We start from the raw sequence: 288,358 nt of genomic DNA, 5'->3' as shown, positions 1-288,358 counted from the left end.
AAACAGTAACATTGTGGAAATATTATTGCAATTTAAAAGTAACTGCTTTCTTTTGCTTTTCTTCTAATACATTTGGAAATGTAGTTTATTCTTGTCATGTTTCCTCCAGTTTTCAGTGTCACTTGATTCTTCAGAAATCATTATAATATCCCTAAACTGCTTAATATGTTTGTGAAAAGCATATAATATTTAGTGATACATTTCTTCCCCATGATCCTAGATGAATAGAAAGTTTAAAAGAACAGCATTTATTTAAAATGGAAATTTTTTAAACATTATAAACGTCACTTTTGATCAATTTAATGCGTCCTTGCTAAAGAAAAAAAAATAACTTTGGAACTTACAAAAAAAAAGTGAAAAAGTAATTTTAATGTTATATTAATAACCACAGCATTGAGGTTTTAAAAACCACTTGCTCCAAACAACATTGTGTCATCAGTTCTGCAAAAGCATCCATGTCTGGCTGTTTTTGCTTTAAGATGATGAATGGTGTAAACAGGCGTAGTTACTGATAAAACAAGCCTGAAACCCAAACAAGCCGTATGCTGACATTAAATGGCTCAGAGGAAGTATCCCGTTATCCCCAACTCAATAACAGTGAATTAACAGCTTCCTGTTGCACCTTGTTTTTCCTTTCAAAATAGTCAATGAACATACGAGAGGAGAAAAAAAAAAAAAAAGAGACCACCAAGTTTTGTCAAACCAACACTGAATTTCCTGTAAGCGCCAAGCTGATGTGACCGCCTCAGTCCAGACGGCTCTTTCCATCGCACTCCTCACATCCTCGCGCAAGGCCGACACAGAGCTTAACCGCTGCGCAGCATGGCTACCAAAGCCACATGTGCCCTAAACACTCCCGCGAATGGAAACCATACAACAACAGTTATGCTTTAAAAAGCATTTTCCTTTAGCATTTAGGTAGAAAGGCAGACGGACAAAACTGAAATCAGCACCCAAGCGAAAGAATTAACTGTCTGTTACCAGCACCGAACAAAGACTGACTTGTTGAATTATCTAACAATGCCATGAACCTAAGTCGAGGGGGCTGTGGTGCCAAAAATAGATTGAAAAAACTCCACAATTAAACTGGGAGAGAAGAAAGCCCGATTGTGGTTTCTATTTTTACAGAGTGCCAGCTCTGAAGGATGTGTACTTCTCTAGTTCCTTCCCTAAATCAATGAGTTGTCACAAGAGACAATTGCCAGTCTACTGTTGTGGCTACTGCGCGGCAGCTTTTCTTATCAATCATTTATTTCTGCCGCCTCCGTTCACGCTCACGAACCCAAAAATGAACAAAACCGACGGAAAAGCAAACGGAAAGTGACGCTGATAGCCTTTTCTCTTTTTGTGTCTGATAGCTAATCATGGCGGAAAAGGATTTCAAAGTGTGACAACCACAAAAACAATTTTGCTCGTTTTTCAATGACGTAAAATGTAGTTTCCTAGCGAAGGAAAATGCAGAAAATGTTATTTATTTGTAGAAATCCTGTGTGAAACTATGTTCTTTTATATTTTATTTTTATTTACGTTTTTTAATTTATTCAGCAAAGATGTATTTAATTAATCAAAAGTGGCTATTTCAAATAAATCCTGTTTTTATTCAAAAAAAAAAAAATACTGTATTGTGTTTTACACAAAAATATTAAGCAGCACAACTGTTTTCAACATTGATAATAATAATAATGTTTCTTGAGCACCAAATCAGCATGTTAGAATGATTTATGAAGGTTCATGTGACACTGAAGACTGGAGTAATGATGCTGAAAATTCAGCTTTAGCATCACAGGAATAAATTACTTTTTTAAAAAAAGGTTAAAATAGAAACGGTTGTTTTAAAATGTAATAATATTCACTGCTTCACTGTATTTCTGATCAAATAAATGCAGGCAATTGTAAATCTATGAAATTACAATTAAATAAAAATCATTAGGAAATAATTTCACTGCAATTTGGTTTATTGAACAAATGTTTCATATAACAGGAAAGGTGAACTTTAAGTGTGAAGAAGAGCAGTGTGTAATTTGTAATACACTGAAATATAATGCTTAAAAAATACTAAGAGAACAAGAAAGAAAAACTGAATGACTGGTTTGCAAATAAAGAAAACATCTCCGGCAGGATATGTGAGTGGCTCGAGCATTCCATCTCCAAGTATGAGCCCATAGGAGAGGCCCTGAGGGACCACGGAAAAGTGCAGACCACTTTGTCTCCCTTTCTCCCCCACACTGTTTCATCTTAATTCAAAAGCCACATCCTGCTATCCTCCCATCTTTTGGCTTAAGGAATTATGGAATGATCCTTGAGGTTATAAAATCCGGACAGTCCAAGATTTGCCTCTAAGGCATTCGAGCTGCCTCAGACTTCTGTTTCTTAGATTCCCGCATCCTGTTCCCAGTACAAAAAATGTCACTTCAGAACCCTGTTGTCAAAGTGTCTCATCGGGCTGAAGCTGATAGGACTAATTGTTGACAGGTGCTTCTAATGCCCGGCTTTGAAAAGTGAGTCTGATTTACGACAGGGCTTCTGAGGCCCACTTTCACGGCTGCTGGTAACCATCCCTACACGGGACGCCAAACATTCCGGCCCTGTGATGTCACAGCTTTGCTTGACTGCATGTGGAAAAAAAGCTGTATTTTCTTTGAGACAGTCAGAAGTCACTGAAATTAATTATATCATTATTTAAAAAAAAAAAAAAGAATGTAACAGAAAATAACATTTAATGAAATTTAATTGAATTTTACCTTTAAAAACATTAGACATTGTAAACAGCAATTTTAAAATTTCAATTTTAACTTTAAAAATGTGGTAATGCTAAAAATCTGCAAAATATGGAAGCCTGTTTCCGCCACTGAATAAAACATAAAAAAAGGTCTTTGTGAGTTTTGCGTGACTTTTTTTCTCATAATTGTGATACAAATGTGCACAGAATGGCATACCAACTCACACTTGACTTTTTTCCCCAGAACTGTCAGATATAAACTTGCAATTGCAAGTTATAAAATCAGAATTGCGAGCAATAAAGCCAGAATTGCGAGAATTAAAGTCAGAATTGCGTGACATAAATTTGCAATTGCGAGTTATAAAGTCGGAATTGCAAGATAAATTCAGAATTGCATAATATAAACTTGCAATTGCGAGTATTGAAGTCAGAAACGTGAGATATAAACTACAATTTTTACATTTTTTTCCTCAGAATTGCAAAAAATAAAGTTAGAATTGCGTGATATAAACTCAAAATTGCGAGTTATAAAGTCAGAATTGGAATAAACTCACAATTTTGACTTTTTTCTCAGAATTGCAAGAAATAAAGTGAGAATTACATGATATGAAGTCAGAATTGTGAGATATAAATTCAGAATTGCGTGATATAAACTTGCAATTATGAGTTATAAAGTCAGGATGGCGAGATATAAAGTCAGAAGATAGTTTGTGAGATATAAAGTCAGAATTGCGAAATATTTTTAACAATTTTAACTTTTTTCTCAGAATTGTGAGAAATAAACAGAATTGCGTGATATAAACTTTTGTGAAAACACAATTGTGAGTAATTAAGTCAGAATTCCAAGATAAAAACAATTGCAATTCTGACTTTTCTTGCAAATGCGAGTTTGTATCTTGCAATTCTGACTGTTTTCTCGCGATTCGAGATTGTATCTCACAATTCTCTTTTTTTTCCACACAATACTGACTTTTTCCTCAGAATTGTGAGATATAAACTCCCAATTTATAGTAAAAGTCCAATTTTGAGAGGAAAGAAAGACTGATATTTGCTCAGAATTGAGTTTAAATCTCATAATTGAGAAATAAAACGGCAGAATTGTTTGAAAAAAGTCAGAATTGCAACATAAACTTGCAATTCTGAAAAAAAAAAGTCTTGAGTTTACTTAGAATTGTGAGTTTATGTCTCGCAATTCTGAGAAAAAAGTCAGAATCGTGAAATAAAAAGTCACAGTTACCTTTCTTATTTTGTATGTGGTGGTGGAAATGGGCTTCCATAGCAAGACGCAATGCAGTAGCCAAATAAATTATTTTGATGCATTATTTTGACGCTTCTAAATGTTATAAATAAACAAACATTGTTTACATTTACTGATTTAGTGTCTGTATGGTGTCATTTGATATATGACTTTGGGTGTCAGAGTAAGCGAGGCTCTCTTGAACCCTTTGGGAAGCTCTGCAAACACCCTGCGGCTGATTGGAGTCTCCTGTGTCCGTATCAGCGGGGTGCTTTCGGCAAGCACGGATATATTGATTAATCAGACCTCTGCTTTATGGAGTGGGGAGTGCTGATGGGCAAACAACACTGACAGGCGTGCCAGCTCCTGTGGCAATCAGCACAGAGATGAGAAGTGTGTGTGCAGGCAGGTGGGTGTGTATGTACGCAACGGTCAGACGTGGTCAGTGAGAGTGAGTTTGCAGCCAGGGACAGTGTTTGACAAACATCACATTGTTGTAACAGAGGTCAACAGGCTCAATCACAAGGTCTACTAGGGTGACTCGATTAACTCCTGACTGGCCAGGATCTACTTGCTCCATGTCAAATTCTAGAAGGATGTCTATGAGCTCAGTGAAAATTAATTCAAGATGGTGGGCAATAAATGTAATTACAATGTATGAGAAACGAAAATTTTACAGGAATAGTTCACCAAAAAACGAAAATTCTGTCATTAATTACTCACCCACATGTCATTCCAAACCCGTAAGACCATCGTTCATCTTCGGGACACAAAATAATTAAACGTGTCAGTTGGATTGCTGTCTGTGCAGGGTCAGAAAGCTCTCGGATTTCATCAAAAATATCCTAATTTGTGTTCCAAAGCCTTACGGGTTTGGAACGACATTAGGGTGAGTAATCAACAACAGAATTTTCATTTTTGGGTGAACTATCCCTTAAAATAATACAATTTCTATTTAATCAAACACATTACCAGAATATTAAAAGAAAAAAAAAAAAAAAAAAAAGTTTCCTAACCATGTAGCGGTGATCCAGATGGGCTACTAGAGAGGCCAGGAATGGGGCTACATCGGCCACCCTGTTTGCTGCTTAGCTCTTGCTCAATCTCCTCCAGTCCGGCACTCTTCTGGAAACGGCTCATGCGATTGACCACACGTGGGGACATGTGTGTGCGTGCACATGGCGGTCCACCATACGGGTTGATGGGAAAGACATGAGAGGTACCACGAAGAGTACTGATCACCACCCAGCGGCAGTCATGGCTGAAGCAGATGTCCTGCACCTAGAGCAAAGGCAAGAGAAAACAAAGGAAAGAAGCTCAAAACCTTTTTAGATTTGAGTTGGTTCAGATTTGAAAAAGAACAAGCATCAAAATGTATTAAAATTAACATTACAGGATGCTTTCCGAGTGTTGGGTCTTGAGTGAACAGTGTGAACAATGCCTTTGCTTCAAAATTTGGTAGCAGATCTTCTTATGTACTAGGACATACATTCAAGTTAAAGAGATTAATTAAAAATTAAAGCTGCAAGCAGCGTTGAAGGGCCCTTGCACCCGGGCTCACTGCCACCCGACGGCTTTAGGAAAACAGCAAACGGTGAGCAATATGCATTTAAAATGGTAAATATAGGAGGAATATGTCAAAGTCATTTATATGTGCCAAACTTCCTGCTGCCAGCTGGTGGCGCTATGACCATAACTGGATATTAGCATGTAGTTTAGGGCTAAAAGGATTCCTCGAGTAACTTGAGTAACTCGAATACAAAAAAAAATCATTGAGGCAAATTATTTGCTTTAAAGTTAGAAAGTTAGTCAATATCAAACGAAGAGTGCCTCAGCATGATTACAAATGTGATACTGATTTTATGCAACAGTTCATCAATAAACAAGAAGCTAATATTAAGATACTGACATTTTAGACGGCACATTGCCTGTTTTTGCTTTATTTCGCCAACAATAACCATTCCAAACACTGCCACAGCATGGTTTTACGTCTTTGAGCAACATGGCGGTGTTTCGTTCTTGAATGAATCACCCGTTAAATGATTCAGTTCAATCGCAATGACTCACTTACTTAACAGTGACTTGCTGACACCTACTGGCGGTTTTGATATCACATTTAAAGGAGATTTCCACTTCCAAAACAACAATTTACAAATAATTTGCTCACCCCCTTGTCATCCAAGATGTTCATGTCTTTCTGTCTTCAGTCGTAAAGAAATTATGGTTTTTGAGGAAAACATTTCATTGACAATCAACAATCACAAAACAATCATTTAGACGTGATTCGTAGTAGTGATGGGAAGTTCGGATCATTTTACCGACTCGGATCTTTGAGTCTCGTTCAGCAAAATGAACAAATCTTTTTTTGAGTCATTTCGTTCATTTTAGCAAAATATAATTAAAATGTTACGTGTTACTTCCCTAACACATCTACTGCTTACACAAATGTTGATCACACTACAAACAAGACACAACTGTAATGCTATAAGAAACAGAAAAGATTAATACATTGTTTACCTTGGTCTTTAGTCTATGATTAGCTCACCTCACCTCTTATCTGACAAGTTTTCGGGTTCGCGTCGTTCGTTCATCACGTGACAGCCCCATAAGATGAACGAACGATTCGAAAAACCAGAAGATTCGAAACAGGTGAACTAATTCCAGTACAGAACCTAATAGGATGCTGGGCATGCGCGACCGAACTAATCACTCCCAAAGACGACTCGTTCTTCCTGAGTCACATTAAAGATCCGTTCAAAATGAAAAAATCATTCAAGAATGCATATTCCAGAGATTGTGCTACATGAGCTTTTGTGCTTAAAAGGTATACAAATTTTTATTTTTCGAAAAAAAAAAAAAAAAAAAAAAACAAAGAGAACGATTGTTTCGCTACATAAAACCCTTCTTCCTTGGATGGGATCGTTTAGAGCCTTTTGAAGCTGCATTTAAACTACATTTTGGAAGTTCAAAATCGGGGGCACAACTGAAGTCCATTATATGAAGAAAAATCCTGAAATGTTTTCCTCAAAAACCATAATTTCTTTACGACTGAAAACAGAAAGACATGAATATCTTGGATGACAAGGGGGTGAGAATTATTTGTAAATTGTTGTTCTGGAAGTGGACTTCTCCTTTAAAGTATCTTCATTTTAAAAATACATGTAAATATCAGTATTCAATGTTTTGTTTAAAATAACAAAATATTATTTATGCATTTGTAACTTTCTTGATTTATGCCTTCGTTTTAGGTTGTAATGTTTATATGTGACCCTGGACCACAAAACCAGTCATAAGTGTCAATTTTTTGAAATTGAGCTTTATACATCATCTGAAGGTTGAATAAATAAGCTTTCCATCGATGTATGGTTTGTTAGGATAGAACAATATTTGGCTGAGATACAACAATTTCAGTATATGGAATCTGAGGGTGCAAAAAAAATCAAAATATTGAGAAAATCACCTTTAAAGTTTTCCAAATTAAGTTCTTTGCAATGCATATTACTAATCAAAAATTAAATTTTGATATATTTACAGTAGGAAATTTACAAAATATCTTCATGGAACATGATCTTTACTTAATTTCCTACTGATTTTTGGCATAAAAGAAAAATCTAGAATTTTGACCTATACAATGTATTTTTGGCTATTGCTACAAATATACCCCAGCGACTTAAGTCTGGTTTTGTGGTCCAGGGTCACATATATATTTTAAATTGATATATTTGCATCTGCATTTTGAAAGTAATTAATGCATTAATAAATGCATTAAATGGGTTTAGTTTTCATTCATTTAATTTTCATTAATGTATGCAATTTCAGCAATAAAAATGCATATTTTTCTAAAAAGAAAACAAACTAGTTGTTTATTTTAAGAGACCTATCTTATTTTCTTTTGTATATTTAGTATTGCTCTTTCATAAAGAAAAACATATCTGATTACTCGATTAATCGATCGAATAATCGGTAGAATACTCGATTACTAAAATAATCGATAGCTTCAGCCCTAATGTAGATGTCTTCAAGCCAGCACTTTGATCAAACATATGAAGTTTGGCACAGATTAAACATGGTTTGAGACAGTGTAAAACATGACATCCTGTTGCCAACAAGTGGCACTATGGTTATAACAGAATATAACAGAATATTGGCCTTTAGATGTGTTCGGGTGAATTTTGGTGCAGATTGGACACTGTATGCCTGAATTATAACAACTTTTATCATCGAAGTTTGTCAGGCCGCCACGGACATGCCCTTCAACGAAGACTAAAGATCTTCACAATTTAACATCACAAAGGACTTTAGATTACACTGACCAAATTTGATCCGTTTAAATCTCTAGGAGTTTGTTTAAATACAACGCCTGAAAATGGCAAAAACAGCACAAAACTTGTCAAGAAAATTTTAAATAACAGACTTCCTGTTGGGTTTCAGACTTTGTACCGGAGGACTTTTTTTCTATAGATATCGGTGTTTTACATGTGTCAACCAAACTTCATACAAGTATGTGAAATGTCGCTCGAGGGGCACTTTATTGAAATTTTATAGGTGCCGCTTTCGAGCCATTTTGACAAGAGTATGTTTAAATACAATGCCTGAAAATGACAAAAACAGTGCAAAACTTGCCAAGAAAATTTTAAATAATAGACTTCCTGTTGAGTTTCAGACTTCGTACCAGAGGACTTTTTTTGTAGATACTGATGTGTTACATGTGTCAACCGAATTTCATACAAGTATGTGAAAAGTAGCTCGAGGGGCACTTCGTTGAAATTTTATAGGTGCCGTTATCGAGCCATTTTGACACACCCACTTCTGAAACCCATATCGGATGTAAATTTTTACCACTTTTGGCACATGTGCAAAGTTTCATGAGTTTTCAACCATGTTTAGGCCCTCAAAAATGCGATTCATTTTGAAGAAGAAGCTGAGCAATTCCAATAGGGTCCTCGCACCATCGGTGCTCAAGCCCTAAAAACATATTGTGGGGACTTGGTTCTATCCATTGGTTATTGATTGGAAGAAAGCAGATCTGAAATTTGTTAAAATTAAACATACATGGATGAATCATTTACAATAAGACCAACAACATGCATTTGGAAAACAGATAGGGTGATTTTCCTTTTCATGCCAACTTTAAGGAATGCAACCTGACTTCTGTTGGAATTTTAGTCATAAGAGTGTTAGTCATAAGAAAGATTATGTTTTCACAAAGAGTTTCTGGGCAAAGACAAACAGATAAAATCTCTAAAAAATGTGTTGCGAAACGCTCGAGAGGAATGAGAAAGAGGTGTTGGTAATCACGCCTAGGTGCTGGGATAAAGAGGTTTCAGGACTCAACACCAGATCTTGGTTACCAGCACGAAAAACCTGAATATCTAACCCGGCTTTTGTATTTTTAAACATCTTAAAACAGATGAACCATGAAACCGCAACAGCACGTCGTGTGCTTCTTGCATTTACCCCTCTTATGTTCAGTCTATGCTATTTTTAAATTGTTGGTCTGTATACATATGTCTGATGGCTGTTAAATCAAACCCTGTTTTTTCAGCATCTTACATCATGAGCATACTTTTATAAAACAGCATCTTCTAACTGTTTTTGAACACAAGAAGCTTTACGAACTGATAGCAGACCTTCCCCAAGACATGGTCCAGAAATCATGGCTTCACTTGGCTTTACCATATAGCACTCTGCCATCAGCAAGGTTCAGCTAATGGCTTTTTTACGGCACTTTTTATGGATAGCCATCAGCTACTGGAATGCAGCTGTCTGGAGATCTGTCTGATTCTAGGTCATTCTGCTCTATCTGTCTCAGATCAGCCTCACGCTGAATACGCCAACCCAAAGACGAGCAAATGAATCAAGATCAATGACCATTTCCTGTTCAGGGATGACGCCGCTCAACCTGGAGGTGTAAAAATAAGACTTAGGCGACTGAGATCTTTAAATCAGTTAATCAGACACAAATCAAATGAGCTGTTTGGTCAGTCATGTGCTGCTCAGAACAGCTAAAATGCTGTATGGCTTGAGGCAATGCAGCCTGGTGGGTTATTTACCTTCACGCGCACTAAGGTCAGTCCGGAGCGGGCTGGGAGTCAGTACAAGCACAGTCAATCAGCCAGCCAGATAAGGCCGGGTGCCTGCGTCCGCCCACGAGGCATTATCACTCCTTTTATTTGTTCTGCTCAAGATAATGCGTCTTGGAGGGTGCTTGCTTTCTGCAGTTTGCGCTGTTTACAATGCCAGATCAAAGCCAACGCATGGCCAGGCAGCAAACCTGGCATGAGCCGGTGACAGATTAACCACCTTTCTCATCTCAGCGGAGCTGCCGGCCACCTCGGCCCTGTGCTCACAGAGGAGGGAAAATGAGAATGTTTTACACGCTCGGTTCCAGCTCTCTGCCATGCCTGGAGGTGCCGGGTAAGGTAGTCACACCTTCGGTATAAGGAGCAGGAACGAGAAGAACTTCAACTTCACCCACGGGCCAGTACCCAGCCTACACTTTGGCCTTTTTCACCCGGCTCAGAGTGCACTTGAAGGGTAAAGGGACACAGTGAATTGTGAAAACATAAAGGAGAAAAAAAAGCACTAATGGGTTTAATAAATAAGTGCAAAAATGACAAGTCTTTCTTATAGACATAACACTTGACTGTACTACGGTTACATGGCACTCATAGGCGGATAACGTACAGTTTTTATTCCACCGCAGTGTTAATATTTGTCATGTAATGAAGGATTTAAATTGGAGGAAATATGTCTGGCATGCTTTTAGACATCGAACGTGTCAGTGTGACTGCGAGAGTGTGAGTCTATGAACTAGAGCAGAGATCAGGTTTGTGTGCATATCCAAACATGACACTGGCTGAGTAAGTAAGGGTCTAGGCCCTTTCGGAATAAATATTAGTTCTACTTAAGCAAATAAAACCTTACAATTTGCCAACTGAAGAAGATATTGTGGTGGAACAGCTGCAAGGCTAAATGGATGAAACAGCATTTAGGAGAGAGGAAAACTAAATCACTGCAGTTATTTCCCAAACTGATTTGTGCAATAACCCAATAGATCACAAAAGTAAATTAAACTTTAAAGCACCCAGATAGATTACCAAGGCTTGGCGGACGCTAATGATCAGATCATGTCCTTAGATGTCCGCTTCAACTATTCAACCTGAGTCACGTTAAATGAAATACAAAAAAAGAATGTGGGTTTGACCATCTTCTATTGGTTTAAAGTACTAACAAACTATAAATAAATAAATAAATTATCAATAATGTTTGATCAAATATGTTTAGAGACCAAATAAATTAAAAAGAATAAGTATTAAATATAAAAATATTAAAAATGTAAAAATTATATTAAAAACTATTAAAACAGTAAATAAAAGTAATAAATAAACATAGAATATCTATTAAAGTAAAAAAAAATGAAATAAATTAAATTATATTTAAATAAAGCAAAAACCACTTAAAGAATAAAAATAGATCAAATAAAATTGGGGATTTTAATCAAGTAATATTCATAAATGACAAAATAAAATAAAGTAAAATAAAATTTGAGGCTTCATAATAACAAAATTAATAAATAAAATAAAATAAAATAAACATTTGGGGCTTTAGATCACATAAGATAAAATAATAAAATAGGATAAAATAAAATAAAATAAAATAAAATAAATAATAATAATAATAATAATAATAATAATAATATTATTATTATTATTATTATTATTATTATTATTATTATTATTATTATTATTATTATTTGGGGCTGCAAATCACGTATAATAAATAAAATAAAATAAAATTAATTTCAATTAAAATTAAATTAAATCACGTAAAATTAATAAAATAAAAATTTGGGACTGCAAATCATGTACAATTAATAAATAAAACAAAATCAAATCAAATCATCATTTGGGGCTTTAACTCATATAAAATAAAATAAAATAAAATAAAATAAAATAAAATAAAAAAAATGTAAAATTAAATTAAATTGACTGCAAATCATGTAAAATTAATAAATAAAACAAAATCAAAATCAAATAATAAACATTTTGGGCTTTAAATAAATTAAAATAAAATAAAATTTGGGGCTTCAAATCATGTGACTCGAATAGAAATGTGCAATTATTTCTCCAAGCAATCAAACCTTCCAGGTGATATATGATTGATACAAATTTTAAGCTGTGTTTTACTACACTGAAGTGGGACTAAAATGCAACAAACATCTATCTAACTGAATGGACAAATTCCAAAGCCCAATTCTGTTTTGAATAACACCATTAGTTGTTCTACATTCGTAATTTATAAAGCTGGGATGAAATGAGAAAATCCCAGAGCCTATATTTCGCGCTGCCAACAGCCTATTTCCAGGGATTTAAGAGAGAGTGGTGTAAAGTCACAAGTGCGTTCATATTGTCCCAGTGGGAATGTCCTCTAGTCCATGACCTCATAGCCTAAGATATCGTAGGTGTTACAAGCCCAGGGCTTGACCCCAAGGTGCAAGAGTAAAAGCTCCGGTCAGGAGCACAATCTAAGCTCTCACCAGCCGTCTGAGGTATTTTTAGCAACTTTTCTCTTTTTTTGCAGCCTTGGTGATTGAAAACACATTGGCAACACTAATAGTTTCAGGTCTTCGGATTCCAGAGTGTTGAAAACTGAACATGGGAGCCACAGGGGAGGAAGTTTTAGAATAAGCAAAGACTAACTGCTGAGAGTACAAATATTTCATGTGGATCCATGTAATTTTGTTTTGTACTCAGGGCAAAAGTTCTCGAGCGTAAAAAAAAAAAAAAAAAAAAAAAAAAATTAATGTGCTACGACTGTGGAAAAGCCCTGATGCTCTTAACCTTTAGTTGGTGGACAGTTGAACAGTAACTAGGTCTTCACAGACACATGTAGAATTAAATATCAAAGTAAAGGAAGCCAAGAACTGACTAGAAAAAATCATTTTGAACAGTAGTTTAGAATACAGTTACAAAATGTTCCATATTTTAAGATCAATCAGATGACTTTTTGTCCAACATACACTGCCCTACATACTACAAAAGAGCCTGAGACCGTGTTCTGGAGCTCAGTGGTACCAAGCCTTATGTCTCTTGACAGTATTTAGATAACATGCAGGGATTCACCGCCGATGAAAAGCATGTTCAAATTGCACATTTCCAGAGCCATACAAGCACAGGCAACCGTAAACAGTTGTGGGTGGCCCACAAAGACTTTAAATGATTATGCTAATGATTAAAAGAGTCCGGAAAGGCAATATTTCATCTCAATAACTCCCCCGAAAATAGCCTGAGTGTACATAGGCATGTGCGTGTGAGCGAGGGATGGAACAGGAAGCTTTGAAGTTTGAATTAATATCCCACACTGTCCATGTATTGCTTGAACGCAAGAGCGTTTCTTTTTGTTGTTGATACATCTTCCATTTGGAGGATACAAGTTTGAACCATATGTGCGTGCTAAAGAAAAGTACTGAAAGTAAGGAAAAGCTTTTATGTAGAAGTGTGTGTACAGTTGTGTTCTTACCTTAGCCTCGGTCTCTCCTCTGTGAAGTGTGTATAGGTGATGAACCGCACTCTGTGAAGACGCCCATGGGTGAGTCAAGATTTGGAAAACGTGGAAGTCATGGCCAAGGGTGTCTGCAGTCACCAGTAACATACCTGTAGATCAGAGAAGAGCGTCATTTATTTCACCATAGTGCATCTTTTTAGCCAGGGCTCTACACTTACTTTCCTTTTTAGGAGCATTTGGGCTCCTAACTTAAAAAAAAATTAGGAGCACAGTCAAATTTCTGGAGCATCTTCTAATCAATAATCAAAAAAAAATCTGTCCAAAAATTAGCCTTCCCATTACGAGATGATATTTGACTCCTTAAAGTGATTTACAGGGTTTTTAACAGTAGTTTTCAGTTGCAAATTCAACTGAAATGGTCACACTGTAGAGCCCTGATTGCAACTAAACAAACACGATTTCCCCACAGTATTGGTGACATGGGAAATGTTGAGCTGAGGCCTGTGATTAAAAAAGATTAAAGGCATAGTTCACCCAAAAATGAAAACGACCCCATGATTTACTCACTCATGCCATCCTAGGTGTATATGACCTTTCAGACAAACACAATTGGAGTTATGTTAAAAAAAATGTCCTGACCCTTCCAAGCTTTATAATGGCAGTGAATAGGAGATTTTAAGTCCAATAAAGTGCATCCATCCATCATAAAGTGTTCCATACTTCAGGGTGTTAATAAATCAATCTGAAATCAATGAATGTGTTTGCGCAGAAAAATATGCATATTTAAAACTTTAGAAACCATAATCTCTAGCTTACGCTAACTGTAGTACACGTTTTCACCCGATCAGCAAATGTGTGTTTGCACTGAGAGAAGCTTCAAAGGTTTCTACAAGTTTTTGCAGTGTTGAGTAATGTATCACAGACATATCTCATGAATGCTTTCATAAACAAAGTGTAGAGAGAGTGTAAATAAGAGATTCATTGTGCAGCGCAGAGAGCTTTGTTGATTATAATGAAACTTTGTGAAAACATGAGTGACAGCTTTTAATGATTATTGAGGAAGTTTGTAAATGTAATATTGATTTAATACAACAGTTCAATAAACAAGAAGTTAATATTAAGTGATTTACATTGTCTGACTACAACAGTTTTGCCTGATTTTGCTATTTCGTCAACGAAAATAGTTTTAAACAGTGTTTCGTTTATGAATGAACGTGCGTTTTTAAACAAATCTAGTGAGTCAATGAATCACTTAGCCATTCATAAAGACAGTCACTTGCTTTTTTCCAGAATGAATCAGCTGTTCGAACGAATCAAATGAATGAATGATTCGGTAATAAAATCAGTGACTTGCCACCACCTACACCTTCATTTTATTAATACTTTCATTTGATTTGTAACTTATTCTTATTCTACGTGTTCTTATTATATTGCTTTAATTAAAGCTTATAAACAATTTTTTTTTTTAATTTTCTTGGGGTTTACCATTCGGATTTGGGGACTAGTGATAGGATCAAAATCAATTCTTTTTTTCTGAATTGCGGCCTAGCGATTGCTCAATGCTCATCCATCACTGAAAGAGGCAGAAATGGCTACTCCAAATACATATAAATCTCATTTGAACATTTACTTGCTTCAAGTGCACCAACTCAGGGCTTAAACTGGGAAGAACAAACTGCAAGTCAAAAATGATGGCACCCCGGCTGCCGTCAAGTACTGAGCATTTCATGAGACACGTTTACATGGTTGTAAAGGGTAATCGTGTTCCACTACAATTTGTGTTCTAGAATTAACTGCAAGCCAAGATCTTCCCTCAGCTGTCCGAGCCAGAGAGTATGGATCCGTTTTAAACACAACCGCAGGAGAACCCAAGTGGAACCTCTGATGACAGGGCCTCTCATTTTCCCACTTTTATTTGAAGTTAGTGAAACTACAGAAAGTATAAGCTCTTACTGTAAACAACACACTTACTAAACCACACCAGAAAAAAAAAGAACCCGAAGCAAACCTTCATGGCAACGCAACCCCGCATACAACTTATTCCTAAAAACAGTGTGACAGCTCTACAGGCTATTTTCCACACACATGAAAGTCTGGTCACTACCGCTTTGGAAAGTTTCTCCAACGCTACGATTAAGATGGATTTAGCCGCTGGCTCTCGATCTCACTGCTGTAATTTAAGATGACAATAATTAGTGATTTTCCAATGCTGAATCTCTAATGCCGAGTTCACAGAGGGGTTTAATTTGTGGCGAGCGTTTATTGGGTGGTCTGACAAATCTAAAAAGGAGGAGGATATCGCTGGAAGATCAGACGAACTCCCGTACGCATGACAATGGAATAGCGGCCGTCCTAGATGAGCTCATCTGTCCTATTTCTGCCCACGTTATTTTCGCTTTCACACTTAGGGATAGCATCTGCTTTAGGTGTGGCTTTGCCATCTCATTGAGCAGTAAGACAGGAAGCAAGGGGGGATGGGCTGCGGCAGCGAAGGAAGGGTCACGCTCAGATTGCGCCTACGAAAAAGAAAAACACAGTCGGCCAGTGAATTAGACAGCGGTTAGCTATTTATGCTGTATCAGAAGACTAAACCAAGTTACGGCCTGGCCATAAACTAACCCACGCCCCAAATGAGGTGCCAAGCCACAAGAAGCATTTGCGTCAACTGGGAATACATGGAAGAGAGTGCCTTCTAATTATAGAGGCTACAAACGGAAGCGCAGAGTGATTAGGAGTTTAGGCGCTGCGGTATGTTTATCTGGGAGCTTCCTCTCCCTCACCCCGCCGCCCTGCCGCTCTCGCGCTCACCCTGGCTTTGACAGATGAGGCTTGGCCAGCTTGTTGGGACACAAGTTTGCTGATGGTACACTCTGTTCTCCAAAAGCCAGTGGAGAATGGAAACCAAGCGCTGGGGCTTTTGCGGCCTTGTTGAAATACAGGGCCTCACGAAGAGGCGTCAGTTGGTTAGCCTGTGGGAAGCTAAATTAAAAAGTGAGCTTCTCGGTGCTGGTAAGCAGCCATAAAATTTCAGGAACCTAAGATGTTAAAGCAATTTTTGACACATCCTATTTATAACACCTCGCCGTCAAGGCAAAAGAGTAATTTATGACTTTAAACGAGAAGTTATGCGAGTAAACGAAGGTTTTGTGTATTTGCGTAATCTAATAATTGAAGGACTAATGGGATAGTTCACCCAAAATAAAAATGGTTCATTAGACCTATTCAGACACTGATTCTCATGTGGACATCTATAAACAAATGTACATGGCACCTCAGTCATAAAACTCATGGATTCAGATGGCGATTTATTCACAGTGGAGAAGCTACAACAAAAAAAACTCATATTTTATAATATCACATTTATTATTTGATTATTTAAATCTGTTTAAAAATTGGAAAACAGACATTATAGCCTTGCATTTTATCTCTCAAAACGATGGATGTCATTAAAATGTGGATGGAGATGAGCAGAAACAACCTCTTATTTACATTAGGTAAACTTAAAGCTTTGTTTATATTTTTAGGTATATAACTGAATATAATACATAATATAACATAAATGTTTCACATACCTTGGTGCCACAATAATGACCCATTTCAAATGTTTACATACTTTTTCTTTTTGTTCTTAACAGCTCCCACTCGCTGTGGTGGAGTGGTTATGAAATATTGTTCTTGTAAATACTTTCCAGCATTCCAGTATTTTTTTTTTTTTTCCAGTATTAAATATGCATGCAAATTACAGAGAAGTGCAACAGCCACCATTCAGTGTTCGGCAGTGGTCAAGAAGCATTTAAACAATAAATTTTGAATTGATTTCTTCTTGTAAACTCAGAGATGTGGACTCGGACGGTAATTAAATTACCACACGAACTTGGTGTTTGTCAAGAAACGGCAAGTAATTCGTCCAGGAATTTTTACACGGGTGGTGGGAGAAAAGCACCGGCATTCTGCATTCGTACGGCAATAAAATCACTGGCTAACTCTGCAAATGTTAAAAACATCTTGCGTGCCCACGAGAAACAATTACCGTCTGAATAGGGCTTTTTACGCACTCTTTTGTCGTCCTAATTTTGCATGACCAAAAAAAAAAAAAAAAAAACTTCTGGCACATTTTCTTTTGTTTAGTTTATATAGGCGTACAGTCAAGCCATTTGTTTCATTTACGTAAACGGTGACATATTATACCCAAAAATTCTTCATACAGTGGACTATCAGTAAAAGTAATAAAAATCTGAGACTAAAATGTTTTGTTACATACCTTTCTATCAAAGTTATCTGACATTATTAAGACGAATTTGTTCTGACACAGTTTAACTCTTGAGTTCTTGTTTTATTTTTTATTACCATTTTCTAAACTATAGCAAACATACTGTGATGATGTGAGAAATTTTGAAGGTGTCTGAATAAATTTTGGTTTGACTGTAATTCATTTGTGATTATCAAGATGAATTTGTTCTGACACAGTTTTACTCTTGAGCTCTTATCATATTTTATTACCATTTTCTAAACTACAGCGAATAAACTGTGAGAAATGTTGAAGGTGTCTGAATAAATTTTGCTTTGACTGTATATGAACACTGCAGCTGCACTCAGATCTGCACTAAAATAATCGTCCAGTACAGCCTGAACAAGTTGGTCTCGGCACGACTGAAAACAAATTCTGAAGCGGTTCGCTTGTGGTGAGAAATCAACCGACCCAACGGACCAACGAGCCAAGCTGTATCATAATTCATAATGGGAAATGCAGTATTTAAAAAGCAGCAATGTCTAATTCTGTGGGTGAGCGCTTTAGTCATCACAGTAAACCAAAGCTTTTCAACTTAAAATGTCACTGCTCAGCTCCAAAATGGGTGCACTGCAAGAATAGCGTCCTGACAAAGTCTTGATTCCTGCTCTAACTGCATCTGCTACACTTATACACTTGGCGCCCTGTGATAATTAAAAGAAAATGCAGGATTGCAACAACTGAAGTCCCCATTTTGGAACAAAGCAAATGATCTACAGATCTTAAAATACCATAAAATCCAATTTTAAAATGAATGTGAATAAACAAAGTTTCATTGTTTGTACATTTGTATTCCAAAGCTTTTGCAATTGTACATCAAAAGCTAGTTAGGACAGACTGAATTCATATGAACTGCAAAACACATCGCAGACAAAAAGTAACCCAGATTATCCTTTCAAGCACATTTGGCCGTTTCTTACAAAAAGTCACCCCAAACAAACCGACATTCCACACCAAAAGCTGCAGAGTGATTCTTCATACTTGCATTCATCGTTTTGTTGTTCTCCCCTTAACAAGTCTTTAAACACAAAACATCTGCTAAACCTCCTCATAGCCATGTTTTATTTCAAAAGTGTCTTAGCCATTCTCCCCGACCAACTCCGATGATCTCAGCAGCCCGACAAGCGGAGGCCTCCAACTTGGCAAAGCTGGAGAACTGAAACAAAAGTATCCCTTTCAAATTAACAACACTCGTCTAAGACCTTTGAAAAAGAGGAAATCTCAAATTATAAACATGTGGATAAACCTTTAAAGAATGGACGCTGGGAATCGGTGCGGCTCTAATACCGCAGACACGAACTTTACGCGAGAAAAAAAAGAACAAATAAACACATCAATCACAGCATTTTGTCCTTGTGGCTGCCCGCATTAGTTGTAAAAGCACGACCGTGCGTGCATGCGTGTTTGTGGTCCTTTGTGAGGCCATTGGACGGCCTCCTCTGCTGTCATGCTGCACTTGTGGAGGTGTTTATGAAAGCTGTGGAACACACACACACACACAGGGTTGCACATCTCACATCAAAGCCGCCCACTCAAGCCTGGAGCGAGCAACACTCACTTAGTCCGGAGGCCACCCTCACTCCAACCATCAGATAACAGTACTAAGGAGAGGAGGAGACCGGCATGGGTCAACATGCAGTCAATAACTTGTTAATCTTTTACAGACTAAGTGAGAACTTCTAAAAGCTGGGCTGTTTGATCCCAACCTGGAGGCGGCTTGGGTTTGTGTGTGTGTGTGTGTGTGGAGTCGAGGGTGGCAGATTGGGGCCTGGCGCGGTGACTGTGCAGTGTTTCGCGGTGAGCCGGGCAGATGTAATGCCGTCTCCAGTTTCCATTCCTCTGGCCGGCAGGGATGACTGCTGCGGATTCCAGAGGGGGCTTGCGAGCACGTCTCGCAGCTTCGTGCGGCCAGGGATACTGTTTATCTAGGCACGTTGGTACCAAGGATATGCTCTTTAAACATGGTACACTGCTCCTGTGGGCATGCTGGCTTGGAGAGGCACTCAACGCTCTTAGCTACGAAACCACATCCACAATTCAATTGAGAGCTTTGAGGAAGGGAGGGGAAAAAAAGTTGGTGGGAGGAGGAAAAAGGTGCCCACGGTTCATTTGATCTACATTCAAGTGTAACGAAGGAGAATGTTTATGTATTTGCTTTACAGCCAAACCACCTGTAAGCGCTTGAATATTAATAGATCATAAAGGCCTTTTCTCGGCAAGGGGCAATCATTACTTTAATACAACACTTCAACGAAATTCGCCTTCTAGAGAATCAGTGTAGCCAAGGTGACCACGAGGTCACGTCCATTAAGGAAGGATGGAAGTGGAGGTTATCACCAGGCTCGCACGGAATCTGCACACTTCTTACTTACATTTCCTGAGCTGTTTTTGGAGGAAATTCTGGTTAATAATAGGCAGTAGACTTTCCTGGGATAAGTCGGATATATTTATGCACGTCAGGGAAGTTTCCTCCGAGGAGGCAATCGTAGTAAACAGATAAAACAACGGCAATAATACAAAATTTGACAGTCGGTGGTCAATGACGTGACACCTAAATTTTCTGCCCAACTGCATTTTTTCCAGTTAAAAATTGATTTAAAATGCATTAAAAAGATGCCATATATATGAAGTACTACGTATGGACCCACTTTAACTTTTCAAAAAAAGATTAGTTATTGTATTTTTTTCTGTTATTCAAAATGTCAAAATATCATGTGGTGCGGCCATAACTGTTGTTTTGGAAATGTCTTTGAAATTACCCTAAATTTCTTCTGATTAATTTTCTGCACCATTTGGCATGATTTGTAATACTGTACAAAACTGCAAAGCATTTGTATTTATATTTCCATCATAAACAAACTTTGACTGATGATTTCCATTTTATGAAATATCATGTGGTGCGACCATCAAAAAATGACCCATGGAGGTATCAAGCACGTTTGCAACTCTCTTTCAAATTTGGAAATAAATAACCTTTTTAACTGCTGGTATGTAGGTACCACATTTTGACGTCATGTGGTATGACCTCAAAAAAACAAAAAAAACAATGAATATTAAGTTATTTCTTCAAGCATTTATTTTTAGTATAAATTTCATAGTGACCTTTTGTGGGAAGCTAGCTTGTTTTGTTTAGGTGGTGTGACATCCCAGCCTAGGCTGTGCGTGCGCTTGTGGGGTGTGTGTTTTAGGTGCCGCCTGGAGGGGGTGTGGCTCATACACCTGACGCTTGTTGGACGCAGTTACATTGTGCCTGGCGTGTTGGTGCGGCGTGGTTTTGGGCGATTGTCTCCGGCATGGAGTTCAGCGGTCTGTGATGTGCTGAGTGTCCTGCCCGGCCCTGACACCTTCCTTTGTTTATATTACATTTATGTTATTTTGTTGTGTTAAAATAAACGTTTTTGTTATGTATTGACGCGTCTGGACTCCTCTTTGTTGCAGCGTAAGAGCCGGCTGTAACAGTGGCCAATTCTGTGCTTGTAAATTTTGACTGAATTTGAAACATCATGTGTTGCGACCATTGCAGAGTGTTTTCCATTATAGATATATTTCCCAGATTGGCAGTTTTTGTGCTTTTATATTTAAGTAATGGTTTATATTAGGGATGGACCGAAACGTATCGGCCGAAATGCTTGCGCGTTTTGTCAGTAAAGCCGGTTCTGTAATCAGCGGTAAATGCCATCAGGTGCGTGATTTCACGTTGAGCCGTATTTATTTTAGCAAAGTAACAAAAAAATGTTATTTATTTAAGTATTTATTTTTATTATAAATTTCATAGTGACCTTTTGTGGGAAGCTAGCTTGTTTTGTTTAGGTGGCCAATTTTGACTGAATTTGAAATCATGTGGTGCGACCAAATATCATGTGTTGCAACCACTGCAGAGTGTTTTCCATTATAGTTATATGTACATATATGTATATGGCAGTTTTTGTGCTTTTATATTTAATTGATGGATTATATATATATAAAATACTTTATTTTACTATAATTTGGAATAGATATTTATGCAATTTAGATCATTTCAGACGGTTTATGTTTAATCTTTGTACAACATGAGAAAAAATGCAAAAAATGTATTTAGCGCATATGATTTTAGTTTGCATTTATTATGCATTTATTAGTAATTTATTCTTTATTTATGAATAACTATTGTAATCTATTTTACCAGATTTCACTGCCAAGCAAAGTAACAAAAACTGTTATTTCCTTAAGTATTTATTTAGTTATATTATCAATTTCATAGTAACCTATTCTGGTAAGCTAGCTTGTTTTGTTTAGGTGGCCAATTCTGGTGGCCAATTTTGACTGAATTTGAAATATCATGTGGTGCGACCAAATATCATGTGGTGCAACCACTACAGAGTGTTTTCTATTATAGATATATGTCCCAGATTGGCAGTTTTTGTGCTTTTATATGTAATTGATGGTTTATATATATAAAATACTTTATTTTAGTATAGTTTGGAATAGATTTTATTACAACTTAGGTAGTTTCAAACAGTTTATGATTAATTGTTGTACAATATGAGGAAAAAAAAAATGAAAAAAAACTTTTTTAGAGCATATAATTTTAGCTTGCATTTATCATGCACTTATTAGTAATTTATTATTTAATAATACATTTATTACCAGATTCCACTGCCAAGCAAAGTAACAAAAAACGTTAAGTTATTTCTTTAAGTACTTATTTTTATTATAAATTTTATAGTGACCTTTTGTGGGAAGCTAGCTTGTTTTTTTTGTTTTTTTTAGGTGGCCAATTCTGTGCTTGTAAATTTTGACTACATTTGAAATATCATGTGGTGTGACCAAATATCATGTGGTGCAACCACTACAGAGTGTTTTCTATTATAGATATATGTCCCAGATTGGCAGTTTTTGTGCTTTTATATGTAATTGATGGTTTATATATATAAAATACTTTATTTTAGTATAGTGTGGAATAGATTTTATTACAACTTAGGTAATTTCAAACAGTTTATGATTAATCGTTGTACAATATGAGGAAAAAAAACTTTTTTAGAGCATATAATTTTAGCTTGTATTTATCATGCACTTATTAGTAATTTATTATTTAATAATACATTTATTACCAGATTCCACTGCCAAGCAAAGTAACAAAAAATGTTAAGTTATTTCTTTAAGTACTTATTTTTATTATAAATTTTATAGTGACCTTTTGTGGGAAGCTAGCTTTTTTTTTAGGTGGCCAATTCTGTGCTTGTAAACTTTGACTACATTTGAAATATCATGTGGTGTGACCAAATATCATGCGGTGCGACCACTGCAGAGTGTTTTCCATTATAGATATATGTCCCAGATTTTGTGCTTTTATATTCAATAGATGGTTTATATACATAAAATACTTTATTTTAGTACAATTTGAAATAGATATTTATGCAATTTAGGTCATTTCAGATGGTTTATGTTTAATCTTTGTACAATATGAGAAAACAATGTATTCAGAGCACATAATTTTAGTTTGCATTTATTAGTAATTTATAATTTATTTATTAATAACTATTGTAATCTATTTTAGCAGATTCCACTGCCAAGCAAAGTAAAATAAATGCTCGCCATAGACAACACGTTAATTCTGACCCTGCAGTCAAGCACAAACTCCAGATTTCATTTTCTACTGTAAGAAAGATGTTCATTCTGTCTTCTTAGAACCTAAGCCAGCAACCTCCCGCTAGTCGCTATTGACCCTTCGCAAAGACCCGCCCCCCCTTGGCTACTGTTGCTACGTCCAACAAACCAACAAACACATCAATACCGCTGTAAAACTTCATTTTGTTGCCAGTCTTCATGCGTTTAATTGAAAGAAGAAGATGTCCTGGAGCTTTCTCACTGAGGCATAAGTTAATAAAAGTCGTTTAAGTCCAAATGATTTTATTTAGTACATAATTTGCATGATTTGATTCACTCAGTGTGATTTACACTAGTAAGATTGTCATTCATACAATTCACCGTAGGCCGAATGACAACATTATATATGATCAAATAAAATGCATGTGGCAAGTGTTAATTGTGAACACTGCCTTGTTATCCCCAGCTAACAATTTACGCAGCCATAAAATGGCTCTCATAGGTTCTTCTTGTGGATCTGTCTATGGCCACAAAATGCAGTTGATGCTTGACAGCAGCACAAATCTATTTTACGCTCAGCGGTGGAAAAGCACAGTTTCCTTGAAAAGCTTAGTCAGCCTAAAACAGGTCTTTGTGTGATTTTTGAAAGCCCCAAATAAATGAGCTAAACCGCAATCTCTAGATAAGAGTCTGACTGCAGAAAGGAGGAGTATGGAAAGAGAGTAATCCTTTCTCAGGAAACAGACAGTCGCTATAATCTCTTTCCATTTCAGCGCTCTCTTTTATTTTACAAGGTTCTGTTAGCTAATTAATCCTCTGAAACATTTACCGCAGCAAATACGATTCCACGATTCTTTATACCGCGCTTCAACGTTAATGCCCTTAATTTGGAGGATGACCTTAGGATTTTCTCAGGACAATGGATCATTCATTGCAGCTGAGGTGTTTGGAAAACTAACGTCGGATGTTCCTCGGGAATCTGGTGGAACTTTTGGAGACTAAAGCCAACCGGCCAACCAAACTAATGCAACTGCTAAAAAGCCTCAGAGCATGAAAGCATAAAGCTGTCAGCAAAAACCTGGTCCACGCAGGCGATCCTTCCTACAAAAACAAGCTTGAAACTAGAGGTGAAGAGGAGAAGTAACTCTTCCCAGGTCAAGAGGAATGGAAGGGGGGGATCAGGGAGGATGTTTCCATTGAAGCCTTGAAACCAAAGCGTCTGACTAAGGTTTTACAACTACAAACTGAGGTACAGACTTCACAAGACACTGCTTTTACCACCTATTGGAAACACCATTAAAAAACAGCCAAGAGACAACTTTTACCTTGTTTGTTTGTAATGTAATGTCTGGAATTGGAATTTTTGACACTGTAGCTTAACTGACTTTTTTATTAATTAAATAAAAAAACTGTACACAGCCATTTGTAGTCATTTAAAGACAATTGGTTAAAATGCTCATTCCACAAGCTTCTATTAAAAACCAACTTATTTTAGTTCAGAAAAATGATAAAACAAAACAAAATAATATAAAATAAAATAAAGAATGTGTAAAAACAAACAAACAAAAAGTAAAAAAAAATAAATAAAAATATATGCAAGAAGGACCATGCTACCATGATTTTACTGTATTTTTTTTTTTATAAAATCCAAAAAATAGTTGGAGCGATGACCTAGTGACATGACCTAATGCTCAAGCATGAGAGAACGCTTAAAATAGAAAAATAAAATAAAATAAAATAAAACAAAATAAAACAAAAAAATAAAAAATAAAATAAAAATTTAAAAAGTTGATTTTACTATATTTTTCCATACAATTTTCAACACTGTGGCTGTGGTTCAACTGATATTTTATTAAATAAATGAAAGTAAATGAAAAATTGTACACAGTCAGTACTAATTTAAGAATAAATCTATTGAAATAAATGTAAAAAAGGACAATGCAACCATTATTTTATGGTATTTTTCCATAAAACCCCCAAAAAATAGTTGGAGCCATGACCTAGTGACATCAAGACATAGTGCTTAAGCATGAGAGAATCCTAAAAATAAAATAAAATAAAATAAAATAAAATAAAATAAAATAAAAAAGCTGATTTTACTATATTTTTCCATAAAATCCAAAAAATAGTTGGAGCCATAACCTAGTGACATCAAGTCATGGTATTAAATAAAATAAAATAAAATAAAAATTTAAAAAAGTTGACTTTAAGCATGAGAGAATCCTATAAATAAAATAAAATAATTTAAAAGTTGACTTTTTTTTAAGCATGAGAGAATCCTATAAATAAATAAAACAATAACATTAAATTAAATAAAAAATAAAATAAAATTAAATAAAATATGTACAAATTTTAAAAGTTAAAAAAGGACAATGCTACCATGATTTTACTGTATTTGTCTATAAAAATCCAAAAAATACTTGGAGCCATGACCTAGTGACATCAAGTCATATTATAAAGAAAATTAAAAAAAATAAAATAAAAATTTAAAAAGTTTACTTTTTCAACCATGAGAGAATCCTATAAATAAATAAAACAATAAAATTAAATTAAATAAAAATAAAATAAAACATGTACAAATTTTAAAAGTTAAAAAAGGACAATGCTACCATGATTTTACTGTATTTTTCCATAAAAATCCAAAAAAATACTTGGAGCCATGACCTAGTGACATCAAGTCATGTTCTAAAATAAAAAACTAAACTAAACTAAACTAAACTAAACTAAACTAAAATAATTACACTAGAATTACAAACAAAAAGAGGATTGGCCAGGGATTTTAACAGCTACTGTGCAGAATTCCCATATCCGGGGGGGAAAACTATCTAAAAGATTATCAAAAAAAAGAACATTGAAAAAAAATCTATATGCACATCATCAGATTTCATAACGCCATTATAAAATAGAGCTCATGCTCCAGGCAAATTCCACTAATGTCCCGCTCTTCACTTCGCAATATGCATTAAAAGGCGACATCTCAGCCTGGGCCTTTAATCCCAACTGACTGTCCCACTGTGCTCAGGCACGACGTAAAATGGAATGTGATACATGGTCACAGCCCCATTAAAACACACACACAGAGACAGACAAATTTGTATGTGAATCTTGCCAAATGACAGTTTCTAAACCCCACAAACAAGCTTTCTCAATGAAGCAGAAGAGTTCTGCTCCATCCTTAATTGCTACCTCTGCGTGAAGACACGGCTTATTACTAACTCAAGGAAAAACAGAGAACTACATATAACGTTGCTGTCATCATAAAATAATAAATACATAAATATTTCCATTTTTTATTTGGACACCATTCTAATTGTAACTTCGGTCATCTATACTATATCTTCTTTTATTTCCATTTTTATATACAAATCAAAGTTAGCTTTTTTATACATTTTGTTTTCTAAACAACACAAACATAAAACACTCCAGCTGGGTGTTTGTGAGTGACTCATATAAGGAAATAGACATAAAAAGAGCAGTGGCCAGGAATTTTAACAGCTGTTGTGCAGAATTCCTATATCTGGGGGGAAAAGCATTCGAAAGACCAACAAATTTTTTTTTTTAATTAAATTAAAACTTGTACACGGTCATTGTACTAGTTTAGGAATAAATCTATTGAAATAAAATAAAATAAATGTAAATATAAAACAGGACAATGCGACCATGATTTTATTATTATTTTTCCATAAAATTCAAAAAATAGTTGGAGCTATGACCTAGTGACATTAAAGGAGAAGTCCACTTCCAGAACAACAATTAAAAATTATTTACTCACCCCTTGTCATCGAAGATGATCATGTCTTTCTGTCTTCAGTCGTAAAGAAATTATGGTTTTTGAAGAAAGCATTTCAGGATTTTTTTTCCATATAATGGACTTCAATGGTGCCCCGATTTTGAACAGTTTAAATGCAGCTTCAAAGGGCTCTAAACGATCCCATCCGTGGAAGAAGGGTCTTATCTAGCGAAACAAATCAGTCATTTTTTTCGAAAAATAAAAATTTGTATACTTTTTAAGCACAAAAGCTTGTGTAGCACTAGCTCTGGGATGCGCGTCCACAACGCTAACGTTACGTACTATGGAATCACTGCTAAGTTCATCGTCTGTGTACTGTGTATATGGTGAAAAACTCCATCTCATTTTCTCCTACAACTTCAGAATCGTGCAACATGGTTGTATCTTTTTGTCTGTAAACAGCGTTTGACTTTTTATTTTCACTTACTTAGTCTTTGTACGTTTGTGACCTTTCGACCTGTTCCGCAGTACGTAAAGTCGTGGACGCACATCCCAGAATGGTGCTACATGAGCTTTTGTGCTTAAAGTATACAAATTTTTATTTTTAGAAAAAAAAATGACAGATTGTTTCGCTAGATAAGACACTTCTTCCGCGGATGGGATTGTTTAGAGCCCTTTGAAGCTGCATTTAACCTACATTTTGCAGGTTCAAAATCGGGGCACCACTGAAGTCCATTATATGGAGAAAAATACTAAAATGTTTTCCTCTAAAACATTTCTTTACGACTGAAGACAGAAAGACACGAACATCTTGAATGACAATGGGTGAGTAAATAATTTGTAAATTGTTGTTCTGGAAGTGGAGTTCTCCTTTAACTCATGGTACTTAAGCACGAGAGAATCCTAAAAATAAAATAAAATAAAATACTATAATGTAAAAAGGAAAATGCAACCATTATTTTATGGTATTTTTCCATAAAATGACCTTCTGACATGAAGTCATGGTGCTTAAGCATACGAGAATTCTAAAGAATATAATAAAATAAAATACATTACATGAAAAAATTAAATTAAATTAAATTAAATTAAAAAAAAAAAAAAAAAAAAAAAAAAAACACAACACATAAAAAAAAAGTAAAATACTATAGTAAAAAGGACAATGCAACCATGATTTTACTGTATTTTTCCATAAAATCCAAAATAATAGTTGGAGCCATGACACAGTACCATTAAGTCATGGTGATTAAGCATGAGAGAATCATAAAAAATAAAAAAAAAATAAAAACAAAATAAAATAAAATGCATGTAAAAAAAAATATATGTACTATATGTAAAAAGGACAATGCAACCATTATTTTACGGTACTTTTCCATAAAATCCAAAAATTATGACCTGGTGACAAAGTCATGGTGCTTAAGCATGAGAGAATCCTAAAAAATAAAATAAATAAAACAAAATAAAATAACAGAGTATATAAATCATAATTTTTTTTTTTTAACCAAATTTAATTTGGACCCCATTCTAAGTGTAACATTTATACTACGTTCTTTTCTGTTTTTTTTTTTTTTTTTTTATTTTGTTTTCTAAACAACACAAATCTAAAACACTCCAGCTGGGTGTTTGTGAATGACTCATGGGAGTGGGTGCTAGAAAGGCCACATCCGCAACAGACAAACAGGCTCTTCAGATCACCCTTCCTCTTTAAGAACCCGCAAGCAAACACTTGCCAGAATGAACAGAGCTAAACTAAGCTGCCTCGCAAGAGCAGATTCCTTGATGCTTATCAGTTCCGTGATTGAGTGGAATTACAGCGAGTCTCATGGGCCGTGAGACCTGTCCACCCTCGCTCTACACGCGACCGTGCCCTCGCACCAATCGCTCGCTCTGTTATCGATTAAGACCAGTTTAGAGCCATTTAAACTTCCTCAAAGGGGAAAAGAGAGAGCAGAAGAGGACAAGGAGTGAAAAACAGATACTCTGGCTAAAGTGAGTCCTGCACGCCGCCGTTCGGAGCAGCATCCTTTAATTATGTGCCTATGAATAGAAGCTCCAACACCACAGCGCAAGCGCCAGCTACCCGACTGGCCGCCATTTTCTACCCTCGCCCTTCTGTTTTTCGTCCAACACACACTGTTGAGTTGGATTTCTTACATAAGTGCTTTTTTGATTTTCACTGGAGGTTTGCACGTTCCTGTCAATGTCAAGTCGCCACACTGTTTCTTTTCAAGTCGGCCTGAAATCAAAACCGTCCGGATAGAGCTGCGGTCGGCCCTGTGGCCGGAGTGACACTTTCCACTGTGGCTTCGACGTAGTTAATTTTGGACAAGGCTAGGCGGACGAGGCTAAACTTCTCACTTAAAAAACCAAGCCGCCGTTCACGTACCTTCACAGCGCTGAGAAGGCATTTCTCGCAAATCTCAAAGAGCTGTTTTTCATCATGTGTTAATGATGTCAGGAACGTAAATTACAGCATGCATGTGTGGAACGTTCAGTCTGACCTTGTTAGTCAGCATATCTGGAGGTTCTTTTTGCTATCGAGGACTATGGGGATTTCTTCCAGCCAAACAATTTCATAACTCGAAACAATTATTATAGCCCTTTCGATTTACGCCTGAGCAAATGAGGTGATAACAGACACATCCCATTATTTCTGAATAAAGCTGACAGGTGAAGGTTAAACTGTTTGAAGTTTACAGCAACCCGCTGTTATCTAAAACAACCCGCCCCGGAGCACTCTCTTCGAGAGGACGCCCGACAAAGGGCCACACTCGGGGGACCAGGGCTGGGGCCTCCCTATAGGCCGGGACAGAAATCTTCGGTGAAAGAGTAACCAAAACATTACACTGACCCTTTGGATGAGATAAAGCAAACCAAAAAGCTGTGATTCTCAAACGCAGGATGGGATTTAACAATATTTCCCAGCTAGTTTGAGTGGATTTGCATTTGTATCTATTAAGGCATTGAATTGATTAAAAGTGATATATTTAAAAACATTACATGAGATTTCAAATAAACGCTGCTCTTTTGAACAGTCGTAGACAAAAAATAAAAAATAAATCATCATAGTTTTGGAAAAAATATATGTATAACACTAAAAAAATAAATAAAACCAGTAATAAATAGCACTGGTATATTTGTAGCAATAGTCAACAGTACATTTTATGGGTCAAAATGATCTTAATAATATTATTACATTTTTCTTTTATGCCAAAAATCAGTAAAGATTATGTTCGATGAAGATGATTTTGTCAACTTTCTACCATAAATATATCAAAACTTAATTTCTGATTAGTAATATGCATTGCTAAGAGCTTCATTTAGACAACTTTAAAGGTGATTTTCTTAATATTTTGATTTTTTTTTTTTTTTTTGCACTCTCAGATTGCAGATTTTCAAATAGTTGTATCTTGGTCAAATATTGTCCTATCCTAACAAACCATACATCAATGGAAAGCTGAAAATGTTCAAAAATTGACCCTTATGACTGGTTTTGTGGTCCAGAGTCACAAATGAAAAAAATAATAATAAATGTTTCTTGAGCAACAATTATGTATTTTTTGTAATGGGTAAAGTAATGGCTGAAAATTTGGCTTTACCATCACAGGAATAAATTACATTTTAAAATATGTTAAAGTAGAAATCATATTTAAAAGTGTTTTTACTGTATTTTGATCAAATAAATGATTGAGCAAAATGAGTCTTCTTTCAAAAACACTTTTTAAAAATCCATATAAAAATATATAAATACATATAAAATACATATAAAATAAATGGGCATGAATACATGTTTACCAACATTTTGTGTGTCAAAATGTTCTGCTTACTATAAAATATACATATTACAAAAAAAATACACTGCTGTTCAAAAGTTTGGGATCAGTAAGATTGATGTTTTGTTTTCTTAAAGAAGGCTGCATTTATTTAATCAAAAATCCAGAAAAAAAAAGTGAAATATTATTTCAGTCCAAAATAACTGTTTTCAGTGTGAATCTATTTTAAAATGCTATTTATTCCTGTGATACAAAGCTGAATTTTCAGCATCATTACTAAAGTCTTCACTGTCAAGTGATTCTTCAGAAATCATTCAGATATTTGAAAATTGGAACCTGCAATTTTTTCAGGATTCTTCAATAAATATAAAGTTAAACGGCACTTATTTAAAATAGAAATTTTTGTAACGATATAAACTACCATTTAAACGTTCGTGGTCAGTAATTTTATTTTTTTTTTTTGAAGAAATTAATATTTGTATTCAGCAAGGATGTGTTGATAAATGCTGTCCTTTTTTATTCATCAAAGAATCCTGAAAAAAGAAAAAAAAGTGTTGCCAACATTGATAATGAAAGTAATAAATCAGCATATTAGAATGATTTCTAAAGAAACTGAAGACTGAATTAATGGCTGATGAAAATAAAGAATAAAGTATATTTTAAAATATATTCAAATAGAAAACCATTATTTTAAACTGTAATAATATTTTACAATATTACTGTTTTTCTGTATTTGTGACCCTGGACCACAAAACCAGTCATAAGTAGCACAGCATATGTATTTGTAGCAAAAGCCAACAATACATTGCATGGGTCAAAATGATTTTTTTCCTTTTATGCCAAGAAAGAAAAGTAAAGATCATGTTCCATGAAGATATTTTGTAAACTTCCTAACCGTAAATATATCAAAACTTAATTTTTGATTAGTAATATGCATTACTAAGTTTTGAACGGTGGTATGTATAAAAATTAAATCAAATCACAACATACTTTTTTGATAAAAAAAATAATGGCATATGGTGACTGTTTATCACCATCACAATTTTACTGATAATACTGTTAATACTGGTAATGTCTCTCTCACACTTCATTTCTGCCGTCATTATTGTTGAACCCTTCACATAATTCTCTCTTCAGCATTTCAGATTGATAGGACGGTTATGTAGTCGCATTTGCTTTTATTGAGACCTTCAATTCTTTGTTGATCTAAGAAAAACACACATTTGCACTAATATTTGTACAAGTAATGTCCCTGAGCAGGCCTTGATTGTTGACTGTATGTTTGCTTTGCTCCGTGATCCATAGCACTTTTCTCTAACTGACTCGTAAAGATAAAAGGACTGCTGAGCTAAAAGTTCTAGTGCAGTTGACCATAGTGATGGGACACCGACTTCACCTCCACCTCCTGCTCTACGCATGCTAATAGGGAAAAGGTGGCTTGCTACTCTGAGGTCTAAAGGTTAACCAATAGCGCCACCTAGAGACAAACATGTTCTGTCCAAAGCAAGGTCAAGACTATCTAATTAGAAGAGTATAATTTACTGCATTTTATTTCCTCACCTTATACACAAATGTAAAGAAAGCAATAGTCCAATAATACTGAAAAAAGTAAAAGGTAAAAATATGGGGCTTCCAAACTGAACCTTTACATAGACCCTCATTTTCTGACTTAGATTTCATTTAAGTATTACGTTACGTCATTTAAGTATTAATGTTTCTCTTAAAATTAAAACAGAAATAATTTGAAACAAATGAGACAATTCCATTAACAGTACAGAGCTGTAATTAGAAAAAAAATAAAAATAAATTTAATTAAAATAAAATAAAACAAAAAGCAGATTAATGTCCACAATGTTTTATTTTATAACAATAAATAAAATATTTTAATTAATTAATCAATCCTAATTTAATGTGTTACATTTACTTTTTGCATAAATCCTCCTTTATAATATTACTGCAGCCAATCTCAATCATGGCTCACAGGCACGAGTTCTGTGGCATGGTTTGGCATCAGTTCAATACTGTGCGGTTGATACTGAACATCCATCAGGAATGTTTTGATCTGCTAAGATATGCATCATTTCCTTACCATCTTTTGGTAACCTGATGCAAAAACCATCTGCACCTGGAGGTGCATGCTTATGTACACAATGACTCATCCTCAATGGAGTCACCCATAGTATTTGTTAGTAAGGACAGATATGTGAAGGATTTCACTTAGGGCAATGGCTATCATTAGCTTTCAGCACCTTCTTATTAGAAGGACTCTCAATATGCGACACACACCTTACAATGAGCCATTGTGACCGGACTGGATATCCGGAGAAACAAACATGACTATAAGTAAAATTGAAAAGTGATCAGATAACTACCTATCAAAATGAGCCAAGACGCTCGTTCAAGGGCAGGTTAAGGACTATGCTAGCATGGTTGTACTGTATCTTTCAATAAAAACAAAAAAATGGTTGAAGCCATGGCCTAGTGACATCAAGCTGTGGTGCTCACAATAAAATAAAATAAAATAAAATAAAATAAAATAAAATAAAATAAAATAAAATAAAATAAAATAAAATAAAATAAAATAAAATAAAATAAAATAAAATAAAATAAAATAAAATAAAATAAAATAAAATAAAAGACAAAAAATTGATTACATTTAATTAAAAATTAAAATAAAAGATAAAATAAAATACTTTAATCAAATTGATTCAAATAAATAATAAAATAAAATAAAAATCAAATCAAATAATAAAAAAATTATCAAATAAAATAAATGGAATCAAATCAAATCCATAAAATAAAAAATATATATTGAATCAAATCAAATCCATAAAATAAAAAAAATATATATATTGAAACACATCAAATAAAATAAAAAAAAAAATAAATAAATAATAATAAATTAAATTAAATAATAATAAAAATAAACAAAAAAAAACAAAAAAAGAAACGAATCTCATATCAAATCTATAAAATTAAATTAAAAATCTAAATTAAATTAAAATCGAATCGAAATCGAATAAAATCAAATAAAAATCAAATATCTAAAATAAAATAAATCCAATCCAACCCAAAAACAAAAATAAAATAAAAAACAATATTGAATCAAATCAAATACAAAAAATAAAATCAAATGTAATTAAATAAAAAATAAAAAAATAAAACACTGAATCAAAAAAAAAAAAAAAAAAAAAAAAAAAAAAAAAAAAAAAATTAAAATATACATATATATAGAAAATAAAATGAAACCAATCAAAATTTTTATTAAATTAAATATCAAAAAATAAATAAATAAATAAATCCAGCAGGTAATGAATAACGGTCTCTATCATGCCTAAAGCATGTTGTGACGTGGCCGACTAAATGTGCTAAGAATTATGAGCCCGTCCTACGTCTTCTGAATAGCTTGGCTCTTCTCATGTTTAAGGTACATGCATTGTACCTTAAACATGAGAAGAGCATTGTACCATACCCAAGCATTGAAACTGTACCTGTTCAATGCTTGGGGTATTTCATTTGAAAGAGACTGAGGGCTTTGTTGACCTCAACACACTTCAAGAGAGACAGACATGAACAAGATCAGTGAGCACTAAATATTCCACTACGTGTTAAGAAGAGACAAGAGGGAAGAAAGAGAACGATAGATAGAGAGGAAAATGAGGGAGAAATGACAATGACCGATATGCCTAGGGGTAGATTCACTCGAAGACACACAATGGCTGCTTTTCAGAACAACAGATCTTAAGGACCAAGCAGACAGTAACGCTTAGGGAACAAGATGAGGTTACATGTAAAAAGGTGACATGACTGGCACCACCATATCCTTCGTTTCTTTTAATATCAGACAACCTTTCATGCATTAAAAACAGTCAAGCTTTAGTTTTAAATAACTGGTTTTCACCCTTAGATTAATAAAAGATGATATAATCTTAACGGAAATCTATTTTGCCCCTTTTAACAATATGTAATATACAGTGCACAGCATAAATGAGTATACCCCCTCTAAAACTTAACAAATTCAGAAATTACTCTTTACTTAGATGACATGTGAAGGTTCTTTGGAGATATAATGTTCCAACAAGCCTGCTTGATCAATTACCAAAGAAGAATGTCAAAATTATTCAGCAAAATAAGATTTTCTTATAAAAGTGATAAAATGTGGTGTTGCAAAAAGTTACTAAGTAAAAAAATGTGTAGGTTTAAGGCTATTTTTGATCAACAGGTAAGTATATTGAACCAAAACTTTTAAAGAAAACTACTTTCCTGAAATTAAAAGTGTCATATAGCCTACTAAATCATAATTAGACTTAATGCTGGCAGCAGTTGAACCACTTGGGAGAGAACTGCCAGGTGACGTATTTCTTAGCAAAAAAAAAAAAAAGACAATGGTACAAGAGGAAGACCAAATTATTGTTTTAAGTGTGAAAATATAGCAGAAGTACCACTGACATTTAAAAACAATGGACTTGTGACAGGGCTCCTGGAATAATCAGGTCTTCACTTTAAGTTTTCATTTAGTGATGAGTGAATTTTTGCTAGAAAAAGAGAAGGAGAAATACCATGCAAGCGCCGTCAAAAAAAAGAGCAAAAGCTATGAAAAGAATGACACTTTATCTCACAGGACTACGACACAGCCTGCAGAAGTGACATGCATGGTTGTTGTCACCACTGTAATTACCTACCTCAAGAGACCGAGTTAATCATTTCGGATCCAAAAACATACAAAATGTTATGGTGTTGCTAGAGGAGGAGTACAGTGAGTAGTAAAGCTCTTCTATAGGGATGTATGAGTGCTGAAGGTATGCGGGAGTTGTGCTTTATCAATGCTGTCATGAATTCACACACCACTGTGTGATGTAATACAAAAACTTGAAACAGAAGATGCTACCCTCCCCTCATTCCCTGACAATGAAGATATTCATTCTCCCAAGGTGAAAATCCTTCCGTGGACATGTATTTCACTCAATCTTAATGCTCGAGCAGCTGTGGGAGATTCTGTAGAGACGAGCTGAGCAAAACTCCCCATTAAAGGCATTTAAGGAGATTGTCCTCCAGGAGTTAAACAGGACAGGTGTGAAAATTTGTCATGAACTTGTACACTCAGTGCCAAGAAGGGTCAGAGCAGTATACTTAAAAGTCTGGAGGACATGGTAAATACTAGAATATAATAAATTCGCTGAATTAAATCTAGGGTGTACTCATTTCTGCAATTCTTCATTTAAACAAAACTGGCTAATTTACTTATCTTACAGAAAATATTGGCATACATTTTGTTGTTTTTATTAAGTATACATTTAACACATTTCAATTTTGCCATCTTTCCATTAATTTTATTAGTGATCATTAAGAAAACACATCTTTTATATTTATTCAGAGGGGGTGTACTCATTTATGCTGTGCATTGTAAGTCTCAGGTGTCCCCAGAATGTGTCTGTGAAGTTCCAGCTCAAAATACCCCAAAGATCATTTATTATATCATTTTAAAAATGCCTATTTTGAGTGAAAGCAAAAACACACTGTTTTCATGCATGTCTCTTTAAATGCAAATGAGCTACTGCTCCAAGCCCCCTTTTCCTGAATAGACCAATTTGGAGTAGACGTCACAGTTACGTCACTTGCAACTGTGCGCATAGTGGTTGCAGAAAAACACTGGTAACAAGTGGAGGTAAATTGGTAAAACCCACGGAATAAGAGAAAAAACTTTTTTGTGCCTTTTGATGTCAAGATCGGAATGCAAATCATTTTTATAGAATACTGTCGTCAAAGACGCCATTTGAAGCTAAACGCATATGTTTAAACATACATACTATGGATAAAACCTGCCATGATTACTTTTAAAGCATAAATTTGATTTAAACGATAGGTCTACATAATATTCACATATGCAGTTTATAGGGGATGTATTATATTAGCACTGCAGTTACAGAATGAAATATTATTTAAACCTTTTCTATTAACATTTTTACATTACATTTATTTATTTAATCTCACAATTCTGACCTTTTCTCGCAAATGCAAGTTTATATCTTCTAATTCGGACTTTATAACTCGATTTAACTCAAAAATAGTGAGTTTGTCAATTTTGAGGGAAAAAAGCCAGAAGTGTGGGATATAAACTCCTATTCTGAGCCGAGGGGACAAGACACAAAAAAACATCATCCCTGTTTCGGATCTGTAAGATTATCCCACTGTCTCACGTCAATTTTAATGAGTAAGTGCCTATCACTAGGTGACAAGCTCTTGTAATATGCAAAGAACATTTTGAAAATGAAATCTAATCTATATTATTATGATCGTAACTATTTTGTTAAATGTAATCTCTCCGGGGTTTTCTGCAACCACATTCACGAATCCTGAATGTTTACAAACCTATAATTGGTCTATAGGGTTGTGCCTTTACAGCTAAGATATTCTAAAGAAACATGTTTGGTTTTGATTATGATGTATATCGCGATGAAATCATGCGTTTTAAAGCCATATCAGTTTAAACTTCCGGGTTTTCTGAGCGCAAACATTCGAAGATAGCACAGAGAAAGCAGCTGTCACACAGCATTTGAGTACTAAACTAAGTTCTCTTTCATGTCTTATTGCGCTTAAATGGTCAAATACACACAAGTTTATGTTAAAAACAGACTTGTGTTACAAAAACAGTCGGTTATGTCTGTGAAGGTAAACAGCTGGGAAAGAAATCGTGTGTTTATATTAGATCTGTGTGGCAGCAGCGTAATATACAGTAAATAAATCAATAAATTCATTGCTTTCTTGTCTCTGAGGCTGGGACTCTAAATAGTGTTCTGTGTTCGTCTGTGCAGCCAACGACAAAACAGTTAGCATGCTTTGCTCGGACTTTTGCCATGGAGTTAGATTTACACCGTTGTCACTTGCGAAAACAAAACAATCCCTTTAAACAGGTTGCTACTGTACCTTTAAGGCTTCTATATGAAAACACATTCTTTTCTGATTGGCTAATCTCCACGTACCAGTGCAGTACAGTGTTGGTTATGAGAGCAGGTCAATATTGTTGCAGTTCAGTTTATAATGTGAACAGAATAAATCTGTATTGTATATCAAACTTTTTTAATTCAGAAAGGCAGGGATATCCACAACGCGTCTCCTTTAAAACCATATAAACGCCTGCCAAGCAACTGCCTAGAGTTTTGTGCTTTGGTAGGACTTAGTGAGGCATCACAATGAGGTGTTCACTTACCACTCGGATTAAACGCCATGCAGGATATAGGCTTATCATGTGCTGGAAAATGCGCAATCACTCCTTCTCCATCAGAATCCTCGCTAACAAGAACCTGAAACATATACACCAAAAAACACACAATAAAGCTACAGTAAGTTGACGGAGCTACATAAATAAAGGCTGACTTCTTGTTTACCTCACGTCTCAGTGTTTTAGACACGTAGCTGGCCATTGGCTCTACAGTGGCCTGTGCAATCGGATCTTCACAGTTACATAAGATTTAATCAGTTTAACAAAGATGTGTTATGGCATTTGTATAAAACAAGATGTGTTCCAAGTTGTGTTCCATTGTATGGAGTAAAAAATGAGCTGAAAAGGTTTCCATGTGCTTTTTTTTATGATCATCATTCATTCCCCATCATGTCATTCAGCCTTAAACATGTTGCCCTCTTGCGGGTGCTTAACAATTATCCTTGTGTCTACTTTAATCCACACTGGAAGATTTTAGCTTTAAATGACGTATGTTCAGCAAAATAGTTTCATTAAGGAATTCAAATAGACATTTTTTAAAAGATGTCCGCAAATATGTTGGTGTGTTTTATGAACACGGCTTCAAAGAAATAAAGACTAACCCATACGACCACTGTGATCAATGTGCATATTCTGCCAAAGCCCACAGAGCAACAGTTCCGTATCAGGCAGGAAGAAAAAGTGGCATGTTGAAGGAGTTAAAACAAACACAGCAGGAAGAAACTCTATAGGGTCTCTTCACATTTTGATACCCAGATGAGATTAATAGCTCCCAGTTAAAAAAAAAAGAACAGTAAATGTGAATCCGTAATTCATCCCCTTTTGTACATTAGTTGAAGAAGAAAAGAAAAGAAAAGAAAAGAAAAGAAAAGAAAAGAAAAGAAAAAAAGAAAAGAAAAGAAAAAAGGACAAAGGGATAATGAGTAATAATAAAATAAAGAGTAATAAAGAATAAAAAAAAAAGTTAAAAAAAATAAAATAAAAAAAAAATAAAGAGAATTTTATTTGCCTTAAATGTAATTACATTTTAATTTTTTAAAAACAAAAATCATAGATTTTTTTTAGAATTTCTTAATTTTCTCAACAAACCAAATATAAAGTAAACAAAAACAAGGTAAAAAAATTAAATTAAAGACAAACTAAAATGAATGTTAACCTTCCCATGTACAGTACTACAGAAAAGAAAAGAAAAGAAAAAAAAAAGAAAAAGAAATAATAAACTCATAAAAGCAGAAAGTAAAAAAATAAATATATTTTTCTTAAATTGAATTAAATTTTTTATTAAAATAAAAACTAAATTTTTAGTTAGAAAAGTTTAAACTAAAGTTTTTTTAAAGTTAATCATTTTTCTTAATTTTCTCAAAAAAGCAAATAACTAAAAACATGTTAACTTTTCCCCCTCATGTAGAATACTATAGAAAAAGAAAGAAAAGAAAAAGAAAAAGAAAAAAGTAAAAAAAGAAGAAAAGAAAAAGAAAAAGAAAAAAAAAGGCAGAATTTTAATTAAAATTGAAATTAAAACATTTTCCTAATTTTTTCTTAATTTCTCAATAAATCAAATATAAAAACAAACAAAAAAACTGGTGAAACTACAGGAGAAAAGAAAAGAAAAGAAAAAAGAAAAGAAAAGAAAAGAAAAGAAAAGAAAAGAAAAGAAAAGAAAAGAAAAGAAAAGAAAAGAAAAGAAAAGAAAAGAAAAGGAAAAGTAAAGACACAGGGATAGTAATAAACTCAAAAGCAAAGCTAAAAAGATTAAAAATGAAACTGAAAACAAAATAGAGAATGTTAACTTTTCTTTAGTTCTTAACTTTTCTTTACTTTTCTACTTAATAAACCAAATATAAAATCAATGGAAGTCAAATTTTAAATATCAATGTCAGAGGGTAAACACTAAAATTCTAAATAATAAAATTCCATTTTTTTTTTTTTTCAAATACCTATCAAAAGTAAGCAAAAAAGAAAGAAAAAAGCACAGTGTGTTGCTCATAAGAGGCTATTCTCTGGTCAGTGGTCCTCTGTTAAGTTTGCTCATGAAAGAGATTATAACTAAGCCCAGACATGAGACAGCCGGAGAGAAGAGTGATAAATCTAGCAGAGTGTTGCATTAAGGAGCAAGGCAGCTTTTAATAGGATCCAGTCCAAACAGAAAACAGCCTTGCTCTAAAACCCAGACATTTATTTCAGACTCCAAAAAAAATGCCCCTGTGACACAAACCAGATCGCTTTTATTAGGGGCAAAAACAGACAATGTTGTTGCTGTACAGGAATATACTATTGCTTTGGAAAAGTATTTGTGCGCAGATAGCTCCAAAGAGCAAATAAACTTCTTGCAGGAAATACAGAGCTGCAAGAGGTGGACGATGATGGTGATGATGGTGATGATGATGATGATGAGGGGGTGGGCTGGGTTCCCTAGAGACTGGGAGTGGGGAAGATGGGAAGAAAAACACAAGAGAAAATGCCAAGACCACTGCTGAAGTCACGGGAGAATGCCACTGACAGTAAATTCCATAAAGATGTTTTGTGTGAACACTGAAAACATGACTATCCAGCTTTGGGAGGAGCGCAGCTTCTTGGGAGGTTGGCGATATAAACACAGGAAAACTCTCTTGCCTCAGGCAAATCCGAGTGGTATACGTTTAGAAATAAGCAGAATAAATCACACCTCTAAAAGAGGATGACGTGTGGATCGAGTCACGGTCGACTCTCTGGGGAATCGTGGGTTTAGCTATCACATTTTAATGGGAGGATATATTTACATGGGTCAGAATCAACAGGATAACAAAACCTGTTTCAACTTAACCTCTCTCCAAATAAAAATCCTTGAACAGAAGAACTGCAAATATTAAAGTTAGCCATTTAAAGTCATCATGTGTCGCACACCTACATGTCCTCTTTTAACACACATCTGAGCCTTGGTGGAAGAAAAAAAGAAAAGAAAAGAGAGAACCTTTTCCGTAATGCTTCTGCAATGACCCGACTGTGATCTCATTCTAAAAGGCAACAGTTGTGCCAGCCAAGGGGGAAACAGCCACAGGAAGTGGCTAAATCATGAGATCAGGAGACTGCGGCCTGGCACGGAGTCTGTGAACGAATGGTGAAGCATGTGCTCTTATGACAAGGTGATGACAAACCCCTCGGGCCACAAGAAGCACTAATACTGAGTTATGAATGGGATTAATGGATTATTTATCTCAGAGAAAGGGGGAATGAATCCGGGTTCTTTTGTATCAAGGTCAGATGGGTGAAGAAAGTATCATAAACAGACATAGTGTTGTGATACTGTTGTGTGCTAGAAATCCTGCCATTCACAAGCCTCCATACCTGGAAAAAAAACATATGTTATGATATACAAGCGAGCATTTCATACCTGTCCCTCTCCCACGGTGTGTGTGTCTATGATGGTGACGACTCCAGGCTGATGTGGGCTGCGGCGGGTGCCGCTATGGGCAGTGCTCTCCTCATCAGGCGCCCCTGATGGCAATGTACCGGCGAGCTGGGTCACGACCTTCCCCACCATGGTCAGTCCTGTCTTCAAAGTCTGACAGAAAGACAAATCAAATAATCAAAAAGCTGTAGAGATTTATGATGTATACAGAAACACAGAAATCAAAATTTCAGTCTGAACTTCCAAAATGCAGTTTCAATGCAGCTTCAAAGGGCTTTAAACTATCCCAACTGAGGAAAAAGGGTCCTATCTAGCGAAACGGTCGTTATTTTCTAAAAATAATTAAATAAAAATGTATATACTTCTTAACCTCAAATGCTCGTCTTGTCTAGCTCTGCGTGTATTCTGTGCATTCCGGTTAAATACAGTTAAGGTATGTCGAAAAACATCTCATTTTCTCCTCCAACCTCAAAACCTACAATGCTGCAGAAGTACCGACCCAGCGCTTACAAAGTGAACGTGCAAAGAAGGTCAAACGCCCTTTACAAAAAACAAAAAACAAAAAAACAAACGCAATGAAGGAAGATCTTGAAGTTGAAGGAGAAAATGTGATGGGAGTTTTTTTGACTGTATTGACCCGGATTACACCAAGTACACATGCGTATCGCAGAGCTAGACAAGACAAGCATTTGAGGTTAAAAAGTATAAATTTTATTTTTTTTTTAGAAAATGGCAGATCATTTCGCTAAATAAGACCCTTATTCCTCCCCTGGGATCATTTAGAGCCCTTTGAAGCTGCATTGAAACTGCAATTTGGAAGTTCAAACTCGCAGGCACTACAGAAGTCCACTATATTTAGATAATTCCTGAAACATTTTCGTCAACATTATTTCTTTACGACTGAAGAAAGAGCCATGAACATCTTTGATGACAACGGGGTAAGTACATTATCTGTACATTTTTGATCTGGAAATGAACTAATCTTTGAAAATATTTTTGATGAAATTCAAGAGCTTTCTGACCTTGCAAAGACAACAACTAACAAGGTACTATCATGAATGTGCATTAAATGTGTTTTCTTTAAGCTTCTTGTAGCTTCATAAAATCAAGGTTGAACCACTGATGTCACATGGAACATTTTAACAATGTCTTTATCAGCGTTGGGGAAAGTTACTTTTAAAAGCCACGCATTAAAATATTGCACTACTCCCTAAAAAAGTAACTAATTACGTTTTTACTTTTTTATGTAAAGTAACGCATTATGTTCCTTTTGTGGGCAGGGCTTTCTTGTTTCTTTTTAATATAAAAGTACTATTTTTAGAAAATGCAAAAGTCTTTTCATACCAAAAAGTTTCATACCTCAAGCTGAAGGAAAAGTAAATTTACATCTGTACAGTAGAACACAGGAAAAGGTTCAACACTCTTCAGCAATATATAAAAAAAAAAAGACACACAAATGTTAGTTTATCTAAAGTAATTTTTGACTAATATTATGGTTGAACTGGATCATCAATGATTAGCAGCAAAGACATTAGTTAATAAAATGGGATTAAATACATAAAGGATATCTGTGTAGTCTAACATTTAAATTTTTGCAGGTTTGCTTCATATTCTGAGTTTTCATTCATTTTGATAAATACTGAATCAGTTTTTTTGTGAGTGAGATGAACTGATACATGTTCACATTTAGTCTAGAACTACAGTGACGCCATGTTTACACAGAGCACACAATGCCTCTGTACTTTCGATTTCTCTCAAGATGGGGACAGGAGGCTTGTCGGTCAATAAATGGAAAAACAAAGTAACTGGCATTACTTATTTGAAAAAGCAACTCGGGTATCTTCTGGTCCTTACTACTTTACTACCTAACACTGGTCCTTACTACCTTTCTGGGCCTTGAACGAGGTAGTAGCATTGCCATCTATGCAGGGTCAGAAATGGTCAGATCGGGTCTTACGGGTTTGGAACGACATGAGGGTGAGTAATTCATCACAGAATTTTCATTTTTGGGTGAACTATCCCTTTAAACTGTATTCTGTTTAACGCGTCATGTTCTCAGCACCATGGAAATATCTTCTACTAACATGCATCACAAAAACAGTGCAATAATCAGACGTTTTAAAGTAAAAAGAAACCTATTTTTTATTATTCAATAATACAAAGGGTTAAAGGAAAAACACTTCATTCAGCAACATTTGCACCAGCTAAATAGCTAAACAAGTACGATTGCAACACTCAAATCAATACTGCAAACAAAGTTCCCACATCCAGATATTCTGTTGAGCAATGACCTAAAAAACATGTTTGCATCGAGTGTTGTTTGAGGCAATGTCAACAGACAGGTGTGTGAGTTACCCGTGTATACTAACGGTTAGTGTTTGTGCGAGTGAGATGTTTACTCTGAGAAGAGAGCTGAGAAGAGATGTCCGATTTCTGGCACGGCAGTCGGTGCAGCGTCTGCCACCAGCCGGCCGCCCTCTCCCCTCCCCTCTCGGGCCCTGATCAATGGGGACTGTTTGGATTAGCACTAAAAACTCTAACTGCAGTGATTAGAAAACACATTAGTGTTGATCAATTAGGAGGCAAACGCTTCTCTTAATAATTGATGGGGCAAAGCAATTTACACACAGTCAGTTAGTGGGCTTGTCAGAGCATTCTCCAAAGGGCCCAACAAACACAGGCGCCACGAGGTATTGACGCTGCCGCTTGGCCTGAATGCCTGATTAAGCTCTCCGGGGCCTTGGCAGACAGACACACACATAGAGCGACGCTCACTCCATTAAGTGAGAACTAGAGGAGACCCTACTTAAGCTGCGCTATCCACTTACCCCAAACACTGTTCACAACGGCAGAGGTCTGAAAACAGAGCCCTGGGGCACCCCGCTGACGCAGACTTGCGGCTGGCACAATGACATCTCTCTTTTGGTCACATCGCGCTCATTTACACAATCTGTGCCTTGCAAGAATTCAATTTTGCAAAAGGCGCCCTCCCCCTTCGTTTTTGTGATTGTGTTACAGGATTGATGGGAGATGGCCCCCTGGCCCCCAGACGGCCGCACTCAGAGCCACTCAGCACAGGGACCGTGTGTCAGAGCGGAGGAGATGGTTATAAATCACAGCCCCGTCTGCAGACGGCCTGTCTGCGTATCAAGGCTTTTTTAACCTTGTTTTCCTCTCCGCTAACCTTTGCTGTGCTCCTTTTGATGTATACCGCCATTAAGGCTAATGGCACTTCTCTCACGTAAGCCGTTAGCGCTCGTTAGGCGGTGATCAGGCCGGCGGCCGGGGAATACAGATGTGGGCTTAATAAATCAATTAAGCAACCAGGAGAGGAGACTGGAACCATATGAAAGGTTAAGCACCAAGGTTCTGGCACCACTAAATGAACTCTAGTGGGTCTCTGAATCACTGAGGACTACGCCGAGACCGCTCTGGGACGCTATATGGTGAATAAAGTGAGTGGAACAGCACACATTATGAGCTTCATTTAGAGCAGAGCAAACAGGAAAGAAAGCATGACTGAAAATACACAAATTTGTGCAAAGAAAAAACAACACAATCGCAAGAGCCAGCTAACACTTTAAAAAGTTTAAGCTGTACGGACTGATTCCTTACCTTGCAAATAGGCTCATCATAAATTATTGTGACACAATGTTCTTTTAAGGATCATTGGGCAAATCATATCTTTAAAATGAAAACCTGATCATTCTGAATGTCCTAGAAGCTCTATGGTTTTAAATCAAAAACATTTTTGTCAGAGTAATAAACAGATCATTTCATCACCATGTTGAATAGTTTTTACACGCAGTGGGGATCCTAAACCCAACATGCCAACTGCGCACCAACAGTTATAAAGGTCAGATTTTTACAAAAGAATGGCTGGTTTTAATCTTAGAAAACAAAAGTAATAATGGTCAGAAGGAGAAGTCTCTCAGCAAGACAAAACTGAAATAATCTGTGCATAAATCAGGCCACAAGTGTGAACAAAACATGTGTTGGTCAAATGTGTGGACAAATGCATCAATGTGGCTCTAAAACGTATTTTATGGAAGCCCGTTTCCACCACTGAATAAAACATAAAAAAGATAATTGCGACTTTCTGTCGAAGTTCTGACTTTTTTTCCTCGTAATCGTGAGTTTACATCTCGCAATTCTGACTTTTTTCTTCAGTTCTGAGGAGAAAAAAAAAACAGTGATATGTTCACATAATTTGGAGTTTATATCACACAATTCTGACTTCATAACTCACAAATGCGACTTTTAACTCACAGTTGTGACTTTTTTTCTTGCAAGAGTTTATAATAACACAATCCTAACTTAATTTGTCAGAACTACGAGTTCTTTCTCTGACTAAACTCGCAATTGCAAATTTATATCATGCAATTCTGACTTTATAACTTGCACTTGTGACTTTTTGTCACAATTCTTTTTTTCCCCCTCACAATTGCGACTTATCATATGACTCACAATTCTGACTTTTTAATCTCACAATTCTAATTTTTTCTCGCAATCGCGACTTTACATCATAATTTTCACTTTGTTTTTTAGAATTTCAGGTTTATATCTCGCAATTCTGACTTTATAACTCACAATTGCAAGTTATAAAGTCAGAATTGTGAGATAGAAAGTTTTTTTTTTCAGACTTTTTTCTCCCCTCGCAATTCTGACTTTTTTTCTCAGATGTGTGAGATAAACTCGCAATTGCAAGTTATAAAGTCCAGTTCTGAGGAGAAAAAAAAAAAAAAAGACCGATGTTCTCAAAATTTATCTCACAATTCTGACTTTAAAACTTGCAAAAAAAAAAGCAAGACTTTAAAAGCAAGTTTATCTTACACAATTCTGACTTCATTTCTCAGAATTGCGAGTTTGTATCTGTCAATTCTGACTTAACTAGCAATTGCAAATCTATATCACGGAATTCTGACTTTATAACTCACAATTTCAAGTTATAAAGTCAGAATTGCAAGATATAAAGTCAGAATTGTGGGATATAAACTCACAACTGCGAGAAATAAAGTCAGAATTGCGAGACGTAAACTCACAACTTCAAGAAAAAAGTCAGAATTGTGAGATAGAAAGTTTTTTCTTTTCAGACTTTTTTCTTAGAATTGTGAGATATAAACTCGCAGTAGCAAGTTATAGTTAAGTTCTGCGGGGGAAAAAAAAAAAAAAAAAAAAAAAAAAGACTGATGTTCACAAAACTTTATATCTCACACTTCTGACTTTATAACTTGCAATTGCGAGTTTACTGTATATCACACAATTCTAACTTGATTTCTCAGAATTGCGAGTTTATATCTGACAATTCTGACTTAACTCGCAATTGCAAATCTATAATCATGCAATTCTGACTTTATAACTCGCAATTGTGACTTTTTATCTGACAATTCTGACTTTGTTCTTGCAATTGCGAGTTTATGTCACACATTTGCGAGTTTATCTCACGCAATTCTCACTATGTTTTTAGAAATGCGAGTTTCAGACTTATAAGTAAAGTATAAGTAAAAGTTAACGTACTAATAAAATATACACTTGTATAGACTATTTTTCTCAGAATTTGGAGATATAAACTTGCAATTGCAAGTTATAAAGTCCAGTTCTGAGGAAAAGAAAAAAAAAAAAAAAAAAAAAACTGATATGTTCACAGAATTGAATTTATATCTCACAATTCTGACTTCATAACTTGGAATTGCGAGTTTATATCTCACAATTCGGAGAAAAATGGTCCGAATTGTAAGATAAAAGTCGCAATAACCTTTTTTTAAATTTTTTATTCAGTGGTAGAAATGGGCTTCCATAGTATTTTGACACTGAAGCCGCTCAAAATGTATGGATTTCACTGAATTAGACACAAAATATCAAACCATGGAACATCTGCAAATAAACGATTGTTACTTTTTATCCTAAATGGCCCATTAATGTTAGATGACTAGAAAGTACTTATAAAAGTTTATATCTCGCAATTCTGACTATATAACTCGCAATTGCAAGTTTATATCATACAATTTTGAGAAAAACAGTCAGAAATGTGAGATAACTTTTTTGTATTTTTACTCAGTGGCGGAAAAGGGCTTCCATAGTATTTAGACACTAAAGCCACTCAAAGTGTATGGATTTCACTGCAAATAAATAATGTTTTTATCCTAAATAGCCCATTAATGTTAGATGACAAGAAAGTACTTCTAGTGTCGAAGTATCTATTTTTGAAATAATTAATACAAAGTTTTGTGTGTGTGTGTGAACTGCATTACTATAAAGGTGCGCTCATTCTATCTGACATTTATTTATGGCTTAGGTGTGCAAATACTTCTTGATGCCACTGTGCCATGTGTTGAAGACTGCAACTTGTCATGGCAGCGGTAAGAAGCGCATACTCACTTTAGCAGCACTGATGACAGTGGCAGTGTAGGACTGGGCATTATCTCCACAGGCCCCACCACGGGACTGATGACACCGGATCAGCTACACACACACACAAACAGAGACAGAACAGAGTCACATTATCATCCAGAACCTTTCAGCTCCCCAGCACTCATTAACCCACAGAGGCCTGTCACAGCCCGCGCCAGGACGTCTGCAGGCGGGCACGGTGAGTAAGAGGAGGAGGAGGAGGAGGATGCCATTAGGACAACAAACAGTTCTTCAGCCCCATTCTACGACGCACTCCCTCTAGGGTCCATGTCCCAGACCTATACAACACTTCAGCTGCCATTGGCCAGAAGCTCATTACCTTTGCCCAGACACACTGTCCCATCTGTCCATTATTAGGCAGCAAGTGGCCTCTCCAAGGCAAACAAACCGCACCCATTACAAAAATGATGGTGAATCAAGGGTCTACTTAATAATGATATGTCATATTATATTGTTAGCTCCTATCGATATGACATTGTCTTTGTAATGATATGTGCAATTCGTAAGAAATGAAAACATTCTGCTGTTTGACTTAGGGTTAAGCAAAGCAACAAATTATCAGCAACAAATTTGTCTTGAGGAGGGCCTAAACTAAACTAAACTTCTGGATGAATCACATCATAATTTATTAATAAAATAAAATAAAATAAAATAAAATAAAATAAAATAAAATAAAATAAAATAAAATAAAATAAAATAAAATAAAATAAAATAAAATAAAATAAAATAAAATAAAATAAAATAAAAAAGTTGTTGTCTTTCTAAAAAAATTAATTAATAAAACTAAAAATCTGGAGTCATTTAAAATAGTGGGTGTTCATACTACTAAAGGGAACTAAAGGCCTGAACTATTAGGCGCATGTTCTTGTGTTTAAAAACTTCTGGATGGAATAAAAAAATAAATAAATAAATAAATAAATAAAAAATTAAATTAAATTAAATTAAATTAAATTAAAACATTTGGGGCTTAAAGTCACGTACAATTAATAAAACAAACTAAAATAAACTAAATTAAAAAAAAATAAATTAAACGAAATTAAATTAGATTAAAAACTAAAAACAAAATAAATATTATAAATTTATTATAAAACAAAATTAAAATAAAAAAAATATATAAAATATAAAAAACAAAATACTAAAAACAAGATAAATAAACAAATAATAATAAAATAAATAAATAATAAATTAAAAAAATTATAAACAATAAATACTAAAATAAATAAAATAAAGGTAAAACTAAATAAATAATAAAATGAAAAACAAAACAAAACAGAGTTAAATAAAACAAAACAACATGAAATATAAAATAAAATAAAGTAATAAAAAATATAAAATAAAACAAAAAGTTAAAATAATAAAATAAAATAAAATAAAATAAAATAAAATAAAATAAAATAAAATAAAATAAAATAAAATAAAATAAAATAAAATGTGACCCTAGACCACAAACCAGTCATAAGGGTCAATTTTTCACAATTTGAGATATATGAAGATGAATAAATAAGCTTTCCACTGATGTATAGTGGAAATGACAATATTTGGCCGAGATACAACTGTTTGAAAATCTGGAATCTGAGGGTGCCAAAAAGAAAAATAAATAAATAAATAAATAAATAAATAAATAAATAAATAAATCATCTTTAAAGTTGTCCAAATAAAGTTCTCAGCAAATCATATTACTAATATCACAAATAAAAAAGTTTTGATATATTTACAGTAGGAAATTGACAAAATATCTTCATGGAACATGATCTTTACTTAATATTCTAATTTTTAGCATAAAAGAAAAATCGATCATTTTGACCCATACAATGTATTTTTTTTTTTTTTTTTTTAAAAAAAAAAAAAAAACGTGCTACTTAAGACTGGTTTTGTGGTCCAGGGTCACAAATATAAATAAAAAAAAAAAGTTAAAATAAAAAAAAAAATAAAACAAAATAAAAAAAATTAAATAAAATAAAATACAAAAAATAACTTAGATAATAAATAAAATAAAATAAAAACTAACAAAATAAAACAAAATTAAACAAAATAAAAACAATAAAAAATAAATACATTTATTTAAAAAAAAAAAAAAAAAAACGTTTTGGGTGCATCTGGAATTGTTTAAAATAGTGGGTTTGTATTACCTTGTTCTCAGCATAGGCCAACCACCGGCTTCCCAGAGCTATAGGGTTGAGGTTGGGCCCAGGACAGGGGTAGCAGCCTGCAAAACAAAAGAAAACACACAAATACAACAGATTAACTAAATAACAGCACAAAAAACACATGAACAATCCATCATAGCAGCATCTCGCCCAAGACTGTGTTTTACTAGAGCTTAGGGTTAGAGTAATACCAGAGGTTAAATAAGGGTTATGGCATTTTGTGACAGTAGGATGGCTCCTCAGCTTATTAACTCCCAGACAGATTGACCCATGAGAGCAATACAGCCATAGAACCCACACCGATCCCACATGCCATGATAATGTAGCTGTACATCACACGTGGCACATGTACAAACAGGGCAAATACGCAAGCAAATGCAAATCAGATTAAATTTAAACTTAATAAATAAGCACAGAAAGACCAAACATCTTTCTCAGTTCTTGCACCCAGAAAGGTTACGCAAGTGCATATCACAGTGTGAAGTGCACTGACAGTAATTTATAGCATGGAGTGAATATAAAATATATGCAGACAGTAATTTAGGGTGTAGAGGCAGGATCTGAAACTCGGGTGAATGGGGCTTGAGGTAAACCGCAAGCAAAGTAATGCAAAAGCCTTTTGTGCCTTTCCAAAGCAGAGGGAGCCAATGCAGTGAGATAACGTATGTTTAACACATCCTGTGAGCTGGGCTTGGGGGATTTTCACCATTGTTTTGTGATCTCACAGCCAGAAACAGAAAACCTTATTCAACGCTTCCTCCCAAAAAAAAAACATAAAAGTAATGAGAAACAACAAACAGGCCAGAGGGGGACATATTGTATAAATTGTTAAAAAAAAAAAAGAAAAAAAAAAAAAAAAAAAAAAATTATATATACATATCATACATACATACATACATACATACATATATATATATATATATATATATACACACACACATATATATATATATATATATATATATATATATATATATATATATATACACACACACATATATATATATATATATATATATATATATATATATATATATACATATACACACACATGTGTATGTGTATGTGTATATATATATATATATATATATATATATATATATATATATGTATGTATGTATATGTGTGTGTATATATATATATATATATATATATATACATACATACATACATACATACATACATACATACATACATACATACATACATACATACATACATACATACATACATACATGCATATATACAAAGTTGAGAGAAAAAAAAAACATTTTTTAAATTTTTTTTTTTTACTTTTTACTTTTTATTTTTTTTACATCTTTTAAACTAATTTTTAATTTTTTTAAATATATTTTTTCTATATTTTTTCTATATTATTTTCTATCTTTCTTAATTCCTATTTTAATTAATAATCCTATTAATTTTAATTACCATTTTGCAAGAACTGTATTTTGCTTAAAAAAATCTTTTCAACCTTTTAAACAAATTAAATAATTCTATTACTTTTTTCTAGAAACTTTTAATCAATAATAATTAATTTTCTATTTTTCTTAATTCTTATTTTTTCCTATTAATTTCAGTTTACATCTATTGCAAGAACTGTATTTTCCCGAAAATTAAAAAAATAAGTTGAGAGAAAAAAAAAAAAACATTTCTATTTATCTACAAATTTAAAATAATTTAAAATAATTGTATCCATTAATTTTCTATTTTCCTTAATTATTTTTTTTTCCTATTAATTTCAATTAACATTTATATCATTTCAAGAACTGTATTTTCCCAAAAATAAAAAAGGTGACAGAAAAAAAACATTTTAATTTTTTACATTTTTATTTTTTTTATCTTTTAAACTAATTTTTATTTTTAGGAAAAAAAAAAGTCTATTAACTTTTAATCTATTAATTTTCTATTTGTCCTTTTAATTTAAATTACCAATTTTAATATTATATATATATATATATATATATATATATATATATATATATATATATATATATATATGTGTGTGTATATGTGTGTGTGTGTGTGTGTGTGTGTGTGTGTGTGTGTGTGTAAATAATAAAAAAAAAAAAAAAAAAAAAAAAATATATATATATATATATATATATATATATATATATATATATATATATATATATATATATATATATATATATATATATATATATATATACACACACACTACCGTTCAAAAGTTTGGGGTCAGTAAGACTTGTAATAGTCTTTAAAGAAGTCTCTTATGCTCATCAAGGCTGCATTTTTGGATTAAAAGTATAGAAAAAAAAACAGTAATATTGCTAAATGTTTTTACAATATAAAATAATGTTTTTTATTTTAACATACTTTAAAATAGAATTTATTCCTGTGATGAAAAGCTGAATTTTTATCAGCTGTTACTCCAGTCTTAAGTGTCACATGATCCTTCAGAAATTAGAATGATCAATGTTGGATAATATCAACAGTTGTGCTGCCAAATATTTTTTGGAACCTGTGATTTTTTTTTTCCAGGATTCTTTCATGAATAACAAGTTTTAAAAGTACAGTGTTTATTCAAAATATAAATATTTTATAACAATGTAACTTATTTATTATTAACTTTTAATAAACTTTTAATTATTAACTTAATACATCCTTGGTGAATAAAAGTATTAATTTCTTAAAAAAAAAAAAAAAAAAAAAAAAGAAAGAAAGAAACAATAAAAATGTACTGACCCCAAACTTTTTAACGGTAGTGTATATATTAATTACAATTTTAAAATAAATTATTTATTTATTTATTTATTTATTATTGCAAGAACTGCATTTTCCACCCAAAAAAGTTGTTTGGAGAAAAAAAACAAAAAACAAAACATCTTTTATTATGTTTCATCAATTTATTGATAATTTCATATAATTTAAATTAAGATGAAACACACATTTTAGTTTAGTTTTAACTAAACAGTATTCAGAAAAGAGCAGGAATTAAAAATATAAGTATAAAACAAACATAAGTAATTGTGGATTTCATTATAAAAAAAAACATGTTATAAAAGCCTAAATAAATTTATTTAAAGCAAAACTAAACCTACCAGTGTCTGAAAAATGCACTATATAAATAAACTTGGGCTCCCACAGCGCTCTCATTCGACACAAATCCAAACTTATGAGCTTTGCTTTGAAATACAATTCGCAGCATGTCAAAACGTGACTTATTTACTGAACTTTTTATATGGTTTCACTTTTTTCCAAGAGTTTAGTTAACTATAATAACTCTGGTCTTCACTGTGTCACTTTAAAAAATAAGTCTAGTCTTGTTCTTCCTATGTTAAGGAAGCTTTAGAGAAGCGATTAATGATGTAAAGGGTTATTGACCATGCCCGTTTCCTGTGGCGCAGACGTTTACGGGGAAGTCGGATAGACAATGAGAGCCATTAAAACAACACTAATGGCAATTTACAACAGACGATAGCTTAAGTGGGCAGCAGAGGCCTGGTTTCACATGGTGACATGGACAGTTTATTCTTCTGAAACCATATACGCAGCCCAGTCACGCACATGTGAGTTGGGACCTTATGAGCAGCATCTCTTTCAAGGGGACAAAAAAGCCATTCGGACTTCGCCCGTGGTCTGGCCTGGAGGAAAGGAAATGGCTCTTTATGTGCTAGAGCTGAGCTGAGTGACAATATGCATCGGCTTGTTATTGTTTACGCTGCGCAATGGCAGTTTGACGCAGACGTTTCTGGTAATGCCCAGCTCTGACACATTATAAAACAAAAGCCATTTGTGTAAACAAGCAGGCCTGTGGAATTGTGGATGAGCTTTGATATCGTATAGCCGTGAGGAGTGACACGGGGAAAAACGGCATGACAGCACGTATGAGGGTTGTGTGGGGTTTTGTGGGTTTAATGAAGTCAGTGTGCTAAGAGGATTAATCAAGACTAGGTTTCCTGTTTTGCGAAGCTGCAGATCAAAGAGGCTGAGAAAAGTTGCGACAGAGACTAGAGAAGGTCAAAAAGGGTCAAGTTCAGCAGACACATCTATAAAGTGAAGCACTTACTTGTGACAAAGAACTTTTTCATAAAGGTGCAGCTGTCAAAGGCAGCGATCTTTTCTTGGAGACTAACGACGAGGATCCTGTGGTCATCAAGGGATGGAGATTGGAGTTGGGAAAAGAAAACATAAAAGTGTACATAAGCTTAATGCTGCATTTATAATAATTACAAGGTAAAATGCAGGACAAAAATGTGTGCAAATGCACCTTTTGTTGCAGTGGAGATCATAGATGGGCGTTTTAAACTGTATGGACTTGACCATCTCTCCTGTTCTCAAGGAATAAAGATCCACACAGCAATAAGGGGGACTTGTCCTGCAAAACACAGACACAGAGCAGTGATTAGTTAGTTGGAACAGTCTTAATACTTAACCATATTATTTATGCATCCTTATTGTACATATTATTAATAAATTAATGTTAAAAATCAAGCAAATGCATTCGAATTAATACTTTTATTGAGCAAGGATGCATTAAATTGTTCAAAAGCAACAGTGGAATATTTGAAGGTTAATGTGACACTGAAGACTGGAGTAGTGGCTGCTAAAAATGTAGCTTTGCCACGACAGGGATGAATCACAATTAAAACATTAAAATAGACTATAATATACTATAAAATAGACTATAAAAACAAGCAAAAAACAACAACTAAGCAAAAAAAAAAAAAAAAAAGAAAAGAAAAAAGAAAAACACAGCAAAGAAAACAAAACAAGCAAAGCAAAGAAAACCTAAACAAAGGGGAAAAAAAAAAACAAGACAAAGTAGAGCAAAACAAAGAACAATTAAACAAAGCAAAACAATGAGTCAAAGCAGTACAAAGCAAAGAAAAAAAAAACAAAAAGCAAAGAAAAACAAAACCAGGCAAAAAAAAGCAAAAAAAAAAAAAAAAGGCAAAAAAAGCTAAGAAAAACTAAAAACAGCAAAAAAAAAAAAAAAAAAAAAAAAACAGCAATGACAACAAACTAAACAAAACAAAGCAAAAAAACCTGAGCAAAGAAAAACTAAACAAAATAAAAAACAAAAGAGCAATGAAAACAAAAAGCAAAAAAAACAGCAAGGAAAAACAAAGAGCAAAGCAAAGAAAAACTAAAAAGAAAAAAAACAGCAAAGAAAAAAGCAAAGAAAAACAGAGCAAAGCAAAGAAAAACTAAACAAAATAAAAAACAAAAGAGCAATGAAAACAAAAAGCAAAGAAAAAAAAACAAAAAGAGAAAAGCAAAGAAAAACTAAAAGCAAAAAAACAAGCCAAAGCAAAGTAAAATTAAACAAAACAAAGCAAATAAACGAGACAAAGCAAAACAAAGCAAAGAAAAACAAAACAAAAACAAAAAGACCAAAGAAAAACAACAAAGCAAAAAAAGAAAAACAAAACAAAAAAGCAAAAACAAAGAAAAAAAAAAAAAAAAAAAAAAAACAAGAGCAAAGAAAAACTAAACAAAACAAAAAAAAAAAGCAAAATACAAAACACAGCAATGACTAAAGAAAAAAAAAAAAAAAAAAACAAGAAAGCAGAGCAAAGCAAAGAAACACTAAACAAAAAAAGAGCAATGAAAAAAGCAAAGAAAAACTAAAAACAAGATAAAAAAAAAACAAGAAACCAGAGCAAAAGCAAAGAAAAACTAAATTAAACCAAAAAAAAAAAAAAACACAAAGTAAAAAAAGCAGCAAAGAAAAAAGCAAAGAAAACAAAACAGCAAAGAAATACAAAAAGAAAAAAAAAAAAGAAAGCAGAGCAAGGCAAAGAGAAACTGAAAGAAAAAAACGGCAAAGAAAAACAAAAACACCAATGCAAAGTACAATAAAAAGAAAGTAAAACAAAACAAAAAAGGATAGTACATTTTTATTGTAATTTGCAATAACATAAAGCCCAATGTTTAAGTTTCCAAAACACATTATAAAACCACGTCCCACCAGAAAACTTTCTCACACTGGCCATTCTGTAGTTATTTCCTCTCTACCTTCATCAAGGAGATGTGAGTTAAGTGAAAGCAGTGACTGCTGCTTGTGATAAAGGCAGATATTAATCCTCATTAGGTGTTCTGCACTCAGCTGGCACAGCCTGGCCTGCCATATTAACCATCTTAACAGAATGTTTCTGGTAAGACGCTGCGCTGGGCACTTTGCTTTCCGCAGGATATTAGTCTTGTGGTAATAAGCATGGCATCAGCACTGCCCATCCCAGTGGGGCTGGATCTAACAAGTCAGGTATTCTGTTGGAGCCACGTGCATAAATTGCTCAAACCTCAGTAATAAACTTAAGGATGTCAGGAGTCTAACTATAGACGAAGCTGGAAGCGAAGAGGCCGGATTATTGACACTGACGCGGAGCTGATCGAGCGCTCCATGTAAATGAAGATGATCAATAGCCTGTGCTTCATTGACAAAACAATTGGCTTTAGAAGCAACCACTAATGATTCGCAGCGTCTGACTCTTAATTCGACCGACTGTCTGCCGCTTCACAAGAAGTGATTATATCATGCATCACAGATTAGCGTTAACATACAGTTTGGCAATAAAACGTATAGTGCATAGTGCCATTGGCTCTGCTACTAATGTAACACAGCTCCTGTGAAAACAAGGGTTCCGACTCTGGTCTATTGACCAGGCTAGATAGTTCCAATCCTGCATTCGGACTGGCCAATGTGCCAGCTACACAACAGAGTCTGGAAAAAGCTGGACAAATTTAACTTGTCACAGCATCTTAAAAGCGCAAAAAGCTCAAAAAAAAAAAAAAAAAAAAAAAAAAAACAACAACGTAAAAAAGTAAAAAGTGTGGGGAAAAATGTAAATACAACTTTTCTGGGAAGATTTTGAGAGTGCAAACTGCACAACACAAATTCAACTAAAAAAAAAATACAGACTAACAGGATGTTGACACAGGATGTTGTTGGCACTAACTAAGAAACCAGTAGAAAATAAACACAAAACAGCAAAACAGGAAAAACGAATTGACTAAATAAATATTATTATTACTGTATACGTGAGAGCAAGAAAGAGATAAAGAGAGACAGAAATGTAAATACAATAATAGATAGTAGTAAATATAAAAGAAAAAAAAGGGCAATAGTCTACAACCTTACTAATCGGCTAGTAGGTTTTTAGAAATGAAGTGCCATCAACAGAAGTAAACCTTCAAGTAGACGGTTGCCAGTGAATTTATTAAAATAATGGTCAAAATTACATACAAAAATGAAACAAAATTATACATACATACATACATACATATATAACTCAAGCCATCATATTCATCTTTCAGATGAATACAATCCTACTTATTGTAATAAAAAAGGCAAAGCAAAGAAAACAAAAAAAAACTAAGCAAAGAAACAAAAACAACCAAAAAAAAAAAAAATACAAGACAAAGTGAATGACTGTTGAGATTTTGAATCCAATAACGTGTTATCATATTTGAAATCCAATAAAGGCCTTCTGATAAAAGAAAAAGAAAGAAAGAAAAGCAAAACAAAAAAAAAAACAAAAAAAAAAGAGAAAACAAGACAAAGCAGACCAAAGCAAAGAAAAACTAAATGAAAGAAGCAAAACAAACAAACAAACAAACAAACAAAACAGGTAAAAAAAAAAAAAGCAAAGCAAAGAAAAACTAGAAGCAAAAAAACTAAGAAAGCAGAGCAAAGCGAAGAAAAATTAAGTAAAAAACAAACAAAAAAACAAAACAGAAAAGAACAAAAAGCAAAGCAAAAAACAAAACAAGACAAAGCAGATCAAGAAAAAAACAAAACAAAAAAAGCAAAGCAAAAAAACAGCAAAGAAAAACAAAAGGCAAAAACAAAAAAAGACAAAACAGAACAAAGCAAAGAAAAACTAAAAAAAAAAACAAAAACAAAAAAAAACAAAACAAAACAAAAAAAATTCAGAGAAAAATAAAATACAAGACATGTGAATGACTGTTGAGATTTTGAATCCAATAAAGTGGCATTCATCATAAAACATACTCCACACAGGGTTAATAAAGGCCTGCTGATGTGTTTGTGTAAGAAATAAAATCCGCTAACTATCGTTTCTGAGAGAGTGATGTTTCAGTGAATGACTCCAGTGAAAACTGAACAAAGCAAAGCAAAAAAATAAATGTATAATTAAAAAAAAAAAAAAAAAAAAAAAAAATCAAGACAAAAAGCAAAAAAAAAAGAAGCAAAAAAAAAAAAAAAAAAAAAAACAAACAAACAAAACAACACAAAGCAGAACAAAGAAAAGAAAAGTAAAAGAAAAAAAATGCTGGAAAAAAAAGAGGGAAAAAAAAAACACTGAAAAAAAAAAGCAATAAAGGCCTTCGGAAGTAAACTGATATAGTGACGAACGCAGAAGCACAGACAAGAGGGAAAACCAAAACACATGTCACAAATTATAAGTACAAAACAAGAATTTGTGAAGAAAAATGTTTGAAATTTAGAATTAATCCAAGAAGAGACTGGTCTTCTACATCCTTTATAAAGTTTATAAAGTTTTAAATATGGATTTTTCTTTTAAACAAATGCATCGATTCACTTCAGAAGGCCATTATTAACCCCTTGGAGTGATGTAGAGTACTTTTTATGATGGATGCACTTTTATGGACTTTGAAATCTCAGCACCCATTCACTGCCATTATAAAGCTTGGAAGAGCCAGGACATTTTTTAATATAACTCCAATCGTATTCGTCTGAAAGAAGAAAGTCATACACACCTAGAATGGCTTGAGGGGAAATTTTCATTTTTGGAAGAACTATCCTTTTAAATATATCATTTCAAAAGTTCCCAAATTCTTTTCTTTGCTTCCCCTTGTTTAATGTTGGAAAAAATCATTTTACTCCTCATTCATAATTTACAAGCATGCAAACAGTGGATAAAACAGCGTGGACAGCATGTCAAGGAAACAACTCTTTTTCCAAACATGCACATATCAGTTTTTACAAAGCGGCCAAGACATCAAACCACAAATTGTGGAACATGGAAGTACTTAAACCATAAATGAAAAAAGGCTGCGGTGTCTCTCAACATCCTATACTTTAGAGTTCTGATTCTGAGTGATGAAGAGCCAGGGAGGTTTTTAATTTGTCATTACTTTCACAGACAGTGAGTGATCTCTGAGTGAAGCCGTGACGATTGCAAATCCAGCCTGTGCTTTGAGCGCGTTTCCAAACAGCTGCCATTTGAGCCACTTCTCCTCAGCGCTGTGGCTTGAGGTCAGGGTGGACAGATTGTGCATAATGTTTTTAAGATAGCACGATAATGTCGTGGAGCAGGAGTCTCGCTGCGTGTGTGATAGACATCCCATTCACAATGTCTGGAAGGTCAAGCCTACACCTGAGGATGAGTGTCTCAGATCCATTAGTGATTAATGAAATCATCCCACGAGCCTTAAATCGTGCTATGGCCATTCAGAAGGCCGATCGGCCAACAGGTAGGGTTGTGTGGCAAAACTGACCCGTGGTCTGTCTCAGCCCAATGTGGGAGTTTGAGTTGGCTGGATTACAGCATGCGTGTCAACGACACAATCCAGTAAGCAGTAGAACCCGCCGCAGACATGAACGTGTGCCCAGAGCTGCATCTCTACATCGGCCAGCCGCCAGTAACAACCCTGTCTCAGAGCCACATCACAAATACAAACACACAATCACATGGCAGTGACTGGACAGTCTAGTAAAAATAAATAAAACCAAGTCAGACATGAATTCTTTCCAACCAGTGTTTGAGTTTGGTCGTATTTCTGTACAAATAACATTGTCCCTGAGAAATAAAATAAAATAAAATAAAAGTAAAATAAAATAAAATAAAATAAAATAAAATAAAATAACATAAAATAAAAGTTTTTAGAAATGTACTCTATCATGTTGGTTTCATATGGTTTTGAAAAACTTTTAATTTAAGGAATAATGTCATCAACTGGAGAAAAAAAGAAAAAAAAAATTATATTTATATTATATATTATATATATATATAGTTGATGACATTATTCCTTAAATTAAAAGTTCTTCAAAACCATATATACACACACATATCACATATACATACATATACATATACATACATACATATACATATACATATATATATATATATATATATATATATATATATATATATATATATATATATATATATATATATATATATATATATATATATATATATATATATATATATATATATATATATATGTAAAAAATGTAAATAAAATATAATCAATTATATCATCATATATAATATATAATGGGAAAAATGGGAAAATATACACTAGTCAAAAGATTTTTAATGTTTTTTAAAGTAGTATTTTATGTTCACCAAGCGAGCATTTATTTGATCTGAAGTACAGCAAAAACAATTTTTTTTACAAATATTTTTGTAACTGTTTTCTATTTGAATACATTTTAAAATGTCATTTATTCCTGTGATTTTTACTCCATCAATACTCCAGTCACATGATCCTTCAGAATCATTCTAATACTCTGATTTGCTACTCAAAAAACATTTATTATTATTATTATGTCGAAACAGCTGAGTAGAATTTTTTCAGGTTTCTTTGATGATTAGAAAGTTTAGAAGAACAGCATTTATCTGAAATATAATTTTTTTTGTAACATTCTAAATGTATTTTCATCACTTTTGATCAATTTAAAGCATCTTTGCTAAATAAGAAGTCTCATAATGTTAAAAAAAAAACTTTTTGTTTCAGATAAATGCTGATCTTTGGATCTTTTCATCAAAGAATCCTGAAAAAATAAATAAATAAATAAATAAATAAAAAAGTACTCAACTATTTTAAATATTGATAATTTAAAAAAAAAAAAAAGTATATTAGGATGATTTCTGAAGGATCATGTGACACTGAAGACTGGAGTAATGATGCTGAAAATTTAGCTTTGATCACAGGAATAAATAACATTTTAAAATATATTTAAATAGAAAACAGTTATTTGAAATAGTAAAAATATTTTCTGTACTTTGGATCAAATAAATACAGTCTTTGTCAAAAACTTTTGACTGGTAGTGTATATCTATATATCTTATAATCTTGAATATAATAATTATTTTAACTGATTAATACATCATTTTGTTTTTGTGGACTAACCTTGCCTTGTCTGCTGTGTGAATGCATCTTAAGTGTGTCAAACGGATGACCGTAGAAATCTGCAAAAGCTATTAGTCTGCATTTTTATTCCCTTCTGCTGTCCTTTCACAGCTGCGGACGCTTGAAGTCTCGACGAGAGAGACACGGCTATCTACAAAGAGATTATCATCATAGCTAAAAACCCCTCTGGATTCAGACACCGAGATTAATAGGGGCATTTAACTTCCTAAACTTGTCTTAGAGCCACTATTCATTGATTTCAATATAATCTGGGTCAGATCAATCCAATTTAAAGCGTTTTAGAGCCAATGTGACACAAATGATATGCTCCCAGATTGATTAACGGGACAATGATAGCCTTGAAAAAAGAATCATCAAATTGGCCACTTCAATTGTTTGCCTTTTTGCATCGTAACTAATGGACCGCTTCTAATGGACGCAGTGCGCGCTCAACATAATACAATTTCCTCCCGCTGAGAATCGAGACTTCGATTTGAAAGCGTCAGTAAATTTCAATTATCGTTATAAAATCATATCAGCGTTTCAGTGTAGCACACTTTTAGGTGATATTGAGCACAGATATTATGACCTGTCCTATGGCTTCAGCCATCCGACTTTATATATGTCACTTTCATCCCGGCCATTTCTTTAGCAAAGGGCAAGTTAATACATATACTAAATCTGATTAACATAAGGCCATAAAAAGTTATTGCGTTATCATAATTTTAAGGATAAAGAGCAGAGAAAATTCGCTTTCTTTCTGAAACACACTACTTGTCACTGACCATTTTAAAGGAGATGTCCACTTCCAGAAAGATGTACAGTTGTTGTACTCACCCCCTTGCCATCCAAGATGTTCAAGTCTTTCTTTCTTCAGTTGTGAAGAAATTACGATTTTTGAGGAAAACATTTCAGGATTTTTTTCCATATAATGGACTTCTATGGTGCCACGAGTTTGAACTTCCAAAATGCAGTTTAAATGCGGCTTCAAACAATCCCAAATTGTTGTAAACGATCCCATCCGAGGAAAAAGAGTCTTATCTAGCGAAACAATCACTTATTTTTATAAAAATAATACAATTTATATACTTTTTGATGCCAAAAGCTCGTCTTGTCGTGCTCTGCCTGAACTCTGTTTTTTTACGGTTCATGACAGTTAGGGTATGTCGAAAAACTCCCATCTCATGTTCTCCCTCAACTCAAAATCATCCTATATCACTGTTTTTGTTAAGGGTGTTTGATCTTCTTTGCATGTTCACTTTGCAAAGACTGGGTTGGTACTTCTGCAGCGATGTAGGGTGATTCTGAAATCATTTTTGAAGTTGAGGAAGAAAATACGATTGGAGTTTTTCGACATACCTTAACTGTCTTGAGCCAGAATACACAGAGTTCAGGCAGAGAAAGACAAGACGAGCGTTTAAGATTAAAAAAGTATTTAAACTCATTTGAAGCTGCATTTAAACTGCATTTTGGAAGTTCAAACTCAGGGCACCACAGCAGTCCATTATATGGAGAAAAATCCTGAAATGTTTTCCTCAAAAAACAGCTTTCTTTTACGACTGAAGAAAGAAAGATTTTAACATCTTGGATGACAAGGGGGTAAGTACATTATCTGTAAATTTTTGTTCTGGATGTGGACTTCTCCTTTAAAAAAGGAAAAAAAAAAATTTGAAAAATACGTCTCAGTTGTTTTACACACTGGAAGTGGTGGTGACCTGAACTCACAAGTTCACGTCTGGTAAATTCAACCTTCTTTATTTGGCGTGACACAACTTCACAAAGCTTCAAATGTGAATATCCACAATCTCAACGGCGCGTCTAATGGCTGGGTACAATCTTACAAAACGTCCAAGACGCACACCTGCAAAATCCATCTCCCCTCAGCATGGTAAGACAATAAAAAAGGCCTTTTTCTGGTCTCGGCCTCCCTCGTGGTAACCAAATGGGAAAAGTCATTCTCGGGAGGAACATGAACCATTTTTACAGTTAAGGTTTGGCTTAATTTTAGCATCGCATATGTTTACAATGGTAATTACGCACATTACGCCACTACGTGACGAGCTGGCCAACTCATCACTTTTATAATCTCGTAAACATTTTGATGTCTGTATTTCAGCATGACTCTGAACCCTGTAAGATAACCATTTTGGTGCTTTTTACATCGTGAGGTTTTAATCATTTCACTAACCTGAACGGAAACTGACAAGGGGAAAGGAATATAAAATAGGAAGTCTGGAAACGAAGAGCAGTGCTAGCGAGTAAATCCATTTACAAGGCGACGTCATTGCTTTTTGGCTTCAGCTGCTTTACAAGCTTTCCGAATACGAAGAGACAATTACATGCTCTGGAAATGCAAAACAAATACTGCCTTACCCCAAAATACCAGCCGACCTTCTGAGAGGCACACCACAAAACATGAGCTTAATTCACTAGCTAAACTCAATAAATGCGCCATAAATAAAAAGCAAATCTGTTGGACAATGTCCCTTTAAAAGTTTAATCGCATAAAACTGCGCTAAACCCACCCCGTGTTGTTTCTTCTAAGATAAGGCGAGATATGAAGCTCTTTTATTATCCTCCCAGGCTTTTTGTTATCGTTCAACAAACATGAAAAACAGATGCTTGAAGTGCGAGATATTCCTTTTCAAAAGGTGTTTGAGGAAAATGAAGAAACAGACAAATCGCAACTCTGATCTCTGGACCGTGATAAGTCCCTCGAGCCAGCCTCGTATTGATTTATAACAGCTATTTCCAAGTACGGCAATGTAAAAACACAGATGAAAACAATTACTCTATTTTTGTAGGCAACAAGTGAGGTGGGTGGTAACTGAGACATTTTCGAGGAGAAAAAAAAAAAAATCTGTCACAATTTTGCGCCCTCTCTCTCTCTTTCTGCCCCTGTCTTTCTCAAGCCGAGCTTCAACACACAACAAACGCTGGCCACATCACAGGCTTCTTGGGGCCTGAGGGGGCCCTTTGATTCCAGCACGCCGTGGGCATTAGCGGGAAAGTAATTAGGGTAAAAAGTTCAACCGCAGCTCCATGTCTGCAGCACTGCCAGAAATACATTTCCTCCCCTTTCACTGAGCTCTCCACAGATTCGCATGCATATTGGAAACACATTGAAATGAGGAGCCTGTTGCAGGGGCACTGGTGCTCTTGTAATGGTGTTTACAGCATTTAATTACTTAAAAAAAAAAAAAAAAAAAAAAAAACACTGGAAAAAGAAACAGGGATGTCGAAGTGGACAGTTCAGGTCTAAGAATGGCTTTTTGTCCTTAATGTCCTTGAGAAGTCAATATCCAAGTGTGGCGCATTGATGCGCATTAAAGATTATAATATAGTTGGGTCAAGAAAAAAAAAAAAAAAAAAAAAAAAAAAAAATATATATATATATGTATATATATATATATATATATATATATATATATATACTTGCATGTTTCCCAGGAGACAAAAGTTAAACTTACCCTGATCTTTAAATTCCAAAAGTTTTCACCCTCCTGCTCCTAATGCATATGAGTCCCTCAGTTGTCCTCAGTGTGAAAAGATGGATCTCAAAATCATACAATCATACTGCTGAAAAGGGTTCAAATACACAAAAATGCTGAAAGAACAGAATTTCTGAAGAACAACGGGCAGTTTAACTGTTCAGGACAAACAAGGGACTCATGAACAACTTAAAAAAAAAAAATAATAACATTCAGGTAACAACACAGTATTAAGAATCAAGTGTATGTAAACTTTTAAACAGCGTCATTTTTATTAATTATTATAATCTTACTCAGGTCAGTACTAAAAAAATAACGTATTTTGTATGATCCCTTTTATTCTGGTATAATAATTAAAATTTTGCAGATTCTGAAAAAAAATAAATAAATAAGAGAGAGAGAAAAAAAACAGGATTGTTTAAAAATAATGCACTTGTAAAAAAGTCAAATTAAAGAGGCTACTAGCATCCTATTAAAAAAAAAAAAAAAAAAAAAAGTATTTTTTTAACTTAAGAAAGGTAATAGGCACATTACTCCTAAATTTGCACAATCATGAAAAGGATGATGTTACACGCCTGTGCGCCTCCTCTGCAATTAATCGGAAAGATAAGGAGACGTATGCTCATGGAAAACCGATCTGAGACAAGTGCCCTTGAAAAACAGGGAAAACTTCAAAGCCATGAGATTCCCATCCCCGAGAGCTTGAATTATGTGGCCATCCAGTCAGCATGAAAAAGCACACAAGGATGATCTGAGACCCGAAAATGCACCTGGCATGAACTTTCCAAATAACTTGAAGGGTGGAGGATCCATCATAGGAAGGAAATGCATTCATCTTTAACATGACTGTAAGAGTGAGGACTGTGTCTGTCAGACCTATCAGCAGATCATAACGCCTACCTCAAATTACACTGAAACATGAAGCAAAAAATAGATATGGTAAAATAACACAAATGTCAAGGAAAAAAAGAGAATGTGCGTGAGGTGGAGTGATAAACTTTTAACATTGCGTTTAACTTTGTAAGCTTCCAAAAATGACGATTCATGACCATAAAGAGGTTTTATTTCATCTAATCTTTTTTAATGTTCCCATAAGAACCCAAAAGTAAACACTGGTTTTAAAGCAGACTCATGCATCAAATGCAACGCCAATGGAAAGAGACAAACGACTCTTTATATCTTATGTGTGGGCCAGAAAAATAGCCAATTGAGCCAGTAGCATGAGAGATGAAATATTACATTTTATCAGCACTCTGGGAGTGTACCGAACACACAAACAATGAATGCAAAAAGTGCTGAACAATTTAAATGAAAAGTTGGAAATTTGCTGATCATTTACTATCAGGCCATCAAAGATGTAGATTGGTTTGTTTATTGGAACAGATTCAGAGAAATTTAGCATTACCTCTCTTGCTCACCAATGGGTCCTCTATAGTGAATGGGTGCCATTAGAATCCAAACAGCTAATAAAAACACAATAATCCATAACACAACTCCAGTCCATGACTTCTGAAGCAAAAAGTTGCATGTTTGCATTAAAAAAAAAAAAAAACCATAATTAAGACATTTTACTGCTTTCCGTTGTGAAAAAGTCATCTCACCTGAATCAGGAGAGAAATATGCACATATCAAGCACTGTTTACAAGTGAAAACAGTCCAAAACATTTCTAAACAAACATTTTGGTGGATTTTGATGTGAGAGGAAAACAGGGGATGTACTTTTTCACAGAAGGCGGCATTATTGTTATTATTTATTTATTATTTTTTAGCCAGAAGCAACGATTTAATGTTAAAACCGCTTAATGATGGGTTCGTTCCTACAAACATGCAGCTTTTCACCACGCAACATGTTAAATGATGAACTGGAGTTGTGTGGATTCTTTATGGATTATTGTGATGTTTTTTTCAGCTGTTCGGACTTTCATTGTGACGGCACCCATTCACTGCAAAGGATCCACTGGTGAGCAAGTGATGCATTACAAAATTTCTCTAAATCTGTTCTGATAAAGAAATAACCCTCTATCTACGCTACCAGTCAAAAGTTTTTGCACAGGACGTTTATTAATGTTTTTTTTTTTTTAAAGTATCTTCTGCTCACCAAGCCTGCATTTATTTGATTCAAAGTACAGCAATTTTTTTTTACTATTTTACCATTTAAATTATCCTTTTTTTTCAGGTTTCTTTGATGAACAGAAAGTTAAAAAAAAAAAAAAAAACAGTATTTATCTAAAATAGAAATCTTTTGTAACATTATAAATGTCTTTATCATCACTTTTGATTAAATGTAGCATCCTTACTAAATAAAAGTATTAATTTCTATAATTCCTTTCCCCAAAAATAAATAAATAAATTTAATATATATATAGACTCCACGCTTTTGAATGGTATAGCGTACTGTATAATGTTACAACAGTGTTATTATATAAATGCTGATCTTTGGATATTTCTATTCATCAGACAATCCCGAAAAAATGTTTTAAATATTGATAATAATAATAATAATAATAATAATATAACATTTTTCTTGTACAGCAAATCAGCATATCAGAGTGATTTCTGAAGGATCATGTGACACTGAGGACTGAAGAAATTATGCTGAAAATGTAGCTTTGATCACAGGAATAAATTACATTTTAAAATATATTCCAATAGAAAGCAGTTATTTTAAAATGGTAAAAATTATTTCACAATAGTTTTTGCTCTACTTTGGAGCAAATAAATGCAGGCTTGGTGAGCAGAAGAGATTTCTTTAAAAACATTAAAAATGTAACTGTCCAAAAACTTTTGACTGGTATTGTACATCTTGAATGAGCTGATTTTCAATTTAACTTAAAATTAATTACATTTTTGGGCAAACTATTCCTTTAATATTTGAAACTATAAATCGTCTACTTTATAAGATGAAATGGTGACAATTTTGGGGTGAACTGTCCCTTTAAATGTACTTTTGGTTTTGCTCTACCACAAGCTGACATGTCTCCTATTCACCTCCACTGATCTCTGCATGATCGCACCATCTGAGCCAAGAGATCTCACAGTTCCTGGTGTGATGGCAAGAGAGTAACAGGCTCATGGGCTCTAAAAGCATCACTTCCCAATCCTCCCTTAATCCTGCGTCTAATACAAACGCACAGAGATTTATCATTTAATACACTTAAAAGGGATTTCTCACATCTCAATAAAAATGCAATGAAAAGCACAGCTTAATAGCACAGTAGGCTTTAGCTAAGTCGCTTAAAAATAGCCACATGGACAAAACTTGGTTTCCGTTCCTCCCAGCTATTGTGTAATTAATAAGCAGGCAGTGGGTGCCAGCAGGACTTTGCATTGATACAGCTTCGGGTAAGAACAATTAGGGTCACATGGTTAAAAGAAAAAAAGTAAAAACAGATCTCATTGATAACACTGGGTGGACAGTGGGATGAGACTCTGCTCTTCAGAGCCATACAGTGGGAGAGTCACTGGATTTTTGCCACCGTCCCAGAGCCAGGCACAGTGTGGCCGCTGTGGAGTCAAAAATCATGAGGACCGGACCTTTTTCTGAACCTGCACGTGCTGTAGTCCCTGACAGCGGTCCAGCTGTAATCTCCAAAATGACAGAGGATTGCATTAGAGGATTGCGCAAAAAAAAGAAAGAAAAAAAAAAAAAAATCATCCACATCCTCTCCATGGAGATCTGGAAATTTGAGGGGAAGGAAGAGAGGGCACTGTTTTCTGCCTGCCCAACAACTTAATTTCTCCACAATCCAGAGAACAAAAGCAGGCCTCTTGCGGAGTGAACTTTTACCCCTACCAAACATACTGCAAAGGCCACAAACGGTTAAACGGCACGCTTTTAAATGACTGATTTTTATTCCTTAGCTCCTGATACTGTCTGAGGTTATACAATATATTATATATTGGTAATTTTTGGATTATTTCTTCTAACCATTTATTTTTCCCTTTTATTTATTTATTTATTTCCATTTAATCCATGCATTAAAAAGGAGATGTTAATGGACACATTCCATCATATGATGACATATATACAGTTTTTCAGTTATTTTTTGTTACATTTATTTTTCCTTTTATTTATGCGTTTACTATTTTAATTATTTCACTTATGGTTTTAATGTTGTTAGACCTTGGATCCACGTATTAAAAACGAGAATACACTTTTTTTTGATCATTTATTTTTCTTTTTATTTATTTATTTAAATTTCTAATTTTACCAATTACTAATTTTAATATTTATGTCAGCATATATATACTTTCTTTTCTTTGTTAACCATTTAGTTGACCTTTTATTTATTTATTTATTTATTTACTTACTTACTTACTTATATACTTACTAGTTTATTTCATTTATGGTTTTAATGTTGTTAGATCTTGGATCCATGTATTAAAAATGAGAATTTAATGGCTACATAAATATGCTTTTTTTATTTTTCCTTTTTTTTGTTATTTTTTTGTTTATTTTTCCTTTTATTTATTTATTTATTTACCATTTTAATTATTTCACGTATGGTTTAAATGTTGTTAGACATTCGATTCATGTATTAAAAATAAAAAAAATAATGCCTACATTCCATCTATATGATAGCATATATACACTTTTTTCAGTTTTTTTTAACCAATTATTTTTACTTTTATTTAATATTTATTATTTAATAATTTCTCCTGTGGTTTTAAATGTTGTTAGACCTTGAATCCAAGTATAAACAATGATAATTTAATGGCTACATTCAATCTATATGCTAGCATATATACACTTTCTTTCTTTTTCCCCCCTTTTCTTGTCAGTTATTTTTTATTATTATCATTTTTTTTAATCAATTTTTTTTAACCATTTATTTTTCCTTTTATTAATTAATTTCACTTCTGGTTTTAATGTTGTTAGATCATGAATCCATGTATTAAAAAGTATTTATTTATTTATTAAATTTATTTATTTTTGTTACCCATTTATTTTTCCTTTCATTTACTTGTTTATTATTTTAATTATTCCACTTATGATTTTAATTCTGTTAGATCATGGATTCATGTACTAGGCATGCATTTATTTATCTTACTACCACTTTCACACACTTTCTAATTATAATCTAACTTTTTAATTATTTCATTCATGTTGTTATGTTTTAATGTTGTTAGATCTTGGATTCATGTATTAAAAATGAGAATTTAATGGCTACATTCCATCTATACACACTTTTGGGGGATTATTTATTTTATTTATGTATTTATTCTTGTTAACCATTTATTTTTCCTTTCATTAATTTATTATTTTAATTATTACACTTATTTTATTTTATTTCCACTGGTTTTAATTCTGTTAGATCATTGATTCATGTACTAGGCATACATTTATTCATTTACTTATTTCAAATTCAAATTTTACTAATTACTAATTTTAATATTTGTGACCCTGGACCATAAAACCAGTCATAAATTCGAAATTGAGATTTATACATCATCTGAAAGCTGAATAAATAAGCTTTTCATTGACAGACAATATATGGCCGAGGTACACCTATTTGAAATCTGTAATCTGAGGGTGCAAAAAAAAAAAAAAAAAAAAAAAAACCAAAATATTGAGAAAATCACCTTTAAACTTGTCCAAATGAAGTTCTTAATGCATATTACTAATCAAAAATTAAGTTTTGATATATTCAGTAGGAAACGTACAAAATATCTTCATGGAACATGATCTTTACTTAATTTCCTAATGATTTTTGGCATAAAAGAAAAATCAATCATTATGACCCATACAATGTATTTTTGGCAATTGCTACAAATATACCCCAGCGACTTAAGACTGGTTTTGTGGTCCAGGCTCACATTTATGTTACTGTATATATACACACTTTCTAATTATAATCTAACTTTTTGTTTCATTTTATGGTTTCAATGTTGTTAGATCTTGGCTTCATGTATTCTATGCTAGCACACACTTTGTCTTTTTTTTGTAAATAAATGTGACTTGACACTAAGCTGCATGCATTTGGCATGAGAGAACACAGTCTCAACCTGGTCACTGTAATACCTGCAGCACTAATTAAAGCAAAAATAAAATAATAACAATGGCACGGTGGAAAATCAAATCCTTTCCAGATACATGTGGGGGCCAACAGCGGATTGAATAGCACACGCATTCCTTGCTAATTTGCAAACCCTACCGGCAGTGTAGCACGGCACGAAGGGCGGCGTGTGTACTTAGCTGTCAGGAAATTCACCAGATCCATACATTGTTTGGACTTAAGGCATAATCCCCTCCATTGACAAAATTATGTTGAATGTGTCTGGCCGGAGTTCTGCAACGAAGGATTTAGCACACATGCTTTTTCCTCTTTCTGGTTTTCCTTTAATTTGCAAATCTTGTAATCTAAGCCTAAAGCTGAGTGAACCAACTTCTAAACCAGCAGTGCTGTATCGGCCAAGACTGCAATCTGTTTTCCATTTGAGTGTCAAGACAGCATCCACACTGGTGGTTGACAAAAGCTGTTATTTCAAAATGATTATATACTAAAAATCGTGTGAGGACTTTGGTAAGTTTATGAACTATTTCAGTAAAGGGGAAAGAACCGAGCACAGCGCAGCCTTTCAAAAAAAAGAAAACTACAGAGCTAGGCTATTTACCAAACACTTCTACTGGAACGTAGCAGCGGCAACACCATTCACCCTGAGGGAGAGGGTTATGGTTTTCAACACGAGGCATGTTTTCAGCATTAGACCAACCGTTGCAGGAGTACAAAGCCAAACCGTCAGAGCCTGTCTCCATGTCGGGGCGGACACGGCGCGTTTTGGCTGCATAAGCGCCGGCAGAGCAAAGCTCAAGTCTTGGAACGGCTGGGATGGTGGTCTCCATCAAAGTGTGCTGAAGACAGACTTCCTTATTCTATTTCCTCGGGAGGAAATATTGAGTTAAGATTTGCAGCAGCAGCGGAGGAGTTCGTTTTAAGAGGTGGCAGACATAGCTGAGGGGAGGAGAGGAGCCAATAACTGATGCGCCCTGCTCCCTCTCACTCCCTAAGGGGGCATATTTCTCACAGATCGCAGTCCGGCCCTGTCAGGGGTCCAAGGTTGCAGATCTGGCCCCTTTGGAGCCGACCGGGTCGGTCAGACAGTCAGCAGGGTTTGGCCGTCTCTCTCCAGACCACTCCCTGGCCCCATTAGACCTTTGATGCAGGTTATTATGTATGACAAATTACAGGTTTTCAAATGTACTTAGGATTTGTACCTCATAATATCTAAATGTTGCACACACTGAGGGATGTGGCTTGGACTCCACCGCACTTTAAAACGGGAAAGCGCCATAAACCGGACAACGACGGAACATTCCATTAGCACATAGGTTTCACCTCATGAAGAGTTTTACATGTCTCCACTCGTGTCGCGCAGGCCAGGAGATGGATACAAGCCTATTATAGCTATAAAACTTCACTTGGGGAAAAAATGCAAAGATTTTAAATGCCTCTGACCTGCATTCAACCTCAACTGCGTTTTCTCAAATGAACTAATAAAAAATTAAGCTGACCAATAGTCTACACTGTATAACACTGTACAAAAATGATTTCACAGCTGACATCTTTACAATAATAGCTGAATGCAATAGTTGCAACAACTAATCGATAAAACAAATGTAATTATATATATTTGCATGAAACAAAAAGGGAGTATAATGTTGACCAAAAAAACATTCATTCTGATAACAAATGTATGTTTGTGTATATCCACTGCTGTTCAAAATTCAGTAATACTGTTAAATTCAATAATATAATAAACAATATTTTGTAAAATTGATCAATTTAATGTGTAAAATTTCAACAAAAACATCTAGTGTGTGTACAGATAAAAAAAAACAATATATATATATATATATATTTTTTTTTTTTTTTTTTTTCTATTTATTATTTATTATTATTTATTTATTTATTTCTATTTATTAAAGCCAAGAATCTAATCAAGTATTTTTAAGCATTTTACATTTATTGCAAAATAATAACTCAAGGCAGTAACAATTTAAACATATTTTATTTGTGAACTTAGGTCCTGCTACTCTTTTTAATAATTAACTTATAACCATTTTTGAATTATTTTTCAGATCACCAGTCATCAAAGCTTGGTAAATATTGGTCACAGACACAGAGATTTACTTTAAATTTCATCTGATTACTCACTAAAAACTTACACAGATCATGTTTTAATGCCATTTTAAGTCTTATTTAAAAAAAAAAAAAAATATATATATATATATATATATATATATATATATATATATATATATATATATATATATATATATATATATATATATAATAATAATAATAATAATAATAATAATAATAATAATATTACACACACACACACACATATATATATATATATATATATATATTTTAGCATTGCAGTTTTGTGAAACATTCCTTTTTTGAACTGCCTGAAAAACCACCTCATGTAAGCGTAAAAACTTTTGTGAGATATATGGGAGTTTTTGCAAAATTGAAATGTTTTCATCAGCCGTTTTTTCAATTCGCAATTTCAATTTGCGCAATCATCCAAAATTTTGAGAAGGCAGTGCCTCCCTTGCCTCCTCAGAGGAAACGCCCCTGATAGATAGATAGATAGATAGATAGATAGACAGATAGACAGACAGTCAACTTACATTTTTAAGGCAGCCAGTTAATAAATTAAGTTTAGTCAACTCCACTGAGAATTTTTAACCATTGAGAAAGTATATTACAGACTTTTCATTAAGACCCTAAAGAATCATATTAACTTGTGGAAAATGGGCATCCAATGACCCCTTTAACATTTCAGGTTCACTAAACTTATTTGAGTTGACTGAACTTAAAATTTTAAGGCAGCAGTGTAACAAACGATTTTAAGTTGACTCAACAAATTGTGTTTTTTACAGTGTAATGTACAATAAATGTTTTTAATAAACTCATTCTATTATTGTGTCACCAGCCCCAGCTTGTGCTGTAACTGTGCTTGTGTGCAGCTGAAAAACAACCAGACGTGACCTGTGAATACGAAAGCTCCGGCACCATGCGAGACACTAGGCCGAGCTGACAGTGGAAGTGACGTTGTCGATGTGCACTCACCCCGAAGAGCCCGTGCTCTTGCACACGCCGAGGAGGGGCCGTTTCTCAGCGAAGCTGTCAGTGTTGAGGGAACCTGCAGCCGGAGGGACAGAAAGGGGAACATTAACCACTGACCCACATAAAGAGGGACATTCATTAGCCACCCGCACATGAGGCCTGTTGTCTCTCCGCCAAAGCCACCCACCCACCCTCCAACCGAAGTCGAGCTTAAAAACAGCTACCGCAGCAGGAAGCGTGTTGATTGCATTACAAGAGATCTGTAATCAAAATTATGCCTTGAAAATGTCCTCAAAAAAAACAAAAACAAAGCGAGCACCTCTTTCCTGTCAGCTTTGACGTTCACGCACCCTCACTTAGAAGAGAATAATGCCCCGGTCCTCACAGAGACTTATGGGATCAAATGAAATTAAAATACCAGCATGCAAGACATTAAATGGAGACAGAACAGAAACGCCACTCAGAGCAATGTGTTGAACGCAAACCATTTCTCCTCCGACTAATGGAGAAAGCCTTCAAAGCTTTAGGAGGAGTCTTGTGTCTGACTGGCTTTAATTTCAAGGCTTCGGAGGAATTACAGAATGGCAAAAGGCCGGTAGGCATATTTTGGGTGGAGAAAACATGTCGCAGTAAGTTTACAGATCCCATATTTATCTAATTCTCTTGATTTAAACGAGAAGGGGGGGAAACTTCCATTCATGTCCGGATAGAAGAAGAAGATGTTAGCCTTTGTGGAGCTGTAATTTGGCCAGCCATGCCATGACACTAATCAGCTCCAGGAACGTACGGCCCCTGTGGCGTGGCGTGTGAGCGCAAATGTGTCGTTCTCAAACCTTAACACTTTAAAGGGCCTCTCCTCCGTCTTCACTTCTCTGTCATCAGACATTGCGACTGGTCACGACATCCAATCATAATGCAAATATGACGGGCCTCTAAAAGACAACAGATGCCTTCTATTTGAAAGAACAATTAAGGGGCAGAAAACCAGCCGTGCTCCTCTCCGTCCGCAGTTTTCGGACGTTAAAACAAGTGGTTTTCATTTGGATTTTCCAATCCCTGCTTTCAATTCATGCTGCGAAATATTGAGAGAATTGTTTTCTGGAAGACATAACAAATTTCCTGCGTTTCAGTAAATAATACATTTATAGGAGGGCCATTTACGAGGGCGCTTTCAACAGAGGGATAAATTTAAACGGAGAGGAAGCAATCGCAAATTGTTGGTCGGCTGTGGATATGACCGTCCGTAGCTGTCACCTGGAAATGAATCATTGCAAAAACAACAGCAGAAGTCAGAACGGATCCGGAAAAAAAAAAAAAAGTCTGCCACTTTAGAGTAAGCGGAACTTCCTCCTTTATTCTGGGAAAGACCTTGCCTTATTAAAATTGACACCTATTTTCAGGACTTTCCAAATCCGCTCACCAAGCTAAAACAATTACTCTTTTTAAATCCCACTACAGTATGACACTGTTTGCGCCAAACAGATCACAATCAGTTTCCCCACTTGTACAATTCATTTGATTTAGCGGAGAAGCGTTCTCCTCATGTGTCGGCCCTCTGCTGCTTCTTATTATGACAATTCTCTTTTATCTGAATCCAGCCGCCGTTCAATGCCTTTATTGTGCATTGTTTAAATCTGCCAAAAGGACAGAACACAAATTCTGTGCATAAATGTCACACTACAATACGACTCAGTGCATTTCCTATTCCTTTTGTTTTTACATTTGAATATGAACATGCCGCTTATTTAGCGAGGGATACATTTAAAAAAAAATCTGACTACATAATAACTGTTTTAGTGCGCAAAATTAATGAATAGCAAGAAAAAAAAAAAAATGCGAAAGAGGCTGTTTAACATAAGCAATATTTAAGCATACCTAATCAGGTTGCGTGTATTTTAGTTTAGTACAATGTATTGCGTGCATTTTTTGGTCGGACTATTCATTTTCGTCCTTTAACAAATGGAATGAGCGCAGGCATGCGATGGTCAATGAGTGAGCCGTGATGAAAGAGAAGGAAAATCTCAGAAGTCTGCAGTTCCTCTCTGCCAGAGCGGCGGTAAAAGTGCAGGCAGCCAGCTGACAGCATGCCAACATAATCGTGAAGGACTGATTTTAATATTATGATGGGAAAACAGCGGGGCTCTGGCGAGCTCTCTGCGCTATTAAGAAACAGAAGGTAGTCTTTAATTTAAACATGATATATGGAAAAGCCAGTAAGGAAGAGAGACATGGAACTTTATAAATTGCCACATCTCAGTCTAACTTGATTCGAAAAAGCATGTAACTGCCGAAAACTCATTTTGCTTTCTGCAAATTTCTAGGCAAATAACAGTGGCAAACATGACATGTAAAATAACGTGCCATTTATGTGACATGTGAAATAAATTTAAGCGTGGCGGGAGATCACGCTCTGTCAACAAATATTTCAATTTGGGGGTGGACGCTTGTTTTTGACGAGCTGAAAATTAAGATGTCACCGGAATGTAGAATTTGTAATATTATTTTAGAGCAGCAGTTTTACGTGCAGTAATGAAAAGACTTCTAGCAGGGGCTATAAGCCACAAATTGAGCTTAAGTCAATTCTGGAAGGAATTTTTTGGGGAAAAAAGATGCTAAATGCAAAAACATTAATGCAACCAAATTTGTGTGTCTTCTTCAGATGCCAAAATTGAAAAAAAAAAAAGCAAAAGGTTGGCAGGTTTTTTTTGTGTTTTTTTCAAAGAGGTTTCTTATGCTCACCAATAATGCATCTATTTTTTTTTAAATCAGAAATGCAGTAAAACTGTAATATTCAGAAACAACTTAAAATTGATCTGATCTGCTGAAAATAGTGTAATATTTTTGTGGAAACCACCTTTTTTTAAAAACAAAAAACAAAACTGCATTTATTTGAACACAAAAGTCTTTACTGTCACTTTTGATCAATGTAATGCATCCTTGGCACATAAACGAATTCATTTCATTATAAAACAAATTGAATTGTAATACATGTCAAATTTTGCATACTGCTGGGCCTATTCGGTATTGAAATATTTCTAATTTCAAAAACATTTTCAAAAACATATGTGACCCTGGACCACAAAACCAGTCATATTTGTAGCAATAGCCAAGAATACTTTGTACGGGTTACAATGATTTTTCTTTTATGACAAAAATCATTACGATATTAAAGATGTTGTTTAAGGAAGATATTTGTGACCCTGGACCACCTATACATCATCTGAAAACCAAATAAATAGGTTTTCCATTGATGTATGGTTTGCTAGGATAGGACAATACTTGGCCGAGATGCAACCATTTTAAAATCTGGAAGCTGAGGGTGCCAAAAAAAAAAAAAAATAAATAAATAAATTTTAAATCGCCTTTAAAGTTGTCCAAATTAAGTTATTAGGAATGCATATTACTGATCAGTAATTAAGTTTAGATACATTTACGGTGGGAAATTTACAAAATATCTTCATTGAACATGATCTTTACTTAAAGCGGTCCTATTATGCTCTTTAACAAAGTCTTGATTTTGTTTTGGGGGTGTACTAGAACATACTTTCATGCTTGGTGGTTATTTTTAACATAATTTACATTATTACAATACATTTCTCCCAGACTGGCACAAATGACTTGATTAGTTCCGGGTTTAATGAAGGCCCGCCTTCTGAAAAACGAAATGTGTTGTAATTGGTTAGCTGTCCCACTGCGCTGCGATCGGCGAACAGCTTAGACTGTACTTCAGTACTGCTACGCCCCTTGTCAAAGAAGCAAGTTCCGTGTACAATTGTTAGTGCAAGCTAGATTAAAGTGATTCTTACGTTTAAATATGGATATTTTTCTTACAAAAATGCATCGATTCACTACAGAAGGCCTTTGTTAACTACCCGGAGCCATGTGAGGTGGTTTTTATTATGGATGGATGCATATTATTGGACTTGTTTTGGACTGATGAGGAGAAACACCCATCTATGCCATTCTAAAGCTTGTGAGTGCTAGGATCAATTTTAATATAACTCCTAATATATTCGTCTGAAAGAAGGAAGTCATATACACCTAGGATTCATGGAGGGTGAGTAAATAATACGCTACAGTAGTGTTGGGTCCTATCATCAGCCTGCGAGATAGCCAATACATGATATTATCGATATGATATTATGCTAATGTATTTAATTATTTACATACTTAGATTAATTGCCTGAAACCAGCTCCAGCATGAGGCTAAAAGCAGCCTAACATTATCAAAGAACATCATCACTGATCAGCCTAGCCTATTCTAGTGCAAGTTTATGCATTTTCAAAAACACTCACGTTATAAGTGAAGCGATCTACACTGTATGATGAATAATTCTCTTACCACACACTGCACACATGTGGCGCGTTACTGCTCCAATACGGCAACCGGAGTAAATTGCGGCCTGTGTTTTGCCCCCTGTACTGCACATGTCTGTGGCGCGTTACTGCTCTGAAGCAGCCACTCTAGTCAATGCTTATGTTGATACCCACCGCGCTGGGGCTCGTTGACGCGGTTCCCTGTGCTGCATCGCTAAAGTTAGGCTAATCCCCCATCTCGTCCCTACCCTCCCTCCAACAATTAGAATTTCTGTGGGCGGGATTTAATTTAATGATATTCCAATGGACCGCACTGTGACATCACTGCATGCGGAAACCAAACGTTGTAGTCCAAAGGAGGCGTTCATTGTAGTTCTTGAAAAGGGATTTTTTTTTAAAACGAATATCTCCTTTTGGAGCGGACTTTGAGATTTGAAACTTTGTAGATCTTTTTCTATGCCCAAAGATACAAACCACACACTAACTAAAGTTCAAAAAGCATAATAGCACCCCTTTAATATCCTAATGATTTTTGCCATAAAAGAAAAATCAATAATTTTGGCTGTAATGCATAGCTGGCTATTGCTACAAATATACCTGAGCTACTTATGACTGTTTTTTATGGTCCAGGTTCACATTTTGTAAATTTCCTACTGTAAATATGTCAAAACTTAATTTTTGATTGGTAATATGCATTGATAAGAACTTAATTTAAACAACTTTAAAGGCGATTTTCTCAATATTATGTTTTTTTTGCACCCTCAGATTCCAGGTATCTCGGCCAAATATTGTCCTATCATAACAAAATGTCTGATAGGATAAATCTCAGTTTCGAAAAATTTACCCTTATGACTGCTTTCGTGGTCCTGAGCCACATACGTCAAGTTTTACATACTGTTGAGCCTATGCAGTATTAAAAAACATTTTGTAGGGACCTGTATATGTGACCCTGGACCACAAAACCAGTCATTTGGTAGCAATAGCCAAGAACACTTTGTATGGGTTAAAATCATTTATTTTTCTACATCATATATCAATGGAAAGCTTATTTATTCAGCTTTCAGATGATGTATAAATCTCAGGTTCAAAAAAAATGTGACCTTATGACTGGTTTTGTGGTCCAGGGTCATATTTGTTAAAAGTACTGCACAAAGACCAGGCTTTTGGGGTGCATGATACTCACTGATATGAGGAGCAGGCAGGATCCTAGCAGTTCGCACAGGCCCGTGCCGTACCGAAAACAGCTCCTGCGCTTCCCCGTTCAGCTGCACAGAGAAGAAACAAACACACACATGCTTTAACACACCATTCAGTGATGAACTCAGTTTAAAGACAGAAAAGAGGAGTGTGGGTGTGAGAATGTGGTGATGTATAAACTGGAGGTGCATATGGGTTTGTACCCGAGCCACATCACAAAGATTATCAGGCCCCAGACAAAATGGTGTCCATATAAAACAGTAGAGTTGATGGGGCTCCAGCATTTTATCTTTTATTTGTACATCAGCTAACACATTCCGTTTGAAAGTGTTGACACAGAGTGTCCGACTGAGAAACAGCCATGACGAATGTCCTAAATACTGTGGCATCCCTTTGGAACATTAACGACATAAAAGTACTTGACTGTGAATCACACAATGCTCTGTTTGGTCTGCAGCGGCTGTGATGTGGTTTGATAATGAGTCACCCAACAACTAGAAGATAAACATCAGGCATCTGTGGACAAACCAAAGCAAGGCACTACATGAAAAAAACACTGCTGTGTAATGTTATCTGGCCTTCGGATATGAACGGAAAAAGGATAAAAGCCGCAAAACTCAATATTGACATTAGCAAACATGCTCTTTAATGACACTTGTGCCGTTTTCAAAGCTACAGTCTGTTTTTCTCAGTTGAATTATCCTAACCGATGAAAATCATGGATGAATCACACCCTCATGTTGTTCCAAATCCTGTGTGACTTTGTTTCTTCAGTGAAACACAAAAAGAGAAACTGTTAGGAATATCCCAGCCATTTTCTTTTTAAATAATGAATGCAAGTAAGGACTGGGACTGTCAAGCTCCAAAATGACAAAAAGCTCCTCTAAAGTATCATAGAAGTGGTTAATATGACTCATACATTATATTCCATGTCTTCTAAAGCCATAAAGTAATCGCTTGTGTCAAGAACACACCAAAATTTAACTCATTCAGACTTTGATCTAGCTCTCCTTGGAGAAGCAGCGATGAAAAAGTACTGATGTTCGGTTTACAAACTAGTCATTGTTTTGCACTGGATCTTTTTAAAGAGTTTATTTATTGGTTTATCTACATTAAAGATCAATTCAGTGCCCAGACTTAATGATTTAATGCATTTTGTATAAAGTAAAAAAAAAAAAAAAAATTAAAAAAACTGTACTAACTGAGGCATATTCATAATAATGTTTAAAATTAAAATGTCAATATATATATATATACACACATATATATATATATATATATATATATATATATATATATATTTTAGAGAGAGATATATAGAGAGAGAGAGAGAGAGAGAGATTTTTTTTAATCTGAGAAAAATAGACCATAATAAATCTTATCCAACATTCAAAGATCTACTTCAGTGTCCAGACTAAATAATTTAATGCATTTTATATAAAGTAAAAAAACAATTTCATCGGAGGAAAATAAACTACGTAAAATAAACTAAAATTTGTAACATTAAATGTCTAAAAATAATATTTTAAAATAAACAAATAAATAAATAATTTCTTCTGAAAAAAATAGATCATAACACATCTTATCCAATATTCAGCAATTATGCAGTTTTGCATTTTATATTTTAATAAATAAATAAATACTGAGAAGTATTGTATTTGTAAATTAAATGTTTAATAACTGTTTTTTTTTTTTTTTTTTTTTTTACAGAAAAACTATAAATGCCTCTATAAAATGTACATTATTTATACACTTTCTCTAAATAAATTCAAAATAAAGTTAAACAAACCACTAAAACCTAAAATCAACAGTATTTGTAAAAAGCATTGGTTTATCATCTGAACGTTTCAGTCACAATGATTCAGTTATCAAGGTCACAGTTTCTTATTCTACTGACCCTTTGCAAAGACCCGCCCCCCTTTGTTACTGTTGCTATGTCCGACAAGCCACAGCATTCTTGCGCCACAAATCATGTTCTCACGCAGTAAAAAAAAACATATCACAGAGCAAAGAGGAAACTGACAACACGCCCACAGACAAGACAGAGCAGGTTATTTTTGGTATGAAACAAAGTTATTACTAGTAATAGCACAAAATAAACACGAATAAACATAAGAAGGTATCTCGTTTTTTGTGGAAAGACATCAATACACATAATTTTTCAATTTTTTTTGTTTTTCGGATCAAATGTAAGATTCAGCATTATGATTGGTCAGTTTGCATGTCACTCAAACTCCCCGCGAAGGGTCGATTACTTATTCCAAACTGCCCGACATAGCAATACTGACTCAACCAATGGAGAGAGTTTGGGGTGGGACTATCTGCTGTGCAACCAATTAAAGTTTTTCAGGAAACCTATTTTGAGATTTAAGATTTTTCTCTGATTCATTCAGCATTATTAAGTCTTTCCTTGCCTTTGCCAGTGTAGGAAAAAATCAGAATTGCTGATCAATGCCATTCAGGGGCAAAAATGCAGTTGCGGGACGTCAAAGAACAATGGGGCGCAAACAAAGACAGATTTGTTCACGCTGTAGGACAAAATCAAGGCAAACTGAGAGAAACAGACTTTAGAAGAAGGATGGAGGGTGAGCCAACAACTAAACCACAAAACAAAAGCTACCATGTATTCTATAAACATGCTCAAATGTTCGTGACTAACCATCCCAGGACGATATTTCGCACCTGGAATGACCAGCTACATTTGATTGAGATGTAATAACAACACTGAATCAAATTAGTCTTAATCATGTCAATTCTCATACCGACACTGTAATAATCTGGTGGAAATCCAGAGATCTGTGAAACCCGAAGCTGGGGAGTGCCGTATTACATTGCAGGGTTGGAAATATTTTGATTTGCTTCCCAAATCCTATGGTTTTTTATTCTAGCTATTTGTTTTAAGCATAAAGCCCTGAATGTGCATCTCTACGTGCGTTAAATTACAGAACCGTCCTTTATCACATTACTGGCCATAATCCATGTGTCTTAAGCAGATAAGCCCACAGAGGATGATCGCTCTTTTGCACAATTAGTAGCTTTTTTGAATGCAGGATCAGAGTTGTGTTTTTATTAAAAGCGCTCGGTGCAGACTTTGTAGCTGCCAAGTGGGAGATTAATATGGCATCTACAGCATGGTGCATTTGATGTGAGAGACAGAAGGGGAGAAAACTATAAAGAGAGGTAATGCACGCGCGGGCCACCACAAAACAAAACCCCCGGCTGGCAAATGGGGCAGAGGAATAATGGAATTTAGCGGATTGTGAGGTTTACATTAATGCGACTGTCATTGTGCATTACCAGACTGCTCATCCTCGCTTTACACGGCTTTAGTGGTGGCATCCATCACCCACCTCTCAGCTATTGCATTACTATTTATCACAGCAATATGCAAAATTGAGGCTTCTTCGTTGTTTTTCCCCCTCTTGTTGTTTCTAATTTCATTCACATGGATATAGTGTAGATGCTGGTCATAAAATGAGTTTTGTTAATCTCCGGCCACTCTGTGTGATGGATTTCAGCGAATCGGAGTGAATCAACAGTATCTGGAGCTGAGAGAGATGGCAGCTCTGTCTGTATTCTTAGAAAGCGCAGAGCATCTGAAAGCAGAGCAGACAGAACACAATGCCCCACAACAGATGAGAAAGATTGGTGACGTCTCTGTCTCCTGGCCTTCTGGGCTTTTGATATGATAGTGATAATACAGACGTGAACTTCTGATCTTCTTTCTAAAATAAAAATTTCTACGAAGTCAAAAAAACATTCAGTGCAATTATTATTTTGTGTTTCTGTAATAGGAATTTAAATGTGAAGGGAATTTAAATTTTTATCCTGAGAAAAAAAAACAAAAAAAAAACATAATAAATCCTATACAATATTGAAAGATCTACTTCAGCATCCAGACTTAATTTAATGCATTTTATATTTAACATATTTAAAATATAAAATAAACAAATAAATAAATACAAACAATGTATCAGTACTGAGACATATTCAAAATGTTTAAAATTAATGTTCAAAAATTTAAAATATTTAAAAATAAAAGAAAAATAGGCCACAATAAATCGTATCCAATATTTGAAGATTTACAATGTCCAGACTAAATGATTTAATGCATTCTATATTTAGAAAAAAAAAAAAAAAAAAAAAAGTATATCAGTACTAACTGAGGGATATTCAAAATGTGTACAATTAAATGTCAAAAAATAATATTATTAAAAAAAAAAACTTTAATCTGAGACTTTATTCTAAAAAATTTTATTCTGAGAAAACTGACCATAACACATCTTGCCCAATATTCAAGGAACTACTTCAATGTCTAAACTTAATAATTTAATGCATTTATTTTTTTTCACAAAAAAGTATCCATATTAACTGAGGCATATTCAAATTGTGTAAAATTAAAACGTCCAAAACAATAAATAAATAAACAAACAACCTACATTTTTCATCTGAGCAAAATAGAACATCATAAATCTTATCCAATATTCAAAGATCTACTTCAATGTCCAGACTTAATGATTTAATGCATTTTACATTTAATAAAAAAAGTATCAGTACTAACTGAGGCATATTCAAAATGTGTAAAATTAAATGTCCAAAAATAATAAATAAAAAAGGAAACTTTTTTTAATCTAAGAAAAATAGTCCATAATAAAACACTATCCAATATTCAAAAATCTACTTCAATGTTCAGATATAATGATTTAATGGATTTTAGATTTATCAAAACAAAAAAGTATCAATACTGAGACATATTCAAAGTGTATCAAACTAAATGTCCAAAAATAATATTTAAGAAAAAAATAATTTAAAAAAGTGAAAAATAGGCCATAATAAATCGCATCCAATATTCAAAAATATACTTCAGTTTCCAGATTTAATGATTTATTGCATTTTATATTTAACAAAACAAAGTACTGGGACATATTCAAAATGTGTAAAATTAAATGTCCAAAAATAATATAAAAAAAAAAAGAAAATGTATGTGACAAGCTAATACTAAAGCAAAACTTACCAAGCAGTTTTGCATTTTATATTTAAGAAAATAATATCATTATTATTCATTATTATTTATTATTTTAAAAAACAAAAACTATAACCTATAAATAGCCTCTATAAAATGTACATTATTTGTACCATTTTCTCTAAATAAATTTTAAATAAAGCTAAATAAACCACTAAAAACTAAATTGAACGGTAATAATTGCTAGGTTAGGTAAATTTAGATCTAACGTTATAATGTGCAGAATGAAAAACATTTATTTTAAGATATGCTGAAGTTATGTTTAATAGTATTATTAAACTGAATTAGTTGTTTCTCGTTTCATTTACAGATACAGTTTTACAGTTTGCTCAATGAATAAATCGTAAATTATAAGATTTTCTTTAACCAAGCAAGTGATGACAAAGATAATCTAAATGTAAAAAATAAGGAAATAAGAATGAAAAAAATATTGACTGATGACTCTTATAGTTTAGAACTAAATATAATACCATGCAAAATTCTGTAAATCCTTTATCAGTTAATCACTCCTTAAACATGCTTCATTTCTGCGCCACAGAGTCTCAAACAGTTTTCTCAAACACCCGTCTCTGCACACAGGAATCAGGATAGAAGAAACCAGTGAAATGCATTGAGCTGCTTTAATAATAACAGCAGAGCAGACACATCCAGTGTACTGCATGTCATCCCTCCACTCCAACACCACTTCAATTAGCCCTGTCTAATCTAACCGCTATCTCCTGCCAGCCAGCAACACCTCCATCAAAGACCACGCTCCACCAAGATGCTAATGCACAGGAACGCAGAAATGTACTACGGCTAGTGCCACTCCTGCTCCTCCCTTCAACGCCATTACAGAAGGTGTCCGCTCAGCAGCTGTCACAAACACTTTGCAGGCAACTTATAGCCAGACACGGTGACGCTTTCAACACTTTCACAAAAAGTGTGAGATGTCGTGTCTGTAACGATGCTCTACAGCTTCCAAATTCATGTCATAAGAAAGTGGAGCTCTTTCCAAAAGTGATAACTGTCAGGACATTTAGAATTTCTTAAAATACAAGCTTAGTCAGAGTGACAAATCACATAATATGAAATATATCTTGATCTCTATGACTGAGGCAGTCAAGTCTGAGAAACCTTTTAAACTGAAACTGACATTTTTTACTATTTTACTGGGGAAGCAATATCATTTATTTTTATACTGACATGATTCAGAGCTTAACATGCATCTTGACATTTCGCCCAGTCGATGCTATTCTCAGACACAGCCTTGCCTTTGTCTATGGTGACACCAAGTGGTGAAAGAGTGTCACAACAGCACACCGCAGCAAAACAACAGCAAGTCAGCAATATCAAACACAATCTTAAGGTCGTTTATAAGTCATATTGGACCAAATATTGATTTTAAATACAAAACTCAAATTAAAAAAAAAAGCTAAAATCCCATACTCCTTTTCAAGACGATGGAAAACTAATACAGTATACACCAGATAGTATGTAGCAGGCAGTACAACAGTATTGATTTCACCGCTGGGCTTCGCTGTCTACACTCTCATTGTCACCAAAATGAATGATTTCCAGTTGCTTTGTCAGTGCAAACCATTGTCAGTGTGAACATCTCTCAAGGAAGACATACAGAATAAATAGTCTACTGAAAAACATGCTGGCTGGATCCAAAAATGCTAAGTGTTTACTTTGTGATCGTGAAAAAATATGTATGTGTGTGTTATATAAATGCATTCCAGAACATTTGTCCTCACCGGCGGCCTAATGGGACAGTAAAGTGTCCATTGGCTGTGCATTTCAGAATCTCACCAGACGTTGTCGTTTATCCGGGTACTTTTTGCCTACTGTTTTATGACTGTTGTGATTTCAGAGATACAGCTCTTTTTACATACTACTTTGGTCTACTACACAGTCAAGGCAAGAGTGACCATTTAAAATACTCACTGATATGCTCCAAATCTGCATTCCATCAGTGTAGCCAATCATCAAGCAGAGAGGTGGGTCAGTGCTGCTGCCGTGCATCTCTTGGAACTCAGGTAACCGGGCCACATCTAGACGCAAGGCAAGAATCACACGTTGTAATAAATGGCTCAGAAGTAAAACAAATAAGCCACAAAGCAAGTAATTCACAAGTTGTAAACAGCTCAATAAGCAAACAAGACACAGAGGAACATAACAATGGAATACATACATAACGTTTCAAAAGTTGGCAAAATATGGCACCTTTCTGATTGTCAAAAATCATATCTAATCTAATCTTTTTTTTTTTTTTGCATTAATTTGCTGAAACGTAAAAATATTTAAAATATCACAAAATATTTCTACTTCAAATAATTGCTGCTTTTTAGAACTTTCTATTCTTTAAATCACTCTGGAAAAATATCTGAGTTTTACTGCATATTATAATGATTTCTAAAGGATCATGTGATACTGAAGACTGGAATAATGGCTGCTGAAAATTCAGCGTTGCATCACAGGAATAAATTACATTTTGAAACACATAAAAAATAATTTAAATAATAATATTATTTTACAATATTACTGGTTTTAATATTTGCAAAAAAATACTTATTGCATAAGATACTTCATTCAAAAACATTACAAAAATAAATAAATAAAAATGCCTACCCCTAAACTTTCTGAAAGGTAGTTTAGCATCAGAGACTGTATTCAAAGACATAAAAAAATAATAATAATTAATTTATTAATTAATAAAAATGACTAACCCTAAACTTTCTGAAGGGTAGTTTAGCATAAGAGACTTCATTCAAAAGACACTAAATAAATAAATAAATAAATAAATACTAACCCTAAACTTTTTAAAAGGTAGTTTACCATAACAGACTTCATTCAAACACATTACAAAAAATGAATAAATAAAAATGACTATCCCTAAATTTTTTGAAAGGTAGTTAAGTTACATTAGAAAAGTTCCTCCTCATGGATGAAAACACTATTTTAAATTCTGCTGACTTACATGTAAAAAAAAAAAAAAAAAAAAAAAAAAAAAAAACGGAATGGATCGCAGTACTTGGGCCTTAAGGCCGGATGTGTTCATATGCTGTATGACTCAAACCACAATCTGATATCGCACACACACACACAAAAAAGTTTTTCCCACAACATCTAAGGCAAAAATAACAAACTTACCATTGATGTCTGTTTTTTCGAAACAGACCCAAACAATCTTCTCTTTTTCATCATTTGGTGGTGTCCCAGTATACGCCTAAAAATTTCAAAGAGAGACAGAAATATTCATTAATAAAGGCTAGACATTTTGTAACTAAACTGTTCTTACTTTCACTATCTATCACCTGTATGTCTAAAATGTTCTGTTCTAAAATAAAAAAAAAAAAACCTTGACCCTTTTAGACTTGCACTCTGTTTGTTTACTAACTGTTTGTTTTCTTTTCTTATCCCACTAGCTTCTCTATTCTTTTTTATGCTATTTATTTTGTTTATTGTATTTATTTATTTATTTATTTTCTTTTTTTATTTATTATACAATTTACAAAAAGCAAAAAAAAAAAAACACCAATTTGCTCTATTCTTTTTCACTTCTATGTTTTCTATTTAATTTTGTTATATAATTTAAAAAAAACTGCTACATGTACTCTATTAGGCTAACTGAGACTTGTCGTAACACTTACATATCATTGCTCTTTTGTTGATTTTCATTGCTTCCATTGTTCTCATTTGTAAGATGCTTTAGATAAAAGCATCTGCTAAATGACTAAATGTAAATGTAATGTAAAAAGGGAGTCTTTCATAGGCTCTGAAAATTTTTACAACAGAAATACACAGAAAATCAAGCATTATCAAACATGGACACTAAATTACAACACACAAGAAAAACATACACCGCTGTTCAAAAGTTTGGGATTGGTAAAATTTTTAATGTTTTTAAAGAAATCTCGTCTGCTCGTCAAGGCTACATTTATTTGATCAAAAACACTGAAAAAAGTCATATTGTGAAATATTATTACAATTTTAAATGACCATTTTGTATTTTAATATACTTTAAAATCGAATTTATTTATGTAATGTAAAGCTTTAAATTTTCAGCGTCATTACTCCAGTCTTCAGTGTCACATGATCCTTCAGAAAAAAAAGAAAGAAAAAAAAAAAGACTGACCCCAAACGTTTGAACAGTAGTGTATATTGTTAAAAACATTTCTATTTTAAATAAATGCTGTTTTTTTAACGTTTTATTCATAAAAGAATCCGGGAAAAAAGTTTCACAGCTTCCAAAAACTGTTGATAACAAATCAGCATATTAGAATAATTTTTTGAAGGATCATGTGACACATTATTTTAAATTGTTATAATATTTCACAATAGTACAGTTTTTTTTCCCTTTATTTTTGATCAAATAAACAGCCTTCATGAGCATAAAAAACATTAAAAAAAAACATTAAAAATCTTACTGATACCAAACTTTTGAACAGCAGTGTAAATTGTAAAATTTTGTACAAAAAAAATCCATGCAAAATCTGAAGAAATAAAAAAAAAAACATTTACCTGAGGGACTACATCCTGCAAGAACGTAACTACGCTCTCCATGTATGACTGCTCTCTGCAAAACAGTTAAAACAATTCTCATGAAAATAATATAACCACACAATAAGAGACCTGACAAGTTAAACCTAAAAGCTTGCAGCAATGCAATATTTTGTCACCTTTTCTTTATGACAACCAACATTTAGATATTTATAATGCAGAACACTGAACAGGCATTACAGCTGTAATTTAATTCACAACTGAGCCATTATGGTCTTACGTTGCAGCCTGTGCTCGAACCACAACCCCACCAGCACAGCGGCTCGGTCTGCGCGGGGAGTCAGACGCCATGGTCAACCACTCAGTATCCTGTTGAAGCAAAGCATGAGAAGACACAGTCATGATCATTACACTACACAGCTCTGCAGAGATGCCTCACTGATCATTGTGATCTCTAAATTCAACAGAAGTAATAGGCTACAAATGATAACTGTATTACTACAGATCATCCACATTGCAGATGAATATAAACAAATAAGGCACAGATGTGCCTGGCTCAGTTTAACCTGCACAACACACACATTCCTATTAAGTATTGATCCTGTAAACGATCTATAATTCAGACTTGTTACGACAGACGAGAAAGGAAAAGAAAACACTTTAAATTAACTCCAGTTAGATTTACTAGCCAAACTATATGATGTAAATACCTTTATTACCATAACAATGTGAGTAGCTCTTGATTTTGTTTCATTAGAGCATAATTTTAACATAATTTAATATAAGACCATGTCCAGAAAGATGTCAAGAGTGTGTCAGAAAAAACACAGCTGTGAGTTTTGGCAGTTCAACATTTCATCATATCAACTATCTCCACAGTCTGTTAGCTTAGCCAATACCGCTATCTGTCATTATAACGCTTTAAAGACAATAAACTAAGCAATGACAATAACTTATCCGATTTCCTGAAAGAAATACACATGTAACGCGTGTAAGAAATGTGCAGTTAAACGTTTAATGAAGCTACATTTGTACTAACCAGAGGTTTTGTGTTTTGAATTCGGATCAACGGAGGTCTTCACAAAACGCCACAGTGAAGCTGACATGCAGCGGAAACAACAGATGCTTTAGCCAATCAGAGATGAGCGTTGGGGACGGCTAGCCAATAGAGTTTGGGAAAAGGCGGGCACTTGGACTTTCCTGACCAATAGTGGATGGAAGGGACTGTTTAGGCTTTTTTGTTCGCTGAAGGAATCTGACGCTTTGTTAAAATGAACATAAACGTTATGGTGAAGCGTAACATAGAGCGAAATTTGTTTAGTTCATGCTCATATGAGCATCTCCACATTTGGGAATTTGCACAACAGCCTGGATAAACGCGCATGTTACATCACGTCACGCTGATGTGTTTATTTACAATCGAAGTATCGCGTGATGATCACCAACCGAGCTACTTCGGACAACCTCGGCTTCTTTCGGAAAAACTAAAAAAATTCTGAATGAAGGTATAGTGTTTTTAATGCTCCAAGGATGTCTTTTTATTTTAATTTGTCCCTTTAACTACTTCCCATGTTTATTTTTTATTTTTTTTATTGAAAAGCGTACAGTTTTCATTGTAAAATTTTTATTGACCTGTGTAGCATAGCAGCACCTTCAGTTTAGAATGACGATTTCTTCCAACATAGGAAAAAAAAAAAAAAAAACACAATGTTAATGAAATCATTGGAAACATTAAAATAACCATAATGCTTAAAATCTAAAATGCATAATTCATAAAGTCCATGCTTGCATACAATGTTAACATTAACCTTATGACACAGGGTTAAGATACCAGTGAACACTAGAAATGATGTACCAGACTTCGTTCAGTAAAATCATGTACAAAAAAAACGATAACATTGATCCCAAAGAGATGAAATATTTTGAAACAGGCGACATGTAAGCTGCAGGGAAATATCTTCTCAGAAGACAGTTTTTTTTCTTTTCTTTTTTGTTTTTTTCCCCACAATCCTCCAATTTTCCACAAAGACTGCACAAATTCAACTTAAAGTGCAAAAATCCCTAGTTGATCCATCATGTCTACCTGACTGACCTGAAGAGTAACAGAACTGAGCAGTGGACTTACAATGGAGGAAAAACAAACCCATTTTTAAAAACAAAAAAACAACAACAATCAAACACATTATCATTAGTCTGTAAAATATAAAGTATAACAACAAAACGCTAACATACACTAAAATATGTGTGTCGTGAATGGAAGCGAGTGATTTTTTTTTTCTCTTTTGACATTGTTACTTGCTTCAGGATTTGGTTTCTCAGTAGCTTATATCAACTAACATCAGAGTCTGACTGTCCAGCATGAAAGTACGGATTGTAATGTAATAGGACCATAAATGTCAGCATACACATACAGTAGTCTTCCCATGCTGCTGAAGCAGCGCTTGGACATTTTCAGACTGTTTCTGACCATTGCCGCCACCACCACCGCTGTTCCTCGCCGAGGACTGCACACTCGGTGTCTTTGAGGATGTACATGAGGACTCTTGAAGAGGTGACTGGGACAAACTACGACGGGGTTTCTTCAGCACAGGTGAGGAGGAATCCTCGAACACCCGTTTGCCTGTAGGCACTCTGTCACAATGGGCCTCATTTTCCAGTGAGTCATTACAAGGCAGTTCTTCAGAGTTTGTAAGGCTATCAGGAGATGATTCAAATATCGTGCTTGTCTCACAGCTGCCGCTTTGCTGCTCCGGGACGGGCTGTACGTGAGTGTCAGGAACCTAAAAAAGAAGGAACTATATATGAAGCTTGAGAGTGGTGTTATTTTTCACCTAAATCCATAATATATCATCATATAAAAGAAAAACAACAGCCTTATAAAATAAAGCAGGCCTAAACTCATTGAATGGACAATGCTGTTGCTTTGTTAAAATAACATCTACATCTTGGATGGCCTGATGCGAGTATATTTTCAGCAAACTGTCTTTAAATTAAATTAAAAATCTGAAACATTCCTAACCTGAGTGGGCAAAGAGTTGGTGCAAGATTTAGGACTGGAGCCACACTTTGGTCCTTGTAGATTATACACAGTCTCATAGGGTGGCAAGCACTCAGAGGATGTCCCGAACGGCTCCAAACAGATAACGATGGCACTGGTATTATCAGCACGGAGCATGCGTTGACGCCATCTCAGTAAGGCATGGTTCACGAGCAGAACGGCATTTGAAACATTTTCCTTTTGGTTCTTTGACTGTTGGAATAAACATTCAGATAAGTGAGTGTTTCTGCAAGACAATTAAGACCTTTTTTTAAAGCATGAAGTTAAATTACTCACCTTGGCACTGTCATTTTCCTGGCAAATGGACACAGCTTCCTGTGGCGATACCATGTTCCATAACCCATCACTGCCTAAGATGATGTAACGGTGCTGCTTCAAATCCAGCTTGATAACAGCGGTATCAGGCTCTGGTGACACTACAAACTCGCCACTGTAGAAGTCATAACTCCACAGGTCACCTGAAGACACATTAATGTGCATTAAAGTATTGGATACATACTACAACAAAAAACAACATGTAAAAATCAGTGGCATTTGTTGCATTTAGTAAAGTTTTGATTGGCATTAGAAGGTCTTTGAAACCTTAAAATCATCAAGGTTTAAAGGAATGGTACAGCTGAAAACGTAAATGACCTTAAAAGAACCTGAAATTTTACTGTATGTTCAGTCAAAAGCAGTGAGTCATCTTCTCTTTTTTTCTGTTGTTTGATTAACATTAAATAGTCAACCCAAAAATTACAATTAGCCCATGTTTTACTCACCTGCAAGCCATCCTAGGTGTATTTGATTTTCTTTTTTCAGACGTATATAATTAAAGTTATACTGAAAAATGTTTTGGCTCTTCTGAGTTTTATAATGGCAGTGAATGGCTGTTGAGATTTGAAGTTTAATAAAGTGCATCCATCCATCATAAAAAGTGCACAGCACTGGGGGGTTAATAAAGGCTGTCTGAAGAGATTTGATGTGTTTGTGTAAGAAAAATATCCATAATTAAAATGTAATAAATTGAATCTTTAGCTTCCATTAACTGTCCTATGCGCATGCATGAGAGTGGCATTTCAGCGGATGACGTAGGATGTAGGCTAACATGGTGACGAGTCCGGGGGTGCAGTGGAGGGACCAAAATGAAACACAGGTCAAGAATTAGAAGTACAAAACGAGGATTTGTAAAGAAAAATGTTGGAGGATTTCGATAGCATATTCTCAGTGTTAATTTCATTGATGAATAACTTTTTTTTTTTTTTTTTTTTTTCACAGACAAAAAAGAAACGATAACAAAATAAAACTTGTTTTATTTTGGGGACATAAGCTAGCATACACTTGCTGCACATCTCAAAACGTTCAAAAATGTCAATATCTGGGAGCAAGAGAATAGCAGACATATGGATAAATTTGATGACGCAAAATAGACCTCAATTCGGTCCGGTTTTCTGCGTGCACACACTCACAGCAGCGCCTCTCACACAGCGCACAAGTACTCTTTCGCATCACATGAACAAAGAAATACACACAATTATGTCAAATTGTCCGTTTTGACGAGCATTCACATAAACACTCAGTTACGTCTTAAGTGAACATAAACAGTTGGGAGAATATCGGACGTGTATTAGTAAATTGCATCCGTGTGTTCGGTTTTAAAGGGATAGCAGCCTAATTTAGTTGCTATTATCTGTAGCATTGATGTATATCAGTCACTGCTCTTGACTGAATCACTTTAGTAGCCCTAATAAAGATTCATCTAAATTTTTAATATAAATAAATATGTCTGATTGAAAGAAAGAAGAATGTGGTAAACAAGTCGTATTTCATTGAACAGAAGACCATGTTCTTGTTTCTTTATGAGAAGTGGTTTAATTTAATTTTAATATAAAGGCATGTTGCGTGTCACAGCAGTTAAATCGATGTCTATCATGATAAAAACCTAATATCAAACCTATATGAGTTTGGAAATTTTTGAGAAATGCTTAATAAATGCATTACAATGTAACTAAACCCATTAGATTTTAACCGACTGGATCCGCTGGAAAGCCACTCTCATGAGCGCGCATACAACTGAGATTACAATTTATTTTATTAATTATTATGTATTAAGTTTTAAATACGGATATTTTTTGTACACAAAAAAAACCCTGGAGATGTGTGGAGCACTTTTTATGATGGATGGATGTACATCATTAGACTTCAAAATCTCAACAGCCATTCAGTGCCATTATAAAACTTGGAAGGATGTTTTTTCTTTACAAGTAACTCCGATTGTATTCGTCTGAAAGAAGAAAGTCATATACACCTATGATGGCCTGAGTTTGAGTAAATCATGGAGTAATTTTCATTTTTGAGTAAACTATCCCTTCTAAGGTTGCAGGTTGCAGGCAGCAGCAGCAGCATGTTCACATAATTTTACATCTATTTGTGCATTCAAGAATTATAAAATGACAATTTTGTCAACTGTCCTGAAGGTCCTTCACACTGCCACCGGGCTATTGCGCAGTCCTCATTGTTTATTCCTGAGAACCTAAACAGCCTGTGTTGCAATTCAATGTTCTGTTTGTCGTTGCTAAAGAACAGTATATCATGGTGGTATGTTGCAATTTTAAGAAGAACTGACAATCTCTGCTGACTTGTCAGATGTGTTGAAGCTCAAGCAACATTCTAATCACTGTTTTTCCAATCATACCAGCAACGATGACCTCATGTTATGAAATAGCTTAACCCTCTTACCAAGAGCTCGGGCCACAGCCAAAAATGGGATCTGATCGATGACAGTGCTCCTTCTTACTGGTCCATTGTGGGTGAGTCTGGGTCTCTTCCACACCACTCTATTGACTCCAGACTTTTTAATGACACTAGAGAAGAGATGTAACAATGATCACTGGTGGGTCTCATCATAGTTAAAGGTTAATGCACAAAAAACAATGATACTTGGACCTCTAGCTGAAACTAAGCCTGAAAACTTCTTCCCCTAAGCCATTATGAAACATATATTTAAAGGAGCAACACAATGATACAAGCCATTGGATGCTGGTCTATATCATGTTGACATGCTTGTTATGTTCTTTTAGGCTAAAAGACAAAGAAAGCTTGTGTTTAAATTATGATAATGAGGACAAATGCCAGAGCATGTTTGGTTATGTTGTCCCACTTTTGAAGCTGTGGGTGCTAAACAAAAACCAGTCAGACCACTGTGGACACAAAGGGCTAAAAGAAACGGGTAACGCTTTGTGTTTCCATGATGAGTGTTGACATATCATAAAAGGATGAAGACAGTCACTTGTGAAGGTTAACCAAAAAAGCGAATCAAATTGCAAAATAATCTCATCCAGCTGTGTCACTAGCACATGCCTCCACATATCGTTTACCAAAAGCAGATTATACCAAGAGTGTTTGAATGCAGTTTGTTAGTACAAGTTGTGTGAGCTTACTTGTTTTATAGAAAAACTCACCTTCCACCGAGCCCCTCTATTCTCTCCCTTTCCTTCGGTAGGTCAGGTTTATGGTCCTGTGTAATTTCTACAGCACGAATGAACTCGTCAGAGGGGTGATCCTGCACCCCCAACACTACCGCGGAGTCCCCAACATGGGCAACATACATACGGTCACGTCGTATTACGACAATACTAGCGGTTGTGCCCGACGTACTTGGAAGTCCTGTAACCGTCTTTGGCCATTCCGCTAGAAGAAAGCAGATAATTTTCAAAAAAAGATCAGTGATGAATTAATCGTTATGTTTAAAATGTATAGTTTACAGGAAAAGGCAAATATTTGGAAAATGCCTAAGTTGCTGGTCTTAACTTGAACTTCAATAATTAGTGCTGTCAAACAATTAATCGCATCCAAAATAAAAGTTTTTGTCTACATAACATGTACTGTGTAATGTTTACATATTAAAATATTTACAGATGCGATTAATTATATGAATAGAAATATATACACATGTAAATATTTTCAAATCATATATTTTATGTGTGTAAGAACTTTTATTTTGGATGCGATTAATCATGATTATTCATTTGACAGCACTAAATGCTATATTGCATCTATAATAAATATATTGTGCTTGTTTTGGTTTGCTTGTTCTGTCTAGATGTACTTTTACATGAATGCTCATACATATTTAATAAGTTAAAGGAGTAGTTCACTTTCAGAACAAAAATTTACAGATAATGTATTCACCACCCTGTCATCCAAGATGTCTTTCTTCCTTCAGTCATTAAGAAATTATGTTTTTTAAGGAAAACATTTAAGGATTTTTCTCCATATAATAGACTTCTAATGGTGCCCGCGAGTTTGAACTTCCAAAATGCAGTTTAAATGCAGCTTCAAAGGGCTCTAAGCGCTCCCAGCCGAGGAAGAAGGGTTGTTTTCCTAAAAAAACAAAAAAAATTATATACTTTTTAACCTCAAACACTCATCTTGTCTAGCTCTGTGGGAACTCTGTGTATTCCCGTTCATGACAGTTAGGGTACGTCTAAAATCTCCCGTCTTATTTTCTCCTCCAACTTCGAAATCATCCTACATCGCTGTAGAAAACAACCGATCGTTTCCCTAGATAAGACCCTTATTCCTCGTCTGGGATCATTTAGAGCCCTTCGAAGCTGCATTTAGGAAGTTCAAACTCGTGGGCACCATAGAAGTCCATTTTATGGAGAGAAATCCTGAAATGTTTTCCTCAAAAAACACCATTTCTTTACTGAAGAAAGAAAGATATGAACATCTTGGATGACATGGGGGTGAGTAACTTACATTACCTGTACATTTTGTTCTGGAACTAATGCTTTAATTTCGTTGAGAGAAAAATGACTAGTTTGCAGGCACGGAGTTGTGATTTCTACAAGCAAAACACATAGGTATTCTGGTGTAATGCTGTCACTCATTTGAGATATGGACTAGATGTTTGGTGTGGCCTGCGGTTGTTGTGCAACTTCTTTTGGCGGGATGCATCCGATGTTGCAACCTTCATTCAAAAAAATCAGCTGCTCTGACTTTTTCCATTGCACGTCCATAAAATGGCAGAGACTTCACAGCCAGTGTTAAACGAGAACACGTGTATATGTAACGTTCAATTTCATAACTTACGTAATTTCTTCCACATGGCATGGTGGCAAGAGATGAATCCCTTTCGCAGAGCAGCGCACACCTCGTCGTCGTCCTCAGACCAAAAGCCTCTTTGTTTTTTGATGTGGTCCCACAAATGGCGGCGAGCAAAATGCGCGGCGTCCGGACCCCCGTGTCCGTCGAACACGGCGAACATACCCACATCCCGCGGCCGACGGCCGTTTTTGGACGGGTGAGAGGAGGGCATCGACGCCTGCTGAAGAGTAGAGCAGGGCTCGTCATCTTGAACATAAGTAACGGTGATAGATCCGGGGATGGAGTCTTGAATTGAAGCGTCGGGGTTTTGATCTGGTGCCGCGATCTCGCCACGTTCGGCGGCGTCCAATTCATCCTCACTCGGCTCATCCTCCTGCTTCATCGTCACCAAGTCCTCCATGTATTTCCTACCGCCTTGGTCATAATAAATACTTGCTCGACATGAAAATATCCCATCCATGTTTTGATCAGACAGAAAGGCCGGTACTTGTGTAGAAGAGCAGCGTTTGATGTTTAGGCAGGACTGAGGCCGGGTGTGCGCTTTCCTCTTTGTTTACCTTCGATGTTGTGGGCATGCGCAGAAACACCATGACAATTCACGGGTCAGTGGAAACCCTAAGTTATTTGACCTTTGATGATTGAGAAAAGCCCTTGAGATAGCCATAACATTAAAAAAGTATAAAACAACAACTCGTGTAATAATAAACATCTATCTATCGATCGATCTAGAAATTATAGAAATACCTTTATTAAGCAAGAATGCTTGATCAAAAGTGATTATAAAGACATTTATAATGTTACAAAATATTTCTATTTCATATAAATACGGTTCTTCTGAACTTTCTATTCATCAGAGAAACCTGAAAAAAATTCTACTCAGCTGTTTTCAACATATTGTTATTATTAATAATAATAAATAATATTTTTTGAGCAGCAAATCAGAATATTAAAATGATTTCTGAAGGATCACATGACTGAAGTAAAGATGCTAAAAATTCAGCTTTGAAATCACAGGAATAAATAATATTTTAAAATGTATTCAAACATTTTAAATAGTAAAAAATGTCACATTTTACTGTTTTTGCTGTACTTTTAATAAATAAAATGCAGGCTTGGTGAGCAGAAGAGACTTAAAAAAACATCAAAAATCTTACTGTTCAAACCTTTTGACTGGTAGTGTATGTATATTTTTTCTTGTTGAGAGTGATGCATTGCAACAAATACAGCGATTTCTTTATTTTTTAGCTTTATTTAAAATAACTGCATATAAATATACTACCCTGTAAATACATTTACATATAAAATCATGCTTTAAATGTATGTATGTATGTATGTACGTATTTATTTATTTGTTTACTTATATTAAACTTACTAAAAACATACTATGCATACATGTCAAACATTGGGAGATACACAGAACAGATCGTACTACATAATACATGAAAAAAATATTACATATTGCAAATTATTTCTTCCAGCATAAGAGATGTTTTTACAGACTTCTTATTTCTAGTAATTGCATTCAGAGAGTCATAAAATATTTTAAGATCCTTACAGAAAAACCTAAATATGGGTGTAACAGATATTACTTTAACTTTATGCATATGAATCTTCCCAAGAATTCTATAGGTTTATACACGACTAGGCTACTAGAAATTTACATAATTTATACTATGAAAAACATACTATGCATACATGTCAAACATTGGGAGATACACAGAACAGATCTTACTACATAATACATGAAAAAAATATTACATATTGCAAATTATTTCTTCCAGTATAAGAGATGTTTTTACAGACTTCTTATTTCTAGTAATTGCATTCAGAGATAAAATATTTTAAGATCGTTACAGAAAAACATAAGTATTGGTGTAACAGATATTACTTTAACTTTATGCATATGAATCTTCCCAAGAATTCTATAGGTTTATACACATTTACATAATTTATATAATTGTACGTTTGTACAAATGTTTTGCATATTTTTAGGGAGTCTGTGCTCTTGTGCTTATTTATCTCAAAGGCAGTATCCTATAGTAGTGAATCTTGAAAATCAAAAAAGACATAAGAGCTTACTGTGATCTGCCTATCCAGTGGAAGTGAATAATCTACATTAGGGATTCTTACATCTCAAGCAGTGTCCAGCAGATGGTGCTTTAAGTCGAAAACATACGTATGATTTTAGTGTTAGAGTAATTATTAATCAATTATAGCTTTCATTTGTTTTGTGTTGTTCTTTAATGCCTTTTTTTTTAACTTCCAAAGCTGTGTGGCAAATAAAATTGATCAAAACCCAAACTTCATGACTTTTATTTTGAAATTCCGCCTAATTTGATGCTCACAGCCGTTCTGGAAGTGGAAGCCGTTGTCAACGGAAGTAGATAGAGTGATAGTCGGTCTCCGTTGATCAACTGCACCTTACAAGCCACATTCAGGGGCGCTGCAGTTGCCAGAGGTAAAACAGTGTGAAGTTTTAAATCTTTGTTACACTCAGTTATACATGCGGAAGAATACCTATATTTCTTTTTAACCGCCGTTTTGGTTTCACTTAACAAATCAAAAAGCTACGTGAGCTCGCCTCTTGACTTGAACATGGATACACTCTCGGCGGCTTCTCTGACGATATTGATACATTGTGAGAGTCCTCACACTCGTTTCAGACACATAATGTATTGTAAACACACTCTGGCAATGTATTTAAACGTTCGGCTACCTTGTTCATAGTGTTGTGTTCAACTTCTCACTAATACGCTTATACAGGGCTTTACATAGTCCGTGTTCATAAGAGGGTTTATAATTATGCCAGTCTCTCCTATTGTGTGATTTGAATAATTATGGTCGTGTTATTACGCATTCAGTTAAACTGAGGAAAACAAAACGTTTTTGCTATTGTTGCATTCTTGTCTCCTCTCGTTTAGGTTCAGGGATTTCTTCAGCTCTCCACCTTTTGCTTTAGGACAGGCTTCCAGCCATGGTGAGGCTCTTCTATCAACATAATGATTCATGTCAAGATGAAAACTTGTTATACACAAGTTTTGTACATTTGTAACCCTGGATCACAAAACCAGTCATAAGGGTCATTTTATCAGGGTCAAAATTGAGATTTATACATCATATGAAAGGTGGATAAATAAGTTTTTCATTGATGTATAGTTTGTTATGATAGGACAATATTTGAGATACAACTATTTAAAAATCAGGAATCTGAGGGTGCAAAAAATCAAAATATTGAGAAAATTGCCTTTAAAGTTCTTCAAATAATGTTCTTAACAATGTATATGACTAATCAAAAATTAAGTTTTCATACATTTACAGTAGGAATTTACAAAATATCTTCATGGAACATCATCTTTACTTGCTTTTCTAATGATTTTTGCCATAAAAGAAAAATCAATAATTTTGACCCATACAGTGTATTTTTGGCTATTGCTACAAATAAACCCCAGCGACTTAAGACTGGTTTTGTGGTCCAGGGTCACATTTCAGATACCTTGAATGGGGAATGGTGTTAATTTAATGTTAAAAACTATAATCAGTCATATGCTTACGTTGTCATTTTCACTTATTCCTAGACAAACTGTTCCAGACCAAGAGGTCAGATCTGAAATTTATTGAACATGTAGTTTTTAACAATGTTTTTTCCCCGTCTCTGTTTTTCTCTCATGATCAGTCGGCTGTGGTGGATCTAAAGACAAAGGAGGAGAAAGACGCAGAGCTGGACAAAAGAATCGAAGCTCTGCGGAAAAAGAATGAGGCTTTGGTCAAGAGATATCAGGTGAATTTGAGTGCTGAAATTTGATACACTGCTGCCCCTCTGTCAGTTTATTTGGTGTATTGCTTATAATTATTTATATAGACTTTAAGTATTGTTGATTGTACATGGATTCTGTCATGAAGATGCTCAGATTCAAGGCTTTTATCTCTTGGTCAGATTTTATTAATTCATTCAGTGTGTTGTCTTCTCTTGTGTCACCAGGAAATACAGGAAGATAAGAAAAAGGCTGAACAGGAGGGCATCGCTGTGACAACAACTCGCAAATCTCGACCTCACGAGCCTGAGACTGAACGGAGAAAGACGGAAAAGGAGAACTTCACAGTGACAGTTGACTTGTCCAAACCAGCTGCGGTAAAGACAAATGGCAGAAGATTTTCATAGAATGACCACTTACTGTAATAAACAATTGTACGGCATTATCTTAAATGGTTCTGCAAAAATTGAATTTCTTCAGTATCAGGTTTGATCTTTCTTGTGCAGTTTGCCTCATCTCACAGAAACCCATTAGAAGTACTGGTTAAATTGGTTTCCGGGGGCATTGTTACTTTTATAAGAGTGTTTTTTTTTTTTTTTTATCACACAAATGAAATCAGTATCAACAAAATCCCTGTTTAAAATTCAAAGGTGGCACTGAAAAAATGAAAATTCTGTCATTAATTCCTCACCCTTGTGTCGTTCCAAACCTGTAAAACCTTAGTTAGTCTTCGGAACATAAATTAAGATGTTTTTGATGAAATCTGAGAGCTTTCTGACCCTCCATAGACAGCAAGGCTCTTTAAAAAATAAAATATTAAATGGAAGCTTAAGTATTTAGTATTAATAAGTATATACTCTGTTTCTGAACTCAAGTTTCATTTTAAATAACTCCAGACTGCTAATGATTTCCATCAGCTCAAATAGAGAACAAGAGTATGTAGAAGTTAATTAGCACTCCCATTCCTCACAGCTCTGAGGATTTTAATTTCCCACCTGGGGAAGGCTGAGACAAGCTGTAGAGCATTTTAATCAATACCTGTAGAGTTTCAGTGGATCGCAGATGGCCTGCACAGCTGTGATAGACCCTCCTATCGAGGTCTGTGAAGGTCATGCCTTTCAGTAACTGCAAAGAGAGAGAATTTTCTTCAAATATATTTGGTGAACTAGACAGATGGACATGCAAATTGTGCCCTGTAATGAATGTGATTCCCAGATATTGTGCATAGTAGCATCTCTAATGCAGTGTTTAAAACTATTAAGTTGTCTTAAATTGAATTAAAATAGTTTTAAGTACTAAAATTACAACTAAAACTAAAAATAATTTTGAGTTAAATATGAATAATGACAAAAACTTATTAAAAAAATTCTACATTTCTTAAAACTAAACTGAAGATATAAAATAAATAGTAATTTAAAAATTTGATATATAAATAACACAAAAATGACATTGGTTTTATGAACTTAACTGAATAGAAATGTCATGATGAGCTTTTTACGCATAGACTGAAAACCTCTACAATTTACTGCTTTTCTAGGAGAAGCGTGTAGTGAATGACAGGAAACCACCTGGTCATCGTGGTGACCAGGCCCCAGAGGAAGAGGAGTCTGGTCGTCCTCATGGTGAGAGTCCCCCTCACAGAACTGGATCGGGCCGGCTGAACAGAGGTGGCCACCGTGGAGGAAGAAGAGAGCCTCGTTCAAACAAAGCTGAACCATGGTCAGAAAGGCAACCTCAGGATGGTGAAGGTGGAGAGGGTCCAGCTCGTACTGAACGCCCCTCTAGAGGAGGGCGGAGAGGCGGAAGAGGCGGAGGCGGAGGCGGAGGCGGAGGCGGAGGCGGAGGCGGAGGCGGAGGCGGAGGCGGAGGCGGAGGCGGAGGCGGAGTAACACAAGGAGGATCAGGATTGGACAGAAAATCCAAGGTCACTATTAATGGTCACAGTAACCTTTTCTAAACCTTTTGTAATTAAGATATTGTAAAACATTGTTGTGGTACACTGATTTACTTATAAAGTCATTTGTAACTTACCATCGTAAGTAGCATGGGTATACTTGTAGCAATAGGCAACAATACATTGTGTGGGTCAAAATTATTGATTTTTCTTTTACGCCAAAAATCAATAGGATATTAATTAAAGATCATGGTCTATGAAGATATTTTGTAAATTTCCTACTGTAAATATATCAAAACTTAATTTATGATTAGTAATATGCATTGCTAAGAACTTCATTTGGAAATCTTTAAAGGTGATTTTCCCAATATTTTGATTTATTTTTTTTGTTTTGTTTTTTTTATATAGCACCCTCAGATTCCAGAATTTCTAATAGTTGTATCTCGGCCAAATATGGTCCCATCGTAACAAACCATACATCAATGAAAAGCTTTTTTTTTTTTTTTTTTTTACTGACTATGATGGGTTTTGTGGTCCAGGGTAACACATTATATGGTTGTGAGACAAAACATTGCTGTAAGGAATGACATATTTAGTTTTAGACACTAGCATCATAATCTTGTTGATGTCCAATTTCTCAGGAGTGGGAGGAAAAAAGGAGACAGAACATAGAGAAGATGAATGAAGAGATGGAAAAGATTGCTGAATATGAGAGAGGTCAAAGGGTATGTTTTGGTCAACCCAACTTTCTCTTCTTAATGTATGAATCCAGTGTCAATGTGATACACATACACACTTAACAACGTTTATTTTTGCAGGCTGATGGAGAGAAGAACCCCATCAGGAACTTCCTTGATGACCCACGGCGTACTGGGCCGATACCAGAAGCTGACCGCAAGGAGGGAAGTCGACGACACGTGCGCAATTGGGGTGGAATTGACTTTGATAATGTGAAGACTAGTACAGAGGCTGATAAAGAATGGACGGTATGAAGCGAAATTGGTTTGTTTGGTTTTGTTTAAACCAGGGGTGCACAAACTCGGTCCTGGAGGGCCGGTTTCCTGCAGAGTTTAGCTCCAACCCCAATCAGACACACCTGAACCAGCTAATCAAGCTCATTCTGGCAGGTGTGTTGAGGTAAGTTGGATCTAAACTCTGCAGGACACCAGCCCTCCAGGACTGAGTTTGGGCACCCCTGGTTTAAATGAATAGAAAAGTACTCTACTAAATGGACCAAATGTGTCATGAAAGACATTTATAATGTTACAAAAAATTATATTTCAAATCATTCCTGATATTTTACTTTTTTTTTTAATTTTTTTTAAATAATTGTGAAAATTGTGTTTAAGTTTCTGTATTGATAATGGTAAGAAATGTGCTTATGCACAAAATCAGCACATTAAAATTATTTCTGAAGGATCATGAGGCACTGAAGACTGAAGTAATGGCTGATGAAAATTCAGCTTTGAATAAATTACATTTTAAATTATATTAAAATGCAGATATTTTAAATTGTAATAATATTTTACCAACTTACCACTTGCCAACCCCACACCTTTTAATAGTAGCATAATAGTAGAGACCACAATATTATTCATACTTTATAAGTATCTTTCTCTCTTTTAATCTCATAACAGAACCGTAGGCCAGGAGGTAAAGGCTCAGTGGATATGACTCTGTCCATGACAGGTCGAGAAAGAGCCGAGTACCTCCGGTGGAAAAAGGAGCGAGAGCAGATTGATGAAGAACGACTAGCACGTCACCGTAATGCCACTGGCCAGTGGAGACGAGAGTGGGATGCCCAAAAAACAGATACAATGTGAGTATCAATGCTCACTATTGTAGGTATGATTATGCCAGATAGCTAGGTAATTCTTAAAGGACTAGTTCATTTAAAAGAAAAAAAAAAAGTAGACAGTTCATGGCAAAGAGCGACCAGTATTTTTTATTTTTTTTAATATTTCTCCTTTTGTGTTCAGCAGTTTAATTATCCCTTTAACAGTGGTGTGCAATGATTCGCAAACAGAGCAGAACGCGCACAAACACAAGAGGCGGGATTTATCGCATGAACCAATCACAGCAGAACATAACCAGTCATATTGTGATGGAGGCATTGCCTCCTCTCATATGACTTTCCCCCATTCATTCTCAATAACCCCCCACCAAACTAATGGCTCACTTTAGGGAGTCTGTAACTTTACCTGCTGGTGTCACTATTGGACAGTGTTTATTTAGAAAAATTTATGCACTTTTTAATGTTAAAATTTGTAAGATTGGCATTCTTTTATTTGTGTAATATGATTTTTTTTTTTTTTATCCAATATTTTGAGGAGACACTGCCTCCCTTGCCACCTCGGAGGAAACGCCCCTGCCCTTTAATTTTAGCTCTAAAAAATGTATTTCTGTCTGGTGTTAAAAAGAGAGACAGATAAGTACTCAGTGCATAGGAGTAATTCATGCTGACAGGGTGAGAATGAGATGACTAGTGACCCTGTGGCGTTTTCACAGGTTCAAGGAGGATCCAGCTGTGGCTGGAGAGGGCACACAAGAACCAAGCAACAGGAGAGGTAAATTACACACAAATAACTCCACACCCATCACTGACGACACCTGTTCTACACAAACCATGAATTTCACCCCACATTTTTAGAGTCTCTGTTACTTCATATAGCCAGTCAATAGACTATAATACTCAAACAGAAATTTAGAGTAGTTACGTTTTACACATTGATTACATTTCTGCTTTGTGAAACTTGTCTTTGTGGCTCTTTTGGTGATGTACTGTGCTGTGGTTTCTCAGCAGCTAGGGGGCGCAATGCCCATGTACAGCAACGCAGTGGACCTTCAGGTCAGCTTAAGGCATGGGACTATGTGTGTGTGTTTGTGGCGAGTGTCTCTTTATCCTGCTTCACATTGGCCCTAGTCTGAGTGCAAGCCAACAGCTGTTCCTGCGCTGATAGTTTCTAATTGCTTTCCACTCCTCCATAAGTTAGAGTGGGAGTGTGTGTATCTGATTGGATTATCTATTGTCTAAAATGCAGTTCGCTGGATAGCTGAGATAAGATTTTTTATTTTTTTTTTTATCATTGCTTTTTGCCAGTTGCCCAGTCATTTTTTCAAACTTGCATTTTGCTGAGCAGAAAACATGCACCCGGAAACTCCTTGCATTCTTGACTTAATTGACCTTTTCCTCCTTAAAAACATAAATACAACACTAGGAAGAACTGTAAACAAAGAAAAAATGCTCCTGTGGCCTTTTGCATGAAGCTAGCTGAACAAACTCAGAGTAGGTTTAGAATTAGAATAGAGTCATATATGCTCATTAAAACTGTATTTATTTGATCAAAAATACAGAAAAACATCAATATTGTGAAATATTATTGCATAATATATGTACTTTAAAATATTTCTGTGACACAACGCTGAATTTTTAGCAGCCATTACTCCAGTCTTCAGTGTCACATGATCCTTCAGAAATCATTCTAATATGCTGATTTATTATCAGTGTTGAAACTGTTGTGCTGCTTAATATTTTTTTGGAACCTGTGATTCTTTCTTTCTTTCTTTTCTTTTTTTTTTTTGATTTATTTTTTCATAAATAAAATAAAAGTATCAATTTCTTATATAAATAAATAAATTACTAAATAATATTATATATGTTATTACTTAATAATTAATATACACACACACACACACACACACACATACACATATATATATATATATATATATATATATATATATATATATATATATATATATATATATATATATATATATATATATATATATATATATATATTAGGCAAACTCAAACTTTTTTGTATGCAATTAATGATATTCTGAATAAACACTGTTCTTTTTAACTTTTCATTTATCAAAGAATCTTGAAAAAAAAAAAAAAGCAGCCCAGGTCCCAAAAAATATTAATCAACACCACTGTTTCCACCATTGATCATAAATTTGCAAATTAGAATAATTTCTGAAGAGTCATGTGACATTCATGAAGTTCAGGAATAAATTATATTTTAAAGTATATTAAAATAGAAAACATTTATTTTAAATTACAATAATATTTCATAAAATTAAATTTTTTTTCTGTATTTTTTTCGGGGTTTTTTTTATCAAAACCACGAAATGCAGCCTTGATGAGCATAAGAAATCTTACTGATCCCAAACTTTTGAACAGAACTGTATATATAGTTTTGTTACAGAATTGGTCTTAAGTTTTCAGCATTTGCCATAAAAATGAGGCCCTGCTTCCTCTGGGATGTTTTAAATGAGGACATCAGCACAGCACCTAAAATAAAATATATTAATTATTTTTTTCACTTCAGTACTTTCATTTGGGTACTTCTCAGTTCAATCCAGCAAAAGCAATGTGTTGTTATTTTTAGATCTGCACTGTAAGAAAAATGTTCTGTTATGTTCAGGATTGTAGCATATTTCCAATTGGCTTATACTCAAACAACATTTCCCTGCTAAGGCACAATCCTCTAACTAACATCAGTCTTTCCTTAACATTGTAGTTTTTACATTACATTTTTCTCTAAGCTAAGTGCCTGTCTTGCATCGAACAAAGTCTTGCTGCTTTGACACCTGCTCATTTGCTAATGTCTTGGCTTTGAGTGCTTCACAAACCCAGTATATACCTCACAACGTTCAAGTCAAGTCTCATCACGATGCTGTCAAATCAAGGGCACATTTGCATGTTTTGCTCATCCGTTCCCCTCCTCTCATCCTGAAGAGTGATGCATAGAGGGGCAATCCATCAGAATGACAGGGGGCCATCTGTTACTGTGAGCCCAGGGTCATCTCTCTCCACCACAGATTTCAAATGCAGAATTGTTTTCCAAGGTCTTGCTCAGCCCCACTCACCCTTCAAGGATTAATATTGCTCTAATGTCTCTTATGCAGAAGATAGCAAGAGGCCTCCCAAGGCACCAACCTTCGGGGACTTCTTGGGACAGGGCAAACCCAGACAGGGAGGCCGTGGTCGTGGGAGGGGTCGCGGTCAAGGCAAAAGTTACAGGTAGGCAATAGGGCCACACCAGCATTGCTCCTAGAACAGGGGAGTAGAGTCCTGCTCCTGAGGAATCATCTGAACCAGCTAATCAAAGTCTTCATGGATTGCAAGAAATTTTAAGTGTGTTTCAAACAAGTTGGAGCTAAACTCTACAAAACATTGGTCCCACAGGAGCAGAACTGCACATCAGTGTCCTAGCAATCTTCTGAAATTGCTTATTTCCTCTATTGATGTCCTAATAAAACAGACATTATGGGACATATCAGTATTGAAATTTTACAGTCCACACTTGGGAACCAAACTGCTTAATGCAGGACAGCAAGTGAGAACTTTTTGGACAAGAGCTTGTCCCTTTCTCTAGTAGCCAATAGGCTTTAGTTTTGTTGTCTAAACTGCCCAATTTCCACCTGATAGTAAGATGGTTTTTCTGTGATCTGATCACAAGTAGTCAGACAAGACACATTACAATTTCCACCTGGTATTAAAGGATTAATTCAATTCCAGAATAAAAAAATTCTGATAGTTTAGTCACCCCCATGTCATCCAAGATATTCATGTCTTTCTTTCTTTAGTCAGAAAGAAAGTAAGGTTTTTGAGGAAAACATTCCAGGATTTTTATCCATATAGTGGACTTCAATGGGAACCAACGGGTTGAAGGTCCAGACTGCAATTTCAGTGCAACTTCAAAGGGCTCTACACGATCCCAGCTGTTAATCCTGGAATGTTTTCCTCAAAAACCTTCATTTCTTTTCAACTGAACAAGGAAAGGCATGAACATCTTGGATGACCTGAGGGTGAGTAAATTATCAGGAATTTGCATTCTGGAATTATTAATAACTTTAACATACTTCCTTCCTAAAGCATGCATGATAACCGGTGGGAAGGAGAAAATGAAGAAGAGAAGGGAAGAAAGGAGGAGCAAGAAAAGGAGAAGGATGAAGAGAAGGTCAAAGAAAAGGACAACACAAACAAGGATGGCACCCCCAAGGCTCCAGTGTCAGACAAGGTAAGAGGTTTGAAGACACTTCTTAGGTACTAAGAGTTCTTTTGAAGAGCCGTATGATTGGAGGTTGCTTTTAATTAATCTCTGTTTCAATTGTTCCTGACCTTCTCCTGCTGTGCAGAAGACTGATGAAGGAGGCCTTGCTGAAGAGGATGATGATGAGTGGGAGGATGCCAGCGATGGTGAAGAGGAAATTGTGGAAGAGGATGAAAAAGCAGATCGCAAGGAAGACTCAAAAGATGCTAAACCAACAGAAAAGACCCCTACCTCTCCAGCACCCTCTACTCCCAGTCCAAAAGAACAACGTACCCCAAGACCCAAAGTCCACATCCCTTCCCCACAGGAGACACTCAGTACACCGGAGGGACCTAAACCCCTCAGCCCTTTCTCCCCACTGGATGGCCACCAGCCAGTGACAGACTGGGGTGAAGAAATGGAGATGCTTTCTCCTAAGAGCAGTCTGGGCGAGAGCCCACTGAGGCCAAGCAGCAATGAAAGCAGTCCAGCTCAACCCAAGAGTAACCCAGCTGAACATAACACGACAACCACCCCCAGCCAACCAGAAGAGCTAGAAAGTAAAGAAAATACATCTACAGGTGGGATAATTATGGTCTTTATTTAGTACATCACAGTTTCTCTTTTTAACGGTGCTTGTTAAGACACTTAGCAAGGTCTGGGGTATGCTTCGATTTTTCTATCTGTCATTACATTTCACACATGGTTAAGCATTTTACCCTTTCAACTTGTACAGACAGGTTGTACACAGATACTTTTTACCCTCATTGCATATCCATTGCTGTTGTCTACACCTCTATCTTCATAGTTTGTATTTCTTTTTTCTGATTTTTATTACTTCTACTAGTTTTTGCAAGCCACAACCAACTGTTAGTGTTGACACCTAGTGGAGCCAATAAGGCCAGTAAGGCAGTCAATTCCATGAATGTGCGAATCTGTTTTTCAGCATTGTCTTTGGTATCTTAGTGAAATGTAAAGGATTAGTTCACTTCCACAATAAAAATTTCCTGATAAGAAAAGGCATGGTCGACCAAAATGTCGTTAGTCGCTTAGCCACAGAAAAAAATTTCACAGGATGTTGCGATGTTGCAAAGTCACGCAGTCCGTTACGGAGAGATCATTAGCAGCTGGTCTATGTGGTAATATAGTACATCAGGCAGGACATCCAAATGCTCACCTATCATTCATCTACCTCAAATATGGCTTTTCATCTGAAAGATGTATATAGTAGCAACTTTACATGGCAATCTAACTTTAGATGGCAAACTTTTACAAGCTCAATCTAGTGTTAATCTAGAAAAATGTGCACTATTCAAGTGAATAGTAGTGCTCCCTGCATGACAGATGGAGGCGCCGGTGCGGTCACTTGCTCTTAAAATGCTCTGTCATTTTTGATCATGCAGAGATCTTTCGAATCTGTAAAGACTTTACGTTTATTTGCGTGCACTCACAATAACAACGAAACATTGTGCTTTTGTGAAATAATAAAAGCAAACAGGATGCGCTTTCTGCCGTCTCGGTCTCTGTAAACTTGAGCACGAAACTTCGAAACTTTATATATACTTGCCTGACAGACATGAAGAATATATATATAGAGAGTGAAAGGTTTATCTGAACCAATTCAAATAGAAAACAAATATTCTAAGATTATGTAATCTATATGAAACATGCATACAGGCGCATCCACTACTGTGGAGATGACGAGTCCTTTATTTCTTAAGCAGAAAACAAAGAAAGCACTAGTCTATCAATAAATTATTAAAACGTTAATGCAGTCTGTTTGCTTCAGAATCATTACTTCTGCCGGTGCGCTGTGGCAAGCTTTTTTTTGCATGCACTGGAGTGCTTATTAGACTATGTAGCCAATTAAAAGCTGATTATTATGATACGGTTTATTAATAAAAGTGCTACTAATAGTCGACAATGCTTAGAATGAATGGCTACTAGTCGACCAGAAAAATCTTTAGTCGAGGGCAGCCCTACCCCCATGTTGTCCAAGATGTTCATGTCTTTCTTCAGTCAAAAAGAAATTAAGGTTTTTGAGGTAAACATTCTAGGATTTTTTTCCATATAGAGGACTGCAATGGGGATCAATGGGTTGAAGGTCCAAATTGCAGTTTCAGTGCAGCTCGTCCTGCTCTAGCCTCACCTCACGCATTATATAGTCACATTGGAAAGGTCAAGCGTGACATATGTGGAAACCCCGACCCAGTGTTTACAAAGTAAACGTCCACAATAAAAGGTAAAAGAGTTGGAGAAGAAAATGAAATGGAGTTTTTCGCCCTGCCCTTTTTGAAACGAGTACATAGATGAAGACTAACAGCGTGTTTCCAACATGATTATGTATTGAGTGAAGTCGTAGACTCACATCACAGCTAGTGCAAGATGAGCATTTGTGGTTAAAAAGTATATAAATTTTTATTTCCTTTTCGAAAATGACAGATCGTTTCACTAGACAAGACCACTTATTCCTCAACTGGGATCGTGTAGAGCCATTTGAAGCTGCACTGAAACTGCAATTTGGACCTTCAACCCATTGATCCCCATTGAAGTCTACTTATATGGAGAAAAATCCTGGAATGTTTTCCTCAAAAACCTTTATTTCTTTTCGACTGAAGAAATAAATGAACATTTTAATTCGAAATGAACTAATCCTTTAAGTGTCTTTTCACATTCAGTGGTCGAGTCAGCTTCCTGTGAAACGCCAAAGGAGCCGGTACCAGCTGAATCTGCCGACACAACCACCTCGAGCAGCCATGACACAGCAGATCCCGTAGTGCCGCCCATTCCAGACAGCGCCAACCAGAGCAGTAAGTTAAAACAATTAATTAACACACAAAGTCTAAACTGCCTCCAAATGGACCATTAATTGTACTATTCTACATATCCTGTTTATCCTCTGATTCAGAGGATAGCGACGCGCCCACTATAGAGCCGGATCAGAGTCCGCCTGAAATGAAGGTTGGGGAAGAAACAGCAGAGGATTCTTCAGATCAACCGTCCTCAGGTGCTGTTCTTATTACCAGCTTTGAGACTGTGGCTTTTCGAAAGAAGTCCCTTACTTCAGCTGACTTCTAACAACTAACCAACGTCGTCCCCTTTTCCTCGCACACTTCAGTCTTTCTGGTCTATGTGTTTCTCCCTCCCTGTTCACTGCACTCATGTCTCCCTTATGTTCCTGTGTCCATCTGTCTTATGGCATGAGATGACGTCTGCTATCGGGCTTGTCTCTATCGTCTTTGACAAATGGGAATGCAGCTCCTCAGGCTATGACAGTCCTCCCCTCCTCTGGGACTGACTGCTTCTGTCTGCAGCTTCACACTGGCTGTCATTCTCCACTGTGAACCTTGCACACCTCCCTCCAGCACGACTAATATCCTGCGTTTACTGTGCTCCCGGATCCCCTCATTGTCGTTCATGCACATTTTTGATTTCGCACCTTTCCCTGGATGACATGTTTGGATATGGGTTTTGCTTTTTCCCCTTTCATGCATGTCAAACTGCTTGTGCAAATCAGTGTTGTTTTGATTTTTATTCCATGTTTGCAAAAGCATATGTATATGTGTGAGTATGTGGACCGCAAATGGGAATGATCTATAACTTCCCAACAGGATCCCATGTGATTGCTGTTTAGGATCATTATGATTGAGAGGAAAGCGGCTTGGCTTTTCTCCCAGAGCAGCTTGCAGAGAAGAATTACACAGGGTAAACCTAATGTGGTTCCAGAGACTGTATGGCATCTTATTAGATTTCATGTCATTTTAATGTTCATCATGTATGAACGTTTATCAAGGCACACCGAATGAATGTATCAAGTTCACCAGAGTGCAAATGAAGGTACTTTCCGATGTTTATTCATATAGACTGTTTTTAAAAAAAGTCCTCAGAGGTCCGTGTGGTTTAGGAAAACCTGGAAACATCCTTTCCAGGCCTAGAAAATGAGTAACAATTTGAAGGGAATCCCTGGATTAAGGCTTAGTATAACATAAATTATGTCTCATACTAACATGTAGTAGAAAACCCATGAAAGATTTACGTTATTTAAAAAATTGTATACATATTTTGTACTATGGGGGGCGCCGTTATTTCGATGACCTAAAATGGTTGACTGTGAGCTAGTGGTGCTACCTGTTGCTATTTTTACCATGACACAACTCGGAAAATAAAATACTGATACAGTGCCACATTGTGTGGCTTTTGTCTGTAATTTTCATGCGAAGGGCAATGAGAAATGCTGTGATTCTTCACTTCTTTCCTAGCGATAAGAAGAGGAGAAAATAATGGAAAGATGCCTGTGGATGAATAAAATTTCCTAAAGACCTGAGTCTTTTCACTTCAGCCCTTATGCCTTTGAAGCTTTTAGTAGACCACCACTACTGAAAGAGCTTACAAATGGCAGAGACAAGAAACGCTGGATGCCATCCTGGCAGGATGTAAAAATGCTGACGCTTGTCATGATGCCACAGCTACTGAAGTACTTTCTCAGTCTGGATTTTACTCGATATCCAGGGGTGTTTAGACTCCCTGTGGGGAAAAAAGCATATCCATCACCACCTGTAAGCTCTTTCAGTAGCTCTGGTCATCGCATTAGTATTCTATTTTCCGAGTTGTGTATTCCAAGTTGTTTCGTGGTAAAAATAGCAACAGATAGTGCAACCATTTTAGATCATCGAAATAATGGCACCCCCCATAATCCTAGATATGTATAAAACGTTGTGGATGTTTTTAAATAACAAATGTTTAACAGGTTTGCTACTATATGTTTTAGTAAAGGCCGGAACACACCATGCCGACTTCAAAGAACGATGTTGTCGTCTCGCCTCGATAGTGTCTGGACAAAAAGCTGTGCTGGAACACACCGCACAGACTACAGCCATTGCAAACTAATGTCCATTCTGCGACTGCGTGAGAACAGTAATCTGTCTATATCAGCAGCTTTTATACGAGATAAACGCAGATATACGAAAGGTAAACAAAGCTGTGCTTGCTTACCATTTTGAATATCAGTTATATTGATAACTTTCTTCATTTTAAGCGTTATGATATTTACATGTTGGAATGCTTGGGTCAAGTCAAGTAACATGAGAACAGCCTTCTGTTTGTGCCGCCTTTATTTACTTACTCGTTTTCATCACTTTCGCTTTAATTCTCCAGCACTGACTTGTTCGCGAAACTAGGCATCCAATCAGAGTTCTCACTTTCCCCAACGGCCCATGTTGAATCGTGCAAACCCCTTGCCCGACCAGAGCCGAGTAACGTTATATGTTCATCATTCAGAAGAAGACAACAAAACAAAGAATAGGTAGATAAACGCAGATATACGAAATGTAAACAAAGCAACGCTTGCTTACCATTATGAATATCAGTGTTAGTAATTTAATAATTAGTTATAGTTAATAATGTTAATAATTTAATAATAAACGGCTCATGTTGTTATGATAATATTCACATGTTGGAATGCTTGGGACGCGACGTGACAAAGCGACCGTTGCAAATCATTTGAACTTTCTTTATGTGAGCACGTCATAAATAGAATGCAGTAGCAGTTTACTGTTGGGGATTTGTTGTCTCATGCCGCATCCAGTGTAGACTGCATCAGTGATTATGATAGGTTCTACTGTATTTTGTCGTGTCGCACCTTGCCGCTGTAGACACGGTGTAAGATCACGTAACATGAGAACAGCCTTTTTTGTCACGACCTTAAGAGACATAATTTAAGTTATTCTAAGCCATACAAGTCTTACTACCAGGGGTTCCCTTTAAAAATAACGGAAATTTGTGAGTAATATTCTAGTTATCCAATTATTTTCATCAGCTAGATCTAAGTCCTTTTACTCATTTTGAATAAAAGATTTGATATGTAACATGTTTGGATGGGTGCACAGTGTTTCCGGAGGCATTCAAACCACTTTTGATTTTTTTTTTTTTTTTTTTTTTTTTTTTTTTTTGTGTGTGTTAATTCCAATCTGACAATAAAGGAGAAGTTCACTTCAAGAACAAAAATGTACAGATAATTTACTCACCCCCCCCTTGTCTTCCAAGATGTTTGTGTCTTTCTTTCTTTAGTTGTAAAGAAATTGTTTCTAGAGGAAAACATTCCAGAATTATTCTCCATATAGTGGACTTCTATGGTGCCTGCGAGTTTGAACCAAAATACAGTTTCAATGCTGCTTCAAAGGGCTCTAAACGATCCCAGCCAAAAAAAGGGTCTTATCTAGCAAAACAATTGGTTATTTTCCAAAAAAATTTACAATTTATATACTTTTTAACCTCAAGCACTCGTGTTGTCTATTCTCTGGCGACGCGCATGCTGTGTAATCGGGTCAATAAAGTTAAGGTAGGTCGAAAAACTCCCATCTCATCTAACTTCAAATTCATTCTACCTTGCCGTTTTAACTTTTTTTGTAAAGGGCATTTGATTTTCTTTACACATTCACTTTGTAAACACTGGGTTCGTACTTCTGCAGCAATGTAGGACAATTTTGTAGTTGGAGGAGAAAATCAGATGGGAGTTTTTCAACCTACCATAACTGTATTGACCCGGATTACACAGAGTTTGCATGTGCATCACAGAGCTAGACGAGACGAGTGATTGAGGTTAAAAAGCATATAAATTGTCCTTTTTTTTAAAGAAAATAATTGAGGAGACCCTCCTTTCTCGGCTGAGATTGTTTAGAGCCCTTTGAAGTTACATTAAAACCTGCGAGTTCAAACTCGCAGGCACCATAGAAGTCTGCTATATGGAGAAATATTCTAGAATGTTTTCCTCAAGAAACATACATACTTTTCGACTAAAGAAAGAAAGACACAAAACAAGGGGGTGAGTAAATTATCTGTACATTTTTGTTCTGGAAGTGAATTTCTCCTTTAACTTAAACAGGCCACAGTAATCTCAGTAAAATGATATTAAGATTCCTTATTCAGTAACTGCAAACAAGTAGAAAATTCATTGTTTTGAAAGAAATGGTAACCCAGGATCACACTCAGGTACAGAGCAAAGGAAAATAAAATCTAAAACCAAATCTAGCCAAACGTTCTGAAAGAAAAATGAAATTGGTGGCCTTTATCAGTTTTTTTTTTTTTTTTTTTGAAGTCTGAAATTAGAATTATCTCTTCTTTTTATTACCCTTTTTAAGGTGCGGTTACATACACAATTCAGCAAATTTTCACTTGCAATTCAGTAGGCATTCACTCGGTGTAGAATTTACTGTGAAGCTAAAGTATTTCCTCAGTTTCCACAATGAGTTTAAAGGGATAGTTCACCCAAAAATGAAAATTCTGTCATTAATTACTCACCCTCATGTCGTTCCAAACCCGTAAGACCTTCGTTCATCTTCGGAACTCAAATTAAGATATTTTCAATGAAATCCAAGAGCTTTCTGGCCCTGCAATAACACCAGTACAAATGGCAAGTTCAAGTTCAGAAAGGTAGCAAGAACATCGTTAAAATAGTCCATGTGACATTAGTGGTTCAACCGTAATGTTATAAAGCTACGAGAATACTATTTGTGCACAAAGAAAAAAAAACAACAACTTTGTTCAACAATTACGTCTCATCCTTGTCAGTCTCTGCCACATTTGATTAAGAAAATTTCTTTAGTGCGAGTGTTTCATCATACATCACTGCACTGTTGACAGTAAACAATGAACAGTGAAATTTTGCCGAAATATCACTGTGACTGCACCTTAGTCTGTACAAAGTACTGTGTCTGTAGAATTTTTACTTGTACAAGTGATGAATTTGTAGTTTATGCTGTTGAGATTTAGCACAATATTGGAATGGCGAATAAATGCTGTCCTGCTTGTTATTTCTGATTGTCTCCTCTTCCCTTTAAGCAAATTTGAATAGAGTAACCACTCATTAGTGTTTCGTGAGTGTTTGATGTCATATCCGCTCCACTGCCAAAGGCTCAACCCCTGTCACTCAATCATTTGGGATCACTGTCCTTCTCCACCTGCTCCTGCTTATTGCCATTACATCATACCAGTTTATTATGCGACTAACTGCTCATTAGCAGCTAATGAGTGGATGTGATTTCTAGCCAATTCCCTCTTTCAGATTTCCATTGTCCACATGCACCCTGGAAATCAACACAAACGCTAATGGCTCGATAACAAGATTCTTGTATTTCCTTTAATCTGATTACTCGGCTACATTTAGCCTGTTTACCAAGAGGAAACATTCAGGAAAACATTTTTTATTACTAAAAATGCTTTTATGAGGAAACTGCAGTTGACTTTCTGATCAGAGCGGTAATGAAACCCCACATTACAATAAAACCGTGAATACCAATGCTCTTTTTCTCCAACAAAGAAGCTGAAATGGTGATTTACAATCTCCTTATTTATTTATATCCCTCATGGTGTTTTCATGTTAATATTTTCATCTTGACTGCTTTATATATGTCAACAGGCTGAGGACTAAATGCAGTGAACTCGGTGCTTCACAAACTGGAACAGGAGGTAAGCGGAGGAGAAAGAAGACATCAGGTGTAATGGACGACTGTTGACTGTAAATTTAAGGGGTCGAGGGCACATCTTTGGATCCCTGTCAACGCTTCATCCAAACAACTCGCTGTATTGTTTAATTATTCCTCATTGGTTGGGACTCTGCTGTTGTCGAGCTAAGCTGCTGCTCTTTTCTCACGTTTACCCTGGGATTAATCTGTAAAGCATGTTATACTTAAACCGTAAAAATATGTTTTTATGACGGCGCGGCGGAAGTGCCTGTTCCCAAAGTTGTTTGAAATCACCGTAGACCATAAGGACACAATATGTTTGGCAAAACAGCACTCGGATATGATATCTGAGCTCAAATTTAGCTTTGAAGGTTGAGGAACATATTAAGATGTATTTATTGCTAAGAGCTGCATGCTTTGCTTTACTTTGTAAGCTAGGGCATTACAAGATTTTTTTTTTTTTTTTTTTTTTTTTTTTTTTAAATCAGGGCTACTTTTGAAAACTATGATTTTTTTTTAAATGTTATATTCATGAAGATCTGTGGATTTTAAGTTTGCTAAACAATTGGTGCCCTAGACATTGTGCTCACTGACCAAAGATGAAATCATGGTAAGTTCTAAAGAGTTTGAATGAGGAAAACTAAACAATTGGGGCACAGCGGAGATTGTGTACCTCATTGCTAGCAAATCTAATAGTTTTATTGACCATTTTTTAATGTTTCTTTCATTTTTTAGGTGTATTTGTGTGTTATTGAATTTGAATGAATTGAGCAGGAGCTTGAAAACTTGCAATATGTACTTGTCTTTTAGACTGACAGACATTCCAGTGCTTCGTGTGAGTGCTTGTTTCTCTCTTCACATGCATTGTATATCCCTGTTTTTCAAATGAGCTCGCCGAGCAGAAAGAATCATGACATTTGTGATTGTATCGTACCTGCTGCATCTCCCTGCAGATGAAATGTCTTCCTGTTTGGGTAGAAAATTTATATATAATTTGGTTTGCCTCTTGTGGGAGGTTTGGTTTGGCTTTTCAGAAGTGCACGTAGCATGATATTGAAGTGTTTGTAGGATTTTCCTCCAAAGTCTTCTTCTAAGACTACATGCAATTCTTTTTCTTTTTTTAAGCTTACTGGAGATATTTTTTGGTTGCTTTTATCACTGTATTATGATGTGTGAACAGTAAGCAAGCAGTACAAATGTTTCTGTACTTTGTAAGCTGTCATATCAAATAAATGACATCTTTGCCTTATGTATTACTTTATTTGTGGCTCAAAATGTTGTTTTCTGTGAGACCAGGGTAATTGTGCACTTTTTGTCTTCTAATAAGTTTGTTTTTAATGTTACTGGTATATTGGATTCTGAATTCTGAATCTTTTTTGAAAATAAATAAATGTGTTAGCACTGAGCATTTATAACATACCCACCTTATTTCTCTAGAATTCATTTTCTTTGAATGTGCGAGACTTCTGGTTCATTAGTCGCTGTAGGGAAATACGACAAGAATGAATAACAAGTGCAGTAAATGGTAAAACTTTGCACTACAAACCACTGTGTTCATAATTAGGATAATACATTTAAAAAGTGGTAAGAGACACCAGTTTTCAATATAAAGTGGCAAAACGATCTGATTTGTAAACAAATAATGAGACCGGAAGCCAGACCCATTAAATTTACAAATTGCCGCACGCTCTAACAGGAAAAATAAGGTGGATAAGATGATACGCATTTTTTACTTAATAAAATGTAAATATAAATATTTTATACTTTAATTGTATGGTGACACATTGCTGCTACTAATAAGATGTTATCTTTTTTTAACATCTTTTCATGTAATAATGAGATACTGTGTTGTTTTAACATCTCTTTTAATAACAAGATCGTTTTTTAGCAACATCTTTTCTTGTAATAAAGAGATGTTGTCATTTTAACATCTTTTCTTGTAATAACGAGATGCTAAGTTGTTAAAACTACATCTTTTCTCGTAATAACGAGATGTTGTCATTTTAACATCTTGTAATAAAGAGATGTCATTGTAACATCTTTTCTTGTAATGAGATGTTGTTAAAGCGACATATTTTCTCGTAATATGTTATGTTATGTGATTTTAACATCTTTTCTTGTAATAAGGGATGTTATGTCATTTTAACAATATCTTTTCTCGTAATAACGAGGTGCTATGTTGTTTTAACATCTTTTCTCGTGATAAAGAGATGTTATGTTGTTAAAACAACTTTTCCCATAATGAGAGGTTAAAACAACATATTTTCTCTTAATAAGGAGATGTTATGTGATTTTAATGACATCTTTTCTTGTGATAAGGGATGTTGTCATTTTAACAATCTTTTCCCAAAATAACGAGATGTTATGTTGTTAAAACAACATCTTTTCTTGTATGACGAGATATGTCATTTTAACGACATCTTTTCTCGTAATAACGAGATGTTATGTTGTTAAAATAACATCTTTTCTTATAATAAAGAGATGTTATGTTGTTAAAACATCTTTTATCGTAAGAACGAGATGTTATGTTAAAACAACATCTTTTCTCGTAACGAGATGTTATGTCATTTTAATGACATTTTCTCAAAATAACGAGATGTCATTTTAACATCTTTTCTTGTAATAGTGATGTTATGTCATTTTAACATCTTTTCTCATGATAAAGAGATGTTATGTTGTTAAAACAACTTTTCCCATAGTGAGAGGTTAAAACGACATATTTTCTCTTAATAAGAGATGTTATGCGATTTTAATGACATCTTTTCTTGTAATAAGGGATGTTATGTCATTTTAACAATATGTTTTCCCAAAATAACCAGATGTTATGTTGTTAAAACATCTTTTCTTGTATGACGAGATGTTATGTCATTTTAACAACATCTTTTCTTGTAACAACGAGATATTATGTTGTTAAAACAACATATTTTCTCATAATAAAGAGATGTTATGTTGTTAAAACATCTTTTATCGTAAGAACGAGATGTTATGTTGTTAAAACAACATCTTTTCTCGTAACGAGATATGTCATTTTAATGACATTTTCTCAAAATAACGAGATGTCATTTTAACATCTTTTTTTGTAATAGTGATGTTATGTCATTTTAACATCTTTTCTTGTGATAAAGAGATATGTTGTTAAAACATCTTTTATCGTAAGAACGAGATGTTATGTTGTTAAAACAACATCTTTTCTCGTAACGAGATGTTATGTCATTTTAATGACATTTTCTCAAAATATAACGAGATGTCATTTTAACATCTTTTCTCGTGATAAAGAGATGTTATGTTGTTAAAACAACTTTTCCCATAGTGAGAGGTTAAAACGACATATTTTCTCTTAATAAGGAGATGTTATGCGATTTTAATGACATCTTTTTTTGTAATAAGGGATGTTATGTCATTTTAACAATATGTTTTCCCAAAATAACCAGATGTTATGTTGTTAAAACATCTTTTCTTGTATGACGAGATGTTATGTCATTTTAACGACATCTTTTCTTGTAACAACGAGATGTTATGTTGTTAAAACAACATCTTTTCTCATAATAAAGAGATGTTATGTTGTTAAAACATCTTTTATCGTAAGAACGAGATGTTATGTTGTTAAAACAACATCTTTTCTCGTAACGAGATGTTATGTCATTTTAATGACATTTTCTCAAAATAACGAGATGTCATTTTAACATCTTTTCTCGTAATAGTGATGTTATGTCATTTTAACATCTTTTCTCATGATGAAGAGATGTTATGTTGTTAAAACAACTTTTCCCATAATGAGATGTTAAAACGACATATTTTCTCTTAATAAGATGTTATGTGATTTTAATGACATCTTTTCTTGTAATAAGGGATGTTATGTCATTTTAACAATATGTTTTCCCAAAATAACCAGATGTTATGTTGTTAAAACATCTTTTCTTGTATGACGAGATGTTATGTCATTTTAACGACATCTTTTCTTGTAACAACGAGATGTTATGTTGTTAAAACAACATCTTTTCTCATAATAAAGAGATGTTATGTTGTTAAAACATCTTTTATCGTAAGAACGAGATATGTTGTTAATACAACATCTTTTCTCGTAACAACGAGATGTTATGTCATTTTAATGACATTTTCTCAGAATAACGAGATGTCATTTTAACCTCTTTTCCCAAAATAACGAGATATGTTGTTAAAACATCTTTTCTCGTAAAAACGAGATGCTGTCGTTTTAAAAGTATCCTTTCTCATAATCACCAGATGGTATGTTGTTAAAACAACATCTTTTCTTGTAAAAGTGAAATGTTATGTTAAAATGACATTTTTGTTGTAATGAGATGTCATTTGAATGACATTTTCTCAGAATAACGAGATATGTCATTTGAACATCTTTTCTCGTAATAACGAGATGTTATGTTGTTAAAAGGACATCTTTTCTCATAATAAAGAGATGTTATCTCATTTTAACATCTTTTCTCGTAATAATAAGATGTTAAAAGGTCATCTTCTCGTAATAACGAGATGCTATGTCATTTTAATGATGTATTTTCTCATAATAATGAGATGTTATGTTATTAAAACGACATCTTTTCTCGTAATAACGAGATATGTCATTTTAACATCTTTTTCTGATAATAGAAATCTTTTGTCATTAAAACTAAATTATTCTCCTTAAAATGACATTTTTCTCGTAATAACAACATGTCATAAGATGAGTTTGTATGCGTATTTGTGAGTAAATGTAGGCCTAATTGAGTGGATAATAATGTGTGGCATCAGTGCGTCACAGTATGATTACTTAATTGTTAAACAGAATTTTACAGTATATTATTTGTACATTTTGTTTTAAAATATGTTTTTATCAAGGTAATTTACTATTAAGCAAGTTTTACTAAAGCACTCTTAAAATTATTTTTCCAATTAAAATGACTATTTTCCACAGTACATTATTGGTGATAAAATGATGAAATCCAAAGGTAAATAAATGAACTAACATTTTAGTAATCAATATAAATATGTATCTCATTGAACAAAGTTGCCTTTTAATCATTTTCTGTACAAAAATCTTTTTCCAAGTCTTATAATAATAATAATATGTATTTCTAAATGGCGATTTATCTAAATAGTAAGGTATTTCCAAATCCTAATGTCTGCAAAGAGCTTTTGCAAAATATAGAAGAATTTGTTCCATAAGAGATGAAGCCCACCAATGGTGGATGACAGTAAACTCCGCCCATCGTTCAATTAAAACTAGTGAGCATCTCTGAGGGATGAGGAACACTCTGATGGTGCAGGAACACTCTGTCAGCCCTTTGGGAAGTGCAGGAATCCAGTCACCCGAATCAGAGGATTCGCAGCAGACCTCTCAAAGCCTCCGAGAAACACACAGTCGCCGCTGGAAACCGCAGGGATATCCGTCATCTCAAAATGAGAGGAGACAAACCCGTCAGCACCGGCAGGACAAACGGAGGAGCGGAGCGGAGACCGAGTTACCCCGGAGACCAGAGGGTGAAACACGCGAACAGAGCCACGAAGATCTGGGTGAAGGTGGCGATGGGCATCGCTTACTTTCTGTGTGTTTCAATCGCAGCTTTCTTCTTAGCCATCTACTACGTGCTCTTCTGGACCCCAGATGGTCACAACAACAACGCCACGAAGACAAACGGCTCGTGCCTTAGCGGATAGTTTACAAGGACAGAGACTGCTTCGCTGGATTCAATCACATGTAACTGAAAGAAGCTGTTACAGCTGTTTCTAATGCACTATGCAAACTGTCCCAACACAGCACATTTAGCAGTGCGAATGTCCTTCTGCTCTGACTTTGCTTATTTAAAATGGGCGACTGATAAACTTACATTTTATTTATTTTCCTATTGCACCTTACGTTAAATGGCAATAATGATACGGGATTTATTATTGTGTTACAGCATTTGATGCATAATTCAGTAGCAATTTTTCAATAATGTTTTGCCGTAGTTCACTCTGCAATAATCTGCACATACTGATGTTTGGCTTTTTGGTTATTTTCACCTAAAATGCTATAGTATGCCATAGAGTTAAAATGCTATACTAAGTCATATTAACTTAGTTACTTTACTATATATGTCATAAGCTATATGTTATAAGCCTATACTTTTACATAAACAGCACTATTATAATGTAAAATCTATATTATGCACAATACATTTACTCCTTAAGAGCAAAATATTTTAAGTAAAAAACTGGGCACCTTATTAATAATGAAAAACTGTACAAGGATGTTCCAAAAATCTCTGCATGATGCATTTTTACTTGAAATAGTTAGATTTCTCATTATTTTTTGATCAGTTTTCATTAGAGTGTTTTATGATATATTTTATGTTGTTCGGTTAATGTTTATTGCTTTATTTTATATCTGCATTCAATATTTATTTACTTTTTTATGATGGAATATAAATCTTTAGCTATGTGGGATATAAATGTATGTATTTAAAACCTTTTTCATTTTAAAATATTATCTAGAAAGTGTTGTGGACCTCAATGGATCTTTCACTTCACAAGCTCTGACTGTTTCTGCAGTCTTTAGTTTTATTTATTTTGAATAGGGCCGTATACAATATTTAATATAAATGTGTCCATTTATCACACTGTAACAGATTTAGATGGCTAATTTTCATCCACATTGAGAGATTGTTGCTTTGTGTGACCTTCAAAAGCCAAATTCACCAGAATTACCATTTTTTAACCCGCTTTGATTGTAAAAGTTGAATGAGGAAAATGTTCTTTGAGGGTCTGTTATTAAGTATGCATTAAGTTTACACATGACTGCTTCCCTTAAAGTGACTTATTTTGTCTTCCTGTAGTTAAATGTTATTTTTTATTTAGGCTACATCATCTTTGTGCAGTTAATCTTCCAGCTTTAATGGGAAATTACATATACGATGCACTCACCAGATAACTTATGACTAGAATTTTTACAACGAGTGCTAAATATGTCTGTCTTAGCTTTCTGTAATGGTCTTCACTCCGATTTGATTATGCTCTGTTTCTCCTAATTAGAGCTGATTGGATGTGATGATGAGAACATTGCTGTATTTTACCATACTGTAAATCAGATATGGATTTATTATCTTCTTGATCATGTCATTTCCCACTGTTGGTCTCTGTCAGTGTGTCTGTGTACATTTGCTTGATGAGTGAATCTACTGGAGACACTGTGTCTCTTCACTTGCTCAATAATTAAACTGAACTGAAAGTTGTCAGGACATATTTGGTCTTTCTCCGTTCATACCTCCAGCAGAGGTATTGTGAAGTTACAAGGTTCTCCAGTGAGATAAAGATAAATAAAGACTTGTAAAATGGGGCAGATGTCACATTGCTTGCAGCAAGCTAACATGCATCCTTTTCTGAATAATGTCAATCCTGTAATATTTTTTTTACCTTTCCAATTTTTCAAAATTACTCATATCAGTGCACATTTTGCCCCATGTGTTCATTTAGGAAGGACTGGCATTTCGTTATTATCACAAGATCATCACAACCTGAACCCAATTACCACAGCTTTCAATATGCAAACATTAATTATGCATAATTGTTAATGGGCCGGTCAGAAAGGAATGTATAAAAGGCCACAGGTGAGTTTATTTGTTTGGGAACGAAAGACACAAACTAGAAAATAGACAGGTAAGCATTACTGAAAAGGTGCAAGGGCAATGAGAGAACATTGGTTTCTGATGAGATCAGTGTTGATAGTTGACCTTGGCTGTACAATGACAGCAAACGAAGTTGAGCAGACACTACATCCAAATTGAAACCACTTCCCGTAGCGTCTACATATAATTAATTTACACCAAGAACGATAATTATATTAACGTCCACACCAGTGCACGATAACGTTATCCACCTTTTTCTTTAATGTGGAAGTAACCCTGTGGGTGAAACTTCAGGTCACGATTTGGTCAGTTACCCGGATGCATGGCCATTTGGTAATACTCGGATGTAAACAACAGCATGGATTGCACAGTTAGTGTACTACTGAATACATTGTTCTGCTAATTTATGTTGTCTAAAACTACGGAAAAACGTGTGGAAGCTGCTAAATCATATAGAGAAAAGAAAAATATTTTGACAAACTAAAGTTAATAAGTGGTGAAGATACATACAAACAGTATTAATGAAAATATTAGCCTAATATTTCACCTACCTGACCGGAAATGATAAGAAGAAACAGGAATTTTATTTAAGATTCTTTCCCTGGTTTAGTTTGGCCAACCACAAACGTTTTTTGTTCCTCAGGCAGTTTTTTTTGTACTCTTCTCCTTGATTTCTTATAACTTTTAGCAGCCTATAATACTCCAAATGGTTTTCCCAGTCCGACCAATTAGTACAGCCCAAAACATGACCATAATTGACCGTTTTCAGCAGTAATAATCAAAATATGCGAGTTTCGTTCGGTTCAGTGGCATTGTTTATGTTAGATAAGGAGTCGTGAAAGGGAACTAACGTGCAGTAAACGGTCAAACTGTTTGCACTACAAACCAGTGTGTTCATAATTTAGATAATGCATTAAATAATATGGCAAGAAACACCCGTTTGCAAAATCAAGCATCAAAACGCTGTTTTGTACAGCTAAAAATTGCTGGAAGCGAATGATACCGGAAGCCATCAAATCTATAAATCTTAAAGCAAGATGAATTCTGAGGGGCTGTGAATGTTTTTAATGACCATCATCTGTAAAAAAAATCATTTTGAGTGTAATTCCAACAATGTCCGTATTGTGGATTCTCTTGTTCATTTTTTAAAATCCGTTTTGTTATAGTTGGTGTCCTGGGTGTGAACGGGCCATTACTGTACCTGAACTTGAATACATTCATTTTTGGTAAAAATAGCTTCCTGCAGCACAATAGTAGGCCAGCCTGTTCTATTTTTGCAGAAATGTGAATTAGCAAGCTCAAGGTGGAAGTGAGAAACTGCAATTAACACCGTAGTCCACGTTATTTTGTAAGAGAAACTCAGACCTGTATGGATGAGAATGAGAGTGTGCTATTGCAAGGAGTCGATAGAATTGGTTTTTAGCAATCTTTTGGAACTCTGCATTTTCTGCATCCACCTTGGCCCATGTGGCAGATTTGCTGGCTGTCCTCAATTGTTTTTAGAATAATTAGTTGTCAAAAGGAGAGGAAGCAGAGTGGTCATGCTTTGTGCCCGTTTCTGCAGCACTGTCCTGTGTGGAGATTAGCTTGGAGTCTTGCCAGGGCTGGATAAGGAGGGTAATTCCCCTGCGGCCTGCTGGTCAGGGCTACAGTGTGATATAGATGACATTCTGAATGCTTCCTAATGTGAAGGAAATTCATTCAAATTATTTTTAAATCGATAAAGTTTAAACAAGATCATTACCTAGCGTAATTGTGTCTTGCGTAACATTCCCACCTGGCCAGCTTTTTTTGCTAAGCCATTCTGAATGCTGGTTTTACTTCTTGATGCTGTTAAAGAATGGGTTCTTAAATTTTCTAAACTTTAGTACATGCTATGAGAACATGCTCTGCTATACTTTAGTACATGCTCTTGCTTAGTACTAAAAGTCTTATGTGAAAGATGCTTTAGCTACATAGAGATCCAAAACTTTGCAATACACTAATTTGCAGCGTGAAGCCCACATAAGAAAAAAACATGCTTTGGTAAATCATAATTATGACTGAAGATAAAAAGTCAAAGTTGTGAATGACAAAAAAATAAATAAATCTGAAAAAAAAAAAAAAAAAAAAAAAAAAAAAAAACAATTATAAGTCATTGTAAGACATTATAAGTCAGTTATGCCAAATTTTTTAGACTTTATCATTATTTTTTACGTCATATTTTCAATTTTCTTTTAGTTTTGTTTTTTTAAACAAAATTATATATCAATGCACATTTCTGCCACATAAGAAAAAAGATGCTTTGGTAAAATTGTGACTAAAGTCACAATTGTAAGATAAAAAGTCAAAGTTGTGACAAAAAAATCTGAAATAAAAGGTCATATTATGACATCAAGTCAGTTATGCCAGATTCTTAGACTTTGTCATTATTTTTACAATATTTTTTTTACATTTTTTACAAAATATACATTATACATTATACATTTTACCATATATTTTCAACATTTGCCAAATATGGATCTTTTTTTTTCCTATTTATTTATTTATTTAACAAAAAAACAAAGTGCATATTTCTGCCACATAAGAAAAACATGCTTTGGTAAATCATAATTGTGACTGAAGTTATAAATGTGAGATAAAAAGTCAAAGTTGTGACAAAAAAAAAAAAATCTGAAATAAAATGTCATAATTATGATATCAAGTCAGTTATGCCAGATTCTTAGACTTTGTCATTATTTTTACAATATTTTTTTACATTTTTTACAAAATATACATTATACATTATACATTTTACCATATATTTTCAACATTTGTCAAAATTTTGATCTTTTTTTTCTATTTATTTATTTATTTAACAAAAAAACAAAGTGCATATTTCTGCCACATAAGAAAAACATGCTTTGGTAAATCATAATTGTGACTGAAGTTATAAATGTGAGATAAAAAGTCAAAGTTGTGACAAAAAAAAAAAAAAAAAAAAAAAAAAAAAAAAATCTGAAATAAAATGTCATAATTATGATATCCTAAATCACTTTTTTTTACCATATATTTTCAAGTTTTGTCAAATTTGTTTTTTTTTCTGAATATTTATTTTACAAAATTATACATATCTATGCATATTTCTGCCACATACAAAAAAAAACATGCTTTGGTAAATCATAATTGTGACTAAACTCACAATTGTGAGATAAAAAGTCAAAGCTGTGACAAAAAAATCTGAAATAAAAAGTTATAATTATGACATTGCCCATCAGTTAAACAATTTGTTTGACTCTGTCATTTTTTTATTTATTTACAAAATATACCGATATCAGTGCATATTTCTGCCACATATAGTAAGAATGCTAAATTTCAGTTATGCAAAATTTTAGACTGTTATTATTATTTACCATATATTTTCAAGTTTTGTCAAAATTTTATTTTTTATAATGTTGTAACTATGGTTTACAAAGCATGCTTTTTTCTTATGTTGTGAAAATGGGATTGTCATACTCCACAAGAGGGCGATGTAATACCAGTGATCCAATGGGTTTTAATAAAGACCGTACAGTGCGGAAATTAACTTGATATATTTAACTTAACCATATATTCTTTTTCTGACTTTTTAATCACATATAATTATTTACATAGGTGAACATAGGTGAACATAATGTAGTAGCTTAATAAGGTTTATTAAATATTGACATGCACTTATTGTGTGGATTACACAATATTAATTTAATTCACAATCAATATTTTCTTATAATTCATTTGCACTCAACTAACTGAATAACTGTGACTTGTTAAAAATAAATGAATAAATAAAACACTTATTAATCTCTATTTCGATTAATATTAACAGTAAAATAGTTAGAAAGTATGAATAAATGAATTAACATTACAATTTTGGAGATTTTTTATTAGGGTTGATCTTCAGATGGTGCCTGCAGATCTGTCTCTGAGTTTCCCCCGAAAAAAAGCCTCAGCTCTGGGTAAGTGTGTCACCGTTGTGTCCCAAATACATGTGATGTGATGTGGTGTGGACATAATTCTGATTACACTGTGCAAACAGATGAAAAGAACTCATCTGATTTAGGAAAATATACATGGCCAGACAGCTTCGTTTGACTTGAAAGGCCGAGATTTCGCCTATTCTTTCAAGTCCAAGGACGTTCTCACTCCTCCAGGACGCAATGGATTTGCACAACTTTGTCTCTGAATCCCATCTCTTCTGCTATTAAAGAAAAAAAACTGGCATCCTCAACATCCTCATCGAGGACCAGCAGATTAATCTGACATTCACAGGCTGAGCGAGGAACCATCTTAGGTATCATCCATCTCCAGTGTGCAGCACTGAATCAAAGTGACACGATGGCCCTTTCCTCATCCAGACAGCTTTTGATGTAAAAACTAGGTTTTTAGTGACCTGGTCAGGGATTGCCAGCCGGGCAGATGGCGGAAAATTCACCGTTGGAATATTTTTCATGTCCTTTGAGCCGTTTCTCTTCATCATGTTCCAGTGCATACGGATTGCAAATCACATGTTCAGTCAGAAGCAAATCACACATACTTTGTTTACCTAGCAAATGCCCGAGGCCTCTGAAAAGCATCACAAACAATTTTAGGGCTGTTTTCTGCTTCCCAGCTAGCTCATTTTTCCACTGACAGTGTGACCTCTCCATTTATCTCCTGTGGTTTTAACGCTGTCATCAGGAATTGAACCACATCACCATGATGTTCCTGAGCGGCATAGTTGAGAGGATGTTTGCCCTTATTGTTAGGGGTGTCTGTTTAAGCACCACTGAGTACCAAAAGTGGTACAGCATCCAGGTATTCACGTTGACTTGCCAGGCCCTGGGTGGTTCAGCCCCTGCCCGAGGAGTATGGGATCAAATTCCCGCCAAATGTATTGCAGTCACGGATAAAAAAGAATGTATGGGAACTGGGGTCAGATGAGATGTTGTCTGGTCATATGTCAGTAAAAACGAATCTTCCTGTCCTGTCAGCCGTTATACTGTGCTCATTGCACATGCTCTTCAAGTGCACGTACAAATATAGCCTATTAAAGCCCTGTATCATATTCAAACCCAAATGAAACTACGAGCATGTAGTTAGTCGTAGTTATGTCGTCACCAAAAATCGACTAAATCTGCCTTAAAACTGTGCATGTACGTGTTTATTATGTAAGAGTCACGTTTAAAGTGTCAGATCCGCTTCAAGTTCAGCAGCGGCTGCTGTGATGTCTGTTAATCAAAGACAAAATTAAAAAAGAGGAAATCAATAACTTCTGTAGTTTTAAGCTTTATATCTTCATTTAATTTAGGTTTTAGTGTTTGATAACTTTATTAAATTTGGCTATATTTTCTTGCTGAAGGGGACAGGTAGCTATATGACAGTTATTATAATGGGTTTATGAAATTAAGTTCACTGAAATTACAAGTGTAATAAATGTTAAATTGAAAGCTCTCAATTATAATGTAATGTTGAATAGCTAATAGTCAATGGTTAAATATTAGGAAAAAATTCATAGAGACATCAGTTGGTATCAGTGATACTTGCCTTCAGTCATAAAAAAAAAGATGGCATTAAACAAATATCAAAAATATACTTCCTTTATATAGTTTTTACATTAATTTGAAGATTGAATGTGAAAGCATTGCAATATAAAAGTATAGTTAAAAATTGTAATGTTAGGTGGGATTAATCGCGATTAATTTAGAAAAAACGTGTGATTAATTAATTTTTTTTAATTGATTGACACCGCTAGTTTTTTGTAGTTTTAGTGCATTTTGAATGTGAAACTGCTGTGCCAAGCTGAAATTTGGTTAGGATAACTGTGTGAAGACTTTTGAATAAATAAGTATTGAGAAATGTGTCCTAAGAACATGGAAGAAAACTGGAAACTCCCTGGGTGAAAATGAGTCCCATTCAGGCCTTGACTTGTACAAATGACAATATTCCTGAAATCACGTGGGCCACATGGACTGAGTAAATTTGAAACTTACTTGTAAATAATGTGAAACTCATAATGAAATGAGATCTGCAACAGTTTATATTAACATTGATAATTGAAGAAACAGCCCCATGCGGGAAACCATAAATTGAAAGCATGATAACCCTATTCTTTTACTAAAAAATTTACATTATTGTGTGCACCTATTCGATTGTGTTGTATTAACATCTACACCTACCCCAACTCTTAAAATAATGCAAAAACAGTAATTATTGTTGTACAGCGTGAAAAAAATTACGCTATATTGATGTGCGCAGGCACAGTAGCCACGTTTATCCACCTTATTTTTCCCATAAGAGACCATTTATAAATTTAACATGTCTGGCTTCCTGTCTCATGTGCATCCAGCTATTTTTAGCTGTACAAAACAGCTCGTTTTGCTGCATGAGATGTTTGTAGTGCAAACAGATTTACCGTTTACTGCACTTTGTTATTCTTCACGCTGTTTCCCTACAGCAGCTTATGAACCGGAATTCTCACACATTACCAGAAAACAGCTTAGTTCTGTAATGAAAAATAAGGTGGATAACATCTGTGACCCTGCGACATCTGTGACTAGGGGTCGCTGTTCTGCAAATGTTTGCGCAGGAGTGTGCACACATTAAATCAGATTCTGAAGCTGATTGATTGCTCAGCGTCAGAGGAGACGAGTGGTGCTGTAAAAGATGTTTCAGAGTAGAGAAACTTTGAAAACAATCTAGATATTGTCAATTGATGGCTACGCCCTTGCCATGACTGCAATACATTTGGCGGGAATTTATTCCCATGGGGGGAGGAGCAGCTGCATGAAACAAGCACGCGCTGGAGTGTGTCAGTTCAGCGGTCCACATTAACAGAGTACGGTCGATTACACCTTCAGTCTCTCCACACATGCATTCACCGCATCGTCCACCAAAGCCAAGAATGAAATGCACAAGCTGGATCTTCCCTCATAGTTCGCAGAAATATCCCTGCTCCGGACCATACTTCAGAGTGGTCGCCTCAATGCTTTTTAATATAATCAAATATATTCATATCACTGGGTTGTGTCTTTGGGCTTTTGAATTGTCTGCGTGCTTAATAACAACCTGATTTGGTAGACAGGCCTTCGGGCCAGCCTCCTCTTTCTCTCATCCCCTCGCTGCCCTGATTTCCTCTTTCCATAAACAGCTCGATATTGCATTTTGGCCTGCCGTTCATCGCCATTGTTTGTTCTGTTCATGCCCCATATTTCATGTGCTCTGATTCTCATCTATTCAGGTGAGCTGTCTTCTTTTTGTGGCAGAGGCTCACCGCTGGAGTGAGGTTGCCTGTGTTACCATGGGGACAGGGTATCTGACATGAGCTTATTGGAGAGTAAATGAGGGCAGAGAGCAGCTGAGCTGTGTAGAATAGTGTACAAATAAATGCCCTTGAAATGCCCTACATAATATGTAATATATATAGCTATTTTTAGGATTTAAAATGTATGTTTTATAAAAACATTTTACATACAATTAGCAGATTAAAAAATATAACTCATGAAATTAATGAATTTATTCACATAGCTTTTCCAGCCTAATTTTGAACACATTTAGAAAAAAAAGACTATCTATGTATTCATCTATCGCTTTTTAGGAGTTAAAAAGATATATTATAGAATTTATAAAATATAAAATTTATTTACATAGCTTTCTCAGAGTAATTTTGAACACATTTAGAAATATATATTTTTAAATATGTAATATTTTAATAATGTTGTTTTTTTCATGACTTTATGGTTTAATTTGTCTTTTTTTAATATTATTTAATATTATTTTTATTGCGTTTCAAGCCTAACACATCTAAAAATATTTCTAATTCATTTAAATAAATAAATAAAAAAAGTTTTTACAAACATACTATCTTTTGTATATCCCCTATAGTTAAAAAAATTAAATACATTATTATTATTATTATTTTATTTATTTTTTTTTTTTTTTTTTTTTTTTTTTTCTTTTTAACTGTTTACTGTTTTTGTAAGTTGAATTTAGATTTGCACGTATCTATTTGTTTAGGGGAAAGGCAGAGGACTATAAACTATAAATATGTATATATATATATATATATATATAATAGAAACTTTTGCAGATTTGTAGATTAAAAAAATATGAAATTAAATATTATTTATTTACATAGCTTTCCCAGCCTAATGTTGAACACATTTAAAATATGTAATATTTAAATATTTATAAATATGTAATATTTTAATAATGTTGGTTTTTCATGACTTTTTATGTTTAATTTGTATTTTTACAATTATTTTATATTATTATTATTTTTTACGTTTCAACACATCTAAAAACATTTCTGATACATTTGAATGAATGAATGAATGAATGAACTAAAACTAAATGAACTAACTAACTAAATAAATATTTTTTAAAAATGTACTATATTTTGTATATCCTCTCGAGTGGCTTCATGATTTCTAGTTTTAGTTTTATTTGCACAAAAAACAGTTTATTATGTTGAAGATTTGCATGTATCTGTATGTTTCGGGAAGAAAGACTCAAGCTTTGACTTAATAAAGCATGAATAAATGAACAACAGATTTCAATTTAAAAAATACTTGAGAAATTTAACTTTTTTTTCTTTTTTTGGATATGTAATATTTGTAAAGAAAATATAATTTCTAAATGTAAAATGTAATTTTACGGACCCAAACTTTATTTTAACACACTTGTTTTAGCTTTACTTACAAAAGAAACCGTTTTTTAATGCTGAATCTGAATTGTGTGTATCTGTATTTGAGGAAATATTTTTTTCTTAGGTAAAACATTAACAAATGAACAATATATTGCATATTTAAAGCTCAATTTATTCAATAAACAACCGTTTTGAGTCACCTCAGACCGCAATAACTCAACCCGATAGGGGGCGACAATATTCCCGCGCTCAAATATAACAGCTGACAGCCAATCACGAAGAAGTGTTTTGTTGTCATGGCGGTGTTTTAAACTGTCTGATACTTCCTATAAACAAATTTTGATTTTTAGCTTCTCTTTATCAACTGTTTGTCATGTTAAAACATAAAAACCGCGGATTTACTCATCGGTTGTCCACTTACAAAGCGTTTTCGTGTGATAAATCAATCTCTTTCTGCAGTCGATCGGATCAGTCAGTAGAGAATTAGTTGCTCTGAGAAGGATTACTCGTATTACTTCCCTCAAGACAGCTCGTAAAACTATTATCAGGATGATTTCAGATTTCCAAAGGGGGTCTGCTATGACCATTGGTGAATTGGGCACTGTGAATCGTGAATGGATTAAAAAAGGCTCTTCTGGGTCACAAACTACTGGTCTGCAAACACAGGTACTGATGCAAGAACGTATTGAATATGTATTGTTTTATAATAATGCAGTGCTGCACGTTATATTCTTGTGATTTGATAAATAAAACTTTAAACAAGCTTCTCCTTTATTCTCATTAACGTTAGTTCTGATTCTTCTCATCACAGCTTCAGTTCAGCAACACCGTGACACCCAGTGTTATTAACAGAGCCACCTGTGTGGGACCCCCTTCTCCCATCATAATAGAGAAACTTAGACCCCGTACAGAGAGGCAGGATGATCTGGAGAGCTGCAGCAGCTCTGTACGTCTCTCAGTCCTCTCAGAAGAGCGCCTGCAGGCTGCTGTCAGACTCGCAAGGAGAGATCTGCGCAGGAAACATCAGGAATCCATCAGCCGTTTGTCATTTGAACCAGCAGAAACATCAGACAATATCAGTCCTGAAAGAAGCAACATAGATTACAATCCTCATGTGGTACACCCAAAGATGTCAGGTCCAAAGAAACAATTAAAAAACGGTGCTCAGGTGCTTGTTTATACTCCCAACAGCCAACTTAAACAGGGACAGGCACTCACCAAAGACCTCGACCCGAGAACCAACAGCGGTGAACCTCAGCTCACACAGGAGATCCGGAAATTACAGAAGGAGCTGAGCACATATGTTCAACGGATAGAGCAGTTGGCTAATAAAGGTATTCCGTTAATCCTAAGCACTAATTACGTATTTGTTTACGTTTTTTAAGAGGTGTACTTGTGGGTTTCTGCAGGACGTGCTGTGGAGGTTCTGGAGCCTGATGAGAAACAAAGAATGGAGATCAGGCGACAGGAGCAGGCGGCCCGTTCTGCACGCATCATCTATGTGTTACAACAGCAGGTCTGTGAGCACCGTAGTTCACAGATACAAAGGTGGCACACAGATCTGATATTTTTAAGAAAGAAAAATCTAATTTTTAGTATCATAAGATGGCTTTTCACTGTCTCTGGCATTCATGTATGATTGTCGCATTTCACTCACAAGTGGATGTCCCACAGAACTAGTTTAAAAGGTTTAAAGCATAGTAGGTTTCCTAGGGCTAACTAAATGTTTGGTAAATAATTCTAAAATTATTAGAATTCTTATTTTGGAGATAAATAATAAATTATTCCATTTGTTCGTCATTGTAAAATTAATGAATAATGAATGTATAAATATGTCCACACAAAACAAATGGCTGGCAGTACATAAAAAAGCATAGTAGATTTTCTAGGCTAATTAACGTAAGTAATTGTGAAATATTGTAAAATAACTATTTTGAATATAATTATTTACAATTCCATTTATCCATCATGGTAAAATGAATGAATAATGAATTTATAAATAAATCCATCCCAAATAAATGATTGCAAGTACATTTAAAACAAAAGCGTAGTTGATTTTCTTTGGCTAATTAATGTAAATAATTGTGAAATAATTGTAAAATAATTATTTTGGACATAATTATTCACAATTCCATCTATCCATCATGGTAAAATTAATGAATAATGAATTTATGAATATATCTGCACCAAATAAATGATTGGCAGTACATTTAAAACAAAAGCATAGTAGATTTTCTAGGGCTAATGAATGTAAATAATTGTGAAATAATTCCAAAATTATTATTTTGGACATAATTAATCACAATTCCATTTCTGGTAAAATGTAAAGAATAATGAATGCATTTATAAATATGTATCTGCACAAATTAAATGATTGCCAGCATATTTAAAACAAAGGCATAGTAGATTTTCTATGGCTAATTAACTGTGAAATATTTCGAAATTAATTATTTTGTACAGAATTATTCACAATTCCATTTATCCATCATGGTAAAAATGAAAGAATAATGCATTTATTAATATATCTGCACATAATAAATAATTGCCAGCACATTCAAAAGATAAGCATAGTAGATTTTCTAGGCTAAATAACATAAATAATTGTGAAATCATTTCAAAATAATTATGTTTGACATAATTATTCACAGTTCCATTTATCCATAATGGTAAAATTAATGAGTAATGAATTTATGGATATGTCTGCAAAAAAATAAATAATTACCAGTACATTTAAAAGTAAAGCATAGTAGATTTTCTCAATTAATTAATGTAAATAATTGTAAAATAATTCCAAAACTATTATTTTATAATATTACATAACATAATTATTAATAATTTCACTTATTCATCATGGTAAAGAAATGAATACTGAATGTAAGAATATATCCATAAATAATTAAGATATAACTATTCATAATTCTGCTTGTGAACATATGAATATATTCACAAAAAAACACCAGTTTAGCTGCAAAAGTGACGCTCAATTTTTATCCAAAAATTTTGCATATATATATATAGTCAGAAAATCAAGAAAAGGCATGCATGCTTGTGCAGGAATGACTTCTAGTCTGTCATTTGTCAGAAATGAAAAGGTGGCTTTAGAGATCCCCAGTGAAACCTTTTGTTGTTCTTTTCAAGGTTAAAGAAATACAGGAGGATCTAGACAAGCTGCGTTCACAGAATGTCAAACACACCAAAAAGGTACTAAAGTTAAATTTTCTCCCAAAAAATCAATATCAAAAAGGTTTACATTTTGATAATAGCCTAATTTTAAAGTGCAGGAATGAGTCATTCAGGGGTTTTAAAATGTGTTTGCGGATGTTTTCTCAGTCTAAGGCAATGGACAAATTGGCTGCTGCTCACCGGGGAGCTGTAAGAGCCATGCAGGTTTTTATCAACCAGCTGTCAGACCCTGCAGAGAACAGAGTGCCCACCCACTGCAAAGAGCTGGGGCAGCTGATTCGTCAGCTCTCTCTCTGCTCAGCCAAAGCAGAGGTTGGGCAAGGATCTGCCGTACCAGAGACAGCCCTCGACATCCTGCAGAAATTAGAGGTGATATACCATATATCTAAACACAATAAACTTTCAATGAATGTCAAAGAAACCTAATTTAATGCTGTTTTGTTTGTTATTCTTCAGACGCTTGACTCAGCACTAAGTAAACAGGAGACAACCAAGAAAAGAGACATAGATTTGCAAAATGTCAACCCAGTGGAAAAGACTTCTACCAGGGTCAGGGCCCGCAGCATGTCCCCTCCCCGTCCTGCCAGAGCAACAGCTGAAAGGACCTCACAAAGACCCCGAAAGCCAGCTGCTGCAAAAAAGCCTATTGGTGAGTCATAACAACCAAGGTGATGTTCATTTTTTCGAAAAAGCCTGTTGGGTTTGTCAGGTGGCCTTTAAAAAAGAATTTGGACACTTGAGCCACACTTAAAAGTGTCTGAATGTCTTTTCATTATATGTGACCCTGGACCACAAAACCAGTCATAAGGGTCATTTTTTTGTAAAAAAAAAAATAAATAAAAAATAAGCTTTCCATTGATGTATGGTTTGTTAGGATTGGATAATATTTGGACAAAATGCGACTATTTGAATATCTGGAATCTGAGGGTGCAAAAAAATCAAAATATTGAGAAAATCGCCTCTAAAGCTGTTCAAATGAAGTTCTTAGCAATGCATATTACTAATCAAAAATTAAGTTTTGATATATATACAGTAGGAAGTTTACAAAATATCTTCATGGAACATGATCTTTACTTAATACCCTAATGATTTTTGGCATAAAAGAAAAATCGATAATTGTGACCCACACAATGTATTTTGTGTTCCTAGAGAACAAGCAGCATTTGTTTTTAGTATAACTTTTTTGTTTTTTAGTATAAAATGTTTTTTGGGCCACTGTATCAGTAATCAGTATTGATTTATGTGGAAGTGATTTGCAGAGTGAGCTGGTTGCTCCCTTTGCAGGTGTTTGATTTCAGGGTATTGCAAAAGAAAATCTGAGATTTTGCTAATAAATGCAGGCGGCAGACTGGCAGTAAAATCCCACAGGACCTCACAAGCATTGGTGAAGGAGCGCAATGAAGTTCTGAGGGCAGGGCTAGAGAGCCTCTTACATCATCAGAAACTGAGAGAGACAGAAGCACAGAAACCCAACAAAACTAACAGTGCCATCAACCAAGACCATGCTAAGGTTTGTTTTTTTATTAATACAAAGTTATACTTAGTTTACTTATGGCTCTACTTTTTATTGAGATGCACTACCTTTTAGAGAATAAGATTTTGAAAGAAATTTCTTTTATTCAGCAAGACTACATTAAATTGATCAAAAGTAGTAGGAAAAATATTCGTTTTAAATAAATGTTGTTTTTTCCACAAAATCATTAAGCAGCACAACTGTTTTCATCATTGATAATAATAAGAAATGTTTCATGGGCACCAAATCATAATATTAGAATTTATTTCCGAAGGATCATGTGATTCTAAGACTGGAGTAGCTGCTGAAAATTCAGCTTTGCCATCACAGGATTAAATGACATTTTAAGAATAGAAAACATACTTTAAATGTAATAATACACTAGCAATCAAAAGATTTTTAATGTTTTTTAAAGAAGTCTCTTTTGCTCACCAAGGCTGCATTTATTTAATCATATTTTATCTATTTAAAATAACTGTTTTCTATCTGAATATATTTTAAAATGTAATTTATTCATGTGATTTCAAAGCTGAATCATTCTAATATATTTTGATTTGCTGCTCAAAAAACATTTATTGTTATTATGTGGAAAACAGCTGAGTAGAATTTTTCAGGTTTCTTTGACGAATAGAACGTTCAGAAGAACAGCATTTGTCTGAAATAGAAATCTTTTGTAACATTATAAATGTCTTTATCACCACTTTTGATCAATTTAAAGCATCCTTGATAAATAAAAGTATTAATTTCTATACCCCCCCCCCCCCCTCCAAGCTTTTGAATGGTGTAGTGTATAATGTTACAAAAGCTGTTTATTTCAGATAAATGCTGACCTTTGGATCTTTCTATTCATCAAAGAATCTTAAAAAAATTGTACTCAGCTGTTTTAAATAATGATAATAATAATAATAAATGTTTCTTGAGAAGCAAATCAGCATATCAGAATTATTTCTGAAGGATCATGTGACACTGAAGACTGGAGTAATAATGCTGAGAATTTAGCTTTGATCACAGGAATAAATTACATTTGAAAATATATTCAAACAGGAAGTTTAAATAGTAAAAATATTTCTCAATATTACTGCTTTTGCTGTATTTCGGATCAAATAAATGCAGGCTTGGTGAGCAGAAGAGACATCTTTAAAAAAAAAAAATATAAAAATCTTACTGTTCAAAAACTTTTGACTGGTAGTGTATTTCACAAAACTATTTTTTTTTGTTGTTGTTTTTGTATTTCTGATCAGATAAATGCAGCCTTGTTAACTTTCATGAACAGTAAAAAAACTTACTGAACCCAAACATTTGAATGGCAGTCTACATTTGTGGATATCTTGAATTTGAAAATAGTTTTGAAAAAAAAAAAGTGTTAAAAGACACACTGTCTCTCATTCAGCAGGCCGGTCATGTACGCGATGCCAGCTTTCAGCAGCCCACTGTCTCATCCCGGCTGAGGGAAAACCAGGTACCTCAAAAAGAGGCCACTGTGCCTTGGATGCCAACATCCCCTCACTCTCCTCCACGCCCACGGTCAGTACATTGAACCATTGTATCAGTATTTGTCTTGAACACACTGTTGTGTTCTCCTAATATATATGTGTATATGTACACACCTGTGTAGTGCTGTGTCTAGTCGGCCAGAACCCAGATGTCTGTTCTCACCTAAAAAGACCCCTGAAAAGCAGAAGCCACAGACCAGTGGCAGCACACAACTCAGTCCTACATCGCATGACAGGAATCAAGCCCAAAATGAAGCCCTCAGGTAAGTAACAAACCCTCTCTTTTACAGATAATTAATCACCCCCTTGTCATCCAAGATGTTCATGTCTTTCTTTCTACAGTCGTAAAGAAATTATGACATTTAAGGATTTTTCTCCATATAGTGGACTTCAATGGTGCCCGCGAGTTTGAACTTGCAAAATGCAGTTTAAATGCAGCTTCAAAGAGCTCTAAACAATCCCAGCTAAGGAAGAAGGGTCTTATTTAGCAAAACGATCTGTGATTTTCTAAAAAAATGTACGATTTGTTTACTTTTTAACCTCAAATGCTTGTCTTGTCTAGCTTTGCGTGAACTCCGTGTATTCTGGTTCATGACATTTAGGGTATGTCGAAAAACTTGCATCTCTACTGTCTCCTCCAACTTCAAAATCATCCTACATTGCTGTTTTACCTTTTTCTAAAGGTTGTTTGACCCTCCTTGCGCGTTCACTTTGTAAACACTGGGTCGGTACTTCTGCAGCGATGTAGGGCAATTTTGAAGTTGGAGGAGAAAAGTTTTTTTGTATTGACTTGGAATGCACAGAGTACACGCAGTGCTAGACAAGACGAGCGTTTGAGGTTAAAAAGTATAGAAATTGTAATTTTTTTTTTTAGATAATAACCAGTCGTTTTGCTAGATAAGACCCTTCTTCCTCAGCTGGGATCATTTAGAGCCGTTTGAAGCTGCATTAAAACTGCACTTTGAAAGTTCAGACTCACAGGCACCATAGAAGTCCACTATATGGAGAACATTCCTGAATTTTTTTTCTCAAAAAAAAACCATAATTTCTTTACAACTGAAGAAAGAAAGACATGAACATCTTGGATGACAAGTGAACTTCTCCTGTAAGATGTTTTTTTTGTTTGTTTGTTTTTTATCCCTGGGCTAAATGGTCATCACTGTGATCCTCAATTTTGATGCTGTTGAAGGTGATATTTTTTAGCTGTTGAGTATGAGACCATTGGTGTATATGTTGATGTGTTTTAGGCAAGCCTGGCTGGACCGGGTGACTGCAGACAGACTAAAAGAACTGAATCGTCTGAGTAAAGAGGAGGCTGACCGCATTAACAGACTCCAGTATGACAGCAGCTCCCTCATTATTGTAGTTAACCGGTGGTTCAGTGAACTGTGTACACAAGAAATGAATTTTGCTGCTTGTTTAATTAAGTTAATTAACATGAGCTAACGCAATGCATTTCTTCAACATTTTATCACTAAATCTTATTGGCAGCCAATATTTAATTTAATAATCCATTTTGTTGAATAATGATATGGAAATCCAGATTAAGACAAACTGTCTAGAAATTAGTTTTTCTTCTCATGTTGTCTGTATATGTGGTTAATTAACCCTAATAAATATGGCACTACATTACATACAAAAATGGACAAAAAATATGGTAAGGGAAAAAAATGTGTGTTTGTATTGATGTGTATTAATATTTGGCCATGGTAGGACCACAGTGGGCTCTCCAACACAATGGGCGGAAAAAGCTGAGCTGGCAGCTAGAGAGAGAATTCAGCCTTTGTTGGATCAAGCACAGGTAAACACATTCATCTGATGTTGATTTCCCCAAATAATACATCTGACATGTTAGTATAGAAATCCTTGTAAGACCTTGTAATGTTCTTCTCTTCGTGCACACTGAGAACACTGTGTATGTTGGTGTGAATGTAAATAGAGAATCCTGTCTCTACTGTTTCCGTCTCATGTTTGTACGGCAGGTGGTTGGAGCAGGAAGTTACACACACCGAGAGCGGCTCAAGGTTGCAGATAAGGTGAGAACTCACACTTTCTTTCACTTTTGTATTATTGGGTCTTCAGCACTAAGGATGTCTGTAAATTGAAAATGTAATGAATGTTCGATTTACAAATGTTCTCAGAGAACTTCATTTTAACCTTCTAAGTAATGGCTTTAAAATAAAAATCATGTGCATTAGTATTCTTTGCTGTGTTGTTCTGTAAATGCTGACAGCCCGGGGCCAGTGCGGACGCACTGAGCGAAGCTCTTCTGGAGGATCTTCTGGAGGACGCAGCTCGAGCTCTGTGGGTGACTGAGAGGCAGCAGGTGGCCGAGGCTGAGGCTGAGAAGCAGCTGCAGGGCCCCACATTGGAGAGCATGTTGCTGAGGATGGAGGAGATGGAGGTCAGTGTGTGGGAGCTAAAGAGATAGATTATGAGATTTTGTGAGTTTGGAGTGATGCCACACTTTTTGTAATGTAATGAGCTCGATGTATTTCCATTTTATTTGTGTTTATTATTATTGTTGTTGTTTTTCTTTTTACTTTTTATTTACATTATTGTTATTTTTATTATTTATTATTAAAAGTTAAATTATATGAAGTAATGATAAAATGTAAAAAAAATATAAAAATATATATAAAGTTAGAAGGAAAAGTTGTTGTTATTATTATAACAAATATAATAATATTGTTATAATATAAATAGTGTTTTTATTTTTTTATGTTTTCATATCCTCAAAATAAATAAATACATTTTTTGAATAAATACATTGCCATTCAAAAGTTTGGGATCAGTAAGATTTTTTTTTTTTTTTTTTTAGAATGCACATCAAGACTGCATTTGCCTGATTAAAAGCAAAAAAAAAAAACTGTAATATTGTGATATATTATTACAGTTTAAAATAACGGTTTTCTATTTTAATATATTTTAAAATATAATTTATTCCTGTGATGCAAATTTGAATTTTCACCAGCTATTACTCCAGTCTTCACAATCCTTCAGAAATCATTCTAATATGCTGATTTATTACTTTTATTTCATTGGAAACAGTTGTGCAACGTTATATATTTTGTTGGACGTGTGATTATTTTTTTTTCAAGATTCTTTGATGAATAAAAAGTTCAAAAGAACAGAATCTATTCAAAATAGAAATCTTTTCTAACAATTTAAGTCTGTGCTATAATTTCTTTTATTAATTTAACACATCCTTGATGAATAAAAGTATTAATTTCTTTTAAAAAAAAAAAGGTAAATAAAAGTGTACTTACCACAAACTTTTAAATAGTAGTTTATATTGTTACAAAATATTTCATTGTAAAATAAATGCTGTTCTTTTTAACTTTGAATTTATTAAAGAATCCTGGAAAAACAGGTTAGGCATATTAGACTGATTTCTGTCTTTATGTGACACTGAAAACTGGAGTAATGATGCTGAAAATTCAGCTTTTGCACAGGAATAAAATACATTTTAAAATATTTTTTAGTTATTTTACACTGAAATAATATTTCACAACAGTACTGTTTTTTTCTGGATTTTTGATCAAATAAATGCAGCCTCGATGAGCATAAGAAACCTCTTTAAAATCATTGTAAATAACATTGTATATATAATGTTTCATTAATTAACTATGAAATTACATGACTCTCAAAGCTCTGTTTTGTTACCCAGAGAGACCAGGAGGAAGTGCGTCGGCGCTTTGCTATGATCTCATACTCTGACCCTCTTATCTGGGAAAAAGGCACAGGTGAGTCACAGGACCCAGATAGACCATTTACATTCCCCAATTGATAGTACTTAGTGAGACTGACAAAAGTAGTTATCAGTTGTCCTTTCGGGAGCATCAGAAGGTCAGTCTCAGCGTCTCCCCACTTTGTCCCTGGAGAGACAGACAAGTATGTGCTCTGCATTTTGTATGACTGGCATGACAGTGATTTCCACCAGATGGCAGCAGTGTAAAACGTCCTGTGTGTTGCAGATGCTCAGAGGAATATTGGTAGCTCTAGGCCAGGATCTCCTCAGCCAATCCGTCTGACGAAACCAGTCCTGAACGCAGCCGGTACGGCCGACATTCTCCTCCAAAAGCCAGTGGAGACCGGGTGAGTGATTATCGGCTAATTTTACAGTGTATATGCCAGGCACATTTGGATCAGTCACAATTTAATCAGTCTTCACTTGAAATGCGGGACAACTGCACATTGACCGGAGTGTTTTTGTGCTGCAATATCTGTCTGTTTAGGGAATATTCAATAACGGCTACATTGGAATCGAATTCCGAAATATCTGCTGGTAAAAGCCAGTCTCTCTCTCCGCCTCCTCCTTCTGTAGTTCTGCCAAGAGAAAGTGGGAGCCTCGCTTATTTCTGCCCAAAGCTTTGGCAGCAGATGTGGCTCAGTAAATTAATGAGGAAAATAAAAGAATAAAAAGGGACGGTCTTGAGGGCGTGAGAGTTGTCTAAAGCGAGAGGGGCATGATGGGAAATTTAGTGGAACAGGTTCAATAGATACATTAGAAGATTAAAATGCTTTCTCCTCTTCGGATTCGGCTCGCAGCGAGGCCCTTCAGCTCTGTGAACGCGGCGTAAACATTCAGCCTCCACTTTATTTTTCTCTCGATGTAGGAGCACAATGTCTACTCAAACTTCAAAGCACCATCTCATGTCTAATCTCAGGGAATTACAGTGTCTACAAGCCTTTCAAGTTGTGCATTCTGTCTGCTACATACTGACTAAAATGATCAACACCCCTTTCAATAATTTACATTTGTATTTATTCATGTAGCAAATGCTTTTATCAAAGTGACAACAAAAGCAAATCATTCTAAATGCTGCAATGCAGCATTTCAAAGGTACAAAGGACATATATATGGCAAAGGAAGGCAGTATCTCCTCAGAATAGTGGATGAGAAAAAAAACTGTAGTACAAAAATAAAACAATGCCAGTATTACAAAATATAACATTAAAAAGTGTATAAATCACTCATTTTTTAAAGAAACATTGTCCAACAGTTGCCAGGTTTCCTTCTAACGATTTTTTGTGAAAGGCTGACTGTATTTTATTATGACAGTGAACAGGCTGTGTTGTCGAGTTAGTAATGCTTCACTACACGCGTGAGGCAGGATCACTTGATTTTTTTTTTTTTCTCCCTAATAAAAGTAGAAACAACTTACAATATTCATTTTGTTGTCATATAAGAGTAAGACATTATTCAAAACTATTTTAAATATTTTTCTCAAGTGCGCATCACAAAAATGAAATGAAATTCTGCATATAGGCTGCTACTTGTTCAACATTTTTTTTTCTTTCATTTTGTTAATTTATTAATTATTTAAATATATATATATATATATTTAGCATATAAGCCTATTTATTTATTTTATACATATTTTTATTATATTTTATTCATTGCAGAAGCGATGCAGGTGGGTGATGTGACCATGCGAATCCTTACGTTTATGCTGCTTTTTGCGTGTATAAAATTAATAGTTAAAATATTAATTATATATTGATCATTACAGTTAGTTTATTGTTTATTAATGTTAACAAAAGCAACTAAAACTTTTAAAATATATCAGTAAATGCTGAAATTACCACACTCTAACAAAGAACAATACTTCTATTCTACAGCTTTTATCTTTTATCTTAATGTTACAAATGGACTCATATTGTAAATTGTTACCATTACATCAACAATCAAGCTAAAGATGGCCATCTTTAAATATCTACACAAAGGCCACAGTATTGAAATTGCATACATATGGATATTGTGTACTTTCACAATTTAGCTGCTTTTATTGTAGAACATTTGTGCTTATCTAATCAAAATATAAAAATATGTTAGTCACACAACGGGCAAAAGTGCAGCGCTGCGTCTAGAAGAACTCACAGCTATCTGGTATCACACACACTGGACATGTCACGTTCAGTTCAAGCGGTTTTGCCCGTTTGGTGATCACTTTATTTGATCACCAAACGGGCAAAAGTATACTGCTGTCCTTTCTCCACTAATGCAGCATCCCAAACACCCATGGCAAATGTACTGGAATATAGGGAGAATAAACAATCTTCAAGTTGAACTAACACATCTAACTAACAAATTCGCTCCAGCAGCGGACCCAACCTGGAAAAAACTATTGGCATGGATTTTTGCCGATAACCGATAGTTCCGCCAGTCAACTAATGGTGTTGATTAGTCGGCAAAACTGATACATCGGTCGACCTCTAGTCTGTAGGTCTAAAAAAAAAATGTTTAAAAATTTTTAGCAATACATCAAAACTTATGTGACAATCCGTTTTTTAGGGATGACGTCATCACACACCATTTTACCGGTAAAAAGCCAGTTGGATGGAAACAGGCTGGAGATAGCAAATTTTACTACGTTTTTTTTTTACGCATTTTCACTTTGTCAAGAACAAAACATTGCAAAAAACTGGATGGAAACTTGGCTAGTGACACCAGCAGGTAAAATTACAGCAGGAGTCTGCATCTCTCTCGCCTCCCCTGAGCCCATTGAGTTTTAACACACCCCTTAAAGCAGGGGTCACCAGATCCGGTCCTGGAGGGCCGGTGTCCCTGCAAAGTTTAGCTCCAACCATAATCAAACACACCTGAACCAGCTAATCAAGGTCTTACTGGGTATACTTGAAACTCCCAGGCAGGTGTGTTGAGGAAAGTTGGAGATAAACTCTGCAGGACACCGGCCCTCCAGGAACAAGTTTGGTGACCCCTGCCTTAAAGGTTTGATGGGGGTCATTGAAAATGAATGGGGGAAAGTCACGTGAGAGGAGGCATTGCTTACATCACAATATGATTGGACATGACTGGTTATGTTCGGCTGTGATTGGTTCATGCAGTAAATCCCGCCTCGTGTTTGTGCGCTTTCCGCGTTCGCAAATCAGTCTGAATGAACAATATAATGGCGTTAATGGGAATACTAATTAAAAATTTTGGTAAACAACTCACATACTTAGATATAACCACTTTGTTATGTCAAAATAAGACATAAATGGCATGAAAATCTGTGGGAGTTTTTAGTGAGTAATCAGCTTGGTGAAATTTAAAGTAAATCTTTGTGTCTGTGACCAGTATTTACTGAGCTTTGATGAATGATAATCCGAAAAATTCAAAAATAGTTAAAAGTTAACTATTGAAAAGAATAGCTGAACATAAGTTCACAAATAAAATGTATAGTTTAAATTGCTACTGCCTTGAGATTTTATTTAGTTTGGTGCATTTTTGCTGCTTATTGTTGCTGCCTCTCTGTTATCATACAGTTGGTGCAGTGTTGGTCATTTCTTCACTGGTTTCAGGTCAGTGAGCTACATGCTTCATTGACTTTTCTTGTCAAAAAAGAAAATGGCACCAACTTCTGTCTGGAATCGTTACAGTTAGAGAAGACAGATGAAGGCACTGTACTCCTTTTATAGTAATATTTATGTTACCATACTTTTACATGTAAACATATTCAGTTAACATCCCAGACAGTAACCACAAAGATGTGTTAGTTCCACTTGAAGATTGTTTATTCTCCCTATATTCCAGTACATTTGCCATGGGTGTTTGGGTTAGCATGAATGTCACAGGCTGCTGTGAATTAAGGCTGCATGGGCTATGGTTTCTCTCCACTGCCCCTGATCTGAACCATTGTTTGGATTTATTTATCCTTAGCCAGTCACTTAATCCTGACAGAAAACATCAGCTGTAAAATGTCACTGCACTAGGAGACCATTCTTCAGTCTCTCTTACGATGTCTGTGTTGAAACATGAGCAATGACTGTGACCACGATTAAGATCCCGCTGGAGAAATCCAGTGAGCTGCAGTGCCTGATAGGGATGCAGGAATCAAGGCTCTGTCAGTTACACTGGCAGTTTTCCAGGAGAAAATCACAATAGAAGATTATTTTAGGGCTTTGAGAAGAAGCCTTCATTCTGAAAGAATGTGTTTGATCAAAAATAAAACAGTAATTTTGCGAAATATTATTACAATTTAAACTATCTAACTAAAATTAACTGTTTCAGAATTTTTTTTTAAGTTATTTTTATGGGCTTTTTATGCCTTTTATTAGTATACTATTAGTATTCGAGTCCCGGCGCGCAGACCTTTCCCGATCCCGCACCTCCCCCCTCCCACTTTGCTTCCTGTCTGAAATACAGTCCTTTCCTAATAAAAAAGGCCAAGAATAGGATAGAACACTGGTGCCAACTATTGGTGCCAATAAACTGTTTTCTATTTTAATATCTTTTAAGATGTAATTTATTCCTGTGCTAACATAGCTGAATTTTCTTCAGTGAAATTGTCTTCAGTGTTACATGATCATCCAGAAATCATTCAAAAATTGTGATTTGGTGCTAAAGAGTCATTTCTTATTAAAATTTGTGTGGAAACCATGATACGTTTTGTCAGGATTCTTTGATGAATACCATTTTTTTTTTTAGCAGACAGTGTTGTACGCACTATGTATAATATAATATTATTAATATATAGTTTACTTTATAAAAAATGGTAAGTATAATATTTAGTAATATGTTATATATTAATATATAATGTATATTAAATATATAAAAGATTGCATAAACTCTTGTGCTATAATTTTTGTAGTAGTTTGTTGTCATTACAAAAAAGTTAAGGAAAATGGATTTTTATTATTTTTAGCATGTTGGATTGTCATTTCACAAATGTCAGTAGATAAAAAGCAAAATAATTTGTGACCCTGGACCACAAAACCAGTCTTTTATGCCAAAAATCATTAGGATTTTAAGTAAAGATCATGTTCCATGAAGATATTTTGTAAATTTCCTACCGTAAATATACGGATTGGAATGGATTTTTCTTCCATTTTATTTTTTATGGATTCTATTTTTTTTTAATGGTTTTATTTTTTTTCTAATTAATTAATCAAAATCATGAAATGTACACAATTTAACAGAACATTTAAGTTTACTTAATTTCTTTCTCAAATTAGTTCCAAATTCTGTTTCCATTAATTTTCTAATTAATTTTTTATTTTATTTTAAAATGATAATAAATGTATTTATTTATTTTATACATTTTAATAGTCAAAAGCATCTCTAATTATTTGATTTTAATTAATTAATTAATTAATTAATTAATTTTATTTCTCTTTTTTTTTCTTCAGAAAATACTGTTGTGTGTTTACATTTTTTGGGTAAATAAATACTTTTCTGGGAAATATTCCTGAAAAAGCTCATATATTGAGGCAACAGAGGCTGAAAACACCAGAAACGTCACACACGCTTCAGTATGTGTGTAAACCAAGCGTTTGTGCTATTCATTCACACAGAGACACGCAGAACATGCAGGATTCATATTTAAAGTAATTTTTAGTATTTTGCCTACGTTTGATTTTTTTTTTCATCCAAAATGTGTCAAATTCTGTGAGATTCTGCAATACAGTAAATTCCATTTTTATGACTAGATTCCGCGATTCTGTGTTTTCCACATCGCTGAAATCATAGGGCCATAGAAATGCTCCCTTTTTGTGTGAAAAATTCTTTTTAATCATTAAATCAATTGCACCAGTTAGTTAAAATCAAGTACAAATTAATATAACCACATTAAAGAGGAAGGCTGACAATGGGGTGCACTAACTTTTTCACAATACTGAGTAAGCAGTCTTCTAGCAGTTGCTTGAATCCAAAACAACTTTATATCACACTCAGTGCTGTCACCTTATTTCGAAGGACAAGATCTTGACATCACTTCAGGATCCTTGTCTGCTGATGAAAAGCTGCCAGCTGGCCAACTAATGCGACATTTTATTTCTCAGACTCAGGAAATGGCTGTCACTGAAAGCTTTTTCAAGGTATTTTTGACTAATCCTTCCAAAGAAAGTGTTCTCGTTCACCCTGCTCGCAGAATATAACGACGACTTGGCAACTTTTCCTCGTTTAAAACCCACATAAATGGACACTGCACTCTCGATCAGAAAGTTACAGTCAATCTACTCATCAGCTCTCTCTTAATGCCATTCATTCTTCCGGCCTCAGTCTTTAATTCTATCCTTATGTTACGGTCTCATATATTAGAATCAACCTAATGGTTCAATCAAACTCTCAGTGAGCATTTTACTTTCTTTTCTCCAGCTTATTTACATCATAATGGACAATTATTGGGCGGATGTGGCCAGGAAAGATAGAACTTGTGGAAAATGAATTATGCAAAACATTATGGTAATTACTCGGCTTTTAGTACAGCCACTAAAGGCCAAGGCCGAACAGATGATTTATGATGGAAAAACCAGTAAAAGTTTATTTTGCGTATGAAACGTGCCACTAGAGAGAGCAAGGTCTGGGGTCTTTGTGTCAGTGTAGCGCGTGCACGAGGGAAGTAATTTGAGTAGAGGATATTGGGCTCCGATGTTGATTAGCACGCAGAGTTTATTATTTGTTGTCTAAACTGTGATTACCTGTGTTTGTTTGAAATGGAAAACATTGCAGAGTTTGTAAATGCCACACGGAAACCGTTTGGGGATTTATGGAGTTCATTTGTCACTGCTAGCAATGCGTTTCCTTACTGTAGCACAATAGAGAGCTGTCAGTGTGGCTTTGCGTTTTAGCTTTCATTTTTTTTTTAATATTCCGAGAACCATTATGGCTTGAGAAAAGGGAATGTTAGTGGGCTGGGGGGAGAAGCTAAAAAGCTCCGCTGGAGCATAATCAATCATCGTGCTCCGATTTGTAATGAAACTCAATACATGTGTTTGCTTCTCGCTTTTTCTCCCTCTGTGATTTGTTTTGATTTTTCTATCAGTGGGTTGTAGAGTCAAGTGTCATTTGATGCTGCCGTAAAAGCATCAAACAGGCCAATCTGAGCACTGAAAACACCAGCCACTCCTCTTCCATTCCAGTCCATTTTAGTACGCTTGTTTAGCATCAATATTTCACACAATACACAGACAGAGAGGAAGGATTTTGATGAAAATTGTGCAGTAATTCTGTTTTCTTTAGGCTTAAGTTGATATTTCAGTTCGACATAATGGCATTCAGCATTGCACTGGATTTGATTATATTCATCTTATCCATTCTTATCCATTTTGAATGGGTAAAAGTGGGCAGTACATACAGAGATCACAGGTGGTTGTAGAGGCATGGTTGAAAAATGAGAATCCCTGGTGACCTCAGTCAAAAATGGAAATTGTTTCAGCAACATAGCGAAAACTTTTTTAAAGGCACAATATGTAAGGTTTTTTTAATTAAAATATTGAAAATCCACTAGAACAGTGTTATCTATTTTTCTGACTTGTGTACTTGCATTATCCCAAATGTTTGAAGAATGTTTAAATCCAGAGAAATAAGCAATTTTAACTAGTTTAACAGGCGCCGTGTCTTTGCGTCGCCTGCCAGTGATGTCATACACCCTCAGTTTTCCCAGTTTTATTTTGTAGAAAATATGGAAACACCACAGACGCTTTAATATGTTATGCATTTTACTAGACAGGTGATGAATGCACAGAGTAGCATTATAACAGAACTTTCAACACACAAATATATGTATGCTTTTCCCTACATACGCCTGACCGGAAGGAACGGTAATAATAACAATAATAATAAAAGTTCCTCTGCTTTCAAGCCATGTTTCGCACTCGTCCTTCATTAGCAATCGCTCCAGTGTCCTCGTTTCGCTTCCTCGACTTTCAGCCCCAGTTCATTATACTACAGTGACCTCAATACATCTTTAATACATTAGCTCATCCATGGACATGATTTCTGCGTCCCGACGGATTGCATCCCCTATGGGGATGAAGACAACATCCATGATTCAACACTCAATCACAGCGTCATCAAACTACACATTTGGGTCTTTATTCCTTTTGAATATGCGCCCTCTAGTGCCAAAAACGTATGTATTGTGCCTTTAAAGAAGTGCTTTTATTCAATCAAGGATGCATTAAAGGAGTCATGAACTGAGAAATTCAAATTCCATTGTCATTGTTATATAAAAACATTCTGTTTCAAGTTTCAGAACTCAAAACTTTCTCGTTAGGCTAAAAACATCTTATATTGAAGCCAGTCTGCCAAAACGACAGGTTGTGGAATGTGCCACTTTATGACGTAATAGTGTGGCTAAACCCCGCCTCCACAGAAGAAAATCTACATCGCTGTCTGTTTAGCCCCGCCCACCAATTTGTGCATGTAGTGTAAATAATGTGAGGCGAACGCAGGTCTACGTAGAAACCAAATTATAAAGATGGCTCTGAAGACAAAAAGACGCAACTTTACATTGCAACTCAATCTAATGTTAACCTAGTTAAATGTGCGCTATTGAAGTGTCTGTGCGGAGTGTGGAAGCTGAACATAGCACGCTTAATGCATGACAGAGATAGAGATAGAGATAAGAATAATGCATCTTTTGAATCTGTAAAGATTCTACGTTTGTGTGCACTCACAGTAACAACGAAACGTTGTGCTTTTGTAAAATAATGAAAGCAAACAGGATGCGCTTTCTGCCATCTCGGTCTCTGTGAACTTTAATGCGAAACTTCGAAACAGTATACTTGCCTAACAGACAAAATATGTCTATAGAGAGCGAAGTCTCTACTTTCAAATGAACCAATTCATATGGAAAACAAATATTTTCAAATCCATGTGAAACGCATGTGAGGCGCATCACTAGTATGGAGTCGCTGACTTCATCTCTTAAGCCGAAACCAAAGAAAGCAAGAAAGCACTAGTTTATCAATAAATTAAAACTTTAATGCAGTCTCCTAGCTGTTTTTCCCAACAAATTCATAATTATTGTATCTGCTGGTGCACTGTGGCAAGCTTTTTTGCATGTGCTAGAGTGCTTATTAAAAGCTCATTATTATTATTATTTATATGGTTTATTAATAAACACATGACTAATAGTTCACTGAGGCCTAAAATGAATGACTACAGGTCAACCAGAAAAATCTTTAGCCAAGGGCAGCCCTACTTGTTTGATTTGCAGTGTGCTGTTGAATCCACTCTGTGCAACAGAAACTTACTGAGTGAGATTTTCTAATGCATGACTCTCAGGAGTAGAATCATAGAGGAGTGATAACTGATAAGTGGTGAAATCTTATAACGTTCTGAGTCTGCACATAGAGGTTATTGGTGTTAGAGGACTCCACGGAGTGACCAACACATCTAAGAGAGTGTGTGATCCACCACTGCTCATTCAGAGCTCAAAGAGATCAATGCGGAGCCTGCGGCGAGGCCGCGGCTCTTAGTTTGATCCTCATTCTCTGTTCTCCAACCTTTTATTTCATACCGCCATCTCTCTTTCTTTCTCTTCATCTAACCTTCATCCAGCTAATCTCCCTCTCCCTGTCCAGCTCCTCGACTGTAACCTTGCTGCCGGTGATGGCCTCCTCACTGGATTAAAGGTGCAAATTGCAGCCCTTTAGCTTTATTGGTTTTGATCTCAGGGTTGTGACTGTTGATAGAGCATTGGTCGGCCAGAATCTCATTCACTGGCTTTTGCACATCTCATTTCTGTTTGCACAACCTTATTACAGCAGGCTTTCTCTATTATAGCACTCTTGATCTTGTGGTCAACTGCTTTTTTGGGCCATTCTGTGTTCCTTGCAAGAACTTCAACAAACCAGTTTGGTGAATTTTTCATTGGAAGAACTGGTGAGACATTTGCCTGTGAATTGGACAACACTGGTTGCAACATTTTAAAGCCATTTAAAGGGATAGTTCACCCAAAAATGAACACCAAACAAATTATGATTTTTGATTAAATCTGTGTGAAACGTTTCCTCCTTGTAACCTGCTAATTGCCCTTTAGGCATGCTATTGCACTCCGGAGAAGTGAGGAATTCACTTTAGTCCTTTTTTTTAATATAGGTGCTAACTTGTACCCTGTTGATACTGGGTACCTTATTGTTGACGAAGCTTCCCCAAGAAGTAGTTCTCATCATCTCCCTCCACATCTTCTTTGCCTCATGCTGTCTGCCAAACATTGGAGCGTATGCACATGTCAGCCCAGCATTGTGTCTGCTCGTATAAATCACATGTGGAGTGTTGACAGTGTTTTTTTGCTTTTTTTCTACTTGTGACTGCTGGAGCTATTGTTGAAAGTAGGAAGGGAAGAAATTTGGTCATTATTTTTGGCTCTCAACTGTGCCTCGCCAAGCTTGTTTTGACAGAAGAAGCCTGGAAAGCGTTTGCCTGTTTCACTATGCATGTGCGTGTTCATTCTTACATCTTGCAAAACTGCTTGCGCGCTAATTTCCTTCAGCACCTCGTATGACCTTTCTTGCTTATGACTGCAGAGCTGAATTAACACAGGGGATGCCTTCTAATTTGAATCCCTAAATTGAGTGCTTACCTTGACTGTCCTTTCACCCGTTCATGCCACACTTAAAAGTTCGACATTATTCTCCTGGTTGTGGTCAATTCCTCGCTTCTTCAGAGTGCCACAGCATGCCCAAAACGCTTGAGGTAGCTGTTAGCCGAAGCGGTATTCTATTAGCTGCACAAAGAGGGCGCCTTGCGGGAACGGTAAAGGGGAAGTGATTGCACAATAGCAGCGCCGGCCCCTATAATGTTCCATTAGAGAATAAATGGTCCTTGTGCGCTGTTGGCGGCCTTGCGCTTTAAGTGTCTAGACTGAGCTTGCGTCGAATATTGTGTATTAAAGACAACCTGGAATGTCACTGTGGGGTGTTTCTTACTTCTGCTGCTATATATAAATGTGAAGAGTGTTTGTGCTTTTGAGAGCCTGATTAATACCCAACTTGGCACATGAGGTCATCTTGAAGTGATCTGAGGTTGCTGAGATGTTTACACGAGTGCTTTTGATTCCAGATTTAGCAAAAAAATGTAAATATTAATTTAGAGTATTAATATGTTGTGATTGTGACGGCATTTAATTCCCTTAACAGTTGATATGGTGGTCTGAAGTGTGAATAAACTTTACTGATGTTGCTGCTTTAGCTATTAGATACAGAAAATGCTCTCTTTTCTGTAGCCATTAGCTATGCTACCCCCCCAAAAAACATAAAACAGTGCAAAAAACCATAACATTTTTTTTTTTCTGTTTACAGGGCTGCATCAGACACATCGATACTAGATGAGGAGTCTTTAACTCTAAATGACCCCAGTCATCCAGTCCCAGCTGGAGGGGGAAGCACACGAGGGGTTTGCCTGACTGTGCCGCCCAGCATGCAGAGGAGTATTCAGAAATACAGGGAGAACCATGATGCCTTTCTGCGCCTGGTTTCGCACGAGGCTCTGGGGAGCTTCAATCCTTGGGCAATAGCAGACAGGTTTGAATCTAATGATTGCATTTTTAATAAAACATTTCAATCACCACTAAAGTGTGGGTTGAATTTTACCTTAAACTCATTATTTTTAAGGGTACTCCATTAGATTAGAAATCATACAAAGTCACTTTACCATATATTCATTCCTAATCATGAGAATATGGTAATTAAAGTCTTTGACATATCACATTGTTAGAGAAGCTGAAATTATTAAATTAAATGTTTTCCTTTCTTTGCGTTTTCATTTAGCAAGCTAACAGCTTAGCCTAGATTAACCTTTCAAATTACAGTTGAGGTCAAAAGTTTACATACACCTTGAAGAATCTGCAAAATGTTAATTGTTTTACTAAAATAAGAGGGATTATACAAAACATGTTTTTTTTATTTTTATTTAGTACTGACCTGAGTAAGATATTTTACATAAAAGACGTTTACATATAGTTCACAATAGAAAATAATAGGCAAAGTTATAAAAATGACCCTGTTCAAAAGTTTACACACACTTGATTCTTAATACTGTGTTTTTACCTGAATGATCCACAGCTGTTTTTTGTGTTTGTTTAGTGATAGTTGATTATGAGTCCCTTGTTTGTCCTGAACAGTTAAACTGGCTCCTGTTCTTCAGAAAAATCCTTCAGGTCTCACAAATTCTTTGGTTTTTTCAGCATTTATGTGTATTTGAACCCTTTCCAAGGAACTGTATGATTTAAGATCAATCTTTTCTGAAGAACAGCAGGCAGTTTAACTGTTCAGGAAAAACAAGGGACTCATGAACAACTATCACTAAACAAACAAAAAACAAAATCCACAGCTGTGGATCATCCAAGTAACAACACAGTATTAAGAATCAAGTGTATGTAAACTTTTGAACGGGGTCATTTTTATGAATTCAACTATTATTTTCTATATATATGTAAACATCTTTTATGTGAAATATCTTATTGAGGTCAGTACTAAATAAAAAAACATGCATTTTGAATGATCCATTTTGCAAATTTTGCATGGTGTATGTAAACTTTTGACTTAAACTGTACATGTCACACATTACAAAATATTTCAGAAGCTTGTATAATGAAATTAACACTTTTGTTTAATTTAGCCTTCAAATGAATTATTTAACCCTTTTTTTTTTTTTGCCAGTTATTCTATTGTTAGCAAGCTAACAGATTAGCCTAGCTTAATTACATTACAAATTGCATTTATATTACACTGTGTCTACACTGGACGCAACAATTGTTTGAGCATGTCATAAATGTGACCCTGGACCACAAAACCAGTCTTAAGTCGCTGGGGTATATTTGTAGCAATAGCCAAAAATACATTGTATTGGTCAAAATTATAGATTTTTCTTTTATTCCAAAAATCATTAGAATATTAAGTAAAGATCATGTTCCATGAAGATATTTAGCAAAATTCCTACTGTATATCAAAATGTAATTTTTATGTTTTTTTTTTTTGCACCCTCAGATAGTTGTATCTCAGCCAAATATTGTTCTTTCATAATAAACCATACATCAATAAAAATATTATTTATTTAGCTTTCAGATGATGTATAAATCTCAATTTTGAAAAATTGACCCATATGACTGGTTTTGTTGTCCAGGGTCACAAATAGAATGCGGGAGCAGTTTACTGCTGGGGATTTGGCACCGCACCACATCTAGTGTAGACAGCATCAATGATTATAATGAGTTCTACTGTATTTTGCTGCTGTGTGGCGTCTGGTGTAGACACGGTGTTAGGTCTACCAAAGCTAAAATGGTTGAATTTTGTCAAACCTCTGACCACCAAATTGTAGAAGCCAGCGCTCTGACTGTAACTCAACAGCTGGGTTGTTTTATAGGAAACAGGTCCCAACTCAGCGGTTGGGCAGGAAAAAAGTCCACTTCCAGAACAAAAATTCACAGATAATGTACTCACCCCCTTCTCATCAAAGATGTTCCTGTCTTTTGTTCCTCAGTCGAAAATAAATTGTTTTTTGAGGAAAACATTTCAGCATTTTTCTCCATATAGTGGACTTCTATGGTGCTGAAATACCTGTTTTCCTCAAAAAACAATTTCTTTACGACTGAAGAAAGAAAGACATGAACATCTTGGATGACAAAGGGGTGAGTACATGTACATCTGTAAATCTTTGTTGTGGAAATGGACTTCTCTTTTAAAAATGACCCAGCAGCTGAGTTACAGAAAAACTACCCAGCACCTGGATAAAAAAAAATACTAAAAATAACCCAATAACATGAAACAACAGGCTGAACCCAGGATTTTTTAGAGTGTAGCACAATATTATGTTATGACCTCAAATTGCTTTTACCATAGCACTAAACTAATACATTTGCAACGCACAACCAGATATGTATAGCTTTTTGAATGTAGTAAACTTGCTCAGTAGCGCACCTAGTACAGCATCTTTTGATAACGAGCATTAACCTTTTACTGCCACTATTTAAAACTGCCATGATATGTACAATTGTCAACAGCATAAAACATTACTAGATGCATATATATCTATTTTACATAAAACTGAATTCACTTTTAGTGCTTTTTGCATGAATGACACCTTCATATCCAAACTGGATATGAAAAGGTCTTTGTTTTGTTCATTTCACCACCAAAATTTGCAAATGAGTCACAACACATACCCATTTAGATGTCATTATGTGCATCTTAAAGCAGCGACTTTAGTAAACAACTGAACTATGTGTGCACTGAAGCTGCAGTGCACATATGGCTTATGACATCTAACCTAAATTAGAGCTTACTCATTCATCACTGATATCTACACTTCCCCGACGTATTTTCATTGTTTTGTTTATGTTCAAGACACGTTCCTGGATGTATAAATGCTGAAAGCTCAGCTCTTCTATTTGCACCCAGAGCAACAGCAGATTAGTCACAAGCCCCACGGTGACACAGCTAGTAGGAGTTGAGATTGTTTACAGCCTCACGGCTATAATGATCCTCGCACACGATGCCATTTTAAATGTAAATATTAGCTAATGTAGAGCATGCTCCTGTGCAAATGAGCGTCTTTGTTGTTCCGCTAGTGCTCCTGCACGCCCACCCCACCATTAGCATACTTAACAGAATTTTTAAGTTGGTGCAATGCGGTGGATATTTATCAAGTCCTGCTAGTCCACAGAGAACACGCTTTTAACAACGGTGGGAAGAGGAACACAAGAGCCAGAATCTGATCCTAGAGCCGAGGTCTCATTTGTCAGACTTGATCCTCGCGCCATGGGCTGTGTGGGTGGCGAGAAGAATTGTTGCAGAAATCATTTACGGAAAAAGGAGAAAGTGAGGATTTAAAAGTGAAAATATTTTTCTGTGTGCAGCAGCTTGAAAAAAGTAAGAGTTATTGCATGGATATAAAAAGAAATTGAGGATCGTGTTTTTTTTTTTTTTTTTTTTTCAGTGTAGCACCGCAGAGACTCTGAATGGTTATTATTCCAGAGAAATAGAGAAGATGGGAAATGTCACGGCAATTAGTGCTGCTGCTGGGAACGGGTGCGGGCACTTGTCAGTCTACGGTGCATTGTGGGTAATAAGAGCCTTGAAGGCAGTCAAGGCCTTGAGTGAGCACAGACTGACCGCGCTCTCTGGGTAGCTCTGCACTTTACACAGAGGAAGTTTAATACTTGGCTAAAAGAAAAGATTTAGATCATCTCATTACTGTCCTGAGGAAATAGAAAGAAGTCATTTTTATTCTTTAATGCTGAGAGAACTCATTCTAGTATTATTTATATACTATTATAGTATTTTAAAATATTTTGGATAGCTTTGATTTGAATATTTTTCATTTGTCATTTTCATTTAGTTTTAGTAATTGTATGTGCTTTTGTCTTTTTGTACACTGTCAGTCAAAAGTTTTTGAACAGTAAGATTTACAATGTTTTTTAATATTTAATATTTTTACTATTTAAAATAACTGTGATCTATATGAATATATTTTAAAATGTAATTTATTCCTGTAATCAAAGCTAAATTTTCAGCATTATTATTCCAGTCTTGCATTATCACGGATGCTTCATTATAAATCATTATAATATGTAATATGCTGATTTGCTGTTCAAGAGACATTTATTATTATTATTATTATTATTATTATCAATATTTAAAACAGTTGAGTACATTTTTCACAATTTTTTAATTAGAATTATAGAAATTAATACTTTTATTTAGCAAGGATGCTTTAAATTTATTTAAAAATGATGATAAGATATTCGTAATGTTACAAAATATTTCTATTTCAGAAAAATGCTGTTCTTCTGAACTTTCTATTCATGAAAGAAACCTGAAAAAAAATTGTCTACTGTTTTCTATGTAATATATATGTAATACATATGTAAAAAAAAAAAAAAAAAAAAAAAATATATATATATATATATATATATATATATATTTATATATTTTTTATTTTTTAGAATATTACAGTGATTTCTGAAGAATCATGTGACTGGAGTAATGATGCTAAAAATTCTGCTTTAAAATCAAAGGAATAAATTAAATTTTAAAAAGTCTTCAAATAAGCAGTAAAAATATTTCAGAATTGTACTGTTTTGCTGTACTTTGAGTATAATTGCAGCAAAAACGAATTATACTAATTACATAACTTTGGAAATAAATGCAGGCTTGGTAAGCAGAAGAGACTTCTTTAAAAAAACATTAAAAAACTTTTGACTGGTAGTGTATATTTCTAGATATAGCTTTAAAATTGTCCAATTATGACATTTTGGTTAAACATTACGAAGTCAAAACATTAAAAACACACACACACACACACACACACACAAAAAACAACCGTATTCTGTATTCTTGGATGAATTGTTCACAATAAAATTCGCAACATGCATTAGAATAGAAATAGACAAATAGGGTGATTTTTTTTTTTTTTTTTTTTTTTTTTTTTTTTTTTTTGTTCATGCTGCTCTAAATAATAAATTACTAAAAGTGAAATAAAAATTGATTTCAGTTAATTCCCAAGGCAATTAAATTTTAGATTATATCCAATTTTCCTGTAAGTTTTTCCATTTATATTTCATCTTATTTAAGCTTTATTTTATTTTTCAGCATTTTCAAATGTAAAAAATGCTACATGATTTGTAATAGTTGTAGTTAACAATAACATCACTTGCACAAAAATATACCCAACATTTATACACAAGCATTTATAATAACAGTTTCATATTTTGATGTGAACTGTCCCTTTAATGCAATAAGTGCTGTGTAACTGTAACTCTCTTTTCCCTTGTTTCCCGCAGTCTGGCTGATGAGCTAATGGCCGAGGCTCTGGCTGATGTGGCGGCAGAGTTCCAGGATGTTTGCGAAGAGTATGCGGAAGCTGTTTTCACTTCAGAGTTCCTCCAGCCTGTCCAGTCTCCCACCACATCAATGTCATAGAGACTCCTCAAGAAACAACTTACAAACGATGACATTTTAATATGTTTTTGGAACTGAATGTTCTCATATCCAGGTTTATATTTTTGTATGTTTTTCCGTGTATTACATTCAAATACTTGACCTCACATCACAATCACTGCATAGAACCTGCTGGTTAGAGCTCAGTTTCTACTCCGACGGGCATTTTGACTGTAATGTGAAACCTCAGTGGGCGGTCTGACTTTTAAATGCAAACAGATGCTTTTTAGCACACGGCTAACAAATGTCACATCAATGTGTCGTAATCCATACAACCTCCTTAGTTAATGCATTAGTCGACTTTTCAGCATAGACAAAAGCCATAAAACAACCCCTACATTATTAATGCACTGCAAGTGATAAGATTTACACTGTTTTCCATAAACACCTCACAGAGGATCACACACTCGCTTTGTCCTGAAAGAGCATTAATGATGTTTTGGACTGATTTCATACACTTTAAAACATATGTTTTGTTTCTCTATGCTAATTGACTTTAAGTTCACTAAGTGTCCATATGTTGCCCAGCATGACTGGACAGGTGAGGTATATTTAGAGTGTACAGTTTAAGCCTCTGAGGAGAAAATGGCCTCCAGATGTGTCCAGATGTTGTGCTGGTATGCTGGGAATGTGCTCGGACAGGGCCTGACCGCGGTAGTATTTACAAGCATTCTTTCCATAAGGGCTGCATGTAGGAAAGTACACATCTAAAGCTCTTATATAACTAAGTTAGGCTATGATAAACAGAAAGTATGTGGTTTAGACATATTTAGCAATGTAAAATAAGGGTCTGTGTTTTTCTATGGCTTTAAAAGTATCGGTTGTCCCCTTATTGCTTAATTCGAATGCAGTGAGTTAGTTTAAACTGTAGTTTAAACCTCCAGATGTGAGTCACAGGTTTCTTCCTAGTGTTCAGCAAACTACTTATTTGTGGAAAGTGCCAAAAGCAAACTAATGCATAAGTAACTGCATTTGCCAGCAAATTCTAGGCTTTGTGCCATGAGCTATTATGAATGCTGTGACTCTACAGGAATACAGTCGCTAATTTGGCTTGAGCTTGTTTTCTTGGTTATGTTTTTATTGCTAGTGAAAGATACCTGTTGGATTTGTATTGTATTTATAATCATGATTTAATTTATAATGAGAATAAATGTTTTGAAAGGCTATTTCAAGCATCTCCCTGGCCTTGGCACATTGTACTCGGTGCCCTGGATGAAATTGCTTTTTTAAAAGAAAAGTTAAATTAATTGAATTACCCATTTTTTTCCTGCGTCCAGATGGTGTAATCAATGTTATCTGTCTTTCTGCTTGTCTGACCTGCAGGCTGTTTTTCTGCTACTGCTTTTGCCAGAAACACAATGCAGTGTTTGGAGTCAGAAGTGTTTTGTCATTGGGTTTCCTGGCTGCTACAAATAGGCCAAGTCCCTAAAGGAGTGGAGTAATGCAACATGGGCAGTTCCCTGGAATTGAAGAACTCCAGACTTCACCTCTATCAATAGTCATTTAGAGCTATCTGAGAATAGGTATTCGGGATCCCTGATGTACATCAATGTCTTGCGTTAGCCTTATTATACAGACAATGAGCTGGTAAATTTGCTTATGGAAAATGCACTATATTTGATCTTGATTTTGTCTCTTTTTCTTTCAATTACTGTTGGACAGCTACCACGAGACTCGTATTTTATAGCCATTACGATTAATCAGCTGAGCTGCTGTGACAGAGTATTTAAAAGCCAGAGGAAGAATCATGACATTGTGATTTATGAACAAGCTAACGTTTTGCAAAGTCATCCTACTATAGGACTAGAAGATATACTGCCATGGGCAGGGTGAAGATATTTATATTTCTGTTTTCAGCTTCACAATGCCTTCTGCACTTCTGCTTTCACAATCTAGATATTCAGTTTGCCGGCAGGCATGGGCAGCACCTGTGGTCCCTCAGCTACGCAACTGTTGTTTGTATCACACACGCACGATTGAATGAAAGCTATACTGTAGGCCAAATTTTAAAGCATTAGGGATTTTTAAACTATTTGTCAATGTTGTTTGGCCTTTGTTGAAAGTTTTCTTGTTGTTTCTTCTTGTAACAGTTTCGCTATTATCTCAGAGGAGTTTAGAGTCATTCTTCAATTGCGCTGGCAGATTCTGTCGCATGTAGATGTAAAATAACCAAACTGCAACACAATTCCTATAAGAAACTATACATATTTCAACAGCATATGGGTAGGTTTAAAAAATATGTTTGTTTAAATAATTAACATTCCACCTTATTTTTTTTTTCATAAGAGCAGATGTGGCCATTTGTAAATTTTATGGGTCTGGCTTCCAGTCTCATCCACGTCCAGCTATTTTTAGCTGTACAAAACATTTGTTTTCCTGCTTGATATTTCAAAAAGGTGTCCTACCATATTCTTTTAATACACGTCAATTCTTCCGTGTTGAAGAATAAGGTAGATAGGTACATATACAATAGGGGGTTTGCACTTACGTCACGATTTGGTCAGTTACCCGGATGCGCGGCCATATTGGCAATACTCGGTTGTAAACAACAGCATGGATTGCGCGGTTAATGTACTACTGAATATGTTCTGCTAATTTATGCCATCTAAACCACTGAAAAACCATTTGGAAGTTGCTAAAACATGTAGAGACAGACTTAGTAAGCAATATTTTGACAAACTAAAGTTAATAGGTGGTAAAGATACATATAAGCAGTATTAATGAAGATGTTAGCCTAATATTTCACCTACCTGACTGGAAATAAGAACAAACAGGAATGTTGTCAAGATTCTTGCCCTGGAAATCCTGGTTCAGTTTAGCCAACCACAAATGCCTTTTGTTCCTCAGACAGTTTTTTGCACTCTTCTCCTATTTGTTATAACTTTAGGCAGTCTATAATACTTCAAATGTTTTTCCTGGTAAGACCGAGTAGTACAGCCCAAAATATGACAGTAATTGACCATTTTTAGCAGCAGTAACCAGCAAAATATGCTAGTGTTGTTGGGTTCAGTGGATTTGTTTACGTTCATTGCCGCCAATATGGCGAACTGATGACGGGTCAGCCTCGTTTTCATTTCAAAATGGCGCGTTGCGTGAAATAAACAAATAAGCAGGCTACTTTATGTATTTCTGTGATGTTTTGTTGTATTAGTTGGCTTGCCTAACTTTAAAATTACACCGTTAGATAAAACTACAGAAATGAATATGATATTATTCAAAGGTTGGCTAAGAATGCTCCTATGCTGTAGCCTAGGCGTTCTGTTGATTTATTTATTAAATCGATTTATAATAAGACATACATTTGCAGTATAAACACATTTCTTTTTATATAAAATAAAAAGTTACCGAGCTCAAAAGCTAATGCGTTGCGGGAATTATGTATTGTTTATCAGCGTTTGTTTAGTGTCATACGATCTGCGTAACATCCTTAAGGAGGCGCTAGTGTAATATTATTATTTAAAGTACATAAATGAATAAATAAGAAATACATGACAGCGGGTGGTCTGAAGCCTGCATTAATGCGCTTGGCGTTTTCCAAGTTGACTGCAGCTCGCTCAGAGCCACTGGAGGCAGTCGAACATCACACCTCGAGCTCAACAGGAGGAGAGGAGGACAACAGCAAAGTCTGTACACATACAAACAGCCCCAAGTCCGCGCTTACTTCAACACTGGGATCTCTCAGCGTTCATGGATACTCCCACCTTGGCATGTCATTTCCACGGCATCTTCAAACATGAAACGCGCATAGACTTGAAATCGCTTCTCCCGCGCGCAGACAAGGACAGAGAGAAGAGACGTGCGTACTGTCCAAACTAACTGCAAAGACGCAGGATGGCTAAAGAAATCAGAGGGAAAGGTAAGAGATGTCTGTGTGCTGTCCGTATGTGATGTGACATCTCCGGGATTGACGTGCAAGCTGTGGGTGTCACGGCAGAAAGAGTAGACAGCCAGTTTGCTCTCTTCACTTTCCGCGTCAATCTGTTGGAATGCGTGATGAACCAGGGCTGTGTCTCCAAACCTAGTGAGCTGCCTACCTAGACAGTGTTTTGGGGCGTCATGGGCGCATTCCAATGCTTATGACCGCCTCTAAACGCCGTCCGGTTCACTAGGTTTTCAGAGACAGTCCAAACGTTCATCTTAACATGTTCTCCTTATATACTGGTAGTAATCAAAAATGTAGACTGTTTTATGGATCTAGGGCAGGAGTTGTCAACCATACCTGACCTAGGGATCCCCTACTCAGACTAGCAGGCAATCCAGAGACCCCGGATACCAATACTACGATTTAGTAGCAACGCTGTGTAATAACTTTTAGAGACCGATCGATATTGCATTCTATTAGCTCATATGATCCAGATTGTTTTTGTGTATCAGGAATCATTTGTAATTAAGTTTTGTTTTTTTGGGACAAAATAATGATACTGTAAATCATGATCAACATTCATAATAAATGATATTTAGGATTATTCATATTATTGTTAATGTAACTGATCCGGAAGTAGTTTTCTTTGTTTAACTGGTAAGCTTAAATACTGCGTTTCTTACTAATATATATATATATATAAATCGCTATATATATATATATATATATGACCCTGGATCACAAAACCAGTCGTAAGGGTCATTTTTTCAAAATTAAGATTTATACATCATATGAAAGCTAAATAAATAAGCTTTTTATTGATATATAGTTTGTTAGGATAGGAAAATATTTGCCCGAGATACAACTATTTAAAAATCAAGAATCTGAGGCTGCAAAAAAATCAAAATATTGAGAAAATCACCTTTAAAGTTCTTTAAATAATGTTCCTAACAATGTATATTACTAATCAAAAATTAAGTTTTTATACATTTACAGTAGGAATTTTACAAAATATCTTAATGGAACATGATCTTTACTTAATTTCTTAATGGTTTTTGCCATAAAAGAAAAATCAGTAATTTTGACCCATACAATGTATTTTTGGCTATTGCTACAAATAAACCCCAGCGACTTAAGACTGGTTTTGTGGTCCAGGGTCACACACACACACACACACACACACACACACATATATATATATATATGCTCCATTTTGTTTTGTATTTTAGTTCATAGACTTCCTGTAGTAACTTTGTAGACCCCGATTATACAATATATTGTAAGGAACAGCCAATGGTGTGATTAGTAATTCTGGCTATAAATGGTATTGAATGTTTGTTTCTTCCAGATGGTTGTAGATTATGACTGTACATTTGATTCATCTTTGACATAATTTAATTAGAGCCCAGCTGGAGAGTGATGATCCACTGGTTGGCTTTTTTCTCCACCAATATGCTTTCATTTTAATAAATTGTAAAAATTGTAGTGCTTCAAACACTTTAAATGAGACAAACTGTGGTCTTCAAAAACGCATAAGCTTTTCATAATGCATGTTCTGCATGAAAAGTCAGTTGGAGATGTTTGTCTCCTTGGCCATTGACGTGAATTGTATCATTAGTTTTTTTGCTCAGTTTGGCTCCTTGAATGTTAAAAAGAGGTTGATGAGAGAACCGATGGTCACTCTTTGAGATATATATTCAGTAGGACACTCAGATATTGAGTCTAGGGCTGGACTAAACATCTCAGCATACATAGATACAGTATAATCTGTTTATAGCAGCACATACAGTCTGGCATGTTGGAGCAATTATTGATCTGGAAGAAAACTTACCCTTTGCATTTCATGATTCTGAATGGTGGTTGTCTGTTAATGTGGTATTTTTTCAATATTTCTAGAAGTTTATTGATTATGCGATTCACACTGGCTTCTAAGGTATCATGGAGGTGGAGAGTTGTTTGGAGGACACTAATGATGTTTTAATTTTTTTTAATGTTTATATACATTTTTTTTTTATTATTTAATTTGGGATGCGATTAATTGGTTGACAGCCCTACCCCATGTTGTGTCTTTTCAGTGAAACATAAAAGAAAATATTTCTCTTTTTTTCGGTCCATACAGTGGAAGTCAGTGCTAACCAAAACTGTCAGCAGAAGAAAGTTGGTTATGCAGGTGTGCCATTTTGTGAATCTGGTTTTCCAAAATGACTTCTGCTATAAATCTGAATCACTTTACATTGAAAAAAAATATTTATTTATTTATTTGAACTTTAAACATGATTACGTAGATCATTGCTCAATCTCTAGGGGTCAGGAAACCAGTGAAGAGAACGTCAGATCTTAGCCTTGAATCTGTCTGTATGTTTATAGCTTATGATCGTGAGTGTTTTCTACAGTTTTAAGTGGTTGGTTATGATGGAAAGCGCACAGCATGTGTCATCTTGGTTTTGAATGTGAAGCTCCATGGGTTATTGGTGCGACAGCATTTCATCCATGTTGTATCTCATGTAAGTCTTAACAGTTTCCATATGCTGGACAGCGGTGATGACTGCGGACTGCTAATAAGCTGCCATAGGCATTTGATTTCTCCTCAGGCATGTTTCCAAATCAGCCAAGAAGTTCTCTTCTCCCTGTCCTGTACTGTAGAAAGCCAGTATTTGATTTTGTAGGAGGAAATGATTAATCCAACAGACTCTTTGGTTTGGTTACTTAATTTACCACAATGTTTGTTTATAAGATTCCAAGTTAGTGAATCAGTGTTGTCGAGGATAAGATGGTGAGTATTTTCACGACACGTCATCAATCGGCCATATTGGTGGTACTGAACGTAAACAATGCCACTGAACCGAACAAAACTCACATATTTTGCTGATGATTGCTGCTGAAAATGGTCAATTATTGTCATATTTTGGGCTGTACTATTGGAGAGACATTTGGAGTTCTATAGACTGCCAACAAAAAAAAAGGAGAAGAGTGCAAAAAACTGTCTGAGGAACAAAAGGCATTTGTGGTTGGTCAAACTAAACCAGTATTTCCATGGCAAATAGCGTTATCATAACAACATTCATGTTTGTGCTTATCATTTCCGGTCAGGTAGGTGAAATATTAGACTAATGTCTTAATTAATACTACTCATATTTTGTCTTTACCACCTATAAACTTTAATTTGTCAAAATATTGCACCTTTTCCTCCTTACAGAGTCCTTCTCTATATGATTTAGCAGCTTCCGTACGTTGTTTGCGTAGTTTAGACAGCATAAATTACCAGAACATTCAGTAGTACATTAACCATGCAATCCATGCTGTTGTTTACATCCGAGTATCACCAATATGGCTGCGTATCGGGGTAACTAACCTAATCGTGATGTAAGTGCAAACTGTTATTTACTTTAGTTTCTCCAGTTGATCAGACTAGTTCACTTTTTAGCCAAAACATTGACTCCTGAATTAGCTATATACTTTATCTTGGCACTTTTGATTGTTCAAACCGAAAATTTTCAATGGTAATTGTATACTTCTGCTATATATTTTATAGTTGATGCTATAGAGGGTATGCATTGACGTCACTTTCCCGTCGGGACACACCTCCTCACCCGGACTGAGTGGCAAAAGAGCCTTCAGTGTGAATGGATTTAACAGGAAGATGCGAAAACGCTTAACAAACATCCAGTGGTCAGTGCATATTGATGCAGCCATAAATCGTGTTTTCTAACACTTACATGTGTGATTTTAACGCCGGGGAAAATATATAAAGCAAATTTGCCTGTGAACTCATTTTGTAAATACAAAATAGGTTGGTATAAACCCCGGTGATAACTTATATCAATGTTATATATATTGTCATATCGTCCAGCTGAAAAACGTATATAGTTTTTGTCAGTGTTTATTTAAAAACATCCAGTTATGCAGAATTTAAGATGGTAAATATTTAGCAAATGACTTGTCAATACAATATACTACAATACAATATATAGGATATGATTTTACAGCACAATTCAACATATTAACATGAAATGATAACTGCAAATCCGTGTTTTGCTGCCTGGAGACCATTTGTTTCTTTAAATTGCAGTGATTAATTTGCTTCTCTTTTCAGTAGCTTTCAGCAGTCTGTAGCAATATACCTCAGGTTTCTTGTCAAATCTCTTTGTACAGTCAATTGCAAAGCTCGTTCTGGTTTTAGAGGTGTTTTGTGCGTTTCACAGCATTCGCGTTGAAACCAATGCTGCCACTCAGTCTTTTTGCCACTCGGTGGGCGGAGCCGCAGCCACTTCAGCTGACGGTGACGTCACATGCATATCCTCTATAGATGAAAGTACACCACTCAATGAATATTAGCATTTATTCAGTCATTTAGAAGTCCCAGATGCAGGAGCCACAGTTAATTTCCTTCACAGTCTGTATTGCCTCAGCAGAAGAGTCCCAGAGTGCATCACTCCACCAATCAGAATTTAGATCGGTTTCAGTGAGTGCAATCATCATGTCATGTTTGTCTCAAAGTCCAGCTCTGCGTGATCTCAAAGCTTCAAAGGGGTTCGATTTCCCATCCATCTTTTCTCAATCTGCGTTGGGTCTCGGAAAAAAGAAGGTGCTCTGAAAAAAAAAGAAGTCTAAGAATGAATCGCTTAGTAACGTGAATAGGAATTCATATATTGGCATGCTTCGGTTGGTGAAGGTCTCTGTTGAATTGGTTCGAAATACATTTTTTAGGTAATATATTCAATGTTAGCCATTCAGGAAGTGACCTTTTAGTGGCAGACAAGCACGTAGTATTTTTGTGTCAATTCTCAAAAACTCATTTTGCTTGGCTTTGGTTGAGAATAAAAACAGGGAATACTGATTGTGTTCTTCGCAGTAGCAAAATTGAATTGCAAAGTTGACTTGTTCTTGCCAAAACAATTAACGTGCACCTCAGTCAAGGTGGTTTCCTGCTGCGTCCTTGTGATGTACTTTTAAATGAGAAACATTTCGTTTAGTTTTGTCCTGTTTTGTTTCATGCAGATCTGTTTTTGACTGAAGGCACTGTGACACTATATCTGATGGCATTTCAGCCAATAGCGCTCTCTATATCCGTGGCTGTCAGACCAAGAGATTCGGGTGATCTAGTATTAGCCCTCAGCAAACAGCATTGCATTTACTTTGGGTTTCACGTTTATTTTGTTTCTCGCTTGTTTTTTTTATCACTGAGAAAATGAAATTCTATTTTTATCCTCAAACCCTATAATTCAGCATTTGCTGCACCCACGCAGTATAGTGAAAAATGACTTTTCTATGAAAACGCAGCAAGGACGTTTCTACAGTTAAACTCTGAATTTATGTAACTAAGCCAAGCATAATAGATCAAGCATCTTCTAGATCGGTAGCTCTCAAACTGTGAGACTACCTGGAATCATTTTATTTACATTTCTTATTTTACTGTGTTATTTGCTATTCAGGTATCTTAGATGCTGTTTCAGATCTGCGAGGGATGGATGAAGGTCTTACAGCACCGTGATTAATCTTATTAACTGCCTAACAAAAATCACAGGTCTTATTTTTTAAGAAAAGCCTCATCCACAAGTTCTATGGTTTGAATCATTTATATCATTTGCATGAATTGCACTGAGTGATAAATGTATGCTGATATCTGTGAGCCTTAATATAAGTGATGCTTGCCTTAGCAAGGTCACTAATAAAGAATACAAACATGACGGTTTGTTGTGCAAATGTTGGTTAGTTTGCACGTTCTCTTTATTGGAAGTTGTGAAACTATGACAAGTAATGGCAGGTTCATTTGGGTGGGTCAGTAATATGATTAAAGGCAATCTGGAATATGTGTAGCAACAGGTAGAAGCCTAAGCCTTCCTGTTTTCTGGGAAAATCTGGTCTTTTTTTATCTGAAATGAGAACCTAAACGTCTCAGTCCCTTTTTCTCATGCTCTTTAGCTGTGAATAAAACGCTTAAAAGCTACCTGACACCTCATTACAACGGAACAATTCAGGGCAGATTTCAGGTTCCCTCCGTAATGATTGTGTTCTAGCGAACTTGCACAGTGATTTGGGTAGAGCACGGTGCTAAAAATAGCCTTGCACGAGAGGCAGTGACAGACTCACTGCTACCCTGTGGTCCTGTGAGAGAAAGAGAGAATGACAGCCTTTCACGACCGTCTGTAGTACTGCAGTCTGGCTTTTGTGGCTGTTTACAGGCAGTTCAGGTCTCTGTTTTTTCATTGTTATTTTGATCTAATGATTCTGTGAGATGGGAGACTATAGTAAGACTTTGCAGTATTAATAAGGGGCTGTAGATGAATATTTTAAACTAGATGGGATAAAACGTTTGATTTACTTACCCCATGTCTTCCAAGATGTTCATGCCTTTCTTTCTTAAGTCAAAAAGAAAGATTTTTGAGGAAAACATTCCAGGATTTTTCTCCATATAGTGGACTTTAATGGGGATCGATGGGATGAAGGTCCAAATTGCAGGTTCAGTGCAGCTTCAAAGGGCTCTACATGATTCCAGCCAAGCTTATCTAGCAAAACGATCGGTCATTTTCATTTTCATTGACTGCGATGCACATTACATAATTACGTTGGAAAGGTCACACGTTTGTTCTTCGTCTGTCTACTCAAAAAAGTATGGTAGGGCGAAAAACTCATCTCATTTTCTCCTCCAACTTAAAAATCTTCATCATTTTACCTTTTTTTGGCGTTTGACTTTCTTTGCGCGTTCGCTTCACAAACACTGGGTTGGAAGTTTTTTTTAAAGAATGACATCATTTCGCTAGGTAAGATCCTTATTCCTTGGCTGGGATTGTGCGGTGCCCTTTAAAGCTGCAATGAAAGTGCAATTTGGACCTTCAATGCGTTGTTCCCCGTTGAAGTTCACTATATGGAGAAAAATCCTGGAATGTTTTCCTTAAAAACCTTAATTTCTTTTCGACTGAAGAAAGAGACATGAACATCTTGGATGACATGGGGATGAGTATATTATCAGAATATTTTAACTAGATGAGTTTGGTTGTAGTAGACAGGTGGTTACTTAAAAAACATCTGCTTTAAATAAATGTCTTCTTCAATTAATTCTCAAAAAGCACTGCTTTTGGTGGCAAATTATAATAGCATCTGTCTTTCAGTATGGGAGGATTTATTGGATAAATATATGAATAAAAATGTATTATTCATGCACAAATAGCATTGAAGTTGAGTGGTATTTCTTCTCTTTATATAGTCTGACAAAGGCTAATAGAAGCTATTACAGTTGAGGTCAAAAGTTTACATACACCTTGCAGAAGGTGCAAAATGGTAATTATTTTATCAAAATAAGAGGGATCATACAAAATGCATGTTATTTTTATTTAGTACTGACTGAATAAATATACTGTCATTAAAATATGTTAATATAAAAAATGTATTTTAAAATACAGAAACCAAATCATTTTAAAAAATGTAAAGATTCTGAAAGTATTGAAGGAGATCCAATAATAATTGAATATATATTTACACTAGTAACAAATGATATTTTATTATATGATATGGTTAACAGCATGTTTTTAAACATGATGGTTTCATTCTAAACATGGTGATGATCTCTAAGATGGACACCCAACATAATATATGATATTTACCATCTGAATCTAACCATGTCAACAAATGGAAAAGTCAGCCCCAACATCCCGGGTGCTTTTTAACCCAAATACCATACTTTTACATATTCTTTCATTATTTAAAAAGTGTTGCTTTAATTATCTTAAACAAAACTGAAACTCATAAGGAAGACCTTTGTCTCAAAATATACAGTATGCATTCGTTTTAGCGATTCTCATTTGCTACTTAAATCTACAACATTTTAAAAAACATAAAATATTACATCAAGTAAGCACAGAATCAACTGTGCGCTGCTGTGCATGACCACGTCAAGGAACAAACAAATACACACATGCATCTTGAAAAGCAGGTGTTTTGGAAAGTTCTAGACCACGTTTTTGTGGTTTAGATGAAAATAGTATCAAAGGTGCCTTTTACCCCAGGGCGTCTTTAGCGCTGTTGTACCCTGCACATCCTAATTCTGTGCAAAAGTTTTCACCCCCTGGCTCTTAATGTATTGTTTTTCCTTCTAAATCATCAGTTAGCGTTTGAATCTTCTGTAATAGTTGCACATGAGTCACTCAGTTGTCCTCAGTGTGAAAAGATGGATCTCAAAATCATACAGTCATTGCTGGAAAGGGTTTAAATACAAAAAAATGCTGAAAAACCAAAGAATTTGTGGGACCTGAAGGATTTTTCTAAAGAACAGCGGGCAGATTAACTGTTCAGGACAAACAAGGGACTCATGAACTATCACTAAACACAAAAAAACACATCTGTGAATCATTCAGGTAACAACACAGTATCAAGAATCAATAAAGTGCATGTAAACTTTTGAACAGGGTCATTTTTATAAATTCAACTATTATTTTCTCTTGTGGACTATATGTAAACATCTTTTATGTGAAATATCTTATTCAGATCAGTACTAAATAAACAATAACATGCATTTTGTATGATCCCTCTTATTTTGGTACAATAATGAACATTTTGCAGATTTTGCAAGGTGTGTGTAAACTTTTGACTTCAACTGTATATATAATTATTAAAAATAGCAAATGTATTTTTATAATTAAATATTTTATTTAAATTTTTTTTCAATACAGAAAGCATACAGTTTATATATTGTATAAATAGTAAACCAAAAAATGATCAAAGAATCTAACTTTATTTATTGTTCAGTATTTCAAAGAGCATGTTGGTATTCAGCATGCTTTCATATTATATAACATGCTCATAAAAGAATGAGATGACAGTGATGACTGTATTTCCTAATTGGATCTTTATTTCTGTCTTTTCAGAGAGAACCTTTACACATGGCGCCGTGTCGTACAAACACTTCCTTTCAGAGCTCTGTGCAGATGTGCTTGATTGATCAGTCTCACCTCAGTAGAGATGAGATGCCAAAAACTGATCACTCGGAAGCGTTACGACAGCGCTGTCTCGTTAACAGAACGTCTCGACTTTGTGTTTGCATTTCCTCGGTTATGTAAAGGCACAATTAATGTCCATCCAAGCGAGCTTTCTATGCTCATGCATTTGCAGCATCCCCTGCTTCAGTCCTTAGCTGCGCTTTGACAGCAGGAGGAGGCGGCTCTTGAGTAACCCAGTCAAGTGGCTCTGTTCCCCGCAGTTTACTCTCAATCCTCTCTTGATGTTGTGACCCTGCATGAGGTTTGCCCACTGTATTCTCCCCTGCTGCATTTCTCACTTACCTTTGTGTGCTGTCTGTTTCTACTCCACTTAGTCGAATGTCTTGACCCCCCCCTTAGGGCACACTGAATGATTTTGGCTATGATTTTGCTGTCTCTGAACAAATTTTCAGAATATTGCATAGTCAGCATTGTCAGTCACACCCAGAATCTTAAGATCATTGATGTTGCACGGTCTTCTTTGGCTTTTACCCAAGATGCGACAGCTCACAAAGGACAGGAAAGATTGCGCAGTATGGCTTTAGCCTGCACTTCCTGGAAGTATAGCCTTTGTTGGTATTTGCATGGCCTGGCAGCCTCAACTTTTGCATTTGTGGTCTTTTAGGCTTTCGGTATCACAGTTCTGCTTCGTAATGCTAAGTTATTTATCACACCATTTTTTTTTCATGCAACTGTGGCATATGTGCTGTTTCACAGCATGTGCGGCGCTGCTTTGAGCTGCCAAACGGAGGTGTTTACAAGCCGCACGACACATATGCTGCAAGCACGCACGCTTTGGTGATGCAGGGATGAGGATGAGAGTATTCCTCAGAGTAATTTAATGAAGTAACTGATTGAGAACTGTATGTTGTTTTTCTCTAAAATGGTAGAAGTAGGTACAAGGGTTGAGTGTAAAAGTGGATAATGGAAAAAAATAACATATTGTTGTAACACATATTGTTGTCATAATTCCAACTCCAGCATAATTGACCCTGTTTATTTTCTTAAAAAATATATGATTTAAAATTAATAATTTAAAATTAAAATAAAATTATTTTAAATTGGATTAGATGGATTATAAAATTCATATAAACTGTACATACACTACCAGTCAAAAGTTTTTGAACAGTAAGATTTCCTGCTCAACAAGCCTGCATTTATTTGATCTGAAGTTCAGCAAAAACAGTAACATTTTTGAAATATTTTTACTATTTAAAATAACTCTTTTCTATTTGAATATATTTTAAGATGCAATTTATTCTTGTGATTCTTGTCATTTATTCAAAACTGAATTTTTTGTCATTACTCCAGTCACATGAGCCTTCAGAAATCATTCTAATATGATTTGCTGCAAAAAAAAAATATTATTGTTATTATTATTATGTTAAAAACAGCTCAATAGATTTTTTTCAGCTTTCTTTGACAAATAGAAAGTTCAGAATAACAACATTTATCTGAAATAGAAATCTTTTGTAACACTATAAACGTCTTCATCATCACTTTTGATCAATTGAAAGCATCTTTGCTAAATAAAAGTTACAATTTCTATAATTTCTACTTACAAATGCCTTTTTATTTCAGATGAATGCTGATATTTGGATCTTTCTATTCATCAAAGAATCCAGAAAAAAATGTACTCAACTGTTTTAAATAATAAAAAAGAATAATATTTTTTTTCTTGAACAGCAAATCAGTATATTATAATAATTTCTGAAGGATTATGTGACACTGAAGACTGGAGTAATGATGCTAAAAAAGTAGCTTTAATCACAGGAATAAATTACATTTTAATATATATTCAAATAGAAAGCAGTTATTTTAAATAGTAAAAATATTTCACAACATTACTGTTTTTGCTCTATTTTGGATCAAATAAATGCAGGCTTGGTGAGCAGAAGAGACTTCTTTAAATAATATTAAAAATCTTACTGTTCAAAAACTTTTGACTGGTAATGTACGTTTAACTGATATGTAACGTGTGTGCGTGTATAATATAAAATGTATTATTTTTTTAAAAAATCTATAATTTATAATAAAATGTAAACAAAGTTTAAACAATGCGTGTAAGTACATTTATATAATTAATTAATTATTTAATAATACAAAAATACAGTTATATTATTAATATGTTATTACATTATTATTACATTATTTAATTATTATGTATAATTTTTTACTTTCAAATCAATCCACACTTGTGACTGGATGAACACAGTGTGTAATTTATGTTGGATATATATTCAGTTTTAGTTGGAAATACTTTTCATTACAGAAATAAAGTCGGTTGAAAAGCTGTTTGATAATAACCATCTCTTACTGAAGAAAACAGCTAAGCTTTTTGAATTTAATAGGGAAGTGTTTCATGCCAGTCCCTACTAATCAGACGTCTAGACCTGGCAATAACAGAATCCCATTATTTTCCAACAAGTATGCCCTTGTGGCCTTTGTTTATTGTCTCGTTCCTTTTAAGGCACATACACACACAGCCTTAAAACCAGTGCAGTGAGCCATTGGGAGCCTTCTGATGTCATAATGGCCTTTACCTCAGCACTTTTCTCCAGAGGGTTTTTTTAATATGAGGCTGATGAACAAATGAGTAGAAATGGTGGAGGAGCTTCTTGAGTGCGTGGGTAACAGGGTGAGGCTGAAGAGGGGAAGGAATTGAAGGTTAGAAGAGAAAGTGCAAGAGGGAGGGTGAAATAGAGATTAAAGAAAGAGAGAAAAGCGAGATTGCTGGAGGAAAGCAGCTCCTATCTGCCAGAGATTATGTTTTTGATTAAGAGCAAGTCTTTCAGTGAGTCGTGTCATGAGTGCTCTGGAAAAAATGCCATTTTGGTACTGTGCGAGCTCCTTGGAGAGGGGACATATCAAACCTCCATATCGACCCTAATTATGATTCCTAACCCAGCGTTCATAACTCGCAACTCGCAATTAGACACATAGTTACATTATGCAGAAGTTTGATAAATGCTACCCAGGCTCATTGGAAATACGTGCCTCTATACATTTCTGCAAAACTGCAAAATATACCTATATGTACAAATCACTCCTTATTCCTTTTCACACAAAGTATGATTTACAGGTACAGAGTTTTGATTAATAAAGCCTAATTTTCACACAATTACTTGCAGAATATTATATTATGGCTTCAAAACAATTTTAACATCCTGCGTAATTTGAAAACTGATACTTTTGAACATTGTCGTCACATATGCAGCTTCATATGCATGAGTTTTATAATTCGGTAAGTTTGTTTGGTAGCTCTTGCGATATGGCATTGCACTTGAGTGATAAGGAGGTCTGGTACAAACCCCGTGAAACTACAGTGCGACAAAACATCTCAAATCCACATAAGGAAGTTAAAATAGCACAGCTGCATCAACAAATGCGGTTTGTATCACTTTTGCATTTGTTAGGGTTAGGGTTGGGTTTCACATAGGGGATTTTTCCAACATGATAGAGCATTAACCTTTAGCCACTCCCTGGATATTTAAATATGAATACATACCTCAAGCAGCGTAATAAAAGTGCAGCAATGCATGCATGTACCAACGTAATAAAAATGAGCCATGGTCATGTATTGAACGTGTTTTAGCACCACTCTCTGGACTTTTCACTGCTGCGAAACATGGAGTAAGGTACGTAATTACGGTGTTGCAGAAATGTATATAGAGGCATGTATTTTCATAAGCCTGGGTTGGATAAATAAAAAGTTAATGTCAAAAAAATAACATTTTAGGAACAAAATCGCCAATTTTTGTTTCACCTAAGAAAAAAGGTTGAGTGAACGATTCTGTTTTGGTATTTTTCTAGACTGTGTTTTAATGGTTAAATTAAAAAACGTTCATCAAAAAGCATGTCCAATTATTTTAAATCTTGGAACTTTAACAGCGGTTTAAGTTTAAGACCCTATGAAATACGTTTATTTTGTTTTCCATTAATTTTCTGGATTCCATTTTAATGGTTTAATTAATTTTTAATTATCAAAAACATCTCTAATTAATTGATTTTATCAAACAAAATAACTTATTTTTTCAATAATGTTTCTAGTAAATATTCTATAAAAGTAAAGTTTTAATAATTATTGTATTATTAGTAGTAATACTATCATTACATTAAGTAGTTTTTGTCACAATTTTTTCAAGTTAAACCAAACTTTTATTTTGACAGGTTTCAGTGAAGACCTGTAAGCAGGGCCTAAAACTAACTTTTGCCACACCTGCCAATGGCTGGTGACATGAGAACATTTACCAGCCGAATTTTTTGTTTTTTGACTGACACGGTTACATATACTCCCCAACGCCGATTTTTACTTGCATTTGGCGCTTGGCGAGTGCACTTGGTGTGCTTCAGTATGTGTAGTAAACAAAACCGCACGTCTGAGCTGTTCATTCAGCCATTCACACAGAGACACGCAAAACATGCAAGATTCATATTTAAATAGTATTTTTGTCACTTAATTTTCACAGACACTAGTCCATATTGCGTTTTCATTTAAGTGTACTGACCTACTTTCGATTTATTCATCCAAAATTGGGCAAATTTTCACTTTAAACAGTAAATTCCATTTTATTCCACATTCCGTCTGCATCGCGATTTCGCAATTTGTCCTGTATGGGCTTGAAGCTTAGTCAGTATCATTTTGATAATTATTTGAACTTCACTAAACAAAAATATTGAAATATAGACGCACATTGATATGCTTATAGCTAGCTAGCTAGCTGAATAATAACACGTCCAATTCATGGCACAGACATCTGATGGCAAAGTATTGTCTGAAGACAAATGAGACTGCACAGTCATCTTACCTTAAGAGCTGTCAGCTGAAATATAGTTTTTAGTCAAACCTCAATTTTTAGTTTGCTTTAAGCATGCAGTCAGTTTCATTTAATCCCCCTTTAGTTGATGATGCAATTACACAGAAAAGTGCACATGCTATACTAACTTTAAGGAAGCTGGTCTAATAATTTAATCTTTGGCTTTTATAGAAGCAGAAGAAATGATTTGGTTTTTTTTAAATGTATCATTCATGAGGACCATACCAATTTCATGGCTGAAGTACATCCTCTACCCAGCCAGATTTATTGCGTTGCTGTTTTAGTGCAAACGCACCACCTGCATGACTTGCCAGACTGAAGCCATCCAAACAATACCACTTGTAATGAAATCCATCTCGGTTCAGTTATGCAGTGGTTTATAATATTACTTTGATTATAGCTTGTGAAACCATGACCACCTCGGTTACTGGTTGAAACCATTAATGTTTTCTAATGCATTCTTCCTCAGCCAAAAATATGTCGACCTTTCCTTTTTCTCAGTCTTCATTCCAAGGTGAATTATGGACGACATGATTAGAAATGTGAAAATGGGAGCGCTGAATAGACTCAATTAGAGATGCTTTAGTGCAGGAACTGAGGTTATATCCACCCTCCCTTGTCTGAAGACAGGCCTCACTGGACTCTCTCATTCAAACTAATCTGCACCTCTTTATCTTCTCCTGTAAATCTATTTACCAAGCTTTAAAAGCCATTTCTCAGTGTTTAGACTGCATTAATGAAACATTCCCCCCCTGCCCTGCTGCGTCCCAAAGGAAAATAAATTTAATCTCCATCAAAGTATTTAAAACAAGATATTGTATGTGTGTTTGGCTGCTCTAAATTTGATTACCGTCACTTATGTAAAACAACTAATTGAGCTGGTAAACCTTTCATTCATTGTTTATACTGTTATGATCGCAAAGTAGTATGCAGTGGCCCCACGAATGTGGCCACTTAAGCCATATTTTAAAAGGTTATAATCTAACAAAAAATATTATACCAGGTGGCATTTAATTTAAAGAAATGTAGCTTAAAGACACGTTTCAAACAAAGTCTCAAAAAAAAAAAAGTATATAGTGTCTACTTATGCTAACTCTGCCCACAAACGTGTGGTTGGGCTAGTCAACATTGCAAAAGACAACCGCCAAACAACTGTTACAGTGGCGTAGGTGGTAAAACACGTAGCAGTGACTTTTTGACGCGATTGACCCGAGTTCGAATCCACCTTTTGCCAAACTTGTTCTTTTCCCTTTTCACATCACATATCAGATCGGAAAGACATTTGTTTTAAATAAAATAAAGGAAGTAATCGAAAAGTGTAGCATTTTTAGCAAATACAGGTAAGAAATAGTATGTTTTGCAATGTTTATGACTGTTATAGCGGCAGCTGTGGTCCAATTTTCAAGTTTTGCATGCTTGTTTAGACTCACCTGTCGCATGTGCTCACTAGGTTTTGTGAAGTTTTGAGTTTTTATTTAGTCTTTATGGGCTTTTGGGCCTTTTTGGACAGGCCCCTTTTTTGAACGACCCCATTATAGCTTCCCAAAGGGTAAATTTCAACATTTTTTGATAAACATTGACCTAGAGAGTCAAGAGAATTGGCACTGCAGTGTTTTTTTTCCGGATTGAGTGAAAAACCTAGGACTAGTTTGCAAAAATTTTTTTTTTTACATTTTCGTAATCATTTAACAACAGTTTGATTGACAGCATTGGTTCTAGAGGCAAAGCTGTATGGAAAGAGCAGGTCTGTCGTATGATACGAATATCATGCGTATGTGTGAAAAAACACACAGTATTGTTTATGCCCTTGAAAAATGCCTTGAAATTTTGCCTCCCAGTGGTCAATTTCTTTCAAATTTCTTACAGACCTTTAGGGCCATAAGTCAAACAGGCCTGCTGAATTTCGTTCGTTAAGCTTGTCTAACAGGTGCTGAAAGTTCATCGGCCAATGGCAGCCATTTTTTTTAAGATTAGCAAATGTCCTCATAGCCACTCGTGGTGGCACTTTGGAACAAGACCGTACGTACAGATTTTCTTGTCAATAGGACAAACAGATGAGTAGTTATGGCAATTTTTGTGTTCTTTCCTACCTTATAACACCACCAATTGGCCAAGCTTTTACGTGACCTCAGATTCAGCTCTTACATATGCTTGGCAAAGTTTGGCGAAGATATCTCATTCTGTTCAAAAGTAATAGCCATTTTAGGATTTTGCAAAATACCCAAAAAATGCCAAGCATTGCAACAACATAAGACACTTGAGCCTACGACTGATGGTTTAGGAGTTATGAGCGATTTTGGACTTTTAATCCAAGTTTCAAGTCTCTACGACTTACTGTTTGATTTGCCTGATTAGTTTTACATGGAGATTGCTGATCCTTGGCCATTCTAACAATCACAATAGGGTTTCAGCGCTACACGCTTCAACCCCTAATGATAATTTACACTCAGTACATTATTATTGCATACTGTTTTATAATGTACTACAATACTGAGGTGCAAATATCTGCCACTTGCACAGAGTATAAATAGCATTTAACTAATATTATTGCAAAGAAAATACTGCTGTTTTTATATAGTGAAAATAGAATATATTCGCACTTACACTTTTGAGCTCTTCATGAAATTCTGTGGTGGCTTATATGGTGACTTATCGCTAGATGTTGTCTGGCAGGCCTCAGCGATGGAAAAAGCAGATTTCTGTTGATACCCTTGTCAAATATGTTGTGATTATAATAGAAAACTTTGAAGGCTGAGATACTCATCTCCATTGGGAGCATTAATAGTGCTAACATTTGACCTGCTGGCTTTGCGGGAGAGATGAAAAGCTCATTAAATCCTGCATGGTGATGTGGGGTTCAGCAGTCAAAGGGAGAATGAAAACAGTGGAGCCGCACCGAACCCTAGTAATAGAAGGTGAGAGTCCTTATTGTTTCAGCAGAGTGAGCAGGATCATGTGCAGGTCCAGGTACAAGACAGCAGGGAGAAGAGAACTGACAGCTTAGGTGACACTTCTTGAGTAATGCCAAACAAATGGGCAAAATCATTTTGTGTGGCACTGCCGAGATTGGTTCTTAATGATTCATCTCTTGCGTTGTATATTTTTGTATTCATTTATAAGCCACATCTGTTAAATGAATCAATATAAATGAAATTGTTTAAGTGATTACAGTTGGATTTCTTTGTTGTGCTTGTTTCAGTGCGCTTTGATTTTAAGCCTTATGAATGCGGCAGTGAGCTCACTAAGCCTGGCTGCATGAATTACTGGATTTACATTACTTATAATGCAAAGTTATTTAATGCTTTGAGTAAAGAGGCAATTTGCTAAGCTATAAAGCATCAAAAATCCCCATCACTATATGTTCACTCACAATGACGGCGATCTATAATTATTAAATCATGGCCCACTTAATATGATTGGGAGAGGATAACTTTCGTTTGACTTGCGCTGATTTGTAATTTGCATTATTGCCGCTATCTGTCATTAGATTAGAAAGTTATTAACTTTAGATTTAAACAGCCCAGGGCTCCAATGATTATTAGAACATGTTGTTCCAAAAGGCCCAGATTATTGTGACTATGCTTCGTGAGCACGTCATGAGTTGGAAATAATTTGGTGAAGATGATTTTTACGCTGTCAGTACTGATGATTTGTGTAAAGTTGGGTAGTATAGTAGCTGTCATAATTCGCTGGGAAAACCATCTTGTGTGAAAGACAGAATGTAATTCAGATCTTTGCCGTTTGCTCCTTGCTGTCATCTTCACAGCAACAAAAAGAAGTTACACCACCTGCCTCACTAGCATAACAGAGTTGACAAGTGTTCTGTCTTGAGACATTGAATTTGTGTTCATTTGTGCTTATCCTAATTTTTTTTTAAGTTTTTTTTTTGTAGCTCTTAAAGATAAAGCATGAGATACCTTACAGTGCTTTTCAATACAATAATGCTGGTTCATATTAAATAAAGAGTGCCAACAACTGCACAACTAGTCAAACATCAGCACATGTGTAGAATTAAAATAGAATTATATATGTGTGTGAATGTGTTAAAGGGATAGTTCACCCAAAAATGAAAATTTTTGTTTTCTTTTGTTTTCTTTGGACACAAAAAGTATTCTTGTTGCATCATAAAATTATGGCTGGACCATTTTAATGATGTCCTTACTACCTTTTTGAGCCTTGAACATGTCAGTTGCGTTTTTGTCTATGCAGGGACAGAAAGCTCTTGAATTTCATCAAAAATGTCTAAATTTGTGTTCTGAAGATGAACAAAGGTCTTACAGATTTGGAATGACATGAGGTTGAGTAAATTAATAACAGAATTTTCTTTTTTGGTTGAACTATCCCTTTAATAATTTTAAGTCCACTTCCAGAACAGCAATTTACAAATAATTTACTCACCCCCTTGTCATCCATGATATTCATGTCTTTCTTTCTTCAGTGGTAAAGCAATTATGTTTTTTGAGGAAAACATTTCAGCATTTTTCCCCATATAATGGACTGCTATGGTGCCCCGATTTTGAACTTCCAAAATGCAGTTTAAATGCGGCTTCAAAACAATCCCAAAAACAGTTGTAAATGATCCCAGCCGAGGAAGAAGGGTCTTATCTAGCATAACAATCGGTTATTTTAATAAAAGTGATAAAATTTATCTACTTTTTTAATTCCAAACGCTCGTCTTGTCTTACTCTGCCTGGACTGTTTTTGTTCTGGTTCATGACGGTTAGGGTATGTCGAAAAACTCCCATCTCATGTTCTCCCTCAACTTCAAAATCGTCCTATATCGCTGTTTTACCTTTTTTGTTAAGGGTGTTTGATCTTCTTTGCATGTTCACTTTGCAAATGCTGGGTCGGAACTTCTGCAGTGATGTAGGATGATTTTGAAATGATTTTTGAAGTTGAGGGAGAAAATATGGTTGGAGTTTTTCGACCCTAACTGTCTACAAGAGAATACACAGTTCAAGGCAGTTCTTCTGCAGGAAGGCAAGACGAGCATTTGAGAATAAAAAGTATTTAAATAGTATTTTTTAATGTAAGTAACCGATCGTTTCACTAGATAAGACCCTACTTCCTCGGCTGGGATCGTTTACAAACGCATTTGGGATCGTTTGAAGTCGCATTTAAAGTGCCTTTCGGAAGTTCAAAATCGGGACACCATAGCAGTCCATTATATGGGAAAAAATGCTGAAATGTTTTCCTCAAAAAACATAATTTCTTTACGACTGAAGAAAGAAAGACGTGAACATTTTGGATGACAAAGGGGTGAGTAAATTATTTGTAAATTGTTGCTCTGGAAGTGGACTTCTCCTTTAAGCATTTGAGCATAAACTTGATCAAATGGATTTTAAGATCAGCTGAAACAACCTTTTGAAGACTCTTAAGTATGATCTGCACTTTTCTGAATCTTAAATTTTACACTTTGATTTCCACATTAGCCCGTCTTAATTAAAAAACATGCTTTCAATTAATTCCCAGCCGTTCCATTCCTTTGGATGCCTTCACTTCGTAATATTAAATAACGCTGTCATCATGCATGTCGAATTAATTAGTCACACAATGCTCAGTAATTGCATGCAGCACTTGTGACCTTTGGTTTGATAGTATCTTTTTCATGTTCTCCCCTTAGCGACCCTCCGCAAGCTCAGCGCTTCTCACTGGCGCATGCAGAACATCGCCCAGGAATCTGTTGACAGCTCAGATGATGAGTTTTTTGATGCCCGGGGTAAGTGTCACTTATTTCCAACCCTTTGTAATGTCCTGATGGCTTCAGCTCTTCAGCATCTGTGCCCTACTCTCTCTCCCACTCACTTTTTATGTCCATCATATTCTGTCTATTACAGGTGCCTCACATCATTATGGATGTATTCCTCCGAAGTAGGCACTAAAAAAAGCTGTAAACTTGTATTAAATAGATTTGTGGACCTTTTTCATGATGAACGCAAATGCTTGATGTAATGTTACTGTAATTTTGCTTATAATAGGGTCCAAATAACAAGCCTTTACAATCAACATGAAAACTGGCAGACGTAAGTGCTCATGCAGTAAGTGTCCCTGCACCAGCAAGCCACTCGAGGCCCATACAGTAAATAGCTCAAGATTTGCATCTTCAGCAAAATGCCACCTTTAAACACAATCCTCTAAATCTAAATTGACTCAGCTTTACTTTCCTCAGCATTGCAACTATCCATTATCACTTCCTATAGGAAGCATTTACATTTAGCTGACGCTATTATCTAAAGCAACTTACCGTGCAGGGACAGCAACTTAAGGATAAGTTTTGAACTTATCACAACCTGTTTTTTTTTTTTACCAATGTGACTTAAATGGAAGCCGTTTCCACCACAGTTGAGAAAAAATATGATTCTGTCATAATAATGTGAAACTTTCTCGTAATAATTACTTAGTTTCTCTTATTATGAGAGACTTTCTTTTTATTGCAAGAAATTAATTCATTATAACGAGAAAAGTCATTATTATGAGAAACTAATTAAATATAACGGGGAAATTAAGTAATTATTATTAGAAGGTAAGTCATTATTACGAGAAATTAAGTAATAATTACGAGAAGCTAAGTCATTATTATGAGAAATTAAGTCATAACGAGAAATTAAGTCATTATTACAAAAAACTAAGTTACTATTACAAGAACGTTTTTTCATTATTATGTAATATTCATTATTCCATTATTACATAATGAAAAATTAAGCAATTATTACAAGAAATTAAGTTATTATTACGAGAAAGTTTCTCTTTATTATGAGAAACTAAGTCATTATTATGAGAAATTAAGTCATTATTACGAGAAAATAAGTCATTATGAGAATGTTTCTGGTTTTTATGAGAAAGCTTCTCATTATTATGAAAAACTAAGTCATTATTACGAGAAATTAAGTCGTTATTATGAGAAACTAAGTCATTATTATAAGAAACTAAGTAATTATTATGAGAAACTAAGTCATTATTACGAGAAAATAAGTCATTATGAGAATGTTTCTGGTTTTTATGAGAAAGCTTCTCATTATTATGAAAAACTAAGTCATTATTACGAAATTAAGTTTATTATGAGAAACTAAGTCATTATTATAAGAAACTAAGTCATTATTATAAGAAACTAAGTCATTATTACGAGAAAATAAGTCATTATGAGAATGTTTCTCATTTTTATAAGAAACTAAGTCATTATTATAAAAAACTAAGTCATTATTACGAGAAATTAAGTCGTTATTATGAGAAACTAAGTCATTATTATAAGAAACTAAGTAATTATTATGAGAAACTAAGTCATTATTATGAGAAAATAAGTCATTATGAGAATGTTTCTGGGTTTTATGAGAAAGCTTCTCATTATTATGAAAAACTAAGTCATTATTACGAGAAATTAAGTCATTATTATGGGAAATTAAGTCATTATAATGAGAAATTAAGTCATTATTACGAAAAACTAAGTCATTATTATGAGAAATTAAGTCATTATTACAATAAATTAAAGGGGTCATCGGATGCTAAGTTCACTTTTACATGTTGTTTGAACATTAATGTGTGTTGGCAGTGCATGTACAAATCTACCCTATAATGATAAAAATCCATGCAGTGGTTTTTAATTAATCTGTAAAAATAATATTCCCTTTTTCAAATCGAGCCATTCTCAGATGACTGCCATTGTGGTGTCACACCAACAGAGGCCGCTCCCACAATAGTTGATTGACATGAGCGTCTTACCTCAGATCAGCTGTAACAGTCCGCCCTCTTTGTTTCGATGCCGGAGCAGGGATGTAAGTTAGACAAGAATATCTCCGATTGAGCGATTGAGGTGTTGTGTTGCTGCTGGATGTAATAATGAACATAGTAGTCGTCATTTACTCCCGACATCTGAACCGCTGAAGATGCAGTGGATTACGTTTGTTTGTGAAGGGAATGCGCCTCCCGATCTACATTTTTTTTTTTTTTTTTTTTATGAATCTTTGTGATCGCCTTTCCTAATAATGTGCTAGTTAGCAAGTTTAGCGGCTAAACGCGCTAAATGCGGCTATAGTAAATAATCTCTCAGAGCAGCTTGTCACTCCACAGAGAGAAGAGAGGGGCGGGGCAAGCAGAGCTCATTTGCATTTAAAGCAGCCTCGACCAGAATGAGATGATTTTTGCAGAGCTGATTTTGGAAAGGTAAAAAGGGTGTTGTTTTACACTACCATTGATAATTTTTAACCAAAGTATATTATAGACTCTTCATTAAGACCCTAAAGAATCATATCTACTTGTGGAAAATGGGCATCCGATGACCCCTTAAAGTCATTATGAGAATGTTTCTGGTTTTTATGAGAAAGTTTCTCATTATTACGAAAAACTAAGTTATTATTACGAGAAATTAAGTCATTATTACAATAAATTAAGTCATTATGAGAACGTTTTTGATTTTTGTGAGAAGGTTTCTAATTATAACAAAAACTAAGTCATTATTATGAGAATGTTTCTGATTATTACAGGAAACTAAGTCATTACAAGAAATTAAGTCATTATGAGAAACTAAGTCATTGAGGAACATGTATTAGGAAAAAAAAAGTAAATAAATAGAGGTACGTTTTCAGGTCATGTTTATGTTAAATGTGAATGGAGCGTGTAAATGAGTGGATGAACAGATGTGGACAATTTTTTATTTTTTTTTAATCTGTGGCAGTCGAGTCCCAGCGCAGCTGCTAACATTTGGTCAGTGAATGGAGGTGTGACTAAAGCAGGGGATTCTCCATTAGATGTGTGAACTAGATCATATTGTCTCTTGAGTAGCATCTCCAGATGAGTTCCTTTGATTGTTTTGGTGTTCAAAATGAAATTATTCTGCTCTATAATTTATTCACATAGTCTCTATGAGCTCTGCTACCCCACCCCCACCCCACGTCCGACATTAGTAAAAACTTAAGAGTGGGTTGTAGCAGCGTATAATGTAATCAGTATCCTGCATGTTTCCACATCTAACTTTCATGAGACACATTTCTCATTTATTCTTAATGAGCCCCCTGCTTTACCACACAACACAGAACCTCAATTAAAGTCCAGATGTTACAACGGGATGGAATGGGGCACATGCCAGATAGTTCCCTAATGTGTTTTTGCCTGGGTTTTTATTATGTTCCATCATTAGGCTTTGTTTAGATGAACCTGCATTTGTGTTGTAAGAACTACCATTCAGATTTTGCTAATAGTTTTTTTCTCAGTTCAGAGAAGATTTAGCTCGTAGAAAAACAAAAGGGAGATATCAAAACGCTCAATACAGCAGCTGTTGAAATAAATGTTTTGCATTAGTATTTTTCTTGAATGATAATGAGAGGAGGGTTTGTTTACTCTAGAACACTATGGTGACGCTGTTGCCCACATAGAAAATAACTGCCCAAGCGCATTACCAAGATGACCACTGACTGAAATGACTTGCCTTAAAGGAACTTTGAAGAAATGTATTATACTGTCACAGTGCATTATAGGGAATATGCTGAGAGGATAACCAAGGCTGGAGGCACAGAGGGACCAACACTAAGTTGTTTACCAAGGACTATGACAGTGATTGGCAAACTTTTTTTTTTTTTAAAAAAACACAATGTGTTCTTATCCTTTCTAAATATATTTAAATTCTCATTTTGTGTATCAGGAAAGAATTAGATATAATTTAGTTATACATGATTATTTTTGGTTACTGTCTCTTATAGTGTGATGGATGGGTCAATTTAAATTAAATTTTGAAATATTCTGCTGTTCAAAAGGTTGGGGTCACTCAGGGTTTTTTCGAAAACTATTTTATTCTGTACGGACACATTCAATTGATCAAAAGTCACTGTGAATACATTTAAAATGTTATAAAAAATATAATAAAAATGTTTCTTGAGCAGCAAATCAGAATATTAGAATGCTTTCTGAAGGATCATGTGACACTGAAGACTGGAGTAATGATGCTGAAAATTCAGCTTTGCTATTACAGAAATAAATGACGTTTTAAAACATATTAAAATAGAAATAGTTATTTTAAATTGTAATAAATATTTCACAATATTACTGTTTTTACTGAATTTTTAATCAAATAAACACAGCCATGGCGAGCATGAGAGATGCCTTTCAAAAGTATTAAAGGGATTAATTACTCACCCTCATGTCGTTCCAAACCCATAAGGCCTTTGTTCATCTTCGGAACACAAATTAAGATATTTTTGGTGAAATCTGAGAGTTTTCTGACCCTGCATAAACAGCAACACAACTACCAAATTCAAGGCCCCGAAAGGTAGTAAGGACAACGTTAAAATAGTCCATGTGACATGAGTGGTTCAACCGTAATTTTATGAAGCTCTGAGAATACATTTTGTGCACAAAGAAAACAACAGTGACTTTATCCAATAATTTTTCAACACGCCTTTACAAAGGTACCATAATGCATGTGTGTGGTGCTGCTGACACAAAAGCCTTTGTATTCGGGTTTGGAATGACACAAGCGTGAATAATTAATGAAAGAATTTTAATTTTTGGGTGAGCTATCCACTTAAATACATCTTACTCAACTTTTGAACAGTAGTGTAGTTATGTGAGGATTTTTGGACCAATGAAAATTTTCTCTGGGTGGGGCCATCTACGGTGATCAACATGAAAATAATGGTCAGTGAACACTTTTATATCTACTCCTAGTGAATTAATTTTTCTAAAGAATTAAAGGGATAGTTCACCCAAAAATTAAAATTCTGTCATTAAAGAAGTCCACTTCCAGAACAACAATTTACAAATAATTTACTCACCCCCTTGTCATCCACAATGTTCATGTCTTTCTTTCTTCAGTTGTAAAGAAATTATGTTTGTTGCGGAAAACATTTCAGCATTTTTCCCCATATAATGGACTGCTATGGTGCCCCAATTTTGAACTTCCAAAATGCAGTTTAAATGCGGCTTCAAACAATCCCAAATGCAGTTGTAAATCATCTCAGCCGAGGAAGAACGATCAAGTTCAAAATCAGGGCACCATATCAGTCCATTATATGGAGAAAAATGCTGAAATGTTTTCCTCAAAAAACATAATTTCTTTACAACTGAAGAAAGAAAGACATGAACATTGTGGATGACAAGGGGGTGAGTAAATTATTTGTAAATCGTTGTTCTGGAAGTGGATTTCTCCTTTAATTATTACAACAGCAACAACATTTATTTATAGAGCACAGTTAAACACAACCAAGGTTGACCAAAGTGCTTCACAAAGAATAAAACACAAGTAAAAAGGAAAACCAGAGAATCAACAGACAAATAAAATCAATAGAATACCACAGGAAACATACTAAGAAGTGTTATAAGCCAGGATAAATAAATATGTCTTAAGATAGGATTATAGAATACAGAGAGGGGGCACGTCTGATAAAAGGAGGAAGGCTATTCCAAAGTTTCGGTCCCGCAGTAGCGAAAACACAATCACCACAATTTTTAAATTTAACTCTTGGAACTATGAGCAGGCCAAGGTCACAAGATCTCAAGGTTGTAGAAGGGGTATACGGAAGCAGTAAGTCGGTAAGTATTGAGGCGCAAGATTTCAATTCTATACTGAACAGGGAGCCAGTGTAGGGACATTAAAATTGGAGTAATATGGTCGTATTTTCGCTTGCCTTCCAGCAGTCTAGCGGCTGCGTTCTGGACTAACCGAAGACGAGAAATGGAAGACTGAGAAATACCAAAATACGAAGAGTTACAATAGTCGAGACGAGATGTTACGAAGGCATGGATAGCTGTCTTGAGATTTTTCCGGGATAGAAAAGGTTTAACTTTACTGAGAAGGTGAAGTTGGTAAAAACATGACTTGACTACAGCTGAAATCTGTTTATCAAACTTTAAACTAGCGTCAAATAAAACGCCCAAGTTCCTGGCACACTGTGTGTTACACGGAGTGAGGAAGCCAAGATCAAAATTAAAAACAACATTATTACTCACCCGCAAGACCTTCATTCGTCTTTGGAACACAAATTAAGATATGTTTGATGAAATCCAAGAGTTTTTTGACGTTCCATAGACAGCAAGGCTTCTACCACATTCAAGCTCCAGAAAGGGAGCAAGAACAGAATTGTCCTTCGGAGGAAATTTGTTAGTTTAGTTTTTTTTGTGCACAAAAAGTATTTTCATAGCTTCATAAAATTACGGTTGAACCACTGATGTCACATGGACTATTTTTATGTTTTTGGTACCTTTCTGGACCTTGAACATGGTAGGACCCTACCATTTGTGTTCTGAAGATGAACGAAGATCTTACGGGTTTGGAACGACATGAGGGTGAGTAATTAATGACAGATTTTTTTATTTCTGGGTGAACTATGCCTTTAAACTTGTTGCAAATCAGTGTAGATAATTGTCTCCACTGCAGACTTGCTTTGACCTGTGAGAAATGACAAAAGTAATGTTGTGCACACTTAAATGTTATTTTCTAGTGGCTGAGTGTTTGTTTAGCAATCACTTTTGTCAGGAGAGCCACAGTCAAGTGTTTTGGCTCAGACTTGGAGTGCGAACTTAATGGCTTTTTGTGCGAGCGACACTGCAGAGGTGTGTTTGTGAATTCACAGAGGTTGTATGTGTGAATATACATCTCTCTGGGTCTGTGTGGATACTCTGGCTGCTGTTGACTCCTCTTCACTGACCTGTGAGATTGACCCCTGTCAGTCAGTGCGCCGAGCGGCAGGGAAATTGAGACTCATAGCGGTTCCAGCTTTGTCAGCCTGCTTTCACCTCCGTGACACACGAGCCCCTTTCACGCGTGTGAGACTCTCACTTGCCCTCATATCCGCTGGGTTGATCTCCTTCAAGTCGCATCATGGAGTGTCTCTGTAGAGGATGTAAACAATATTGCAAACAGTGTTGTCCCAACCAACTTTTAATTGGAAATACTTCAGCGCTGTGCTGGTTAAGTGTTGTCATGGGGTCTTTAAGAACAAAGCTGTTTTGATTATGAATGAGTGCGTTCAGAATCATTTTTAACTGACATGTTGGCAAATGTCTAAGGAGGTTAATTCAGGTCTGTTATTGGAGCGTGTGCACTTGAGTAATGAGATTTGTCAGAGTGTGTTTAAACAGAACACATTTGTACAGCTTGGAATAAGATCGGACCCTCATTTAAAACTGTGCAAATTTCAGCCAGAGACAGATTGCTGTATGCATTCGCAGTCATTCATTGTGACTCTTAATGCTAATTGATTAGCATTACCTATACAGGCTTTGCATTTTGTGCTAAAGTGTTTTTCTGTTGCATTGATTGTTCTCTGTAGTCGGGTAGCCCTGGGCCTTTTACACACAAGATTTATTTGCACTGACAAATCAATTTAGAAATCAGCTATTCATAACTTCTATCAGATTACAAAGCATAGCTAAAACTGTGTTCCTTATATTTTAATACATTTAATACTTTAATTGAAAATAGCATCTTGGCATTGGGACTTTTTATGATTTTATGAATATCATTAGCCATCTGAGAGATGACAGCTTGTCTTTGATTTTAATTTAGGCAATTTAATTGCATATATTACGGTTGGTTGAATGTTAAATCGTGGCATAGATACACATCCAAGTTTGTTTCTCATTACAAAACACTGTCAAAGCCTTTTCTTAGTATTTGTGTTAGAGTTTTAAACCCCAGTGTTGAGAAGAAGGTCAAGACGTGTGATTTTCATAACCAAATATGGGCTTCCATTTGGAAGATTTTCCAGGAAAAGCTTGTTTTCCTGAAACTGTGTCATACAGACAACGCTGTCTTATGTTCTTTGCCTCTTGACAGCCACAGGCATCTACTGGTCATGGAAAAAAGTGTTAGTCTGATAAAATATGCGAAAAATGAAGTCTGTGCATAATAAATGCTGCTTGTTTTACTGCTTTTAACTTTTAAAGAAGCCAACTATAGATTTGCATTTTATTTCCATACTGTGAAAGTGAATGGAGACTGAGGCTGTCATTTTGCCAAACGTTTCCTGTTGTGTTCAACTGAAAAAAGAAAGTCGTATGGGTTTGAAACAGCATGATCTTGCTATGAAATGTAATACTCTGAAATGTAATTTACAAGGTGTAGAGAAAAAGAAAATATAGTCCCAGCAGGCTTGCGTTGCAGATTTGGTTCATATACTGAAGATGTTCATAGGAGAGAACTGGAAATAGGAACAGCTGTAATACACTAGCATTTGACCATCTTTCAGCCCACGTGGACATGTCCTTTGACTCGTATCTTTGTCTGTATTTAAGAGGAAAAGAAGAGTTGAAGAATGTTAATGGATAAGCTTTGGGCTTCCATGAACTCATTCCCTGCAGGCCTTTCTAAGATTTGTGAAATTAAGTTTCAGATTCCTTTTGAAGTCTTTAATAGCCTCCAATCAAAATGTTTCCTGGTCTTTATGCACTTTATGCATATCTTTCTTCTTATACTCCTTTCATGCACCTTTTTCTGAAAGAGCTGGTCATATGATTTTTAAAGTGTCCTAATATTGTGTAAGAGTCCCCTACAACAGCTTTAAATGCATCTAAGGCTGAAAACATTGCAATTTTCTATACATAGAGTAATTTGTCCATGATTTCGAAAAGGTTTCTTTGAATCAGTTCTGAGCATAATATCTGTAAACTAGGGGTGTGCGATATCGTCTACGATAATATCGTAATTGATGTTTTAATGATGTTAATTTTGACATTATCAAGTATTTTGCAAAAGCCATTCAAAACACCTACTGAGTGCAGTGCACGCATTATGTGAAGTCTAGACTAGTGCGGATACGCATTAACAGTGCGTTCTTTCACTGCATGATTCAGTCTATTAAAATACATTTAGAATGATCACAAATTCAAGACATGGGAACAGAAAATGTATAGATTTATTCCACTTCATATAGCTAATCAATTTCACAATAAATAAGATTTGGCTTTATTCTTTAAGCTAACTTACCAATTTAGCAAAGAACTCTACATACCTGTAGGCTCGGTAGTTGTTCACCATAATCCTGTGTAGTGGCACTGGCATGTGATTAATATTATTTTATTTTATTTTATTTTATTTTTAAATGGGGGATGAAATGGTTTGCTTAATAGATAAAATAACTATGGACTCTATTTGGATCATCTATTATTCAATTACTTTTCCTGTTCTATGTTTTTTTTTTCCGAAGTTAAGGCGATTCTGAGTCGACTGTTTATTTTGAGAGATGATATTTTTATGTATAATGCACTTTTTGATTAACAACTTTGCAGACTGTTTACACTGAAGGATAGCTACGTTACAAACTGCAAAAAAAATATTTTTCGAAAACCCATATGACCTGCTCTTGAAAGTATTTTGAGTTATTCATTTTATACATCTTCATTAGGAATAGGTCAGGATGTGTGTATATATTTTAAACTTTTTTGTTTAATATTTTATAAATGTGCTTTGAAAGTGTTGAACCAAGAGACACAACTTTTCAGAGGGTGATTTAGCTTGCTGGCAATGTTTGCGCTTACTGTTAGACTGTCAGCAGAATAAATTCTCTGAGAAGTTGTTTCTTCATTCCATAAATTCATACTCTTTAAAGTACTGCTGCTACAGGCGTCAAACGCAGCTTGTTTAACAAACACTCCGCCTTCAACAATGCATTTCAGGACAATTATGGTCGGACTTCAGATCTCCTGCTGTGAGCGGCGTTCCAGTTGTTATGCAATTCGGCTCTGTCTTTTGAAGTCTATGATAGTTTTGTATAATAAAAGAGGATTTATTTGCTGAGTATCTCTGTCAGTTAGTCTATTAAAATGCTGCATGTTGTTCTGTGATATTTTTAAATTGTTGATCATCTTGATTTGGTTGTCATTTTTCACTGTTTTGCACCATGAATTGCATTGTGTTTTAAGATGATGTTTCAAGTAGGGAATCATGGGAGTTGTTGTTTTCATCCCCACAGCGGATGCAATACATCAGGACTCGGCAAGAAATCATGTCCATGGATGGGCTAATGTATTAAAGACTTATTAAGGTCATGTAGTGTGAGTTTTTCTTCAAACTCCCTAAAATACCAGCCTCAGCCCAATCAGAAGTGCTGGTACTTACATAGAAACCTATACATCTGAGCCTGATAAAAAAATTTTAAAGAAAGGTGTCAGATGGATTTAGCCGGTTTTGCATCTGAGCTCTTCTCATATATATATATATATATGTATGAATAGTTTTACTGTATAGTTACAGTAAATGGACTAAATGAAGCCTGGATGCCATGATTAATTTTTTTTTTTTTTTTGTATTCGAGTTCCTCGAGGAATTGTTTCAGCCCTATTTTCTACAAAACAAAACCAGAAAATCAAGGGTGTATGACGTTGTAGGCAGGCGAAGGTCCATTACACTAGTTTAAATCCAGAAACATGTGGGGTAATGTAAGTACACAAGTCAGCAAAATATATAACACCACAATCCTAGTGGTTTTTGGATATTTTAATAAAAAAATCACATAATTAAAAGCACATATTGTGCCTTTTAAACAAAAATAACCATATTGTGATATATATCACTACCATGAAATAAAATTACTCATCGTGATATAAGATTTTGGTCATATGGTCAATACCGTATGTTTTGACTTTTGTATTCTCACTATACTGAAGCTAAAGCATTTAATATGAGCTACTTTTATTTTTGATGTATAATATTATTTATTGTGTTTCTTGTAATTGTGTTGTAAATGTAATAGAATTATTATATTTTATTATAAATAGAAACTTTTTATTATCCTAACCATTTATCTTTATCCTTTTCTATGGAAGCCTGTTTCCGCCACTGAATAAAAAATAAAAAATGTAATTGCAACTTTTTATCTCACAATTCTGACTTTTTTTTTCTCGGAATTTCGAGTTTACATCTCGCAAGTCTCACTTTTTTTCCCCTCAGAATTGCCATATAAACTCGGAAATCTGACTTTGTTTCTCAGAACTGTGAGATATAAACGCACAATTGCGAGTTATAAAGTCAGAATTGCGGGATATAAACTCACAATTGCGAGAAGACTTTGCATCTCGCAATTCTGACTTTTTTGCTCAGAATTATGAGATACAAACTTGCAGTTGCGAGTTATAAAGTCCAGTACTGAGGAGAAAAAAGAGACTGATATGTTCACAGAATTTCAAGTTTATATCTCACAATTCTGATTTAATAACTCACAATTGCCAGTTTATATCACACAATTCTGACTTCATTTCTCAGAATTGCAACTTTATAAATCACAATTGTGAGTTTATCTCACAATTCTGAGTAAAAAAGTCAGAATTGTGAAATAAGTCACAATAACCTTCTTTTTATTTTTTTATTCCGTGGCGGAGACGGGCTTCCATACTTTTCTGCCCTGTATTGATGTTAGATATAAAAATCTGGAAAAAAAAAGAATAAATAAATATAATTAAATGTATTTTAATGTTACTTTGACAGCCCTAAAAATCCATTTTGTTAGGTCTTTTCATAAAAACGTTTTGCACATCCCTAACTTCCATAGGGACATAAACATTCTTCATAATGGTGCAGCTTTGCAGAAATCTTTTGCAAAGCTTGTCCACTCAGTTCTTTCTGAGAGCATGTTCCCACATTTCTACATTGTTCTTTTTCTCCTTTCAACTCTCACTTTTTGCTGTCATCCTTTCTCAGCTTTGCTTTGCTGAGCTTTGCTGGCAGACCCTTGTGCGTTAGCAGTTTGTTTGTTTTATTTACTGAAATAGGTGGTTGTCTCTCCTTCAGGAGCTGGGCTGCTGTCGTTGCTCTTCTTTGTGCTAAGCACATTTCACACTTCAGAAGATCTATGTTCTTCCAGCTCTCTCTAAGCGCCGTTCCATTCGACACGACTCAATAACCACTAGTGTTTGGATTATGATTTAAAACGCTTCGTCTCTCAACTTCCCTCGCATTGTTTCTGTGAGCGTGCATGTGTATGTTTGTCTACCCTTGTTTGAGCCAACTCAAAAAAACAATTCAACTGACAGTCTAGCGAATAGAATGCGACAAATGGCGGCCGATCGGCTCGAGTGGGTGATGCAGACGAGCAGGCCTGACGGAGCCCTGTCAAAACCTCTCTTCCACACCCAAATATCGGCCCAGTGAGATCCGACACGGCATTAGGCTTGCGGTTCGCTGTCACACGCTGTGAACCGCACAGCCGAGTCCTCCATCAAGCACTCAGGGGCTGTCTCACAAGGACCGGCGGAGTGCCTGATCGCTCACTCTGTGCTCATTAGTCGGACATCACTTTATGGCTCGAGCTGTATTTAAAGATAATTCGATGAATCTTAATAGTCTTTGATGTACTGCTGCATTCCCTGTGAATTTTTTTTCGGAGCTGAAATGTGCATAGCATTATCCTACCGATGAGCTAAATGATTGATTGTCTCATCTTCATCATATACTAAATGTGTTTTTTGTGTGTGATGTCTTTCAGAGGTGCTGGAGGGGAAGACGGCCATGCTTTTGGGGATGAGTCAGTGGAACTCTAATGATCTCGTTGAACAGATAGAAACCCTGGGCCACATCGACCAGACGCAGGGTAAGAGCTCATAAATAGAAATGTTACATTTCCTGTCATCAATCGTACTTCCCCATAGAGATATTAAAATTCATGGCGTATGTATGTGGGGCATGAAGATACTACAAATGTTGTGCAGTCGTAAAAACATTTACGTGGAGAGCTGAGTATATATGTGACTGATGGCATGGGTCTAATGGGATAGCTCTGTCGTCATTTATTCTCTCCCATGTCGTTCTGTGGAACAGAAAAGAAGACATTTTGAGTTTTTCATTTTTTTGGTCTTCGATTTGAATCAATATTGATTATTTTGGATATTTTAGGTACAGTATATGACAAATTTCTCAAGGAAAAAAAACAGTTAATTCTGTAAATATACATGAGTTTCAGTTGCTACTACATTACTATAATATTGAAGGTTAAAACTAATTAATCAATCCTTGTTGACTGTATGGTTTTTAGATCCATCTTTTCACACTGAGGACAACTGAGGGACTCGTATGCAACTATTACAGAAGGTTCAAACACTCACTGATGCTCCAGAAGGAAAAATGATGCATTAAGATCCAGGGGTGAAAACTTTTGAACAGAATGAAGATGTGTACATTTTTCTTATTTTGCCTAAATATCATATTTTTTTATTTAGTACTGCCCTTCAGAGGCTACAGAAGACAGTTATATGTTTCCCAGAAGACAAAATGAGTGAAATTTATCCTGATCTTTACATTCCAAAAGTTTTCACCCCCTGGCTCCTAATGCATCGTGTTTCCTTCTGATGCATCAGTGAGTGACAACCTTCTGTAATAGTTGCATATGAGTCCCTCAGCCCTGCTGAAAACAAACAAACAAAAAAAAACGCTAAAACCAGCCTGGGCTGGTTGGCTGTTCTTAGCTGGTTTAAGCTGGAAGTAGCTAGTTTCCCAGCCTGGCTAGGCTGGTTAGGCTGGTTAGGCTGGTTTTTGCTGGCTACTGGTCGCTTTGTGAGACCTGAAGGATTTTTATGAAGAACAGCTGGTAGTTTAACTGTTCAGGACAAACTCATGAACAACTATCACTCAACAAAAAAGCCACAAATGTGGATCATTCAGGTAACAACAAAGTATTAAGAATTAGGTGTATGTAAACTTTTGAACAGGGTCATTTTTTATAAATTCAACTATTATTTTCTCTTGTGGGTTATATTGACATTGTTCATGGTGAGAGATATAAAGCAGTGGCTGAAGACATCAGTTTGATAAATACAAACTTAGACCGGCTGCCCATCAGCCTCACCCTTGGTACTTGAGCCGTCAAAATGACCCAAATGCACATCTCTTTCTCATATCCTTGAGAACAAAGGAGGCTGTAATCTAAAACAGCATTTTATAACACATCTCATTATGTTTTACATTAACCACCCATGTCATAGAAATCGTTCAACCAGCTGCTTGCCAAACAAATGTGTAATTTTTCATTTCGCCATGAAAACAGAGGAAACAGACGTCAGGCTTCATTAGGCAGCATCATGTCTCAGCTGTCTCCATTGATTTTTCTTACTCTTTGTTCTTATCTAGTCAATTCTTATAACGGTAAGAGTTAGCTAGCGTGAGTCATTAGTGAAGTAAACATCGTGATTTTTCACTTTCTCACTGCTTGGAGCTTTTTGAAGTTGCTTTCAGGCTTAGTTTCACATAATGTAGCCCTATTTATTAATATCTCATCTTCTTTGTGTAAAGGTCCATACATATGTGAAACTTAAAGAGGCTTTTAGCTCTTAGAGATGTATTTTGCTCAGTGCTCTTCTTGTGTTATATTTAGTTTCTGAAAGGTCTGCTAGCACTTGTTCAGTGTAACGTGGAAGGAGGATAGTGTACATTTCTGCAGGGTTTGCTTGTGTCGTAGTTGACACATCCAAATCGAATTTACGTACAAAATATTTCTCTCCTGTGATTTATTGCCTGTGGCATATGCAATTACACAGCAATTACGTATCGATTTACTTTTCCATATTGAGTGATACCAGTGATGTAAACCCACTGTAAAAAGCCCCTAACACACAACCGAATATAAATTTCCATAAAAACATGACATTCCCATATATTCTTGCGTTCTCTGAGCTGTTTGTTGTCGTGGGTTTGACATACTTTTGGAAAATGGCGCTTTACACCAGACTGTGCATGGTAGTATTGCTCAAAATAATTCACCCTTCGCCTCAATTATTCAGGTGGCCTTTTCTCACATTTTGGATTTCTTCCAGTGTGAAATATGATTGGTCTATTGGACGGCACTCAGGGGGATGGAGACTTAAGCTGATGCGACAGAGCGATAAATGAGCTAAGTGAGAGGCAGGCGATGACCCAACCAAGCCCCTATCAGCTTAGTTTTCAAGTGTCTTGTGCCACAATGCTTCTTCCTGCAAGATGAAAGCGATGTTAGCTTTAGGCGGCCCCTTTAGTGAAATTGCTTGTCATGCGTAAATGCTTCTCTCAGGACCAGTGCTGTGATTAATACTATGACACAGTCCAAAAGAAATGCACTCATTATACAGATAAATTGAATATTAATTCTACATGCAGGTTCATGTCTGTGGGAAAAGAGAATAATTTACTTTGAATAAATTTGTTTTTTATTCCTGTATAATCTGAATTTGAATTACTTGAGGATAGTGTTGACCTTACTATTAAACTAGAGCTGGGAGAAATGTTGAATATTTACTATATTTTTGACAGTTTTGTTCATAATAATAGACTATCTTCCTTGTTTTGCATCTCACACGATTTAGTCTCTGTGTGGCATTTGTCTTCCTTAAAATCTTTTAGTAAAAACATAAATATACACTACCAGTCAAAAGTTTTTAAACAGTAAGATTTTTATTGTTTTCTAAAGAATTCTGTTCTGCTCACCCAAGCCTGCATTTATTTGATACAACGTACAGCAAAAACAGTCAAATTTTAAAATATTTTTACTATTTAAAATTTCTATTTTAATGTATTTTAAAATGTAATTTATTTCTGTGATCAAAGCTAATTTTTCAGCATCATTACTCCAGTCCTCAGTGTCACATGATCCTTTAGAAATCATTCTAATATGCTGATTTGCTGTTCAAGAAACATTTATTATTATTATTATCAATATTCAAAACCGCCACAGAGTACAGAGTACTTTTTTTTTTTTTTTCAGGATTTATGATGAATAGAAAGATCCAAAAAAAAATTTTGTAACATTATACACTATACCATTCAAAAGCTTGAAGTCAGTATAATTTCATCAATGGTGATGAAAAAAATATTTATAATGTTACAAAAGATTTCTACTTCTGATAAATGCTGTTCTTCTAAACTTTCTCTCATCAAAGAAACCTGAAAAAAATCTACTTAGCTGTTTTAAACATAATAATAATGTTTTTGAGCAGCAAATCAGAATATTAGAGTGATTTCTGAAGGATCATGTGACTGGAGTAATGATGATAAAAATTCAGCAATTTTGCTGTACTTTTGCTGTACTTTGGATCAAATAAATGCAGGCTTGGTGAGCAGAAGAGACTTCTTTAAAAACATTAAAAATCTTGCTGTTCAAAAACTTTTGACTGGTTGTGCATATATGAGCAATGTCAGACTCATAGCTGTGCAATATGGCTTTTTATTGGCACGGTTGTGATTATGTCGTAGGTAATCACAGTGTGCCGATATACAGCTACGAGTTGCACGGATACGAGTGTGATATTGCATTAATACAACAGTTCGACGGCACAAGTGTGTAAATACATAAAAAAACAACAACAGAGTGTCTTTAAAAACCTCTTTTGTCCAAACTACTTCCTTCTGCCACGGATACAAATCTCAAGTTAACAGTTTAACAGCTGAGCCCAAGCCTCCGTTACTAATTTTAAAAATGTCACTTTAGAAATAGAGACATCAGAGTCAGCGACAAATTAGAGAAAAACTGGCTAAGTTGAGGTTGTTCTCGGCGCTGAATGGCCGCTGATGCCCTGGAGCTCATATCCCTGAAAAACATCGATGCACATTTTCAGTTGGATGTTATCTTTATTAACGAACTGCATATATGATGTCTAAACAAGTACATTATCATCTAAACAACTCTTAAATCTACATTCTGTAAGACAAAAAGAGTATTGTTTATAAAATTATAGTGGATTTAAGCATCCACCATGACACTCGCTGTGATACAAACAGTGAAGCGGTTGGAGTTCTTTTATTACTAGAATATTGCACTCCTCTCTCTACCAATTCGAGGACTAAATAATTGAATCATTTTAACAAAATAAGAGAGGTCATACAAAATGCATGTTATTTTTTATTTGGTACTGTCCTGAGTAAGATATTTTACATAAACGATGTTTACACATCGTCCACAAGACGATGAAAAAATAATAGCTGGAATTATTAAAATAACCCCATTCAAAAGTTTTGGAACCCTAGGTTCTTAATACTGTGTGTGGTTACCTGGATGATCTACAACTGTTTTTTTGCTTTGTGATGGTTGTTCATGAGTCCATTGTTTGTTCTGAACAGTTAAACTGAACACTGTTCTTCAGAAAAATCTGATCTGATTCTTTCTGAAAAAGATTCTTTAGTTTTCCAGCATCTTTTGCATATTTGAACTCTTTCCATCAGCGACTGTATGATTTTGAGATCCATCTTTTCACACTGAGGACAATTGAGGGACTCAAACACAACTATTAAAAAAAGGTTTAAACATTCACTGATGCTCCAGAAGGAAACACGATGCATTAAGAGCCAGGGGGTGAAAACTTTTGAACAGGATGAAGATGTGCACATTCTTATTTTGCCTAAATATAATTTTTTAAAATTTAGTACTGCCCTTCAGAATCAACGGAAGATACTTGCCTGTTTTTCGGAAGACAAATAAGTACAATTTATTTACCTTGATCTTTGAATTCAAAAAGATAAAAAAAGGTTTTGGATTATTTGACAATAGAAACATTTAAACAAAGTCATCAAAAGAATCAAAGATATTGACACTATACCTATAACTATATAGCTTAGCCCTAATATCTTCTCAATCCATTCTTCTTCAAGTGGAAATTTTCTGTTTCTAAACTTAGCATTAATTATATTGAATCCTCCTCTTATTTCCCCATAGTCCATTACAGTTGAGACATTTTATTGACAGGATTAAGTGTTGGAGTTACACTGGAGTCTGTGGGCACTCGAGGCTTCCAGATTAATTAGCCTGTCAAATAGGGGCCTTTCTACCTGGTGTGCTAAAGACTGATGTTAATTAGAAAACAGCACTGGAGCTACTTTCACATGCAGATAGCAGGGGGTCCTCTCATCCAGATTCCAGCCAGCTTGACTTCAGCAGAGCCGTCTGGATGCTGTCTGATCCTGTCGTGGAGTAAAATAGAGGGTTTCTTGATTGATCTGTGTGCAGTAGGAAAACACCAGACTGACAACTGTGGTGCCCTGCCCAATATTGACATCCTGTAACATCCATCCTTCAAATATTACAATTAGCTGTCAGAACATTGGCCATTTGGTTAACCCTTAAACATCATAGACACGCTGCATGCACGTTTCGCATGCATTTTTAACATGCTTAGCAATGTCCTAATGTCAAATTTAATTGAAATCAGTTGTGTCGCATCTGGTTTGTTTGGCCGAGTAGAGCGTTCAATATCTTTGGTTAAAATGATGGACATTTCTTTCAAATTTCCTTTTTTCTGCATTAAAGATGAGCTAGAGCTATTTTGATGGTCTTTGTATGTAGTCCATTGATGTCAAATCTTGTAAAATCAGCAATACAGCTAGTTAGATAAGCCAGAGACGTGCCGATTTTATTATTTTTTTCTTATTATTATTTTTTTTCCCCCTCTGAGAAGTACCTGTAGCTTTTATTCTTTGTTTCTGAATACCGTCTGGCTTTTCATCAGGCAAACAAGCTCTTTGTGTCCTGCTGTACTTGACTGGCTTCTAAACGCACAGAGGTTGAGGGATTGCTTTTATTCCATCTGCTCCCCTTGACGTGAAAGCAGTAGGTGCTTTTTAAAATTTGACTTATGTAATATCCATGCTACCTTTTTTACTTTTCATAGCAAGATGATAATGATTCTATAAATCAATTTAATGGAGACTCATTAGGACGTTTAAAGCAGACTCTACAGTTAATTGCAGTTCCACGCAGGTAGAAGTCTCATCAATCTCTGATCTAAAGGATCTGGGATGGCTTCCCTAAGGACTACTTGATAGACGACGTAATTGACGACCTGATTATTTAAGGAATCGTATGCGTGACTGACAGCTGGAGCCATACCAGACAGTTTAGGGATTTGGAGACTTTTATGACGTTCTCTATAAATCTATAAACTCACGTCTTGGGAACCACCACGTCCCTGTGCCAGAGCTGTGGACTGAGTTTTTGTTTTTGCTCATTTACTGTTTCAGGTAATTGCTTTTCAATCATTGGCATTGCTTAATCATCTTGATTACATGTCTGTTAGCTGGATGAGGGCGTCGTGAGGGAAGTGATTGTTTATGTGAGCACAGGTGAAAGTTGGAGCAGAATAACTGGAGTCGAGGAGTAAGGGTGCATGTTGGCAGAGCTTGGGTGACCTTCTCTCTCTGGCTTTCTTTCTTTCCCAGCTTCCCTCTGTACCTCCCTTTTCTGTCCACTGATTGAATTCAATCAGTGTAAATATGATGGACCACAGTAGAAAATTAGAGTCCTAGCCTCTGTCGGCTGATGGAATCTCACACGTTATCTGCTCAGCTTATCTGAGGGACCACAGCTGACAGTTTAAACATATTTTTCTTAAATATATACATTGGTGTGTGTGTATTTATACTGTATATAGATAATAAATATACACAGTACACACACACATATTATGTACACAAAAACATTTGTTTTGGATGTGATTAATCTCGATTAATCATTGCCCGGCACTTTATTTATTTAAGTATTAAATAAATATGACTAAATTTAATTTAGTTTTTAGTAATTATTTTAGTATTTAAATGAAAATAAATGTTAAATAAAATATAAAAAAAAATATTTTAAGTTTTAAGTATTTCTCATTCATTCATTTATTTATTTATTTATTTATTTATGTCTAAATGTATTTTTTTTTTTCAAAATTAGTTAATTAGTGTTACTTTAGCACTTAATGAAAATAATGAATGTTTAATAAAATATAAAAAAAGTATATAATTTTTTTATATAACTTATAAATAAGTTAATATGTATTTTATTTCAAATAATGACAAAACAATGCTTTTTTTATTATAAGTAATATTTTGTAATATTTCAGTTTTTAATAGTTTTAATGTGCATTATTTCTCATCTGTGTATTTATGTATTTATTTATTTAAAATGTCTAAATGTAATGAAGTTTTTAGTTTCTGTTATTTTAGTACTTAAAAAAATAAAGTGAATGTTAATGTATCAAAAAACTATTTTAAGTTAATATTTATTTTATTTTAAATAATGACAATTTTTTGGTTCTTTTAGTTTAAGTTTTAGTTAATGATAATAGCCCTGGAATGAGAAAGATAGAGGAGAAGTTCATTTTGTTATGAGCAGTTTTGTGTGATGTTAATTTATGTGACAAAGTGAAGTGATTGTTTGTTAAAAATAACCTTATTATTATATTATATTATATTATATTAATCATTATAATGACAATAAAATAAATAAAATACTGATAATTTTTTCAATTTAATTTAATTTAATTTAATTTAATTCAATTTCTCTTATATATCATTTATGACCAGTTCTGCTTAAGCTGTGGCAATTGTGCAGCTCACCAGCATAAGCAGCAACAATATACAGCAGTCATGTACCCACTAGGCAGCCAATAAAACACAGCGATAAAATCTTGCTCTTGAGCTTAATATTGATCTGAACTTTGTTGACTTTTGATTTGGCCAGAGTCTCAGCATCAGGAGTGTTTGCCTGTCAAAAATACACATTTCTGCCTTTTTCAAATGTTAATCACCTAGTCAGCGGCGCTGTCACAAAAACAAACTCCACGCAGTCCGGTTTCTGATTAGACCTCAAGCTCTGGCTGAATAAATTAGAATAGACGACTAATTAATGCAGAAAATTAGAATCCTCGCCTCTGTTGGCTGATGGAATCACACACGTTATCTGCTCAGCTTATCTGAGGGACCACGGCTGACAGGCTTGCATCGCTTCGAGATCTTCACAGACACGGCCCCTCCGTGCCTCACCAAAGCCAGACACTCAAACACACCTCATCTGTATTCTCCCCGACGTGAGCTCCTGCCAAGTCGTTTTTTAACATATGCCTCTTGTAAGCACAATCTCTCTCACGCGCTAATTCCCATTTAATTACTTTTTGGTCCTTTTCTTTCTCCATTTAACCACAGAATGCCCCAAGCAGGGAAAACTGAAGACACACAAAGCTAAGAACAATAAGTGGACTCCTCAGAGAGAAAGATTGAGAGAAAAAAGGAGAAAGACCATAATATAGTGTTGATGGAGCGTATTCGCACAGGAGGAGCTCTGAGCTCACGATTGCTATATTGACTTGTATGTATCTGCCAGCGCTGAAGGACACTGATACCAGACTGTGACAGATTCTGCTGTTCTCAGAACAATGTGTTTGTGGTCCAACATTAATACTGGCCAAGCGCTAAAACCAGGTGAAAATTGGCTTTGGCAAGAACATAAAGTAGAATTACTCACCAGTTGGCTAACTGCAACATTCAAGTTGAAGTCAAAAGTTTACATACACCTTGCAGAATCTGCAAAATGTTAATTATTTTAGCAAAATAGGAGGGATCATACAAAATGCATGTTTGTTGTTTATTTAGGACAGACCTGAATAAGATATTTCACACAAAAGACACTTACATATAGTCCACAAGAGAAAATAATAGTTGAATTTATAAAAATTACCCCGTTCAAAAGTTTACATGCACTTCCTAATACTGTGTTGTAACCTGAATGATCCACAGCTGTTTTTTTGTTTAGTGATAGTTCATGTTCATGAGTCCCTTGTTTGTCCTGAACAGCTGTTCTTCAGAAAAATCCTTCAGGTCCCACAAATTCTTTGGTTTTTCAGTGTTTTTGTGTATTTGAACCCTTTCCAACAATGACTGTATGATTTTGGGAAGCATCTTTTCACACTGAGGACAGCGGAGGGACTCAAATGTAACTATTACACAAGGTTCAAACGCTCACTGATGCTTAAGAAGGAAAAAACATGCAATAAGAGCTGGGGTGTGAAAACTTTTTGAATTTGAAGATCAGGGTCAATTTGACATATTTTGTCTTCCAGGAAACATGTAAGTATCATCTGTAGCTTCTGAAGAGCAGTAAACAAAGACATCTTCATTCTGTTCAAAAGTTTTCACCCCCCAGCTCTTAATGCATTGTGTTTCCTTATGAACCATCAGTGAGCATTTGAGCCTTCTGTAATAGTTGCATATGAGTCTCTCAGTGTAAAAAGATGGATCTCAAAATCACACAGTCATTGTTGGAAAATTGTTCAAATACACGAAAATGCTGAAAAAAACAGAGAATTTGTGGAACCTGAAGGATTTTTCTAAAGAACAGCAGGCAGTTTAACTGTTTAGGACAAACAAGGGACAGCTGTTGATCATTCAGTTAACAACACAATATTAAGAATCAAGTGTATGTAAACTTTTGAACAGGGTCATTCTTATAAATTCAACTATTATTTTTTCTTGTGGACTGTAAATGACTTTTATGTGAAATATCTTATTCAGGTTAGTACTAAACAAAAAAAATAACATGCATTTTGTATGAGACCTCTTGTTTTGGTAAAATAGTTAACATTTTTTTAGATTATGCAAGGTGTATGTAAGCTTTTGACTTCAACTGTATAATGGTAAGAACGATGGCCTGGCCTTCCATATTGTTAGTTATGTGTTCCTGTAGCTTCATAACATTACACTGATGCTGTCTATGCAGGGTCAGAAAGCTCTCAGGTTTTATCAAAAAATATGCTCTGAAGATAAACAAAGGTCTTACTGGTTTGGAACGAAGGATGAGTAATCAATGACAGAATTGTCATTTTTAGGTGAGCTATTTCTTTAATAGAGCAGAGTATATTTTTGGCAGATTTTTAAATCACACTATGAGTGTACCTCAATACAAATGTTGCAGCAGAATCTCTAGAAGCTGACACATTTCTGTCCTACAATGGGAGATGAATGCTCTTGATGCATCTAGCCTGAATAAATGAGCTTGTTCGGTGTTAACACTACACACCTGTTGTGATGTGTCCTCACATGTTGATGTGTTTCTGTAGTGTGAGAATGTGAAGGCAGAGAGACAGGGATGGTGGTGGACAGGTGTTAGACCTGGACTCATCAGTTGTGCGGTGAGGGTGCCCAGACTTGTCTACATACAGCATGCCAACGTACACACAGCAGAGCGTACAGATGCTCTGGGCCAGTCACTCCAATCATGTACTCACAATTTGGGTGGAAATCAGCTTATGTGGTTTTCGCTGTGAGTTTGAGGCGATATATTTGTACGTGCGTGTGTGTGTGAGGCAGATAGAGAGTTTGTGTTTTGCCTTAACATTCTCTTATTTGAGAGGGTGAGTGTTGGGGTCAGATTGTTGAATATATTTCCACTGAACATATTGCTGTCCACGGCGAATTTGACGAGAAGCTGGAATCTGTTATTTTTAACATTCTGCACCTGGGATTTGGTAGAGGCAGGTGTGTTCCCTGGCAAGCAGATGGTTAGAAATGTCCGCTGAGCTCTTCCTGAAATCACACTCTTTTCCCATGTGGCAGTGACACCAAACTCCTAGTGATGTGTCTCTCAGTAATGCATTGTGAGTGACAGCATGTAACTGTTTCGTAAAACGTCAATCACACCACGCTGAAGCAATCTATTCAAATACCGCTTGAAACACCATACCAGAGGGCTGCATTGGGATCTCGCAAATCTCGTGGAAGTGGGCGGTTTTACCTGAACTGCGGGTGTGAATGGGCGTTTAAAGAAATGTAGTAAATGTCTTGGCGCATAACAAGAATGATAGAGTTACATAAAAGGGTGTTTACGCTGTGTACATCGATTACATAACTTGCCCACCGTGGAAATCGAAAGTAAATGCTCATTTAAAAACTATTTAAATACCCCAATTTTAATACCCTGCATATTGCTCCCTGATGCACTGGCATGATGTGGGAGCTGGCACAAAAATCGTGGGAGCGGGACACACACATTGCGGGACCAGTTTCACATGGAGAAAAGCAATGCGTGATGATTTTACACGCGCAAGTGACACGAAAAACTTCTTTTCACCTTCACTTTCTCACTGTAACCCGCGAGAATATTCGCTTCTCATTTGGTGTGCATACAGCATAAGAAAACAGTACTGTGCATGGCTCTACCATACATCTAGAATTGTTTTTTGGTTTTTTTTTGGTTTTTGACTCAAAGTCCCGGATTGCCCAACAAAATTTTTTAAAGAATAGCGTTACTGTTGGTTCTTAATAAAACAAAATATCATATAAAATAAAATAAAAGCAAAGCATGGTGTTATTGTGTTTTTTGCTGTAAAAAATTACATTAAAAATAATATAGAGAAAAAGAACATTGTTACAGTAGGTTTTTAAGGGTGTGTTCAGTTTTTTTTTTTTTTTTAAGACTCAAAGCCCCTGATTGCCCAACACAATTTTCATAGCACAAAGGTACTGTGGGTTCATTTCATTTCATCATTTCATAAAATAAAATAAAATTTTTCTGCATTGCGGAAATCATAGGGCCCCACTTAATCAAATCAAATCAAAGCTTGGTCAAATCAAAGAAAATTTCATACATTGTTATGGTAGGTTCTTAGGGGTGTGTTTAGAATTGTTTTTTGTACTCAAAGTCCCTAATGGCCCAACATAAAGAACAGACTTACTGTGGGTTCAAAATTAAAATAAAATAAAATAAAATAAAAATAGATAGATAAAATAAAAAATAAAATAACATTGTAACTGTAGATTTTAAATAAAATTATGACCTGGTAATATTTTCAGTATTTCTAATATTTCTGCTGTAATTATGGCAAAGCTTTTTTTTTCAGACTTTTGTATTTAACAGAAACTGGCAGTATTGATATATTCCATTTAACTATTGTGTTTCCCGAAATGTCAAGAACTGTATTCAATAAAAGCAATAGTTATTTAGGCAGAAAAATATGATATCAGTTCACATCTTGATTTGTTTTTTCTCCATCATTTTGGCATTTAAGTTACAGCTGAATTATTTTATTACTGTAATAATCTATTTAAATACTTTTAAGTCATCCTGTGGCCCTTTTTGAAATTAGCTGAGGCCTCCTAGTGGGAACCACTGACCTTTTTGCATCTCATCTGCATAAGTTCAACATTTTCTAGAATTTCTAATGCTCTTGTTGTTCGCTCAACTTGTTTGTCAATCCAATTACTGTCTATGTCAGTTTATGCATTTTTGGTTCTCTATGTGATCAAAGCAACATTTCATGATTGATGTCATTTCTAGCTCTCTTCAGTTGAATTATGCTCTTCACTTCTCTGTTCAGTCTCTGCGTGAGCTCAACCAATTGCTGCGTTAAAGGCAGCCTGCGGCCGCTGTCAACCCAGGTGTATTTTTGGCAACACGTTAATGTTTATCTCCACTTTAAATGCATATCTGCATTCTGAACAGCCTCCTCTCTCAATCTCTTTCAATCTCAATCTATTCTCCTTTCTCTCTGTCTGACGCTCTGTTCTCTTGTTCATTCTTTTTTTCCTTGATGTCTTTCAGTTTATCTCTCTCTGTCTTCACTACGTCATATATTACTGACCAATCCTACCTTAGCAACTGTTGCTATCCATCAGATTATCAAAAAAGCTTTTGCTTATTCTTCAGGCTAAATTACACTAAATTTAGCAGATTTTAGTGTTTTTTGGCAGAATGACAAATTTTTATGAAGGTTTTGGATTCTTTTTGAGTGAAAATACCTGTTTCAGTTCATGATTCCTGTAAAGGAAGAGAGTTTTTTATTAGATGTTATATTGCTTGTAGTGGTCAAATCTTTCTGTCCATCTCCTTTCTTTCTCTGTCACATTCTTCACATGCCCTCCCTGGCTGTCTGTCTTTCTCTAATTGCTCTGTCTTTCTCTCTGTCTCTTGAATCTGTATTCCTGTACAGGATGCTATAAATCTGCAGGGCTAGTGCTGGGTGATTGGGCTACTGTGGGAAATGGACATGAGCTAAAGCAAGAGAGACAGGCAACTCCAGAGCAGAGTGAATAAGAACAAACTGTCCCCATTGCAGTTATGGAGAAGTGACATTCTGGAGCAGAGGCTCTGAGGAATGGGAGGGGAATCAATAACCTTGTCTTTCATTTTGCCCGGCACCCACCTTGTCATTTCATTGTTGTGTCGTTATTGCTTGTTATCCTTTTCTGTCCATCTCTTTGCCGTCACTTTCTCACCTTTTGAGCCCAATTGAAACTAAACTGTGGGAGTGCCCAGCATTCCCGATATGCCGCTCTGGATGAGATTTAAGCGCCTACTGTGGAATTTCATTAATATCTATCAGTCTGTTGTTCATTCTGTGTAGCTAATTGTCGGTCTGGTTGTTTATCCTGTTTGTCTCTCCATCCATTTATCTATTCGTTTATCTGTTTTGTCGTTTTATTTTCCGTTCTATTTGTTTTTCTTTTTCTTTCTTTCTATGGTTCTGTCGTCATTCTTTTTCTTTTTTTTCTGTCTATGGTTCTATTTTTTCTGTTCTGTCTTTCTTTCTTTCTTTTTATGGTTCTGTCATATTGTCTTTCTTTAATTTTTCTTTCTGTGGTTCTATCATTTTGTTGTTCTTTCTTCTTTTTATGGTTCTATCACATTTTCTTTCTTTCTTTCTTTCTTTCTTTCTTTCTTTTGCTTTCTATGGTTCTATCGTATTGTCTTTCTTTTGATTGTTTTTTTCTATGGTTTTATTGTATTGTCGTTCTTTCTTTCTTTCTTTCTTTCTTTTTGTGGTTCTATTGTGTTGTCTTTCTTTGCCATTGTTCTCTTTCTTTCCCATTGTTCTCTTTCTTTCTTTCTTTCTTTCTTTCTTTTTATGGTTCTATTGTGTTGTCTTTCTTTCTGACTGTCTTTCTTTCCCATTGTTCTCTTTCTTTCTTTCTTTCTTTCTTTCTTTCTTTCTCTCTATGGTTCTATCGTATTGTCTTTCTTTTTTTTCTTTCTTTCTTTTTGTGGTTCTATCGTATTGTCTTTCCTTCTTTCTTTCATTCTTTCTTTCTATGGTTCTATCACATTGTTCTTTTTCTTTCTTTCTTCTTTCTATGGTTCTATCACATTGTTCTTTTTCTTTCTTTCATTCTTTCTTTCTATGGTTCTATCACATTGTTCTTTTTCTTTCTTTCTTTCTTCTTTCTATGGTTCTATCGGATTGTCTTTCTTTCGATTGTTTTTCCGTTCTTTCTTTCTATGGTTCTATTGTATTGTTGTTTTCTTTCTTTCTTTTTCTCTTTCTCTCTGTCTTTCTTCTTTCGTTTTAATCGTATTGTTATCTATCAGTTGTTTGTCATTCTATTAATCTCATTCTTTTATTTTTATCTATCTATCTATCTATCTATCTATCTATCTATCTATCTATCTATCTATCTATCTGTGGTTCGATGGTTTGTTCTATCTATCTATCTATCTATCTATCTATCTATCTATCATCTGTGGTCCGATGGTTTGTTCTGTGTATCTATCTATCTATCTATCTATCTATCTATCTATCTATCTATCTATCTATCTATCTATCTATCTATCTATCTCTGGTTCGATGGTTTGTTCTATCTATCTATCTATCTATCTATCTATCTATCTATCTATCTATCTATCTATCTATCATCTGTGGTCCGATGGTTTGTTCTGTCTATCTATCTATCTATCTATCTATCTATCTATCTATCTATCTATCTATCTATCTATCTATCTATCTATCATCTGTGGTCCAATGGTTTGTTCTGTGTATCTATCTATCTATCTATCTATCTATGTATCTATTTATCTATCTATCTATCTATCTATCTATCTATCTATCTATCTATCTATCTATCTATCTATCTATCATCTGTGGTCCGATGGTTTGTTCTATCTATCTATCTATCTATCTATCTATCTATCTATCTATCTATCTATCTATCTATCTATCTATCTATCTATCTATCTATCTATCTATCATCTGTGGTCCAATGGTTTGTTCTGTGTATCTATCTATCTATCTATCTATCTATCTATCTATCTATCTATCTATCTATCTATCTATCTATCTATCTATCTATCTATCTATCTATCTATCTATCTATCTATCTATCATCTGTGGTCCGATGGTTTGTTCTATCTATCTATCTATCTATCTATCTATCTATCTATCTATCTATCTATCTCTGGTTCGATGGTTTGTTCTATCTATCTATCTATCTATCTATCTATCTATCTATCTGTCTATCTTTCTGTGGTTCTATGGTTTGTTCTGTCTGTCTATCTGTCTATCATCTATCTATTTATCAGTTGTCTGTTATTCTGTCTTTTTTTCTATCTAATCCATATATATGGCTCATTACGTAAGATGAATTGGTTTGTGTCTTAAAGGCATCTGGAGAGGCAGTCAGACAGCCAGTAGTAAGAGAGTGGCAGTGAGCCTGATAATGCTGCAGCTGATTGGCAGTATGTATACAATGTTAAGCACAGGAGAGAGCACAGCTCAGCGCCCCGGCTGTTTTCCTCATGGCATGGCTGTGAATGAAAGCCTGCAGCTGGGATGAGCACAGACTCTCACTATTAGGAGGTTTTTTTGCAGTCTGTACAGCTTTTCAATGAACACAATTGCTCCTTGGAGACCCAATGATTTAAAAGTGAATGAATGCCATTAAAAGAAGCAGTCTGGTCTGTCATTGGCTCAGTCTGTTTGATGTCATAGTGCCTCAGGGTTGTCATGACATCATCCTGGTGCTTCAAATACCTGCAGATTCCCACGCTCGTCTGCGAAAGGATGGATTATAAATCAGTGCAGTGTTTATTTGTACAAACTCTTAACTGGCTCTGCTTTCGAATGAGGTTTTGTCATTACAGAATGATTGGATTGGACCTCAATAACTGTTGCTGAGTAGCTTCATTGAAAACACACCTGGAATTTGACAAGATGTTTACTTAATGAATGTGGCAGTGTGTAATCAGGCATTATTACTCATAAGTTTGCCATTGTCAACTAGAAGGGATGTAGTTAATATGTGTAATGTTACCTTGAACAACCGCTACTGGGAGATTAGATTTTTCTTGAATTTTCACCTTGTGGATTGTGTTTCAAGCATTTCCCTCCTAAAAGCAGATAGACTGATAAAAGGCATTGAGAAGGCATGGCCACAAGATCCATGCTGACAAAATGACTGGAGGCCAGGAGCGCTAGATCATGAGAGTGTGAGAATGAGATGGCAGAATGGAGCGGGAAGCTACAAATAGAAAAAAAAATAGAGCGTGGAATGGTGAAGGTGAGGTGTAATGACTTTGGCTGAAGGCCAGCAGTATTTTTTTGGGAGATTCAGAGACACCAAAAGGCTTTTTGTTGGTTCTGTTCACTTCCTCTCGTGTGTAATTTGTTATTTGGTTTGGCTATTTTTTGACACCATCCGACATCAAAATGAAGGGGTTTGTCAGATACAAATCCCAAGCGCCCTGTGATTCCTATTGACTTATTTTGAAATATGACGGCACCAGTATTTGTTTTCTATGATAACACTACACTTTCTGTGTCATCTTATAAAGAAAATAAATGGAAGGTAAAATCATTAATGAAAGGGGGATGAGTGTGCCTTGTAGGATCAATAATCATTTGTGGTTCTGTTTGCTGTGCATCTGTGCAAAGTGGCTATAATCACCTTCTCTCTCTTTCTTTTTATATATATCCCCATCTATCCATCTCATGCTCTTTCCTTAATGGGGTCAGAGAGTCTGTACCGTGTAAGGAGGCCGAAATGCATCCCTCAGACTAGCATTGACGGCCTAGAGGAAGCTGAGGTAAGATGGTCTTTTTGAATATTCAGTGTGCAACTGCTTGCTTTTCTGTGATATTGTGCTGTGACCTTTCCATCTCCCTTGTCCACCAGAACAAATGTCAAACGCATGTGCTGGTGTTGGTGGTTCATGGGGGAAACATACTGGACTTAGCGGGCGGAGAGCCAGGCGCGAAGAATGCAGATGTAAACACCTTGTCCTCAGTGCTGGAGAAAGTATCTCAAGCACATTTCCAAGCTGCAGCTCAGCATGTCGTCATCAAGTTGGTGCCGTGCCCAGCTGTATGCGCAGAGGCATTTTGCCTTGTGTCAAAGTAAGTAGCTATTACTGACCACGTTTTTTGGATATGTGCCATGGTGTTCTTTAAAGTTAATAGCATTGTATATAAGCTACCATCTGATACCATTACTGCTTTCTTCCAGCACTACTGTTTTGTCATGGTTTGGACTGGCTGAATTTCTTGGCATGGAGTGTTTTGCCCTATTATGCATGTACACTTATGAAAGAGATGCCACATAATTAGATGTTTTGCTCTGATGTCATGAGAACACCCTGAGGTGAATCTGGTGGAATGCATGACTCCTTTTTATGGGAAATGCTAACAGATTCAGTTTCAGTTATTAAGAACTGGCTTTATGAACTAGCTCAGCAACTCAAGATTAAATCAAGAACATTTGAACAACATTTCACAGATTTACAGTTGAGGTCAAAAGTTTACATACACCTTGTAGAATCTGCAGAATCTTAAGAGGGATCATACAAAATGCAGGTTATTTTTTTTTAGTACTGACCTGAATAAGATATTTCACATAAAATATGTTTACAGATAGTCCACAAGATAAAATAATAATTGAATTTATAAAAATGACCCTGTTTAAAAGTTTACATACACTTGATTCTTAATACTGTTCTGTTACCTAAATGACCTAAATGTGTTTTTTTTGTTTAGTGATAGTTGTTTATGAGTCCCTTGTTTGTCCTAAACAGTTAAACTGTTAAAAATCCTTCAAGTCTCACAGATTCTTTGTTTTTTTTGGACTGTATAATTTTGATGTCCATCTTTTCACACTGAGAACAAATGAGGGACTCATATGCAGCTATTACAGAAGGTTCAAATGCTCACTGATGCTTCAGAAGGAAACACTATGCATTAAGAAGCAGGGGGTGAAAACTTTTTGAATTTGAAGATCAGGTTAAATTTAACTTTTGTCTTCTGGGAAACATGTTAGTATCTTCTGTAGCTTCTGAAGGGCAGTACTGAATGAAAAAAATAAGATAACTAGGCAAAATAGGAACAATCTTCATTTTGTTCAAAAGTTTTCACCCCCTGACCCTTAATGCGTTTTCCCTTCTGGAGCATCGGTGAGCGTTTGAACTTTCTGTAATAGTTGCATATGAGCCCCTCAGTTGTCCTCAGTGTGAAAAGATGGATCTCAAAATCATACAGTCATCATTGGAAAGGATTCAAATACACAAAAATGCTGAAAAACCAAAGAATTTGTGGGATCTAAAAGATTTTTCTGAAGAACAGCGGTTTAACTGTTCAGGACAAACATGGGACTCATGAACAACTATCAAACAACAAAAAAAAAGCACAGCTGTGGATCATTTAGCCAACAACAGTATTAAGAATCAAGTGTATGTAAACTTTTGAACAGGGTCTTTTTTTTATACATTTAACTATTATTTTCTCTTGTGGACTATATGTAAACACCTTTTTTGTGAAATATTACATTCAGGTCAGTACTAAATAAAAAAATAACACACATTTTGTATGATCCCTCTTATTTTGGTAAAATAATTAACATTTTGCAGATTCTGCAAAGTGTATGTAAACTTTTGACCTCAACTGTAGTCCTCAAATTAGAGCTCATTGGCCCAATGCAAAATTACCCTGTATTATTATCAATCAATTTCACATGGAAAAGTCCAGAGGAAAATGCAATATTTTTGTTATCAATTTTTAGGTGTTGCAGCCCTAATTTATACAGTAAATACACAGTTAAAGTTGTGAGAATCTAAGGAGAGCAACCATTTAGAATGATTTACAGCAATAAAGTTGCTGGAGTAATTTCCAAATCTGTGTCACTGGACAAACCCCCATTGGCTTTCTAATAGAAATTTTTTACTAGAATTTATGAGCAATCTATTAATTCATTTGCCTTTTGCACAGCATCTCTTCATCTCATGCAGGTAAAAAAAAGAGCGCAGATAGGATTCAAAGCGAAAGCTTAGTGTGATTTGTTTTCCTGATGAGACGTAATGAATTTTGTCAGGCCTCTATGCTGCTGTTCGTTTATAAGGGATGAAACGAATAAGTGGTAAGAAGACAGCCCCAAGTAAGCATGTAACGCTAATGCTGTCTGTGAGAATCAGCCTTTATAATGAACCAAGTCCCTTTAAGCCGTGAAAGCGGATCCATCGCTTCAAGCGCTCAGTTGCTCGGGGCTCTTCTGAGGGATTTCTTCTATAGCTTTAGGGCTTTTGTGTCCTTTTTTTGGCTTTTGTCATCACCTGGGTGAAGCAATGAAGATAGGTCCATATAGTCTTTGATCACATGATCACAATCTCTGCCCACTTCCATCCCGTGGCACACATGAGCTAATAAAAATGTCAGTCATTGGGGTACCACAGAGATTGACATGATAAACCCTCTTCATGAGTGACACACAAACTGCATTTGCTCTTTTGCTGTGGTTTTATGGTTCACTGGCTGGAGCTGCAGTGAGTATTAAACTGACCTGAGCAAAGGACAAGGGGATAGATGCAGAGACCATGAGTAGTTTTATGTCTATCTGTCTGCATTTGTCCAGTTCTGAGAAAAGGGATATAATAAAAGTGATATAATGAAGAACAACAGCCTACCGGGAGAGACTGAGTAATTGTTGCAGGTCATAATCGTGCTCCCTGGATACAGAAAACACACAAACACTCAGTCACGCACACCCTTAGAATCACACAATAGGGTTTTCTTTTCATCAACACGACTTCCTTTTGGCTTCCCACAGGATTAATGAAGGCATAGGCGGTGAGTTTACAACGTTTGTTAGACCAGGATCAGCCAAAACAATATCGGTAGGCTCTGGTTCTCCAGGAATAGACGTGTGGCTGAATTGATCTCCTGTTGAGATCTGGCAGCTTGTTAGACAGCAGTAGTGAGAGCTAAACAATGGGGCGACTCTATGAAACCCAAAATCAAAACAACAAATTAAAAATGAAAATGTCTTATTTTTTCTTTATGGTGTTGAGGTTTATTGTGATCTGAACATGTTTTTTATGTCTGTTAAAGATCACTTAATCTGGAAAGCATCTGCTGTGTGCAAACATCTGGCAGACATCTGTAAGATGTCAGTTTTACATACATTCTAAATCATAAACATCTTAAAGACATCTAATAGATGTCGATCTGACATCTGGTAGGAAACGTCCTATAGACGTATTGCAGATGAGCAAACAATCTAAAAAATACGTCTTGCAAATGTAATTGCAGATGTCAAATAGACATCTCCGAGACGTACCTGTGCTATCAGGGACCCAGGTAAGGCTCACTGCTCCCAGATAGCACACGTATGTCTGCAAGATGTCTGTTAAAGATCACTTAATCTGGAAAGCATCTGCTGTGTACAAACATCTTACAGACATCTGTAAGATGTCAGTTTTACATACATTCTAAATCATAAACATCTTGAAGACATCTAATAGACGTCTATTTTACATCTGATTGGAAACGTCCTTTAGACGTATTGCAGACGAGCAAACACCCTAAAAAATACGTCTTGCAGATGTAAATGCAGACGTCAAATAGACATCTCCGAGATGTGTGTGTGCTATCAGGGTTCTCTCTCCCTTGATGAACATTTCAGATGTAAACCGCTCACTGCTGTGTTTAGATCCTCTTTTATAACGCACACATCTTCTGTCAGTAAAGCTGCCATGGATGTATATTCTCATTTCCTCAGATTAAGAGCTTTGGGAATTGTCTTTGAGACCTGTGGCCGTCCTGTCAAGCTATCACGGCTGATAATGAGTTTCCTCTCCTAATGAGGTGTGCTTACAGATGTGGCTTTACAGTGCGTGTATGAAGCATCGACGTGCACACACACAAGACACTCACATGTGCTTTAGTGTTTGTGGAGAGGAAGCACACAAAGAAAAGGAGGGGCAGAATGTTATGGAGCTTTGTGTTTGCTGCCTCCACACAGCATTTCCAATTAGCAACTCTGGCAAAAAAGCTTCCTCATTGATTTTCTCTCAGCGAAGCGCAGGGTGCAAGTCAACTCAATACATGATTCCTGGAGTAAAACAATTTGGGGCTCTGTCACAGCTTAGATAGGAAGAAGGTACACACTGATTTGTCTCTTGAGGACAGCACCACCTGTGAGCACTGATGGTGTAAGTTTGCTCAGTATTCCTCGAGTGTTGCATGTATAGACAACCTGTAACTCCTCTTAGGCCTGAATCTTTGACCATTTAAACAATTTATCATGGGGCCAACTAGTCTATCAACCATTTATACTTTTCTCGTTCCAAAAAGTATATATAGAAAAATTTTCAATTTCATCATGCACAAACTGTCATTCTGTGCGTTAGAGGTAGAGATTTGATTCAGTGAGTCACTAAATCATTCAGGCAAAGTCATTGAATCATCCCCATAATTGGTTCAAAAACACTGATTTGTTCAGGAATGAGTCATTAAATCATTCCTTCAGTCAATGTTTTCAAAAACAGATTTGTTCAGGAACCAGTGAGTCATTGAATGATTACCTTAACCGATTAACCTAATGATTAACTTAACTGTTGATACTGATTCATTCAGGCAGAAGTGAGTCATTGAATTATTCACTTAGCAAATTTGTTCAGAAACACTGATTTGTTCAGGAACAGGTCATTTAAATAATTCCCTCAAACTGATTTTTTTTTTTTTTTTCAGAAATACCTATTTATTCAGGAACTAGTGAGTCACTGAATTATTTACTTAACTGATTTGTTCAAAAATGTTTTTTTTCAGGCACAAGTAAGTCAGTGAATCATTCCTTTAACACATTTGTTCAAAACATTGATTTGTTGAAGAACAAGTCATTAAATCATTCCCTCAAACAGTTTTTTTCGAAAACAGATTTATTCAGGAAGCAGTGAGTCATTGGATGATTTACTCAACTGATTTGTTCAAAGATACTAATTAATTCTGCCAAAAGTGAGTTATTGAATCATTCCCTTAACCAGTTTGTTCAAAAACAGATTTATTCACCAGTATTATTATGAACCAGTGAGTCACTGAATGATTTACTCAACTAATTTGTTCAAAGATAATGATTTATTCAGGAATGAGGGAGTCGTTAAATCATTCACTCAACTGATTTGTTCCATTATATTGATTCATTCAGGAACAAGTAATTTATTGAATCATTTTCAACTGAAAGTCACTGAATCAGATTTATACTGGCAAAAGTGAGTCATTAAATCATTCCTCTAACCAGTTTGTTCAAAAACATTAATTTGTTCAAACGAATTCATTAACAAGTCATTAAATCATTCCCTCAACTTTTTTTTTCAAAAACAGTTATTCAGGAACCAATGATTTATTGAATGATTTACTTAACTGATTTGTTCAAAGATACTAATTCATTCAGGCAAAAGTGAGTCATTAAATGATTCTCTTAACCACTTTGTTAAAAAAACAAAGTGGACTTCAGGAAGTCTTTAAATCATTCCCTTAAACAGTTTTTTTGAAAAACACAGACTTATTCAGGAACCAGTGAGTCATTAAATGATTTACTCAACGAATTTGTTCAAAGATAATGATTTATTCAGGAATGAGGGAGTCATTAAATCATTCACTCAACTGATTTGTTTCATTATATTGATTCATTCAGGAACAAGTGATTTGTTGAATTATTCACTCGGCTGTTTTTTTTTTTCTCAAAGATTCTGATTATTTCAAGAACAGGTAAGTTATTGAATCATTTTCAACCAATTTGTTGAAAAACACTTATTTATTCAGAACTGCCAGAACTGCATTTTTCTGTGTTCCCCACTGTGCTGTGTTGCCTTTGTTTGGAGCTATTTTCTTTGGCAGAGCAAAAACAGACAAAGCAACTGCCAATTTTGTGTGTGAAATCCAAGTAACTCTATATTTACTGTTGTATAAAAGCTGTATCACCTCATAAATATTGCTTATTTATAGTTATGGACTTTTGCTTATAGTAGAAACTGGCGTAGTAGACAATATTTCAACTTGAACAAAAATTACACACGTCACCTTTAAAACACATTTAGAGCTGTTGTTGTAAATTAATGAATTTGTTTGTGGCAGATAAAACTTGTTAGCTGCCTGACATCATGGAAAGGAAGAGGAAATATTTACTATTTACCAATCTTATGTTGATTGAGTGATAGAAAGACGAAGCTTTCAGATAAATATCTTTTATCTGAGCCCTATTGGCCCTAATGGTCGGAAGTGAGATCTCATTAATGAGAGCTAATGCTTTAGAAACCGAATGAGATTTATAATGAGACGCTCCTGCAAATTAGATCTTCAAACAGATGACTTTCATACGTGTTTGTGAGTGTCTGGTTAGATTTCAGCTCCTGCTTGTGTTTTTGCAAGAGGTTTTTTGGCAGTCTAAGGTGTGTTATTGATCAAAACTCCTTCCTCTTGCACTCCTCAGCTGGAGCTGGGTTATTTTGAGACCCAACAGTCATTGCCTGTGGTGCAGGCTAGCAGGGAGTGCAGGGGTCTTCATTTGTTCTGAGTAGACTTGGAAGGTTTGTCTTTGAACAGGGGTCACTTCTGCTAATAAGAGTCATACTATCATTAATGAGGGCAACAGGGATTAATATGACTTTATTGGTGGATGGATGGATAAATTCTTGTCATTTATTTGCACTTGATATTCATAACAGAGAGTATGTATCCTAACTGTGATATTATAGACTTAAATGAGTGTGGTACATTACCGGTCAAAAGCAATATTGTAAAATATTATTAAAACGTATAATATATATATTTTTTATTGTTAAATATATTTTAAGCAATATTCCCGTTATGACAAAGCTGAATTTTCAATAGCCCTGATCAAATGATCCTTCAGAAAGCATTCTAATATGCTTATTTGGTGCGGAAAAACCATTTCTTAATATTATCAGTGTTTAACATTTTTCTGGAATGTTCAAAAGATTCCAAGATTTATTTAAAATTGTAATCTTTTATAACATTACAAACACCTTTACTGTCACTTTTAATCAATTGCTGAATGTCCTTGCTGAATATGTGTAGTTGACAAATTTTTGTAAAAGACCATTTTTGAAGAAATGCATATATTTATGTAGTATGGAGTCTGATCTTTAAGAAAATATAAAGGGGCTCTAACTTCAAACTGTCTAACTCTAACTGTCAATTCTTTCATTGTTTTTTTTTTTTTTTTTTTTTTTTTTTTTTTTGTTAATTTTTACTGAACTGATTACCATAAATTGTCCTGGTGTGACAGCAAAAATTAAGAAAAAAAAACATTGTTAGTCATTGTTAATCACTTATTTTTATATAGTGTTATTTAATTTTCAAAATGAAATTATAATCATTTTCCCCCATGACTTGTTGGACAATTTTAAGACAAACTTTGACAACACGACAAACTTTTCTGTCATCTGTTCAAAAGTGCTGAAAATTAATTTTAATTTTAATTTAATTAAATTTAATTATTTCTATTTCCCCTGTTGCAATACACAACTGTTTTTATTTTGAGATAAAAACAAATCTGTGGTTCTTTTATGTGTGTCACACCATAGGACATTATGTCACACTAAAGGACAGAAATGCTAGTTATTAAAGTATTTCTATTTAATTTTGAACATGTCAAATGAAAAAGAAAGTTTAATTTTGATACAAACAATATCAGCATGTTTTTTTTTTTTTTTAAACAAAACAAAATCATTTTCATCAACAAAATTCAGTCTGGTAGTAAATCAGTATGTTGCTGAAACTCTTCTACCCCCCTGACATGTGCAGCTAAATATAACTGATATTTATGATACACCTAAATATAATTAATATATGATTGAAACTATATTCATTAAGATGTGAATGAATTTTTTTAAACTATATAGCTACTCTTTTTAAGGCATGATTCTGATTCTGTTTACTTTCTGCATTGTTCTCTTAGGATCTCCTTCCTTCTGGTGGATCCCTGTTAAATTTCTGTCTATATTTACACGTCCTCTCTCTTCCACTAATATGTCTCCCTCAGTTCTTTCTGTTTCAAAAACAAAGTATCACATTTTATACTTATTTTCATGACACTTTATAACAGTACAAAGTAGTTTCATTAATGTAATTATTGCATTTAAGAACACAAAATGATAACAAAAGAATAAAAAGGAGTGACATCTTTGTTCTATGGTGTGACAGTACAGGCGTCACACCTGAGGACATTTTCTATCACACCGTAGGATGTTTCAGCCTTTTGTGTCAATTGATGATCTTGCTATTCCAAGCTAACCTGTCATTAGCAGTTTGCAAGACACATTTGCATAATTTCCATGATTATGTAGTTTAACATACAGTTTTTAATTAAAAGATATAATTTAGCGGTGTCATGCCAAAGGACAACAAAACGTAACACTTTTGTAGTAGTTCCAAAAAAGTTAAATATTTGAATAATTCTAAGTCAAATATTGACCACGTGCACATGTCATGGGCTTGACAAGGGGCTTTAGTAACATGGCCATGAATGGTGTCCTTCAACCAATAAAAGTTTTTTTTGGAATTGGACGATTTAAAATCAGGATATGGTGTCACACCATAGGACAAGATTTTTAGAGACAAAGTGTATCAAGTTCCTACACTTTCAGAAATATATGGATGAAAAAAATTATTGCCATTTACTAAATTAGACACTTGTACAATTATGCCGGAGGTATTTATTAACATTTTCATGCTTTTCTTTTTAATTTATAAAAGTTGTAATTTATTGAACCATGCTTGAGTCACACCACAGGACAATTTTGACATTTGGCTCAAATATGAAAAAAAAGTCAAATAACACTGCGGCTTTTATAACAACAGGTCCATGTAGAACAAAGAAATGTTTAATGATTTACAGCATTACGACAATATTAATTATATTTATTTTTATCTTGTGGGACAGTGAAAATGCCATGTCAAGTCAACAACCCATTCAAGTATTCATTTCTTAAAAATAACTGACCTGTTTGAGGTCTCACTAACAAAATTACCACATTACAATATTTTTGGACATGTAAAATGGTAAAACCATGGCATTATTTTGAAAATATTAATTATATTAATAATATTATTTAATACAGTCAATTTACCATTGTACCGCTTTCACTTTTTCCATTACTACAGACCTTTGCTTGGTTAAATTCACAGTTGCTAGTACTAAGCTAACATTTTCTTGTACAAGAGCTTAGTATTCACAGCTTGAGGGAGGGAAACTAGACAAACGCCTGATCAAAATTTTATGGCAAACAGGAAAGTTCAGTGCTCATTCTCTTTCTTCTTCCCTCTGAATTTCTTCGCAGCTTCCTCTCTAGTTTTTTTCTGGTGAGACTTCTTTTTTACTTCCCTCAGGTAAAGAGTGTAGGCAGTTCAAAGATAAAGCCATTTTTTTGACAGACAATGGTTCTTAAGATGCCGTCTCTACTACGGACATGAATAACACCTCAAATCATGCTGCTTGTTGAAAAGAGGTGTGCTATTTCTTTTTAAAGCAATCTCACTTTAAATTTTCACCTACCGAAAGGAAAGGAGCAGACTTACCTAGACTTAATGGCCACTTCTAACTGAAGTAACCACCTAGCGACCACACAGAACGCTAAATCAATGCTAGTATTCACCTAGAACAGCCTAGCAACAATGTTGACATGTTAAAACTGATCAGAAAATTGCATAGCAACCACCCACAATTCAGAAAGTATAAAAAATACTGCTTATGATGCCTTGCCTAGACCTTTCTGGCAAACATTTTATATTTACATGTTTCATTTTGAAACTTGAAAATTAATTTTTTTACCACAGCCATTTAAGACTAACATCCAGCAAGGCCACTCTTAAGACCTACCTATTAAGAACAAAACCTAAAACGTCTCAGAAAAGATGATCGTACCCTTAAAGGAACACTCCACTTTTTTTGAAAATAGGCTCATTGTCCAACTCTCCTAGAGTTAAACAGTTGAGTTTTACCGTTTTCGAATCCATTCAGCCGATCTCAGGATCTGGCAGTAGCAATTTTTATTAGCATAGCTTAGCACAGATCATTGAATCCGATTAGACCATTAGCATCTCGCTCAAAAATGACCAAAGAGTTTCGATATTTTTCCTGTTTAAAACTTGACTCTTCTATAGTTTGTGTACATTGTGTACAAAGGTGGACGAAAAATAAAAAGCTGTTATTTTACGTGATTGATGATATTACGCAGCCGTCAACTCTGCCGGCTGCAACTCTGCATCTACACAAACTTAGCGCCGGTCACTTTCAGGCGCTGTGTAATATCATTGCGCCTGCTGCACTCGTTGTACGGCAGCAAAGTTCCTTGATTATTATGCTGGAATGAGAGTATAGTTCCTAGCCATATCATTCATTTTCCGTCAGTCTTAGTACACGATGTAACGACGCAAGTTTTAAATAGGAAAAATATTGTCATTATATATGGTCATTTTTGAGCGAGAAGCTAACGGTCTAATCAGATTCAATGATCTATGCTAAGATATGCTAAAAGTGCTACCGCCAGATCCGGAGATCGGCTGAATGGATTCAAAAACGGTAAAACTCAACTGTTTAACTCTAGGGGAGTTGGACAATGAGCCTATTTTCTAGGGCTGTGTATTGCCAAGAATCTGGCGATTTGATACGTATCACGATACAGGGGTTGTGATGCATTGCGATATTGTAAAGGCGATATATTGGGATATTTCTTATTTTATGAATAGGACATAATTTTAGAAAAGCTGTAATTAAGAACGCACCACCATATGCAAACCATTCAATGTTATTGAATCATTTTTTTGTGCAGTATGAGTAAAGGGGGAAAATAAAGTGCTTGCAAGATTCTTTAGTTATTAAATGTATAAAATGTAAGCTTTTATAAACAGACCATATATATTTTTGACCCTGCTTTACAATTTAAGTTTACAATTGTAACCATGTCAGATCATTTTGATCTAAACTAAAATAATAATAATAAAAGAATTACATCTGCTTAATATCAATAAAAAATAAAGTGCTTACAGGATTCCTAAAGAAAACAATTGTTTTATTGTAAAACAATAAAATAAATACAGATATTGGACATTCTAAAAACCTTTTTGTTCTGAGAATTAGCAAATTTTGGATTTTGCAGGGGGTTTTTTGTTCGTAATTATGCTCCACGTGTAATCGCCGAGACCATGACGCGAGCACCGCCTCAGCTGCACGAAACAGCCCCACCATGAGAGAAAGTGGCAGGCAGGCCCTTTCACGCCTCGGCTGCATGGGGCGCTTCTGGTGCACAGACGGGTGGCGGACGCGTGGCATTTCCGCTGCTTGCCACGTCCTGGAGTGAACGTTACCTTAAAAGCCGAAATGACGCCACACTTTACACTGAGGCGGGAGCAGAAACTATTCTTTCATCCTCCATTAACGCTAACATTAGCAGTGTGCCCTTATGCTAGTATTTCCTGTCACTCTTTAAATTCAGAGATAAGAAGACTGCAATCTAGCGGTCAGGATATAAGCTCAAAACGAAGCAACTGTCATGAATCTTGTATGATTATTATTTTTTTTTAAATATCGATATTCAGTTTTTGAGAATCTATACAGTATTCCCAAACAAAATATTGCGATACACACGTGTATCAATATTTTCTTACACCCCTACTATTTTCAGAAAAAGTGGAGTGTTCCTTTAAAACAAATGACAGGTTGTTAGACTTCATTACCCAGCCTGCCATATTCATATTAGTGAGGTAAAACAGCACCCCAGCAAAAATGCCAGCTGCTAGCATGGGCCAAACATTAATTACAGGCTGTGTAAATAAATAATGAATGCGGTGAGGGGGCATACTGAGCGGTTTGGAGGTGCTCTTTGAACCCTCTCCTGCTGTGGAGCATGTCTAATAGGCCTGGCCCCTGGTCTGCAGGCTTGTTACTGTAATGGCTATGTCCTTCTCCAGCCAGGAGAGTTCATGTAAACATGACAGGAACTATTGTTCACACTGGGTCATAGCACATTAGCCTAGCCTTGTGAGGAGCCGGGGTAAAGATCAGCGGCCAGAGTGGTGTTTGGAGGAAATTTATGCATGTTTTAGAAGAGATTCTGCAAGAAAAAATAGCAGGAGATTAAGAAAAAGCAGACTTTGTCTTCCCGTGAGTAAGATGTAAATGGGACCTGCTTTTGTGTAACAAAGGCGATGTCACCGAAGACTGATTACAGTGAGCTTATGAGCTGTCATTATAATCAGAGGAGTGACTTCTCTCTGACTTCCTTCACAGCCCTCCTAGAGCTACATAGTTCCCCCAGTCAAAAGGATGATAAAAGGAGCTTGACTACTTTTTCGGCTCTCCAGCAGACAGATCCATTTGGGACTTGTTCATTTCCACTTGGAGGCTTCACCTTCAACAGTCATTTATCACGAGTAGCCTGTGCCACACTTCGCCAAGCAGCAGCCTATCACGACTACACACCTGGGAAGTTTCATATCTTCGCTCTGCACGTCACTGCCATTTTGTTGCCAGGGTTTGGCAGAATTCAGATTTGAATTAAGAATGCCTGGTAAATTCCAAATCAGTGTTTGAATTTACTTTGGTTTTGAATTGAGGTAGCAAACAGGATGAATTGAGTTTGAATTAAAAAAAAAAAGTAGAATTTAGATGTTCAGGTTATGTTCAGCTATTCTTTTTTAATAGTTAACGGTTAACTATTTTTGAACTTTCATCATCAGTCATCAAAGCTTGGTAAATATTAGTCACAGAATTACTCAGTAAGAACTCCCACAGATTATGTTTTCATGCCATTTCAATGTCTTATTTTGATGTAACAAAGTGGTTACATCTAAGTGTGCAAGTTACCCTGTTGAAAAATCCAGCATATACTGGTTAGGTAGGTTTTGATGCTGGGATGCTGGTTTTAGTTGGTTTATGCTTAAACCAGCTAAGGACCAGCATAAACCAGCTAAAACCAGCATCCCAGCACAAAACCCCTTTTTTTCAACAGGGTATTTACTTAATTTTATTAATTAGTCTTTCCATTAACAACATTACATTGTTATTTCAGACTGATTGGCGAGACGGAATGTGCATGAACACAAGAGGCGGGTTTTATCACATGAACCAATCACAGACGAACATAACCAGTCATATCCAATCGTATCGCAGTGGAGGCATTGCCTCCTCTGTGACTTTTCCCCATTCATTCTCAATTACCCGCCAAACTCACCGGGCAGGGCAGGGGTGCCCTAATTCGGACCTGGAAGGCCATTGTCCTGCAGAGTTTAGATCCAACCCCAATTAAGCTAATTAAGCTCTTACAAGGCATACTAGAAACTTTCCAGCAGGTGTGTTGAGGCAAGTTGGAGCTAAACTCTGCAGGACACCAGCCCTCCAGGACCGAGGTTGGGCACCCCTGCTTTAGGGGGTCTGTTAAAACTAGGGATGTAACAATATATCAAAATCTCACAATACGAAAATATTACGATATGAAGTACACAATACAATATTTATTGTGATATTTAAAAAAACAAAAAAAACAAAAACAAATGAAGACTTAGGAAAAAATGAAAATTTTGTACATTTTAAAGTTAAATTCTTGTATCTAATGCACTTTGAGAATTGCTTTGTTCCAAAACAGGGATTCAAATTATTACAATGTTGCTTATTCTTGGTGCAGACCAAATTTGTTGCGTGCGATGCAAAGTTCCACGGTTTAATTTCTGGGATTCTGCGCATAGCTGTCATCCCTCAGGATGGAACAGCAACATCTTTGTGGGCTTATTGTTGATTATTTGTTATTATTTGTAGCTGTTGTTATATTAATTGATCATTTTGAGCAGTAGTCCAGGATTCGTCGGGAAAACATTGGTAAAATGCACCTACTACAAAGAAGAGCAATGAAACTGCATTAGAAAATAAAAAGGCGCATTTTTATTTTGAATGTCGAAGACGTTCTCACCCACAGACATGCACAGTTTTATTTTTAGAGATGTTAGCAATACAACAAAGTTACTGCTTTTCATGGAACTTACGTAATTACTCATCATACATTGTGATATAGCCTGTTTCGTTGGTCCGTTGACTCGGATTGCTTTCACACTACAACTGAACCACTCCAGAGTTCGTTTTCAGTCGTTTCCGCCCTATTGCTACTCAAAACTAGCTCAAAACTAATCCAGTCGCTTTTCGAGGGTGGTCCCCGAGTCAAAATCGGGTAAAATAAAAGGTTTTTGTTGTGTGGTTCCCCTGGTACAGTTCGCATTCCAGGAGCTAGATATAACGTTATTGCTTGTCGCTTCAACCCGGAGACATGAAAAACAACCTGCGGCAACAGTGTTAAAGTGGCCCAATTCCCTGGGAAAACCGCAGGCTTGGCAACTCTGCCGTTGTGTTCCCAAAGGTGAGTTAAACTCAGAGCACATGCAGTAAACAAGTTCACTGCATTCACTGTGAACAGAGCCGTTCTGAGGCACGGAAAACATTGAATCACAAACTGTTCACTCGAATGAAGTGCGCGCTTCGCCTTTAAAACATGCAGTGAAAACAGACTTTGTGAAGTTATTAAGCCATATTGTGCTTTCGGTTTTAGTTTGTTTGACAGATACTGTGCCAAAGTATAATGGGCCAAAACACAACTTTAAAGACGTTTTATATTAGAATATTTAAAAAATCTACACTTTTTGCCCAGAAGACCTATATTGTTTCATATCACAATGTGACTATGATAATATTGAGACAGTTTTGCTATAGCGATTCTACAATATATTGATAATTTCATTACATCCATAGTTAAAACTCAGTGTTCTCAGGGGAGGCGAGAGAGAGGCGGACTCCTGCGGTAACTTTACCTGCTGGTGTCGCTGTTGGACACTGTTTTTTAGAAAAGTGATTTTTAAACGTTTTTATGTTTTGTTTTGTTATATTGGTGTTGTTTTATTTTTGTGCAAAAAATGTTTTATCATCAAATGTTTTGAGGAGGCACTGCCTCCCTTACCTCCTCGGAGAAAATGCCGTGCATAGATAAACCAATAGATATATTAAATAGATTAAATTTCACAATTAGACCACTGGGTGGTGTGTTCTCCTCAAAAAGGTAAAGCTCTTGCCCCAGTCCTGGCCTGGGCTGTTAAAAGGCTGTACCTGCTCCATCATCAGTACTCTTGCCCCGAGCACTGCTGTCTCTCTGTCAGAGCCTTCAGGTCGCTAATCGCTGTGCTTGATCGATGGCTCGGAGGCTAGCACAGCTGTTCAAGGTGACAATGTTGGGGCAGGGCGATATTTCACGTTTCTCTTTATTTTATGCTGTGGATTCATGCAGACTCGTGCAGTGTGCAGCATGATAAAGCACCTCGGGCTTCTCCGCAATTCTTCTTCTCACATTGCATCATCGTCTTCACTCTGACCTGAGTCATGCATTTAAATCATCCCTGCTGAAATATCAAATGTTTTTTGCTGTTAGCTGTGTGTTAGAAAATGGTAATCAGTTTGTATCTGGTTTAAAATGGTAATTAGCTGATGTACGGAGGTCATTAACTACTTCAAGCTGGTTGTTAGTAGTATGAGCTGGTCCAGCAATTCTAGCTGGTCCAAGCAGCTGGTTCAAGCTAGTCACAAGCTAGTGAAAACTGGTTTAAAATGATAATTAGTTGATGTACGGAGGTCATTAACTACTTCAAGCTGGTTGTTAGTAGTATGAGCTGGTCCAGCAATTCTAGCTGGTCCAAGTAGCTGGTTCAAGCTAGTCACTAGCTAGTGAAAACTGGTCATCTGCTGGTCTGAGCTGGTCATTAGGTAGTATGAGTTTGTCTAGCTATTCTAGTTGGTCAAAAATTGTTATTAGCCGGTTCAAATTGGTCATTAGCTAGTGAAAACTGGTAATCAGCAGTTCATTAGATGTTCTGAGCTGGGCATTAAGTAGTATGAGCTGGTCCAGCTATTCTAGCTAACCAGCTATCAGCTGATCATACTAACCTAAGTGGTTAGGTTGGTTTTGGAACATAGTAACTGGTCATCCAGCTAATGACCAGCTTGGATTGGCTAATGACAAGTGTACATTCAGAAACCAGCTACCACTTTCCAAAACACAGCTACCATCTTAAATTTCGTAAAAAGAGCGATTGATCACGTTGGCAATCAATTTAAGTAAGCACTGGGGTACCTGCCAAACGTCCAGCATTTTAAAAACTTGGTGATGTAGTATGTGGTGAAACTAATCTCTTAAGGTTCAGAAAGGCAGTGAAACAAAAATGTTTTATGTCTGTTGCTTTGACAAGGGGTCATCCCTTTGGATTCTAATACGCTCTTCATTTCCACAGTCTGAACCCATACAGCTATGATGAGAGTTGCGTGTCCAGCAGCGTAGACCATCTACCTTTGGCCGCTTTACCATTACTCGCCATAGCTGCTCCACACTACCAAGATGCTGTCGCAACCGTGATTGCCCGGGCCAACCAGGTGTACCACGGCTTTCTGCAGTCGCCAGAAGGACAGGGCTTCACGGGGCAGGTGAGTTCAGGAGCACCCAATGATTTTATTTTAAAATTTTTGATGAAATCCAAGAGCTTTCTCACCCTGTATAGACAGCAAAGCAACTGAAACGTTCAAACGGTAATAAGGACATTGAAAAAGTAGGTTATGAGACATCAGGGCTTCAACTGTAATGTTATGAAGCTGTTTATGGGATTGTAGTTCTTTGCCCTTGTAATTAGGGGTTCAAGCACGTAATTTGTCGGCTCACGCTGGACAAAACACATGGCTTGGATTCGTCCATCACCCTGGCGAAATTTTGGGGTATTTTGTATTTATTAAAAAACCTACTTCTTTTACTTTTGCCTGGTCAGAACCAAACCAGTGCAGTAAGATACTCTGCAGAGTGAATATCAATAGTTATCAAAAAAAAAGTTTTCGACTTGCCGTTGCAAAAGGGACCACAACGTCCACTTTTTCTAAAACGGCTGTAACTTTTGAATCAAATGAGATATCTTCGCCAGACTCACAACGTGTATGTAAGAGCTAAATCTGAGGTCACATGAAAAACGTTGCGGAGCTTGGCCACTTGGTGATGCTATGAAGGGGAAAAACCATAAAAACAGCCATAACTATGCAACGATTTGTCCTATCTACGTGAAAATATGGTACCCACGCTCTTGGTCCAAAGTGGCACAAGTGTATATAAGGACATTTGTGTATCTCAAAAAAGCATGGCCACCATTGGCAGATGAACTTTGAGCACCTATTAGACACGATTAGCGGAGGTCGATTGGAATGAAACTTGGGGCTTTTTTGACTCACTGTCCTAAAGGTCTGTGAGAAATTTGAAAGAAATCGGGTGCGAAATTGCATTTTTCAAGGGCATAGACAATTGCATATTGCACACGATATTCATATCTTATGATAGACCACTTTCTTTCCAAACAACTCTAGAATCACTGCTGTCAAAGCATTTGTTAAATGTAAAAACCTACTTTTGCGAACTAGTTCTAGGTTTTTCACTCAATCTGGAAAATAAACACTGCAGAGCAATTCTCTATGTTCTCTAGGTGAATAATTTTTAAAAAAATGTTGAAATTTACCCTTTGGGAAGCTATAATGCGGTCGTTTTGAAAAGGGGCCTGTCCAAATATACTGAAAAGCCTATAAAGCCTAAATGAAAACTCAGAATGTCATGAAACCTGGTGAGCACATGCGACAGGTGATTCTAAACAAGCGCGCAAAGTTGTAGGGAGGTCGGACCACAGCTGCCGCTATAGCAGTCATAAACATTAAAAAACTTGTATTTGCTAAAAAAAATTTTTAAATAATTGATTTAGGTGTTTACAGACTTGCTAAATAATATGTAATGTCTTTTTTCTTATGTGTTTAAATGCCTTAAAGAGCTTGAACCCCAGTAATCTCTGCTTGCAGCTATGTATATATTTTTTGTCAACTTTTCAAATACTTTTTTGCTTCAAATAAATGTTTGTAATGTGATTCACCTCATAAATGGGTGGTGTGGTTGATGGTTTTTAAGACTTTAGCGAACACTTTTTTAAAATCCCTATAGAAAAACAAATGGAAAAAAATACTTTTTGAACCAATGGCATGGAAAAAATAGGCATTTTCTGTTTTTTGCAAAGCAGTGGTAATTGTAATGGCGAGTCCTGAAACCATTTTTGGCTGTTTTTCCACAACAAATGAGATTCGGCCACACAGACAGATCAGGGCGGTCCCAGATCAGTATTAGTAAGGCAAACTGTGCGGAGCAGCAGTGGGAAGGGTGTGTGGGTCTCTGGCAGGGAAAGTGACTCATCAGTGATGAGTCATTCAAAACAGAGGAAAAGGAGGGAGTCTTTCCACTCGTCTTACTCCATAATCACACATGATTAATCCAATAACACACTCCTGTCAATTTAGAAGGCACAATGATTTCCTGAAGTGGTGACTGGAGTTTATGAGCTCTGTGTCAAGTGTTGATTCTCTTGGGATCCTGACCATTCAAATGGCGCCTGAATAGCCTTCCGATTTAGGAAAAATTGAGGTGTTTTTTGACAAAGCATAGCTGTGTAGTTTATTTACAGCATGACACAGACTATTGTTGACACAGATAATTAAACCTGTGGGTTTGTTTGTTTGTGGAGCATCCATACATTATTTGAGCTCACCATAGAGGTGCTCATCAACAGCAAACAGGAAAGCAGTAGACTTGCAGCTGTGTTGTTTCTGTACAGTTAATTAAACGTGTTATCGACTGTCTGGTTGCCCTGTAGATTGAGCTGTCATTATGTAATCCTGAGATTTGCCTGACAGTGTTGATTGCATGCAAGAACGCCGCACTGATTTTGGCTGAATTTGTGTGTGTGTGTGTGTATGTGTGTGTGTTGTACAGGTGTGTTTGTTAGGTGACTGTGTGGGAGGTGTGCTGTGTTTCGACGCTCTCTGTTTCAGCAACAGCCCACGACACAGTAGCCCCATCCATAGCAGCCGACATAACAGCACAGAGAGCTTAAAGGTATGTAAATAAACGCTGAATCACTCGGTTTGAAAACACATCTCTTACTTTCAATTCTTGCTTTTCTTGTCTTGTATGGCTTAATATAACATAAGTGATGTCTCTTACTGAAATATGTAGTAGAAAATCCATGAAAGGTTTACGTTATTTAAAAAATCCACGTCATTTTATACATATTTTGGACTGTGGGGGGCACCATTATTTCGATGACATGAAATGGTTGCACTCTGTGAGCTACTGAAAGAGCTTACAGGTGGTGATGGATATAAGCATAGGCTTAAACCAAATGCCATGCCATTGATTTTTCCCCACAAGGAGTCTAAACGCTCTCACATATTGAGAGAAATCCATGCTGACGAACTCCTTCAGTGGCTACGGCATCATGACAAGCATCGGCATGTTTACAACCATGGCATCTAGCGTTTCTTGTCTGCCATTTGTAAGCTCTTTCAGTAGCCATGGTCTACTAAAAGCCTCAATCAGGGCTGAAGTGGAGAGAACAGGACATGGGTCTTTAAGACATTTTATTTGAACACAGTTCAATGTATTAATGTAGATATAATGTATGTGTTCATGTGACTCAAATCCGATTTTTTTTTTTTTTTGCTCACGTGTGACTCAGATCTGATTTTGTCATGACAGTGTGAACAGCACAAACCGCATGGAATCTGATCTTTTCAATTCCGTTTTGTGCCACTTCCATACAGTATGGCTACTTTCACACTGCAAGTCTTAGGGCTCAGTTCTGATTTTTTTTTGCTCAGATTCTTTTTGTGTAGCTGTTCACATTGTTGTTTTAAATGTGGCAAATATCAGATTTACAGTGGGAACAGATCATGGTTCTGAACTGGCCCGAATGCGCAAAAGAACGATACGAACAGGGTTTCCAGGTTTTCACAACAAAATCCATCCAATTGCTTCTCAAAACTACTCCAAATCTAGCCCAACCATGTTCAGGGGGATAAATATCACGTAAGTGAGGTCATATCAACCCACAAAGTTGGAAAACAACTCGCAGCAATAGTGAAAAAAGTAGGCCAATTCTGTGGGATCTGGATCTGGCGAACGGTGGATCTGGCAACACTTGAGTAGCGTGCTGTCATACAGAAGCAAACACAGAGGACATAAAGTAAGCGTTTATGCGTTTATTTATAGTGTATGCTGCAGAAGCCAGCAAAATTATGCAAGGCAAAATGAAAAATAAAGACAAGGATGTGACAAAAGACAGCAGAGTTTTGACATTTTTATGATACGAGCCCAAATGTTTTGCTTGCATATAGAGTTGTCACTGTAATACTTGCAAGCTCTGACACTTCACACTTCCACTGGTTGCCTTTCGCAACTGTCTTGATAACTTTTGGTAGTATGTAAAATCATTGAAGTGTCTCCCGTCAGCACGGAATTATGACGAATGTCGATCTAAAGTGACGTCAAAGTCGCATTAAATCCGACATGACTGTTCACACTGCGGTCGCACTGCAAAATATCTGACCTGTATCGGATTTGGTACCACATATGGACGTGGCACAAATCAGAATTGAAAAGATCAGATTCCATGCGGTTTGTGCTGTTCACACTGTCATGATAAAAACGTGAGCAAAAAAATCGGATTTGGGCCACATTTGCCTGCAGTGTGAACATAGCCTCAGATCTGTTTTTGTCATGACAGTGTAAACAGCACGAACTGCATAGAATCGGTTCTTTTCAGTTATGATTTGTGCCACTTTGGCTACATTCACACTGCAAACTTTAGTGCTCAATTCTGATTTTTTTGTCAGATCCGTTTTTTGTGGTGATCACATTGTTGATTTAATGTGGCCAATATCAGATTTCCAGTGTGAACAGATCATGGTTCTGAACTGGCCCACATGGGCAAAAGAACGATACGAACAGGGTTTCCAGGTTTTCACAACAAAATCCATCCAATTGCTTCTCAAAACTACTAGCCCAACCATGTTCACGGGGGTAAATATCACTTAAGTGGGGTATGTAAAATCATTGAAGTGTCTCCTGTCAACATGGAATTATGACGAATGTCGATCTAGAGTGACGTCAAAGTTGCATTAAATCCAACATGACTGTTCACACTGCGGTCGCGTTGCAAAACATCTGACCTGTATATCGGATTTAGTACCACATATGGAAGTGGCACAAATCAGTATTGAAAAGATCAGATTCCATGCGGTTTGTGCTGTTCACACTGTCATGACAAAAACAGATCTGAGTCGCATGTGAGCAAAAATTGGATTGGGGCCACATTTGCCTGCAGTGTGAACGTAGCATTCCATACAGTATGTGGTACTATATCCAACACAGATCAGACAATAAAATTCAGCGTTACTATAATTGAGCTCACTGAAGCAGTTTTCATCTGAGTAGACTCCCTCTTAGCCATAGGACCTGCAAAGCTGCAGATCGCATCACATTGTGTTCTTCTTTTGAAGTAAATTCTGGCTTATTTCGGTCAGCGAGTTCTCTTCCAGGAAAAAAAAGTAGCCAAGATTAACTTGATGAATGTTCACGTTTGTTTTGCGGAGGTTACTTACATGCCGGCGTGTCTCACATGGATGTTTAACATTTGAAAAGCGGAGCCTCTCATGGGCGTAATTACATTAGAGAGAATACGTTTAGATGGGAAAACTGGAGCTCGTGTTGGAATCATACGGATTACTTTATCATAGCATATTTGTTTTTGACGTGACTTGCTTCATTTAAAATGGACATTTCAAGCTTTCTATACATATATTTCTCATGTCCGTTAAGTACGTATTCACTGAGATTCAGGTTGTTTGATTTACATGTCTGTGAAGAGGGGTGATGGAGACTGAGAGCGCACACTGTTTATTTTCTTTATTTTACAAAAGTACATTATTTTGTTGTTATTATGACTATACACAAATAAAAGTAGACCATTTGCAGTTTCAAACAATACCTTATTCATATCTGTGGGATGTTTTTATGTCTGTGGGTTGAAGTGACCCGAATAACATGATATTTAGCCCCTGGAAAGCCTCACATTGTCCCACAGCAACATTAAAATAGTGTAAATTAATGTACAATATTTTATTCATTTGCCATATTTAATATTGGGGGCATCCAAGTTATTTGACACATTTGAAAATTTTTTTTTTTTAAAGTAACACACTAGTTATTTTCTCTGGTAATTTGTTACTTTTATGATGATGTAACTCAGTTACTATTTGTGAGAAGTAACTAGTAACTAATTACTTTTTTAAAGTAACATGCCCATGCGCATAATTGCTTACCTTATGTCCTCCGTGTTTACTTCTGTAGGATGGCGCAGTGTGCAGGTGTTGCCAAATCCACAGTTTCCCCCCAGAACCGGGCTACTTTTTCCATTGTTGCCGCGGGTTGTTTTTCAAATTTGTGGGTTGACGCGAACCCAATAATGAGATATTTAACACCCTGAACATGGTAGGGCTAGTTTTGAGAAGCAGTTGGGTGGATTTTGTTGTGAAAACCTGGAAACCCATGATCTGTTCACACTGTAAATTTGATGGCCATATTCAAAACAACAATGTGAACAGCTATACAATAAAATCGGATCTGAGAAAAAAATCACTTCTCTTCTCTACTTCACACAATGTGGTTATTGTATCAGTATTTTATTTTCCAAGTTGTGTTATGGTAAAAATAACAACAAGTAGTGCCAGTAGCTCACCAAGTGCAAACATTTCACATCATCGAAATAATGGCGCCCCCCATAGTCCAAAATATGTATAAAACGATGTGGATTTTTTAAAATAACATAAATCTTTCATGGGTTTTCTAACACGTTTTTAGTATATTAAACCATGTATGTTTAATACCCGGATTTTCCTTTAGTGTGTTTCTAAAACAAGGTAAAAAAAAAAAAAAAAGCACACACACACAGTTATCTGGTACCAATATATTACTTGACATATTTGGCATCAAATGCATAAATGAGATGAGATCTTTAATTTTCGCCTAGACTGCAATGAGATTTTATTGGAGAACAAAAGGAGACTTTTTGCCTGTTTGCTTGTCTGATTTTTTCCCTAGTAGTATCACGTCTTTAAAGTTGTAGATGAAATCTCTACAATGTCGCAAACTCTGCTCAGAAATGCCAAGATATCAAAGTCTGAATATTTAATATCGCAATATAAAAATGTCTTATTAAAATTCATGGTGAAATACTCTGAGCTATGCTATCCACATTAATTTCATAGTTCTATATTGTAACTCTGAATGTCGATATCTGTCTCATTTGTGTTTATTTTTATCTCTGAACCCTCTGAGACAAAGTTGATAAAGAAACATCACCCCGAGCTCATTTTAGTCTTCTAAGTTAAGACAGAACAACTTCTGAGCAAATTCCAGTGGGTTTTCCAATCACACAGGGAGCGAAGAACAGCTGTCACATTAGTCACACCATCCAGACTTTATTTGACACTGTACCTCAGTGCTCATTTAGATTAACTGCACATTTGTATAAATGATGACTGTTCAGCTGGCTGTGTCTCACATTTTCCACACACTCAGGATAACCCTGAGGTCAATCCGAGTCTGAGCTCCAGCAAGCGTCTTAGCAGGAGCAACATTGACTTGTCTGGCCCCAGTGAGACCCGCAACAGGAAAACTCCACTCAGCCGCAAACAGAGCGACTCGTATGATGGAGACTCCTCTGGCAGCCAGCACCACCCGTTCCTCAGCAGGTACTGCATGCTTGAAAGAGCACAGACCAAAGATTTAACCTCTCTGAAATGCTGTTTTATGATGCTGTGAGTAAGTGTTTCTATTACAATATTTTCACCGTGTGAAACAGTCCCTGAAGAGTGTAAACGCTATGGTGTTTTCGACATTGCTCTTAAGTAGACTTTAATACAATGGCAGGGAAAATTCTTATGCTTCTGTTTAATATGCTTCTCTTTTTGTAAGAAGAAATCAGATCGAGATTACCCAGATGTGTCCTCCTGGACCAGTCATCCATAAATGTGTCATCTTTTTCCTCGATTCTGTTTATTAATATTGGCTGCTTGATGGCATGTTGCGTCTGCCTGCAGTGCTATTAATAGTCACAGCTGCAGTCAGTGTGCATGTACTGTATGAGAAATTGAGGCAGAAGTTGCTCGATGCCATAGCAGCAAAGGACCAAATATCCAACTGTTTATCTTCTAAATTATCCTATTTAGGGTATTGATGTGGCAAGAGAGATTTCTGTGCACCGTCATTATCGTAAGCCTCCAGCACAGATCTGTTATTAAAAGCATTCCTGAAAATTCCTGTGCACAACAATAGTGTTCCATGTTTTGAAAACCAATTTATGTCATTATGCATAAAATTGCATATCAAATAAAGTAGTATTCTTACGCAGCTTCGGATTAAAGCTAAGCAGTGTCATGTCGAGGGAAAAATTGAGTCACTGGGGAATATATTAACAGTTTTAAATAAAATTTGAACACAAATGAGAATAAATACAGTATTTTGAAAATGCATTCTCATTTTCCTTGGGATTGTAAATTTTGAGATTATAATCTGAACATTTGAAAGTACTGAAACATGTCTAGAAAAAAATCAATTCAAGCAGTTCATTCATTGATTCAATTATTTGTTGTATTTATTTATTTATTTATTTATTTATTATATATATATATATATATATATATATATATATATATTTTTTTTTTTTTTTTTTTTTTTTTGAATATCAAATGAGTGATGGCAATAGTTTTCATTTTTCTTTTTTTTACACTATTAAATCTTAATATTTTCAAATATTTTATATATATATATATATATATAGTGTATATTCAGTGTAGTATACTGTAATATAGTATACTGTAATATTCATTTTAGTGTAGTAACATTTATTTTTACATACAAGTGTGCTGTCAGTTTTAGTCACAAGTACATCCCATCTTCTGTTTTTTTTTTTCCAAACTTTTGTTTTTTTTTTCTGTAAAAATTGTTCTGTATTCAGTTTGTTTTCATTTTTCTAGACTCTGTTGTAATATTAATATTAATCGAAAAGCATGTCTAATTAATTGAAGTGATGAAACTTACTCAATTTAGCAACAATTTATTAAAAATTTCATTTTCAAGGCTCTAGGAAATATGTTTTTTTTGTATTTAATTAAATTAAGTTTTATTTTTAACAAATTCTGTTTTCCATTAATTTTCTGGTTTCCATTTTAATAGTTTCATTAAATTTTAACAATCAAAAACATGTCTAATTAATTGGTTTTATAAAGAATTAATTTATTATTATTATTATTTTTATTTTTATTTTTTTTTCAGAAATACTGTTGTGTATTTACATTTTCTGGTAAATAAATTCTGGTAAATATAATAATATTAATAATTAAGTAGTAGTACTATCATTACATTAAGTAAGATATTTCTGTCACAGTTTCTTCAATTACATTGAACTTTTATTTTGATGGGTTGCTGTGAAGACCTTAATGTTTTTGTTTTTATATGATGCTACGATAGTAATTCTTAAAAGAAATGGTAAATGCTATTGAAGTGACTTTTAGATTATTTCATTTAAACAGAGACACTTAGGTACGTATTTAAATAGTATTTTTGCAGCTTAATATTCACAGACACTATATCACGTTTTGATTTAAGTGCACTGACCTACTTTTGATTTTTTCATCCTAAATTGGACAAATTCCATGACATTTTGAGTTATACAGCAAATTCCGGATTCCGCAATTCCATCTGTTTTTTCCATATTGTGTAAAAAAATCATAGGGACTTACATACAAGTAGATTTTTTTTTTTTCCATAAAAATGTTTTATTAAGGTTACCATGATGCTGGTTGTCTTAGCAACTGATACTAATGATCTATCGACTTGTTACCAGCCCTTACAATGCAAGTTATCTTGCCATAGGTTTTTTATATTTTTCATCTTTGTGTAGTCACTGTAGGGCCGCTGAGAGGAGTACTGGACAAAAGCACTGTTTCTCACCCAGGACTGATAGCACTGGACCTGAGGGAGACTTATCACTTAGCTCATCCATACCCCTCAGCTCTACTACATTTCACTCCCAATCATCTGTCCCTGGGGCCCTGTACACCCCATCCTTTTCACACTCAGTCTGAGGTGAGATAGCCAGTCAGAGTCTTTAAGAGCTTTTCTGTCATCGCTCCTAGCGTGATGGTAATAAAGACAAACAATGTGCGAAAACAGGGTGGAGATTTGAAAGGCACTGAGGAGGAGAAGAAGAGTTGTTGACAGATTAACTGAAAGATTCTTGCTGTAATCCGTCGGGGTTGAGTATTCACATTTTTGGACATCCGTGAGGACAAGTGTATATTCTGCTTTGTTTTTCTTTGTTTTATTGAATGCTTAAAGAGACAGCTCACCAAAAATGAAAATTTGCTGAAAATGTACTCACCCTCAGGCCATTCAGGATGAGTTTGTTTTTGGAGAAAGCTATTTTATGAATAGAGGACTTATATTTTAGCTGGAAGCAACAGTTTAAATAAAAAAAATACATGTCTTGATGGATTTGCTTCTTTCAAACATGCTGCTTTTTGCTTCACAAGAAATACAGTGATTTGTGAAGATTACTTGTGGATTATTGTGATGTTTTTATCAGCTGTTTGGGACAAAAAGTAATTTACGCTATAACGCGGAATGTTGCGGAATTTGCTAAATTTGGATTAATAAATTAAAAGTAGATCAGTACACTTAAATGAAAACACGACATGGACTAGTGTCTGTGAATATTAAGCTGCAAAAATACTATTTAAGAGCATTTATTCATGAGCATTTTACCTTAATGTAATGATAGTACTAGTACTAATAATAAAATTATTATTAAAACATTTTTTTAAGGAACATTTACCAGAAAAATTATTTACCAGAAATTATTTACTAGAAAAATGTAAATGCACAACACAATATTTCTGGGAAAAATAAATAAATAAATAAATAAAATTTGGTAAAAATAACACTGAATTTAAGAAAAACAATTTATAAAATGTCTAATTGTATAATGTGTAAACTAATAAAATGTATTTCATAGGGGCTTAAAAATGTACTTTTTGTATAACTTTTAAATTGTTCCATGATTTTGATTAATTGGACATGCTTTTTGATTAATATTTTTTTATTTAATTATTAAAACAGAATCAAGATAAATTTAAATGGAAAAAAAAAAAAACAGAATCCAGAAAAGTTAAAACGAAAACAGAGTTTGTTAAAAAAATTAAACGGAATTTGGAAAAAATAAGCAAATTAAGCAAATGAATTAATGCTAAATTTGTCTGAATCTGTTCTGATGAAGAAACAAATGCATTTGTGTCTTTGATGGCCTAAGGGAAAATTTATAAAAAATATTTGTGCACTGTTTATAGAAAATATTTGTGCAAAAATAGTTGAGAAAAAAAAAAAATTAGGCAGCTTGATACAAAAGACTTTTGAGTTCTCTTAACAATAGTTTTTTAGTACATCTGAGTAAAGATACTTTGTTTAGCCAATGTAAATGTGTTTGTTCATGCAGTGCTGATTGTCTTATTTTGCTAATAGAAAAATTCTTGTTACAGCAACTAAAACTGGATGAAAAAAAAGTGTAAAAAGTCATTATCAATTTTATGTTTATTTATGAATGAAAAACAGTGAAGTGTTATAGAAACCTTAATGGATAACTTAGTCTAACATGTAGACATCACTGTCTTTGTTTGTAAAACATCTTAAAAGACTAAGATGTCCAGGAAACGGATATAAGTAGTTGACCATAATCCAGCCCTCAAAACTAGACACAAACCTCAAGAATGGTGGCAATCAACAAATATTAAAGGAGTAGTTCACTTCTAGAACAAAAACTTACAGATAATGTACTCACCCCCTTGTCATCCAAGATGTTCATGTCTTTCTTTCTTCAGTCGTAAAGAAATTATGTTTTTTGAGGAAAACTTCTCAGAACTTCTCTCTGTATATTGGACTTCTACGTTTCCCCTGTGTTTAAACTTCCAAAATGTAGTTTAAATGCAGCTTCAAAGGGCTCTAAACGATCCCAGCCGAGGAAGAAGGGTCTTATCTAGCAAAATGATCTGTTATTTTCTAAAAAAAAATTACAATTTACATACTTTTTAACCTCAAACGCTAATCTTGTTTGGGTCTGCGTGAACTCAGTTTTTTTCCAGTTCATGACAGTTAGGGTATGTCGAAAAACTCCCATCTCATTTCCAACTTCAGAATCGTCCTACATCGCTGTTTTACCTTTTTTGGTAAAGGGCATTTGACCTTCTTTGGATGTTTACTTTGTAAACATTGGGTCGGTACCTCTGCAGTGATTTAGGACTATTTTGAAGTTGGAGGAGAAAATGAGATGGGAGTTTTTTGACATACCCTAACTGTCTTGAACCGGAAAAAACAGTTTGCCGTTGCATTTTTTACAGTGTGTGGACTGATGCTTTAAATAACTACCAAAATGCCAAAGGCAACAACTATGTGGCATAACTTTATAAGTAAATGTCATCTTTTGTGTGTATGTATTCAGTTTGATACAGGATGGAACAGACCTGAGACCAAGCAGCAGCACCAGTCTAGTGTTGAATCCAGGTCGCTTTGACTTTGAGGTGTCGGATTGTTTTTTGCTGGGTTGTCCTCTTGGATTAGTGCTTGCTATGAGACGCACTGTGCTTCCAGCTGTCCAGGGTTGGTGTTGAAATTCTCCAATTAATGACTAGGACACATTGTCTTCTTAATACACTGGCAGACATTCCCATTAGGTTTTCTTCAGTCTATTTACAATTAATTTTGACCTCTTTTCTGTTCATCCTACAGTGTCTCAGCTCCGGCCTGCATGTTCACAGATCTTCAACCTGTTTTATCCCTCTGACCCGTCGGCCTCTCGACTGGAGCCGTTGCTGCACTCTCAATTCCACAAACTGCCTCCGTTCGCTGTGCCCCGCTACCAGCGTTATCCTTTGGGAGACGGCCGTTCTAACCTTATCGGTGAGTGAGGTATCCCGTTGAGAATCAATTAAACCGTTCGGCGTTATACCACATGCACAAATAAAATGCAATATTCACTCAATTGTTCCTTTTATTATGTTTCATAATTGCTTTGTCACAGTAATGCGCTTATCTTGGGTTGCCAAATTGTCTCTGTGCTATTTTGAGGAAGTATTCTGGTCTGGTTGTTAACAAGGTTTTCTGGGGAAGAAACTCCACTGGATTTTTCTGTGACTTCCTTTTTTTGTACGCATCCTTTTCCAGACAGACAACTGCTAACCTGAGCAATACTGTGCCCCCTTTGGCCCCCCTTACTCAGTGTCAGATTCCCTGGAGTTTTACCGAGTTCTGCAGGCTGGTGTCTTGCTCTGTAATGAGGTTCTGATTTATTTAGAGCAAATTTTATCCTGCTTTGCAGACATATTTAACTTATATGTCATCCATTTTAGGCTTGTTCTATATTCTAGGCTAGGCCTAGAACTAGGACAAATATTATTGAGCTAATGATGAATCCTTTGTAAACCTTTCAGTGACAGAAATAATGAATCTGGCTAAACTGGTGTTTTAGTATTATTCATATAGTATAGTATGTATTATTGTTTTGAGTTAGCTTTTATTTTTATATATTCATTTTAGTTTTAGTCATTTGGTGTGAATGCAATTTTTATTAGATTTGTTTTTTTATTTTTCTAGTTTGCTTAAATCAATTTTATAGTTTTAATTTTTAGTAATTTTATAATTTTGCTTGCATTCAGGTTTGAATCTATCACACACACACACACACACACACATTCTTGCATTTGTGGTTTACGGGGACTCTCCATAGGCGTAATGGTTTTTATACTGTACAAACTGTATTTTCTATCGCCCTACACCTACCCTACACCTAAACCTAGCCCTCACAGGAGACTGTGCACACTTTTTGAATTTCATAAACACTGTTTAGTATGTTTTTTAAGCCTTTTGTTTTACGGGGACACAGGAAGTGTCCTCATAAACCATGTTTACGTTGTAGTACCCATGTCATTATACACATTTGTGTCCTCATAAACCACAAATGCCGGAACACACACACACGTTTGTTTTTGTGAATTGTGGGGACTTTCCATAGACTTCTATAGATTTTATACTGACCAAACGATATTGTCTATCCCCTAACCCAACCCTAACCCTAACCCTAAACCTAGCCCTCACAGAAAACATGTTTGCATCGTTACACTTTCAGATAAACATCATTTACTATTTTTAATAATTTTTTAACATTGTGGGGACCGCAGGCCGGTTCAAAAGAGCCATTCAGTTTCAATTTCACCATCACTTGTAACGATTTTAAAAAGCACTTAGTGATGGGTGAAATGGAGCTTTTCGAAACTCCAATCAGTTAAACCATTGCATTGCAAAATGATTTACTATTTCGAAGAGCTCCAATCAGATCACGTCTCGCAAATCATTCGTTTCAGATCGGGACTTCAAATCACGTATCTGTCAAGTAACGTGTGAAGAAGGGGCGAACGAAGACGAAGGTCAAAGATAAAGTCTTTATTATAATCCACAGGTAATTCCAAAATGGGTAGATTCACAACATGAGGGTAGAAACACTCATGTACACATTGACGAGACCAGATCACCAACACTGAACTGAAACCAACTTATAAAGACAGGTGATTACAAGGTTAACCAATAATGATGTAACGAGGGCAGGAACAGGAAGACCATATATGGGCACAAGAGGGAAAAACCAATACAAAGAGTTCAGGGGTATGACAGTATCACGAATCATTTGATTTAAACTGGAACTTTGCGTATCGCAAATTATTTGATTCAGGTCGGGACTTCAGAGCGCGTATCGTGAATCATTTGATTTAGATCGGAATGGGTTCGTGAATTATTTAGCGAATTGAATGATTCAAATCAAAAGGTTTACGCAATTTGACGTCCTGATCTAAATCAAATTCAGATCGGGACTTCTCAACGTGGATCGCAGATCATTTGATTTAGATCGGGACTTGGTGCGGGTTCACGAGTCATTTGTTTTAGATCAAGAGTGTGGAGCAATTTCGCAAATCTTTTTCATCAAACATCAAACCATTAATGCAGTACATATATAATAAAAAAAAAAAAATAATAAAATAAAATAAAGTATACACAAATATAAATTCCTTAAGAAAATGAACCATGGTTTTATTATAGTAAAAGTGTAGTATACATTGTAATACTTTATTAGTAATACCTCGCATGTGCTTTACTTTATTTATGCCATTTTTTTAATAGTGTAGTTTTATTTATCTTATTTATCTTCATTTCTCTCCTTTTCTTTTTAAATGGAAGACATTGACAGACATTCTTCCTTGAAAAGTCCTGGAATTTAATTGTACAATATCTGTACGAACTCTGTTTTTTCAGGATTATTTGATAAATAAAAAGTTGAAAAGAACAGTGTTTATTCAAAATAGAAATTTTGTGTTACAGTATACACTACTGTTTTTTTTTTAAATGAAATTAATATTTTGCACATTCAGCAGGGATGTTAAATGGATAGTGAGAGTAAACACTTATGTTGTTAGAAAATATTACTATTTTGATTAAATGCTGTTCTTTTTAACTTTTTGTTTATCAAAGAATCAAAGAAAAAAGTATCACAGGTTCCAAAAAATATTAAGTATCACAAGTTTCAGCACTGATAATAAATCAGCATATTAGAATGATTTCTGAAGGGTCATGTGACACTGAACACTGAAGTAATGGCTGAAGAAAATTCATCACTGCGTCACATAAATAAATTATATTGTAAAGTATATTAAAATAGGAAACGGACATTAAAAATTGCAATAATATTTCATTTGATCAAATAAATGCATAAATATTTTCCATTAAAAAACATTTTTCAGAAGATGACAGCTTATTCAAAATATCTTCGCAAACTGAAATAATGAAAAGTAAACAAATTTGAAAATCTTAATATTAACAACCTCAAGGATCATAAAACTCCACTCTAAATATGATGTGTAAATGAGCTGTTTTTAAGATCATTTGAAAGGAAAGCAAATATATACAGTATTAACTGTGAAACCGTCCTGAGGAAAGCAAGGATTATAACCTTCATCAACACAATGCAACAGAGAGACGCATCAACCATTGAGAGGAAACAGTCTGTGTCTCACAGGAAATGTGACACCGACTTTTAATTATATCAAGTCTCACTCTGCTGATCATAGGCGAAGAATGTCACAATATTTGTTAGATACTGAGGCGTGGATGTGTCTAATTTAATGCATCCGCACACACATGCTCTGTTTTAATGCAGTACTTCATAATTGCCATCCTAATGGAGTATCTCTGGAGCGGCCTCCCATGTGTAAGGTTCTTTCATTATGAATCATTACGGATTTACTCAGCGGGCCTTTAATGTGAGAAATGTATCTGATATCCATCTGTTTTGGTGTTTATGCTGTTCCTGTGCATTTGGATTAATTTCATTTGCGGCTGACTGGAAATCCAGAGCCATTGATTTCAAGTAGCTGGAAACCGGGGACTGCGATCCCAAAGCCATGTGAAGTTACATCATGGAGTTCTTTTTCTCATTACGCTGAAGAACAGCCTGATTCTTTCCACTGAACTCTGTATTCCTCTCATCTCCGCATTGCCTTCAGCCCCTCATGCCCAGAGCTCATATACCACCTCGCCCTCATCTCAAAGGGTCCCTCGTGTTATTCTACAGCACAGTAGAAAATGCTGTATCCTGCTGCGCTTTAGTCTTCAATCTTCTCGGAGTTGCCCAGTCGTTTTGAAGTCACGCTAAGCCAGTGTTTTACCTTTTGCTCAATTGATCTCTCTTTTTGTGTTCTAGTGCATTTTTCCTTTTTGTCCTAAAAGTTGAGTGCCGTGCCTTGCAGCTACATCCCTTACCTCTAGCCAGGGCTCTTTTGTTCAACACAAATTAAGATATTTTTTATAAAATCCGAGTGCTGACCCTGCATAGACAGCAATGCAACTTTGTTGTAGATGTGACATAGCATTTTCACCGTCCCACAAGAAAAAAAAATTATATAATTAATATTGTCATTATTTAAAATGCCATAAATGGTTAAACATTTCTTTGTCCTACATGGACCTGTTGTTATTAAAAGCTGCAGTGTTATTCGATTTTTCTAAATTTTTGAGCCAAATGTCAAACTCGTTCTATGGTGTGACTCTCTCAAGCATGGTTCAATATATTACAACTTTTATGAATTAAAAAAAAGCATAAAAATGTTAATAAATAGCTCCGGCATAATTGTACAAGTGTCTAATTTAGTAAATGCCAATCCATATGTTTGTGAAAGCGCAGAAGCTTTATATTTTTTGTCTCTGAAAACCATGTCCTCTGGTGTGACACCATATCCTGATTTTAAATCACCAATTCTAGAAAAAAATGTGCACTTGGTAAATTTTTGTCTCAGAATTGTGTGATATTTAACTTTTTGCAACCACTAAAAAGTATTACGTTTTGTTGTCCTTTGGTGTGACACCCCTAAATTATAATTTTTAATTAAAAACTGTATTTTAAGCTGCATAACCATGGAAACTTATGCAAATGTGTCTTGCTAACTGCTAATGACAGGTTAGCTCGGAATAGCAAGATCATTAATTGACACAAAAGGCTAAAACGTCGTATGGTGTGTACTGTCACACCACAGGACAAAGATCAGGTCACACCAGACGACAAGGTCTCTTTAAGAAGCATTTTAAATACTTAAACAAGATCTGTTTAACTCCTTTGATCATTTTCAGTGTTTTTAAATGCAATAATTACATTAATTAGACTATTTTCTGATGGTTTTGCAATAAACTGGTACTGATTGACTGATTGACGAGACTAAATTTTGTTGATTAAAAATTATTTTGTTCTGTTTAAAAAACATGTTGATATTGTTTATATTAAAAATTACATTTCTTTCCCCTCTGACATGTTCAAAATTAAGTAGAAATACTGTAATAACTACCATTTCTGTCATTTGTGACGTAATGTCCTATGGTGTGACACATAAAAGAACCACAGATTTCTCAAATATATCTTAAAAAATTTTTGGGAATTACAATAGGGGAGATGTAAATATCACTCATCTTAAAATGATATAATTTTCAGGAATTTTTGGATGACAGCAAAGTTTGTCTTGAAATTGTCCAACAAGTCATGGGGGAAAAAATGTATTATAATGTCATATCAAATAAAAAAAACACTATATTAAAATAAGTGTTAAACAATGAAGATACATTTTTCTAATGCTGTTTGTATAATATTAAGAGTTTTTTTTGTTTTTTTAATTTTTGCTATGTCACACCATAGGACAAATTTATGGTAAAAACAAACAAACAAAAAAAGCAATGAAAGAATTGACGAAGTTAGTGATCCTTTATATTTTCTCAAAGATCAGACTTCACACTACATAAATATATGCATAAAAATTTTTACTGCCTATTTGTCAACTACCCAACTACCACGTTCAAGGCCCAGAAAGGTAGTAATGACATTGCTAAAATAGTCCATAGTTAAAGGAAATAGTTGAAATAGGAAACTGTGATGCATTTTTAATACAAACAGCATTTGTTTTGTAACAGTGTAAAAAAGATCTGACCACACCACATTGACGGCAATAAAATGTACCCATTATTTTGAATAACTTTATTTGAATAACTCTAATAATTTTGGTCACATTCCAGCACAGTGTCAGTGTCAGATGCTTCAATTTCTCCTACCTGCCCCCTCTTTCCTGTTTCGTTTATCTCTTACCGCTTTCACTTTCTCTCTGTTGCTCATGTCTCACTTCTCAAGTGTAATTGAATGGTTGACTCATGAACTTAGGAAGTGGCTATGTAATTGTATGTTTTCAGTTATCTTCCTGGATGTATTACGATTGCATCTGTGCTCTCTCGCTGTACACAAGTCAAGTGTTTGTTCTTTTGTCAAATTAATCTCTCGCGCAAATGTTTTCGTCAGTGTCGTGATCACAACAGAATATGTTTGCTACCATTTATATGCATGCTTCGTCTTGGTAAGAATGAGCGGGACTGTTGTAAAAAGCCCATCGCTCACGTAAATAGATAGCTTTGGAAACACTAATGAACTCTGTATCGAAAGTGTGATCAGTCTCCCAGCCTGTTCCTCATGTCTGCATAAAGAGCAGTCTTCTTTCCTGCGTTCATCCGGGTTTGGTGTAATGGTGCTGTCTGATTCCTGTCCACGCTTTCTGAAGAGAGAGCTCCTGTGAATTTGTATTCTGCGGCTGGCTCCGGGGCCTTTAGTGACATGAGAAATTAAGCAGCGTAGCCATGCGTCCTGCACCCGGCAAAAACTTCTCGGAAAAGGTCATGCCGAGAGACTGTAGGGGTTAACTCTGCAAAACTGTACCCAGATAAGAGAGTTTTGGCTCTCTGGAGCATTTTGCAGATTGTGGCTACGGTTGAAGCGGGCATAAGCGGATTCTGAACACGCCTTAGCCAAGCTCTCAGAGATGTCAGCATGACTGGAAAGCAATAAAATCGCAGAGGCTCGTTGTGATGACCAGCACTGATAGGGCTGTCCCTACTTAGAATTCAAACCTAGCCTCAGTATCGTGCTCTCTGTCCACTCTGCTCGTCTCCAGGCCCTCCATTTCCCCTTTTCCAGACCCCTATTACCAGGGTCATACTAATCATTATAACTCACCCCATCCCCTGCTTGGGAGGGTGGGGTAAATGTGTCAGTTGATGAATGGCAAACTGGGCATAATTGCGATAAGGATTGTTTCACATATTTAAATATTCTGAATATTATATATATTATTATATATTATTATTATATATAGGCAACGTTTCTCTCGCCTCCCCTGAGCCCATTGAGTTTTAACAGATTACCTAAAGCATGCGGTGGGGGGTAATTGAGAACGAATGGGGGAAAGTCACATGATATGGTTGTATATGACTGGTTATGTTCGGTTGTGATTGGTTTATGTGGTAAATCCCTCCTATTGTGTTTTTGTACATTCCGTGTACGCAAATCAGCCTGAGTGAACAATATAATGGTGTAATTGGGAAGACAAATTTAAAAAAGTAAAAAACTTGCACATTTAGATATAAATACTATATATATATATATATATATATCAACTTTTAAAATCAGTTTTATAGCAAAATACAAACAATGTGTCTTACAATAATGTTTTTCAAGCTCTTTAATGTGCCGTGACAGATTGCTGTATTTATGTGAATCAATTCATTAAATTGTACTGTTTTCTTTGTATAAATTCCACCACCTACTCCGCAAAAACATCTGTGGCGTCCAACCTTTCATTTCTCACATGCATTTAATTAAAAACAACAATAAACTGTTCTAAAGTTTGAAGTGGGTTCCAACTCGTTAACATATGTTATATTGTTGATTTTTCTGAGATAAGTGACTATTCACAAGCTGTTTTATTTATGGTATAATACAGTAAATGATTGGAAATAATATTTAAGGTCTTCCTTTCATTATTTGTCACATAACATCATAAATATTACATTATATAACATGAGACTGTTTTATTGATTTATTTTTACTCCTTTTATATTTAAACAGTGTACAGCTGCAGTGTTTTACGAAGCATATTGTTGCAAAAATACTAGATGTATAGACATTTATGTCAAGTTTAATTTTAAAACTTTCTTTGAGTGTATATGTGGCAACTTGGCATTTAAAACCCTGTCATGCTTGTGAAAAGAGATGCTTGTGATTTAAAATGTGTCCTCCCCTCACTTTTCGGATTGTTCCTACGCTCTCGTCTACATACATACACATTTCAGTGACTGTCATCATAATTCAGAAGTCAGATGTCAGTCAGACTAATTGAACCCCGGGCCATTTGTGAGCCTATGGCAGTGGCAAATGAGAGAAGCCAAATGCTGGAATGACAGAGGAGGGATGCTCTTTACCACCTGTGTTGGTCAGTGGCACACAGCTGCCAACATCACACACATATTCCCGCTCACACGTGCATGTGGATGCGCCCTTAATGGGGGCCAGCCTAATGGGATGTTTTCTACACAGGCTGCTGGACTAATGAAAACAGATTCAATTTACCCCTGTCAGAAATAACAGGTCATGTGTGCACAAGCCAGCAGGCATATAAAGGGACAGATTAGCCGGGGTGGACACTTAAAGAATTTCTGCCTGCATGTCAGTTTGTATTCTCAAAGAGGGAGGAAAGGAGAGCGCTTGATCCCTGTCAGGAATCATTTAGAGCCACTGCACAAATATAGTTTGACGTTGTGGTGAGTTATATTGAGAGTGAAAGGGAGGCTTTTGTTGTTTTGGTTGTGGCAGTGGCTGAGGGTTTTATAAATTCAATTTAAACAGGCTTCTCTGGGGTCATTGTTGTGGTCTTGTTTATAATCGCAGTTTTCTTCCTTTCTGTCTTTCTCACACATAAACACACATATTGAATATGCATTTACAATTGAGGTCAACAGTTTACATACACTTGATTCTTAATACTGTGTTGTTACCTGAATAATCCACAGCTGTGTTTTTTTTTTTTTTTTTTTTTTTTTTTTAGTGATAGTTGTTCATGAATCCCTTGTTTATCCTGAACAGTTCAGAAAAATCTTTCAGGTCCCACAAATTCTTTGGTTTTTCAGCATTTTTGTGTGTTTGAACCTTTTCCAAAAATGACTGTATGATTTTGAGATCCATCTTTTCACACTGAGGACAGCTGAGGGACTCATATGCAACTGTTACAGAAGGTTCAAACAATGCATTAAGAGCCGGGGGTCAAAACTTTTGAACTGAATGAAGATGTGAACATTTTTCTTATTCTGTCTAAATATCATATTTGTTTTCATTTAGTACTGCCCTTCAGAAGCCACAGAAGATACTTACATGTTTCCCAGAAGACAAAATAAGTTAAATTTACCCTGCTCTTCAAATTCAAATGCTCTAAATGCATCTTTTTTCCTTCTGAAGCATCAGTGAACGTCTAAACCTTTTTTGTTTGTTTAACTGTTGATCATTCAGGTAAAAACACAGTATTAAGAATCAAGTGTACGTAAACTTTTGAACAGGGTCATTTTTATAAATTCAACTGTTATTTTATCTTGTGGACTATATGTAAATGTCTTTTATGTAAAATATCTTATTCAGGTCAGTATTAAATAAAAAAAATAACATGCATTTTGTATGATCTTTCTTATTTTGGTAAAATAATTAACATTTTGTAGATTCTGCAAGGTGTATGAAAACTTTTGACCTCAACTGTATATTCACAGTTTTTTTACTAAATCAAAGAAAATCCCTAAAATGAGGCAGATTGGAACTTTGGATTGTGTTAACTACAAAAAATAGGTCAAGTAATACTGGCATTAAACAACTGATTTTATTGACAACCCTACTTTCATTTCATTAGTCACCCACGGCTGTTTGTTCTGTCTAAGGCATTGATTCTTTATCAGTACCGGAGGCAGATATTGTACCAAAGCCAAATTTATGATATTGATCCAACCCTAATCTAAATATCCGACCTCTTTTTTTTCCACAGTCGATGAAATCCACAGCTACCCTGACGTGTTCCTGCCCGGTAGCACTGTTCCGGTGGGTGCTTCGCACTCCTCCTCTCCCCAGACGGAGCACAGCACAGGTGGGCGGGTGGGCGGCGAGGTCCGCAGGTCCAGTTTGACCAGCATGGACAGCCAGTTATCGGGCTGCTGGGAGAGCAGGCTGAGCAGCACCGTCGCCAACAGTGAGTGGGCAGCGGGTGGGCGAGCTCTGGGCACAATATGAAACTCTCTTACTAAGTTTATCTGAGGCTCTTTGATCTTTTGTCAGACGTGCTCTTTACTGCATACTGCGCAAACCTCGTAATTAGAGATGCTTCTTGCTCTCCAGCCAAGCAATGCAGAGTTAAGGGCTCTCTGTGCTGCCAAAGGCCTGCCGCAGTGTATTTAACTCTGTTCAAGTAGATCATATCTCATCTGCAGAGAAAGGACATAATGGCAGTTATTAGTCCAAAACATGGCAGTTTTATTGACACTGCTTTATTCTTACAAGATCTGTCTGTCTCTAACGAGATATATATAATGGTACAGTAGAGGCAAGTGTGCCATAATGTTTAGCATTATTCTCTATTATATGTTTTTCTCTTTTATACAAGGGCATAAAAAGAGTCTTAAAAGTGGGGAAACACATTATAAAGCCTGGCTCTCTGGTTTATGAATGTTAATTTAGGTGACAGTGTCTTCCCAGTTATAACTGAAAGTTATATGGTTGCCAAGGTACCTGCTTTTACACTATCATTAATAATTTAACTCAAAGGGATAGTTCACCCAAAAATGAAAATTCTGTCATTAACTACTCACCTTCATATCGTTCCAAACCTGTAAGACCTTTGTTCAACTTCTTAGCACAAATTAAGATATTTTTGATGAAATCTGATAGCTTTCTGGCCCTGCATAGACAGCAACACAACTACCACGTTCAAGACGCAGAAAGGTAAGGACATCATTAAAAATAGTCCGTGTGAAATCAGTAGTTGTTATCAGGGTTCGTACAAGGTGCTTAAAGTCCTTGAATTTGACTTTTTGAAATTTAAGGCCTGGAAAACCCTTGAAAATAGCAACATTCCTGAAGATGTACTTGAAAAGTGCTTGTATTATAGAAAGGCAGTGTATCTATGAAATAAGCATTTAATTTTGTCTATAAGCAAATATCTTTTCATGCAAAATTCACGCAATTTCTTTTTCGTTTATTTCTGTTAATGTCAGTAAACATGGCTGAAGACATGAAAAGAGGAACAGATGAACCAAATCAATTAATCATTTATGCTGAAACCGTGTGACTTCGATCATTCATTTCAAGCGATTCACTAGCAAAAATGAGATAAATTAAAAGAGCCATACATTTTAAATTTCAACATCGCTTGTAACGATTTAAAAAAGCACGTAGTGATGAGTGAAACTGAGCTTTTCAAAACTCCGAATCAGTTAGACCTTTGCGTCGCAAAATGATTCACTGTTTCGAAGCTCTCCGATTGGATGGCGTATCGTAAATAATTTGTTTCAGATCGGGACTTCAAATCACGTATTGCAAATCATTCGATTCAGGTCTGGTTTTCAGAACGTGTATCATGACTCATTAGATTTAAATTGGAATGGGTTGGTAAATAATCTTGCGTATTGAATGATTCAAATAAATGATTTGTGATACACGATTTGAAGTCCCGATCTAAATCAAATGATTCTCGATAACAAAGTTCTGATCTAAGTCAAATGTTTCTGAATCTGAAATGATGGTTCATGAATCATTATTTCAGTCGGACTTCAGAGCGTGAATCGTGAATCATTTGATTCTTCAGAACTTCGGAGCTGATTTACGATACTTTTGCTTCCGAGTGGGGATTGTGAATCATTTAATTTAGAACAGATTTTTGTAGCGTGGATCATAAATCATTTAATTCATTACAAGTATAATTTTGTGCACGAAGAAAACAAAAATGACAACTTCATTCAAAAATATCCTTATTTGTGTTTCAAACATGAACAAAGGTCTTATGGGTTTTGAACAACATGAGGGTGAGTAATTAATGACAGAATTTTTATTTTTGAAATACTGATCTCAAACAATTGTAAACAATAGTGTATATTAACCAAACTGTGTTTTTGTATGTTTTATAGTTTCTAGCAGCTGGTGGGGGTCTAAGCGGTTGGATTACGCGCTGTACTGTCCGGATGTCCTGACAGCATTCCCTACAGTGGCTCTGCCTCATCTATTCCACGCTTCGTATTGGGAATCCACCGATGTGGTTGCCTTCCTTCTGCGACAGGTATATTCAGAGCCGTTAATAAACATGGAACAAAGCTCAAAATCTATTTCCGTTTTGCTATGGGACAGTGACACCTCAAATCAGAACTTTGTAGGAGTTTGCTACAATCATTGTTTTTTTTTTTTGTTTTTTTTTTAGTTGTTTTTTTGTTTTATTGTGCATCTTCAAGGATGTTGGACTCCCTGACTATTGCTCTCTGCATGCTGGAGAAATCAAATTAGTGCTACGTGACAAGACTGCAGGACTGGCCTTTTACCACAAAGATTTTAGATACCCTTTTCTCACAACCTCTATCTGTCCTCTATCAAAAGAGTCCATTTCTCTCTGCCCGCTGTTCCTGATTCATCCACTTTCCTCCTCTCTATACTTTGTGCTGGAAATTTTGTTTCACCCAAAAGACTAAATCTTATTCTAATATGCCTTTTTTATTCATATCAGGCTGAGAGACAATAAATGTGGCACATCCTTTACGTTCAGAGACTTCTGAAGATCAAATCACCAATGTAGTTCTCAATGCAGATGTACACGGGCTTCGCTTAAGAGTGTCAAATGCAAATGGCACCTCTTATTAAATTCACTCTTAAGAAGCGGCCTTGGCACAGGTGGGGAGGAAGCAGTCAATTTAGGCAAATCATAGACCAATCTATCTTTCTGAATGCAGTTCCTTCATAATTGTCTTTGCCTGCGTGAAGGAGAGAAATAGAGCTGACAAGAGTTCCAGCTGCAGTGTTTGATTTAGGTGTCACAGCAGATAGTGGTGTTATCTATGTGCAAATTTTTTGCTTTTGGTTTCATGTTTTATGTATTTGCTCTAATCTGTTTGTGTTCTCTTTGGTGTATTGTGTATTCCTCCGGGCCTCCTAAATGGAAAGTTATCATTGTAGGCGCCATTATGACATGATCAACCACTCACCACTTATACATTTTAAAATGTCAGGTGAAAAGAAGGAGTCAAAGCATACAATCATTCAGAGATTTAAAAATTGCTTGTTCAGTGTGAAAAAGTGTGATTTCTGCGCATTTTTAAGGTTACTTCAAGTGACTTGACAATGTTATTTTACTATTTATAGTGTTATTATTTTTTTATTTTTATGTTTCAGATTTCAGTTTGCTGTCAAAATTAGTGTGTTAACACAGGTGATTAATTTTTCCAGTTTAACGGTGTTAAAATCATTTAACGTGGGGTGGGGCTAGGGTTGGCCACCTCACTCACAACTGCTGCTTCTGTCTGTTATTTTCTTGACAAGAAGTGCATTTATTAAGACTTTTCAGACGCACGCTCTAATTAAACTAACTAAACAACAGTGAACTGTGGTCAACTGTGTCAGGTCACATGTCAGTAAAAACAAATTATCCTGTCCTGTCAGCCATTATATTACAATGTAATTTCATATTAAAGAGCGGATTATACTACAAGCAGGTGTGTCAGATCCGCGTCATGTTCAGCAGTGGTAGCTCTTAAAGTAATAGCAGCCAAGTAACCTAATAAGCCAGCAGCTGTGACGTATTAATCAAAAAACAAAAGAAAAAGAGGAAATCAATAACTTTTGTAGCTTTAATGATTCATCTGTATTTAATTTAGCATTTAGTGTTTGATAACGTAATTCAATTTTTGTATATTTCCAACTTGTTGAAGGGCACAGGGTTTATGTAAAATAATGGGTTTATGTGAAGAATGTTTTAAGTTCACTTAAATTAGAAATTTTTAAAGTCTAATAAATGTTCAAATTGATAACTCTCAATTATACTGTAATGTTGAATGGCTATGGTCAATGGTTAAAAATTCCCTAGAGACATCAGTAACTTATGAGTGATACTCACCTTCAGCCAAAAATATTTAACGAATATTAAAAATATACTATATTTATGTTAATTCCACAATTTGAAGATTGCATGTAAAATTAGTGCAATCTAAAAGTATTTTTAAAAACTTTAATTTTAGGTGCGATTAACTACGATTACATTCAGAAATTTTTTTTTTGATTAATTAGTTATTTTTTTAATCAATTTACAGCACTGGTTATTTCATTATGAACACCTGATTTGTTTTGTTTTGTTAAATACTAGAGGTCATAAAGAACATTTTTTTTATTGATGTTCTATTATTTTTACAGTATCAAGTTGCATTGAAGTAGGAAACTGATAAAATTACACATTTTGTATTTCATTTGAAGAGTTTATTTGAAGAGTTTATATTGCATTCTTATTCATTTAGATCTGTGTAGGTCAGGAGCTGCATTTAAAGAATGTTGTGTTGTTTATCCTTGAGGAAAATAGCTTTTCTTATTATTTACACTTTGATGCATAATGGTTACTTGACTATTCATCCCTTAAAAAAAGGACAATACTGCTGGTTCATACTTGAATTTTACACCACATACTACACATTTTATTATTCATTTTGTATATTTTTTTTCTAAGGATAATGCGCAGATACTATTGTATCATCTGTCTCAACCAATGGTGTACGTTTAAGGCGGGATAACCTGTTTGTTAACCAAGGGCAAGCAGGAAACCTGTTACTAATTGGCAAACAATTGCAATTCCGTGTGCTGCATCTAGTTCCACCAAACTCGCCTTTAACCTCCCTTAGAGGTAACAATGATTGGTTACTAATATCTGTGTGATTGATTGACAGGTGATGCACTGTGACTATGTGAAAGCCCAGGAGATGGACAACTCTGACTCCGCCCCCTTCTCACCTTCAAGTCCAAGGGAGAAGTGGCTCCGCAGACGCACACACGTCAAGCTTAGGGTAAGGACAAACATGGCCAAAACATGCTTTCACATATATTGTCAAACTTCTAAACGCCATTAAGGCTTGTGTTCTCATCCAGGTAGTTCAACTAGCTCTTCATTATAAGTGTCTGTTGTGATTAATAGTAGACTCTCTGCATGAAATCTGCTGAGTAATGTTATCCATCAGTTAGATGACAGTGTGATAGAGGTATCTGTCTGCAGCAGTGTCAGATATTTATTAGGAGGCAATGTTTGCCTGTTAGGATTGATTTTCAGTGTTTAATATGTGGGCATATTGTTTTTCTAACCACATAAAAACAGCACTGCTTGATATATTGGTGCTATATTGTTTTTTATGTTTTGTTTTTTTAAGTAGCAGCAGTTGAGTAAAACAGATTATTGGAAAAAGTGTAGGCCATGGACTTTGTTCTGTTCATGTGCTGTTTAATCGATTCTCATTTTTACAAAACTATAATGATTCTTAAATACCAAGAATTGATATGTTTAACCTGTTTTCAGTTAATGAATGGAACATTATAGCGCACATCCAATTGTATAGATCGTAATAAGCTTTGTGCTTTGTTACTTTTGATATGAAACAAAGTCTCAGCTTTCATATTCTATTTTATTTCAAATTCCTGTACATTTTTCTACAATATTCAAACAATAAATACCATTTTGGTGCTGTTTAATATGGAGTGACAGATCGCTGTAGCAGTTCAAGATGAGCAGCACACGAACCGATCATCTCCTCCATTTTAACCAGTTACAGCGCGAATAAACATAATAAAACATTCAAAGGTATGTTAAAAGAAAGATTATAACTTACTGACATCCATATCCTGTCTCATGTAATTGCTCAGTCAGTGTTTTAACTGTGCAATGACTCATTAACCGTGCAACCGTTAGTCTGCTAGAGAATTGAAGTCTAGAGAGCAGGTTTTTGGTATTTTACAGCATTAGTTGAGAGACTTTTTGTACTGAAATTACTGTACCTGATATTTATAAAAAATAATCAATTTCGAGTCAAATTAAATCGAGTCACAAGCTTGTGAAATTTATGTCAAAACCCAGCCCTAATCTGCAGTCACTGTAGATTTTGATCTAATATCGGTTTCGATTGGGGACATTTTTTTGGCCCCTGTATTTAAATATCCAGGGCATTTTTGTCCCTTTTGAATGCAACCCCCCCCCCTCAGCCCTGGCTAATTTCTGACTCTGGTCTGCAGATTCAGACAGACATACACACACACACATCACTCAAGTAAAAATGTGGACTGCAGCAGAGTCCTGACATTGTACAAGAACTAAAAATATCCCCCCCTCTGCCAGGGCTTTGAGTTTCTCAAATGCGGCACAATAGCTCAGCGTGTGTGGGCAGAAATCCGCGCCTTACGAAAATAAGCATCACGGCCGACCTTGATTTACTGCTCGGAGGCACATCAACACAATTACCTAACAGTGTTGCTGAAAACTACTGCCTGTGCAGGTTTACCGGGTATTTCAGCGCTCGCTTTTAAAAGACCCCGCCATAACAAAGACCAATTCTTCCCAGTCCTTCACTGAGGTTAAGTATAGCTCAGTGAAACACTTCTGTGTTATCACCGCTACCTTTTCTTTTCACAGGGAATGTTTTTTTGATCACTCAGGACCTTGATCTGAAATCGTGGTTATTTCTGCCGCCCGCTGAGCCCTTCTGAATGCGCTGATGACCTCAACAGCATTTGATCAGAGCGCTTGCTAGCCTTTCAAGTCAAAGGCGTTTCTATGCAGTCATGTTGTTTTCGAAAGACTCTCCTGATTCCGCTATGAGACCCTGAATGCTTCTGTGTTTGTGTGGATGTGCTGCATCATTTTGGCTCGGTGAGCGAGCTGCAAGGCATAAAGTCAGCGCCAATCTGGATCCATTCCATGAACATACATGCTTTTCCTAACAGCAACATGTGCCTTTGTGTCTGAAGATTCATTAAGGTGTGTCACTAGCACATATGGCGGTCGGTGTGTTGCTTGTTGGCTGTTTGTGTGGGTCTCTCTAGAATGTGTGTTGGTTTGGAAGCCCATCATATGGCAATCATGTATGGGCACATGCCAAGATGAATTATTGACTGACTTAATCAATATGTAAATGGCTGCAAGCTGGGAAATGTTTAACCGCTTCATTAAATGACAAATCTGCGCAATCAGTCTCATTAGCTTGTGTAGGCTAATGATTTACGGGGCTGTACAGCTCTGTGTGGGCTCATGCCATATTAACATGATAGCATAATATTAGCAAAGTCACGGTACTAAGCATCTCATTCAAAAGTGACCATGCCGGAAGGCTAACAAGGCCAAGCACTAGGCAAGCAAGACAGCAAGCATCAGAAGCCATTTTAAGATGATTTTAGTCAAAATGGGTGAAAAATCATAAAAACATATTACCGCTAGTAATATGATTTAATGCTTTTTCACTTTTGACCAATAGGTGACACCAATTGGTGTCAATTTGTCAAAGCTTTGCAGAGAGAGCCTTAAATTTGTTGCATTGCTATACGAAAACGGTTAAGTCTATCGACATAATCCATAATTTGACTCTTTTGAGACCAGTCTCATTACAAAAGGCTGATGCAATCAAAAGTTATTAGCATTTTTTGAAATTTCATTATTAATGGTTAATGAATGGTGTATTACTTTTAAACAATAGGTGATGTTGTTACCAAATTGTTGTGGTGTGGTCAGTGTGAGGTGACAATGGCAAATACAAAGTTTGGTGTAAATATGTCAAAGCTTTGCAGAGATACAGCCTCAGATGGAGTTTGGCATCTTTCCAGCAAATTAATTGACGCATTAAACAAAAACCGTTTTCAATATCGACATAAATACATGACGTTTTGCTAGCTTGTCTGAAGATGAAGTCAAATTTGGTGAAAATCAGACCAACGATCTAGAAAAAAAAAATCGACCAATTTTGGCATAATTGTTATCGTTGTTTTTGGCATGAAGCAAGGTATATATTGAGATATATTTCAGCATATTTTGAAATTTCTTTATCATCACACATGCATGGTGCTGAAAACACAAATCGAATGTCGTAACAATACGCCAGTGCATTCGTAAAATATAGCATTTTTTGACAAAAAATAAAAATGGCAGACATGGGAAAATTGGGTATGGTTCGACTCAGTATGGTGCACCGAATCTACCAAGACCTGTTTTGTGAAGTTTTTTTTTTTGGCCAAACCATTCAGAAGTTATAAGCAAAAATAGGCATTTTTCATATCTCCTGACCACTAGGTGGCACTGTGCTGAAACACTGCAGAAAACCTCAAGTCATGCTTGTTATAATACACACTAAGTTTGGTCTCAATACGCCAAACCGTTGTGGATATATAGCCTCACATTAATTTTTGCGTGCTTTTCATATAATTCGTTTGCGCGTTATTTGAAACCGGTTTGATTAATCAACTTGAATTCCATAACTTTTTGCCAGGATGGTCTGAAGATGATCTGAGCCAATTTTGGTGAAAAACAGACAAACGAATTCGAAAAAAGTGTTTTTTTTTTTAACAATTGAAAATAGCGAGAAAACTAAACCTTACAATGTTGAAATTCTGGACAAGTGGTGGCGCTAGAGAGTTTGAGTTAGAGACTCCAAACTTGCTGTGGTTAATGTTGAGTGTGTCCTCTATCAGTGTGCCAAATTTCACAACTTTCCCGCAAGTGGTTCTATGGGCTGCCATAGACTCAACCAGAAGAAACAGAAGAAGAAGAGTAATAGGAACGCCAACGTCCTGGCTGTTCCAAGCTCTATAATGGTAGTGAATGGGTGTTGAGATTTTGAAGTCCAATAAAGTTTATCCATCCATCATAAGAAGTACTCCACACAGCTCCAGAGGGATAATAAAGGCCTCCTGAAGCAAATCAATGCATTTTTGTACAAAAAATATCCATATTTAAAATTTCTGCTAACTATCATATGTGCGTACACAAGAGAGTGGCGTTCCAGCTGATGACGTAGGATGTAGCAACATGCTAACAACCACTCAGATAGCTTTAGCAGTGGCATATAAAGCCTTGAGCACGCACTTCTCAAACTTTGTTCAGAAACTGTGAAAATCTAGTACTGTTTGCCATTTTTAGACCTCAGTTCATTTAAGCCTCAGTATCCTGTTGGATTTCGTCACTGTAGTAGCTGGTGTATGAGAGGGATGTTTTGAGTCAGGCTTATGGGAAGAAGCTTTTTGTGAATTCAGACGCTGTCTCAAAGCCTTGTCTTTGCTCTATAAAACAGCAAAGAAAAAGCTTCATGCATTTATCTTCCTCTCTCTGTTTGCCTGCTTCCTCTGCTGTCATGAAGGTGACTGTGGCCAGTTATTTTCAGGATTTGCATAGCTCTGTGTTTTGCTTGCTTTAATTTCCCATTTAAGCACAGCTGCCTCAGCAGGGGCTGCTGGATTTATCTTCACTGGGCCCTGTGTAAAACAGCTTTATCACTGAAATGAAATTTATTGAAGAAGGGAAGGATTAGAGTGTGACACCCTCTTTTGGAAGGACTTTGTACTGCATACTTATGAAACTGCCCCTTTCTCTTTTTCCATCTGTCAGAAATGGCAGTATTATCAGTGTCATTTACACTCATGCTTTGCCTTATTTCTCATGACAGACTCTCTTGTGGCAAGAAATTGATAGGAAAGCAGAGGCAACCTGACATCTCCTTTTTGTGTCTGCAGAATGTCACGGCCAACCACAGAGTCAATGATGTCATCGCAACCGAAGACGGGCATCAGACCCTGGTTGGTCGCTTCATGTACGGTCCGCTGGATATGGTGACCCTGACTGGGGAAAAGGTGAGAGAGCAATGGTCCACTATGGTCCAGGGGTAGGCGATATGATCGAATCTTATATCACGATACAAGTAATTTTATTTCACAGTAACGATATATATCACAATATAGTTATTTTTGCTTTAAGTAAGGTCTATAATGATGATGATATAAAATGTAAATGATATAAAACATTTTGATACCATAGAAATTTCATAATTCTTTTCACCAATGTCAATATCACAAAAAAAACTACCCTAAATAAAAAACAAACAAACTCAAGCTCACTGAATACAAGTAAACAGTCAGAGATTATATAAGAATAAGAAACTAATTACAATAAATAGGACAAAAAACCTCACTTATAATGCATATTCTTCACTGTGTAAATTAAATATAGGCAGCGGCTATTTGCACTAAGTGTAAGTGTAAAATAGCATATTTTCTTAGTGATAGATGCTATTATACACTAAGTGCAAATAGCAATGGATTCTATTTACACTAAGTGAAAATAGCAGTATTTTCATAACAATATGCTATATGTGACATGCATTCAATGGATGACAATATAAGCCCTCCCTACACCTACCCTAACCCTACCTGAAACTTTATTTTCAACTTTTAATAATATAATAAATAAATGCCTTTCGGATGTGATATGACATTTGAAAAGGGAGAAAAAAAGTCTGGCAGAAGGTAGTGTCAAAAGTGACTACAGCACACATTTTACCCTCTTCGCCACCGGAACTGTTGTTATACCACTGCCACCTAGTCCAGTCACACGTTTATGGGTGGAGTTAGTGTAAATAGCCTCTGCCAACAAGTCGTGCTATTTGCACTTAGTGTAAATAGACACTCTGTTAAATATACATTCATTCTTATTAAAGTTACAAAAGTGATTTAATCAAAAGAACTGAGAAGTGTTCTCTCTTTTGTTAGTTAGTTAACATGAACAACAGACAGCAGGAATATTATACTGCTGTCACTTTAAAAGCTGCCTGGATCCAATATACTGTCACACATGTGTTTCCTTTCTCAGCTGTTTGCTTTTACTTAAGACCTAAATTAATGTGTTTACGAGGATACCTGAAAATACATGCATATTGATGCTTAGAAATGTGTGTATTTAACCATTCAAGGCTTATAAAGCGACAAAAATAACTCAAGGAGCGCCATCGTCACGTGTGCACCTCTCTCTGAGAGCATGCATATAGCATTCTATTTCGCTGCTGATTGCGTTTTAACAGCTTAAAATCACTTGTTTTTTTAAACTGCAGTGCTTAAAAACGCATGCAAGTGTTATGGTTTCTTGACGAACGTCAAGTGAGCCTTTAACTGCTATAGAGACGATAGTGGAAAATCTCTACCAGTTGATAAATTTCTACCAGTTAAGTGTTAGCCCTAATTTGGCCGCAAGTGAAACCTTACTATTATCTTTTAGAGTATCTGTACTCACTTCACTGTGAATAGCACTTGAAGCTTGTGGTAATATGTGGCTGCACATGTAAAAATCTGATGAAACTACGGATGTGTCAATATAGAAACTACTCATTATTTACATAAAATACATTAAAAAAGTATTATTGTAAAGAAATATTACATTTTAAAGTAGCTCTTTATAGGGCTGCCCCCTAATAGTTGACCAACCATTAGTCGGTGAGAAGAGCCTTGGGCGGACAAAATTTTATTAGTCGATTAGTCGCAGAAAAGAACAGAAATTCCACCGACAGCGGCAAAGTCACGCAGTCTGTGATTGGACAGATCATTAACAACATATGTGGTAATACAGTACATCTGGCAGGACATCCAAATGCTCACCTATCATTCATCAACCTCAAATATGGCTTTTCATCTAAAAGATGTATGTAGTAGCAACTTTACATGGCAGCTCAATCTAATGTTAACCTAGAAAAATGTGCACTATTGAAGTGTCTGTGCGACGTGTGGAAGCTGAATATTAGCGCGCTTACTGCATGACAGATGGAGGCGCCGGTGCGGTCACTTGCTCTTAAAATACATCATTTTGTCATTTGTGGTCATACAGATAAAAATAATGCATCTTTCGAAGACACTACGTTTGTTTGTATGCACTCAAAATAACAACAAAACATTGCGCTTTTGTAAAATAATGAAACCAACAGGATACGCTTTCTGCCGTTTCGGTCTTTGTGAACTTGCGTGCAAAACTCTGTGTATACTTGCCTTACAGACATGAAAATATATCTATAGAGAGTAAAATACTTTTCAATGAACCAATTCAAACAGAAAACAAATATTCTCAGATTGTGCATCACTACTGTGGAGATGAGGAGTTGGTGATGCTGACTTAATCTTATAAGCCGAAAACAAAAAGCAGTTATAAATAAATTTTAAAATGTTAATGCAATCTCCTTGCTGTTTTTCCCTGACACATTCATAGTTATTATATTTGCCATTTTTCGTGCGCTTAAACACTTATATATAGGCAATAAAGGCTCATTATTATAATTTATATGGTTTATTAATAAAAATGTGTGACTAATAGTCAACTAACGCTTAAAATGAACGACTACTAGTCGATCAGAAAAATCTTTAGTCGAGGGCAGCCCTAGCTCTTTTATTATTTTTATACATTTTAAAATGTCATTTATTCCTGTGGTGGCCACTGGTACTGGTATCGACTACTGACATTTTGGTGTCGTGACAACCCTAGTATGCCTCAATAATCTCCTTCCAATCACTCACTCCCTCCCGCTGTCTGTTTCTTTGTTGTTTTGTCTCTCAGGTCGATGTGTACGTGATGACCCAGCCACAGTCGGGTCGGTGGGAGCACTTAGACACCGAGGTGACCAACAGCAGTGGCAGAGTGACCTACACCATCCCCAAAAGCAAAAAGTTGGCCGTGGGGGTCTACCCAATTAAAATGGTCGTCAAGTAAGTCAATGGGACCCTGAAGATTACTTGTAATATATCCAAAATGGCCGTGCTCTCAAGGTTTTCTCAGCGGGGATAATTTGCAAGGATACCAAAGAGCGTTCAATTGGCACTCATAACACTCTCACCCTGAGGGCTGAAGGAGAACAACTCCTCGCTGTTAAATTGATCTCGGGCTTCATGCCGCATCTCGAGCTTGATCAAGAGCCGGGTCTTTGTTCTCCCCACACCTCATGTCACTCTTTCCTCGCAGGGGTGACCAGACGAGCGCAGAGGCCTTCCTGACGGTGTTGCCGCGGGGGATGGAGTGTGTCGTCTTTAGCATTGACGGTTCATTTGCCGCTAGCGTCTCTATTATGGGCAGCGACCCTAAAGTACGGCCCGGAGCTGTGGATGTGGTCAGGTAACAAATTCACAGTGCGGCTTTCTGTGTAAATGTGTGTGAGAGAGAATCGATGCTTTCATTTCATGCCATAGCAATATTGAAAAGGACCGGCTTGCCGGTGAGGCACAATTGGATTTCATTTAATAGAGAGATAGCAAAGTGCTGATACCAGATATCAGATGGGGTTTGGGATTTACAAATGGACAATCTTGGGTTGTTTCCCAGACTGTCCTTGGGCAAATTTACTGCTTTGTCAAATGCAATCTGTTGTTGGAGGACCAGGCGCCATGATGATTCGGGAATCAGTCCCCAACTGTTTTTCGCCAAGCATTATGGGATCGCTCAAAGAGTAAATGATAGTATTTTGTGTACAGACACTGGCAGGACCTGGGCTACCTGATCATTTACATCACTGGCCGTCCAGACATGCAGAAGCAAAGGGTTGTATCCTGGCTGTCTCAACACAACTTCCCCCAGGGGATGATCTTTTTCTCGGAAGGGTTGGTGCACGACCCTCTTCGCCAGAAAACCATCTTCCTCAGGAACTTGGTGCAAGACGTAAGTCGACAAATTTAGTATGTGGGTCATTCTTGTTCTGCAGTACCTTTTGAACTCGAACTGTAAAATATGAGTATGCCTGCGTTGTAGGTACATTACACTTTCAGAAATATGCTCTGTTAAGTTCAGGCACTTTATGAGTCATAACTCCTTATGTACACACTATTAAAACGAACAGGATGCCTGTCAGGATGGAAGGAAAAAGCTGTGTTTAACCAATGCTCAATGAGGCATTAAGATTTAGCCTACATTTTGTAAATGTTTAATTAACCATCTTTCAAATGTTATGACATTATATAGGAAATTTGATCTAGTAGAGTTAGATTAAGATAAACAAATACCACAAAACATCACGGATTTCTTCAAATCCATTGCTAATACTCACTGGTGGTTTAGCTGTTGGCTTCCCAACAAAAATGATGTAACTTGCTAGAGGATGATGTAATTGAGGAACTGGCTTTTGTTAGTCAAAAGAATTTTACAAATGATTAACAAAATGGAAAGTAAATTTTAAGAAATCTTTTTTTATAGTGATTACCAATTACAACTATTTTCCTCTGAAAATAGAACATGTTTTGTTTGAATTACTTTAATTTAAGAAAGACAAAATGAAGAAACAATTCAAATGTTATAAAAAGCACTTGGAAATTTCACTTTTATGTTCAGTTAATTCTAATAAACTAGTTAATATGATTTCAGTACTTATTAGTAAGATAAAGAATTTCACTATCCAATGTCCAGTATCCAATATATAGAAATAAAAAAAAAAAGTAAAAAGTTTTTATTCAGAAAGAATGAATTAAATTGCGATGCATTAAAATTAAAATGGCTTTTATTCAAAAAGGATGCAGTAAATTAATCAAAAATGTATATTTTTATTCAAAAAGGATGCATTCAGTTGATTAAAAGTGACAAACAAGAAATTTGTTACAAAAGATTTATTTTTAGAAGAAATGCTGTTCTTTTGAACTTTCTATTGATTCTGGGGGGGGGAAAGCATATCACTGTTTTCACAAAAATATTAATAACACCACAACTTTAAAATATAAAATATATATATATATTTCTTGACCATAAAATCAGCATATGAGAATGATTTCTATGACCTTGAAAAATCAGCTTTGCCATTACAGGAATAAATTTCATTTTAAAATATATTCTAATAGAAAATATATACACTACCAGTCAAAAGCTTTTGAACAGTAAGATTTTTGATGATTTTTAAAGAAGTCTCTTCCGCTCACCAAGCCGGCATTTGTTTGATCCGAAGTACAACAAAAACAGTAACATTTCGAAATATTTTCACTATTTAAAATAACTGTTTTCTATTTGAATATATTTTAAAATGTAATTTATTCCTGTGATCAAAGCTGAATTTTTAGCATCATTACTCCAGTCACATGCTCCTTCAGAAAACAAAAAAACAAAAAAAAAAAAAAAAAAACATTTATTATTATTATTATTATTATTATTATTATTATGTTGAAAACAGCTGAGTAGAATTTTTCAGGTTTCTTTGATGAATAGAAGGTTCCGAACAGCATTTATCTGAAATAGAAATCTTTTGTAAAATTATAAATGTCTTTATCATCACTTTTGATTAATTTAAAGCATCCTTGCTAAATAAAAATATTAATTTCTATAAATAAATAAATAAAGGTTTTATTTCAGATAAATGCTGATCTTTGGATCTTTCAATTCATCAAAGAATTCTGAAAAAAAATAATGATGATGATAATAATAATAATAATAATAATAAATATTCTCGAACAGCGAATCAGCATATTATAATGGTTTCTGAAGGATGATATGACACTGAAGACTGGAGTAATGATGCTGAAAATGTATCTTTGATCACAGGAATAAATTTACATTTTAAAATATATTCAAATAGAAAACAGTTATTTTAAATAGTAAAAATATTGCACAATATTACTGCTTTTGCTGTATTTTGGACCAAATAAATGCAGGCTTGGTGAGCAAAAGAGACTCCTTAAAAAAAAACATTAAAAATCTTCAAAAACTTTCGACTGGTAGTGTGTTTCAAATTGTAATAATATTTCGTTATTTTTTAGTTTTTTTTTTTCCCTGTTTTTTTTATGGTGAGCACCAAAAATCCTTTAAAAACAAAAATGGCAGTGTTTATTACAAATATATGGTGCAGATATGAAAATACACCACATAGAAGGAATGAAGAGTAAGAAACGCATCACTTCTCTTTATTCCTTTGTTTCTGCTTCTCTCTTGGTGCATCTCTCTCACGCTTGCTTCCTCTGTCTCACGCATGAGTAGTCACACAGGAACTGAGGTGTTTTCGTAGTGTATCCTCAGGGCGTCTCTCACAAATTTGCCCTTTTCTCATGTTGGCAGTGTCACATTAAAATCAACTGTGCCTACGGTTCCATGAAGGACATTTCCGTCTACAGCATGCTGGGCCTCAACCCCAACCAGATATATATAGTGGGACGACCCTCTAAGAAGTACCAGAACCAGTGCCAGGTTAACTAATTTTGATTCTTCTGTGTCTTTCACTCAATTTCCACCATAACTGGTCAATATTGATCTAGTTTACTCTAATGTCTTGATCTATCACAGTTCCTGAGCGAGGGCTATGCAGCACATCTCTCCTCCCTGCAGTTCAGTCACAGAGCCCGGCCCAAGAAGAGCTCCTCGGTGCGAATGGTTTTGCGAAAGGGCTCATTTGGGCTGTCAGCCAAACCGGATTTTCTGTGTAAGAGGACACACCTTCGCCGCACCATGTCGGTGCAGCAGCCTGAGCCACCCATGACACCCAATCCTAAACCGGAGCGAGCTCAGAGCCAGCCCGAGTCGGACAAGGATCACGGTGGTGGAGGGGCTCCAGGCCATGCCATGTGGGCACGGGGGTCCATGCACCGTGGCGACACCACTCCCTGACCCAAGAGAAACATAGGAGGGATGGAAAAAGGACAGATGGTAGTGATCTCTCGGTGGACTGAGCCCAGGTAAGATTTAGTTTTAGGCCTGTTCACACAAAACACAATTTTGCATGCTTTTTAATTGTTTTTTTACGTAAACATGCTCTAGGCCAGGGGTTCTCAACCAAGGAGCCAGGACCCAATAGGGGGCCTCAGCACACTTTCAGGGGGCCACAACATGGCTTAAATAGCTTATGTTCTAAAATGACTTTAAATTTTTGAATTAGCTTAAAAATAAAGAAAAAGCTAACAAGACCTGAAATATATTTCTTAATTTAATTTGTTCTCTTAACTATGGCCATTTTTATTTAACAACCAAGGAATTTTAAAAGTGTGATTTCTAGATGTGGAAGTCATGGAAATTAATAGAGTTGTAATATTTTTAGATAGATAGATAGATAGATAGATAGATAGATAGATAGATAGATTTTTAATAATTAAAAAACACACTAGAAAAGTATATATACAGTATATACACTACCAGTCAAAAGTCTTTGAACAGTAAGATTTTTAATGTTTTAAAGTTGTCTCTTCTGCTCATCAAGCCTGCATTTATTTGATCCAAAATACAGCAAAAACAGTAAAATTTTGAAATATTTTTACTATTTAAAATAACAGTTTTCTATTTGAATATATTTTAAAATTTAATTTATTCCTGTGATTACAAAGTCACTTGATCCTTCAGAAATCATTCTATTATTCTGATTTGCCGCTCAGAAAACATTTTTTATTATTATTATTATTATTATTATTATGTTGAAAACAGCTGAATAAATTTTTTTCAGGTTTCTTTGATGAATAGAAAGTTCAGAAGAACAGCATTTATCTGAAATAGAACTCTTTTGTAACATTATAAATGTCTTTATCATCACTTTTGACTAATCAAAAAAGTGTAAAGCATCCTAAATAAAAGTATTAATTTCTATAATTTCTTTTTCCAAAAAAAAAAAAAAAATTAAACTGACTCCAAGCTATTTTTTAGTGTATAGTGTTACAAAAGCTTTTTATTTCAGATAAATGCTGATCTTTGGATCTTTCTATTGTCATAGAATCCTGAAAATATATAGTATATACATGTATAAAAATGTACAAAAAAATTAAGCTTTGATCACAGGAGTAAATTACATTTTAAAATATATTCAAATAGGAAGCAGTTATTTTAAATGGTAAACATATTTTGACAAATTTTCTGTTTTTGCTGTACTGTGAATCAAATAAATACAAGCTTGGTGAGCAGAAGAGAATTCTTTAAAAAAAAAAACAAACTTCAAAAACTTTTGACAGGTAATGTGTGTGTGTGTGTGTGTGTGTGTATCTATACATATATTTTTATTGGGGAGAAATTTCTTTTGAGTAAAAAATAAAACTGACTAGAAAAGTCATGTAAATTCACTGGTAGTAAAATGAAAACCATGAACAGCATTTAATTTTAGAAATTATGGAACTGAGTTATTTTAATTAACGTAATTATTTTAGTATACTTACCGCTTCTAGTTTCTATAATTAAAAAAAAAATTGAAAAGAAGCATTATTTTCTCCCTTCTGTTTTTTCTTGTATTATTAAAAGCACAACATATCCTGTGTTGAACAGTCCCTCAGGCTTTTTTGTTTGGTCTCTAATGCATAATAAACAGATTTTGTGCTTGGACAGGGCATGACCATGTTTTAAATTTGAGTTAAATTAAAATTTCAAATGAGCACGCATCTAATATTCTCATTGTGCTGTAAAATACTCCTAAATTCAATTTCGGCATCGCTGAATTCATAAGCCAAAATTTGTATTCAGAACCCAGTAAGACCTCAAACCCCCACAATATCGGTTTGCAACCCTCCCCGAATGATTCAGTGGCTTTATCCTGGCAAATGGAGAAAAAGTGATTAGGGACAGTACCGGTGCCTCGACATCCTTCCAAACCTCGCCATTAAAGGGGACGGTACCCCTCCGCCAGCTCTGGTTCATTCATAATCAGAACTGTAAAAAAGGCTGAAGATTATTAATAGAGCTCAGGCCTCCCACCGCCTCATCTCCCATCACGCCGTGCAAATCTGAATGCAAATGTGCAGCTGAGGGGCTCCTCTGCTGGGCCCGGTGATCCGCAAATAAGAGTGCCCAGACATGCCCCGACTCAAGCGCTCTTCCCTTTTGCCAAATAACATTTGCCTGATGAGATAGAAGCCGGCCGCGGCCTGCGTGTGGCTCCTTGGGAAACCGTTTGTAATTTTCTCTGATGGTTTTCGTAATGAAATAGATATTTATATGGGCGCTCATTGAAGCGTGACTGCCGCGTGAAGCGCTCTTTGATTCACAATCTCTTTCCTCCCTCAACCCCACAGCATCTTTACTCCTTCTGCTGATGTTACACCATAATAAAGACAAATCCCACGTGAGCTGATAAAAACTCCTCAGTGAAGTGCCGTCTGCACGGATCTGATACAGCAACGCACAAACTCTGTCCTGATGCTTTGTTTCAGCAGCAGGAGCAGAGGAGAACTGTTTCGAAATTCAGTTTCATCCGCTTCGGAGATGTAACTTCTGGATTTATTTAGCATCGTACGAAGGATTCCTCACCACCCATCAGGAACAAAGAGGATATCTAAGATCCTTAGAGAAAACATCAAATTTCCTCACGTCTAAGCAATACGGAGGAAGAGGGAGGGTGAGCGTCCCGCTGCTCGGACAGGTGGCTGCGCTGACTCCTGCAATAATCCCTCTGTTTTAATATTGCAGGCATTTGTCTGCTCTCTGGGCGGCTGTCTATGGCCCGCTTGTGGCCAGACTGACTTGCAAACTGTACATTAACCTTTTGTGCCAGTGTGGCGACCCGGCCTGAACTTTCGTCGCCCCTGTCTCTGTTTAGTCGCTCAGCCAGAACAGAGTCTGACAGCGACGGCCAAAGCTACTGAACTCCGCCCACTCCTCTGCCGGGTCACGCCGCAACTCGCAGCTCTGGTACACTGCAGAAGCATATTTACAACCATCGGTGGTTCTTCTTGTGCCTGTCTCTCACTCGTGTTGTAAATATACAATAGGTGGCACTGAGGCGAACTGAGTGTGTATGATGTATTTGTGTGTGGCAATAGCTGAATTCAGCAGTTTCTTAATTGGTATTTTTGTCTCATTTTACAGTAAAAATATTTAAACATCCTTAAAACAAGATAAATTTACTTGAAGCATAAGAATTGTTTTCGGACAGTATATCTTGGGAATAAATAAAGAAAACTGCAAGATTATAGCAATAGTGTAAAATGCTAATGCAGGGATGCATTAAATTGATCAAAAGTGATAGCAGAGACTTTTAAATTGGTACAGATTATTTTTGTTTCAAATAAAATTGTTCTTTTGAACTTTCCATTTGTCAAATCCTGAAAAAAAAAACATGCATTATGGTTTCCACAAAATTTTAAGCAACATTGATAGTATAAAGGAATGTTTTTTGAGCTCCAAATCAGCATATTAGAATGATTTCTGAAATGTAAAAAAAAAAAAACTTATTAAAAATTCTTTTAAAAAAATAACTACCTGTCAAAAGTTTTTGAACAGTAAGATTTTAATGTTTTTAAAGAAGTCTCTTCTGCTCAAGGCCTGTATTTATTTCATCCACAGTACAGCAAACACAGTAAAATGTTGAAATGTTTTTACTATTTCAAGTAACTGTTTCCTATTTGAATATATATTAAAATGTAATTTATTTCCTGTGATCAAAGCTAAATTTTCAGCATCATTACTCTAGTCTTCAGTGTCACATGATCCTTCAGAAATCATTCTAATATGCTTTTTATTATATTGAAAATAAATTTTAGAAACTAATACTTTTATTTAGCAAGGATGCTTTATAATTGACCAAACGTGATGATAAAGACATTAATAATGTTACAAAATATTTCTATTTCAGATAAATGCTGAACATTCTATTCATCAAAGAAACCTGAAAAAATTCTATTCAGCTGTTTTAAACAATATTAGAATGATTTCTGAAGGATCATGTGACTGGAGTAATTATGCTAAAAATTCAGCTTTGAAATCACGGGGAAAAAATCCATTTTAAAATGCATTTAAATAGAATACAGCTCTGGTGGAAATATTTCAAATTTTACTGTTTTTTCTGGACTTTGGATCAAATAAATGCAGGCTTGGTAAGTAGAAAAGATTTAGAGAAATCTTACAGTGCAAAAACTTTTGACTGCATATTACTGTTTTATTGTATTTTTGATCAAACAAATGCATATTTGATGAGTATGATGGCTCTTTCATAAACATTATAAAACCTTACTGACCCCAAACTGTTCGAACAGTAGTGTATAAATTAAATATATACTCTTTCAATGCATACCTATTTATTTTGCTTCTCAAGTAAATTTATCTTTTTTAAGAATGCTCGGATATTTTGACTGCAGACCAAGATTTAAAAATCTGATTAAGAAAATAACTTTTACATAGCACACATTAAATGGCCAAATAAACATTTTAAATTTGTATTGTGAAGTGACTGTGGTTGTCAAGATGTCGTCATCGTGTCACATTTTTGGTTTTATCGGTACGACAGCTTGCGCAAACACAACACGTTGATATTGTTTACATGTAAATCCATCTCACGAAGTACGATGGTCTTGTTAAAGAACATACTATATTAGTATTTTAAACTATACTTGAGGACAACCTTGATGTTACAATAAACAAATGTAAATAAACAGCTGTGTTTGAACAAAAGACACTGTCAGGCCACTATAATGCTGTTGTCACCATGACTCGGTAGTTCTTGTAATGTCACATTTTCCTATCGTAGTTACTGATTTTGGTATTTTGTATGAGGCTGTCTATTAAAAACTGCAATTTCACAGCGAAAGTATTTATGTAATCTTATTTTGTTGTATATTTAACTGTAAATCTTTATATAACACTAGAGGCCGTGTGAAAGTGGGTAGGCATGAGTGTTTTGGTCGTGTGGGTCTGTATCTGTGTGCGCATGTCTGTTACGTGAGTGTTAGTTTGGGGATTTTTGTATTTATTGTACATATTTTTAATTCAGAGATCGTGCTAGTGGCCTTTTGATCCTCTGATAGTTACTGAGCCTGTAATTTGTGGAGATTTTATAGGCAGACTTTTTAATTCTTTCGTGTGTGATCATTGCTGAATTGTCAATATATATGAACGTGTTTTCAGCCTTATCGAGATGTATATTTATTTGTCTAATATCTATATTCTCAGATGGTGTGTGAAAAAGTATATTTGTATTTTAAAAACATGTAAAGTACATATTCAATACACAATTGTGTCAGTGGCCTCCGATAACAGGCCTCTTGACAAACATGTATTATTGTGGTATTTGGTCCAGTCAGTCTGTTTCAGTGGATGTGCTTCTGTTGGGCCTTTACCGAGCTGTATACTCACTCTTCAATAAACCATTAGAAATCCTGCTTGATATATCTGTGTAAACTTTAGCTCTGTCAGTGCTGTGAAGACTTGTGAAGTTGTGACCTTTTCTCCGACCAGCCTGAAAGGTGAGTACAGCTCTATCAATTCACACGCGCACACAAAACATCAGAGGAAGCAGCTCAGTGTTCTCACGCTAAATTACTCTGTCGAGTATGGAAGCCCGTTTCCACCACTGAATAAAAAATAAAAAAGGTAATTGCAACTTTTTATCTCACAATTCTGACTTTTCTTTATCTCGCAGTTCTGAATTTTTCTCAGGATTGTGAGATGTAACCTTGCAGTTGTGAGTTATAAAGTCAGAATTGCATGAATTCAAACTCACAATTGCAAGTGAAAGTCAGAATTGCATGAAAAATGAATTTGCAGTTTTGACAAATAAAGATAAACTCAAATTTCTGACCTTTTTCTCAGAATTGTGAGTTTATCTCACAATTCTTGACTTTATAACATGCAATTGCAAGTTATTGTCACAATTCTGAGAACGTCTTTTCCCCTCAAAATTGTGAGTTTATATCGCACAAGTCACAAATTGTAACTTTATATTGCAATTTTGAGAATATAATAAAAATTGTGAGTATATCTCACAATTCTGACTTTATAACTCGCAATTGCGAGTTTATATCACAGTTCTGAGAAAAAAGTAAAATTGTGAGTTTATATACATTTTGAGAAGACAGTAAAAATTGAAAGTATACATCTCGCAACTCTGACTTAATAACTTGCAATTGTGTTTATATTTCGCAATTCTGACCTTATTTCTTGCAATTGTGAGTTTATGTCATGCAGTTCTGAGAAAAAAAGTAAAAATTGTGAATTTATAACTCACAATTGTCAGTTTATATCACAATTCTGAGGAAAAAAAAGTCAGAATTAAACGTTTATATCTTGCAATTCTGATTGTATTTCTCGCAGTTGTTAGTCATGCAACTCTGAGAAAAAAGTCCAAATTGAGAAAATAGTAAAAATTGAGAGTATATCTCACAATTCTGACTGTATAATTCGCAATTGCGGGTTTATACCTCACAATTCTGACTTTACAACTAGCAATTGTGACTTTATATCATGCAATTCTCAGAAAAAAGTCAAAATTGTACTTTTATATTGCAATTTTTAGAAAATAATAAAAATTGTGAGTATATCTCACAATTATGACTTTATAATTCGCAATTGTAAGTTTTTATCTCACAATTCTGACTTTATAACTCGCAATTGCAAGTTTATATCTCACAATTTTGAATCACACAATTTTGTATCAGAGTTTGTATCATGCAATTCTGAGGAAAAAAGTCCTCAGAATTCCTCAGAAAATTGCCTTCCATAATCAAGAGTAGCGATGCTGTAGCTCAGGCATGGACAAACTCAGTCCTGGAGGGAGTTTAGCTTCAATCTGCCTGATCAAACTGCTCCAAAAAACTGATCAAAGCTAATCAAAGTCTTCACGATTGCTAGAAGGCTACAGGCAGTTGAGTTTTATCAGGGTTTGAGCTAAATTCTGCAGGACACCGGTCCTCCAGGACCGAGTTTGCCCATGCTTGCTCTAGATGTACTATTCCTGTACCTTAATATGTATGCAAATCCAAAACTAATTATACTATTCGATCACTTTTATGCTGGTATAAATGATACCTAAGCAAAAAAGTGAGTGATTTGAAACCAAAACACACCAGTCACTTTTGTCTTCCTCATTCAATTCTGTTTAAGTAGTTTAAATCAAGTGCAAACAGCATCTGTCCTTGAAAGCGACAAACGTGCAGACAGCAGGTTTCCTGTGAAATTAACTTTTTCTTTCCCCCTCAAGGGACGCTTTTTTCCTTGCAGGATATTGTCTGTGGTCTTTTAAAGTCAGCAGGTGAACAAATGCTCTCAGTGGCTGTCAGCATTAATGAATGTATCCCGCTCATTCTTTTGGATGCTATGGAAATGGCCCTTTAATCACAAATCACACACTTTAGCTGATTAATGCTCCAGGCATGTTCCGGAGAGGTCTGCATGTGCAAATTGTGTGAACGTATCGCTGGGATTACTGATGGACGCTTTTTAATCTATTGTTCTCGACGTGCCAGCATTGTTGCACATTTTTGATTGAATGCGTCTTCATTTTTGAACTCGCATGGTAATTACTGCTTGCAAATATTGCAGATAATTGCTTGTTTTATCAACAAAATGAGAATTAAAAAATTATTTTCTCTCTAGAGTGCAAGGCACAGTTCATGTTTATATTTTGTAGGACTGGGTATAAAATATTGATTTCTCGATTTAATCGATTCTCATTTTTATGAAACTATATTGATTCTTAAATCCCAATAATCAAGAAATCAGTAGTCTATCCTGTTTTCAGTTAATGAAAGGAACATTGTAGTGCACCTACCATACAATAAATCGTAATAAGCTTTGTGCTTTGTTATTTTTGATATGAAACAAAGACTCAGATTTCAAATTCTGTCCATTTTATTATAATATTCAAACAATAAATGCCGTTTTGGCACACATGAATTGATCATCTCCTCTGCTTTGATACAGTTGAAATAAACATAAATAAACATGGGATGTTAAAAACAAGAATACAAGTTACCGAAATCCGTATCCTGTCTGTACCTGATATATATCCAAAATAATCAATATTGAATTGAATCGAATCAAATCGTGAAATTTGTCAAAACCCAGCCCTAATATTTTGTTGTCATTGGTTTGCTTTGAAAAGTCTGTGCTATTCTATGTTCATTTTTAATATTTTATGGGAATAGAATCAGATTTTACCTCTTTGCATTTTTATCTGATCTGATTTAAACTCAATTTTTCCTTTTATAGAAAAACCACACACGTTTTTTTCAAATGCAGGGACTGAAACCTCACAAAGGAGAAATGAAGCCTATTTCAATCTGATATTATACTGTAGCTTTAACTTGCTAGCTTTAAAAATGAATAATTACACATTAGTGCCGTTCTCATCATTATGAAGATTGGTCCCAGCATGGCACCATCTATTAGTTACGTTTTTTTTTCCCCCTCTCCAGCCTTTTTATGCAAGCCAATCAAACACTCGACACATTATAGATATCATTCCAGTCAAGAGGGCTCTTAAGACCAGCAGTTTCATTGGAGCGTTCTTTCAGCATTACCATGTAGATTTGTGTGAATCTAGGGCTTTTGAGACTTCCTGAGTGACTTTTTAGATGATTTTGGTATGAATACAGAAGATGTTTTGACCTGACAAGCAAGACTCGGGGATAGAGAGCTTACCCTGTAAGCAGACCGTCTGCAAAATGAACACAAATACACACTAGTGTCCTCTTGCGCAAACTATTACATGCAGCAGCCCGTCTGTCATAATCCATATCCTGCTACGGAACATTCTTCAGCTGCAGGGTCAAGCCCGTGAGCCCCTGGGGACTAGTTTCCCAGTCACTGTTGTTCATGGGAAAGTCATGTAGTATCCAGCAGCGTCTCAAGCAAGCTCCTGTTAAATGTTCAGAATCATCTTTCTTGTGATAGCTGAAAATGTTCAAGATAATATAAAATATTTACAGTGTATGAATGTGCAATTAAGATTTGTATGATTTGCATATCCTGAAGTTGTTAAACCTGCCTTTCTGTTGTTTTTGCTGGGGTTTTGTTTGTTATACTGTAGTTTTTTGTTTTTTTTTGTACTGTAGTGCTGGTTTGTTTGGGCTTTTTTTGTTTGTTTGTTTTGTTTTGTTTTTTAAATTATTTATTTATATATATATTTTTTAATATTTATTAATATTTGTATACTTTATTTTAGTCCTGTGTTGTTGTTCTTGTTTTGTTATTTTGTCTTGGGTTTTTGTTTTTGTGCTTTTGATTTGTTGTTTTGCATTTTGGTGTTGTGCTTTGTACTATGCTTTTGATTGTTTTGTTTTGTGTTTCATTGTGGTTTTGTGCTTTTTTTGTTTGATTTTTTGTTGCAGTTTTGTTTTGGTATTTTCTCTTTTTTCATATTTAGTCTTTCATCTTTTTTGTCTTTTTCGTTGTTTATTTTCTTTTCATGTAGATATGTGTTGTTTTTGCTAAGGTTTTGTTTGTTTTGTTTTGTAGGCTTCTCTGTTGTTTTGGTTTGTTGCACTATAGTTTTGGTTTGTTGTACAGTAGTGCTGTGGTTTATATATATAAAAATAATCAAGTAATAATATTATAAAAACATCTTATTTATTTATTAATTTATTTCTACTTTGTAGAATTTTTTTTGTTTGTTTTCCTTTTTTTTTTTTCATTTTATACGTTTTTTTTAGTCCTGTATTGTTGTTTTGTGTTATTTTGTCTTTTTTGTTGTAGTTTTTGTTTTTTTTTTTTAAATATTCTGTTCTTTTGATTTGTTTTGTGTTGCATAGTGGTTTTGTGCATTTTGTTTGACTTTTGTTTTGTTTTGTTTTTTTGTTTGTTTTTTCTTTGTTTTGTTTTCCTTTTGTGTTTTAGTTTTTTTTTTTTTTAGATGTTTGTTGTTTTTGCTGGGGTTTTGTTTGTTTTGTTAACATGTTTGTTCATGTAACCTTTTCTGTTGTTTTTGTTTATTGTACTGTAGTGTTGTGGTTTGTTTGTGGTTTTGTTTTTTAATAATTTATTCATATTGTAAAATAATTATATTATAAAATAATCTGATTGATGTATTGTACTTTGTAGCAGCTTTTTATTTTGTTTTCCTTCTTGTTTTCATTTTATACTTTTGTAGTTCTGTGTTGCTGTTTTCTGTTATATTGTGTCTTGTTAAATGTTGCATTGTGGTTCTGTCCTTTTTTGTTTGTCCTTGCTTTGTTTTGTTGCAGTTTTGGTATTTTTTTTTTTCGTCTTGTGGTTTCAATTTGTTTTTTGTCATTTAGATATGTCTGTGTTTTTTGCTTGGGTTTAGTTTGTTTTCATTTTCGTTTCTGTGGCCTTTTCTGTTGTTTTGGTTTGTTGTACTGTAGTGTTGTGGTTTGTATTTTGAATCATATTATGAATTACATTTATATTATAAAATAATCTTTTTTAATGTGTTTATGTATTTATTTATTAACTTATTTGTACTTTGGTTTGTAGCAGTTTTTTGTTTGTTTTCATACTGATTTATTTTAGTCCTGTGTTATTGTTTTTGCTTATTTTGTCTTGTTTTTTTTGTTTTTTTGTTTGTCTGTCTTGTTTGTTTTTTTAACTGTGCTTTTGGTTTGTTTTTTTGTTTTGTTTTTTTGTTTTGCATTGTGGTGTTGTGCATTTTGTTTTTTGTTTTGTACTATGCTTTTGATTTGTTTTGTGTTGCATTGTGGTTTTGTGCTTATTTGTTTGATTTTAATCTTGTTTGTTGCAGTCATGTTTTTTTTGTTTTTTGATCTTGTGGTTTAGTTTATTTTTAATTGTTTAACTTAGATGTGTCTTTGCTTCATTTTGCTTTTCATTTCTTCATGTTTTTTTTTTTTTGTTACTTGTTCATGCTATTAGGCTAGAATGATTTTTTTTTCCTTCATGCTCAGAGACATCACACTGGCCTCTGCCTTCAACCTAAGCATTAATATTTAACTTAAATGTCATATCTGTGGTGGTTTCATATGACATGACTTTATGCAGCCTTACAGTAATGTGTAACCTATTCTATTAGATGCTGAAATCATTGTGGTGAATCATTCAGATGATTCAGTCATGTTTCCTGAGAGCTCATAATTGATATCTACCCCAACTATACATCATCTGTTTCATTTATTGATGCCTGGTAACCAGTGATGAAATGCGTTCATGGTAACTAGTAATTTCCATTACTTTAAGATTTATGAGATATAATCATGAATTTGTGGCATATGTGTTTTACATACCTTTATAACCTGAGAGGAAAACAGCTCATATGAATCAAATTTGATGTATGAGGAGGAGGTTGTTTAGCGAATAATAATAATATGACCTGACAACTAGTGTTTTTTTCCATCAAGAAAATAACAGCCATCGACCAAGGCCTTGAAAAGCAGTTTAACCTGTTCTTGCTGTCACTGTATAGAAAGTCACTTTGGAGAAGAAAGTAACAGATGAAATAAGTTCTATTGAAGATTTTTGTGCCACAGTAAAAGCCTCGGGGGATTTAGCGCAATACGTGACCACCCTGGTGTCCTGGTTCAGAGCATTACCATCCTTCCGCCTGACATTGAGGGTTAGCGTGTACAGGACAACCTCAATCACCGTTGCCGCTTTCATTCTGTGGAGAGGATGTGCACTATGTACTAGCCTTTCTGATTGCGTAACGATCAATATATTGCAGTGTTAACCACAAAGCCACGGGGCTGTTTTTACGTCATTCAAACCAATTATCTTTGAAAGTACATTCTCTCTAAAATGGTTGAACAAGAATGGACAATAAGAGGTTACCATCACCTCCACACATGAGTCACAGTATTTGTCCATCTTCATTAGATGGAGACTGTGGATTCTGTCTTGTAAGTGGCAGGTGAAGGTGACCTGCTGGTTATCTAAGGTCAGATGCTTTCCTAATACTCTATATAAGTTCCTTCTCCCGGAAACTGGTTTTTTGGTGTTCAGTTAAGATAACAGAAATTAAAAAGGTAAAACATTAAAAATACTTTTTGATTGTGTTTGTTCCCTAAAGTGATTTGCAAAACATGCTGTCCATCTGCTTAATTCTTTTCCTCTATTTATTTATTTATTTTTTATTTTTTTGACAGGCTGATCGCATAATTTCTTTGAACCAGAGGTGTCTAAATTTGGTTCTGGAGGGTTGGTGTCCTGTAGAGTTTAGCTCCATCTTGGATGCAAGTGATTTTTGCTAGTTTCAGCCCGATGCAGTTATCAGTAGCAATAAGTTGTTTAAATAGCGAATGCATTTGTGTCCATTTGTGTGCCCATTGCCATGCTGGTCTAAAATGAGGTGTGTTCAGGCGCAGATGGCGCGTTGCTATTTTGAGGCAACTGAAACTGACCAACTAAAACCTGGTCTAAAGTCAGAGGCGCAATATTTCTTTTGTTATTTAAAGAATATGTTAGTAATATGCACCTATAAGCAGGTGCACAAAGTGCATACACATTGCTTATTACACACACAGGGACGTGCAGCAGCACACAAACATGGCAAATATGAAGAATGAAAGGATAACAATGTAAAAGATTATTATTGTGTACATAAATATAAAAATGCCTACATGTCTTAATGCTTTTTTTATGCCAGCTGTTTTTTTTGGTTTCACTTTCACTTTCGAAAACGATCACGTTCAACAAGGAGGGGACAGTAACTCATTTAAGGGGGCTTGGCCTGTGAATGCCCCCTCTTGGCGTCGGCCCTGCTCTCTGGAGAAGCGCTCAGTCTTTGTTCTAGCAAATTTTACCACGTAATCAATGCCGGTAGTCTTGTGGGCAGTCCGCCGACATGCAGCGCCGTTGCGCTATACGGGCTTTCCGAGTTCAAATCCCAGCTCGAGGACCTTTCCCGATCCCGCCCCCTTCTCTCTCCCACTTTGCTTCCTGTTCTGTATGATCTGTCCTATCACAATAAAGGCAAAAAGGCCAAAAATAAACATGTTTGATGTAAACGTTATTAACTGCAGTCTGCTATCAACGGCCCAAGGTTTATTATTATTTATTAGCTTTAGTAGGTCTAAAATGACGTATTGGAAGTGGCAACGTTGGATGAGATGCATAAGAAATGAATCCTACTCACAATAGTGTTTTAAATAAAAAAAAAAAAAAAAAATGGACGAATGCCTTGAAATATATATCATGTTTGATGTCTTGATGTGTAGTAACCGTAATTGACTCCGGTCCGTTGAATTATTATAAAATAACCACCACCTCAGGTGTGCATTATTGTCTAATAATTCAATGGCCGTCGTCAATTACTCCTTACTGATTCTGTGGCGGTAACAGGTTTCCGTATAGTTATAGAGAGCACGCCAATAGGATCACAAATCCAAAGCCTGGACTTTGGCTCTTAAAAGTGTAAATAATGTCATATTAAATGAATCTTAATTCGAAGTGTGATGCTTTTCTATGCTGTCCTTATTTTCCTCCATTCAGGTTCTTTCAGATCTCAACTTTAAAACAGAAAGTGTCAAGCTTAAAAAAGATAAACACATTTATAAAATCTGTCCACTGTAAATGCCTCAAACTGATTGAAATTTTAAAACACAAAATCCACCTGCCTGACTCGGAAAAGTGCGTAAATGTCAAATTCAGCGTCTTTTTGTACTACAAATCTGTCAGAGAGTTTGTGCAGGATAAATGACGCTGTTATTTTCCTGCCTGCTACTGGATGATATAGAAAGCACCGGAGAGGGTGAAAGGCCCTTCACATTTAGGTTATTTTCATTCCAGACTGCCAAAGCTAAACGTAGAGGACAATACATTCTCCCTGACAGAAATAGCCAGCAGTGGGCTGAGAGGGTTTTGAGAGCCCACTTCTGTTTATAGTACGAAAACAGAAGCGGGAATAAACAAGCACCTGACCCATAAGTCACACGACAGCGAGATTTGACGCATCTGAGGGTGAAAATCAAGCCGTATTGATTTGGACTGTACCTGCAAACTAAATAACAGCGCCAAAGAGTCAACATAATAGGCAGAATTTCATTAGCTCTATCATTTGCTGTCACCCTCCCTGCTCTCTAAAGCAATTTGTTTGAGCTGATTGGTGATATCGGGATGTCTGTGGAGAGAATATTGAGAGGGACTGTCATTGAAACGCTATTTAAGAAGAGCCCGCTCCTCGGAATTTAATCGCTACTAAAACTACACGGAATCGCTTGTTTAAACTTATTGCTATTGGCAAAACACGGCAACGCAATCTCCATCATGTCAGTCCAAATCATGCGTTTCAGTTTGCTTATAGATCAAGACGTGTTTGCATAGTAATCCTTTGGTTGCCATGGAGATCCCTGTTCCTCTCTGCGCCTCATCCTGGGTAATTAGTGGAAGATCACACCTTGACGATACATTAAATCTGGTGCGGAAAATTAAATCTGCAGAATTAAGCATATGTAAATGTCGTATTACAAACAATTAGAGAAGTTCACAAAAGAACGAGCCCGATTTAGCCTGCTGCTTTGACTCGGAGTTATTCTAGGAATGTACAGACATACAGTTGTTTTTACAAACATAAAATGCGTTGCATTCAGTTCTGTCACGTGTACTGCAGAGTTTTTTTTTAAGTAAATAATTCATATACACATAGGTGGCACTGATTTTCAAGTGCAAAGCAAACAAATCAATATCAAACGTTCCCTATTGCACTAGATATTGTATCTGTCAAGCCTTGTCACTGTATTTCTTTGTCAGAAAACATGCTGTCATGGTGGGCCTTTGCTTAAAACATGCACTTTATAAAAGAACGTTAGAAATGTAAATTTCTAGAAGAACATCTCTCCATATATAGCTATTAGGAAGTTATGAAGAACGTGGGGAGTTTTCCAGTAGGCTTATAATTAAAGCTCTGTTGCCCCCTCTTGTGTGCAGTTCATGCTGTGAACTCAAATCATTGTCCTCAAGTTCTAGTTCATGTGGACGAATAACAGTGACGTAACAGGGATGAGAATCTGGAACGATTCCCGTTCACTAGAATTCTATTAACGAATCGTTTAGCACTTTTAAAGTTCCACTGTCAGATGATGAGTTCTTTTTAATAATAACAGATAGACTTTTTATAGTCTTTTTAAAGCCATCGTACCTGTATTAGGCTATTAAACAGCAACAAAACAACAAAAAATTAGGCAGTCTAACAAATTTCTGTCATAAAATTCTACTGACAGAGCACATAACCCGTACAAAAAATGTCCTGTGGTATTCCATATGATAACACATCAAAAGTACCACATAAAATTTCTGTGGTAATTGTGTAGTATTGTGTTGTTTTTTGGGACATTTTATCACAGAATTTTGTTGTTGTCACGGTTGTGTGTGGAAAGAGATGTAGGAAGACGAAATATAACAAAAAGTCTTTAAAGGGGTCATCGGATGCTAAGTTCACTTTTTCATGTTGTTTGAACATTAATGTGTGTTGGCAGTGTATGTACAAATCTACCCTATAATGATAAAAATCCATGCAGTGGTTTTTAATTAATCTGTAAAAATAATATCCCCTTTTTCAAATCGAGCCGTTCTCAGATGCCTGTTCGTGTGGCGTCACACTGACAGAGGCCGCTCCCACGATAGTTGATTGACATGAGCTCTTACCTCAGACTAGCTGTCACAGTCCAGTAACTTTCCTTGTTTCAATGCTGAAGCAGGGATGTAAGTTAGACAAGAATATCTCCGATTGAGCGATTGAGGTGTTGTGTTGCTGGATGTAATAATGAACATAGTGATCGTCATTTACTCCCGACATCTGAGCCTGAAGATGCAGTGGATTACATTTGTTTGTGAAGGGAATGCGCCTCCTGATCTACATATATCCGTCTATGTTCACGCGAATCATTCGTGATCTAGCTTCACTTACAGCAGAAGTGTGTATAAGCGTTTTTTCATGAATCTTTGCGGTCGGCTTTCCTTATAACGTGCTAGTTAGGAAGTTTAGCGGCTAAATGCGGCTAAAGTAAACAAGATCATCTTTCCACAGAGAGAAGAGAGGGGTGTGGTGAGCAGAGCTCATTTGCATTTAAAGGAACAACCCCTTAGAATGAGATGATTTTTGCTGAGCTCATTTTGACAAGGTGAAAAGGGTGTTGTTTTACAAAACCACTGAGAATTTTTAATCAAAGTATATTACAGACTTTTCATTAAGACCCTAAAGAATCATATCAACTTGTGGAAAATGGGCATCCGATGACCCCTTTAAAATCCGACAACAAACACTGAACTGAATCCAACTTATATAGTAATGCTAATGATACAAGGACAGGTGTGGGTGATTAACCAATAAGGACTTAACAAGGAACGGAACAGGAAAGACCATATATGGGCACAGAAGGGAGAAACCAACAAAACAGTCCACAGGGGTGTGACAGTTGTACAGTATGTAATATTCCTGTAATATTCTTGCGGTAATGTGTGGTATTACTTTCGCATTTTTCTTTTTAGTTTTTTACCACAGGATTTTGTTGTACAGTATGTAATATTCTTGTGGTACTGTGTGGTATTACTTTCACATTTCCATAGTATTGTACAGTATGTAATATTGCTGTAATATTCTTGTGTTATTATAGTCATATTTCTGCAGTAATACTAGGAATTTCCTGTAATAAACCTGTGGCCCTTAATTGTTATATTTTTGGAGTATTCTGTGGTATTCCTTTAACCTTTCAAGTGAAGGTACACTAAACCCCGATAAGCCTTAAAAACACTGAGTACAAGTAACTCAAAAAACTTAATGACTTTTACTGAACAGAATTTTCTTAACCTTTTCCATTTAACACAGTGACAATAATATTTAAAATACAACAATATATTGTTTATTGTGAAAAAGGAATTTCTACACACTGTAGAGTTTAAAAAAACATTTTCCACAATACCACAAAACTTTTACAACCTCAAAAGGCAAAAGCATTTCATTAACAACTATCAAATGCAGATGTACTTTGGTACATCTTGATAAATAAGTCTTTTTAACCTTTTAAAACAAAAGCTTTTTGCCCTAAATTGCCCAGCCTCATCACTAACAACAGTCAAGTAAATGTGTTATATCCTGCAAACCTGTAAAGGCAATGTGTACATAGATATCTGGCTTCAAACTGAAAAGGACAAGACAGCAGCAACAGTAAAATAACAAAATGCAAACATTTTACAAAATGATTTCCTTTTACAGATTTACATTCAATAACTGCTGTTAGTCATAAGGCTGGGTGCATATATAATGCCAAAAAATTAGAGCAGACAGTAATTGTGCAAACAAGTGTCACTCATTTAGAAGATGAGAATCCCTGATGTCAGATGTGCTGTAGTTTGGAGCGTTTAGCCAAGCACAGGCCCAGTTCTACAGGGGTTCAAGCAAAAGCACTCTCACTTGAAGCTGTAATAATAGCATGCTAGTGGAAGAGATCTAGCAGACTATCCCCCGAACATCTCCAAGATCTGGTTCATCAGACTCCTCCTGAATAAATAAGAGAGACAAACAGAAATTAATAACTAACCAATATCAAGTCTAATATCATGTTTATTTATACAGCGTGTTATTTACACAACAGGTTGTGTCAAAACAACTTTACAGTTTTAAATAGGACAATAGTGCGTCAATAATGCAAAGGTTCCATGTTGCAGCAAAGTCAGACTCATATGGGTCTAAAAGCTGCATTTAAACTGCATTTTTAATCTTCAGTCCGCTGACCACCATTGAAATCCACTGTATGGAGAAAAATCCTGGAATGTTTTCCTCAAAAACATTAATTTATTTTTGACTGAAGAAAGACAGACATAAACATTCTGGATGACATAGGGGTGAGTAAATTATCAGTAAATTGTGATTCTGGAAGTGAACTAATCCTTTTAGTACAGTCATGTTAAATTTGTTTAGGCCAGAAAGCAAGGTAAGGAATTAGATACTTTTTAACCCAGCACTTACTCAGATTTGTGATCATGTGTTAAAAGTTCTAGTAAAAATGTAATGATAACACTTTGCTATGTAGAACATTTAAAGAAAAATGGCCCACTTCATATTAATCAAACAGACAAATCCCATTCTGAATGCTGGTGAAAATGTCATATACTTGTGCTCATACATTTACGGTAACACTTTAGAATAGGGTAAACTCATTCACTATTAACTACTATTAACTAACTTTTCCCTCAGTAAATTCCTAATTTGCTGCTTATTAATAGTTAGTAAAGTAGTTGTTAAATTTAGGTATTGGGTAGGATTAGGATTAGGAATAAACGATTTAACACCACACATGTTTATATACTCCACAAGACAAAATAATATCTAAATTAAATGACCACGTTCAAAAGTTTACATACCCTTGAATCTTAACACTGTGTGTCGTAACTGTTTGTAAGACATTTTAAAATGTAATTTATTGTTGTGAAGCAAAGCTGAATGATTTCTAAAGGATCATGTGACAACTTACACTGCCAAATCATGCTGGCACCTAACCTGAAATCCTCCATCAAAAACATTCCATCTGAATTCCTTATACTTACAGTACAGTTCATTACTATGTAGACCCGCCACAAATTAAAAAAAATAAATAAATATATATGTATGTATATATATATATATATATATATATCCATCCTAATTTTACGACATGGACTTCTGCTTCAATAGCTACTACAGGCAATCTAGGGTAAAACTATACCTGCACTACAAACCAGCATGTTATATATAGAATAATAAATAAATTAAACTAAGAAATACCTATTTGCAGTATCAAACATCAAAACAGACCGTTTTCAGTTCAATTTACAAATGGATGTACCACTTTTACGTGTCACTCCTGTTACTGTGAATGTACTGTAATACAGTATAGTACAGTAAAACTGCAACGTTCTAGTAATGGAACTCCCGCCTTCTAAATGACAGAGTAAATAGAAGAGAAGTTGCTGCTAAGTTAGACTTTTCTGTTCTGGTAAACACGAGACAAAAATACATTATACATTAACTGGACCAAACTAAAATTGACGTCGTTATTTGAGTAACGTTGTATGAAACGTTTCTTTTCTAGCAGCTTCGCCTCAAGTATCTCTTTTTTCAAGTAAAGACCGTTCACTCGTCGCTCATATTTGCGCTCTCATACACTTATAACACAACCTTCGGGCGACTAAATGGTATTTAATTTTATTCGTTAGCACATTAATAGATGTACAACCGCTGCCATGTAAATTTAATTCATATTTCCCCTTTAAAACGGCAAACAGTTTCATAGCAGTATTCCTCCTCGCACCGAATACAACCGTGTTTACAGTATACCATGGCAAGTCTTACAATTACTCCATAAAAAGACTAGAAACGGCCACATTTTTTTCAAAAGCCCTCTTAAAACACATTTAAAATATATATTAAACACTTACTTTGAGACCAGTGATGATTGCCGTCGAAAAGTTAAGAGCACAGATCCAACCTGCTGCAGATTCAGTCAGCGTTTTCCTGAAGAGTCGATTCCCGCCGGCGCCTTCACTACGCGGGAGTTTCTCCTATGGCGTTAGTTTTGGCGCATGTTTGGTAAACCAGCGCGTGAAGGTCGTTACCGCCACTTGCTGCTTTGAAATGTCGTCGAATAATATATGAAGAGTTTGCTTCCAAAACGCGATAAACGATTTTTTTTTTACCAAATTGAGTTCCTGACAAAATCAGTATTGGTCGGTATTGAAAAGGCCGTTTTTAATTTTACGCAAAATGCGATATCCGCCTTGTTATTCTGTCTGAAAATATATGTAGTAAACATGCAAGGCTTTAGTGATCATAAGATGATATACAGGGCCACATTTATAAAGTGCGTACATGCACAAACTTGATCTTACAATGTGTGTAAACTAGTCCAGCAACATTAATATTT

The 288,358-nt window shown here is 35.3% G+C and overlaps 5 protein-coding genes across 9 annotated transcripts in view; 3 read left to right on the top strand and 2 right to left on the bottom strand.

Annotated features, from left to right (window-relative positions):
• Positions 1-89,823, bottom strand: part of bcas3 (BCAS3 microtubule associated cell migration factor) — a 324,375-nt gene extending 234,552 nt beyond the window's left edge. For all 3 annotated transcript variants that reach the window (XM_051129928.1, XM_051129927.1, XM_051129929.1), the window contains exons 1-15: positions 89,732-89,823; positions 88,973-89,061; positions 88,714-88,768; positions 87,343-87,418; positions 86,137-86,243; positions 79,171-79,252; positions 73,674-73,746; positions 54,240-54,347; positions 54,039-54,115; positions 49,985-50,061; positions 47,823-47,906; positions 41,427-41,597; positions 38,045-38,138; positions 13,479-13,612; positions 4,973-5,237 (exon numbers count right to left, since the gene is read on the bottom strand). In XM_051129928.1, the coding sequence (XP_050985885.1) occupies positions 4,973-5,237; positions 13,479-13,612; positions 38,045-38,138; positions 41,427-41,597; positions 47,823-47,906; positions 49,985-50,061; positions 54,039-54,115; positions 54,240-54,347; positions 73,674-73,746; positions 79,171-79,252; positions 86,137-86,243; positions 87,343-87,418; positions 88,714-88,768; positions 88,973-89,043 (1,474 nt within the window). In that variant the 5' untranslated portion in view covers positions 89,044-89,061; positions 89,732-89,823. The remainder of the gene's footprint in view (positions 1-4,972; positions 5,238-13,478; positions 13,613-38,044; positions 38,139-41,426; positions 41,598-47,822; positions 47,907-49,984; positions 50,062-54,038; positions 54,116-54,239; positions 54,348-73,673; positions 73,747-79,170; positions 79,253-86,136; positions 86,244-87,342; positions 87,419-88,713; positions 88,769-88,972; positions 89,062-89,731) is intronic.
• A 1,155-nt stretch (positions 89,824-90,978) lies between these two features.
• On the bottom strand, positions 90,979-97,404 carry ppm1da (protein phosphatase, Mg2+/Mn2+ dependent, 1Da). Its single transcript, XM_051130038.1, has 6 exons — positions 96,824-97,404; positions 95,191-95,419; positions 94,469-94,593; positions 92,027-92,208; positions 91,712-91,942; positions 90,979-91,472 (listed from the first exon to the last, which is right to left on the bottom strand). Exons 1-6 carry the CDS (start codon positions 97,296-97,298, stop codon positions 91,089-91,091), a joined length of 1,626 nt encoding a protein of 541 aa, XP_050985995.1. The 5' UTR covers positions 97,299-97,404; the 3' UTR covers positions 90,979-91,088.
• A 1,809-nt stretch (positions 97,405-99,213) lies between these two features.
• On the top strand, positions 99,214-118,399 carry ccdc9 (coiled-coil domain containing 9). 2 transcript variants are annotated; one of them, XM_051129466.1, is made up of 16 exons: positions 99,214-99,296; positions 99,760-99,815; positions 100,512-100,616; positions 100,818-100,967; positions 102,128-102,514; positions 103,126-103,209; positions 103,303-103,470; positions 104,122-104,303; positions 104,993-105,051; positions 105,285-105,332; positions 107,402-107,516; positions 108,372-108,516; positions 108,635-109,109; positions 111,207-111,338; positions 111,437-111,535; positions 116,942-118,399. In XM_051129466.1, exons 2-16 carry the CDS (start codon positions 99,813-99,815, stop codon positions 116,944-116,946), a joined length of 2,157 nt encoding a protein of 718 aa, XP_050985423.1. In that variant the 5' UTR covers positions 99,214-99,296; positions 99,760-99,812; the 3' UTR covers positions 116,947-118,399. The 2 variants fall into 2 exon arrangements, with proteins under 2 accessions (XP_050985423.1, XP_050985424.1); XM_051129467.1 differs by lacking the exon at positions 105,285-105,332.
• A 15,089-nt stretch (positions 118,400-133,488) lies between these two features.
• On the top strand, positions 133,489-163,188 carry kiaa0753 (KIAA0753 ortholog). Of its 2 annotated transcripts, none has more exons than XM_051130101.1 (17): positions 133,489-133,886; positions 134,032-134,554; positions 134,630-134,736; positions 136,359-136,421; positions 136,551-136,772; positions 136,860-137,052; positions 137,744-137,913; positions 139,310-139,440; positions 139,532-139,672; positions 140,657-140,746; positions 141,123-141,210; positions 141,392-141,445; positions 141,643-141,813; positions 143,080-143,155; positions 143,387-143,507; positions 154,443-154,664; positions 159,923-163,188. In XM_051130101.1, exons 1-17 carry the CDS (start codon positions 133,770-133,772, stop codon positions 160,059-160,061), a joined length of 2,628 nt encoding a protein of 875 aa, XP_050986058.1. In that variant the 5' UTR covers positions 133,489-133,769; the 3' UTR covers positions 160,062-163,188. The 2 variants fall into 2 exon arrangements, with proteins under 2 accessions (XP_050986058.1, XP_050986057.1); XM_051130100.1 differs by having other exon boundaries at positions 139,307-139,440.
• A 177-nt stretch (positions 163,189-163,365) lies between these two features.
• On the top strand, positions 163,366-273,941 carry pitpnm3 (PITPNM family member 3). Its single transcript, XM_051129550.1, has 20 exons — positions 163,366-163,935; positions 183,354-183,449; positions 196,135-196,239; positions 213,143-213,213; positions 213,303-213,523; positions 229,730-229,919; positions 232,279-232,401; positions 236,926-237,098; positions 241,898-242,055; positions 242,185-242,355; positions 251,886-252,086; positions 254,017-254,165; positions 256,804-256,920; positions 261,614-261,730; positions 264,471-264,619; positions 264,873-265,022; positions 265,379-265,562; positions 267,933-268,061; positions 268,158-268,546; positions 270,854-273,941. Exons 1-19 carry the CDS (start codon positions 163,911-163,913, stop codon positions 268,476-268,478), a joined length of 2,850 nt encoding a protein of 949 aa, XP_050985507.1. The 5' UTR covers positions 163,366-163,910; the 3' UTR covers positions 268,479-268,546; positions 270,854-273,941.
• Positions 273,942-288,358: the final 14,417 nt, after the last annotated feature.

This window comes from Labeo rohita, chromosome 15, assembly GCF_022985175.1.
Source record: "Labeo rohita strain BAU-BD-2019 chromosome 15, IGBB_LRoh.1.0, whole genome shotgun sequence".
Lineage (NCBI taxonomy): Eukaryota > Metazoa > Chordata > Actinopteri > Cypriniformes > Cyprinidae > Labeo > Labeo rohita.
This window is presented reverse-complemented; position numbering and strand designations above follow the sequence as displayed.

Bases quoted from the DNA above. Each gene is read 5' to 3' on its own strand.
- ppm1da (XM_051130038.1), bottom strand. From the start codon at position 97,298: ATGGATGGGATATTTTCATGTCGAGCAAGTATTTATTATGACCAAGGC. The intron at 91,943-92,026 runs GTGAGTAATTTA...TTATTCCAACAG, and splicing joins AGGAAAATGACAGTGCCAAG to TCAAAGAACCAAAAGGAAAA. The intron at 91,473-91,711 runs GTTAGGAATGTT...CTTCTTTTTTAG, and splicing joins CCAACTCTTTGCCCACTCAG to GTTCCTGACACTCACGTACA.
- ccdc9 (XM_051129466.1), top strand. The intron at 107,517-108,371 runs GTAGGCAATAGG...TCCTTCCTAAAG, and splicing joins GGTCAAGGCAAAAGTTACAG to CATGCATGATAACCGGTGGG. The intron at 109,110-111,206 runs GTGGGATAATTA...TTTCACATTCAG, and splicing joins TAAAGAAAATACATCTACAG to TGGTCGAGTCAGCTTCCTGT.
- kiaa0753 (XM_051130100.1), top strand. From the start codon at position 133,770: ATGATTTCAGATTTCCAAAGGGGGTCTGCTATGACCATTGGTGAATTG. The intron at 136,422-136,550 runs GTACTAAAGTTA...ATGTTTTCTCAG, and splicing joins ATGTCAAACACACCAAAAAG to TCTAAGGCAATGGACAAATT. The intron at 137,914-139,306 runs GTTTGTTTTTTT...TCTCTCATTCAG, and splicing joins TCAACCAAGACCATGCTAAG to CAGGCCGGTCATGTACGCGA.
- pitpnm3 (XM_051129550.1), top strand. From the start codon at position 163,911: ATGGCTAAAGAAATCAGAGGGAAAG. The intron at 254,166-256,803 runs GTATATTCAGAG...ATTGATTGACAG, and splicing joins TTGCCTTCCTTCTGCGACAG to GTGATGCACTGTGACTATGT. The intron at 261,731-264,470 runs GTGAGAGAGCAA...TTTGTCTCTCAG, and splicing joins TGACCCTGACTGGGGAAAAG to GTCGATGTGTACGTGATGAC.